Source organism: Enoplosus armatus, chromosome 1 (genome assembly GCF_043641665.1).
Source record: "Enoplosus armatus isolate fEnoArm2 chromosome 1, fEnoArm2.hap1, whole genome shotgun sequence".
In the NCBI taxonomy this organism is placed as follows: Eukaryota; Metazoa; Chordata; class Actinopteri; order Centrarchiformes; family Enoplosidae; genus Enoplosus; species Enoplosus armatus.
Genome location: NC_092180.1, coordinates 4,501,096 through 4,789,453, shown reverse-complemented (window position 1 = coordinate 4,789,453; position 288,358 = coordinate 4,501,096). Strand labels below are relative to the sequence as shown.

The 288,358-nt window shown below is 41.2% G+C and overlaps 2 protein-coding genes and 2 non-coding genes across 4 annotated transcripts in view; 3 read left to right on the top strand and 1 right to left on the bottom strand.

The window, feature by feature from the left end:
- lrp4 (low density lipoprotein receptor-related protein 4) overlaps positions 1 to 22,569 on the top strand; it is a 56,170-nt gene extending 33,601 nt beyond the window's left edge. Inside the window, exons 12-37 of the mRNA XM_070901781.1 lie at positions 122 to 278; positions 795 to 1,012; positions 7,088 to 7,264; positions 8,706 to 8,831; positions 9,649 to 9,857; positions 10,436 to 10,517; positions 10,643 to 10,748; positions 10,830 to 11,031; positions 11,242 to 11,431; positions 12,092 to 12,223; positions 12,665 to 12,805; positions 12,891 to 12,977; positions 13,061 to 13,232; positions 13,581 to 13,743; positions 14,050 to 14,275; positions 14,885 to 15,188; positions 15,489 to 15,707; positions 15,963 to 16,097; positions 16,814 to 16,922; positions 17,219 to 17,411; positions 18,167 to 18,280; positions 18,589 to 18,700; positions 19,242 to 19,303; positions 20,207 to 20,294; positions 20,433 to 20,574; positions 22,228 to 22,569. Of these exons, the coding sequence (XP_070757882.1) occupies positions 122 to 278; positions 795 to 1,012; positions 7,088 to 7,264; positions 8,706 to 8,831; positions 9,649 to 9,857; positions 10,436 to 10,517; positions 10,643 to 10,748; positions 10,830 to 11,031; positions 11,242 to 11,431; positions 12,092 to 12,223; positions 12,665 to 12,805; positions 12,891 to 12,977; positions 13,061 to 13,232; positions 13,581 to 13,743; positions 14,050 to 14,275; positions 14,885 to 15,188; positions 15,489 to 15,707; positions 15,963 to 16,097; positions 16,814 to 16,922; positions 17,219 to 17,411; positions 18,167 to 18,280; positions 18,589 to 18,700; positions 19,242 to 19,303; positions 20,207 to 20,294; positions 20,433 to 20,574; positions 22,228 to 22,569 (4,208 nt within the window). The remainder of the gene's footprint in view (positions 1 to 121; positions 279 to 794; positions 1,013 to 7,087; positions 7,265 to 8,705; positions 8,832 to 9,648; positions 9,858 to 10,435; positions 10,518 to 10,642; positions 10,749 to 10,829; positions 11,032 to 11,241; positions 11,432 to 12,091; positions 12,224 to 12,664; positions 12,806 to 12,890; positions 12,978 to 13,060; positions 13,233 to 13,580; positions 13,744 to 14,049; positions 14,276 to 14,884; positions 15,189 to 15,488; positions 15,708 to 15,962; positions 16,098 to 16,813; positions 16,923 to 17,218; positions 17,412 to 18,166; positions 18,281 to 18,588; positions 18,701 to 19,241; positions 19,304 to 20,206; positions 20,295 to 20,432; positions 20,575 to 22,227) is intronic.
- A 4,955-nt stretch (positions 22,570 to 27,524) lies between these two features.
- Positions 27,525 to 27,639, top strand: LOC139289804 (small nucleolar RNA SNORD67). The gene has a single exon (XR_011597502.1). It is a non-coding gene; the product is annotated as a small nucleolar RNA SNORD67 (small nucleolar RNA).
- Positions 27,640 to 29,207: 1,568 nt separating this feature from the next.
- On the top strand, positions 29,208 to 29,318 carry LOC139289811 (small nucleolar RNA SNORD67). The gene has a single exon (XR_011597503.1). It is a non-coding gene; the product is annotated as a small nucleolar RNA SNORD67 (small nucleolar RNA).
- A 45,891-nt stretch (positions 29,319 to 75,209) lies between these two features.
- On the bottom strand, positions 75,210 to 278,245 carry LOC139282486 (protein kinase C-binding protein NELL1-like). Its single transcript, XM_070902231.1, has 20 exons — positions 278,197 to 278,245; positions 277,585 to 277,713; positions 248,527 to 248,677; positions 236,972 to 237,142; positions 215,262 to 215,358; positions 209,063 to 209,135; positions 208,420 to 208,502; positions 202,165 to 202,299; positions 200,115 to 200,217; positions 198,071 to 198,144; positions 194,009 to 194,108; positions 191,283 to 191,411; positions 134,725 to 134,850; positions 119,336 to 119,458; positions 99,446 to 99,541; positions 87,968 to 88,108; positions 81,043 to 81,236; positions 77,345 to 77,521; positions 76,722 to 76,946; positions 75,210 to 75,260 (listed from the first exon to the last, which is right to left on the bottom strand). Exons 1-20 carry the CDS (start codon positions 278,243 to 278,245, stop codon positions 75,210 to 75,212), a joined length of 2,427 nt encoding a protein of 808 aa, XP_070758332.1.
- Between the last annotated feature and the right edge of the window lie 10,113 nt (positions 278,246 to 288,358).

Here is a 288,358-nt window from a genome sequence, read left to right as displayed (position 1 = left end):
AAAAATAAGGATACCAACAAGTAAACAAACAACAGGCAGAACAACATGATGTTATAACACGTTGTTATAATAAGAGGGGTTCATATTCAGACACATTTTAAATGTTCTTTCTCTCCTTCAGGTGGACTGGCCATAGACTGGATCCATGACAAGTTGTACTGGACAGACTCGGGGACGTCCCGTATCGAGGTGGCCAATCTGGACGGGACACACCGCAAGGTGCTGCTGTGGCAGAACATGGAGAAGCCCAGAGCCATCGCGCTGCACCCCATAGAGGGGTACGAGTCCAAACTGTATAAATCACTACAGATGGTTTCAAATGTACACACACTCATATATACAAATCCCCTTTGGGTGTGTCGCAGTTGTAGTGTAGCAGCAGAGCAGGGATTAAAGTTTGGCAGCACAGCAGTGCCCACAGGCGAGCTTCTGTGTGGAAAAAGTATTTCATGAAAGGGGCAGCAGCTAAGTGTGTTTTCATCCCCAGTTTCATATACTGCAGTGGCAGGAGAGAGTTTTGGATGAAGCCCCAGAGAAATTTTAAGCTTCAGTTTATTAGGTGGCTCATTTGCATGGGATAATTGAAAAATATCAACAAAAAAAAAGTAGCTGTTCCCTCTGAGGCCGGTCAGAGCTGATAAGGACGACATGAATGTCGAGCAGAGAGGAGACTTGTGTTATATCAGACATCTGCTGTGTTTCCAATCCTGACAACCATCTGTTTACCTCTTGACAACAAATAAACAACAAAAAAATAAGTAAACTAACCATGACTGCCCCACTTTCCTCCTCAGTAAGATCTACTGGACAGACTGGGGCAACACGCCTCGCATCGAGTACGCCAACATGGACGGCTCCAACCGGCGGGTCATCGCAGACACACACCTGTTCTGGCCCAACGGCCTCACTATCGACTACGCCGGCCGGCGCATGTACTGGGTGGACGCCAAGCACCATGTCATCGAGAGGGCCGACCTGGACGGACGCAACCGCAAGGCCGTCATCAGCCAAGGTAAACTCCCACCTGTTCTCTGTCTCTTCTGCCCAGGTTTGGGTATCAAGATCCAGTTTAGAATTGGGGTTAATTACCGATAGAACAAGGATATTGCTATTGATTCCTAAAGAGCAAAGTGTGGATGTATGGAGGAAGCTGCAGCTGCCACAAAATGAAAGCCTCATGGCTGGCCGGTGGAAACCATTACTCGTGAAGTAACAATATTGAATGTTATGTTTGTATTAACAGAAGTTTAACTGCAGATTTAAGTTCAGGTCCAAGCAGAAAGGATGAGAAAGTCTGTAATAAAGTTGTCTGATTGATAATGGAGATTATTTTGCACTTGAGTTAATTAAGAGTAATCACCGAAGAATCACGGAATATCTCAGCATTTATGGCCATGGCAACCCAAATCTTCAGAAAATGAAAGCAGTTCATGCTTTCGACATATTTGAAACAAGAATTGATAAGCAGGATAGGAACTGATCAAATGTAAACATGCCCAACCATACTGTACATCTGGTGCCTTGGTTTAAGCCTCATTTTGTGGAGGCTTCATTTCTCTCTTTATCTGAGGTACATCAATGAAAATTAGATACTTACCGCCACTGCTGCAAAGCTCTAATATTAATGACGAGCAACAACTTTCATGTCTGCTTTTTCATGTTGAAGGAAATACCAAGATGTGTTAAGTTGATTGAGTTTGTGAAGTACTTTCTTAAGTCTTTAGATTATAAGATTATTTTTTCATTTCCTGCGCTTGACCAGTACCCGACCGAATTGCGCTGCAGAGCGGGGGATTTCTGATTTTCTTATGGATATTATCTTAAATATTTAAAGGGGATCTTTGAATCCCCTCACATATTTCATTTAACATACAGTCTCTGTACCTCTCTACGTTGTAAACCTGAAACATGAAGCTTTGTCAGTCGTTTTTCTAAGAACCTCACAAGTTGCTGAAGTTTTTTCATTGAAAGCTCCAAGTGAGCCGGAGACAAACAGGAGAGATGTGGTGTTCACAGGTCTGGCTGGAGTTCTGATTCTCATTAAGTACTGCACACACACATAAGGGGATACATATAGGATATAGCATGCTGACGCTACTTCATTATACCATGTGGAGTTAATCAATGCCATATATCCTTTAAAGAGCATATGCATGTGCCGACCACTGAAATGCACACACAGATGCCGCAAATGACAACATAAAGCTGTGCGTGCCTCTGTTTATGTTCTTGGTTCCTACAGCGAAGCTTGTGTGCGTGCGTGTATGCACTAAAAGGGGGGATCTGGCATTTAAAAATGTAAGGAGGCAGGGCACTGATCTGTCACAGACACGCTCTGGCCTACTTCTGAGACCTCATGCTGCAGTAAGATTTTTTTTTCTCAGGTTTTGGCTGATTCCTTTCTAAATCAGCAAACCAGCAGCCAACAGGACGCCCTGATCTCTGTAGGTTGATGGTGTGAGGTTTTAATTCAGCAGTGATGCTAGGGCTGGGCAATGAGAGCAATACAGCGGCAACAGACCAGGTTGTCGTGCTGGATCATGAGGGATGGAAGCTGACTGCTGTCAACCTGCCTTAAAATGTTTCTGTCCCTGTTCAGTTATTCCAGCTTTTAAATTGAATACATTTCAGCTTTCCGACTTCAGGTCAATACACTGTAATGAATCAGTGTTTTTTAACTTCTACTGCAGGCTGGAGGAGGATCATTGAGTCATCCATATATATATATATCCATGTACCCAAGTTAATCCGTCTACCTGTCTGTCTGTTAGCAGGCAAAAATGCATGAACAAATCTTGTGGACAGTCCTTCCTCGTAAACAAGGAAAACACAACCAAGAAACGCTTTGATTTGGGGTGTGATTCTGAGGTCTTTAACCGTTCTCAGCAGTGACTGCGAAACTAAGACATAAAGTCGATTCCAAATCATAAATGGGTTTTTTAAGGCCAATAAATCAGTTTACAGGGGTTACAAAACAGAATCATGAATTTTGGAGCGGTGCAGTGTGAGCACAGGGTTCAGCTGACAGAGTGGCTTCAAATTTGAGAGTTTTTCTTTTTCTGATGAAGTGATAAAAGAGTGTAGAGGCACATCAGTGAAGATGAAGAGTGTTTAAGAGTGCGAAAAGAGAGGGACGGGAAATGTTTGGTGAGGGTGTGTGTGTGTGTGTGTGTGTGCGCCATCAGCCCTGTGAGCTCTCCTTAATGATGTGTGCTCTCAGGATAAAAGGCTGTAATTGGCCCTGTCCTTCCTCCACAGCCTCTGTTTGCTCAGACAACACACAGGACAAATGGGACGTGTGTGTGTGTGTGTTGTGTGTGTTGTGTGTGTTGTGTGTGGTGTGTGTGTGTGTGTGCATAGTTACATTCTGAGCCGCTGTGCCCAGGAATGTTAACAAGTGTCTGTCTCCCTACACCTATAGCTTTCTGTGGGTGTGTGTGAGTGTGGATTACTCATGTTGTGGGGACATAAACCTGCACTCCCCTTCCTTTTGGGGACAAAAGGCAAGTCGCCACAAGGTTAGGATTAGGTTTTAGCAAGTTATGGGTTAGAGTAAGTCTCCAGGAAATTAATGTAAGTCAATGTCTGTGTGTGTGTGTGTGTGTGTGTGTGTGTGGGATAGCTGGATATGTGCCAGCCCCTCTGTCACTGGAGCTGGACAGCAGGAGGGTGTTGCGGATAACGCCGCTATCCTGTCTGCACACCTGTGCACCTTGACGTGGGGGACAGGAAGAGAGGCCGCTGTGTGTGTGTGTGTGTGTGTGTGTGTGGAAGTAATCATAGACTACATCCGCCTGAGGACAAATTCTGTATACTGTATACTATACAGTGATGCCTCATTCACAATAACTCGTATACAGCATGACGATACTCTGGACGTCCAATCAGTCCCATAGGAAGAAATGACTATACAATGCCCTCTTGTGGACAACAGCTCAGCTCACGGGTCTTAACATAATGTCTGAAATGTTCGTATCGATTGATTAATTTAAATGTTTTATTACGTGTCAAAAAAGTGTCACATTTTGTGTGTTTTTTGTATTTTAATTATTCTTATTTAACGTAAACCTTCACCACACTGAGCTATATGTTTTTGGATGCTTCTCAGTTTAATTAATTTACATCTGTGCCAGTTACCTCCTCTGGTCAGTAGATGTCTCCTTCACAACTGAAATCACACACAGGGCTGACCATCATTGCCTTTAAGTCTTCATGTTTATATTAATTTAGTTCATTGTCTCTTTTATTGCCGTTTGTGTGATGACATCACCCTCTCTTCTTTAATATTGTGAATTATTAGAGTATGAATGTCCACTTTAAAGTTTGGATAGTGTAAGCTTGTACATTGTTCAGCTGCACAGATAAAACACACGACCAGCACAACAATAGTTGTACTTGGTTTGTTGTTTTGTAAAAGACATAAAAAGCCTCAAAGCTGAAAGAAAAATGTGATCCAGGAAGGATAAATCAAAAAGAGGTGACCACAAAACTTTCCTTGTGTTGCTCTCTATAAGCCGAGCAGTGTCCTGTCCACCTGGATGTGACATTGTGTTGCTGGTGACCTGCAGATAGAGAGTGTGACAGATTCAGGCGAGGCGTGAAAGGACCGGGAGGTGCCACATCTAGATTAAAGGGGACATTACTGTGAAGGCCGGGTGGGACGTTTGATGCCCTGTCGGCCTGCAGCTGCTCCTCCAGCTGTCCCGGAGCACGAGGGGTGGGGGTGCAGAGACGACAAGGAAGAAGGTGACCGTATCAAAACCAGGCGCCTCGCCGCTGCCGATGACTCAGAGGAGGGAAGAGGGTGCACTGTTGTCTCCCTCATGTTAGGATAAGATCAGAAAACACCCACATTCAGCCAGCATCGCCTCGCACACCTGGACCTGTATGAGGAGGAGGGACAGAGGAAAATCTACAGACGTGGTCTCATTTTTATCAGCAAAATAATCCATTTGTAATAACTTGTAAAACTACTTTGTACTTATACATATTCTTTGACCAGACAGTTCCTGATTTGAATCATAATTTTGCCAATTTTAGACTATCGATCTAATTTAAGAAAATTTTGGTAGAAAAGCATATATATATTTCTTAAAGTAAGGTATTGAATCATTGGTATTGGTACAGAAAGTCAGGTATTGTATCTGTCTGTCAAACAATATCCAGCCTTACTCAGGACACAATGCTAAGGTGCCAGTAGTAGGCAGATGTAGAAAAGAAACCTCCCTGTCCGGTTTAGTATTTAATGATGCCTTAATGAAACCCTGGTTCTTATAATCCCATCAAACAGAGTATGCCTGTGCTTTGCCATGCAAGTACACATGGGAAATGCGGTTCACAATTGTAGTCTTCAACGTCCACAGGAAACTGTAAATACAACATATCGCAAAAAAAAGGTTGATACATGATTACAGAAAGTAATCATTAAAATCTAAATAAAATCTGCATTAGAAGTAGGACGAGGGGAAGCTATAAACACTGTGTTTACATATCTTTGGTTTTCCTGTACTGCAATTTCTTGTTGCTTCTTGTGTTTCAGCCAACACATGCTGAAACAGATATTCCTCTAATAAGAAGCAATCCGCTTCTAATTTGTAACAAAGATTTTAAGTTTCGGAAACATTTTCTGGAGACAGACTGAAGTTTGGGTTGGGTTGTTCATCTACACTGATGTAGGGGGGTTCACCTGGTGACCACAACAATACTTTTTTTTGTTGCTCATAAAACATATAAATAGATTCATATGCTAAACCTTTTGTCTTATTGAGCTTACACTCAAGTGCACACACAGTTACTTTGATCCTCGTGGCTCATTATCATTCTGGTCTCTCTCCAGTTTTTGCCATTTACCACTTGGCATTAATGCTGTGTTGTAAAACACTGTCATTAAATGTGCAGAGTTGTTTCTAAAAGCCCTGCGCCAGCACGCTCGCCGCACCACCACGGCTCTGCAGAAATCAATTTTTCCATTTATTCGGCACTCTCATCCAACTGTTGGTGCCGCTCCTTCACCAGAGGAGGATTAAGCTGGAGAGAGAAAGGGAACGTTCATTTGGACGAGTGTGGAGGAGTCACCCTGAACAGATGTTCCCAATGGAGACAAATCTGCAAGGGGTTCCCTGTTACACATGTTAGTATTTAAGCCAGGGTTCCACTGATATGGCCTGTGAACACTGACACTGACTATTTTCGGCACAAGTCAACAATGTTTACAAAGACAAAAGTAGTTGCAGGCTTGAAGCCTTGATGCAAATTCCAAATGTAGCCAATTAGTCCCAAATGTTTAAGAGACATCTTGCACTTACGATATGAAAAACAGTGTTTTTAAGCAACAAAGCCAATTAAAAGAAAAACAAACAAACAAATATTTAGCATTTCATCCAAAGTATTTCTCTTGTTAAGCCCACAAACCTCTTCAAAAGCATTTAGACCATCAACGGACACTAAAACTCTGTACACACCTTAGTGTAGAGAAAATAAGTGTTAGAGAAAATCTTGGATATATTACTGTCCTTCAGATTCAAATCTCCAAAGTAAATACAATTTACTTATAGACCAAGATATCTGTCCAGTATGAGTCTCAGTATCAGTCTGACCCGGTTTGAGGGCTGTTCTCAATCTCACTTTCAGATTCTGGACGGAAAAGTCACATTACTTCAGGAAACCGATGGAGCGCCTCTGCTTTTGGCTGCTCCGGCCACAACTAAACCAGCTACAGGCCAATGAGAGTAATTGAAAGCAGCTCTAAATGGGGACGATATGACATCAACCAAGCCCACAGGGCTGAATGGGAGGATGTTTGGAGAGCGTTGGTGGAACAAGCCAAATGCAGCATTTGTTTCTTTCCATATTTTTGTGTTTGGATTGAAATGTCCACATGAGCCTCACTGAGTCATTATTTTTTGCTCATTAAAAAGGTGTCAAACTTAACGCCTGTGGTTGTTTACTTTGATGATTACTTCCCTTTAAAAAACAGCTCATTCTTTCATGAAAAATGATGTTTGTTGTTGGTCTCATTGCACACTTCATCTCATCTCAGCATCTCTCAGCCTTCCTGAACTCTCTGTCTCTCTCTCTCTCTCTGTAGGCCTTCCCCACCCGTTTGCCATCACAGTGTTTGAGGACAGCCTCTACTGGACCGACTGGCACACCAAGAGCATCAACAGTGCCAATAAATTCACTGGCAAGAACCAGGAGATTATTCGCAACAAGCTGCACTTCCCCATGGACATCCACACCCTGCACCCCCAGAGGCAACCAGCAGGTCGGTACACAGCCGTGTCAGAAGCTACATTTTAAGTTGAAAGTTTGATAATCAGTAGTTTTTGAGTTTTATCAAAGGCTGTGTTGTTGTTATGGACATATTTTGTTCTGCCATTGTTGTCAAATGACAGCAAGGTCACAAAACAGCGGCTTGAATCAGGGCAATCAATAGCGTCACAATGGAAACATAGAATAGTCTTTCTAGGAAAAAGCTCATTGACGTCACAGTAAGTTATACGTGCTGTCTCTGTGGTTTTAGATTCATGGATTTAAATGTCTGGCTTGTTTTTTGGTGACAAAAAAAAGCATAGACAATAACATACTATACAGTAAATGGACAAAGAAACCTCATGGGGCCTTGTGGCTCCTTATATGGTCATTTGTTCACCCCACATCCCTTCAAATCTGTCTGTGATTGGGTGTTTAGTTATGTGATTAGTTATGTGACATTTTTGAAAACCGTTAAGTTTGCAGCCTGAAACAGTATAACATGTTGTCATGCAGCATGCAGGAGAACAAACTGCTGAGTAACAAAGCATCAAACAAAAACTCTGCATGGGTTGAGGGTGGAATGTGGTTGAGGACAGACATGACAGGAACCTTCTTTAAGGGTATCATTGCTCACAGAAGTGAACACTTTTCCCACACGGTGGCAAACCCAGAGATGATAGGAAGATTGTTAGACCCAGTGGTGATCTGACCAGTTGAGGTGTTTTATCAGTACGACAGCAGAGATTTGTGTTCTTTGCTAACAAACCATGTTGAACTTGAGTTCTGGCCAAGAGAAAGTTTTGGTTATCATGCTGATAAAATATTGTAACAGTCCGACACTAACATGAACTGTGAGCTGCCTCTTTGTTGGCAGAGGGAGGTCAGGCCCTTTTCCCTTTGTGTTTTGTTTGATATTCAGAGAGACATGTGAGTTCATGTCTGATTGAACAAAGAAAAGAAGCTCGGATGAAATTCAGACGTGACATTTAGAAGAGCTCTGCATCCGATGGGTAGTTCATTATATCTAAGTAGAAAAATCGTAATTATACAAATTCATTTATTCTAATATGAAATACCTGCAGTATATACTGACTTGCTTCATAGTTAAACGAATAATTTGACATTTTTGGGCAATATGCTTATTTGCTTTCTTGCCAAGAGTAAGATGTTAAGATCGCCACCTCTCCTTGTGCCTGTACGCTAAATATGAAGCTGTGACCAGAAGAGGATATGTTACTGCAGGTCATGCAGTAACATATACACATGAAAAAAACGGATTCTTGCTTGCATCTTAATGTAAAAAAAAAAAACAGTAACATTCAGCTTATGTATCAGGTGAGAAGCTACAAGTGGGGAGGGGGAGAAGGGATGACATGCAGCCAAAGTCCCTGCGAGCCTCTAACCACCTAAACCACCATATACTGAGCTGCGTGTCTCTGTCTCTCCTGTAGGTGGCAGGAACCGCTGTGGCACCAACAACGGAGGCTGCAGCCACCTGTGCCTCCCCAGCAACAAGACGTACACCTGCGCCTGTCCCACCGGCTTCAAGAAGGTAGACCACCACAACTGTGCCGACGGTGAGTCCCTCAACACCTGAAACTTTGATACGTGTCATAATTGAGTGAATGTTACATATTTAGTTATTTATTTATGTAAGAATAAACACCTTTTTTAGCAAGTTACTACCACTAGACTCCCACAACCATGTTTGTGTGTATAATTTTATAATAACTTGGAGTAAATTGGAATAAGACCATTATCTTTGGTCTCTGCCAGAGGATCTCTATCTTTCCTGTGGCTCATAAAGAGTAAAAAAGTTCAAATGTAAAGACAAATCCCCAGCGTTTAGTTTAGATGATGACTGCAAGGCTTCACTGATTCAGTCAGTGTCTAGAAGCTCAATGTGAAAAGATAATCCTGTAACCTGTAATCGTCCTGATCAGCCTGGCAGTCAAAGTGTAGGTAGTCAGAGGAAACAACATTTTAGAAAAAGAAACGTGCATACAGAGGATTATAAGACATCCACCAAAGTAACATTTCAACTAATAGGAATTTAGATTTTAATTTGTTTCAGTTCCTCTAAAGAAGTGCTTAAGTAAAATTGACTATTTCGTTTTTGATGAATTGTAGTTTTTTTTAATACACTGTGACAGTTGGATAGAGTTATGTGACACTTACACACCCTGTAGTCATAAAAACATCATATTTTATGATCATTCGAGATCATTATGTTAGAAGAAGAGTTATGATTCATGGTATTAATCAGTCAGTTTGGTTGGATTTATGCTTGAAGGGCTGCTAGTTGTCTGTGTGTTGGTACTGTTTTGCTGTGTTCACTGTTCACCCCACTGTTAAACCTAGAAGACTGACAGAAGACCTTTGGTCTTTAATCAGGTCTTGACAAGTTCCTGCTTTTTGCCCGAAGGACGGACATCCGACGAGTCAGCTTCGACACAGAGGACATGTCCGATGATGTCATCCCTCTGGCTGACGTGCGAAATGCCGTGGCGCTGGACTGGGATGCCAAAGACGGCTACATCTACTGGACGGACGTCACCACCGACTCCATCAACAGAGCTCTGTGGAACGGCAGCAAGCAGGAGGTCAGTGACATCTACAGTCTGACTGAACTCGGCACTGATATCCCATCATTTCTCATCTGTCCTAGTCTCAACAGAGCGGAGCAGCAGCAGAGGACCGCACGATTTTAGTTAACGCAATACTGCCATCTGCTGCGGCTCATGTGAAAGTGCAACAGCAGTTCGTGCTCAGTTGAAGATAATGCTGGTGCAGAGAGTTTAGCTGCTCTGTGTTAGATCCAGTTCACTTTGTTCCCCGCAGCACAAACTCAGCCTGCAACCAGGGACAGAAAAAACAACATGGACTCTAAACAAAAAAAAATACTACTGTTTTTTTCTGTCAAGAGATTCATGAAGTCATTCCAAAACCAAAGAATAAAATTCAAGCCAAAAACTATTTGAGCAAAGCTAAAATAACAGAAAACTGTAATATATTACTGTAACTGTAATAATACAAGAAGCTGTCACTGTTGGTTCATGGGAAGATGGAATAGTAGCTGTGAAGTAGTGTCATGTCTAAGGGCTCAAAGGTTCGAGATGTGACTTGAGGCTGCATGGAAACTAGAATGGGAGAATTCAGATCTTTGTCCCTGTTTTTCCAGGTGGTGGTGGACACCAGTCTGGAGAGTCCAGCAGGTTTGGCGATTGACTGGGTGACCAGCAAGCTCTACTGGACTGATGCTGGTAAACTGCTTCATTTGGCATATTGTCAGATAATATCATATTTCTGACGCAATTTGTACAATCACCTGCATGACGGTGTGTGCTCTTGGATTTCAACCACTCGTGTCGTGTCTTGGGTTTCTCAGGTACGGATCGTATCGAAGTATCTAATGCTGATGGGAGCATGCGGACTGTCCTGATATGGGAGAACCTGGACCGGCCCAGGGACATTGTTGTCGACCCGATCGGAGGGTGAGATGATTAGAAAAGTTAAAAAAGTAACGTATGAACCTGAACTTGGCGTTTCTCATTCGTTTTATTCTCTCTCTGTAGTTTCATGTACTGGACCGACTGGGGTGCCAACCCAAAGATCGAGCGTGCAGGAATGGACGCCTCCAGTCGCATCGTCATCATCTCATCCAACCTGACGTGGCCCAACGGTCTCGCCATTGACTATGAGACCAAACGTCTGTACTGGGCCGACGCTGGGATGAAGACTATTGAGTTTGGCAACTTTGATGGTTCTGACCGACAGGTAAAGGGTGTTTTCATGATAGTATGCTTTGATTTTTATCCCCTCAAAGTTAATGTTTTCATGCTGATTCGTTCGTGAAAATCTTTAAACTTAATTTAAATAGCAGGAATAATGTATTTGGCTTCATAGTTTTTCTATTAACACTGTGAACAGATGTTTAGGAATATTTCCAGATCTCACCAGACCTCTACTACTGTTTTTTGCATGCAGGTTTTGATTGGCAGCCAGCTGCCTCACCCCTTTGGTCTGACTGTACACAAGGACAAGCTGTACTGGACAGACTGGCAGTCCAAGAGCATCCAGAGCGCTGACAAGCTCACTGGCTTGGGACGACACACGCTGGCCGAAAACCTGGAGAACCTCATGGACATTCACATGTTCCATCGACTTCGTGAGACAGGTTCGTGTGCGCCCACGTGCTTGATCAAGAAGTCTACAGTGAAGTCAGCAAGTAGTGACCATTTAGTCACTTTCAGACTGTAATTTGAGGATGTTTACATCAACATCAGATCAACAGTGGAAGCACTCGAGCCATTTTCAGAAGCTAATTACTGTTATTTACCTAAGCTTGGCTAATGGGCCTCCAGGGTTCTGAGCTATGGAGCAGCCTGTCTTGTTAGCATTAGCTTAAGCAAACAAAGTGCAAATGAAAAGTGTGTCACTGTCCTTATACTTATGGACCACAACGTGGACTTTGTAGTCTGTAAAAAAATCTCCTCTTGTCGCTTTCTGCTGTTCTGATTTTTGCCGCCTTTTCTCAGAGCTCAGATTCTAACCCCTGCTGACACTGGGAGGATTACAGGTAAACTGAACCCAGATCACTGGCTGAGAGGGCAGAAAGCCTCAGGGGCTCATACCAAACTGAAACCTCACTGATCTCACTGATGCGTGGGGCTCTCCTGTGTTCCCTGAAGGATTTTACTGTCTGTATCTGCACGTTGTGTGTTTTTGTTTTGTTTACCCCAATTTCTCCCATTCCCTTTCCACTCTGTGCCTCTAAGCTGACCTAGAAAGGAGAATGGTGGGTGAGCGGAGTCTTTTTGTGTGTCTCCATCTTTAGTGCGTAACCCATGTGCGGTGAATAATGGTGGCTGCAGCCACCTCTGCCTCCTGGCTCCTGCTCCCAAAGCCTCTAGCTGTGCCTGTCCCACAGGGATCAACCTGCAGACGGATGGAAAAACCTGCACACCCGGTACGAAACAACACAATGGAGGGGGCATCACACAGCTAGTCTTTGTAGCTAATGCAGTATGACTTTTCATGGTGCAGATTAACCAAAGACATATAGGCTAAATGGTTAAATGGGGCTCTGGTGAATCCCACATCTACTGTAACTTGTTGACCTCTGGCAACATTATATCGCCAAAGGCATGATGGAAAATGTAGTGCCAAAAAAGAAAAACAATAGTAGTGACAAAATATCTTGCATAAGCCTGTGAATAAAAGGAGAAGGAAGGGTTAATGTCAAACACTTTTGCTGCCAGGAAGATAAAAGCATGTCAGCCCCATTTGTATTCTGACTGGAAGCTGCTGTGTGTGTGTGTGTGTGTGTGTGTGTGTGTGTGTGTGTGTGTGTGTGTGTGTGTGTGTGTGTGTGTGTGTGTGTGTGTGTGTGTGTGTGTTGTGTGTTCAGGGATGAGCAGCTTCCTGATCTTTGCACGGAGGACAGACATCAGGATGGTTTCTTTGGATATCCCCTATTTCGCTGATGTGGTTCTGGCCGTCAATAGCTCCATGAAAAACACCATCGCCATCGGGGTCGACCCCAAAGAAGGTTCGTATGTCTCCTCAAAGTTTTAAAATGCCTGTTTCAAAAAGACAAGTGATGTCCTTACATGTGTATGTGGCGCCTCCTGCAGGAAAAGTCTATTGGTCTGACAGTACACTGAAGAAAATCAGCAGAGCCAACATCAACGGGAAAGCATATGAGGACATCGTATCTACAGGTGAGGAGGAGGTTTGCATGTACGATGCTGTTTAACTTCACCCCGTCATAGTGTCTCAACTCCATCTGTGTGTCTCTCTGTAGGGTTGATGACAACTGATGGCCTGGCGGTGGATGCTGTCGGCAGGAAGATCTACTGGACGGACACGGGAACCAACCGCATTGAGGTTGCCAACCTGGACGGCTCCATGAGGAAAGTTCTCGTCTGGCAAAACCTGGACAGCCCTCGAGCCATCGCCCTCTACCATGAGATGGGGTGAGGCTGCTAGTTATTATTATAAGGCTTTTTATTTTCAGAGCATTTGGTCAAAAACTCTGATTACACTGGCAAAGATGAAAATAGATCTTACGCTGTGAATTTCACTTCAGCATTCACTGAGAAATATTTTTTTTCCTATCCCTATTATGCTAGCTCTATTTCAGCATATTGGAAAATGCACTTATTTGCTTTACTGTTGAGAGAAAGAAAGGTCGTGATCATGACTGCTAGTGATTGTGCAGGATCTAGTCTTCTGTTTGTATAATATTTGCTGGTCTCATGATCCAGCATGTCCTCATCCAGCATGACCTTTGACCTGTGTCTTCCTCTGTCTCTCTTCTCCAGTTATATATACTGGACAGACTGGGGAGAGCACGCTAAACTGGAGCGCTCAGCGATGGATGGATCAGACCGCGTGGTCCTCATTAGCAACAACCTGGGCTGGCCCAACGGCCTCGCCATCGACATGGCCGGCTCACAGCTGCTGTGGGCCGACGCTCACACTGAGGTCAGTGTTGACGTCTCATGACAAAGGGTTGATTTTTCATTCTTGCCTCGACCACTTCTGTCACTTTTCAAGTGAACTGAGTGCAACACTATGAATGACTTCCAGAAAACGAGAGACTCTCCGAAAATGTGCTCGGACAACAAGTTGTACAAACCCCTTATTTTCTAGTATAACCCGGCCCTTACTGCAGAAAAGCAAGTCTGTAGAAGTTAATAGAGACTTAAAGGTTAAATGGCTAAATGTAAATGCATTCAGACATTATGGAGTCATGGTGGTAATCTCTCTCATCTCTCTGGTCCTCTCCAGCGTATTGAGTCAGCTGACCTGAACGGACAGAATCGCCGCACCCTCGTGACTCCAGTCCAGCACCCTTACGGTTTAACCCTAATGGGGCCCCACATCTACTGGACCGACTGGCAGAGCCGCAGCATCCAGCGAGCTGACAAGAACACCGGGACCAACACCATCACGGTGCGAGCCAACTTGCCAGGCCTGATGGACATCCAGGCTGTGGACAGGGAGAGGCCACTGGGTGAGTCTGTGGACAGGAAGTTGTTGTTTTTTTTTAAAGGGGAACTGCACCAAGTTTACTTGTCAAAACCGGTTTACTCGTCATGGTTAGTAGCCTGTGAAAACAGTTGCATAAAGTCTTTCGTGGAAAATGATGTCACTCAGCTCGAGCATTGAGACAACATCTTTTCAATATAAAGCCTGGATTATAAACATAAACTGTGGAATGTGGAGTTTGAAAGATGTCAGTGTTAATTGAGTTGCATTATGGGAAGTGTAGGATCCAGTGTTTTTGAAGCTTGATTCCATAGTAGGGAAAGTCAGGATGTCTCAGCTCTGCTGAGGTGTTAGTACTCTTTTAGCCCCACCTTAAAGTATCTTTCATCTGCCCCTCCCCACCAGCAACAAAAAAGGAGGAAACCCTAGTAGTAACTGTAACTGGGTCGCTTGTAGTTTCAAATATGTTTTGTTTGCCTTCTGTTGATTTGTGTTATGTGGAGTTCACCAGGTGATTGACAAGTGATGATATGTTGCCTAGAAGCATTAAGACACCTCTGTACACAGTGTTTCTGTTTTATTTTAGTGCACCTCTGTCTCTTTGCATCAATCCTTCTGTCTCTGGCCTCTTCAGGTTTTAACAAGTGTGGCAGGAGGAACGGGGGCTGCACCCACCTGTGCCTGCCTCGTCCCAATGGTACGTCCTGCGCCTGTCCCACCGGCATCCTGCTCAAGGGAGACGGCAGGTCATGTGATGACTCCCCAGAGACGTACCTGCTCTTCTCCAACCGCGTCAGTGTGCGCAGAATCTCCCTGGACACCAACGACCACACCGACGTGCACGTAGCAGTGCCCGAGCTGCACAACGTCATCTCACTGGACTACGATAGCGTGGACGGAAAACTTTACTACACCGATGTCACCCTGGATGTTATAAGGTGGGAACACAAACATCTGCACGCAAACTCACTTTTGCCATTTATTTGTTAGCTTACATACATACAGTTTTATGATTATCTGTATTAATCAGTGTCAGTCATTGTCTGTCATCTAGAGATACTTTAAAAATACATTAGATAATAGAAAGAAATCTGGATGAAGTTTGCCCTTGTGTTCAAATGAGTAAAATCTAATTTGATTGAACAGAATAAAAACAGTGGTCACAGTTTCAATAGTATTATCAGGATTATTAAGTAGCCCAGTGATATATAATGTCCAGTCTTTACTTTGTTCTTTAGGCGTGCAAACTTAGATGGCAGTGGCATGGAGACGGTGATCAGCCAGGGCCTGAAGACCACCGATGGGCTGGCTGTAGACTGGGTGGCCAGGAATATGTACTGGACTGACACCGGGCGCAACACCATCGAGGTGGCTCGTCTGGACGGAACAAGCCGCAAAGTCCTGGTCAACAACAGTCTGGATGAACCCCGAGCCATTGCAGCATTTCCTAGCAAAGGGTAAGAGAGGGTAGTGAACTGGGCTACAACCTCAAATTAAAATTTGGGTTTTGACTCACAAACTGCTAATAGAAATGTTGTCTTAAAGCCAGGTAATGAACTATGCTAAAATTAGCAGAAGAAAAAACAGCATGTTAGCAGAATGGAAGGCAAACACCGTGAAGAGTTTCGCTTGGAAGATTCACATGGTTGCAGATATTGTTTCAAGTTTGTAAGGTAGAAAATCTCCTCACCAATTCAGCCTCGTCTCTGCAGGTTCCTGTTCTGGACTGACTGGGGTCACATTGCAAAGATTGAGCGATCTCACCTGGACGGCTCAGACCGAAAGGTTCTGATAAACACCGACCTGGGCTGGCCCAATGGTCTCACGCTAGACTACGACACACGAAGGTCAGAGAGAGAGAAGCATGTCTGTGGAAGGAGTTACCTGTGTGGGGTTTTTTTAATCACACAGGAGCCTCAAATAAAATTAGGTTCAGTATAATGAAAGTTTCATGATCGAATGATCCCTGTTGGTGAAATCAGATCATCACAGTGTCAGAAAGTGTATCTACAAGACAAGTAGAGAGTCCTGAAGATTTTTCAACAGCCAGTTATTATATAAGAAGTGAGCATACTGAGATGAATGGACTTCATTAAAGGATTTTGCATATTTGGCATGTTCTAAGAAAGTTATTGGGTACATTAATAGAAGCGCATATATGCAGTAATACACCAGGACATGCAAATACTATATAAATCACCACATTGAATCAACAGTCTGATAGAAATTACCATTACAAGATTGACAATGACAGCATGTATTGTATTGGATTTCATTACATTGTATGTTAGTTATTATTGTCCACCTCCTCTGAACATGCAACTGTTAACATCTTACCATGCTAGCATTAACATTAACATGTACGCAATACTTACGATGAATGCTAAATGCTGGCATTACCTTTGGCACGTTTGCGTTTGCAATTCTAACATGCTTAAAGTAAAGTTAAAGGATTTTCATCCATCCAACAGCTGGGTTGTCTTCATCCTCACAGGGTGTTTAAACAGCATGTACCGTGTATTTACAGATAGGAGTGTGTTTATGAATGTGGTGTTTTCTGCAGGATCTTCTGGGTGGACGCCCACTTGGACAGAATCGAGAGCTCGGACCTGAACGGGAAACTGCGTCAGGTCCTCGTCAGCCCGGTGTCCCACCCGTTTGCCCTCACACAGGTACCCCCCACTCCTCCTCACCCTCAGCTGTCAATCACTGGGCTGACCCTTCCTCCTGGCTGCCTCCTCCACTCACCTGCTCTCTTTCACTCATCAGCTCACCGTGTGACTCTCACTGGTCGTCTCTCCGTCCTCCAACTCATACTGAACCCATTCGACTTAACCATTTCTTCTACTTCTCTTCCACTCTGACCCTCATTTTTCTTCCTCCTCTCTCCCTTCCCTTTCTTCCTCCCATCCCCCTGCTCCTTGTCTGTGTTTTTCCTCTCCTCTCTTCTTCTCCCTCGTTTCCCCAGTTGAAGCCGGTGTCCTCCCCTCTAACTCCTTTCTCCCGACTCTCGCAGCAAGACCGCTGGATCTACTGGACGGACTGGCAGACTAAGTCCATCCAGCGGGTGGACAAACACACCGGCCGTAACAAGGAAACCGTGCTGGCCAACGTGGAGGGCCTCATGGACATTATAGTGGTATCACCTCACAGACAGACAGGTAAGGAGGCTTTTCTTCTGACACCTCCGGCTGACATGGGAGACGTCACATTTCTGTGAGGACGAAGTGTTCGGCCGGTGAAGTGCTGACGCAGCAGAGGCTGGAATGGATGTGTGAGCTTGAAATATAGCAGGCAATTAATGCAGGCACAGAGCAGGCCGCAAGGCTAGTCAGTTTGGTGAACCACAGTTGCCATGGAAACAAACAACAAACCTGGTACCAAAGCATAATAACAACAACTCGTATCCAAGTTGAAAACGTATTTAGATTGTCATTTAACGCAAGAATTTACACAGATTTTATCTAATTGTTTTAATATCACTCACTCAACGCTATGTGATTATCTGATTGGTCTGTCAGTATAACCACTACTGATTGGTTAGCGTGAATTCTACTTTGTAACACCACAAACTACAGCCTCCAAAAATGAACATGGAAATGAATCAGTATCTCTTACAGTCTCATTAAAAACAGTACTTTTAATTGGAAGTTATATGGATTTACAAGAGTTAAGATTTTTGCTACAGTGCTCAAAAGTAATCTGATTCCAGTCCAAGGCGATGGATTTGTTTGAGCTTCTTTAATGTAATTTCATAAAAGGAAGAAGTGTTTTACTTGAGGCCAGCCAAACTCAAATCTCATCGTTCTCACGTGATGAGATGAACCAAACTAAAGGACGACACACTCGCTGATTTCAAATGAACCACTCAGACTGTTTGGTGCCAGTTGTGAATGTTCCCTTTTTTCTTACTTAGGTACCAACCTCTGTGGGGTGAATAACGGCGGCTGCACTCACCTTTGCTTCGCCAAGACCAACAGTTTTGTGTGCGCCTGCCCCGATGAACCAGATGGCCGACCCTGCTCTACCAGTAAGTGACCACTGTGATTGTACAGTGTGTACCTGACTGTTGTTGTGCTGACTTTTTGATGTTCGACTACAAAGAACCTTGCCAACGTATTTCCATGTTTTAGCCCAAATCCTATATACTTGGCCAATAAAACATTTCATAGTAGGATTATCCTAGCTACAATTATCCCAGTTTAAAAAACAAACATTGACCGAGAAATAAGGGTAAACTCTTTACATAGAGCCCATATCAGAATAACCCCAAAAGTACCCAGAAAACTACTAATGTGTTCCAGCACAGTCAGGTTCTGATCTGCACGTGTTTCTCAGTTTCAGGTTACGTCCCCACCTCTCCTGCCAGGGGAACCAGCAGCACTCCTGTCCCCAACAAGATCCCCAAAGCTCCAACAGACACTCCACACAGAGGACCCTCGCTGGCCAAGTACGTCCGTTTGTCCATTTGGAGAGTTTTTAACAGGAAGGCTCCTTTTTTGAAGTGATTTGTTACTTTACTTGCTCCAAAATGTAATAAAACCAAATGTAATGATAACTTATCTCAAAGTACTTTGACATTATCCCATAAGTATAAGTACGTCGGTATCATTGCTTTAAAATATCATGCATGAGTCCTGTTTTTAAAACAATTTCAAATAGCGGCATGTTGTCTGCACAAGATGGATTTTCTGTTTTGAGTACTTCTTTTCAACTTTGTTCATCTAGTTAGAAGAACTACTTCATAAGAAATAGCAATAGTTAGTGAAAAAGTGAAATTGCTTGCCCTTGCTAAAAAAAATATTGAGTGCTCTCAAGCCTTTTATAAGCTTAAGAGGTTGGAGCATATTCTCATCCCATAGAGGAGTATTATGTAAGAAGCTTACAAGAAGCTTACAAACTCTTCCCCAAAGCCCTACAGAGATAAAATTACATAATAAGTAAATAATAGTAAGTAAAGTACCCTTCTCAAGCTGTCTTTATTTTTACAGCTGCACTGGCAAGAACCTAAATGAAGAAGGCTGTTCGCACAACGTGGTGACGGCTCCTCATGGTCAGTATACGAAAAAGTTCTCTCCTCATCAGTTTGCACTCTGCAGTCTGTAGTTTGTAGTCTTGAAAGAACAGTCTGACATTCAGGTCTGACATTTGGGAAATTCACATTCACCATCTTACTCAAAGTAAAAAGAGAAATGTATTACTCTCATCCATGTGTGTCAAGCGCAGAGATGGAAACTGTTAGCCTTGCTAGGTGAAGTTTGTTGTAGCTGTTGGTTACTAGCTTGCTACAGTAGCTAACATGATAACAGCTTTCCCCTTGCTTCCACTTTAGCTTTGCTAATGCCACAGTTATGTCGCGTGGGAGTTACAATAATTACCAGTTTTCAACTTCAACCAAAGACGTTTTTTTTTCTGAAAGCTGTAATATATCTGACTTGGCACAAATAATAGAGAATTACCTGAAAAAGCAAACAAATATGGCTGCTAAAGTCAGCCAAAGTGATTACATGTAAATTATGTGTTATAATAATAATAAAAAAAAAATTTATAGCACAACATAAAAACTCAACATATAAAACTGAATCTAAACAAATAAACCGATGAAAGGCTTTTTTCATTTTGAAATGGTGAGTTTAATGAGGCTATATGTATTTTTAACCCTCACAGAAACAGTTCTGCAGTCATGCAACTGTCACTCAAAGTTAGAGGATGTTGTTCACCTGTAGCCATCAGTTTCTCATGACGTGAATGTGGACAGGTGGTAAATACGGGAACCTTTCCCAACGCTGTCTTCCATCCCACAGAACATAAACGTGACAGAAGCTAGACTAAACGTTTTCAGAACTATCTCTGTATTGAGACAGCAAACAACTGTATTTTAAAAAATAACTTTAACCAAAGCCACTGGATTTGCTGTCAACACGACCGTGTTTAACATCTGTGTCATCTGTTGAAGGAGAAGGACTTCACATCAGCTATGTGATTGGTGGAGTCCTGACCATCCTGGCTATTCTGATCCTCATTGCTGCTTTGATTATTTACAGGTCAGTCCCTGCTTGACACTAATTCATTTTCTTACTCCCTGGTCTTAAACATAGCATCTAATTTCCTACATTTGACACACTGCAGATAACTCAATTTGTACGCCGTGTGCTGTTTTCTTCATGTTTTTTAATTGACAGACATAAAAAGTCAAAGTTTGCTGACCCGGGAGTGAGCAACCTGACCTACAGTAACCCCTCGTACCGGACGTCCACACAAGAGGTCAAGATCGAGGCGTCGCAGAAGCCTCCGATATACAACCAGCTTCGATATAAGAAAGAGGTAACGATCAGTCTGGACACCGCAGTGAAAACCATCCATGATATTTTAAGAGAATGATCACAGACTGTGTAGGTGTATGGTGGGTAACCATAGAGACAAATGACTTGACTGTTTAAATATTGTAACTTGTGACACGAGCAGGTTACAGACACCAGTGCTCACCTTTTCTTCCTCCTCTCTCTCCTCACTGCAGCTCTCCCATCCCTACAACTCCCTCTCTCCCTTTATCTTTTGACCCACTTGTCCCGTGGAGAGGTAGTTACACAGCATGAAGGAGTTGTGTCCTTTCCAATCTCTGTTTTCTCTGTCCTCTGCTGTTTCATTTCTTCTGTCTTTCACTGCATGCAACCTGCATTCCAAAATTAATCATTTCTCTCTTTGGCGCAGTTTCAGAGCTCTGTGATCAGTAGCATGTCGATGTTTATACTACTTATCAGGTTTTTGGTGAAACTGACATTTCAACAGGAAAATGTATGGATAGATTTTGTCAAAGGTGCTTACATGCCTCATTATATTGTTCTCAAATCAATAGTGAAGCCCTGAAATAACTATAAACAGCTAAGAGCACCTTGCCAGTTGATAACTTCTATGTTACAACTGGGATATAATTTAAAGCATTTCTTAAACTACAATAAACCATAATCCCTGTTAGTTCCTACTTTAAGTAAGATGTTGCAATTTGTCAAAAGAGAGAAAATAACAATGGAAGTTAAGGATGTCTGTCTCATTATGAGCTACGCACAGAAAGCTGAATGCATTTCCAATTCTCTGTTTATTGCAACCCATTGCACCAGCTGTCAAAAAAACTTCTTTGAAATACTAGAAACTTTATTGCTGGACTGCTTGTAGGCTGCTTGTATAAAAAAAAAACAGCAGCAGCTTCAGGTGAGCACACTGACATTAAGTGATGCGAGCCGAACTGCTTTGAGTCATTTTGCTGTTTCAACAGTTATGCCACGTTTACTGTATGTATTTTTTTCATGCGGGAGATGTCCAAATTATTCCTTCTACAACAGACTGAATCATTTGTCCATGAGTATTATACAGAGCACTATAGCATAACAACATCTGCTGTGGAAAAATAATATCATCTCCCTGTTTTTGTGCCATAAAGCAATCCAGATTACACGGGCTGACAGCCTGGTGCTTTTGTTTATAGTATTTACCTGTAGCACCTTAATCTGAAAATGAACAAACTAACTCCAGAAGAAAGCACAGCATTACTAAAAGGAGCCAACTTGCTGTGCATGGGTTGTGTTTGAAGGTGACATCTTGTTCTGGAGTGCTGTGCAGTTGGTCGCTGATTAATCCTTTAAGGGAAATCCACCTTTAACAGGTTGAAGTTTTAACATTTTGGTGATGTTTGTGTAGCAGATTTTAACATCAATAAGACGTAGTTATGCTTTAAAAAGGAGGGAAGGGTTAAGGAAGGAAGAAAGAACGAGAGAAAAAAAGAAACATGTAACAAAGAAGTAAAGAAGAGCCAGGCCATCTGTCACACCTTGGTGGGTCGTTGCCACGTTGAGTATGCTGAAACAAATTGACTCCTAGAAAATGTTTAGTGTAACAGATTGAAGAGTGCCTGTGGGTGGATTTTCCCATTAAACTGCTGATATAGAGGCAATCACTAACTAATCGTGTCCCGTTGTCCAGGGGGGAGTGGACGGAGGCTACACCAAGGAGAAGATCCGCATTGTGGAGGGCGTGTGTCTCCTGTCCAATGAGGAGCTTTACTGGGATGACCTAAAACAGATCAAGCCGTCCCGAGGCGGCCTGCACACCTGCATGCGCACAGACACCGTGTCCCTGCAGGCCAGCAGTGCTTCGCTAGATGATGGTGAGACGGAGCAGCTCCTCCAGGAGGAGGCGTCCGAATGCTCCTCCATAACCACCCTGACCCCTTCAGCCATCACCCCGCAGCGTCACGCCCAGCACAGCCTGCCCGACACCGGCTGGGTCTCCACGCGCAAGCCCTCCACCGAGAGCGAAGTGTGAGGGAGGCCCCCCCCCCCCCCCCCCCCGCCCTCCATGCTTTATCTCAACCTCCGTTACGTAATGCACTCATACACACACCTGTATTTATAGCTGGTACAAACACACAAAGAGAAATAGGTACAAACACAGTTACAGTTGCATACGTAGAGTAACGGTACATATGAACCTGGTTAGACACAAATAAGCTCCCATAAACACAACTCCTGTCTCTGAAACTGGGGCTCCGTCCTACTTGTACGCACACACGCCCACTCACATGCAGTACAGTCCTCCAACAGTACCCTCAGTGCTACTGCCTTTAGGCAAAATGATAAACTAATGAGCATGCTGGAATAAGAAAGCAAAGGACTCTGGGGAGGAAGTGAACAGAGGGACACGAGCGTTATCTGGAGCCTTTTTAAAGGATGCAGACTCTCAATGTGACAAACGCTTCTCTGTGCACAACTTCACCTTTATTTTTTGTGAACTTTTTTTGAGGGGGACGAAGCTAAAACTACGACATACTCCCTGGACGATGTAACCGTGATGCTCTCTCTAATGCCACTCATGTCTTTATGAACTCTATTTATGAACGTTTTTGTTCTTGTGGAGTGGGTTTGCTGACTTTCGGAGAATGGCGAGAGTGTTGTGTTAGAACTTTGTACAGCAGGACCCGGCTATTCAAGAGTTGTATTTATGACAGTGCCAAAGGGTGGGGCTTCACAGAGTCTCCATGCTTCTTTCTGCATTTACACTTCTATAGAAATCTAATTCTTAATTACGGGATGTTTGTTTCGTTTGACTTTTACTGACTTGCCCTCACCGGTGGGAGACCTCAGTGATGACACCATCTGCTTCTGATTCTTTATTTTACAGCAAGGGCTTACTGTAGCTGGCACTCTCAGTTGGTTGCAGAAGCCCATTCATCCACTGCTAAAGTAACTCGAAAGGAGCTTTTTGTTTTTTCAAGTTGTAATTCAACCATTGCTGATCCTTCAGCATTGCAGAGGAAGCCACGATGAAGTAACAGCCTAAGTGCCAAACATTTCGTTCTTTTTCCTCCTTCAGCTGTATATTTATTTTTCTCAGAGGTTTTAAAATGTTCATGACATTAGTTTTACTTGGGTTTGGTCACCCAAATCACAGAAAAACATATTTTCTCAGACATGTACCACTAGGGCTATTCAGCCGTGCAGATAGTTGTGGTTTTATTTACCCAGGTGTCAGAATATGTCTCTGGGATTTTCTTCTGCCCAAAAACACTAGTGTTTTCTTTGGAACTACTTTCCCAATGCAATATCTCATTGAGAGTTTCTTTCATTGGTCTTTCCAAAAAATGTGAAAGATGTTCCTGGTGTTTACTATCCAGATAAAAGAGTATCCATGAAGGCACTTAACTATTAGAATTTGAAGGTCTTTGATTTTAACAAAAGTCCAACAACAATTCATTTTTTAGTGCTTAAAAAAGCTAAAAACAGTTCCCTTCAATTTTTTTTCAGCTTTGGAGTGCATGTATTATACATCGTCTCTTCAACTTTAAAGCTGTCTAACACAATGTACATGCCATTTGGCCTTCCCTGTCCATTCTCTACCTCGCCACTTTGACCAACGACGGTCTTAGGCTTGTGTGAATTTTTCTTTTTTGAATGCTGCTCCAAACAGACATATTAGATAAACAATATCACATTTTTTTTTAAATACCATCAACTAAACTGAACAAGATATTGTTGAGAAAGTTTATGTTGTCGGGTTAGATTTTTAGACGTTTGTGTCACTACAAATGTTTTCAGTTTCACTTTGGCGCTCTATTGTATTGGGGTAGCAGCCAGTTTCAGAGGCGAATATATATCAAAAACGTGGCACATACAACCAAAAGTATCTGCGTGGCCAAACACTTGTAGAGGTAAATGAGAACATTTGTTCTTTTCGTAATTTGAGTTTTGATCCATCAACTCTAAATCTGTATTGCAAAGGTGTACTCGCAGTATCTGCCACAGTACAGTATAACAAATGGGTAACTTAGGAACACTGTGCATGTCTGACCCCACCAGACAGCGAGGGTTTATAGTTTAGAAATATATCACTGACAACTTACTGAAAAATGAATTTAATACAAGTAAAGATATTATGCATTGCTTTAACTTTAGAGTACCGTTCTGTCTGTTGTTGAAATATGGTACAAGGAAATACTATATTGCTATATTGACAAATATATCGGTTAGACTTTACAGAACCATGTATTTTGAAGTATCTGCTACAAGCTCAGCAACTTGCTGATTTGCTGCTAGACGAAGCACTGAGGCCAATGAAAGAGGGTCTTGGCAGCTACATAACTACGGTCTCCGACGGTTGGTTTACAGTAGGCCTACAGAGCATCACAGCGACCCAGTAACCAATCATCCCGCCTCACAGTCCCTCCAACTCTGCTGCAGGAATGCTAAAACTGTACAGATTTTATCATGTGGATATAAGCATTTAAACATTTCTGTTGAAGATATTGCGTTGATTAAGTTGTATAGTCTTTTGTACAAAGGGATTTCATGACCGTTTTTAGACTTGTATTAATTTTACTCACTGGAGAAGAACATTTTTTTGTTTTGTTTTTGCTGGATTATTTTAACCACTGTGTTTCCAAGCCTTGTAAATGATAGGGAAGATGCCAGTTATTTAATAGTGCTCTTTTATCTTATGAAATACTGGTTGCGTATAGCTGTTGTAAAGTTAACAAAAAGAGGTATTTATGATTTCTGTTTGGTTGTCACTTGATGTGTAAATATGAAAAGACTGTATATGTATTTCCATGGCAGTACTAACAAGCTGTGTTGTGTGATATAGTGAATTATCCCTTTGCTATCTTTTAATATAAAATTGCATTTGCATTTCAATGAAACTTTTGGCTAACTCATCTATGCACTTCATCGCTCTTAGACAAATAGATAATTGGGGTTTTGGAGACGTAAAGCCAAGTCATTCAACATTAATATTTGTTTTTGTTATTATTTAAAGGCATAATCAGAAATGTGTGAATCATATCAATTATAGGTATTTTCGTGTATTGTATAATTGAGGGGTTTGACTTTAAGTCAAGTCACTTATATTTATAAAGCTCAAAATCACAGATTTGCACAAACTTTCCTACAACAGCTTCTATCCTTAGACCTTGAGATTTGGATAAAGACAAACTGCAACAGTGGAGAGATCCCTCTTCCAAGACAAACAGACAATAGTTATAGCAGAGCAGACAAAGTATCAGTAGTAGAATTACATTATGAAATGACACAATAATTAAAAGTACATAGCTTTTAATATCAAGTAAACATTAAGTGTAATAAGTTAAAGAGTTTCAGAGTGTTACTGTGTCTGGAGTAAATAATGTGAATCACAGAAGACATCAAGTAACTTCCAGGTCCCGACAAGAGAAGGTCGGACCTGGACCACAAACCCTACTCTACCACAAAGACCTGGAAAGAGGACAAATGCTCAAAGGCAAAACACAATGATACCATTCACACAGAGGGAGAAGAGGCAAAATGCTAACAGAGGATGCAGCAGGTAATTGCGGACAACGCACAACGTACTGTACAGAAAGCATGCTGGAAAATATGTCTGTTTACTGATGTAAACAAGCTTTAACTTGCACCAGAAAACAGTTTAGTTGGTATCTTGTGTTCAGACCTCGTAATAAAAGATTAAAAAATACATAAATAGTTAAAATACTGCAACACCATGAATCTTTACAGGGTTAATATAGTTATGGAGGCATTACTGATCCTTGACAACTACACCCAACTCATAAGCCCCTGTTGGTATGCTACACTGTGACACAATGACATTGAATTGCTTTAATAGCATATTCAGGAAATGTACATGTACCATTTTACACAAGTATCACTATACTAGGTCTGAACATGGTCTTGGTGAAAACTGCCACATCCAGGTGTTTAAAGTTTACCATCTTTGATACAGACGCACACAGAGAGTAAGATCAATATTTCCAATGTGCATTACATTCTCCAAAACATAATGACAGTAAGTAAGAAATCTCAAATGAGAATATTCTCAATAAGAGTTACTTTTAATGAAAAGTATTTATAAAAGACGGTTACAACAACTACTCAACTTAAAATCAAATTCATTGAGTTTCTCTCAACCAAAACACTGAGCGCAGGTCTGTCAACACTTAGTTTGCTCTTGTGAAGTGAACGTGTGCATCATGTGCCAGGAACACAACCTGTCATTGGTGGTTCAACAGGGGAAAAAAAGTTTCATCTGTCCAATAAACGTCCACCATAGTCCCGGCGTTTGAGCCAATCAGCTATCAGCTTTCCAGAACGTTCTTGTTTAAAAAGAGAAGAAAGTATTAGCTAGCTACGACGAGCAAGAAACCCAAGCAAGATGTTTATTAAGAGAACACCGAGATATCTCTTCGTTTTTATGTAAGTTTGTATCAGGTGCTTTTGTTTGGCTGTTTTGTTTTAGGAAGAACAGTCTGACGTTGTTCGGAAACTGAAGCGAATGTTAAATGCTAGCATAGCTATCAAGCTAACAGTTAGCTAACTCGGCTAATTAATATTGGCCTTTTGAGTTAACCAAGCGCTACTGTTTGTTTGCAACGTTGAAGGAATCAAGATTATTACGAGTAGCCAACCATTCCAGTTTCTTTCAATGTTACGTAGACCAGTTTACCTTATAGCGTTATACCACGATGAGCCGAGGTAACCGAGATTGGCCACGTTTTACGCACATGGTTACGGCTAACCTGCTAGTTTTGCATGGTTCGCCGGTGTACACACGTATTGCGGCTAACTGTCGTTAACCTTTCACTTTGCAGCGAGATGAGACCGGATGAAGCTACCTGTCAATCAGAAACGTGAAAACAAGGTAAACACAAACCCAGCAGGCACGCGTGTTTCAGACTCATCCGGAAAGTTCAAGAGTGTCTTTAGGGTCGAAGTTAAAGTCGAAGGGGTGGTGGGTGTGAGAGTGATGAGTTGCACGAATCAGTTGGGGTGTCTGTTGCAGTGGCATCAACACCCCAATCCGATCTAAACCTGGGGACACACAGTGTGCACAGGGGCCATCTGACTCAACCCATAACCCTTTTCTAAGTGTGTTATCTGTACAGATGTATGTGCACGCCATAACCTGAGATGAGTTTAAGTAACATTAGATCAAATTGCTTAATTTGTTTTTGACAACCAACGTTTGCATTAAGCTGTAATGTTTATTAGGTCTGATGCTGAGATTTCTACTCTGCTGGGTGATGTGGATTCATCAATATTTTGTCAATAAGAATACCTTTCTTTACTACTGCAATTCACATGACAAAATAATTCTTCTATAATTAACTAATGTCTTAAATTCTTTGAGTGATTCTTTTTGACAACATAATTATACAGAATGTTAAGATATCATCAGTGTTTCCACTGAAAACAGTAATACTGAATTATTACCCAACCCCAAGTTCTGTCTGCCTGTTCTCACTTCTAGCATCTAGAAGTGGAATGATGCTGTGGAGTTTCTCCAGCTCCGCTCCCCCCTCCCTCAAGCAGGACTATCAGCTTGGTGACCTAGAGGCCAGCTCCTTCATTCCTCAAGGTCTGTTTCTGGATTTAATGTCTAACTATAGGAGAATTATTTCCTTTTTGTAGTAGTTTTCTTACTCTGTTACACTCGGGAGGTTCAGTGTCTTGCCCAAGGACGCTTCCACATGTTCTGCCTCCTGAGCCACAGCAGTGTGTTATTAGCTTCAGTTGACCAGTTTGGATCCATTCAATTTGACAAACAGTATGTATATCACAACACTTGTAGTCAGTTAACGTATTGCTTCATGTAAGATTGTGACTAATTGTGGAAATTGGTCAGGTGAGCAGTAGTTATGGGAGTCAATACAGCTGCTCATCCTTAGATTAATTGGTTAAACTTGCTCAGCTTTTTTTTTTTTTTTTTTGGAACCTAGAAGTTTTATGATTGCTCACCTCTACATTGTGAGTAATGAGGAACCTTTTTAGAAAGTCAGGGACTTAACCTGTGTTTCAACCAGGGGAACCAGGGTCTAAATTTAGTCCCTGGCTCCACAAAAGTCCTTTTTCCTATAGCCCTGGAACTATTGAGGCAGAGCTTGCAGTGCTGAGCAATCCTGACATGTAAAACAATCTTTAGAGGCTGTGACAACGTGTGTACAGCAATCAGTCACATAGCAAACATTTGATGCAAAAAGCGTCACTGTTGGTCGACTCTGCATCTAATCTAAAAGAGGGACAGTGTGTGAAACTAAACTAACTTTAATTTGCTTTTGTTTCAATGTATTAAACCAGAAGACAGAAAAAACGTTAGCATATCATCACCAGAGACTTATTGCCTTCCTGTTGTTTTCTGACTCTTTCAGAGATGTCTGCACATCCGTCAAAAATCCATCCAACACCACAAATATGCAGCAGTACATAACAAAGAACAATGATGTGGTGGCTATGTAAAAAGTTCCATCTCAAAACGGCAGTTTCTTTTAAGTTCATTAGTCTAATTTGCGTGAATTTTCAGTTCTTCAAATGTAATGGAAACTAAGAGTGTGTGGTGACATGGACTCAGGAATACCCAAATGCTTTCACTATCCGAAACTTAGTCCTGCTATACTTGTGTGTTTTAGTGAGCCACCGGGGTGTGACAATGATGAGTTGCACTATTAGTCGGGTTGCTGATTGCAGTAGCACAGCGGACCTGTCCTGACAACCTGTGTTGACACCCATTGTGCACAGGGGCCATCTGAGACACCCCCACACCTGACAAACAGTGGGTCACTGCTTAAAGGTCTTGTCATTTCCTGACCTACAATTCTGTGTTTCTCTTTCTAACCCTTTCCCAGCCTGAAGATGGGAGAGCTCAAGGACTCTGTTAGGCAGGATGTTCGAGCCATTGTGAACATGATGAACAAAACGTATCCCGCTAGTAAAAGTTTTCCCTTCATAGAGGGTGGATAAACTAATATCTGAGAGCTGGTGAGTACACAAAGCCTAATCCATCAACTTTTGTGTTTTTCCTCTTTTGCAGATTATCTAATTTAAAAAGTCACAGCTCAAAGCTTTAGACTCTTATCACTGCTGAATTGTAAAGTCTTCCCTACTAATTTCTGACACCTGGAAATATATGCAGCTCTATTTTCTTATAATCTTGTAACAACTGTAATAATGCTTGACTAGTTCCTTGAGCTTTTTATAAAATCCAGTCAGTGGAAGCTGGAGCCCTCCTGGCAAAAGGGGGGGAAAACAGCTTTTTTCCCCCACTGTTGCCTCTTGCCAGAACCTGGCACAATACGTGTAGTGTAATTTTGTCCCCAACTGTCAGACGGCTAGGAGCATGCTAGAGCATTCAGGGGCTCCACACCTTTAACGTGAGACCTTTCCAGGTCTAGGCCAGCCTTCTCCACAAACTGATCTGGAAAAACCATAGGCTGTTCTTAAGAGAGTTGGGTACAGTGTTCCAAGATGGTGCTGCTCACTACCTACACCAAAAGTTAAGGCCTCTGCGTTGGGTCCACAGAGTAAGAGCACTGAAGTCCTAAAATGAAAAAAAACTGAAATTTAGAAAATGCAGTCAAATTTCAGATGGTGCAACAGTCTATTTAGAGGTGGACAACAATACGTTTATAAATGCCTATAACACTGTTATCTAGTCACATGTGAAAATAAGTGAGATTTTATTCAAAACAATCACGTGTCACTGTGCTTGATGGCAGAGATGCTTGGTGATCTCTTGGCAATGGTAACGTACAGTGTCACACTCACTTTTCACTGAGGCAGCACAGGCCATGCTCTCCGTCTAGCACATTCATTTGTTTCTTACAGTATTAATAACTTGGTACATTTCTATGTATCATTTAACAGCCTCCATGAGCCAGCACTTTCTCTGTTGGTCACTAATGACCTAGTTAAAACTTAGGCCGGCTGTGACCAGTGGCCCACTTGATAGATGGACTCTTGGTGTTTTTTGGAAAACAAACTGCCCACGATAGCGGTTTTCCTGTTAGGCTTCCCCATTTGTCCTAATTACTTCCTTAACTAAATAATTGGCTGTGCTTTTAAATTTCCCCTGTCCTCTTTCTGTCTTCTCTCCCCCCTCCTTTGTCCCTGCAGGCAGCCTCATGCCCAGAAATCGCAGCAGCAGCAGTCACTGGTACAGTTGCAGGTCACAGCCAAAGTTCAGCCCGGACCTCCACCTGCTGCACATGTCCTCGATCCCTGAGCTGCTGCAGTACGACCTGAATTGACCCTACCCGATGCTGGAAAACACATTTCCAGTATGTGTGCTTGTACTAAAGGATTTTACAAGGTCCTAAAACTTCATGTTAACTAATGGTAGGGCTGCTGTTGGCACTGGACCCCTGATTCAGAAATTGAGTAAGTTGGGACTTGTAAAGATTCATAAATCTAATAAATTTGTAACAGGAATGTTAAGTTCCTTAAAAAATTGACCCAATTCTTTTCAGTGTTCAAATTGAGGAGTTGATAGAGCTCTGCAGGCCTCCTATGATGTAAGATCAGATTGTGGTTTTGGTAAATAACAAGCAATGACACCAGGAGGGTTGCGTGTAATGTAAAAAAAATGAATCCGAGACAATGTTTGTCTTTGTCTGCCTCAGTGATGACTCATTCTCTTTAGTGGGAAATGCCTGCTTCCTTCTGCCTGTCATCTTGACCCAAATCCTGCTTCCATTGTGCTCGCTCACAGATTTTCTTTTAATCTATTTGATGCATTCTTATTTAGGGCGAAAATGGAAGTCATGTCTTTAACTTGGAACAAATGAAGGGGGGAAAAAATACAAATTGAATATTGAACTATACTTGTGTTGTCTGAAATGTTTGTGGAAACAATTTGCAATACTGAGAAATATTGTCAGAAATTATAACATCAACAGTAGCACAAACATTGATGACCACTGTGTTCCTTGGAAGACATCTCGACGCTCTACAGCTGTGCTGTGGGCTTGTTACTGGTGAGCAACGCAGGGGGAGTCCAGTTTTGGTACGTTAATCTTTACTGTCATCACCACAAAAACACGGTCCGGACGCATACTTTAGTAAATATGCACAAACACTATCATATTTCGGTCCTTGTCATAACATCCAACTGTTCAGTAATCCTTTGAGTCAGGGCAGTCGCGTAAATCACAGTAATTGCTTTTACTGAGACTGTTTTGCAGAGGTGACTGGAATGGGTTGACTGCCTGCGGATTCCTCTGAAGGGATTACACTTTTTATGATTGCCTTGCATCATCAGAGGCCACAGCTCATCTTAAATATCTGCATGTTCTCTGTGGGTTTGTCAGCCTGCAGTGGGTCTCAGACCTGATGATGTGTTCATTTGGTTAAAGTTGAGGCTGGTCAGTGTGACATAAAATTAATATGATAGTCGTATACCTAAGTAATGATATATTGCACAATATTCACAACAAGGTAGTCTGTGTAAACCCTTTAAACCACTGTTCCCTTTTTTTTTCACTAATAAAATTTTTAATTCACATTTTAAGACACTTGTGGTTTTTTGTTTTGTTTATTTAATGAATGGAACAAGACGATCCAAAAGCTGGCTGAACAGCTCGAATGGATGCACTCGGCAAATACTGGTTACATTTTCTATAGATTTTCCCACTTTCTAGAGGCAAATAGTTGCATAATTTGTCAATGCCCACATAAGACATTCTTACATTTATTCTTGATTCAAATCCGACTAACGCCTTTACACTTTTAAAGAAAAATATTGTTTGTTAGTCTTAATATTTTGACTTTGTGGAACTCGAAAACATGATTAGCTGTTTCTGATGGGGTGGCTTCATTTGTACTTCAGGAGACTTGATTCTGGGAACAATTTGCAGACCAGTTGGAGACAAAGGGAACAAAGCAACAACAAAAAAAAAACAACCTTGGATTCTTCCTGCGATTTAACCTTGGGCTGGTTATTCTGGATGAATTTGAAATGACAACCTACTGACCTGCATGTCTCTCATCTCTGCTGCACAGGATGATTTTTTTTTTACCACCAGGTGGCAGTTGAACATCGGTTGTTCTTCCACTCTGAACAGATGCATGTGGCCTGATGCTCTCAGTCCCAGGTGTGTAATAAGCCAAATATTTCACTGGATTTATCCTGTTACAGAAGCACATGAGCGCCTGAAGCCTCCACACGAGCACTGATTGCTCCTGCAGGGAGAAATCTTGTTGGGGTAAAACTACAACTGCAAAAACCTTCATGCAGGCAGGTTCACACACAAATATTTGATTCTGATATTTGCTATGAAAAGTGTTTCAAATGGAAACCTTTTACCATGAGTAGGATTTCTAGGCTTCTGGATGGAAACAAAGGTCTATGCAGATAAGTATGACACATGCACTCACACGAGTATGCTTTATAATACATTGTTTTGATCAAAATGTGTAAGACTTAAGATATACTCCAGCTGCATTACAACATTTTGAATCATTTCTAGTTAGACTTCAATTTAAAAGGTATAAAAAGAGCATTCAACGTACTCGAGACTGTTTGAGTTATGCTCAATTTGAACACAAACCCATTCTGTGTTTGGGGATATAATAGCACAGGTCATCCATTCTTTATGCCAGTGCCACACAAGCACAGCTGTTCAGGTAGTGTACGACTCCATCAACCTAGTTCGCTGTGCACCCGGTGTGATGATAGGTGGAACGTCAAAAATATAATACTCAAATGATCCTGAGCTAGTTCAGGGTTTAGTCCTGAACTCGCTTTTTTTCCTTTGTTCATACCCTTTTCATTGGCTCTTCTCAGACAGAACTGATAGACCAAAAAATAGGATGAAAGATTTTATCCTGGTGAAAAGAAAATCAAATGCCTGCAGTATAGTGTTATAAACTATTTCAATATTCCACGTACAACTTTACCACATTCTGCAATGATCATTTTGGTATTCAAGTGAAGGTCTGAAGGGCACTGTGACTTCATTTGATGTAGAACAAGAGACGAATCAATTATTCATATCGTTAATTGTGAACTGACACCAGATTTCTTTTCAGAGTGGTACCTCAAAGGTTGCATAGTCTTGTTTATGGCAGAGCGATGTCATTAACGTCAGAGATCGCAGAGCGCCATGGGAGTCGTTTTTAGTGCTCGGTTCCCAGCTAACGTCAATCTAGTCGTCGTTTTTCACCCTCAACCGTCAACATCAGCCCAGCTGTCTGTCAGGCTGTGTCACGGAGCTGAACGAAGCCCTCCTTCTGGGCACTTTCCCTATCAGACTGAACTAGACAGTAGCCTGACACCACTGCTATGGCAACCAGAGATCAGCAGGCTGCACTGTGTGTGTTGACAGGAGGAGGAGGTTATGTCAGTCGTGGTGAAATGTTTTGTTCAAAGATGTTTTCAGTCTCCTGTACTCTGAGTGAAATTTGGGCTGTGATGTATGATCTGTTCACTGAGGTGTACCCCCTCTGTTTCCCCTCTGGCAGTCTGAGGATATCGGTCCTCCTCTCTTCCCTCCTTCTCTTCTTTACCTTTTCTTCTTCATTTCTGCAGCTGTTCTCATTTTATTGCTAGAAAGAATTCTTTAGTGGCTGAAACATATATTGTTTACCAGGAAGAACAAGTAATGACAATTTAATCTGAAGAATGCAATAAATGTAATTTAAAATATATTAAAAATACCTTTTTGTCTGTTTGTTTTTATCGATGTATATTACAATAAGGAAAAGTAGCTCTGAAGAGATCTGAACACCTAATCTACTGTTTTGAACCTAAAAGAGTCCTGGAAGTGTCACCAGCCATCCCAAATGTCGGGCAGTACCATAAACTAGCTATCAAACGAATAACATTAGCTAGTTTAGTAAACTGGCAAATGAAAAACAAAGCACTTTAAAAAACACACAACACCATGGGTCAAGTATCAATCTACCAGAGAAGCACAGTATGAAATGGCATTCGCAGAATTCCTGCTTTTGAGATGATTTTTGGCCGACAGCACAAAATCACATGTAGAAGTTGAATGAATGTGAACACATTTACTACTCCACGAGTGAAACATTCATATTTATGCAATTGAAATGAGCTGATTTCAATTAATTGTTTTGATCTGACAGCATAGTAGCCGAAAAGGCTCTGTGGGTGTTCACACTTTAGATTTTCTGTTTCTTATTTGGCTTTGTATTATTCATATTGGCAGCGTTGCTCATCTTGCTGAATATGTCCATTCAATGTCACTGTGGGTGGACATTTAACAAGTAGAAAGTAGGGCTTTTTTTTTCCCCTGCCGTCTCTCTCGATCCCTTCTGTCCCCACAGACGACTGTGGCTCAGAGCTGTGATTGACAGGTGTGCAGAGAGTGATCATAGAGGACTGATCGGCTAGACTCTGTGACCGGAGGCAGCTCTTGTTTTGCTTTTAACTGAACTCACCGGGGAGTTGAGGAACATCCAGCTGCCCACAGATGTTCCTTGAGTACCGGGGGGTAAAAATATGTCCCAACACCTGAGAGTGAGAGCCGAGATGGGGGCATCTCTTAAAAGAGAGAAATATGTTTGTGTAGCCTGAGGAGGGTGTCGTGCGAGTGTGCAGGTCTAGAGGGAACTGCACTTTTCACAGTGCTCTGAACACACTCGTACAGGTTGCTCTGCAGATGTGAGCTAGCGATCAAAGGAAGGTTTCTTATTAACAGCCAAAGTAACTTCTCTGCTAACCAGGTCCTGTGGATTTGTTCAGCTCCTGAAAATGACTGGGAAGTGACCCCTGGCCCCAGTGAGCTGTGTACATGAATATGTAAACATAGTGGTCACGCTTTTCAGCAACGCATGTTAATGGTAAGAGGCAGCAAGGTGTCCGTGATTCATAGCACTGTCATAGTCCCTGTTAATGAAGAGCTAAGCTGAAACATAATTAGTCCCAGTTGGGTCCTAGAGCAGAAACCTTGTTTGTGTAGTACTCTGCCTTAGAGGGCCGTATCAATCTGTGATGAACATGTGATGCTAATAGCTGCATTTCAGACTTACTGGGCCGGATCACTGAAACATTTTCAAGCTTTCAGCAGCATCTTTGCATTGATTTTATAGGCAACCAATGGTCTCAAATGGGCTTTGCAAGTCTGAACAAACACATGTGAATCGTGAGCCAGCCAATAACAGTGTAGCATTTGAGTGATGAGGAAGTAGTTCTTTCAGAAGTTTTCATCAGTAAGCCTGAACAAAAGATGCTCCTCGCAGGTTTGGTCTGTCGTGGTACTTATCATAGCAACCGGACTGTGAACTTGCTAACCTTACTCACTAATCCTGCTTCAGGAGACTACAGTACCTGATTTGATCTGTCTTAAAGCAACAGTGACTGACAGCTGTCCCATGTGGCTGGGTCCAACATGGGTTGAATGTGTGGTAGAATTGCATATACACTTGTTTCCTGTATGAAATGGCTGTATAGTGGCTGACAGTCATCGACCTCTTTTTAGCTCAGTCCTTGTTGTCATGCTACCAGATGTGTGAAATGTTAAATGTCTCATCATACATCACCAATGACCATTAATGCTCTTTGGCATTTCCCTGCATCCCTCCTGTTGAATTTATTTGAGAATATGTTCAGAATTCAATTTGCAGCCGACTCTTATTTTTAAGCCATTGCAGTCTTGCCCCCCCCCCCGTCTCCTCCCTAGTTTCACTTCGTATCAGATATAATACATCTGTGGTTGTGCAAATACCTGGGAGGCTCCTACAAGACTGCATACTCGCAGCCATTTCTCTATATACATGTAAATGTCTAAAAAATACAGACAGGAACAGATTGAAATGCTAATGCATCTAACCGTTCCTCACGGTTTCACTCATGTGCCACAAACGTTCCTTTGTATTTGCTCAGGAGTGACGTCTGGGACAAAAAAAACAGAGGCAGGTACATAAAAATACACTGATGAATTAAATTGAAAACCTGTTTTGTAGCTGCAGAAAATTGTGACTGATACAAATGAAACATTCCTGTACTTTCTTTTTCTCACTCAAGTTCGTAGTTTTAGAGGAGTTAGGAGTTAGATTCTTGTCTTGAGGTACACATGTATAAGGCCAGAGCAGAGGATTCTCTGACTGCTGTTTATATGAATATGAATCATCATAAGGTTGAGTGGAAGACGGTTAAAACTGGAAACCGTTTATAATAATTAGGAACAGCTAATGCCTTTGGCTGAAGTTCTGCTTGCCTAATGAAAGCAGCGTACAGCACATTTGTATCCAGCTCCGTGCCAGTGTAGGTGTTCAAAAAACCACAAGGGAACACACAAATGAATAGCGCGCGTTTGTTTATTTCACCTCAGGAAAATACAACTAAAATAGGCTGCTGTTTCATAGACTGTGTTCTGCCGTGATTCTGTTTCAAAGACACGCCATTTATTTTCATAAAGCTTATGTCTTTGGGCAAATCAAAGCAATGAGTGCGCATTCTGATATCATAGAGAAGGCTTTCTGAAATATTGCAACACCTCTCTGCTCTGAAATCATGTCATGCCGGTTGCATTTTTATGGTGAGATCTGTCAAGAAAGTCCCCCCCCCCCCCCCCCCCCCCTCAGATTTTCATATGCATGTGGTGCTCAGGAATACATACAATTACACAATTTTGTTGAACTGAATTCTGGGTTGTTGGTGACGATGTTGGGGAGCACTTTGTAGTTAAAAGTCTTTAATTGCAATGTCTTTTTGTTGTTGTTGTATTTGTCTGACAGACACAAAGATAATATCCGAAAGGAAAACAAACTACATCATGACACCAGTGGAGGCAGACGGGGAAAAGAGCAGTCAGGAGGAGTGAAGTTACGTCTTTGCGGTCGGAGCAGTATGGCCTTTTCTACAAAAGTGTCCAAGCACGCATCCACCAAAAACCTCCACAAAGCGGATGCGGCAGATTTAAACAAATGATTATTCTCTCTGCTCATAACTCCCATTTTCATTTCTTCACAGTCAGTCCCACTTATCTAAGCCTGAACGGGGAGATGAACTTCTTTTCACAAGCCACTGGAAAGAGAGCAGGAACTTGTCAAATGAAATATGCAACAGGCTGCACATGTAGGAGACGTGCAGCTACCAAAATAATTCAGAGGAAATACTGATCTGTTCAATATTTTGGCGTTGGAAGAAAATCTGTGTGTGTGTGTGCGCCAGTGAGGCCATCAGTTTACCCACTTGACCTACATTTCAATGGTTTCTTGTGGGTGTAAGTAGGGGGGCACATCAGCTGAACTGTGGGTCCAAACCAGTGCCTCAGGCAGAACGGTGAGATACAGGAGTTTAGAGGACCTGGGAAAAGGTAGTGGGTTGTTGAGATGACCACAGAGATAAGAGCGTGTACAGAAAATACACTGGCAGTGGGTAGTTGATAGGCCTGGGTGATTGCAGCTTTTTCAGAAACTACACAGAGCCAATGTGTAGTTCAAGGGGCATGGGAGTGCATTGCATGCCCAGAAAAGGCAGTGTTGGTGGGTAGTTCAGGGCCTTGCAGATCTTAGTATTTCTGCCAAATGCACAGAGCCAATAAATAGTTAAAGGGGCTTGACAGTAAGGGACGTTCCAGCAAATACACTGAGCTAGTGAGTAGTTCAAGGGCATTGGAATTATGGAGCATGCCCAGAAAATACACAGAAACACAGAAACGGAGGCTAATTTAGATGGCCTGACATTACAGAATCTTCACAGCCATCGCTGCCTTTTTATAAAGCTTGGAATCTCAGTAATGATTGACAGAAGATAAGTGACATTGATCGGCAACACTTGCAAACACTCAATGATAATGTGATTACTTTGTGCCACGAGCCAATAGAATATTATAGATTTCAACTTTCAACAGTTGATAAAGTTGAAAAAAGGTGGAACTGTCTCACCCAAATATTAGAATGGTAGGATTTTTCACTGTTTTTGGGGGGAAAAGGTGATTTTAAGCCTGACTATGAGGCCACGTGACTCAGTGAGATGATATTGTCGTGCCGCTTGTCGGGTGGCTAACCTATGCTTGGCCGGCATGTGTATCACTGATGTCGAGGAGAGCCGAAGAAGCTAAATCAGTCAGCTTTGTCATCAGAGATTTGGACGCTGAATAGATGTGAGCTTCAGTCAGATCCAGGCTGACATTAACCTTCCCTGCTGTCCCCTCGTCCTCCTCAGAGGTCCGTCCATGATGGATGACCTCTCCCTCACACACACAATACGCGTAGCTCTCACTGCTCATGCCCATTAAGAGCATATCCTTATAAACGGATTAGGAGGCCGGTAATGGAAACTCAGGGAACTTGGTCCCATAATCTCCTGCTTGATACCTTTTGCTCTGATCAATCTTTGTTTGGGTGCCTCGGAGGTAGCTGAGAAATGTCATTGGCTGGAATTTGAGAGGTGAGAGTTTGTGCATGTGTGTGGTTGGGGGTATTCAATGTCAGATGTCAGATTCATTTATCTAACTTGTTGGGTGCAGATTCATATTGTGCACTGGCTTGGGGTGTCGAGAGGAGCCATTAGTTATTATCTGTGAAGGGTGTTGCATCTATGATTTATTCGGTGCTGCAGCAGAGATTGTGCTGGTGCATTATACCATCATTATGGCTTCAAGCGTGACCCAAATTTCCTCTTCCCCTCTTAACTCGCCCTCCTCTCCTCCTTCTCGTCCTCCTCCTGCCACTGCGACGTCTGAATCCAGATGGAGAGCGGACCGTACGGTGTGGCTGCAGCTTATTATCAGCCTCAGCTGCACTGTGTGACCAGACCAGAGAGAGAGATGGGGAGAGAGACAAAGAGACAGAGGAAGACAGGGGAAACTGGGAGAAAAGGAAGCAGATTTGCACAGCACGACTTTACAGAAACTACACAGGTCACTCATTTTGTCTGCTGATCTCATTGTAACATTTAATACTTTTAAAGGAAGACATTTACACAAATCAGCCTTGAAGATTTCAATAGGTTGACAATGGGGTATTACTATTTATTATTATAGTTATTACTATTTGAAAGACATATAGAGGGGTGAGAAATTAAATGAAAAACTAACATGAAGTGTCTCAGTATGGAACCACGAGCCTCCAGAACAGCCTCAGTGCCCCTCGCTAAGTCTGTGGACCTCTATTGGAGGGATGAACACCATTCCACAAGATAATACCTCACTTATGTAAACCACCTTTATTTAATCAGGTAATATCATCGAGATCAAGATCTCTTTTGCAAGAGAGACCAGCAGATAGAAAGAAAAAACGAACATAGCCAGACATAACAAAAGGACATGCAGCATCGGCGACAATCATGATATCACTAAATGGATTTGAAGCATTGTCTTCCATAGGTGTTCAACTGGGTTGCGATCTGGTGACTGGAAAGGCTGTAGCATTTTATTCACATCATTTTCATACTCGCAAAACCATTCAGTGAGCCCTGGTGATATTTGATGTGTTTCTCCACTCTTTTATTCAGGTTTTTCCTTTAATTTGTCTGTATCTCAGATGATCACCCACGATGTTAAGTGACTGGTGTCCTTGATTATCATCGCAAGCCTCAGATGTAGAATAATATTCAGTGAAAGTCAGTAGCACTGTTGGATTCAGCTAAGCTGTTTGTGGGTGGCCATTAATGAGTACTGAAGGGGATGAAAGGTTATTCAAGGGAAGGTAGTTGTATTGTCTGGTCTTCTCTGACCATTACAGACTTTTTCCACCAACTGCCCCTCCTTCTCCTCGTCCCCAATCACTGCACCGGATCAAACCTCTATCCTGACACACAGCAGGACACCATGCAGGGACACACTGTGTTAAATGGTCAAATTCCCCCGCTGCTGCATCACAGTCCTGTTGTGACGCTTATCTGACTTTCCAACATGGTCTCTTGGTTTAGTTCCTTCTCTGACTCACTGCTCTGCTTTCTGTCCTCACCCAGTTGTTTTGTCCTTGCTGTCTCAAGGTGAGTCCTGACACAAACAGCAGCAGTGGGAGCCCTCAGCTGAGTCATCTTGCAACTGACACTTCAATGTCACCTGCATGATGACATGATTTCCCCATATTCTCTTGAGACACTTTCATTGTGTCATCAGTAGGCGACCTGACTACTACCCATGTTCTACTGATTATTAACAATTAAAAATGTCAAACACACACGGCTCTGTGCACCAGAGAACTTGTCTTTACCACAGATTTATCAAGACAACCTGATGCAGTCTTTCAAGATAGCATTGCATCGATTCCAATGAATGCGGTTCACTCAGCGCATGTCATATCATCTGTTGGTTTCTGGTAAAATGTACAAGTCATGAGTAGTGAAACCCACTGCTTTTGTTTTGGAGAGCCAGTGAAGACTGGGGGTGGCATGGAAGGGAAGGCTTAAAGGGATGTAATATTGCCTATAAATCACCAATTTATTAGATTAACTGACGATATACTGACTGCACTCTACTAAGTGGAGAAAATGAAATTTACTTTGGCTGAGCATAAATAATGTGCCTTATTTTGTTCAAATGTAATAAAAACCCTGGCTAATATCTTGTGTTTGGGGATTTCCCGTAGCTCTACATTGGGAAGTCAAGCCATGCGGGTGCACTGTCATGATGCAGCCATCAATCAGTGGAAAGATCTGACTCTTTAGTCTCTTTTAGTTGCTATAAATGCTCCACTTTGTTCACTTCCTTGCAAACTTTTGTCTGTCTGCTGTTTGGTGCTGAGCACGTAGTGTGAAGAAAACAGCTGCCTGCTGTATTTGTATGGTGAGAGTGAATCAAAACGGTTAAGTTGCAGCCCATAAAACCTAAAAGATGAGCTGAAAGACACTAAAAACACTCACTGCAGGGGCTCGATTCCAGCCTGGGGCCCTTTGCTGCATGTCACCCCCCCTCTCTATCTCCCACCTATCCTCTCTGTCAATTAAAGGCAAAAAGCTTTCACTGAATGTAGTAATCTGGTTCAGTGATAATACAAAAATATTGATTTGAGCAGCCTTAACTTTTTGGAATTAGGCCTAAGGCGTGATCCATAAATTATAATAATCATGTTCCAGGGGAGAATTTTATATTTGGGCTTCTCTTTTGTCCATTATTGCACAGCGTTTAAACTAGATTGGATAATAGTGAACCTCAGGAAAAGTCATGGACCGGGGTAATTGAAATAGATTTGCCTGCATTAGAAATATCAAGGAGGTCACTGTCATGGCCTCAGTGTTAATTTATCAGACAGGATGAAACTGTTCAGTACAATCAAATACAACCTAAAACTATATTTTTCAGACACATCGACTGGTTAGAGGGAAGAACAACTTACAATCAAGGACACAGGTGGACAGTCACACTATTTTTGATGACGTAAAGTAACAGGAACTTATGTGAGGTGTGAATTTCCTCCCAGATGGGATATTAATATTCCCGAGTGCTAAACGGATATTCTACAAAGGATTTCATTTTAGATTCATCTCTTGGTTCAATTGCTTTCTTTCATTTGGAGTTTGCAGGTGCAGACAGTGAGTGATTAGAAAGTGGTGAAGTCAAATTGCTGGTGTGTTTGGTTTCTCTTCTCACATCTTGTTTAAAATCCTGTGGGGACCCTCCAGCCCCCTCTCTCTTCTTTAAGCCCCCACATCCAGATGAATCATCACTTCATAGAGAGGATTATCTCTCTGAGTCACCCATGTTGCTAATATCACACCTTCGTAGGGCAGCTATACCTCTCACAAGGCACTGTAAGAAAGTGCACACTGTGTTTTTCCTGAACAAAAGGAGTGATGTGAGGACAAAAGTCAAATCAAGTTGAAGTATTTTACTTTACGATAATATATCAATTTTTCTAAAGGTATCAGCGGCATGGAAGCAGAAATCTCACAAGACTGCAGAATAAAAGATGGAGTAAGTACTGTGTTCAGACAAAGGAAAAAGTTTGGAGCATTTTTCTCTAAAAACAGCCATTGTGAGACTCTAAAAGCAGCATGACAGCTCTTGGTGGGTACATTGTTATTTCTGCTGACTGTATAGCGGGATAATAATTTACAGAATTGCCTGGTATAAAGTCTACTCTTCTTTGTTCAATGTGGAGGTGAGAGGGGAGCGTTCTTGCCCTTCACCTTCGGTCAAGAATACAGAGCAGGCTGTTGCGAGTCAGCGGGGGGACACAGGTAACTTTTTAGTATCCAGAGACAGACAGAAAGAAGGAGAGCGGCAGCCTTCCCCCGGCCAGGAGCTGCAACATTAAAGTGAATGATGACTTTAAGCAGTATATTTGATGCCATCTGGGCTGCATTGCTGAGCTTGGCGGAGAGATGTGCTCAGGCGCAGCTGCCCTGACTGTCAATGAGAAGCTCGCTGGGCTCTCCAGCTCGAGATGCCGGGCCCTCAAAGAAGATTTGAAGTGTACTGAGAGAGATAAGGACGAGTTAGGCGGCAATAACACATATTTACAATTTACTCAGATGTCATGTAGAGAGTTATATAGTCTGCCCTCGGATGCAAAATTCAATAAATTGTTGCCACATAAACAGTTGCGAGGCAATTGTTGTACGGCGCTCATATAAACAAAAATATGCAACCGCAAGACATGGCAGGGGGCTACACTACATCATTCTGATATGAGGGAAGTTAAAAATAACATCCCTTTCACCGTTAGAGGAAAGACTCACCATTGTTTTGCACTAACAAAATTAAGTACACTACAAAGCCAAATTATGTGGATACCTGAAGATTGCAAATAATGCGTTTGTTGCAATAGATAATAAATAATGCACTTCTTTCTTACAGGGAGGATCACTGCTGATTTTAATGATGCAGGCGCCTTACAGAGATTAAAAGATAAGACTGCGGTTCTGCTCTCCTGCGCTTGAGTCGAAGTCAGACAGCCCTGTTTCATTCATACAGATCTACATATGTTTTACAGTATCTCCTGGTAATAACAAAGAAGCAGATTTTGTCGTATGATGATGAAAATGATAAATATGTCTCTTGTGACTCTCCCATGATCCAACATCAGAGTGGCGCGTCAACGCAGTTTGACTCCTCTGCATGTCACCACCCAACCCCCCCCCCCCCCCCCTCTCTTTCCCGCCTGCCTTTCCTGCCTCTCTTAAGCTGTCACTATCTAATAAAGGCAAAAAAGAAATATCTTAAATATTAAAATGATAAATAAATCTGGACAATTGAACAAAGTAGTGGCACTACTTTTTAACTTAACTACTAAGCATACTAAAGATTTAACATTTCCCCGCACATTTTAGCTGATGTGTCAGGAAAAAAAAACGAACCCCTTTTCATGAAGTGACTGAGCCTTCAAAGAAAAATTAACACAGGCTTCTACTTTGCCGCTCTGTGTAAAGAGACAGAGGAATGTCTTTTCTCGGCTATACGTCTGCAGTTTCATTTCTCAATCCAGCTTCACGGTGAAATAAATTATGAGAGAGAAAGTGAACTGAAAGTGAACTCTCTTCATAACCTGTACAAGTGCCTTTTAGAGTTAACATGTGAATAGAATTGTATAAAATATATTGCCTACTTTTGCAGTTGTTGGCTTTGAGATAGGTACAGGATATTGCTTTGTATTTCCCTTTTGTTAATAAATTGCAATCAGATTTGTGCAGGTTCCTCAACTAGCATGGAATCTACCTTAAGGATCTTTATGACTAGGCAGATTAATTATTTGCCATTTAAAGGAATACTTATAAGGAAATAAGAAAATCAATATGAATTTAATTTCTGTCCACAGCACAGAGATAGCTTGTGAGGTGTTTAGCCTAGCTTAGCAGAAAGACAAGAGACAGATGGGGACGGCTAGCCTAGCAGCTTCAAATGTGCCTTCCGGCAAATCCAACACCGTCATATTTACATTCTGTACAATAGGCGTGGATGTTGTAGTCAGCATATGTTGCCCTTTATACTGTGGTTTTGAGAGGCAATATAATTTGTAACCATCACCATAATTACAAACTCCATAATCATCATCAACACAAACATTACTGCAATGAGGAGCAGCACTTGTGCAAGCGCCATAAACTGCACAGAGGCAATTCCTGTTCCTCGCACATTCAAATAAATACATTCAGAAGAGGCTCTACTGTGAAAGAGCAAATTCAGAAACTGTCCCTTGCATGAGGGCAGTGAGTCGCGGTGTGGCCTACAACTAATGCTTCCTTAAAGACAGTTAGTGCTGACAGGTGTTGTCCACTACATTCTCCATGTTTTGTAAAAATCGGCTCAGTGGTGCCTGAAACATCATCTGTCCGTCCACATTTATGTATTGTAAATTATAACACCCCTATATGGATATTCACTGGATGGAGGTTAATCATTGGTTCTTCCCAGACAGGTCTGATGCCCCAAAATAGTTGACTAGATGCTGGCTTTTGGTTTTTGGTTTTGGCTGCCTGTGGTGACCTCTTGCAGCAATACACGTCCAGGTCCACTCACGTGTCATGTGACTCTAAAAAATGTGAAGGAAGTATGCATATAAACAACAAACACGCATTCAAGAAAGCTGCACATTGAACACAATTCAAAGCATGTTTTGTCCACTTCCGGGTAGTTGTGATTAATTGCAAGTGAAAAGCGTTATCATCTACAGGCTATACCCCTCCCTGTAGCTCCATAATGAGTGCTCTGACAAACATCCAGCCCCGTACGACTATGAAACATGACACGCCAACAGTCATTTTCAGCTGTAGTGTGTCTGTTGATCCCTTTCTTGGACTGGAAGTAGTTCTGTTTCTCTGCCTCCACCCTCATGTCACTCTCTCTGGCTGTCTGTACAGTTTCTGTCAGATATTTTGTTCCTGTCAACCTGTCTGGCTCAGTCTGTTCAGGAACACAGCAGTGAGACAGATGTGGAGCCATCGCTGGTTTCAGTTAGACTGTCTGAGGGCTCAGTCAAAACTGCTGGATTTTCTTTTTCAGTTTATGAGGAAAAGTAGTTATACAGTCTTCAGTGTGACTCCTTACTAAAAGCAATTTGAGAAAAGAATAGGCTGAGCTATGAACTAGCACACTGCATCTCTGTGACGTGGTAATGCTTATTGTAAAACTAAAAAAGAAAGGGGGAAAAATGTAAAATTGATTGATAATTGAAAGTTGAGGTTGAGAGTATTTGGTCCTTAGCAGTCGCTGTGAAGTAAATGTAAACGTGGTAGTGGTTATCATGCTAACATGCTCTCAATGCCAATGTTAACATGTTTAGCAGGTAATGTTTACCATGGTCCCATCTTTGTTTAACATGTTAGCATGCTAAAACTAGCTAATTAACACTTAATATAAAGGCTCAGGCTGATGGGGAATGTTGTTAGTTTTGCACGTCTTTGGTCATAAATCAAAGACTTGGACAAATTAATCTGCAGGGTGAAGCCGCTGGCGTGCCTCAAAACTGTCACATTCATACTGAATTGTGGCAATTTACAGTAACCTTCACGTTTAGCATACAGGAAGAAATTTTAGTAGTGTGGATTACTCGTCTTCTGACAGGATGATAGCATGGCCTTTTACATTGACGTTGACAAATAGCTGTGGTGTTATTATTTATATACTCTGGCTGTTTGGATATTAACACTTGTGGCAGAGCATTACAGTACATGTGGTTCTTGAGAAAAAATAGCTTGCTTTTAACAGCGGGAGTGCTGGGCCAGCAGCTGGGCTCAGAAGATACGGTGATCACACAGATACAGATAGAGAACACTTCCTACTCCTGCATGCTAAACTCACGTGCAGAGCATTCTGTCTAATATAACCAGCCTTTGTAGCAAACAGATAATAGTCTTTTTTCAAAATTGCCATTTTATTTTCATAACAAGTTGGAATTGTTTCACAAGATAATACACTCTTACTGCCAAATTTCCTTAATATTCTGTTGTCATCATGATTAAGATTCTTCATTGGTTGTTATCTGTTTATCCTGTTTGTGTTCATGCATGAAAAAAATAACTTGAATGAGGGAAGTTCTCTCATTTCAACGTGACCACAACCTTAACCTTAACCTCACCCTTAACTAACCCTTTATATGGAGAGGTAATATGACACTGTCATCTGTAGAATGTCATATATTTAGTCTGATTTTGGCAAAATGTGGAGTGTTTGGATCACACTGAGCAAATGGATGGATAATGGAAAAGTAGTCACTGCCACTGAATCCGAGCTGCCATCCCCTGCAAAGACGCAAGCTATGAACGTGGAGAGAACAACAAGAGGTGAGTCTCAAAAATCTGAATATTTTGTGAAGAATTTTCCTCTTTAGACTTGCTGAAACATCAGGGGAGTGAGGGAGGTTGGGGATTGAGAGAGAGGGCAAACTAGGGCCCCCAAACGTGCGTGGGCCGGCCCCCGGCTTGATTGTTTGAAACTCTGTCACGAAGATAACCTTGTATCAACTTACGGCAATCAGTTCAATGCCTCTGTGATAATTATGACAGCTGACGGCTGTGATAGCTGGGACAGTTAACTTGAAGGTAACACTTTTCCCTGTTGAGCTGTCTGAACGGCTCAACCCTTCTTTCATCTGCATCTCGGACAGAGGAAGAAGCATCACCTTCATCCATACAGACAGTCAGGTGTTGGCTGCGGGCCACGGCTCAGTTTCTCCTCCTCCTTCACCAAGTTCAGCAAGTCCTGAGGTTTCTTTTTTCTCTTAATGTAGTTGGACAATTAATTAGTCAAGATATTCCACTCATGCAATATGATTGTCAAATGATGTTAATTATTAAACCTGCATTCATTGATTTTTTTTTTTTTTGGCTACTTGGGGGCAGTGAAACAAGCTGCAACCACAATATATATATAGGATAATATTTTATATATATAAAAAGCATCTTAAATTGTATATAAAAATTTTGTTTTACATACAAACATAGACACAATCAGAGCTACACATAGCCTCATACAACCTCTATGCTTAACTCAAACTGTCAACTCATAGTCCTTCAGAATTAATGTTTCTTATCACGGCTTCGGAGGAGGAGTGGCCCCGAGAACAGCAGCAGCAGCAGCAGGCCGGGTGGACAGCCGAAGAGGGCGATGTGTTTACTGGGTAAACTACAGCTCACAATCTGTATCAGCAACCCCGCTGGCTGTTTGTTTTACAAACCAACCACAAGAAACACACAGACACAACCAGAGCTACACATAACACAGCCTCCATGCTTGACACAAACTGTTAACTCTTGTTTTTTTTTTTTTCAGAATGAACGTTTCCCTCTCTGGCTCTCTGTACGCCCAATATACTCTTATCGCATGCACCCAAATTAATCAAAAGGTGGGAATTAATTATTGTTTTTTCTCTCTATGGGCACTCTGGGGCCCTGGACTTCTCTGTCATGTTGCATGGTATTGACAATATCAATATCTTATTTTCCTAAAATCCTTAAAAAAGAGAAACTTCTTCTCAGAGAAACAGGACCTTACATGGCATTAACTACATATGCAGGTGAACTTTTCTGCATTTGGGCCTTTATAAAACCCTGTTTAGCGGTCAGAATGGCATTTTTTTTTAATGAAATAAGGAATGAATAGTCCAAACAATTGGAGTACCAGAGAAACCTTGCAGCTACAGCTCTTAATTAAAATCAACATTTTACTTGCCCCACTGAGGCCCTGGAAGCTCAATTAATTAGCATGGAATTACAGTTGAGCATGAGGAGTTTTGTTTATCTTGATCGCCCCAGAGAGAATAAGGATACTGTAACATATTTGGTGTGAGTAGCCCACAGTGTCTCATCTATCATCTCTTCCACGTCTACCAATGATAAAACCTGTGAAATATTCTCACTATCTCACCAGCTCCCACGCTGCCACAGTGCCTCAGTTGTCATGCTCCCCTTCATCTTGTCGAACCCCTCCCCTCAGACAGAATGCATTCGTATGTGTTGGACATGATTAGCTGCACACCTTGCTTCCTTGCCATACCGTCTCACCAAGGTTAAATGAATGGAGCTTGTAGACAAAGTGACGGTATTTTGGTCCTTCACAGCTGGAAGCGAGTGGAGAGAGCTGGCTGAACGATCAAACACTGGCGTTTTTAAGAAATAGCTGTGTATTAACGTAATTACTGGTACCTGTAGTATATTGATCAAAAATGGCACTTTCGCTTTAGCAAGGATAAATAAATGACCTATTCTAAGAAGGGTAGGTGTACTGAGCTGTTGCTTCAACTAAAGAATCTGTGTACTTGTGTTGAGAGAAAAACAAGAATTTCTAACTTTGAAAACGCACCCACAGTCCTTAAAAAATTAAACAGGTATCACAACTCTTCTCCAGGACACCATGCTTCTTTCAGGAAATGTTTTCATCTGTTTTGCCTTCATCAGGGTGTTTATCTGCGGTTGTTTCCAGTTGTCTTTCGGTAAAGAGTAAAACTTTATTTTGACTTCACTTGAACTTGGAAGGACTAATCCCCTTTCCAAACCTAAAGAGGAAGAATATTATCCAGACCAAAAGTTACTTCAGAGAGTAAACTTGGCTCACAGGAAGCTCAGCTGTTCTTGTTCTGAAGCTCTTTTGAATAAATTACTTTCACAAAGAGAGCTGTTGAGGCATTTTTGTAAACAAGCAAACAAGATGGCTGCCGCTGATGTGGATCGTTATGTTGAATCCGCTATCACGGTATATAGTGTTAAGTGAACTGGACGGTATATTTTCTCTAAAAGAAGAACAGCTGCACTTGTTGATAAGAAAGATGTGTTTGCCGTACTTCCGACAGGACCCTCAGCGCTGAGTCACACTTTCCGTTGCTCTGATTGGTTGTAGGCCTATCCGATTGCGTCCAGAGGCATTTTGATCTGCTCCTGTTGACAACGCCTCCTTGGAAATTGAATCCGTTTGGTGATGCCAGGCTACACTGATGGATGTGTTGCACCAGATTGTGTTTGTCAATTGAAAGCTTTGTCTCAATTTACCAATCAACATTCTTGTCCTCATCTGGGGCCACAAGCTCTGGGTAGCAACTAAGGGGGTGAAATTGAAAACACAAGAAGACAAAATGAGTTTCCTTCCTCACCCTTAGGGATAGAACGATGAGCTAGGGGAAGACCTGCTGCTCATCCGCACTGGTGGACCTGAGTGAGGTGGTGTGAGCATCTGATCATGCCTCCTGGACGTCTCCCTGAGGTATTCCAGGCCACTAGTAGGAGACCCTGGGGCAGAACCAAAACACACTGGGATTATGTAGGAGGACTGGAGGTTGTAACATCAATTAAGGACATCTGGGCTACTTTGCTGAACCTTCTGCCACCACTATCAGGACTCTGATAAGCGGCAAAAAATCAACAGATGGATGAATGGACTGTAACTCAATAGCAGGATTTCTTTTTGTGTCCATTAGAGAGAGACAGAGTGGGATGGAGATGACAGAAGGGCCATGGTGACATGAGATACCCTTTCTATTATTTGATTATGTTTGCTCTACTTGAATTTCATTGCTAAGTGGCACTTGCTATTTTCATTTTGGTGTTTTAATGTGGACAGTGAACATTTAAAAAGCAATCTGAAAAGCAGGGAATACTTCTCATATTTATCCATATGGCCTTAGTTAGCTGTGCTAGCAATATATCCAGGGGAGAAAAAGTCTGAATGCAAATTATTTGAACTTAAACAAGACCTTCGTTTGGAAGCACTTGACAGGATCTTGTATTATCTCGCCTCATCCGCTACAATAACTGCCTGAACTGTTGGCTGTGCCCGTGGCTTTGCCTAAAGGTACAGCAGATGGGGCTGATGACTTCAGACCATCTGAGGCCACTGAGCTGCCAGAGTTGTCTCATACCTCCAGCTTCATTTTAGGAGAAAATAGTGACAAGCATCAGTGGTGTGACCTTCGGTGACCAACATGGTAATATACCAGTGTATTATTGGTAAGGGACTTATGTAGATATTTGACATTACCACAGTCTGAGACACCGTAGATCACGATTTCCTCTGAGAGTCTGCAAACTCCCAGAAAGGCTTTATTAAAAGGAGTGATTTATCTAATCTGGAGCGAGGAGCGATGATGTGTGAAACCATGAGAGATGATTAAACCTCTCTAGTGTCAGGGAGATGGTCCCTGTCACATGCTGCTCCTCGTCAGAATTTAAGACCCTGCTGCCGTGACATGTCGTCCTCTAAACTCAGCACTGTTCACCCATTTTCTTTTATTCCTCCCTTTGTTCTTTAATCCCCAGTTGATGTGGCGGAAACACAGATCCATTAAATTAATTGCTGTAACGATTCACCTCACAGTGGGTGAAAGTGCCAGTTCAGGTAACTTTTCACAAAACTTTATAATATCCAGTGGTGCTCACTAAATACGGTTTTTACTTGCTAAGGACACAAATTAGTTGGTCTGTTATCGACCAGTTTAATATGCCATTTGTCAAAAACTTCAAGCTTCAAGGAAGGCAGTAAACAAAGATGCATGTCCAGCAGCTGAATAAACAGAGTGAAAGACTTCCTTTAAAGGGTCGGTGCAGCCAGTTATGCACTCTAGCCATGCAGATAGTTTTGGTTTTATGTTCCAGAAACATCCTAAATCTGCGGCTCATCCAGAGCACCACAAACCTGACTACATTCACCTCATAAGACTTGAGAAGGTTACTACATCATACCAGAGAAATTCGTGTATAATGTTTCTTCTTCAGATTTTGCTTTTATCGGCCATTTGGATGATATTAACATTAAACGTAGGTGGACTTTTTCAGTTTACTCAGGTTACTCTCGCTTAACTTGCATGCTCCTTCTATAAATCTTGCAAAAACACAAACCTCCTCCTCAGATCACAGAAAACACAAACAATGCTTTTAAGTAATACCTTCACAATATGTCTGCCTTCGACTGTGGCCTGGGGGGGGGAGTCCAGTTCTTAACTGAGTACACCAGGATCTTTGTCTGCTTTCTAAATTATACATACTGTATATGGTAGGAATAGACTATGGTAGGAGTATAAGTAGGAGTGTCTGTCATACAATATATCCAAAAGCATGTGAATGCAAAATATGTGTGAGTTTGTCTTGGTGTGTGCGTGTGTGTGTGTGTGTGTGTGTTTAAGCGTGTGCATAATGAGGGCAGGCTGCTGATCACAGCATGAAGAAAGCAGCCTCTCTGTGTATAAATAATACAGCCCAGTGAGATTTTCATTTTCTCCCTGATTGACTCTGAATTGGAAACGCATCCTCTGGACACTGATGGCAAGGAGTGACATCACACACAGAAAGCACAGTGTGAGGATATATCAAATAGATCCATCTAGCAATCCATTTTCTACACTGCTTATACTGTTCAGGGTTGCGGGGTGCTGGAGTCTGTCCCAGCATGCATTGGGCAAGAGGCGGGATATTCCCTGGGCAGGTCGACAGTCTGTCACAGGGGGGTACCACACTAACTAACAAGTAGTTAGACACATTTACGCCTATGGGCATTGCAGGGCTCTGTCTGTTTACAGTTTACCTAAATATTTGCTAATATGAACACTTTCACTGAACTGTAGCTGAAAGTCCACCTGAATGAGGAGGTCTGAGATTGGGACCAGTTTGACTGTGGTGCATTTCATCTGCATCATTAGTGGTATTTTCGCACTGTTAGCAAAATGCTTCCATGATGTATGTATGTATGTATTTTTCCAAGGCATCCGGTGGAGGCGGGACACTTGTGATGTACTTCTTTGCATCTTAGTCGCAGAAGAGGAGGATGAGCTCTCTTCAGTTGTGCGTAATAGAGGTGTTCACTGGTCCACTTGGCTCCCAGTAACTAAGACTTGACCTGGAACCTGAGCGTAATCACCATAATCACAGAGAGCGTCATAATCATCCCAGCAGAGACACCTTCACTTTGATGAGGACAGCATTACGCAAACCTACCACTGATAGGACCAACAGTAAACAAATGTTCAAAAAAAATAGAGAAGAGACAGAGAGGGAAATTGAACTTGAGTTGGTTGGCTAGTTTGTCTTTATGTAACATTTATTTTTTGTTTTAGTTTACAAATACAGACTGCTGACTAGTTATTTCCTCTAACTAGTCAATACATGTGTATGCTTGTGGTCTGCCCTTTGGCCCTTTGTGGTGTCATAAAATAATTTCACTGTCAGAAGTTTTAAGGGCACTACATACTGCAGAAGTTTTACTCTTACTGTTTTACTCTTTACTCTTCAGACTGATTAAAATGTGGAAAGCACATAGTGCATGAAGTCGCAAATATTGATTTTTGGTACAGCTCATTTCTGGCTGGGTAAGCTTGGTGGACAGACAGGCAAATGAGTACTTTTCTAAAAAAATGACGTACTCGTATAGTTTTATAGTGGATAGGTGATTAAAATGGGAATAGAGGAAAAAGTTTTTCATATAATTCAGTGTGAAAATTATAAACAAAAGCCATTTTTGAAATGTTTCATGCATCACCAAAGGATATGAGATGCCCTACATTTAGAGAATCGCTCCTCTAAATGTGATGTTATAGTAACACTCTGGAATAATTATCACTGAAACCAAACACTGCAATCTGCTGATCAAAAGGATGTGAATATCTTAGTCCTCCCATGAGACGCTGCTTAGTCTAAAACAAATACGCCTCCGATTGTATCAGTGCGACTGTAATTAGAGAACATGCAGTTGTCACTGACAGAGATATATGGTTCTGTGCTTCTGAGTGGTGGGATATGAGGTAAATCTGAGGGTGCACAGACCCTTGGCCTCACAGGAAAGTGCAGGGTATCCCATTCATTTTGGTTTACCATGCATCAGCGCTGTGGGCTGTTTGGTGGCAGAGCTCTCTGTGTGTTATTAAAAGCTGTGCAGTCTCTCTTTGTTAGAACATACTGGGCCGTGGAGAGAATCAGAGGAGTGAAACCAGCAGGAACACAGCCTCTGGTCTTTACCAACAACAAGCTACACTTATTGACTGAGATTTCTTTGCGAAAAATCGTAACATTTTGAACTAATTTAATTCAACAGCAGCAGCTTTATCACTGTACACTGCCAGACTCTCACACTTTGGCAACTTCCATTCTTTGTCTTTGCTATTTTCCACTGCGCTCCAAGGCTTTGCACACACACACACACACACACACACACACACACACACACACACACACACACACACAAACAATGCAGGGCTTGCATAAAACCACATACAACACTGTTCTAATGATCTTCTATCTAAAGATATATATGATAGTTTTCACTTTTTTCTTGAAAAATAACCTACATGAACATTTTTTATGAAGCTATCCTCAGTGCTGTGGAAACTAAACACCAGAACAAATGAGGCTAATTATAATACTAATAATAATACTCTGGATGGATTACACGAATATTATGAATGAATGGAAAGTGAAATGAATGAGGAAATACATTAATTAAATTACACAAATGAATATCAGATGAAAAATATAAATATCTACCATGGTAAGTGAATAAGTAAGTAGATAATGAATAAATACATCTATTTTATTTTAAAACTCCAATCCATCTTTATTAAATCATCAAAGTGGTTATACATATCTAATTCATTTAGATTTTAATTGTTTCTTATATATTTTCTGATGATCTCTGAATAGCAATTTGTGGATTGGCTTTTCAAAAAGATGATTTGCCAAAAGTGCTATTTTACATATTTAATTATGTTGTTACTTCACATTAACAAGTGGAACAGTGACGTCGGTTCTTGGGACCTTACCAATCACCAGCAAGCTATAATTGGTTGGTTTCTAATATGCAGTCTACCATGTCTCAAAGTCACAACAATACAGGAGTCCCACTGGGATGCTTCTGGTCGTTCCTGTTGAGTTAGTAGTTTGTCCTGGTCTCAATTCAAGGTTTGATTCTCATCATTTGGTCCGTGGTGCTCCCCAGACCTGCCGTATCTCGTTCTATATGTAAGGGTCCTCCCCACTGATCTTTTATGTTGTTGTTCACGTGAACACAGCTTATCCTCTTTCTGTTCACTAGTGAACTTGATGTATGGGTTGAAGTTATTGACATGTCGGAGTAAGCTCTTGATATTAGTGGAATTTGGTGAAAGTGTTTTCCACGTACTGCTAGCAGATGTTAGGTGGGCTTTTATGCTCATTGCAGAGTTTTATTTTTCACAACGTACAACACATATTTGGCTTTGGCTAACTTAATCAATGATGTCATTTCTACCTCCAGAGGAGCTCTACAATAATACATTTTCCTACATCAAGTGGACGAGGTGCCATCAAGTCTCTACCCGATTTCCTGCATGGAATGTTCCAGCTCCACTTTCTTCAAATACTCGCTGTTTTCAATTTGGTGGTTTCATATTTCATTTTAGATACAACACAGTGTGCTACCCATTCCTAGTTACAAATATCAGCTGCAGCAAATGGGCTCCCATAAATATACAACAGCCTGTACACCAAGCATGGCCATATTTTTCATTGGCGAATTGGCAGTCTCATTGTTTTTAGTCGCCGGTAACATATGCTCCTCTCACTTTCTGGTTGGTAATGATGTTGAACTTTTCAGCAAAATTGCGTCATTAAACGGTGAGATATTTATCAAGAGGAGAGTGCCTCTGTGGAGAGGAGAGAACTTTTCAGTGGGAGGCAGTTTTAAAAACCTGCCAACTCCTCTTTGTCTTGTCCAATGGAGTTATTGGGATTCAGAGACCTCAGATGTTCAGTAAACAGCATTGAGGGAACGAGTAGGTCAGAGATTAAGAGGATGGGGGCTGAAGAAAAAGGTGTGAGAGGTTAAGAGATCATTAATGCGTGCATGTGTCCTGGATTAGAAAGCATTGATCTCAGATGAAGATGTTGGCTTTGGCTGTCTCTATTACTCTTCTCTTGCTGCTGAGGGGGTTTGGACATTTCACCTTCAATTTCCTATTAGACACCCAACAGGCTAATCATTCTTTCCCCTGCTTTTATATCTTCTCTTTTGATCGAAGTCAACCATTAGAGCAATTTTGGCTGCTTCTCTTTCTCTGTTTCTTTTTTCTTTCTCTCGGCAGCACAGCAGGGCAGTTTGCTATTCCACTAAGTTGTCATTAATCTCAGTCTTTTGTGCATGCCAAATATGTGCTCTTGTCTTGTCTTGGCAGGCTTTATTGCACAGAAGCTGCACTTGACCTGGGGCAGCTGTGTCTTGTGCCTCCCACATAACAATGCATCCAGGATGCAATATGCTAGGGTTGGTGCTGGGGTGAAGGTGCATGACACAGATGCTCATCATTCATTCTGTGTTTTTTTTTTGTTATTACAGATGCAAGTTACACTACCCATAAGCCTGTTGTTGAATGCGTCCAGTTTATGGTTAAAATGTTTTCGGCATACACTAACAGGGCTCAGATTGATTACAGGTTTAAAGTTGACCTAGCATACTCATGTATCCAAATTGTAATTAAGGGGTTTAAGTATCCAACGATGGAATCAAATGTTTATTCATGTTTTTGATTTTGTTTATTTATGATTCAATCACATATTTCCTGATCCAAAACAGAACTTTGCTCATGTATGTTATTAAGTGAGGGTTCTTGTGCATCTGCTTGTGTATTCAGAAGTTTGGCATATTTTTGTTAAATCCTTAAAATGATCATTACATGAAATGTTTCATACTATTTATGGCCGGCATCTTTTCACTAATAGCGATTCAATGTATTTACATTCTGTAATTGCCTCTCTGTGTAGTAGTTTTCATTGGTTCTGGTGGAGTCACCACAAGGGATTCAATTCATTTCTGACAAAGTAGCTGGTCAAAGTGTTTTTGCTGTCTCCAGCGGTCAATTCATGTGTGATTTCAAATGGAAACCAAAGGACTGAAATTTAATTACGTTTATTATTTTTGTAGAAAAACATGTATTATGTTATTGTGTTCAAATTCAGGTACTGAGGAAAAGAATGCACCGTCTGCACTGCACATGTTGTACTGCAGACGTTTGAGGTTGTCAACTTGCACGCTCGGTCACTTCTGCCTATTCTTTCTTTACGTATTCCTTTGGGCTGGTAGCAGCTGTGTGGGGGAAAAAAACAGTACAAAAAAACATGCAAAAAACAACATAAACATTCACATACGCACCCACACACAAACAACAAGTAACAACAGAAAAGTATACCAAACTGCAGGTCCCACACAGTGACCTACACTAACACTCTAGTCATTTAAATATATGAAGTCAGATCTTCCTTCCCCTGGAGCAGATAGTGTTGCTCAGCCAGTAAACATTAAGAAATGTGATAATACCTCCCTCAGAGGGAAGTACACGCTTTGCCCGAAGTCATGCAGACTCCCTCCACCGCTGTCAGACAGAGAGAAGCACACTTGTTGTTGTGTAATTATGCAAAGCTCTGCACTCAAGCAGAAAGCTATGACTCCGTCCAGGGCTGTGCTGTCCCCTCTCCACCCGAATCCTCCCTCTTGGTGATGACTGAGATACCAGCGTTGTCTCAGGAGGCGAGTCATATTGTGTGTCCTGCACACATAGTCGCACACAGTCAGACACCTTTTTTCCTCATCATGAATATGGATATTTTCCAGATTTCCCACAAATGGGGTGGATTTGTTTTCTGCTCTCGGCCCCCAGGCGGGTTTAGTGATGACTTGTCGGTGTACAGGCCCTGCTCAGTTCTTCACAAGATTGTTTCTTTCCTGCTTCATTTCCTGCTCTCGCTGTTCTTGTTTCTACCATCTGCAGTCATGACGGTCACCAATCACAGAGTTGAAACTTTCCTCTTCAACTTCTTTCTATCTCCGTTTTGTCTCCTCCTGCTGTACATCATTAGCGATGTACAGCATCATTTATCTTTTGCTTACATAGTCTTGGCAGTGCCAATGTATGTGGTAATTGAATATATGAAAAAAAATGAAAATTTCTGCTTTCAAATTCTGGATCTTTTCTTTTTATGCTTTTCAAACTCCTGACACAGCCATGTGTCATGGTTGATAAACACCCCATGTTTAGTTTTCAAGTTATTTCTCTCTTACAGCACATTAGAGAAGAGTCCACGTTGCAATTCATTTGGCAGAATGGCTAAAGTAGGTGTGTGTTGTGGACATGATGAGGTTTGGGATTTGACACTTCCAGAAACTTTTCTCTTAAATATTTCTTTATTTCTTTATATGTGTCGCTAGTCTGGGTAATTTCTGTAGACAGCAAGCAGTGATTAGAGAAATCCATTTGAAACATTTTCAGATGGGTTTCAGCCTCACTTCAGGAGGCCCCATGTTTTGTACGACTTACAGTAACATCACGTTCTATGTTCTGAGCCGTATCTCTGTGGAGGCAGGTTTTCTACTAAACTTACTTAGTATAGAAGAAAACATACAGTAGATAACCGCTTTTGAAAACAAGCCAAAACTGTTCAGGCAAGTTATTTTCCATAGATAAAAGAGTGTTTTAATGTGATTTCTTCATGTATAAATTGGAATGTGTTTCCCTGGTTGCTGGACTTTGTGTAGAAATGTTCGGCAGTGTTACTCATTTAATCTATGCAGATCAGTGGAGATCAGTTCCTTGGACAGAAAAGGCCTGCAGACTGTTACAACACTGGGGCTGCCGTTCAGGGGGTTTAGTGCGTTTGGTTTGTTTCTAAATCTGAATGCTGATTTTGTTTTGAAAGATTTTATAATATTATCCCTTGAAGATGAAGATAAAGTTTGCAAAGATCAATCCAAATCTATTTGACGTTATCGTCAGTGAAGAAAGACTAAAAATTTATATTTTCAATGTAATGTAATGTCTGAACATCCCTGTAACATGTGTTGTGTGTTTGGAAGTTACTGTTTGGGCCTTTTAGATGAACAGCATTAGCTTCATCTAAAAACAAATCCACCTTCCACCAACTCCAGAGCTGCTGGAAGGCAAAATGTTGGGATTGTTCATTCATATTTTGCGCAGTACACTTTGAGAATGGAAGCTTTAGTTTAAACGCTGTAAGTAGAAGTTGCAGTCTAATAACAAGGAGAGACAAGTGAATGGAGTAAAGATAATTGTTTTTTAAAGCAGACGATATGAGATAATTAAGCCTTGACAGAAAGTCTGAACAGTTTTGGCTTGTTTTCAAAAGAAGTTATCTACTCTATGTTTTCTTCTATAAGTAAGTTTAGCAGAAAACGTAGAACGTGGTGTTACTGTAAGACTCTACAGGGAGATTCTGTAATCGAGGGGCGACTGCCCTGAGCAGCAAGATAAAACCCCCCATGGAGTCCAGACGCTGGATTATGCAGAACTGCTAACCGAAAGGATGACCCACTCTACTGACCCACTGCACCACCATGCCGTCCCATGGGTGTGATGGGGGTTGTATGTATAGACTAAAAGATAATTGATTAATCTACTTTTCCCCCCCACTTCCTGTTCAGTAACTCTGATGTAGCAGCATTACCTCTCTGAATAATAGACTATATATTCTTTGTGGTCTAAGGTGTTATAATTGTAATATCAGCGTGTAAGAAATGCTTTAAATACGTAAGTGTTCGATTTATTTGGAACCCCTTTTCCTAAGACCTGCATGCATTATTTTAGAGCAGTAGAGCAGAAAAGTCTCTTCCACTTTGTTCAAGTTTAGGTGGTTAATGTTGGCTCAGGGTAAACAGATTTTATATTAATCCCAGAATAGTTTCTGGGCAACAGCCTCCTCTTGTGTGGCTTTTATCTTGATTCAATGGGCGAAAAAGTATACTAATTGGTATTGATTTTGGTAACTTTCCATCTTACCACCTCCCATACTCTGCTTTATTCTGCCGTTCTCCTCTCTAATCACTACCTGGATTCTTTAACTGTCATTTATTTAGGTAGAAGATATGGCCGGTAGAATGAATCACAGAACACCACAAGTAATGAGTTGAAAATGTGTGTGTGTTTTTTAGAGCAGGTTGAATATGTGTGTTGATTGATGATGCTTTCACTGACACAGAAAGGTGTTTGTGTTGAAGCTGACCAGAAAGGCCTGGCTGTCCAAGATAAAGGCTCCTGACTGAAAGGGCTGTCGGAAAAATTGAAAGTACAAGTTAAACTGCTCATAAAAGAAAGTGGGAAGTTTCAGTGATGCCTGAGAGCCAAGGCATAACGTTTAGGAAACAGAGAGCAGCTGTATTAACTGGTAATGGTAGGAAATAAGTATAAGTAATAAGTATTTTTCCATATTTCTACTTTTATTCTATAGCCGTGCTAAATTGGACTGTTGATAATGTGCATGAAGGATTTCTCTTTCATAGCCTTAAAACTTGAATGTAATATGCTCTATCTTCTCTTTCAAGATTACATCCTGCTGGGACCTTATAACTTTGCATGCTGACACTTTGCACGTTTGTGTGTAGTGTTTATTTTCTTCTCGTTATTTATGAGCCATGTCAAAGACAAATTTGCATCGCTTTGTGACGGACCATTCAGTTTTTCCTGAATCTATTTATTTTCTATTTATTTTCAGTTCTTGTCCATCCTTAAGCAGGTTAACATGGGATGAACATGGCAGGGAGCAGCTACATGCACAGTCAACCCCTCATATCAGAGAGGACCTTTCTGTTGAACCTGAGTGGATGCTGGCATTTTCCTCTTATGTCTAGAAAAAAGGTCATTCATGCTGCTTAAGCTACACACACGCTTGGATAAATTGTTGTTACTTCTGCATATTTACAAAACATATAGACACAATTATTTTACTTTTCCACCAATTGCTTTGGTTGACTTTGGTTTGACCAAAACTCATTTCCAGAACTTCACAGTTATCTATAATGAAACAAACTGCTTTGAGGTTATTGATATAATAAGACAGTAGTGCTGGTCCTGTTTCACTTCCATTACACAAACTCAGTGAAAATTGGCAGAAATTAAAAAGATGAGCGTTAATCATATGCCTGTATTTCATTAAAGAATTAATTTGTTTCATCTGTCCACAAATACTGTGCGGTGTTACTGTTTGCAATAATTACATTTTTTTTGGCCTTTTTGTTGGAGCTAAAAGTCTTATACAATGCACTGATGCTGCATCTGCACTGCCAGAAATGAAACGAGAACATTACAAACTGGCAACGTCATTTAAAGTTTCTTTCCATCGCCTTTAGTTTTCCACCTCTAACGAGATTTAAAAACTTTTTATGATATACTGCCATTTCTGTTCAGGTTTATTATACTCAAACTGCACATGAAAGCAGAAGGTTTGAACGGCAGCATTCGACTTGTTTGTTTTATTAATGTGCAGGATAATGTTTTGTGCAGAGCTTTGTAACAGGCATCCAATCAGCTGCAGCAACAAGGCTTGTTTTGCTCGTATTCTCAGAGTGTACACGTCTTTGAGTGAAACTATTCAAATTGTGTAATTCATGTAAGTCATGCTGGTGAGCCATATTGATTTATCTACGATTTACCCAACACAATTTTCTCCATCGTTTGTGTTTCCCAGATGTTAATTTAAGACCCTGAATGTTGTGTGGATTACTTCTACTGAGAATATGTAAAAGACTTGACAAAGACTGACTCCTTTTCTTCTCTCTGTACTCGCAAGATGAGGATATGTCTCTGAATGCTTTGTAAAGATAACCAACATAATCTGTGGCTGCTCTGGCTCCCCATGAAGAATCATCCCTTCAAAATAGAGGGTCAATCTTCTGTCCGTGCTTCTCTGTCCAGTGTTGTTAAGGATTGCAGAGTATTAAGAGGGATTCAGCCCACAGAAGGGGCCATGGCATTTACTGATGACAGCTGTGGGCAGAGATGGAAATGGCTCAAATCTCAAACACATGCTGACAGAGAAGCAAAACCAGAAAACTAAAAGTCCCAGACGCTGTGGGTTGACATGCAGCAGTAGAGAAAGGGATAGGGAAAGATTGCATGGCTTTGTGCACATGCAGAGAAAAGTGAGAGCGATTATTGTTCGGAGACCTAAGTAGAAAGAGGGAGTAGTAGTCTGACACCGAAACAACCCTGCGTTTAAATTCATGGGAATAACATCAACATCGAGGCCAATTTGTCTTTTGTGTTCAATCGAACTGAAAAAAAGAAAGACAAATAAGAATAATGACATTTAAAAATTCTGATACAACCATTCAATTAACCGTAATAATCCAATCTTTAATTACGGTCTAGATATCTGCTGTTCATTAACCACTATCTAACTCTAACACTATCTAAGACAAACAGTCACATAATTCTTTATGATAGAAATATGATGCAGACATGCTGTATGTCCACCACATGTTGAGCTCCAACCCAAGGTTAAGAAATGCTCTTTTAGATCTGTGTGTGTGTGGGTGGGATTTCCTGCATGATCTGTCTTCAGTGGTCTCTCCAGCAGAGTGTCTGATAATGAAGCCAAAGGCCAGTAAATGTCAAATGCTGTGGTCTGACTCCCCCTCCTCTTTCTTCACTCAGATCCTCCTCCACTGCAGCGAACTCTGAAGGTTTCATGCTGTAATGTAAAGTAATGCAACGATCACGCCACATCCAACCGGTGCTGCGCGGTGGGAGTGTAATACTGTGACCCACACTGGGATGAAACACCAACCAGTAGCAGTGTCTTAGCCTATCACACTTCGCTGCGGTGGTTAATGCTTATACATCCGTGTTCAGCTCCGCTCAGGTTCATCAGTATTGCCCAGATTATGATTTTCTACTAAATTGAGCTTCATTAGCCTGTGCGTGATGCCTCAGGCACCCCGGCTTTGGTTGAATAGTCAAACAAATTACGTCCTATGTCTTTTCATAAACACTTTTCGTGACCTCGATGGAAAGATCAAGGAAAGATGTGAGGGACAATTACGACTAGCTCTTATCATGGCTGCCTCTTAGATACTTTTGGGTCATTTCACTCAGTTAGGAACCTTCCTAAGCAAAAAAGGCTATTCAGCTGTTCTTTTGTTGTGTCAGTTAAGACTTTGGTGAAATATCTCAAGAACATTGGATAGATTACCATCAAATTTGGTACACACTCTCATCATCCTCTTAATGACTACCTAACCCTAACCAATGATGTCATTCCTGTCAACTTTTGAAATTATGCTAGCGTAGCTAATCCTACTAAACACATACTGAAATTATCTAAAGCCTTTCCCAGAGTGATCGTGCTTAAGTCAGTGTACATTTTTAAAAAGCATCTTAATATGCATTTGTTTTCATTGGAATTTTCCTGAAATAACATGACATTAGATGAGTTTGTAAGTTGCACAAGAGGATAGGTTGTCAAAAACACGACAGGACCATGACTATCCACAACAAATCCTCGGGGTTTGTTATTAAAGGGGGCATAGAAGTGAATCAGTATCAGTGTGGATTAAACAGAACATCTGGCTTAATATTATTATTTTAGATAATTGTCAAAGTACTTGTTTAAATCGCATGAGTCGCACCAGCTGTTTAACTGGATTTGTAGAATATCTAACAAAATTAGGATGAATTAGCTCGCTTTTTGTAACTATCATAACCGTGTAGATATGAGAGCGAGCAGGAATTTAGCCTGAAAGCTGCAGAGGGTTTGTTCCCTGTAGGTCAGCCTGCTAGGGACTCTGCAGCAGTCTTCACACTGCATCCTGCTGGGCAGCCGATCGTCTGTAAACCAGGCCACCGCATTTGGCAGTGGGCTGGAGGGGGGGCAGCCCCAGATTGTGGTGGGTGTGTGCCGGTAGATGCCAGGAATACCGATAAGGAAGGGCTGTTGAACAGTGCGGGGCGGCCTAAAGAGTTACAGTGTCGACCTACATGTCTCATTAGGAACAGAAGAGAGCTGAGAAACAGGAAGAATAACATGACACGAAGGTGCCTCCGCTGCAGTTTGTGACTGACTATACTGCATGAAGCAGCACGTCTGGGTTATAACAGAAGAATCTCTTTCAAATTGAGCCGGCTATTTGTCAGGTTGCAGCATCTACAGCTATACAGCAAGCACAAATATGGCTTCAAATATATCATGTACTTTCTCGACTTTTTCTCCTAGCACAATTTTTATTCTTAACTCCATCATATCCGAGACACATTTTTAATTTGAAAATTCCTTGCTTATTTCATATAATTGAAATTATCTCAGGGAAATGGATGCCAGCCTTTTCATAATGGAAAGCAGACATTCTTCCTCAGGCTTCCTTTGCGTAAGATCCAAAATTCAAGACTGGCGTCTGGAAGCAAGTGCATTGCAACCCCCATCTATCCAGGGTTAATTGACTCTTAGAATCCATTTCCAGTACTCGTATTTCTCTGTTGCCTGAGCCGTATCAATATCACTTCATTATTCCAGCAAACAAAACAACCGTTCCAAACATAACAAACCACATAATAATTTCTGAACCCTCGCTGCTGGTAAGAACTCTGTCTAGACTACAGTGTACAGTGAGGTGCCATCAGTTTCCAAGGGGTGTTCTCCATCTGCTCACCCAGATAAAACATTCAATTTCATTTGTGTTGCAAGTCGAGCCACACTCCCATTCTGCTCTGCCAGTGTGAGAGCTACAAGAAGCAAAGACAAGAGCAAGATGTTGGAAACAAGAGCCCAATGGGAGTTTTACCAGCCTGGCTTGGCTAACCCACTCACCCTATAATTAACTACCTGCATCAAATACACCTCCCAGGCACTAGTAAAGTACAGGCACTGAGGTAAATATTCTGGACAATGTGCACTAATCTTCTGGCAAACAAAAACCGCCAGAGGATAACGAAAAGGAAGAGAAATCATTCAGCCATCTAAGCAGCGCTTCCACAGGAACATTTCTAAGCCACCATAACATTTTTCTGGAAGGTGTCCACATGTAGCAGTTGCCACTGAGATCCCCGGCTGTCCTCTTATGAAAATGTGTCTTTTAATTAAACTAGTTGGTGGGACGCATGAGGCTCAGGGATCGGCGCTGGTGATGATCAATGTTGGCTAAGGTGCAGTGCTGCGGCACAAGAACGAGGGCAGAGCGCCGTTTTCAGACCTCTTTTCCTCAGGCCTCCCTGTTGTCTTTCAGCCCCACTTGCAGGTACATCCATCCGTTTGTGTGTGTGTGTGTGTGTGTGTGTGAGGGGTGATGATGGTAGAGTTTGGTGCACAGACGGTGTGGTTCCCTTTCTACGGCCCATTGTCCTCCATCAGGCACAACGGGATGTTATCAGCCTCAGCCAGGCTCAACCCCCTACAATGCTTCATTACCTGTGTGTGTGTGTGTGTGTGTGTGTGTGTGTGTGAATTCTCATCCTGCAAACAATGCTTCATTACATGTCTCTCCCAGGGCTCCCTTAACATTTCTTCCTGTCTCATTACCCAGTGAGAGTAGTGTTATCTGTTCCAGTCATATTTACCGAGCAGACCTTTGCCTTCTCAGAAGCACACACACACACACACACACACACACACACACACACACACAGCGGTCATGTTTGTTAGCAGCATAATCCTGACATCAGTGCTCGTAATGAATAATTACTTAGTGTTTAATCATTAAGTGTGTGCACACATGAGACCACACCAACATACATACTGTATGTGTGTAATATCTACAATGTATTGTATTGTACATCAATGAAAGTACTTGTTGTTACATCTATAATAATAATTATAATAATGTCTAATTACTCTAAGCTCATAAAAAAAATGTTAAAATATTTTCAAGTTTTTATGTTCTATCATCCTCATTTTAGATGGTCCAAATGTCAAAAAATAGCCCAAGAGAAAAAACACTTAACACCTAAAGGTTGTTTTCTCCAAACACGGTCGATAATCAAATATTCAAATGCATCTAAATACACCACAGTGATTAATATCTTATGGTTTTTGTAAGTGGTAGGAAAAATACAATTGTCATTCATATTTATTTTATACTTCTGAGACAGGTGATGTTTTTTCTCAGCGTTGAGGTCGTGTTTAAAAAATAATGAAAGCCATATTGAAATGAATGTGTATGCACTAGAAATTAAATGAACCAGCTGCAGCTCCAGTGAGTATTTAATATATCATAGCTGAGCTGACAAAATCTCATCGGAGCAGTTTTTACTTATAAAACAATCTTTTAAAATTCTATGCAGTGCAGTCGCAGACACTTATTTATCTGAGAATAGGAACACGTAAACCCTTTTCACTGTTCAGTAAGAGACAAACGAAAGACACCCTCTGTGCAAAAATGCAGCGTGAAACAGAGACTAGTGGAAAACAAGCTAGCATGGAAGTTCAGGCAGTGTTCATCACATATGGTGACAAAAGCGCAGAGAGTCGAGCAGTCAGGTACATGGAGCATGTGCTGATTATACCGTATAACGTGTTAATTAGTGAGCTTTAGAGGTGCTCGTAGGCGGATTTTGTTAAGAAACCAGAACGTTGTACTGGGCTGGAGGCAGAAGTGTCGCAGGCAGTGAAGATGTTTCTGTGATTTGGGTAAAGTGATCCTTTAACTCGTAAGCCTCTTTGCATTTATTAGAAATTACTCTACATCTCCTCTTTCTAATGCCGACACACGGAAGAAACATTAGTCTCTTCAGGAAATGAAGACCTCGGCAGTCAGGTGGTTCAGGCTGGATGCTGTCACGGTCTGCTTTGTTCACATCCAAATATTCAAAGTCAGTCAGTGCGACTGCAGATGAATATGATGGCAGGGCTGGAGGCTGCAGCCCGTCACGTCTAATAAGAATCTGTCAGGTTATCATAGAAAGTCTATTGATCATCCACATCTGGCCCAGTTTCTCTCCTCAGCCCAGATTAAGAATTTCACAGCACGCTCGATGGAAAATGAATCACAAAAACACAGAGAAATAGTGGGACACAGGGAGTTGGGGGAATGTATAATTAGAAGTAATTATTCAGCGTTACGCAATCTGTTTTTTTGAATTATTTCAAGGAAATGTGTCATACTGGTGTAACATAAGCTTAATGTTTAAATGAGAAACAGCATCCATTTAGGTCCGCATTTACATAATACTGAATATTTTAACTTCAGCTTTCTACTTAAATATGAACCTCAGCTCTGCAACTGGAAACTTAAAGACCTCTACTTTACAGTTTGTATTAACGGTGGAAGATGTGTTGTTTTCAAATGAAACAAAAGTGGGAAATAAAAACAGATTGAGTTTTCTGTCAGAACCTGTCTTTTCTCATAACCAGCCCCAGAGGGGGATAATGGAGCCTCAAGCCGCTGAACAGCTGATTGTGAATGCATGTTTTTTTAATAAAGGCCAGCTGCTTGTTCAACTTATTACCCGCAGTCTCTATACACAATGATAAACAAGCACATTAGAGGCCAGCGCATCTGCTGACACCTACCGATATACAAGGTCTTTTCAAGAATTCATTTATGTCTAGTATTTTTTCTAAATGGGCCTGGCACTTGTGGATGCTGCGCCTCTGGGCTGCATGCCCTCTCCAATTAAAATCTGTTTGCCTAATTGATAAATGTTATCGCTTAATAAGTTGTGACAGAAAATTAATGGCGCTGGTCAGAGCGGGTGTGTGAAGGTCGTGGTCGAAGCTGATGGTTGATGGTTTAATTGGTTTTTACTCGGCTCTCAAGTCTTTTCTAGCCAGAGACAGCATCCTAAAACCACCCTGATGGCCCATTCTGGCACACTTACTGGCACTTTAATCAGGATCCAGTACACCACATTACTCAAAAGACTGTCCTGCTGCCTTTAAACTTACAGCGTTAAAGAGAAAAGCCTTCCCTGGATACTTATAGTGTTATATACGGTATCAGTAATCTGATATTTAAGGATAGCAAGCGTTCCTTTGTGATGAATGTTGCAATTCTGTCAATTGCATTGATTTCCCACATTGATCAGAATGCCTTTTAGCAAACCCTGGAGAAGGGCCATGAACATGTAGGAGTGCATGTGGAGAGAGTGGTGGCAATTGCGCAGACAGACAAAGAATACAGAAGAAAATGGAGGATCCAGCAGCCAAAGAGCCAGAGGTAAAAGGAGAAAGAGGGAGACAGAAACTCCAAATGAATACCACATGTTACTCTGCATCTGTTGGAGGTGTTTGCTAATATGTTAGCTAACATGTCTGCGATATGATGTTGGCTGTGTATGTGTCAGCTTGTTTTGATGCTTCTCTGCCCCCTAGTGGCTAAAAATCAATTAATGCAGCTTTAAGATTTTACTAATCACATATTAAGCGACTAAGGCTTGGCTCCAGGCTACAATGCAGACCTCCCCAGTAATTCTCCTCTTTGCTCCCAGAGTCTATCTCATTTCAAAAGGTGACTGAGCACCAACGATTAGATGCCCTAAACTTTGCATCTGTAAGATTAGTCACTTGACTTTGTGCCATTTCAATTTAAAAAACAACAACAAAAAAACAACTCCCTTTATGGATACGCTTTTACCTCAAATCTCTGAATTTCTACGTAAAATCTTTTTACTATTTTCGCTACTTTTACTCTCTACAGTTTTACAAACTTTTATTAATTCTCTATTTTTTTTAATTGCTTCATGATGGCCTTTGGACTATATACAGTACAGTGATAATTCCTCACCAGGGAATGAGCAGGGAATATCTAGACATGACGTGACATGTGTCTATTTATCTACTGAAAAAACTAAACTATATAGTCCCAGTCTGTTAATGCACACGCTGCTTTACAGTTCTCTATGCATTTTTATTAGATCTCTCGCAGCTCTGTCTCATCTTTCTTCACCTTATTCATCCTTTCAGGAGCTCTATGAAAAATTCATACTTGGGGATGGTGAGCTGCCCACTCGTATTTAAAAGAAATCATTCATTTTCACATCTATTGGTACATTCAAACTACCTCTTAAGATCTGAATCTGCACTTTACAAAGAGGAGGGAAAAGTTCCATCAGTGGTGGAATAAAGGTCCAAGTAGGCGAGTCATTCATATGCTGATACAGGCTTCTCCTGCAGCAGACTGTGAACGTCAATACGACGCCGTTAGTTATGCTAACTACCCTTTTACCATTAGCAGAAAACAATAATCCTGTTTCTTTCATTCTCTGTACCTGGTTTCCAAATTTCACAGTTGCTTGAACATGGAATAAGGTAATACGTATTTGCAATTACAATTATTGATTTCTTTCATTCTTCATGCTTCAAATATGGTGTAACATCCAACAATAATGTATGCATTTTAATCAAATCAAACTTAACATCAGCAAAATACACAGGAATGGGGGGTTACAAGGTCATACAAATACATTAAATTCACACACACTCACACACACACACACACACACACACACACACACACACAGACAGACCATGGCACTGGGTTAAATAAACACTTAGCTGCTCACAGGTCAATAGTGGTGGTGCGGCTCGCCTTGTCACTGGCTCAGCTACACTCTTTAATTACACACCCATTGATTGGTCAGGATGTCGATAAGGCATTTAAGCAGCTTAATCCTCGTTGTATTAACATGAGCAATATGCACATAGTTTATGTATTAATTCTCAGCCTGAGGTGGAGCACTTGTATTTGTTGCCTCTTGCATTTCAATCCGGCTGCCCAGAGTTTTCATGAAATGTCAATAGAAAGAGGAGAAATTGATCGATTTGACCAGTGGTGGCAGGAGGAGGAGAGGGTGTGTGTGTGTGTGTGGAGGGGGGGGGGATGCTGAAGTTACTTTTTGTTTTGTTGAACTGATGCCAAACTGCTGTCTCTTCTCTGTTGTTCTATCTAAAAAAATCTATCAGGAAGAGTAAGACATCTCTTAAAGTTAAATTAGAGCTGATTGAAAAAGCAATTTTCAATTGTGTGCTGTTAAGTCAGTCCATTCATGCATGGATGCTATTTGTATCCTCCACCCCTCCCTCCCCCGCATCTATACAGTAGATGAGAGTTGTTGCTGAGGGACTCGCTCCATCACCTCAGTGGCGACCTCCAAGGTTCCAGCCCATGAATGGTAAGCACCTTTGGGTGGAGCTGCCCCCGGCCGAGGGGAGCAGGGGCCGGGACGGACAGGGAGCACGGGGCCACCACTCACCATGACCGGGACAGACAGAGCATAGAGAACAGAGCACTTGCTTTACAGCTGACTGACAGGAAGTTAATTGACTGAACCCTCCTCAGTGCTGCTCACTAGAGAGCACCCCCCTCCCCCCTCAGAGGCATCTCAATTCACCATCTAAGATGAAGTTGTTCATACTGATCTGTGGCAAGCAGATGCTCATGGGAACGCACTGGGACTGATGACATAATGGTTCCTGTATGGTATTAAAAGTGTGCATTCTCTCGTGTGTTTGTGCTAGATTCATTGTGAGGAGTCAGTTGTTTATCTCAGCAACAACAACAACAACAACAACAACCCTGTAGTAGATATCTTTTTTTCACCAACCGTTCTTAAGAGGAAATGTCTTTTTAAAACCCACTCACGCAGTTTTCACAAAGATTCTGACATTCATCATTGTTTTCTTATATGGATTTGTTCTTAAGAGCAGAATCTACACACACTCAAGAGCACGTTTGTGCAAAGTAATTCTACAGTTATATAATATTATAGGATTTAAATTACAATAAATTCAATTATTTTTATAATTTGATATTTTTGAATGCTTATTTCCATTATTTTACAAGTATTATGGTCTTTTAAAATAAATAAACACTACACTAACACTTTTCACATCAAATCATTTATGTTAATTGGGAACCATGATCCAATAATCAGTGATGGATCACACTATTTATAGGTCCAAAGTAGGCCTATTTCTACACCCTAGGCCTACTCGCACAATGGTATATTTTCTGCTGCTGCAAAATGTTAAGTGTAATGTTAATGAGTTAAGGTTAGGAAAAGATAATGGTTATCAATCAGTGTGAGTGTGAGGCGGCGCGAGAGGGACCTAAGCTCAAAAATGTTAAAAACCTAACACAGACAAACACGTTGAACCCAGGACAGACAGAATTACGCATTTATGCATGTTGCACCCGCAGCAGCTTCCATAGCCACACTAGCAGCGCGGCTCTAGGGATGGCAATGTTGTTCTGTTGGTCCATCACTTTGGTCAAGTCTGAAATTACTCAAGGAATATTAGATGGACTGCCATAAAAGAGAAAGGAGCCAACTGACACTTTGTGTTTATTGTTTGTCCGGGTTGTTTAACTGCCTTTTATGTTCTTTTCTGAGAAGTTATATGAAGGCTATATTGAGGAAGATGGTTCTATATCTATAATTGATAGTCTATTGTACAGTGTGCATAGGCAGCAAAGTGCCCATTTAAAGAAAATGAATAAATATTGGGTTTGGACATAAGGGTCCAGTGACTTTGAGATTAACAGTAGCACAAGTAGAGAAAAGCCATAAAGTCAGTGAACTGATTCAGTAATGTTAGTTACACAGCGACATCTATCTAAAGTTGCCTTAGTAGCTATCATAAGCTGCTGACTGCGTACAGCTGTAGTGTATTGAGTCGAGCAAGGGTGGGTTTTAGCTGCTTATAAATTCAGCTCTTTTTGTGTTGTTTCTTCTTGCAAAAGTGACGTTATCTTGCTTTGAGGACAGGACTTGAGTGATTTGAAGAATCAAGGTTTATGTGTTTATGAAGAGAATTCAACAGCTCTGTGTCATCACACGCTGTGGGAAAATCATAGTTTTATGTAGTTAAGAGAATACAGCTTCCTACTGTTTGGGAATACCTTCATTTCAGGGAATTTGTCTATGTTGTAAGATTTCAGGTGCTCTGTGTGTGTCAATCAAATGTGGTTCTGCAGGAAAATATAAAACGTTCGGTTCCATGTTGTGCAGCTTTTGCTTTTTCTCAGTTTGTTTCCCCCACAATGTAGCTTCATAAGTGTTGCTGTACCTGCTCCTGTTAGCAGCACAGCAGCGCTCCATTAAAGCATCAAAAGGATGTACTTATCTTTATTGCAACGCAGCCTTTCACTCATGTCCTGGGGGAAATGGAAAACAGCACTATTGATAAAAGTAAAAACATGAAAGACTTTTCCAGGACTATATCCTGATGCTGGAATTGGCTTTCATTTCTGAGGCTCGGAAACATTGCTTTCATTTAAGCTGCTGGTGAGATGACGTGATGCCGAGCCGCTTGGTCGTCTCTCACGATTGTGCCATATATCTGTCCTCTTTGCCATTAACCTGGAAGCGCGACTCCTTTACCTGCAAACTTGTGAGTTCAACTGACAGTCATCAGCACACTTTGAGGTCAAATACTCTCATCAAATAAAGTAAACAACTAAAATATTTATTAACTGAAGATTTTTTTTTTTTACAGCAAACTCTTATCACGACACAGTCTTCAAGTCAAATGACACTTAACCCTTTGAATACAATTAGGTTGGCCACTCTGATCTGGAGAAGTAACAATGAACAGACCCGGGGGGGGGGGGGGGGGGATTCCTCTGCCGTGGTCTTCTATTAAAAACATGAACAAGCACATCAGGATCTAGAAGGTCCAAAACTGCTTCTTTTAAAAAGTCAGACATTAAAGGATTAGTAAGAACTGAATCAAGAACAACAATTGTCATTTTCAACATTGGATTTTTTTTCTTTTTTTTTTTTTACATGTGTACATAGTTCAATTTTGTCTTGTTCTCATGTCGAGATTTTTCAGTTCAGTTCATACAGACATGTGTTGAAAAAAATATATATGTGAAGTGAAAAGTCTGTCCAAGGTCCTCGTCTGTTTGCAAAGACGCCTGGAACAAACGCTGGTCTACGCTCATTCTGATTTCCAATATCTGTTGACTCTCAGCCTTCAGTGATCACTGATCCGAGATCTGTACATACACACAAGCTAGTCAAATCCATACTGTTGTCCTAAAACAGTGAGAAGACGTTAAACTATGACAGATACTAAAAGGGTTAAGGCAAGAATAGAAAAATAAAGAAATAGTAAAAACAATAGAAATGTTGCTTCTCTGTCATACTTGACTTGCAACGCTCAGATCCTAAGAAGCTGTAGTGAGAATTATTCACATAGTCTTACTCTCTTTACAGACCCCTTCACTTTACACAGTATTTACAGCAAAACAGAACCTATCCCACAAAAAGAAAAGTAGTCCACTAAAATTAACACGTTAGTCATGAACACAATGATAATTAAAAAACTGTATAATCTTTATCATATCGTCAGTATGTAAAAACATTTACACACAGACTTGCAAATAGTGTTTTACAGTAGTCATTATATTTCATATCAAATCAATCAACAGAGCAATCTGAAAACCTTGTTTTCAGTGATCTTTTGTACAAATGTCTGCTTTCCATTGCTGTGTTAAAATTTGATGGGTATAGATACCATTTACATCACTTGTTTTTCTTTTGTGTGTGTACTTTGTGCACAGACAATTTCAGTTTTACAAGAGGCATTGTGATAATGGAGGAGAGTATACAGAGAAATGCTCAGGTGAGACACAAACAGATGTGGCGGCAAAACACAAAAGACGTCACAAGGACATTGCGACTGAGAGGTCAGAGTGGCGGCACACCTCGCTGCACGCCACTGTGCCCTCCAGAGGAGAAAAAAAACCAAAACAGCATCACCTTTCCCAAAAGTTTGTTAAATTACCGCCATGTTTTAGAGTCCAAACAACGCACTGTGTGCACGAAAGGGTAGAAAAATATCTTTCCCCGCTGTTTCTGTCAGGGACCAGAAACATGACCAGAAACAAGAACTAGTTTGACATTAAATAGAGGAAGGTCAGCAGGAGGGAGATGGCGGAGACCTTTACTTTCAACTCCAAAGATCAAGGTCACCCATGATGCTGATTCCTATCCCCCCCCCAAAAAATGCATCATGAGTTTTTTCCTTTATAGCTACCTGCCTACTCGAGGGTCTTTGTCTCAGACCTCAAAAATGTTTCCTAGGACAGGAAAATCGCAGTTAAAGTCGTGTAGTCCGCACTAGGCTGACAGAAATACTTGATGGGAATAACAGTATCTTTTAGGGCTCCAGCTGATTTACTTCTCTGCACATAAAAGAGGAACTTTGGTAAAACCAAATGAAGGTTTTATTTTCACTGTGATGAATATCTCAATCTGTTTTTCATTCAGAGGCGGCAAATGGATTCTCCTAAAAGAGGAAAATGAGTCCTGATTTCTGCAGATATGCTGAAGGTGTGCAGAAAGAGAAGAAAGTGTAGACCTTGACCATTGGTACCAGCTTTGAATAGAAACACAGGTATCATTCTACTGAAATCATTTTACTTGCCTAAACTTAACAAGTGGTTTTATAAAGAGCTGCGTAACGAAAGCTTACTGAATAACTGTTTCACCTGACTAAAAGATGCACCTGGCATGTCAGATTTCTGCTGTAATATTTTCACTGTTGAAGCATAATTCATGGCCACATCATGTAATTCACATTTCAAAGACAATATTTTGAGACAGTGTTAGAAATTCCCTCCCTTCCTGGGGGAAAAAAAAATCAGAAAGGGACGGACACTTAAGGGAAATGTTAGCGCTCTCGAGACAAGCCGGAGGATAATGGAGAGAGGTGTGGAGGAGAGGACGGGGGCAGAGCTGTGGATGTGTGAACTGTAGCAGGAAAAGCACCAGACTCTCCTGCCTTAATAAGCCTGGCCGTCTGTAAACACATTCGACACTTTGTGACCTCCTGGCATACTCAAATCCAGCCCTGCGTGACAGGGCTTTAATTATACCCACTCTCTCTCTCTCCCTTTGTCTTTTTTTTATGTCTCTCTGTGTGCGCCATATGGTTCAGACCTGAGGAGCCCTGGGAGACGCCAGAGAAGTCCGACCCACCACGAGCTCAGCCGATTTAATCAGCAGCTGCGCCTGGTGCTTGTTCTGGCCTGCGGGAGTCTGTTGTGCACCATCACACTGCTTTCACATGCTTTTGATATCACGACTGTTGTTATAGGTAGCTATCTGGCAGTCAACCTCATCAGAGAGGAGACAGTGAGGCTGAGGGAAAGTGTTGAAGACAGGAGTGTTAATGGCTCAGCAGGACAGGCAACTTGTCTGACCTAATTCAGAGCCTGGATTCTCTGAAGGATGTCGCTCATGAAGGTGGGTCATTTAAACGACGCAAGGACTGAAGGTCGGGGTATATTTCAAGTGAACTACTTTGTACAAAGTGTCATCTGACTACTTCTAAAGGCAACACGTCTGCCATCATAGAGAGTGGCCAGACACAATAAATCGTACAAATGGAGATTCAAACTCTGCTTGCTTTCACACCTCCGCACACCTGGACGATCACTGCTTGAAGTGGGCGTGCTGGTCAGATTGTCTGTTTCAGAAAGTTCCAAACATTGTCAGATGCAACTCAACTCAAACGTTGGAAAGGAGCGGGGAGGAGAGGATTTCAGACAAGATTACTTCACAATATTGAATATTTTATGACGACTTCCTACGTGATCAAGCAACAGTGAGTCTACATTTAGGCAACATAGGCAGCTCGCCTCAACATCTGCCCAGCTGTGAATCCTTTTCTTAATGACAACTCTCAACACGCTGCTTGCCTCTGGTTTGGGGTTCGAGACGCGATGCTCAGCAGGTTTCCTCAAAACATGTCATGAAATGGAAACAACACAAAGACACATACACAACACAGTGACTGTGGTAAGAGTGGCTATGGCCTCAGTCTCTGCCTGAGCCACACAAACAAACACACACACACACACACACACACATAGTCACTCACTCACTATTTGTTGACAGAGTTACGGCATAAAAGCTCAGCCTTAACACCCCAGTCTGTCCAGTGTGTGTTTGTATTTTCTGTGCACACGCTGGCATGCACATGTGTGTGCAGGAGTCTGTTTTATGAATCCAAGGGGATAGTCGTCAGATAGAAGAGAGGGTGGGGGGTGGGTGGGGGGCGTGGCAGTCCCGCAGTGAAAGGAAGAGAGGAGGAGGAGTGAGGAGAGGAGGACGAGAGCTTTAGTTGTTCTGAAGGCAGTCGAGATCCACCGTGCAGCAAACGTTCCCATTCTGAGCACCATGAAAAGACAAGAAAGAAGACGCAGAAAGTATTAAACACACCGTGCGGTATAATAATAAGCTGCACATGTTGCATGTAATAACACCGTTCAGAGCCTGGCTGGCCATAATCAGTCAAAATATAGAGGGAACTTGCAATGTTAACATGACGTCGACAATATCTTTAAAGGGTCAGTTCAGACAAATTACAAAAGAACGCACTGTATTTTTTTTCCCCTTCCACTTGTGGTACTTCTTCATTCAGCTTCAGGACTGTCTGCTATGGTTCTGAGATATCCGCCTCTGAGATTTATGCTGCCACTCCAGTACATTGGAGGTGAACAGAATTTAGGATGTGTGGCTCCAAGCTGTGACAAATTTGAGAAATTGAACAGCAATATGTCTTTCCGCAGACAAGGTCCCAGTTATTTTGGATAATCAACAGACCTCACTGTCACAGTGTCATACTTTTCATTGTAGCAACTTTCTACTAAAAAAAATAGTCCCTATGAAAAGAGTTTCAGAGGCCAATATCTCAAAACCTTATCTTTATGTTTGTCATTTGGCTGAACTGACCCTTTAAGGCAAGGAGGATAGATAACCGGGCTGGGTAATGGGGCCCTCTGACCATGGGGGGCCTCAGCTTTGGCTGACCTAAAAGCGCAGCCCCTTGCTGCTCAGAGGCAAACTGTCTTTACCAAGATGCAGCACATGGGCTCATGTTGTGAGTGACCGACCAATCACAGAGCAACAGAGTGACTTATATAAGTACAGCAGGTCTGAGCTCCGACAGTAGCTATAAGCACTTGCTGTGATCACAGGGTGAGTGAGCGCACCAGCTGCTGTGGCTGGCTATGTCTTGTCTGTTTTGTAACTGAATCCTCTACAAAATAACCTGACATGTGATGCTGATTACGGTTTATGTGCATGTATTTGATGTGCTCCTTTTGGCTAATTCAAATTCTGATTGCTTAAAAAAAAAGAAGCAGAACTGAGGAACAACAGATTATTTTCATTACATGTGTGGAGATGATGTGAGTTATGGTGACATGTTCCTGACACAGTGATCTGCATATTGTGTTCTTTTTAAGATTAAATGTACGTTGCATCTTCTGTGACTGTCACATTTTCGGATTTTTTGTATTCATCTTGGAAGACAGACAAGCAGATGCTGCATACCCTCCAGCACACGTTAGATGGACTCACTATAGCACAGTTTCTACCTCCAAGAATTCTCTTCAGTACCAATAGCCTGTAATTCCTACCTGCAACATTGTGGAGGTACGAAGGACTTTAAACATTGACACAAACATGAACTGAGTGAAGTTTCTGATTTTTATATCCCAAAACTACATGTAAAATGGTCTATTTGCAGGGATGGACCAACAGCAGATTAGGTAAAAGCACTATTGCACCTCAAAAACTGGCAGAGCAAAGCAAACCTTCATTGTGGTTGTTGTTGCTGTGGCCTACCTTACACTTGCAGGTAGTACAGGGGGAGTTGGGCATATGCCATGTGTCTCCGCTGAGGCGGACGACGCCTGCGGGGTCCTGGCACGTCTGCCGAATGTCATATGACAGGTTGTCGGCCAGGCAGGGGTCCGTGACGCAGCGCGGGCAACACTCGCCCTCTGCCACCGCCGTGTACTCGCACATCAACACAGGGCAAACCAGGGGCCAGCAGTCCACCTCCCCCTCCTGCAAAGACACAGAGAGAGGTCAAAAAAAAAAAGAAAGGAAACACAAATGTCACTGTGTGTGTGTGTGTGTGTGTGTGTGTTGGTTTTTGTGTGAATCAGCTGATGTGGTGACTGCAGTTACAGCTCACATGCTGATTTGTTGCCTCATCTCTAATTAGAGAGGTGGTAATTATCGTAGCCCTCCACACACACTTAGACCCACGTCCGAGCAGCAGATCAGGGCCAGGTAACAAAACCCAGTTCTAGGCTTCATGTTCACGAGCAGATTCTGTGTTTTTGATGTCATCTGTTTCTTCTAACAAAGCACTCAGTTGTTTAATATGAAGGTCAGCATTTTTGTTGGCGAAACACATGTAGCTCCTGTGTGAATGTGTGTGTGTGCTTCTGTGTACGGACCATGCAGCGACACTGCTGGCAGCCGTACAGCCATGATGCTCCGCTGCGATAGAGTGTGCGTCCGCTCTGGTCCAGACACTGGCTGCTGGGCCTGTTGTCACAGCCGGGACAGCAGAACAGATCCTCGTCTGGGTCTCCGCACTCACAGGGTCTCCTCCTGCAGTACGTCTGCCCGTCCTGCACAACAGAGGTCACAGCGGTCAGGGGGGAAAACTGACTTAGGTCATGATAGTGGCATGTGTAAAAAATAGTGCCAACATAGACTTCAACTTCACATGTCGCTTCATATCCTGGGCTGTGAGGTACTGTTCCAGAGTTTCCCTGAATAGGTGGGTCACCCAACGTTCAACAGCAGCTAAAACTGAAAGCTTTCATCAGTCTGGTTACAGTGAAGAGTTGAAGGATTCCCTGATGCCGTGAGTGTCGCCTCAGAGCCTTTTCATCTCTGAAATGAGTACAATCCTGGAGAGAACGCTGAATGTCTGACATTTTTTCTATTAAAAGTGGTGCAATTGCAAAGATACTGAATCACAGTCAGGATTCAAAAACCCCTATCACATAAGTCCAAGACATCCAAGGGGTATGATCAAGGTGTGTATCAGAAACCGATCTCCTTTAGCAGCAGCTAGTTAACACTTTTGCACACTGGGTCATTCAGGCAGATCATTCAAGGCCAGCATACCTACGGAGGATTTTAATGCGTCGTAACAACTGTCAAAGCTCCATTTTCTAACAGAAATTTATTCGAGTTGTGAATGAAGCAAGAATGTGTTAGAAGTTTGGTGTCTGGGCTGAAATGCAAAGTCAAATGCAGATGAATCTGCCGGATTGGGGAGCCTGCCCAGCTGCTGTGTCCCTGGCTCTCTGTCTCCACCCGGAGAGAACTTTATGGTCCGTTTTACTCACCACAGCCAGCACTGGCTGGCCAGGGGACGACAGTGTAATGGAGATGTAAAAATGTTACATAAATTGGCTGTTAGAAAATGTATGGGGGCCATAAAATCATTCTGCATACCATTAAAAGGGCAATACAGAGCCAGTGTTTTATCGATGCATATTGTCCTGCTACAGTAACCGCTGAGTCCCAGGGTACCAATACCGATGGCCTTGGTCTTTACGGTTACGGCCCTGGACTTGCTGGGAAATTACTGCCAATTCTACTGTGCCGGCAGGACGCACGAAGGCAGACTGTTCATTTTAATGCTAGGAATAAGACCAGGCATGCATGCTAATGCTGCACTGTTGTGCTAACCAAAACAACGTCATTATACTGCCTTTTTATGTCAACTTTGACGACAACAACTTTATGATGACTACAGATGACATTCTCTTTAATCAATCGGTATGACTTGTTTTCAACACAGTCCCAGGGTGAGGTATTCCCCTCCAAGGTAATTTAATTTGAGAGCATTTAGGTCCTTGTCGAGTCCCTTCTATAGAAGTCTATTATCTAATTCTCTAATTTAATTCAATTTCTTCTTTCATGTTGAAGTGGGGAAAGTTGAGTATACAAGCACCTTTGGTGTCATGTGCTGGTGAGTTTCTACGAAATCCCCTTCCTGCTTTGCCACCTTCATCTTCCTCTCATGCATTTCTGTCTTCCTCATTAGCCCTATCTGGCTTCAGGCCCTCATTTACAAATGAAAAATGTATCCAGCAAATCAATCTTCCTCTCATGTTCAACTAACCAGTCAACAGTACTGTACTTTCTGACCCTGATTACCTTCCGTTTCTCTCTCCTTCTTCACAAACCACAGTAACTTTCTGGCTGCCTCACAGTCATCAGGCCAGTGGCATCCAGCGTCTGACTCAAAAACCAGCAGGGCAGTGGATCCTGAAGGCATCCCGAACTCCCCCGATGTGAGCAGAGCATCTCACTTGTGTCACACTCTTGTCTCTTTTCTCCACTTTGCTATCTTCATGCTCGGCCTATTTTTGCCGGAACGTCTCTCGTCTCTGAATCGTGAAAGTCCCTCGTGAATGTATGTAAATACCAATATTTATTGACATGAAATAAATATTGAACGCTGCATTTCATTTGTAATTAACTTGTAGCAAGGCTCATTTTTCTCGTTTCTCTGAAGTCTGTGAAACATGAGAAGGATTGGTACAGATTCCCTTCTGCTAATATAAACTATTCAGGAAATACAGATACAAAATGAGCACTCTGCAAACAGTGAATACAAGTAAAGTTAAGTGTATCCACACAGTATCTGTTAACACATCATGAATAAATAAAGGAAGCCACTACAGGATGTAAACAGCCAAAGTGACCGAATGTCAATCACCAGATTCCAGGCTGTTACAGTTTACATATATAATGACAGATGTATTTACTGACGTGTTATACTGAAATGTCATCACTCATGATAGTTTAGTTTCTCCTAGGTGTTTACCAGGATAGTCCATGCGAAACATCCTGGTGGTAAATCTAGAATTTTATGAGCCGATGAGAAATCGTCGGACCCACCTCTCTCAGCTGTCATTTTATTCCAAATAACCCTCCGTGTTTGCGTCACATTAATCTCACTCACTGAGCCTCACCTTCCCAAAGACAAATCTGATCAATATCTCACTTTCCCGCAGCCACGCTGCACCGCCTCATTCTGACACCCGGGCACAGTATTGAGTTGTTAAGCTGCCACAAATATTTGTCAGAATGTAATGCAGGCTAATGACAAACAGATGGGAGCACTGAGGGGATTTTTCCTTGAGTTGACCCTGTATGATGCTTAATTTGGTCTCCTGAGGTAAGAATGTCAGATATTTTTGTGCTTCTTTTATAACTATGCATACAAATGTTAGCTTGAATTACTTGCACGGCAGAGCTGCAGGAAAAGATTGACATTAATGAAACAAAGAATAAGGTTAGTTAACAATCCATATGCATTATCTACAACCGCTTATCCTTCAGAGCTGATCCCAGCTGACATTGGACATTATTAACAACATGGGTCATATTTTTGTAGTTTTGGCCATCACTTCTGTCAGTTATGATAACATTGTACACACAATGGCTAAAAGGAAGTCTAAAGGGCCAAGAAACAGGTCTTAGTCAAATTCATTTGTGTGAGAAAACAAAAGCAAAGAGTAAAATGATTATCCAATTTGTCTGTAATTGAAATAGCCGATGCCCTGGTTCTACTGTACTTACCGTTGTGCACACACAGCTCTCCTGTGCAATGAGGGATTATTACAGATTATTACGGGTGCAGTTACTTGCAGTTTTGGTGTTTTATATGATCTGTCTAAACTGCTGGTTTGTTTATAACCTCATCTGACAGCTTCAAGCCAATTGCACTTTGTTGAAGCGATGTTGCCGTGTTCTCAGATCTCAGCCATCACTTTCTGAATCCAGTGTTATCAAAACCAAAAAGTGATGGACGGAACGAAAAAGTTGTAATGAACCAGAATTATCCTTTTAAGGTGGAAAAACACATTTTAATTGGCTGAAATAAAAGCAAGAGAAGCAATCAGAAGAAAGAAAGATAGAAGAAATGGGTGCTCCATATCTTTCTTTGCAGAAAATGAGAGATTTATATATACACATGCACAAATCCTTGATAGTCTACATATATCTTCTTATATATTAACAGCTTAGTTACAGGAAGTCATGGGAGAGCGATAGAGTTTCAGATCATAGCTATGACCAGTCTTGTGAGTGAGTTTGCATGTGCGTGCGTGTTCATCGTCTTTACCTTGCAGGAGCATATAGCACAGCGGTCAAAGCTGGGTTTCCAGTCTTCTCCGTTGCGTCTGATTCCCTCTTCCTGTGGGCAGTCGCCGCTGCAGCCCGGACCAGACGTGCACACGCAGTCGTAGCCTCCCGGGAGGTTCACGCACACACTGTCATTCCAGCAGGTGTGTGTCTGCAAACTGCACTCATCGATGTCTGCGAGACAAAGAGTAAGCCACAGTGAATGTTATGATGTTTGATTGTTATATCCTATTATATTCCCTTTTCTCGCATGGCATGAGAACAACTCCATCTATCTGGAAATACAAAGTATGTTTGGCCCCCAAAACTATATTTAAATTGTGGCATTCAACAACATGACACAGGGCCCATATTCTGAAGCTCAATAGAGTTTTGGAGAGTCAGTTTTGCCAAAATGTGTCCTGTTATTAAACAAATTTTTACATTTCACAATTGTGTAATAAAATTAGATAAAACAATAAAATTGTGTAAAATGGGCAACATTATTTAGCAGCATTTAACATTTGACCCAAGACCTTCTCAAACTAAGGTATTGAAAAAAGCATTCTCAGCATTAGCATCAAATCATTTCAAACAATACCTACGCCTAGTGTGATATTAATGAACAATGCTATTGACACAGTACTACTACTGTACTGCCATTTGCTTGCCAAACACAGCTGGGATGAATCACAAGTGATGTCTGGATTCAGAGCTGTAGTGTTGGATAAAGCACATGTATTACAGTACGAGACGCATCCTTTCTCAGCTCTCCTATTTCCTCACATTACTATGGAGCCTGGCAGGTATCAAGCGTAACATCTGTAATAATTTGTGTCGTGCACAAATTAGTATTTCATCCCTCAAGTCACTTTAATCATTCCTTCAAATGAATGGAGTTCAGTCATTATAGCAGTAGAAACTGAAATTACAGGTTGTTGTGGTCAGTTAGGGAGGAGCACCCAGAGGTGCTCAGCAGCAGGCTGGCAGCTGTGTTTTGGTATAAAGGTTTCTTTGATTTACTGAATCAATTCCCACAAATGAATAGTGTTTTAAGGGGTTTTGTTCTGTTATAATTACTTCAAACTAATCATTTGCATTACACCCCTTCCTGTATATACAAAGTATATATAGTATACCTTGCATACATACTGGTATCATAGCTTCTGATTCTGATTCAGTCACATCAATCATAGCCTATACACCATATTCTCACTATATCATCAAAGGAATGATACATCTGCTAAATCAGCCTCTTTCTCGACAAACCAAAACAACCAACATAAACAGGGAGGACGGCGGACATTTTCTTCCCCAGCGTAACACAAGAAACGCGGTGCCAAAAGTATGTCCCCACCTTTTATCAAGACATGACATTTAGCTGTCTTTATCCTCACAAATGTGAGCTGCTCTGAGAGAAAAAGACCAAAGTCCTGTCGACAGCGGCCCTGCTCTCCCCTGCCAGCACCTGCAGCCTACAGAGATCGATCACGCCCACGCAACACTGACAGCATGCTACTAATGTTGCATGAACAAAGCTCTGAAGTAGAAAAACTGAAACTAAATTTAAAAAAATTTGGAATTCTTGTTTTCGTTTGTGTGTTAGAGTCCAACGAGTCCATGTACTTTCTATACAGTGAGACTGTGGGGACTGTATACTGAAGTTTTACTGGAACAGAGCCAGAGGTATGTCATGTGGCTCACTTCATATGTCCATATAAGGACGGTAATTCTTAAAGAAAACAATCTAATACCATTGTTTCCACAAAATTTAACTTGATTGCCTTTAACAAACCCCATTTCCCATAAGCCATCCCTCATCACTGAGGGATAAACATCATGGCTCCACAAAGGAGGTGAACCCATGGACCAGTTGAGGGGACATACTCAGACATGTCTGCAATAACAGCGAGACAGAGAGGACTGAAGAGTGTAGACTGCAGAGATTACAGATAACAAGTTGGAATAATGACTTTAGAAGAGAGCGTTGTTGAATTTTACAGATACGGACAACACAAAGTTAAGATTACGTAGATATCCATTCTGCTGTGCTGGTACATTTTCATAGGAGCTGTAGTTTATTTGTATGCTCACAAAGTAACTGTTGTTTAACTTTATTAAAATCCTGAAGGTCTCAGTTTCTCATAGTTGAATGCCCGTGTGTCTTAGATAATAGTCAACCCCAGGAAGGAATTCAGAACGCTTGGAGGCGCCATAGCTGCTAAATTCATCCAAAAAGTGACCCAGAATGCAAAAGGAAGTTGATTTATTGCAACCAACAATAAACCTGTTAAAACTATTCAGTGCTATGAAAGGAAATACTAAAGACGGTAACAGAGAAATGTTTGTAGCTTCTGGCCCAAGTTGCTCACACTGTGAACACCACGCAAACATACATTTCTGTTTTCTCCAGCAGAGAATGATGAGCGGTATCCGGCAGGCAGACCTACTCTGGGTGGACGTGAGGCTTGGCTGGTGCTGGGACCACACCAGCCACAACAATACACTGTTCTGAATACACACTCTAATTGGTTGCAGTAGTTTGCTAGAGAGAGGAAGGAGAGAGAGGAAAACAGCTCAGTAGAGAATTTATTGTGCCTGCGACAGACTATTTGCATACACTAAATGAAATCCCCATCAGCCAGTCAGACATACTGTAGCTCCGCTGGTGAAGGATTAATGCTCTTCATGCTACATTCACCACATTCAGCCACAAGCTGCGCCTCGCAGCTGAAGCGTACTCTTACATGTAGGCTGTGAAAGACAGTCTAACAACTAAACACAAAAGCCCTTCGGAGAAACCAGCTGAGCACAGCCAACCATAAGAAAAACTTACACTCACACCTACATGTGCTGTTACACATGGAAGCGCTAATCCTGCGGTGAACATAACAACACACATTCACACAGGCATAGACACATACGGACGGGCACACAACACAAATAAATCCCTCTGACAGATGTTGGTAATTAGAAGGCAGCAGAAAGCTCAGTATTTGAGTATTTAAATTATATTTCTTTGGTATGTCTCCAGGCAGCCCATATGGAAAGGTCATGTATATCACAGAGAGAGAAAAAATGATGTGCACACACTGTTGTGCACGGAGACAGTGGGGGTTTATGGTGTATTATCCTCATCTTTATGCACAATCTGTTTATTAAAGCCACCTGTCTCTCCCTAAAGCATTACGCATAATAAACGTGTTTTGAGATGCAGCCCATGCAGCTCCCAGTCAAAGCAATAAAGAAAAAGGACTGCTGCTTGCAGCTGCTCTGGTCCTCACCACAACAGTACGCAGTGCAACACACTGCAACATAATAAATTGTGATGAAGTGTATTGTATCACTGTACATATTTTCCAAAACAAACAAACAAAAAAACGGACTTTATGGACATGTGAAGTGTCTATATGAGCAGAAACTTTAGGAAGAGCTCACTTAGTCACTTCACAGATAAATAAAAAAGCTCTAATAGATTCATGTATCACCCAGCAGGACGCCCTGAAAGTAGCACAGCCAGTTGTTCCATGTGCCAAAAGAACGTGCTGTGAGGCAAAACTCGGGATATTAACACTTGATCTTAAGTTAGATTGTTTTCATCAGCCCATTATTATACCATTGGGTGCCTTTTTTAATCAAGCCTTTCGGTTTTTTTCAGAAAATAGTATGTGAAAGTGATGCTTTTCGGCTGTTGATTTGCATCTGAGAGTTTAACTGAAATCTGTGCATACATTTTTGATACATCCCTCTAACAGAAAAGACCCAAAAAGAAAACCCCAAACAAACAAAAAAATAACCACCTAAGCTCTTTGTCAGATGCAATTATGAACACAATTACTGATGTACATACACACTGGCAAAGGGACTTTCTGCTTTCTCAAAACATTATCCTCTTCTGTCTCACTAATTATCATCCCTCGTGCATTCAGCTTTTTCCTGCACGGCCGTCACGTACTGTTGGCCAACATGCAGCTGTTGATGTGGATAACTGACTGGTGCTGCTGCTCTCTGCTTTGGGCTCTCTTATTACAAAGGGCTTCTTTCTGTTTGGTTCACTCACGAGAGGCTGTTGGAGGGATATTGTGGAGAGAAAAAAAAAATCCTGTTAAATTGTCATTCGTACTTATTTCCCCTGCTGGCTTCCAGCCTAATGCTGCATAGTGGGGGGAGAAAAAGGTGGCAGATATACTGTCACAGCTACATGCACTTGCATTAAGGAGTGACACACATACACAACACCCACATACGCACATTACAACACACTTGTTGTATCTATGCTGTAAAGTCTAGAAAAGCAAACTCATTATTGCCATCTCTCAAAGACATGAAAATAGCTGCTTTCATTAATCGCAATCATATTTCAAGCCATGAATATGTTGAAAGCCTCAACAAACAAGTAAGTTAATGTCCAAGTAGACTTGTGACTGATGTGAGTAACATTCATTCATACATTCAGTCATTTGCTGCAGATATGAGTCATGTTTCTGTTTTTTTTATGTGATTATAGCATCTTTTAAATCATAATGATGAAATAGGTTTTTGTTTGTTTTAGGTTGGTTGTTGTTGGTGTGTCGATAAAAGCAAAATGCGTAAGTGTAATGGAAACAGGCTTAGCGAATAAATCATGACATACGTGAAGCATGTGACTTTTAATTACATCATCTAGTTGCGCCCTCTTCTTCTGCAATGGTTCTGGACTCTTTTGAGTATCAAACCCTTTTAGACTTGAAAATTGCGTATAAAAACTAAGCTTTCTTTTCAACCCCATGAACACACTGGTGTTAATATTATCTAATATATTCTGGTTCATTTTCAGCTCTTTATCTTTTTTCCACTTTATACTGTCACACTGCAGTACACACCTCCTGACAATGTCTGGATGTAACGCCACACCTGTTTGGTCGGTTGTCTATCAAAACAAGAGAACGAAATGCAAATTTAATCATAAATAGTTTGTAGATAGTAGATTTACCAACTCACCTCTCCAATGCCTGAAGGCTGAACTGGCTGAACTGTAGTTTTGTGCCAAATATTTGACTCTTGAACCATCATTGTCACTTAAGTTACTCATGGAAGAGGTTTATTAACAGAAAATGTTCATTATATTTGGCACTAGAGGTTGTGATGGCCTATAGGTGACTCTGAATTAAAAGATTTAAATCACTAATTGGATGAGGAACACAAAGTATGTCTCACGTCGACAGAGAATAGGAAATCACAAGGGCAAAACATCTGCAACGAGACAATGTGAGCTGGTGACTCTGGATGGGGTTCAATGTGTGTGGTAATGTGACACGAAGCTGCTGTAGAGTCTCACACATAAGGTATCTGTCACTTTCCTTAAGAACTGAGTTTGAGTGAAACCACTGAAATCATACCTCTCCCCTGAAAGTAAATTAATCAAATCGGACCGCTGTTATTATTAGTTATTCTGAATGTCATCTGTAATATGCTGAACCACTGAAAATCCTGTCAGTGCCAGCAATCAGTCAGCAGCTATTAGCACGCTAACATGCTAAAGTAAGATGGTGACTATGGTCAACATTGTACTGCTGAACATCAGCATGTTAGAGCTGTCATTGTGAGATATTAGCATGTTGAAGTTAGCATTTAGCTCAAAGCACCGCTGTGCAGCCTCACAGAGCTGCTAGCGTGCCTACAGACTCTTAGACCTTTAGACGTCTAAGTTGCATGTAATTGTTATTTGAGCAGTATTTAGATGACTATATTTCGATGTGAAGCAGGTCATAACAGTACAGCCATTTAAATGCGGTGGAAACAACAGTTTTAGCCCAGTTTTCACCAACATGTGTGGTAAGTGTCTTTCAACTTGCAAATCACCAAATCAGTGCTTACTGGGGACTTGAGCCTTGTTAAGAGATGTACAACCACAGTAATCGCACAGGAAATGTTGCCATGATCCAAAAGTAAGGTGGAACGTATTCAAGATGAACAAAGTGCTGAAATCTGATCAAATAGGCCTATCAAATTATTTAAAAAAAAGTTCTACTTGGCAAGCGCAAGATGCGCTCGGAGTTGATTTCATCTTTTCACAGCCTCCTGAAACTTTTATCTGACAGAGTAGCAGAACAAATATCTGTGTGTGGGAGTGAGTGAGAGCAGCAGCATCTACTGTATGCTGGAGTAAACTCGGCTGAATAATTATTGATTTCTTTCCTCTTGTTAGCAATATTTGCTTAATAATTGGTGCGTGCTTGTGAGCTAATGTATGAAAAGGATGCCACGATACAGATGGAAAAAACAAAGCCGTGGAAAAAACTATACACAGACAGTTAACATGTAACGACATCATAAAATTCCCATCACTCGCAAATTATTTTGCAAGTTGTGAATGTGTGTGTGACTTTCACTGTACTTTCCTGTTCTGCGCATCATCAACACTGTGTTTTGACACAGGAAACACACAAGCCGGGTGTTTCTCTATTTCTGTCTTTAACTGTGCCTCTCTCTGACTTTTTGAGCTACCACATGGGATAGGGCACGCGACACTAACATCCTATCGTGTCTGAAACTACTGTGTGTTCCTCATGAATATCTCATTAATGGTTGTGTGTGTGGGTTTCTTAAGCTGTGAAGGTGAGGAAACCTCTGATTAGCCTCCTTGTGAGCCTACTGGATGGCATGTTAGCGCAAACACACGTGCACCTGTACACTAGATCACAGTCTGTGCTTCTACATGTTAGATTTTCAAAGAGGATAAATGAGACAAAGACTGGCAATCAAGCGATCATGTAGGAAACCAGAGATGAAAGAGACTTGAAGAGGAAGCCACACGGTGACAGTAATTGAATACTGAAAGAGAGAGTGGGGGGAAAAGTCTGTAGTAGCTGGGCGGAGGCAAGTAGAGGTTTAGGAGCTGGTATTTCAAGCAGTGATAAGGATGTTTCAATTCAATGTGTGCTCACCAATGCAGGAGCACCCATCGAGCAGGTAGGAGCCATTGTCATGGAAACCACTTCTGCATTCACAGTGGTACCAGCCAGGCAGGTTGACACAACGGGAGTGGTTGTGGCACTCAATCAGGCCCTCTGCACACTCGTCGATATCTGAGGACACACACAACAACATCAGCATTAGTCTAAATTATTTTCCGAGCAACGAACATAAACCTGGAACTTCAGCTTGAGCTTGATCTGTGCTAGCAAGCTGCCACCACAACAGCAGAGCTGGGTCAGCGTCTGCCCACATTAGACAGCCAACATCTCTGCAGCCTGTCTGTCGCAGCAGGGATCAAGGTCTTTCAGAAATCACACCATTTGGCAGCAGAGTTGTTTCCTTCGTGCACTTCTCTATTTTTTCTCCTCGCTCGCTCTGCTGTTTCTACTCAGCTCGCTTTGTCTCTGGGATGCGATGTGCGTACACATGCCCAGCCCAGAGGCGTTAGGTCTTCGCTCCTTCTCAGGAGAGTAAATCTCTCTCATCCATTATGTATGATGTGAGCTCTGCTCCTCATCTGCAGCTCTCTTGCTTCTTGCTGTAAGACCCGACCTGCGCACACACCCTTTTAGTTAAAGCGTGACCTTCAATCACAATCACCTAAATGTGAACCATAGCAAACAAGGAAAGGTAGCGAGGGGCTGCTCATTAAGTGTCATGTCTGCGTATATCTCATATTGTCGTTGAAGAGGGGAAACCCCATATCTCAAGCAAATCAACTAGAAAACCTGCAATAGTTTGAGGCTTGACCAGCAGGCATTTTTCATATTATGTAATGGATTCTAAGAGTGTGTTTTATAAGCGAGCGAGGTGTCGAGTTTTGTAGAGAGAATCCATTCAAATTCACTTAAAAGTTAAAAGTGAAAATCCACAAAATCTTTTGTTGTTTTTTTTGTTTTTTCACGTCATTTTGAGAGGGAAAACACTACTTGAAATGGACATTGATGCTGGTGAAATCCTCCTCTGACGAAGCTCAACCCACAGACTTGTTATTTCACAGCCCATAAAATGTGTGCACTTATAATGAAAGTAGTACAAACAATGATACAAGTGAAGTGACATCGTGCTTACAAAGTTGAGATTTAGGCACTGAAACTTCTGCTGCTCCAAAAGCTGCTAAATTCTTACAGAATCTGATTTACTTTGGTAGTAAATAGTTTTTTTTAAACACATTTTGAGCTTTTGGATTGCTTTATTTATTTATTGGTCTTTTCACAGAGGCCAGTCAAATGTAAACAGATGACCTGTCATTCTCACAGAGACTCTGAACCTGATGTTCTGTTTGGGAGGAGTAAATACTACTCATGCAGCTTGGAGAGACAGGGGCATCTTTTTTTTTTACATTGGAGTAGATTGGGTCTCTCAATTGAACATCAGTCTGTCTCATTTTTTGTTTGCATTTACCCTCGACTCTTATGATACCAGACAGCTATGTGATCTGCTGAGACGCTTGAAGCCAATAAATGTAAAAAGATGAAAGTGATAAGAGAGCACCTGGCAAGAGAACAAATAGGCATGTTTCCTAAAATATCAGAATGTTTCTTTTAATCAAAGTTTTTCCATTTGAGAAAGTTGTGTTTACAATATTCGCGCTCTCCACAAATTTGACTCTTATCTGCACAATTGCAAACCTGGTTTACCATTTCACACAGAACGAGGTGCAGACCAGTGTGAGTCTAAGTCGTTCTTTTGAGAATAGTATGAATTTTAGTTACAGAAGGGATGTTAGGGCTATGCAGAAGTGTAAACAGATGGAAAAGATTCAGATGATTCTACTGCTTTGACCTAGTTTTTACAGTATGTTTATATTGTAAAGTCACGTGACTAAGTAATAGACTACACTGTATATTAGGAAACAAGAAGAAACAGAAACAAACTTATATACCACCCTTGTGATAGCGAGATAGTTGAAAACGTTGTGTATTGGAGAATTGCCTTTTTTATGTCTAATCTGCAGCACTTTGACTTGCCTTGCCTTAGAGAAGAGCAGTGTGATATATTTAATTTTCATCCACCTACATTGAAGCCAAAACCCACTGCAGTCGTCCCCACCACACACTTTTCCATATCTCATCAGCATATAGTTTAGTTTCTCCATCCATAAAAAAAATAACCAAACTGGCCTTGTGATCTTGTGCCATGAACATTTTTGTGTTGCTCCAGCCCCGTTGTGAAAGTCACAGTTGATACCTTTGGCCCTGTCTTACGAACACACACACACACACACACACACACACACACGTTTATCTCGACACAGATAAAAGAGAGACTCAGGGTGAGCCGTTTAGCAGTGTGTGTGCTGTGGTCGTGCTGTTAGCCTGGTGCACTGTAGGTAATAAGACGTGACAGCTGCTGGGAGAGCTGCCCTCTGTCAGCCCCTCAGGTCAGAGATCCAGTCAGAGATCCACAAAAAGATTCCCTCTCTGACATCCCACTGAAACATACCGAGATTAGAGGTGACTGGTCGCTGAGAGCAGCTAAACCTTCATCAAGAGAGCAGTGCTGCGCGTGTGCATGAGGGGGCATACGTCCACGTGCTTGGGCTGCTTATTCCACATGCTAAAGGTGCAATGATTTAATCCAGTGGCGATTAGAGTCCTTCAGCGGAGATTCAATGCATCATTAAGTTTCAAGCGCTGACCCTGATTCAATTTAACAGGATTCATTTTTTTTACTTCCAATTCCAAGGGAAAAACACTAAGCGCTGAGATTGATTAAAACAATGCTATTCACCCAGATCCCACCGGCCTCTCTGTGCAGGTGTCCACTCAAGCGACAAAGACATGGCTTCCCACCCACAAACAGAGCCAGTTGTGTTCATTGAAACACGACCAAACACTGGAGGTACTGCTGCCAACTTGACAGTGTTGAGTATCTGTTCAGTTTTGTGCTTTTTTGTAGTGTAGCTGTTTGTCAGTGAGGAATCATCAGTCTTCATAAACATCATTTCTGTGAAACAACTAAATTATTGAGGCACAAACCTTAAAATACGTCAAACATTAAAAGGTACTCCTTGGCCCTTGGGAAGACAAAGAGAAAAAAAAGTGTAGCTTGGTTGCGATCAGATCAGATGATTATTGAATTCACTTTGTGGTGTTTCAACTTTACAGTCTCCTGTTAGCTTCAAATTCATATACAAATAGAGTTCAGAGAGGTAGCCAGTGAAGAAACGCATGTTCAGCATCTTGAAATGAGCATTGCAACAAACAGAAATGAACACACTTGCTAAATAATGATCTTATCTTTGTCATATTACATTCCTTTCATGCCTGCAAAGTTGTCATGCTGTGTTTTTATTTAACCCTGCGACAGAACACAGCAGCCATCAGTCGCTGCACAAAGAAGGCTAACAGCTGCCGGCAGCTCTAATAACAACACGGACAGACCACATATCGCTTTATACAGCATTAACCAACTAATTAACCGACAGTAAACGTCTACAGCTAATCTCGCTGTCGCTGTAACCACTCAAATTAGTTGTTTGTCACAGTCACAAATAATACACAACTTTTAGTGCCAATTAGGATCAGAGCACAATGATTTAAATCTAAAATGGAACAAGATTCCTTATTCAGTCATTCACTTTTACTTACGCTTTGAGACTCCACATTCTGTACTTTAAGTATGAGTTCTCATGCAAAACACTTCCCTGTTTTACATAAACAAATAAACATGTTTGTGTTCCTTGTGGAGAGAGAGTTGTAAGGAAGAAAAGCAATAATGCCCAGTTTGAACACCCAGAGGCACACAAAAACAGTGCTGCCAGCCTTCCTAATAACAGGAATCCTTCCCTGCTCTCCAACATATCTGTCCATAATTTATGAAAAGTGCCTCATTCTAAGAGGTTTTTCACCGCTGCTACAAAATGCTACCATTTTAATTGTGAGGTATATGACATGCCGCAATTCTTCTTTCATCTTCTGAGAGAATTGCTAATTTTCTTGTCTGTAAAAATTTAGATTTTCAATATTTATTTCTCTGCCTGTTTCATCTCTCTGTGGCTTTTCTGTATTTTACTGTTTGATTACACAAAACAGAGGGCACTAACATGTTGTCACTGTTTTGACTCTGCACTACACGGCACCTAATTTGAAACAATGACCGAAATTAAACCGGCTACTTTCAGCTTCAAGGGTGAGTGGAGGTGTTTAAATCTATATTGGGTGAACAGCGTAGGGACAGCGTATTTTACGTCAATACAGCAGAGCGACGAGCCCAACATACAGACAAGGCAACCAAGAAGAACCTGAAGAAACAGAAACAGCATTTGTTTGCACATGCTTGAAAAATAGGTTGTACTGGAAGTTTTGTGATGTAATGATTACCGTCGGGTCATACAGTAGCTACCGTTGGCTGTCACTAGTTTTGTTCATGACAAAGTAGGTGCAAATAGGAAAGCTTGGTGCTTCTCATTTAGCAGAGCAAAGTTATGTAAAGTTGGATGATGCAACAGCTAATATAATGACTTCCTCCTGTCTTTCCAGTTCTCTCTGTTCCCTTAAAGGTTAGCACTGTCAAGATGGTTTGCAATTGGTCAACGGCATGAATTTGAGTGTGAATTGATTTCGATCCAAAACTTCACTTTTAATAATGCTGGTGTGACTGAGCTCTGAAGGCTCTTAAACAAGCAGGGAGTGAATAGCTAGAAGAGCAACACTGGGGAAGATACCAAATGACTTCCGATAGTCACTGACTGTAAAGAATCTGCAACAAAATATATGATTCATATAAATATAAATGTTGGTCCGCTATAATTGGGGAACTATGTGACATTAGCAACACATGTTTATTGTGTTGTTTCATTTCTAATCAAAATGGCTGCAGTACAGAGTGAACACAACAAAAAAATGGGTGACTTCTGCACTGCACTGCACCACCTCGGTGACCTCTGCGATATTTGCATCCATATCAGCATTGAGACACATTCACATTCCTTTCCACCTGTATTCTACCTATTTTTCACCATCCTTCTATCATCCAACGCGCTTCGCTCATTAGAGCTCACAGACCTATAATTATCTCACTGCTCTACTCAGCGCCCACACACACACACAAACACACACTCGCTCTCTATTGTGTACGACTTTGTTTTTCATTAACTGCAATAAACTCATTACCTCCCATATTTAGCAGCTTCATGTGGAGGAGAGCCTCTCTACATCAAGGTGTTGGAATGAGAACACAAACAGAACAATAAAAACCGTAACTGCCGTCATTGCCTTTTGGAATCACTGCATGTACATTATGCAATGTTCTTTTGTTTCTGTGTGCTGTGACAACAACATTAAGTGCTGTCAGAAGTATTTCAAATGTCATTTCCTTCATTCCTTATTTTTAGATTGTTCGTTATCCTTTTCCTCCCTCTTTAGACCGTTCCTTCGACTGCTGTAACGTGTGCATTTCCCCATGTAGTCTTATCTTAAAACTTCGAGCTGCGAGTGGTGTGAGAGGAATGTGAATGCATTATCCAAACTGGAAAGGATTCATCCACTGGGGAGCATGAATGTGCTCTACACATTTCATGGAAGCCATTACACTGTAATATTTTCCTTTATAAAACTGAAATCTGGGCTCAATGGCTGAACTGGGTCATAACATGGCACTACAGGAGAGGTTAGGGGCCATCAAAAACATGAATATTCATCCTCTGGGGACCTTGAATATTCACAGCAAATGTCATGAAGCATATCCAGGTAAAACTGTATGGCAATCTGACCAGAACTGATAAAAAATACATGCAAATCACAGTGCCCAATAGGATAGGGCTCTATCTGTATCAACTAATCTGTCCAGTAGTTGTCATGATATATTTCTCTGGACCAAAGTGTTGGACAGAACAACCAACTTCGCCTACCTGAGAAATTAAATAAAACACATAAATAGATTTTTTTTGTTTTCATGGATAAACCATTACACCTAATTGAAACATTCTAGGTGTCTTAGTTATTTTTATACATATTTTGCCAAAAGGCCTGACATACTTGATATCTTTTGGATCATGTCTAAAAATGTAAACACGGTTCTGTAGTTTTGAGCAATGCTTGTCAACACAACACACAACTATAATGACCCACCAGGAATGAGGAGGTGAAACTGAAAACCTGTCTGATCTGAGACCTGTGATGAGACACAGCACCATTTGTAAGCACAGAAATACCTAATTCCACCAGGACTCTGAATCTCTTTTTATGGAGAGCACTTGTTATTTAAAACCCCATTCATCACCCGCCAAGTAAGACCTTTTTATTTACACGTAATAAAAGCTCATTTCATTCGCACACAGTCAATAATTCCTGTAGCTCAATACTCTATTAATAAAGCTATTTATTAGCTGGTGTGTGTGTACAAGTGTGTGTTTGTGTGTGTGTGTGTGTGTGTGTGTGAACAGCCCTCAATTCTCTTTGTCTGCGGCAGTGAAGTGGACAGGTGACCTTCCTGTGGTATAAAGCAGAGTACGCACACATGCATATACTCCATCAATCTTTGTTACAGCCACAGGAAGGAAAGCAGGCAGAGAGCATTTTACACTTCCCCCTGTTTCCTTCCATCACAATGCAAACCAGAGCACTTAGTACTTTCTGCAGGGCTTCACTTCTGCCCCTTCTGTGGAGTTTCCCAACAGGGATACGTGAAGACTTTATGACAGCCTGGACTGTGAAGAGCTGTGAGTTTTAGCTCACTGTGGAGATGAGAATTAATCCACACATAGTTAAAATAATCCCTGAGCTCTCTGGAGAATCCTCTGGCCTGCTGAGCTTTACATAATTACACTTATCTCAGCCCTACTAACCTACTGAAACAACATTATGGAAAACGCCACAAGGCATTTACAGTAATGTGTCCTCAGACAGAAACAACAACCAGATTTTGTGTTTGTTCGTACCTGATAGTCTGTGACCAGTAAATGTGCATAAAATTAACAACCTGCTGGATTAAAAGAGCTGTTAAAGTGACCACAGACCACAGCCAAGCACTAATGACTGCATGCAGCGCTGCTCTACTGATATCTTGGCTCATTTTTATTTACCTCTTATAATTGCACCTGACAAAATGTCTGCTTGTTAAAGTAAGTCTTTATTGACATGATGTAGTATCTAAGTAGGACGGAGATTAGGTGTGTGTAGGTTTGAAGGATGACACGGCTAATAAGACAAGTTATTTAGACATCTGGGACACATTAAACAACTGTATGTCAGTATGAAGCAGAGCCTACATACATGTTCACATATAATCACTGAATTGTTATATGTAACCTGGACATTTTTCAAACAAATCCAGCCCAGTTTTAATTTAGATGCCTGAATATCTTTGGACCTGCAAATCAGTTTTTTTCAATTAATCCCATGAAAACACCAAAAGCAACAACTAATGTGCCCTGCTAAAAAGCATTGTTGATTGACACCTGTAAAGCCTCTTCAATAAACATCCATTGTCATCGAAAAACTATGTATTATTGTTGCCATGTTGTTGCTCTGGTTGACACATTCCTTAAACACAATGAACACGGCTAGTTTGATCATAGTAAAGGTAAAAGTGCTGCTTCATTTCCACAATAAAAGCATTACAGTGAACTGAGAACTGACAATGACCAATGGTATCCCAGGTTAGTTAAGTTTTAAAGGTTTGGCAAAGAGTTTATCAAGCCTGTCTTAATACAACCCTCACATACACCCAACATGTACGATGAAAGAGTTTTTGACTGCTGTAATCATTCCTTTATTCCTGCAGTTTGGCTGAACCTCAAAACTCCAACATACATTATACTTAACATAAAGAAAGCAACAACTTTTCCCTCACAGCTGCTGCTGCTGCTGTCCATGTTCTGACACAGCCGAAACAGTAAACTCGTGGCACTTTGTGTTTTACAAAATGACTCAACTCAAATCCAACCACATACTTTGCAGTGTTTTAGCCAAGAAGTAGTTTGTATCTCACAGTGTGTGAACTGTGAGTTCATTGTTAGGTCAGCTGTTCAGTTTTGATTCTTTGGAGTAAAGCATTTCAGAAAAGAAATCACAAGGATCCAACAGTGGATCTGTGGCGGCTATACTGTATGAACCCACTGAAAAAAAAGACAGGCAACCCCGAGGAACGGATCAACGTGGGGGGAAGATGAAAAGATCAGTGAAAAGATCGACTCTGTTCCCATTGGCTTTATATTTAGATGCTCTTAAGCTCCCATTGAGCTACAGTATACACCACAGAGGAGAGATGTCAGTGGAGCACTGATGTGTTTTATTACACAAGAGGGAAGGGCGGCAGAGATGGAGATGGAAGTGGAGGTAGAAGATAGAGGCAGATGTTCATGAGATAGACAGACAGTAAGAGAGTTTGACAGATGTAGAGACAGGTTGAGAGTGAAACACAGAGACAGACACAGAGAACATGTCGTACACGGTGTTGAAACAGGAGCCTTCTGTACAGCTCGTACAAGTTGCCTAAGGCGAGTGTTCAAGTAAAACTCCACCAACCCCGACAGCACTTTAAGGTTATGGAAGTATTTTACTTTGGTTTTACTTCGTTAACACTATCGTGACATATCGTCAGCCTCTTGTGGTTTTGTTTTATTATACTGGTATTTGCTTAAAATGTATAATAGAGTTGTAGATGATGCATTGAGTTCAAACACCAAAGTACGGCAACTTCTTTTGGAAAAAAAAGTTCATTTAAAAATGTATCTGAGGGGCAATGAGTAGCTCTGATATTCACAGTATTGTTAATTCTTCATAGACATATTGGAAACATACACACACTGATAATGCTAATAAATAATGATAATCAGAAAGACCAAAACTCTCATACATTTGACAATTTAACGTTGCTTATCAGTAAAGGTAAACACAATATGATTTATGTCCTTAATCTGAACCAACTGTGACACTTCAACTGACACTTCAATTCCTTTCAGGGCATACAGTTTGTTCGTCAACTGCTTTCAGCACTTCATCTGACTCTAAACCTCGACTCAGCACTTTCACTTCAAATTCCACTTCAACCTCTTTCAGTGACGCAACTTCAGCCACAGCTTGAATTTGAAATATTACTCTCCTACAAACACATTTCAGAAGCAACAATCATCATTTTAAGACATTTACGTTGCTTTCAATATTTCAGCTGCAATTTCATATAAAGATGTGATCCCTCCAAATATTCAGGATTTTGTTCAATCTCTATTCTCTCTCATCCCGTTCTAGCAAACTTTAACATCGAAACATATTGTTGAAGTAAACTGTGGAGTAATCGGTGGCTCTGTAACCTTACAGTGAGCAGAAATCAGCTTCTGCAAATGAGGTATACATGTAGAGAGAAAGTGTTTGACATCAAGAGACAGACACATATTTTGACACAGAGAGACAGAGTGATTTTGCACTGCATCACATCTGCAGCGGCCGGAGGGAAGCAGCCGGAGGGCCACAGGGGGGAGCCTCATTAGTGGGATGATGTGTTAGTCCATATTTTGCTCCTCACTTCAACACTTTATTTTCGTCTTTGCGTAGTCTTTTCCTCCCCTCACCCCCTCCAAAGTGGTTCAAATAGAAGCAACAGAACCATTTTGCAGATGCAATGCAGTCTTTTTTCAAACCAATCCTGCATTTTGTTAGTCATCAAAATTCAATTTTCAGGCACAGATGTGTCAAGTTGCAATGGCGAAATGTTACGTTTATATACATATAATTTCATTTTCAGAGAACAGCAGCTGAGGAATTAGCTTGCCACATTAATTAATTGATAGATATTTGATGCTGTTTGTTTGGAGGTTTATTAGTCCTTGTTTGATTGCCAGCTTTCATAAACCGTGTTGCACGCTGATTGTCGCTGATAACCTCGTTCATGTGAATTTGTTTTTGTTTTCTCTACCACAAAGTGTTGTATATACAGTATAATATATAAAGTGTTGTGAAAGAAAAGAAGACGTGTATGATTTAACTACAGAGTGACAGTAACTAACAGGAAATGCGCAGCTTCCAAATAATTAACCGGTGAAGTTCAACTTATAATTACTTTGCTGTTCATTCGATAAAGGTAACTGCAATTTGTGTACTTCTCCAGCATGCACACCCACACTCTGACAAACACACTCTCTCCCACACACACACACACACACACACACACACACACACACACACACACACACACAGAGAAAGCTCTGAAATGTCTCATAGAGATCAGAGAGAGCACAGGTTGTCTCCAGTTGAGTAACTTCAGGACTTCGGGAGAATTCAAATTTTAGATCCAGACACATGAGGAAACTCAAACCTGCTGTAAGTAGAAAAACTCAAATTTCAGAAAGCACTTTGTCATTACTGCTACGAGAAATACCTGCAACAGTGACTGTGACAGTAAAGTAACATTTGCATTTTTTTAATTATTCTTACTGGATATTAAACTGTATTGTAATCTCCCTTTAAAATTCCAAGCCATTTTTAATGGGATACAAAACAGCAAACAGAGGTGTGCAAGCTGCCACTGCTTTACATCTTAACAGATACTATAAGGACTGACAGCGTTACTGAGCTCTAAGTGGTTGGGGCTGCATTTAGAGTAATTTATGTCACCAATGATGTGCACATGAATGTGAATGTGGTGCTCTATGAGAGCTGGTTGATCACTTCTTTAAAAGGAGGCCACAGAGACAGAAAGTGTAATGACAGAGGAGAGATGAGGAAGAGAAACGAGAGGAAAACAGGGAGGAGACAAGAGGAATAAGGGGAGCAAATGGGAGCATGAAAGGAGGTGAGAGGAAGGAGGGGAGGAGAACAAGTAAAGCAAGTGTAGGATAGAGGGAAGGAAAAGGGAGGAGTAAAGGAGAGGAGAGGGAGGAGTGGAGGAAAAGGAAAAGAAAGCAGACGAGAAAAGGGAAGGGGAGAGGAAGAGATGATAAAAGGATGGAGGAGAGAAGAAAGGAAATAGGGGAGAAGAGAGTAAAAAAAGAGAGGAGGAGGGTAATGAGTCAAGAAGAAGAAAGGAGGGAAGGAGGGAGGGCAAAGGAGGGGAGGGAAGGAGGGAAAAACAAGAGAGGAGAGGAAAGGATGGAGGAGAAAGGAACGAGAAAATGGGAAGAGAGTAAACATGAAACAGGAGAGGAAGGAATGGAAGAGGAGAGTAGAGAAGAATTAGCTGTCCTTTTCTACAGCTCTCCTGGGATCCTCAATCTCTGCAGTGTCCAATTTAAACACAGGGCTTTAGAGATGGAGCGTGAAAGTGTGTGTGTGTGTGTGTGTGTGTGTGTGAGAGAGAGAGAGACAGACAGAGAGAGAGACAGACAGAGTGAGAGACAGACAAGGGGCAACCGCTGAGCCCTCAGACCGACCTGATGACCATTTCTCTGATGTCACTTCTGAAACTCGATAAACACAATTTGATGCTCCAGCTGAGCTTTAATTAGGAGGGACAACTGAGCAAGCAGGACAGGTGAGGGGTCAGGCAGGGTCCTCAGGGGTCCTTACCTGTCTCACAGCGGCGTCCTGTAAATCCCGAGGGACAGACACACGTGTTGGGAGACACACAGGTCCCTCCGCTCCTGCATCCCTCCTCACAGAAGGCTAGAAAGAGAAAAATAAATGTATTAGTTCAATTTGTCTTCATATCCTAGATATCACAGCAGCAGCACAAAAAATTCCTGCAGTTTACGGTTTCATGAAGGCATTACAATGTGCAAAGTGGTTCCCCTGACTATTTTTAAAAGCAGGGTAACAGTTCACACATTTTTTTTGTCATTCACATGGGTTCATAAATGGTATTTTTATGTTTGGATGTGTGTGTGTGTGTGTGTGTGCACTCAGGATGCGGAGTGCCACCGAACAACCTGATAAAATATTATCACAAGATCTGAAATGGCAATATTGTGCACCTGAGAGAGGCACTTCACCCAAAAAAAAAAAGAAAGAATCGTTTTATTACCGACATCACCTCATACACAGCTCAAAACTGTAACCTGTCCTCCTCATATTCATTCTGCTTTATTGAAAGTGTATCTTTCAAGTGGTTATCATCGAGAAGACAGCTTCTCCAAGTGGCCGGAGACAAAAAGGCACCATGTGTCTTGAGAGTGAGACTGGAAACAATGCTGACTTGTTTAAAATATCCACTCATCAATATTTTTAAAATTAGCAATCAACCGAATGACTGTTTCTAATGTGAAGGGGGCCACTTGTAGCAACAAACCCACAGAGAATGATCACCACAGAGCTTTCTTAGCATCTTTTAGCTCATTGTTTTGGTTTTACGGCACATTTACTGCAGACTAAGCACTTGTCAAACCTCTTTCCAGCTGCAGCAGACAGCTGTTTTCAGCAAAATGGTATAACAGACCCACTATACACGACCTGTCCAGCACCAAACAGCAGGCAAATAGCTGGTGGAAAAACCTCTAGCAGCTAAAGAGCAAGGAATTTTTTGTTGGTGGAGACACGCAGAAAGCTAAAAGGAGAGTAAGTATTAGCCTTATATTCATCAGGTGGAGATGTTGTGTTTTTGGTGTTTTTTTTTATCCCCAAGTGGCTGACAATAAATTATAACAAGACATTCCATACAAATATTTAATGAGCTAACTCTTTCTTAAAGAATCACTAGCATCAAAGGCTTCTGTTCAATGGATGAAATGTCCTTTTGATTACTTTGTACTGTGACTTCGTGTTTATTTACATGTAAGTTTGTTTGAAAAAAGAGACTCAAGATTTTGTCTTGTCTTTTGGAAGCATTGGTTAAAATGAACAGTTGTACAGCTTCTGTCACCTGATGCTTCTACTGCAAAACTGAACTGAATATTATTTGTTTTTTTATTGAATTTGTCCTAAAAGCTTGGTTGTACTGGTTGTACAGCACAAGGATGAAACTGATTTTATTGTGGATACTCAGGCAAAGCTCCAAGGTAAGTGGACTGCTTTTATTTCGCACATTTATCCTGAGACCAGTGAAAGCACTTTACAAAGTCTCACATTCACCTACCCACACACACTGACAACACTGCCGGTGGCAGAGCTGCCACGCAAGCAGCTAACCTCAGGAGCAGATTCAAGGTCCAGTGTCAAGCACGACCTGCGCTACCACCTGAGCTACTGTTGCTCCATACTCAAAAGAAGTAAGATAAAATCCTAGCACGTATAAATTTTCTGCCTCACTTTTTGTTTTATAAGTGCTTAGCGTTGCTGGTAAGACGGCGATGGCCCCACGCAACACTTTTCCGGTGCCTTCCAAAATGATCCACATGACTGTCTGGTTAAGTTTAGGCCATTAAAACTATTTAGTTGACGTTAGGGAAAGACCACCTTCATGGCTTTTGCTGTTATAAATGCTGGTGTGACCAAACCCTGAGAGGTTATACATCTGTATAATGCCATCATGCTAATTTTGCCTTTGCTACTGACAGAGGGCATTCATTATTTACCCCACCACTAGAGGTCCCTTGTCTGGAAAACGTGTTGGTGAGGACACTCTCAAAAACAGGACTAAAGTCCATACCGACAGCTCAAGCCTAGCCTAGTGGGGATTATAATTTAATCTAAGGTCAAATTGTTTTACTTTGACAGGCCATAATTGCTCCACCACCAGTCAGATTTATATTATATGTGGTTAGATGACAGATGTCGTTATTGATCGCCTACAGAGCTACCTGAATCATTCATGAGGTGACATTTCACTTGTCAATTTTGCAGTTATTTGAAAACCGTATCACTGTGTGCGTCTGTGTGTACGTGTGCGAGAAACTATCTTGCTGCTTTTTGCTGGAAGCAGGCAGGCGGCGCAAATGACGGTGATTTGTTCTGTGAGCGAACGGGGTGTGATGCATCAACATAGCCGAGACAAACATGCACAGGAGGAGCAGCAGGTTGAGGAGAGCCGGCAGAGGAATGTACTCCGCAAAACAAAAGGAAGAGCGAGTGTAGGAAGAGACAGTGAGAAGGAGTAGTTAGTCAGTCAGTGCTGAAAGAGAGGAGGATTACACCAAAAAGAGGGCAGACTTAATTGAGCAAGTTCATTAAAGAGACATTACTTGAGTATTTCTAAGCTTAATTAATGACATGATTTGAAAGATGAGCCTTAATGGGCTGAAAAATATATTTATAATCACATACATAGGGCATGTGAGTGTAATATCTGTGTGTAATGTATGTCTCCCTTCGGTTTATGAATCCAAAGAAACATAATTTATCCGTGTAAATTATCACCCTGGTGTTTGGAAAAAAGTGCTAAATATACAAACGAATGCATACGTGCAATAAATAAAAGAGACCCGTTCCAGAAGCTATTAGAGCTATTCATTTGACTGCTTCCACTGTTTAAGAAGTTCTATCAGGCCCTCATTAGGAGCCTGATTGCCTCTGTACTAATAAACCTCACACTTAAAAATTAATTACTCTTATATTGACTCAATCTATCTCCAGCCCTAATTATCATTTCACAACCATCAGCATAATGCCGCCTGCCTGTCGAACTAATGACTTCCAAAGATGAGGGGGCTTCACCGAGGGTGGGTGTTTTTAAGACCCGTATTTTTCAATCAAAGCTGCTAGAAACAATTTTCTTGCCAAAAGACAAGAACAAAAAATCCCAGACAGCATACATTTAGACCACTGGCATACTACAACTCTCCACCGAAACTCAGGTTTATCATAATAATACCAGTAATAATAATGCTGCCGCTGCCAATTATAAAGCGTATTAGTGTGGACATGGAATACAGTCATATTGTTGGATTAAAATGAGCTCAGATTAAAACTTTTAAACACTTTTACAGATAAAATATCGATTTATAATGTTCAGTGTACTTTATTACAGATATTATTTTGAATTTGGAAGAATAATATAGAACAACACAACTTCACTTGAAGCTGGATTTATACTTCTCTAAAGCGCTAACTGACTCCCATTTGAAAAAAGATGAACATAACAAAAGGGTGTGTTGTTTTTGAAAGTGAAATTCAGGGATGTTTGAACACGTTTGCAGTGTTTCTAGCCACAGATGTCTGCAGGGAGGGTCAGGCTATGGTGTGCGTTCGTTCAATACCTGATTGTGATGGCGTTTACATTCTTTCATTCAATTTATGACAGAGACTGGCAAATGGCAACAAGAAGATTTGCCCTTGAAATCGCTTTGCTAGATCTTTGGTGAGAGTACAGCATGTGCTCTCTGAGGGGAGAACTGGTTGCCTTCACAGACAGAAAGTGTGATGGTGAAAGTTTTCCATTCCCAAATAAGATTGAGAATACAATAAAAAAAAAAGTGGTGCTGCTGTTTTCAACCACAGCAGAACGTCCCATAGCACAGAAGAGGAGTGATATTTCACATCCTATACAGCAGACGACGCACTCACATAGATGAGAGGTTTGTATTGTATCTGCATCGTATTCTGTTCCATTTCATTCTCCCGTGGTTGTAGAAATTGATCTCTGTGTTTCCTCACCTGACACAAAGAAACCTGATGTTTACTTTTGATGCCACAGTTTGCTATCACGCTCTATTGTTGCTGTAGATATCTCAAACCTCCACAAACTCTGTAATCTCACCACCAATTTATACAAAGCATTTCACCAACACTTCCTCTCCTCTTTGTGTGCCTTGTACCAACTGCTATTGCCTGTTTTTTTTCCTATTCTCCTCTTCCGCTCCTCCCTCTGCCCCCCTCACATTACATTACCAGGACCCCCCGCTACAGCGACAAATAGCCTGTGCAGGGGCTGCGAGGAGGAGACTGCCCAGCTTCATTGTAGTCCCTGTGACCTCCAGCTAAACTATCTCACTGCTTAACTGAGCCTGTTGCTGACTCGTGACTTCCCAAGACATGCTTATACCCAAAGATTTGCTATTTGAGTTTCCCATTACGGGCCTAGATTGCTTTCCAGTGGGTGGTGAGAATGGAATCATTCCACTCTGTGCCGTGGCTAACAGCCACATTCACGGTTGTTGGGCATCCAAGGATCCATCTCAGAATTAAGAGAAGGTATATCACAGAGAGAGCCAATATATATATTCTGCAAATTCAAGTAGGTATGAAAGTAGAAAAAAAAATCGCTTTGCAATTCTCTGGTAGAATAGAACTGAGCTAATCATCTCAAAATTAAAATTAAAATCTCAAGCGGCTTTTTCCAAATGTTTTTATCTTGGCCCTAACATTGAATCAAATGACTACTCGTAATGTGAAAGGGGGTTACTCCTTTGTGCCTCTCATGTATTCCAGTGGTTCCAGTAGTAAGCCTCCATTTCTCTGAAAGATAAATACCTGGCCATGTTTGAAAAACCCAGAAGGTCGTTTAACAAAGCTTACTGCTGCTCTGAAGGTATTCCCAGAATCCTCAAAGACTTCCAACCATCCGGATTAAAAAATCTTCAGTCCACTGCTTGATAAAATAAAAGTTGCAACTCTGTTTACTATCCAGCAAATGGCTTCCATCTTTGTTTGGATGGGAAACAGAGTCGCAACCTGGGAAATGGGTTAAAAAAAATTTTGAGCGTGAAGCATATGGAATATTTGTTTCAACGAGGCAGTTAAAAGAGTCTTTGAAGTAACGCTAACAGACGAGAGGCACAAACTGGGGCTATAGGTCACTCATAGTGACGAACCTACAGAAACTTAAGAGCTTCTTAGTCTGTTTTACCTCATTATTTTGTTTTTATGGCACATTTATCGGGTCAGTCTCACAGGAATTCAAGCCGGCAGTATTTTGTTTTAGATTTCTGGAGCGTTTTTTCAAGATGTACTTCAGTTTCTACAAATCTATCAGTCCACTCATATTACTCAGCCTGGTAAAGACAGTGGCTGGTTGCCGTCTGTGCTACTGGAAGGACAGTTGGGTTGAGTTAAACATTTAGCAGCTAATGAGCTGGATATTCGCTGGAGTTCTCAGTGACCAAATCAGAGCTACAAGGAGAGTGAATTTTGGACTCATCAGATGGTCAGACACTCAGTTTCGAATGAATGATAATGTCACTCGTTGTCTGCTGGATGAGTAGAAGATACTGTTAGCCAAAATAATAGGTATAAGATAATAAATACGTCAGGGATGTGTTTTGTGTTAGCTTGTTTTCCAGTTTTCCTGCCACTAGTGGCTAAAAATCAATGAATGCAGCTTTTAAATGTAAGTGTCTTCCAACAGATGCTGGAATCAGGAGGAGGGAGGAGATGTACAATAAAACATATCACAGAGCGCTCCTGAACACACCATCAGTAGTTCGAACAGAAGGGTATCTAGATAATGGACTCTGAACTCCTTCCTCCTCTTTATCTCTCTCTCCCACAAACCTGATCTCAGAGGAAGGAAGAGGCCTACTCTGTCTTTTTCTCTCTCTCCAGCTTCTAGCTTCCCTGCTAATGAATGCACAACAGCAGCTTTAAACACAGAGGTAAAAGTCCACTGTCAGCCTGCAAGGAAGAGCTGAGCAGGCCAGAAACTCAGCTTAGAAAGAATTAATGCCAACCCATTTACTCATACAAATGCCTCACTTTGTTATGCATCAGAGTAGAGGCAGTTCACCCTTGGCTGTACTCTCTGTTGGGCATTTACTGAACATCACAGATAATGACCGCACTTACAAGACAATAAGGACTCGGGCCAGGCGGTCGGCACGGATTAAAGACGCATTAAGGAAGATTTTTACTGCCATAATGTATCTGCAGAGGGTTGAAAGGGTGGTTGATCAATACCGCTGACACGACAATTAATTCCACCAGGTGCTTCCGGAGATTTCTCGCTCTGGAACGAACCTCCACACATTTAAAACCACTCAAGGATGGAAAGGCAGGAGTGCTGTGAGCGAGCGGCCACCATTGAGACTCGTGGATTTCCAAGTAAAACTACAAATTAAAAAGCATTTCTAGGTATGTATGGTGACTTGTTCAAGGCCACTCTTAGCTGTTCCACAAATGGCTGGTGTTGCTGGGTTGGACATGAACTGTATGTATGGTAATATGGTAATGTGAGGAAAAGGAAATGGGAGGGATTCTTGGCAATTCTGTTTCTCTTCAATTACTCAGATCACTCAGTAATTTTCACTGATAACATTTTCAATAGTACTTGTGTGGCCTAATTCTGCAAAATTAACTCTTATTTTTGCATTCGGCTCGGGTGCTGTGATACCTCGCAGATGGGATATTTAATTAAATGACGCCTGCCAACGAACTAAAGTGACCATAAATCATTGCACCTAAATCTGTAGTGTGTGTGCAGAGAGACAGTTTGAAATGTTGCCTTCAAAACCAGGTGGCAGCAGAAGACTGAGCTAACACAGAGGTGCCATTAGTTTGTGTTGGACATGGAGACTGAAAAACATGAGCAAACTGACAACCAGAATTCTTTCTGTGCCACATTTTCTATTTTCCAGAACAGCTGTCAAAGTATAAATGGCCCTCTGAGATTCTTGCTTTCACTTTAAAAGCAATCAAAGCACTGTGTTTTTTCTATAGTCACTAGTTTTTAGGCAGGGAAAAATCAGAGAATTGCTGTCTCAAGAGTTAGACTGATCTCTTAAAAGCATGTTCTATAATCCTAATCCAAAATCACATTTTTATAAATATCCACAAGTAAGAGGCTGCCTTAAAATACTGACCAGTGCTTTATCTTATACTCCTGCTTGGCTTCATATGAATGGTGATCAGTTAGTTTATATACTTGACTACAAATAAGCATGTCACAAATGTGCACCTGGTTTAAACGATGGAGGTGACAGATTCTATTACTACACTAACCAAGAGGATTAAAAAGAGTACAAGCAAAGGAAGGAAGTGGTTAGAGGATATGAAGTTAACCCTGAGCGTTAAACCCACAATGAAGATCATTTGAGAAATATACGTTTCTGCCTTTCATTTGTCATCTAGTTATCATCACACAGGCTACTTTATTGAAGTAGGAAGACAGAGCCGTACACCAACTGAAAAACACCTGTGCTCATGTGGCACTGGCATACAGAATCAACAGCACGTACTATTATGACACTACCCTCACCAAATGACCTATGTTTACCCTTTCCCGGTGGAAGCAAAGGTGGAAGCAGCATAAGTAGAAGAATAATACAACAAATATACAACAAAATAGAATAGAAAAGTGGAAAGTTGTCTTTGGCCCACCCTGCAGTTCATTAAAACGTAAAACCATCACCACTGGTAGTGTGAATACTCCAAGTAATAAAATACAATAGACAAAAGAAAGACAATAAGAAAAACAGAAAGAAAGAAAGTTTCTTTTAATCATGACCTCGACATTGGAACCATTTTGGAAGGCGCTGAAACAACGCCCTCCTAGTGATTGGGGTTGCAGATCAGAAAACATTCATATGTGTAGTTTAGGGAGGTATTGACTACCTATTTTGTTACGAGGTTATAGGGATTTGTTGGACAAGATTGCTGTCAAATATGACCATAAATCAAATTACCTTTGTAATCACTATTTAGTGTCTATCTATCTAAAGAGCGTTTCAGTTTCAGATCATTGTTTTGGTTCACTCTCACTGCTCTAATCAGTGGCGCTTCCAGACACAGCAGACACCTATTTTCAGTGAAAAAGTTCTAAAAGCCACCTGTTCGCTACCTGCCCTGCACCAAACAGCAGACAGACACAGTTAGCAACTAGCTGGTGAACATAGTGGAGCATTTAGCAGCTAAACAATATTTCTCTCAGGAGTTGGTGGAGAGCAAAAACAGCGCTTGAAGGAGAGTGAATATATGTAAATAAGCAACTGCTTGCTAAGTTTGTCATAAGTGTTAATATGTCAGTGTTGTGTTCATACCTTGTCTCTTCTTCCCCTCCAGTAGCTAAATGCATGCAGGTTCATAGTTTATACTGTTATAATTAGGGTTGATAAACTTGCTTACTATGCAGTGACTTTGAGTTGACAAGAAAATTCACATTTAGATAGAGAATATATTCTTGCTAAGTGTGGGTGTGCAGGTGCATTTATGTGTTTGAAAACTTGCTCGGTTTAAGTACAAATGAAGCTGAAGTATGTATATGAAAAGAGTTTGGAGAATATAAGTTTAAGAACCCCAAGCCAAAACCGATGTCTTTGTTGGGGGAGGATTTGTTGGTTTCTGGTATTTTTTTATGTTAAATAATCAATTGCTGAATAACAACTGAATGAAATAATAAAAATACAAACATATTCATCTCACTGCCTCGACTGAATCAGTGTGTGGCAAACATTAACTGGCTGTTCACGCCACGTCTGGATGATTTTATCTATTTTCATCTGTGGAAGAGTCGTGGGGGCATGAACCTATCAGAGCAGCGAGGATGGGAGGAGCAGGGACGCCCTTGGCAGCTGGATGTGAGGAGCTTTCATAACCAAGGGCGGTGCGGGACGAGCGACTCCTTCTATCTGAATCCATTACTGAGACACACACACACACACACACACACAGGTAGGCAGCTGACAGCAGTGTTTTCTCCAACCTCTGCTGTTTCACTGATGAGATGAAGTTTACTGCTGAGAGGCGAGATGTAGTGGTGGAAATACCCAAGATCCACGTTGCTGGAATCTGGAGGCGGGATATGCATCACATCGAGTCATGATGTGAATTTGTTTTTATGAGGAAGATTGTGGTGAAGATTGTTGATCGCTTCTTGGTCCAGAGTGGTATTTTCTCTCCTTTGGTTCTCCATTACATTCAAGTTTGCCACTTCTAGCTAAAAATTCACACTTTTTGTATTTACATTCTTCTGCAACATGGGTGTAATCAAGAGTCTGTTCACCAAACACATGCAAACAAAAATACTATCTATCCATTCAGCTTAAGATGTGAGATTTCTGCTTCAGCACCAATACGATGGAGATTAATGGAATTTAGTTTGTAGTGCTCACAGCATGTGTGTCTTTGCAGAACTGATGTCCTCATCTTTGGATAATCGGAATAATTGTTACGGTTGTAAAAGCTATATCTTCGTTTTTCAATGCTGTAAGAGGGATATCTCAGAACTTGGACAAGATACACAAGATGTATGTAAGTGACCCTTACTGACCCTTTAAGGCTCTCTGTGTGTCCACACTAATTCACTCTCTACAAAGATACTGAGCATAAATATCAAGCAAAAAGGCCTTTAAAAATGTGACTGAATACTAGACCTGTCATTTGCCCTGACAGACAGAGATGGAGGATGGATGAGAGGGGGGAAATAGACGGATGATAAGAGAAGAAAGATGATGAAAGTGACAGCTGAGAGATCTGCATTAAAAGAGGCTGCGGATGAGACGGGGATACAAAGTGGATTTGGATATGCATACGTGTGTGTGTGCATGTGTCTCATGCAGGTGGAAGCCCCATCAGGCGAAGCAGCAGCTGGTATTACAGGAAGGTGAAGCGATCATAAACCATCATATCATCCTGAAAGGAGAGGGCTGCTGCTTCATTTCTTTAATTTTGTCAACACACTAACTCGTGTCTCCCCTCTGTGACCTCTGGTAACCTTTTTATACCCGCTAGAGGCAGGTCTCTAGAGATGGCATTGTCAGTGTTACAATATAATACATTATACTACTGGATTAATATCACTGCAGTAACATGTAAGCTGCATTTTAATTTTACTATTGTATATACTGTTGGGTGGTTTAATTTCAGTGCATGATATTTTATATGCTTATTATAGGTTTTCAAAATTTTAATCTGAAAAGTAACTAGTAACTATAGCTGCCAAATAAATGTCTCAGAGTAAATCTACTTTTTCACCACTGTAAAAAGCAAATGTTAGCATGCTAACAAGCTAACTAAAGTGAACATGGTAAACATGTTTACTTGCACTTTCTGCTATCTTGTAAACTTTAGGATTCTGTCTGTCTGTCTGTGGAAAGTAGTCTTTAAGCAGCATCGTGATACATTAACTCTACTCTCGAAGGAACAATAAAGTGTATGTATATTTATTTATCACTTACATTCATACTATAATATCATATGAATAAGAATAATTTCGATTTCTTATTTCCAGCTGCTTTCTTGGTGGTGAATTAATGTCTCCGGAAACCTGGATATCAGATTCTAATAATCACACACATACAAAAGCATGCACCCAAACACCTTCCCACACCACACACTTACACATCTCATGGATCTATACTGCTGATCCCATCATCTGCGCTGATGAGGTACTGCATGTCTTTCTCTTTGTATCTTTGTTCAAGTGGACATATGTGACATTAACAACAACAAAAGGTCAATAACCTTTAGTAGACACATTTATAAAATGATATATGATATATATTATCAACATTATGATGATGATCAATATCAAAAATAGTGCATTGAACTGGTGGCAGAGGAACCTTGTCCTTTTAAGGCAGGGGTTTTAAAAAATCTGGAGCGTCTTTATTCAACACTTAATTCTTTCTATGTCCTTTTTTTGTACATTTATTTGCGATGGACATTGGAGATAATGATATCGTCAGGAAGTTACACAATCTAAAAACGTGTACGTGTGGTCAGATTTGACTGAGTCACCTCACGTCTTGAATGAGACTTAAATGTTTTTGTTTTCAAGTATAAAGTAAGTCAAGTTCTCATTTTTGTTCCTTAAATCTGAATAAAATCCTAATGTCTAACTTAAAAGAAGTGTGATGTGAATACTTACTATACTCTCTAAGTAATGGATTGCCTTTTTAAAGTAAAATATCCAGAAAAGGCTGTGAGTAAACATTATTGGACTACACCAAGGCAGTTATTTCCTGTACTTGTCTATCTGCTATTTATGTGTGTGTGTGTGTGTGTGTGTGTGTGTGTGTGTGTGTGTGTGTGTCATAAATCAGTCAGGGCCCAAAGATCTGAACTAAAGTGTTTTGGAGCCTAGAGCCTCTGGGCTTTGTGTTTTTCAGTCCCAGTCGAAACCCCGTCTGTGTTTGAAGGCTTTGCAGGCTTTTTTTTGTTTATTTATTTACGCCATAGCTACGTACCAGGTGAATTTCTACACTTATAGTGAATTTAATTTGCAGGTTGCAAATTAAATTCACTATAATTTAGAGAACGACAAGGGTGACAAATATGGTTCTGAGCAAAATTAGTTTTCTTTGAATTTTCAGTTGATTGGACAAGGGAGAAGGCATCAAGAGAAATTAAGCTAACATGAGATGCTAAGCACAACTTTATCAACAGATAAACTAATGCATTATCTATCATCTACACACATATCCAGTGTTGTACACTTGTTCCTTTTAAGGAAAATAAAAATGCATCAGGTGGAAGTTGTCACTCCTTTTTATTCACTTTTACAGTATATGAAGACTTCAACAGAGCCAGCCCTGAAGCAGAGCACTGCATAAAATCTGAAAGTGATGAAGAGCCTGATCAGTACAATTTCTTTCCTCAGTTTTGAAATATGTGCTTCAATATTAATCGTAAGGAGGTTTACACAAACTATGTTATTCTTTATTTTGAAAATTTATAGTATCAACTAATGACCCCCCCCCCCCCCCCCCCAGTCACTTTCACAGCTTCAGACATCTCATGCAGCCATTAAGGCCATCATCTGTGATAAGGATAAGTGCTACATCCATGTGTCCCATTGTTTTCTGCTGTGCACATACAAACAGTGGGCATTCAGCCACCTTTCCCCTCACTTCCTGTCCCACATTCACCTTAATGCTATGAAGAAAAAACAAGACAGGATACAAAAAGACAGAGAGCAAGAGAAAAAGGGCGAAAAAACCCCCATAAAACACTGATAAGATGCATCTACAGAACCAAACCAGACACACTCTGGATGATAAGAGTTCATTTCAACTCAGCCAGGGTGGTCTTCAAAAACATTCCACAGTGAAAACTGCTGGCAAGCCATAAAACACATACATACATGTGAACTCGGACTGTTGCTTCTCATTCTCTCCACACAGACTCAGAAAACCTAACCTGTAATATTTGCAGTAGCAGCACCAGAGCTGTTTTTGAGTGTAAATCTCAAATCTGGTCTGTCAGAGCACATCTTCATAAGCAGAGTGAAAGTCGAGATGCAGATGAAGTCTTGCAGGTTTCTGGATGCTGACTAATACAGTGTCACAGTCTCAAGTAAGTCAAGTCCAAGTCAAGTCTCATGTCATTTCATTGACTTCATTGACATTGAGTCTTATTTGAGTCTGTGTCTCAAGTCTACAGCTCTGAACGGTGCTAATATTAAATATCAAAGTACTATTTTAGGCATAGCAGCGTTGTAGCGAAGACTCAAATGAATGTACTGCTATTAGGAGTTCGTAGTTTGTATTGGTTGGTTTTGCCATCGTCTCTGTATCGTACTGCATCACTGACAAACATCTCCACGTTAAACAACGAGTGTTCTTTGCACAGATTCACAACTGAGTATCACTGACACAAGGCTGATTGAAGACGAAAAAACACCACGGTTGAGAGAAAATGAGGACAGCAATGCTTGATTTTCGCCTTAAATTGCATTAAATTATATTAGTGGATGTGATAGAGCCGAACACGAGAGAGCGTTTTTCTCTTTGGGGCACAGCAGCTACATATAACAGCAGGGCACAGCCTAAAAATAATTGCCTCAAATGATAATTGCTACAAAGCTTCAAAAACAAGCAGTGTTTTTTTTTTTTCTCTGTACATTTTTCTTTCACATTTGCAATTAATCATAGCTTCAGATACTGTGGTTTTCACCCAATTAAATGTTGTAAAACACTGTGCCCTCTAGCACAGAACTACACGGCAGAGAAGCTGCTAAATGTGTTGTTCCTATCAAAAACAGATGAAGGGGAGCAATAATTATGTAAACAGAAAATTAAATGCTTCAGACTTGTAGGGGAAATGAAGGCTGAATCCAACAACCCCTCCCGTCTCATTTCTCCTTTACCCTTCCTGCAGCAAACCCCCCCCCCTCTCCCTCCATTTCTCAGAATACATTGGCCTGGGTTTCATTGCTCGCTGTTAGCTGGTTGCAACATGGTTTCTCTGTGATTAGCTTCGATAGCAAGATGAGAAAAGCACGAGTCAATGCCTTTGTCCTCTGCGCCGCCGTTTAGACTCGCTACTCAAATCCTCTCTATTTAAAACCCCTTTGTCTATACAAACCAGTCCTAGGGAATGAAACGGACCATTAACAAGATTAGCTCACTCATTCTGCTGCCGACAAAAGGCTCTGCAATAGGCTGCTGATCATTAGGCTGGCAGCGGGAACAATGCTGATCTATAATCTTATGCCGTGCTCTGATTCAACTATTGTGGCTTATTTATTGTGCTCTGAGGGAGATGACATAATGGTAGCCCCCCCCCCCCCCCAAGAGAATTGCAATACAAAAGGAGTAGTGAGAAAAAGAGAGAGGACGGGGAGGAAGAAAGAGTAAGTAAAGGTATAGATGGAGTCTTAACCCCTCATTTCTTCTCAGTTCCTGTCAGCCCAGACAATCAATAGCAGTAAAATGGGCTCTTGAGATGGAGGCCTTTCTTCCTGTGCCCTTGCAATCATCCCAGTCACAGTAGGCAGGCTGGGGGCTAGCTGCAGGCCTGCTAGGAGCTGTGTACTCGGCAGATATAGAGTTAAATAACAAGCCACGTATGTGATTACAAAGTGCACTAACAAGCTGGGTTTCTCCAGCGTTATTGTGTGTAAGTTTGGATTGGAAAATCTCTCAAGCAGAGATGAGTACAGTCATTTTAAACCTAATATCTTAAATTGTGTTTATAAACCAAAGCTGCAGTCAGGCTGAAAGGTACGAGCCTCTACAATAGCAGCACTTCCATCTATTGTCTGTTTGCATATTATCAACTGCGGGCAAATCTACTGTGTCGTTAACAGTCACTGAAGGGGCATGGCATTGCTGTAGCAACAATATTAGCCATAATTACTCTCCTGTAATGGAAATGAGATGCGAGGTGAGAGAGGACAGCCATTATTCACACGACCACACGAGGTTGCTTGTCAGGAAAACGGAGGTAATTTTTAACAAAAGACTATGCCGGGACAACCAGATGACGGGTCTCAGTGTCAGTCACACAAGTGTGGGTTAGGGTTAACCCACATCTAAAAGGGGGGAATGAATTGAGTCAAATCTGACATTATGTTTTTTCAGTGGGTAGGAAACTCCAGTTCTGTAGTTCCTTCCAATTAAATAGCAGCTTAATACCAAAAGTCCCACTCTACAGGGGTTGTTGAGCATTCAAGGAAATGTAGGTATTCACCAAATGAAAAAGGTGCTCAGGCAAGTTGAAGAGGGAACAATAAGTCCACACTTCATCACAAAATAACATTTGTGATTCATGAGGACAAGGATCTGAGAGAGCATTTTTCCTTTAAGGTCTACTGAAAAACAAAATGAAAGATTTAGAGTTTTAAAACCATTGAGTATGCAAAGCCACATCTGTTGCCGTCCTTGTCATCCTCTGAGTCACAACAAATACAAAAGGTCAAATTATACCTTTGCAAATAAAATGCTCTCTCTTTTAAACCAAGCGCAGCAGTGGAATTAGAAAATGTTTACTTTCACAGGAAATAAGCCATTGTCACTCAAGGGCGCTCATCACCTGTTTAGCTTTTAACACGTCAAGTTAATCACACACTTCTGGCTCCGAGACCCGATTTTGTCCCGTCTACTATGGACTCATTGCTCAAGGCTGGCTAAACACACTTTTTTTTTTGCCTTATTAACATTAGCAGGAACAGGCTGAGGAGCTGCAGTCGTACTCAGACTAATTCCCTTATTCCTGAGAGGGCGGCGGTGATGTATGAGGGGAATGAGATGGGAGGCACAGGTCGATTGGCCAACAGTGTCGCCATCACACGGTAATGAGATCTCAGGGGGGAGGGGAAAATAGAGGCAGATTCCTCCAACTCCCTGCTCACATAATACTAATTGGCCAGAATAGGATAGGTAAGACGTAGGAAGTTTTAATGATATTATTAAAAAGTATTGAATATCCTCACCTGCTCCTGACAAATATCATCAGTGAATAGGATGACACTGTTATGACTGGTCTCTGTATACTGGATGATCATACATTAGCTACACTATATGGACAAAAGTATGTGGACATGCCTGTCCACTGCAAAGAGCCCTGACCTCAACCCCATCCAACAACTTTGGGATGAATTAAAACCTTATCGCCCAACATCAGTGCCAAACCTCACGAATGATCTCGTGGCAGAATGGGAGCAAATCCCTGCAGCTAGTTTCCAAAATCTTGAGGACAGACTTTCCAGAAGAGTGGAGGCTGTTATTGCAGCAGATTAATGTCCTGGTTTTGTAATGACATGTTCAATAATCACGTATGGGTGTAATGTCCAGACGCCTACATACTTTGTTCTGGTGTCCATTTACCATATAGTATATTTCATATTCCAGCGTGAACATAAGAGTCTTTCCACCACCTTTAGTAATTTCCATGTACTTATGTTCCATAATTCATACTCTAAACACTGTTTGACACATTCGTCTCGCTAGCTGCTTTTTTTCCATCGTTTGCACATTGACCGTGACTTTCAGAGTGAAAAATGTGGAGGTAGCGCTACAATCAGGTTGTATATTGACTGCAAGTGTGTGTGTGTGTGTGTGTGTAGCATGAGCCTGGAGACGATCCAGAGGCAAAAACTGTGTGGAAGGCACTTTGCAAATTGCATTGATCTCTCCCTAGACCTGCCTCCCACCTGCCACCCATCCTAATGCCTGTGTTACAGAAGGGGGGTGGGTGCAGTTGGAAACACCTACTTTTTTCTCTTCTCCTGTCATTTTCTGCCTCTTTCCTCTATCGTCGCATTTTGCCTCGCTTTCCTCCTCTTGCTTTCCTTTTCTTAATGTATCTCTGTCCCTCTTGCACTGACTCTTCATCTATCACACACACACACATATACGTCCACTTGCAGCATAATATGACACACTATCCTTTGCTAATCGTTGGTATGACTGACATGCTTTCCTCCGTCCTGTCCTTCTAATTACAACATTATTAGTTGTCACGGTGATGAGGTGCAGTGCAGATACAGAACAAGACTTAATGAGTGAGAAATCACGGTGGAACATGGCAAGAGGGTCAACATTAACCGTGATTTAATTCTTACCTCTGTTAAATAACATGATCAAAGTATCTCAAAAGGTGCTCAACGCAGCATTAAGTGGACTAGATTTTGGTTTTGAAGTTGCACCTGGAATTTCAAAAGACTTTCAAGCAGGTTGTGACTAGAACTACGTATCAGGTTTTAGAAAATTTTAAGGCAGACAAACGAAAAACAAAATGACGCTTTGCGGAGGTCGAAGGCTCGCAAGCTGCAGTTGTTCTGTGCTGGTGAAACCAGGACTGAGGTTGCCTAAAAGGTCTCATCTGGTGATATCGCCTCCTTCACAGTGACTGATATCCCATGATGCAGCATATTTTGCTGGATGTTTATTGAGATCATGTTTAAGTAGTTTGGAAAATCAAAGCCCAATTAAGCTTAATGATATTCCTATCTCTTGGACAGCAGCCAAGCATAAGCACACAGTCATGAAAATTACATGAAAGGGCTTCTTGCGAGCTCAAGGGATCTCTTTATTTACAAATTAAGCACTAGACTTGAGTAGGGCTGCATATCAAACCTCTACTTTTTGAGTACTGAATTGTGGGATTGATTGCATGGTGAGATTCTTAGTGTTGCTAATTTATTCTTCAGATATTTTCTCATTTAAATAACTCAATAATAATATATAACTTCTCTCATTTTATACTTTGTATAAACAAAATCCCAGTACCTGCAGCAGTTTATGTTTTGCATATGAGAAGTTTGGCTTCTAGTGCCAGTGTATTGTGCTACGGGGATTAAAAAATATTTTTTTTCATGGAGGGAAAAGGGAAATTAGACTGTTAGAAATGTATAATTGTCATATCGGTATCAAATGTGGCCACTGTATCAGTATCATCTTAAATGGGCATGGTTTCCTCTCCCTCAAGTCTTGTTTTAAAGCTTTAGTTGTGACTGTTGTGAATTGTATGTTCTGTAAATCCATGAATAACATTTTATCAAATCTGAATCCAGTATCAAACATTTGCTGACCGAATCTTAAACCTTAAAGTAGCTTCAGCTTTCAACAACAAAGGAAAAAACAACATATGCCATCTAACTCTTTGCAAATAAGAACACAACCCTAATATCAATGTCATATATTATATGCTGCCATTTTGGCCAGGTGTCTCTTAAAAAAAGGATTGCATCTCAGACTTCCTGGTTACTTTAGAAAATTGAATATACACAGTGTGTCTTCCCTCTCTTCATCTCACTGGCTCTAGTGTAAACATGGTTGTTAATATTGAGGTGGACAGGGGAGTCCACCTCCCTGGATGATACTCGTGTTTCTAGCTCTGATGATGGACCTCAGTGATATTTGTTGTATATCAGGGAGCTCCTCTGGCTTGTAGAAGCTGCAAACGCTCTAACGAGTCTCCTCAGACTCCATAAGGGCACTACATGGACTGCTATCGACTGTCTTGCTTCATCTGCCCTGAACCTGCAGCGTATGTCCCACGGCGGCAGCCTTCAGTGCAAATATACAGTTAAATATAGCTCATACAGTACACGGCTGACTGGACAGATGAATGTGGAGTCTAAAAATGAAGGTCGCGTGTGCACGTGCAAGCGCACACACACCTTATAATGTCAGAGGGCATGTAAACAACTGCACAGCCCTCCACATGTATTCAGTCGCATTAACACTAACATTGGGTCACAGAACTACAATAGAGAAACAAATGCCACTGCATAAACAAACATGGTTACTGGTAAACAAACATGTATGCAATTGAATGTTTTTTCATCTTTTTCACAATATTAATCAGTTTGATAAAGGACGTGTTTAACACAGGGCAGCTTCTCCTCATCATTTTGGTAAAATAAAACAGCAATAAGTCACTCAAGTTGTAAAAATGAGCACTGACTGCTGTTAGTCAATAACGTGCTCACAGAGTTTATTAAAGATGCCATTTCTGAATTGGCCAGCCAGTGAAAACGGCTAATTCTGGCCAAAAGCCACTGTTTATAGGCAAGACATCTTCACTGATTTTGACAAGCTACTGAAACCAAGTAACATATCAAGGTCGCTCAGTTATAACAGGGTGTTCAAAACTTTCAAAGCTCACTTTACACGGCAGCGGGCCTGTTTTTGGACACATTTGGCCAAAGCTGAAATCTGGAAATGGATCAGTATGGGTCATACAAAGCTTGATTCATCACTGCATTTTGGAAGCCATTGTGCTCCGGCTACAGCAGCTGTCAAAAATGCACTACTGCACTCTGTTCAAATACTGGAACTGCCTCTTTATGCACCTATTGCCTGCACGGCACTTTGTCAATTTGCATCTATTTCAGTGACATTTCACAGGATCACACCTATGCAGTCCTGCTGTTGATTTAAAACACCAGCACAGATATTGCATAATATACAAAATGTAATGAGAAATTCAAATAGCTTTAACCTACTTGTATTTTAATGTAGGTCTCATCATCATCATCCGATATTGATTTCAAGATCACAATAACGGTGTTTAAATGGTAAACTTTACATACAAAGCACACGAAAGCAAAACTTTGACATTTGAACAACATCATTTTGTACAACTAGACTGACTATTTAACTGAAACTCCGTAAATTAAAGAAGTGATTCATCGCCCAGCTACATTGTGTGCCACCTACTAAAGGCTCCCTGTAAGGACTGAACAAGTGAACGTTTTTTTAGGTTAAATATAACTACTGTTTGAAAAGCATTTAAATGACTATATTTCAACATGAAGCAGGTGTTAACAGCATTTCAATACATGTGCCGTTGAAATGCTGTTTAAACAGCTGGGATGTTACCTGGATATCTAAAAAACGTTTGAGAAATGAATGCCTGTGCTGTGCTGCACTATGCTGATTATCCATTTCAGGATGTATTCATTTTATTTTATTGAGGCTCTTTTCCACTTTGATTTAATCATCCACTGTCCCTGTTGTCATTTTCTGAAGATGATAGCACACAACCAAGAAGTGCTTTAGCTATTAGGCTGGAGAGTACTAAAAGGTCTATGCAGCAGGCTGAATATATATTGTTCAACTGTTTGTACTGTTGTTGTTGTTGTATGTACAACACACACTTCACGAAAACACCTCTCATTTCCACCCTCCTCCTACCCTCCATCTGTGTGATACTGGGCGGGGCGACTGGTCAACAGGGAGCAGGGTGAGCAGCGAGGGAGAGGAGGCGCACATGTGGGAAAGCAGGCTGAAACTGGTCCAGCATCAATTTTCATCATCTCTGTGGCAGCTGCTGCCTGGTTAGGTGATGGGAAGGAGGAGTGCACCACAACGACCGTGATGTTACAGAGCGGAGGATCAGCCCCCATCAAAGGATGTGGAGGAAGGTTTGGGTCTGTGTCTGTGTGTGTTTATGTGTCTGGAGGGCTGTTCCAGGGCAGGAACTTACCTCTGCAGATGGTGCCGTTGCCCACGTAGCCCGGCTTGCAGGTACACAGGTGTCCTCTGATGGTGTTGGTGCAGATGGCGTTCTCATCACACAAATTTTGGCCGCTGGTGCACTCGTCATGCTCTGAGGGAGAGAGAGAGAGAGAGAGACCCCGCAGTCAGGATAGCTGTGTGTATATGTGTGTTTGTTGTGTGAAAGATGGAGAGGTTGTTGGAAAAATCCTCATTTCTTTTTGAGATGAGCAGCCTGGAAACTCCACTGATGAGGGGACAGTCAACAAGCTAGTTGGCTGAGAACATGACGCCACAGCTGAGCTTTTCCCCCGTCAACAGCCAGCTTTCTGAACGTCCATGTTTCCAAACACCAGTTCTGCTTGGCGCGTTCAAAATGGATATGAAGTGAATTCTGTAACACAAAGGTTACTTCAAACAATGACAAAGGCACAGTTCTTTTTTCTAGTTGTACTTTAAAACCACTAATAGGTGGTCAGCAACAGCTGGTACATGCCAGGTGTGCTGACTGATTGCTCAGTATCAGCATCAATTAGCCTAATGATGCTGGCTTCGATAGGAGTGATTAGAGGGACACAAAATCAAGGAATATATCAACACTTAACATGAACAAAATCATAAACAAGAGTACATCTGTGTGTTTCCAATCCAGTTATTATAACTCATCAAAACAACGTAACATTATGATCAAAGCAGTTAACAATATATGATTTGTCTGTTTAAAAGGATTTGGCTACAGATGCAAACTGAACCAGTCACACTGCAGAAAAGAACATCCCATCAGTCAAGTCCTCTAAAGCCGACAGCAGAGAGTAGGACTGCTGTCATGTCAAAAAAAATGGGCTGGATAAATTCTGATCATAAAAATGAGAGGCTATTTTATTATAGAAAACAGTGCAAGGTCAGCAGTATGGAAATACGGCCACTTTTGTTTCATTCATGAAACACTGACTCACTAATGGTACACTGCATAGAGCTGTATGTACCGCACATGCTCAGGGTCAGTGTTTTATATTCTGCTGGGTAGCATGAACTGTTCTCTTGGCTTTTCGATGTTTGCTGTTAGCTCGAGGCCAGAGGGAGTAAGAGGTGGGTTTAGTGCTGCAGGCGGTTCATGATTAACCAGCACTAAGAGACCTTCTACTAAACAGTGATTCCGTCTCACTGCTCTGACGGTGTAAGTCAGGAAGGCTCACGTGTAGCTGCATAGCAAAACCTTAGCTTTGCTTTCCAGATGTTTGCTAAATTTCCTTATCTTTACTCAGACTTTGATGGTGTACTGCATCTGCTGAAGACCGTGGAGAAAGTTTAGGGAATATTCTGCTGGAAACTGGAGTGAGACCCAACTGAGTGTCAAGAACTCACCACCTGCAGCCTGAGAGGTGGCTCAGAAAAGTTTGTAGCTTGGATTTAAAACTTAAACTACTTCTGCAGCATAATCTGCTTTTCCACTGATATGTTCCAAAAATCTTAATTTTTCCAAAATATGGCTAAAAAGACAGCATGATACGCTGCTCCGCAAATGACAGATATAAGCAACTAACCGCTTGTATTTGGTCATACTTCAAAATATGAACATAGTGTGGGTATGAGTTGACAGCAGAAAATATAACATAATGCTTTATTAATGGTTTGAGAAGTTTATATGGACATTATATTTTATTTTATTGGTGAAACTGAATCACTGTTGGAATCGATTAGTACTCTTGGGCTGGAATATTCTCTGGTTTGCCAATTAGATTTCACTATATAAGAACTCATCAACTCATCAATTGAAATGATAACGGAAATAAAAAAATATTTTGACTAGTGTAAAGACGGGGTCAGTTCATGTGCTATAAATGTACATATTCCCCTACAAATGCTTTTCCCACCATCACATGTTAAAATACAGATATGTAAAATACATGTCTGCAACACTGGAGACATTCATTCTGATTCATAAGTGTTGAGAGTGTATCATGTCTTCGATACAGAATAACAATGACTGGTTTCTGTCCACTGATCAGCACTGCATCAGCCTGCTGCAGCACGTTAATCACACCAGAGTCAATATGTCACACATGACATACTACATGTTTCGCAAGTGAGTCCCACACTGAAAGACCCTGATGAGGCTGCTCTGGAGCTGACCTGAGGCACCCTGCTTAAGTGGCAATGTGCTATTGGAGAAAATGGAAATCTGATTCATCCATTTTTAAAAAAAAAGATAATTATAACAACATGAAATAATAATTGTGGATCTCTCTGTTGCTTATAAATATGGGATTAATTGATTACCAACATGTTTATTGATTTAACTCTCACTGCTGAGCTTATCAGACTGATTAAGCTGCAGTAAATGCATCTTCAATTAGAATCTAAGATGATTTTAGATGATTATGAACAATACATTAAAAAAAGCAACCTTTCATGATGCTGCAGTGGGGATTTACAATAACGCTATAGTATCTTTTTACATCAAACCATGAACTGTGTCTTTAAGTGCCAGTCAGGACCTGGCCTAAGGCTGCCTCCACTCACAAGGTGGGGACACACTAAAACACACTCCTCATTAATATGCAAAAGCTTTGGTGGGAGTCATGACTAATACATTCTCCTTAATTAATGAGTGGTGCTCATGAAGCCCCGAAGCGACTGGCAGAAATTATTTAGCTTTTCTCTTCCCAAGGATTTCCTCCCCACGTTGATCTATAACGTGGAGGTGAATGTCAACAGTGCTGGTTGGATGTGTAAGAGTTTATGTGAAGGGATATGAAAAGTAGGCTACATTAATGGTAGAGTAATGGAGGAAGAGTTACATGATTAAATATTCAGTGTGCTAATGGCCGTGAGCTGATGGAGGGGAGAGCAACACAATCAAAACACTGCTTATTAATGCTGTTTAATGTCTGCTGGCCAATTCGAAATTATAGAGTTGGAAGCATAAACAGACAGATGCAGCGGTTGAGTTGATTGATAATGAGTAAGTGAAAAACTGCCAAACTGAATAAGCAATAAATCCCTCCTAACACACAGGGGTCTCAGACTTTGTACTGAGAATAGACCATCAACAGCTCAACTGTTACGGCTGTAAGGTGTTCATCCTGATTGGCCAACGAGGTGCCGCTGGCCTGGGCATGTGCATACAAAGGAGGCTTACCAGCATCAGGAGAGGGGCTTCTGGCATGGGACTGCTGGTTTGTGCTGCCTCTCAGCCTGGGACTGTTGTGTTCCTTTTTGTTGTCCTTATTTAGTGTTTTGGTTGCGTACATGTCGTCATGCTCATTGATCCTGTGCGTCACAGCCTCCTTTCCAACTTACAAAGAAAAATATTTCATTCTTGAAATGCATTATGAAGCAAATGCTGTTGCGTCACATTTAAGATATGATGTAACCATTTATAAAGTGAAATACAGTAGAATTATGACTGAAATAGTGCGATGCATTTCTTTCATCATTGTATTAATTAACCAATGTGATCTCATGGGATAGCGTATAAATAGCACCCCACTTTTAAGGACATTTCGTGTGTGTGTTTCGTGTGTGTGTTTCGTGTGTGTACGCGTTTGGAGTTGGACATGCAGGAAAGGATGAAGTCAGGTGACCTCAGTCAGGTGACTTTCATCTTCATGGTAACAATAATAAACACGTGGTTAACAGTTAGATATAGATTTAGGCAAAACTACAAACTACTTGGTTCAGTTTAGGAAAAGTTAAAATGAGTCAACATTGACTTTTGGTCTCACATGGGACTTGAACAGTGGCCTCCAGCGTGAAAGTCCTGACTTTGTCCGTCTCCACTACATCACCTGATGTTTCTGCCTCTGTGATGTACGCATGTAAAATGTTAAAAGAACCATACCATCTGCCTCTGGCTGCAGACTTGTGGCGTTGTGTGTTCACATTGTGCTGCTCTGCATCATTCAGACAATATGATTGCAGGGGTGTCTTTCCAATTGATGAGCTGTTGTCGTCATTTGTCTCTGTGATTGGCACAGCAGTTACTCAGCAGTTACACAGCAGAGCCGTTGGACCAGTGATGGGAGCAGCTGAGAGCACTTGGAGATGCTCACACATGCTGTGTGCCCACAACCTTCTTAGAGCCTCTTGCGCAATTAACAAAGGGCCCATACTATTATAAAGTATAATGTATAATGTTATTGTTATTGTAAATATCCACGTCCACTAAGTTATTTGGTATTTAGCTTTTTATTGAGGATATCTGTCCAAAAGTAAGTAAGTGTAATGTCACATTAATATTTCAGTTCCAGGAAAAACATGTTTATGTTCTTTATTTTGCTAGTGATATAAAAGGTCTTATTAGATGAATGTATTCTGGATTAGGCGAAGGGCTGTTTAACATTGTGAGTCATTTGATTACATGTTGATTTAAAAAAAATAATGCTTAATACAACTTAAATATAACATTTCATGTTTGTATCTCTTTTGTATTTTTTGGCCAACACTCACTGGCTAATAGAGAATCTGCTTTTTAATGCACCTCTACACAGACCAGCTGTCGTTCGGTGGATGGACTGAAAATTTAATTACAGCTCTCACAGAATAATGAATGGAATGTATAAACCATCAGAGATTGATAAGATCTACCAGTTAGAGTAACCAAAGGGGGACTTTTTTTCCCCCTTCTACAATACAATAACCAAACTCTGTGATGAATGATCGTGTCAGTGGAAAGTTATTACATTGACAGTAGTAAGCTCAGTGATTCTCCTGGAGATGACAAAAACCTCGTCTGAACACGCTGAACCCATCTCTGTCACGTTTGGTCTGATTAGTGATGATTATGGAGTCATGCCGTGTCAGGCCTGGACATGTTGAGGTGACAAACGATGCATAATGACTGATCATCTGGACCACGGACAGCGGCCGTCACACTCAGGACGGCTGCTGCACTGTCAACACAGCGGAGAACGCAGGGTTATAGAGGAGGAGGAGCAGAGGGATGAGGGAGGTTGTTTCCCATTTCACAGAATTACTGGGACAAACAAAATGTTTCTCACCAATGAGGGCAGCTCAGAACCAGAGCTGCGTCCGAAATCAGTCCCTCGACCAGTCATTTCATTTTCCCTTAAATGAACATTTTGTCATCATCATCATCATCATCACTGAAAGCATTGCTTTGACCTTCTAAGGCCATAACAGTGCAGACGTGTTCACTTTCACTACACAAGGTGTTTCAGATTTAACACAAAATGCTGTATTTTCTTTCTGTAAGTTAGAAAGTGGTTTCAAGCCTCGGGATAAATGCTAATTTTCTGCTCAAGTTGAAACATTTTCAATTCACGGACAGCTATTAGCCTCCATTTGCACTGCCTACAGCTAATAATTTGAGTCCACTCACCTCTTCACATCGACTTTGTATGTAATCATGGCAGATGTAAAATTGACTTAATGTTCAGTCTGAGTTAAACACTGAAATAAAATGTGAGGAGGCGATGGTGTAAAGCAAGCTCAGTCGTCATCCCGTCTCCTACAAACAGTCAAGGCTTTCTTTTAACCATGACGACAATCTTTCCCTAACCTTAACCAACCAGTTTTAGCTGCCAAGACGAAACCTTAATCACAGAGGTGGCACATCAGAAAACAGTCATGTGAATGGGAACCTGAACAGTCATGTATTACACGTTTGGCAGGCATCAACAAAGTTGTGCCATCAGAAAATTCTCCTGAAACATTTTGGAAGGCAATGACGCCCGTTTTACAGTATTCAACTTTATATTTGATATCTTTACCAAACGTTCTGTTTTACATTCTTTTCCACTTCCGTCTGTGATTGATGGCTTCTCACTTCTTCTTGCCCGTCATGCAAACAATCTTATAATTCGAGCTTCCTGGACTGCTGCTCTTACACTGAGCAAGACAGGAAGCTAAATGTCTCAAACATTTATTGAAATGTAAATCTATTAATGGTGCAGCTTAAGTAGCTCTGACCTGTTATCAGCTACTTAACCTTCCGGACACAATAGGAGATCCAGAATCAGTTTGGCCTCTTGGTTCTGCTGATGTTTGCATCATGTTATTATGTTATTTGTTGGCTTTCTTGGTTCTCAGTAAACTTAATGCCATTGGGTTTTGGACTCTTCAGAAGAACAAAGACATCTTGTCTTGTCAGAAATTGGGATAAAATATATTTTTCATCATACTTCTGCATCTGCAATGTCCAATGTCTGTCATGTTTGAAAAAGTTACATCGTCTATATCCATTTTTTTCTTGACACATGACAAAAAACTATAGATGTCAGAAAATGTTGGAAGTGTGACCTTAATGTGTCCTTAAGTCTCTGAAACTGCACAAAGAACTTCGGAGTGATGCAGCAGTGGTTTATTGGAAAAGTAGTTATTATGGTATAACTCAACGCATGTAGTCCATATTTAGATTTAGCAATGTCCAGTACAATTTAGTAATCAAATCTCATTTGTGTGCAAGAATGACAACAAATGTTCTCAGCTTAAAAGCTCTTTCTCCACATCAACCGTCTCTCTTCCTGCCAGTAAACAGCAGCAGTGGTGTCTCCACACAACACGTTATCTTTTTATACCCTTTTTGTTGGATGCCTATTTATACTTGTCTTTTGGAGTTCTGTTACTTTCTCTGAATACACACATTTTACTCAAACCGGATTGGCGATGTCAATTCACATTATGTTTTTCATGTCACAAAGAAACTGAATTATAGTCAGTGTTGTTCATGTCATAGAAGTGATGTCTGCCGACATTTCTTCTCTCAGATTTCATCTGTCTTCTGGTCCTATTTCAACGCTTTTTTTGTGAAAGAGACAGACTCTGTGTATAAGGGGATCTATGAGTAAAACCAACACCTCATAATTCACTTTCACTTTGCATAATACATTTCTAAAACATGTCCTCATCTTTTAAGCTCTTACCGTCGTCTCATTCAATAATGTCAAGCAGAACACTTCAGTAATGTGAAATTTAATGACCAGTGACAAGCCCATAAAAAAGAACAGCGCACGGCAGGATTTTTCAAGGGTTTTTTCTGACTTTTTTTTTTTTTCCCAACGCAAAGTCGTCATGCTCACTTTCTGCCTCGGCCTTGCTGCTCACCTTGACGTGATGTGAACTCAGCAGAGATCTGTCCCGTGTCACGGGGGAAAAAATATTGATTGCCTGTCATAGCATTTAGCCTGGAGGACATGGATTCCCATGAAATTAGTTGGAGAACATTTCTGATTTTCCTGCAGTAATCCACATGCAGTTCAAGAGGATGTTTTCTTTTGACCCACCGGTCAATGAATTCCAATTTTCAAAGCTGCCTCTCAGTACTACTGCATGCAAGCCATATGTGCGCTCAGAAATATGGAGATTTTATTATTAAAATTTAATTAAGACAAAGTGGGGTTTAATGGGATCCCTTGCATAGGGCAGTGTACAATTGGGGACCGTAATGTATTCTGGTGACTTTTTAAGACTGCTTCTCGCTTTACGATGCAGACTTCTATTTCCCTTTATCTCCAGTATAATTTATGTCATCACCAAACTAAGGAACTCAGGTAAGGTAGAAAACTCCATATAAAGTAATAAAGCAATAAAGTAATAAAGGAAAACTTGTTAGCAAACAGTTGTCTATACACATCCAGCAGATATGGAGCAACATTAGCATTCACTTTGGAGTCGTGTTTTCGGCCACCGGATGAATGTAAGTCCTGTTTTGGTCTCCATCAGCTCTTGTGAAAAATAGCTGGCTCTTTAGCACCTAAATGCTCCAGTATGTTCATCAGCTAGTTACTAACTTTGTCTGTCCGCTTTAGTGCCGGGCAGGTAACATACAAAGGGTTTTTGGATCTTTGTTGCTGAAAACAGCTGCTTGCTGCACCTGGAAGTGCTGATAAGGTCAAGGTAAACTTTATTATCCCAAATAAAGAAATTGGGGTGGTCAAGGTGTGAAAGTATGCAAAACAGATATAAATACAAATGTACAATACACACTTGTATGCACACACTCTCAGAGAGAGAGCATTTCCATGCACCCTCGCTCTAGCATACGCTGACACACACACTCTAATATAGACACTAAACACTTCTACATGCAGTGGGCTACATGATCCCTGCGAAACGAAATCCACACCCACATTAATCAACTAATAAATATTTTGCACCACAGGGACGGATTTCATAGGGATTACCAATAAACATAGCCCTGACCAGAATACCATCAAACCCTGTGTTTTTGTACTGTCCTTCTCATTTAACAGTCAAATTGCTGAAGGAACAAAAGACTTGCTAAACCTGACTGTTCTTATTTACCTTTGCAGAAACCTTCCTTCGCCGCCTCTCAGAACACACACATTCGCAGGAAATGGAGCCTTATTTATAAGGACAAGAGTCTTGCTCTGAACAAGCAGCGATAGCATGAACTTTACAATTTCTTTACTTTTTTAAAACTACTTTTAAATGTAAATAAGTACATTTTGCAACAAAAATGGGGCAGGAAAGTGTGTGTGTGATATAGTCACATGTTATTATTACCATGAAGCACTTTAAAACACAAGTGCTTCTAATCGTGCTGTAAATATGTTCTGTTATATCATGAATTACAGCCGCTTCTTTAGTGCCGTTTAGTAGCGTTCAGTTTGCTATATAGTGTCCTGACCATCCAGTTAATTTCCTCTCTCTGTGTAGCTGCAGCACAGAGCCTGCAAGATAATGCAATTCATCTATTACCCAATGAAATATATAGCTCAAGCCAATAAAGAAGCTTAGGCTGCAACTCACAATAATGAAAGCATGTTCCATTAATGTGCTCTGTCAGTAAACATCCATCCCATGGCCACGGCGCATTATTATTCCACACGTCTCCATGTCCATTCAGCCAGGGAAACCGCAAGACATTGCATCAAAGAAGAAGCAACAAAAGCTTACGGAAAAAGCAGTGTATCGTAAAGACAGACATCACTCTGGACGGTTGTACAGTCTGCCGACGAGCAGGAAGAAACACTCCTTACATCAAACCTTTATAGAGAAGCTAAATATAAACGCCGGCTCCTCAGAGCCAATTACAAATGTCAGAAAGTGAGGAACTAAGGTAAACTTATCTGACTCCTTCCCAAACTGTGCTTGATGGGCTTATTAAATTGGTTGGTGCCGAGCCAGCCTGACAGCGTGACCTCCATTTTTGAACAGTTAATGTATACAGGGAGGGTTGCCAAGGTTTCCAGACTCGTCACACCTGAGCTCCACATTCATTACATGTATAATTGGAATTGGATTTGATCAAATTTTCATTAAACATATAATGTGTCTTGGGGGGATGCAGCCTTTCCCAATGCTAGGATTTTGGAGAATATATGTAACAACTGATGCATGAAATTAATGGCAGCTTCTTTTTGGTCAGCCATACAGCAGAAACTGAGCATCTTGTCTATGAACAGCAGGTTGATAAGAAAATAAAAAAGTCAAGTATTGATCAGTAGAGTGCAGATGAGGATAGATGAGAAATATACATTAGAGGATCAAAGGCGGCAGCGATTAGTGGACTGAAAGCAACCACTTACTCAATCAATACAGTAAAATACCAGCACGTGTTTATGTCAGCTAAAGGGACAATAAAGGAGTCGCAGCTGGGCAGACTAATTATATTCATTAAAGCTTGATTGATTTTTAAATCAATATTGATATTTTAAAGTAAAAAAAAACAAACAAATCCAATAACTTATCGCTTTTCCTTTTTACACAAACACTTAACATATATACACATACACAAATCTATGATCCATCAAAACAGGTGCGACAAAGGTTATAAACAATTAATTTTACTATCACTTATTACAGTTATAAATATTGGATGACAGTAAACAAGCTTTGGTTGGCTGGACTCGGAGATGATGTTTTTTTAGAGCTGCAGGAGGCTCGTCCTCGTGGCCAACTTCCTGCCAGAGTCCATGTCTCCTAAATCTCTACTTCAGAGGTGGTGAGTAAAATGTTATTATATGAAAATAGCTCACTGACAAATAGCCAAATTTTGCATAACCTCATTATAAATAATAACAAAAAATTAAGATATTTGAATTTAAGAATAAGTGTCATCAATATATAAAAGTTTTAGCCTAAAAACATTTTTCTACTGGAACCTCTATTTGTATATCTGCCAACAATCAGCTACTGTTTGTGATAGACTGATATCAGCCAGTAATACTGGCCATATGATATATTGTTCAAATAGTAACAGTTCTGACACTGCAGGTCCGCTAAGAGTATAAAAGCTGCAGCTTCACAGTCACTGAGCTCTTTAATCTATGAGAGAGTTTCAGCGTCTTCACCCAGTCATACAGTGTGCAAAGCTACCGCTTCTAATAGACGAGGAATTCATTTTAAAATGGCTTTAGTACCCTTTATCTCCAGACCTGAGTTGAACCTGCTGTTGGAGTTTATTTACCGGACCGAGCCGAGAGGAAGGAAGGACCTTAAACCTCTCATTCCCGCAGTTTAATCTGTATCTGCGAGTCTCATCAGCACCTGCTTAATGCAGAAAACAATTCCTCTAAAACCCAGCGATCATAAGATTAGTACACAGTGGGAGTTGGACAATTACCTATGACACACAACTATTATCCACCAACACATGAAGTCAGAGATCATAATGACCTTCCGCAGGGGAAATCACTTGAGTTCTGCTTGCACTGCACCATAAAGACTGAAGGTAAACATGGTATCGTCTACACTTTAGCAAACTGGAGTCTAAACTCAACACATTGTTTGCAATTGAAAATAAATATCTATTTTACAAGTGTCCCTCCTGGGTGTATTTGCCCAATAACCAGGAAAGCTTTTCTATTCCTCAGAAGGAAACATCTTCTGAAGGGTTCGATCACATTGGATGTGTTTTCGCAGAAGGGTGCATTTTTCGAATTGATTTGAGTATGTTTGGGGCATTTTGCATGCACCTTACGCGTTGCTTTGGAGTTTCAGACAAGTTTTAGATCCGTTTGCCTGTAATTCCTATGTCTTCTGCTCACCTGAACTGAGCATAGAACGTAAAATGTATGGTAGAATGTAACCTCAGAGCGATAATGATCACAGCTGCACAGGGAGTAAAGCATCACAGCTGGGTTTGTTAGCAAGATCCCTGATAGCTGTTTGGCAGACACCTCAAACTTATTGAAAAGAAAGCCAGAGGCTGGATCACCAGCCAGGCAAAGCAGCAAAGTGCCCTAAGGCACCAGACCACCAGTAGACCTGAAAGCTGTTTGGGTATTTGCACCACTAAGCACAGTATCAACTGACACGATAAGGGCCTTCAGATTTTCTTTTAAAACCTTTTTAAAAACACAGATACTGACAAATTAAATACTATGAAATATGTATACACAATCAATTGCACATCAAATGTCCTTTAAATGGGGACACCAACATACAGACAGCAGAGGAAGTCAACTGTGCTGTTGCTCAGTCTGTTGGGACTCAACCCTAACTGGTTGAGGGGCACCCCGTAACTCTAACATCTCTCCCCCAGTTGCATGTCTATGGTCTATACATGTGTGTGCATGGTTCTATTTCGGGCCTGTGTGTGCAAAATTCGAGTGAAAATGCTTAATTTCCCAAAAGGGATTAATTAAAGGAATTCTTCTTAAACGTGGATGTGACGACAGCTCTGTGGCATTTTGAGAAAGTGAGGTGTAGAACTCACACTTCCTGCCACCTCTCGTTTTCCCTCGGCCCGCCTCCTGTCTCCCCTGAGGTGCTACCTGCTTCCATAGAGGTGAAATCAAGTGGAACCACAATTACCGCTGCTTCCTATTGTTTACAGGGTGCTGTCTTCACAAAGGACAGGCTCCTCTGCTAGGCAGGAGAGACACAGAGAGATGAGGCTGAGAGTGTCCAATGCAAAAGGTGATACATGATGTGTTGTGTTAAAGCTGCAATATGTGACATTTTATTCCTCTGGAATATTGAGGGTAAGTTTGTTAACTGTATGGTGTCTACAGTTTGTGGGTGGACGAAGGTAAGAGCTGTCTGATGTCCATAGAGACACACTTATAGTGCACGCACACTGGCCTGAAGGAACAAACACATGTCTGCCATCAGACACATGTCTCCTGCGGTCCCTGTGTTTTATCTCACTTCTGCTTTATTGTAACGGTTAGGTGACTTCTGTCTGAGGACGCGTATGTGATGTTACCATACGGTTCCTCCCCCCGGAGTGGAGAACATGAAAGTTAGAACCTGCATCGTTTATTCACAACAACAAAAAAACATGGAAAAGCTTTCTAAAATTATGAGGAGCTGTTGTGCACAAACAGCGGATGTTGTTACAGACTGACAAAGGCTAAAGAGAAGAAATGCAATTTCTAAGGGGCTAAGTAACAACAGTTTTGAGGTGCTTGTACTTGCATATTTAGGTGGCAATCCATGCTACTTTGTACTACTGCACTATTCCAGTGAGTAATATTGAACTTTTTATTTCGCTATAGTTACTGGGTACTTTGCAGATTAAGATTTTACATACATAACATTTGATCAACTAAGTGATGCACTGTCATAGAATAAACTACCCATTCTTATTCTTATTATTATCAATATTATGATACTGAAGTACATTTTGGTGATAATAATAATTCTAAATATTCTTATCTGAACCCAGTGCAGTTTAGGATTTACAAAATCCAGCTGTTGTTAAATTTCTATTGCCAGGCCATCACCATCATGTTGATTGTGTTACTAATTAGCAGGGGGTGTGGTTAGCACTTTGGAGTTTCTGAGAATATATATATATAATATATACATACACCAGTTAGAGAAAACAATTTATAGTGCACATTCTGATGTCTGGAGGTAACTTTCTTCAAGGGCTGCTAGAACTAGACTGAGTATATTTACTTTTCAAATCAGCATTTTCTCTGCTTGACTGTGCTGTATCTGCTGTGTTGGTTGACAAATCATTTTATCTAATTGTGTGCTGTTCTTGTGGTGTTAGAAGACTTTAATCTGATTTCTAACTAATCTGAAGCCAGTGGGTTAAGAGAGCTCATTCTCAAAACATTTAGACATTTCCCTGATCTCCCTGAAATCTGATTCAAGGCACCGGTACCGCAAAAAGCTCAGGCGCATCCTACGGATCTACGACACGGTCAAACCGTACACCCGAGCCCGCCCACTATGTTCTGCTACTGCCAATCGGCTTGCTACTCCCTCACTACAAGGGGGGCCCAGCTACCGCTCAGCAAAAACATGACTGTTTGCGGCACTGGCTCCACAATGGTGGAACAAGCTCGCCATTGACCAGGATTGATCAGGATAGCAGAAACTGTACACATCTTCTGCCACAGACTGAAAATTCATCTGTTCAGGCTGCACCTTGGCCCATAAAATAAAAATAAATAAATAAATAAACCCTTTCTCTATCTCGTATAGTTTCTAAATGTAGCACATTTGTTGATGTACTTGCACGATTCTTGCAATTCTTTGATTATAACCACGTGGTTGAAACGCACTCATTGTAAGCCACTTTGGATAAAAGCGTCGGCTAAATGAATGTAATGTAAATGTAATGTTAACCTTCCCAATGTATGTTTGTTTGCACATTTGTTTCCTTCCTGGTCGCCGCTCGTTTGGGGAGGTATGAGGAGGCGATATCGCAGAACAAAGTGACATCAGTGCATACCTTTTATTATGATTAATGATAAAAGCTTCAAAACTCCACACACCAAAGCTAATTTCAGCCTCTACTATTCAATCAGAGCAGCTACTGTATTTCCTGAGTTAAATTTCTCCTCGCTAATCACTTGATAGAACCAGAAAGTAGTTTCCACTGTGTCTGTGTGTGTCCTGTTTAATGCAGTGACAATAATGTCATTACCAAAAACCTTTCCAAATCCAGTCACAATGAAGAACAATACAGGTTTCAGCACGACGCACCAATTACAGAAGCTAATGTGCAATCGTGTTAGCGTTGTGAAATGTGAGCAGTCGCCTCCCTGCGCTGTGAACGCTAACTCTGTTTTACATTCATGCAGAGGATCTGAAACCCTCGAGAAGAAGCTGCAGAAGAAGCAGGAAGAGGGAAAAGGAGAGGGAGAGAGGATTTATCTCTCCCAGCAGATGTAGAGAGTGCTCCTGGGGCTCCCAGTCAGCAGCCAGGACAGTTTACAAGCTGCAAAATAGATTGATTGTCTATGGATCCCTGTCCCTGCCTGGCTGCCAACTCTGAGCTAATTAAAGAACACTTCTCTGGAGAAACACTGAGCAGCAACCAAGCACATCCTATTCACTCTCAAGAAAACATGTTGCTCTAAACCCCTTCAGTAGGAAAACATTGTAAAACAGCTATGCCAGAACAGATGTCACTGTACTGTACTTTGTCCTGATATTCAGCTGTGAGAGGGCCAGGGATGTAGAGAAAGGAGGATATTTTTAATCCGAATATTTACCGCAGATGAGCCATTAAAAAACTGAATGGCTGCAATCGCCCCTTCTTCTTCCATCGCATGCTGATTCTCCCAACCTTTAAACAGACAGATGCTGGGGTATTCACCAATCAGTTTGCATTTATTTCTCAGCATGCCTTGATTTCAGATAACAAAAGATACAGCGTCACAGTCGGAGAGCCATGTGGCCGGCAGTTCTCGGAAGCTTTCATTTTCTGACACATTTTGAAATCACTGCAGGCTGTCATGAGTCAGTGTGAAACTGCAACCAATTTCATTTAGGGGTAATACTGACAAAGAGGGGAGGGAATGTACATGTCAGATTCAATATTAATAATTTACTTTCCTTATATGAAAAGGTGGAAAGTAAGAATATCTACTCAAGTACTAGACCTCTGGACAATTGTGAGCTGCTTTACTTGAGTATTGCCATGACTGTGACAGCACTGTTTTAATGGTGTTAAAACACACAGTTTCATTCCCTCTTTGAGCCATGACTAAAGAGTCTACAGCCACTGTATTGTTATTCTTTTTCATCATCGCATCCATATCGCCAAGAATTGTGGGTAATTTTCCTAGCCTGGTCTGGTGAAGTCTCCACCACAAGCAGACTCTCTTGAAGTCTCTTGCAGCCCCTTGAGGACTTGATGAACTGTGGATTTAGACAGCCCTCGGCACTAGCGGACTTCCCGGAAACACATTTCATATATATTATGCAGAAATACGATCACAAACTAGCAATTTGTGCTCACTTTTTCTCTCCGTCACAACTTTACACTCAGAGTTGCCCAAACCAAGGTGGGAAGAGATCCAGGATCCCCTGGACCACTTGAAGAATAACTGATTTCACAAAGTTGCAGTAAGTTCACTCAAGTAAAGAAGGAAAATCTACCACTAGTTTTATGATCGTTACACTGACTGTCTGTTTGTGTGTGTGCCATTATGTAATAAGATCTGATGAGTCAGCATTGTGTTTTCATGCATGCAGACCTACCGGTGCAGGAGTATTCATCCACTCTGATGAAGCCTGGCAGACAGTCACAGCGATGGCTGCCGGGCAGGTTGACACACACCGTGTTGGACTGGCAGTAATGCATCTGGGTCGCACACTCGTCAATATCTGAGGACAAACAGAGCAGATACAGTGAATAGATAAGTCCCTGAGAGTTCTCTGAAGACACACTCAGGACACACAGAACGGTTTCTCGGGCGACTGATGTAGCAGGTGGATGAAGCTCAATGAGCTGTTGCCTTAATCTCATTATCTCTGGGTGTCACCTTGTTGCTTACAGTTATGTTGCCCATCCAAAAATGGTCCCAAAAATTGCCTTCACTCATCAATCACACAGACAAACAAGGCAACTTTTGTATTGTTTATTCAGAGAAATAGATAGAGAGTTCCAGGCAAGAGAGGCCAGGAAATAAAGACAAGGGGGAGAAAAGGAAATAAAGGTAAAAAGGAAAAGACAGGAAAGGTGATAAGAGGAAAGTAAGGAACTGAGAAAGCTGATGAAACAAGGACAGCAAGAGGAGCAGCATCTTTCCTGAGATCCGTAATGTTCGCTAATATGTTACATTACAGCCTCTCTCCCTTCCTAATGTAGCTTGAAAGACATTGTATGAGCATTAAAACACAGAGCTCAGGGAGGCATTAGCTGAGCTGGATGACTGCTGATGAAATGGGATCGGAAACACACAAGGGAGGTGTTATGAAGAAGGGCCTAAATTTGTGTGTATGTGTACAGTGCCGAGTATTTATGTGGATGTGAGCGGCAGAGAACCAGTTTCCTGAGGCAAACAGGCCTTTCCACCACTTAAGGGAGTCTGTACGCTACACTTAAGGGAAGGAGAGAGTGAGGAGAGTATTTCCATATCCTCTCCTTGGATAAATACATTCCAGCTTTGAGGTTTTCAGCTCACACTTTCCCCTTACAACAGAATGAATTTGTATGAAGTATGTAATTGACTTACATGCAACACCCAGAGGTTTTTTCTCTGTAAATTTCATCCTTGGAGAGTGTACAGTAGGAGTGTTGAATTGCACAATCAAAGAGAAACGGATCGTGTATTCAGGCGTACAAAGCCTTGCCGGCCTTCAGCATAAAAAGCATTGATCTGCTACATCAAAAACATGGAACTTACTCAAGTGCTTTGAGGCTGCGAAATAGTACCTGAATCCAATTCTCATCTTGTCCTGAAGCACTACTCCACCCTGAAAGCTGCTCATCTGATTACCCTTCATTGGCGAACAGGCGTCAAAGTGTTGTTTAGGCCTGACGGTGGCCGGCCTGTGATGTCGCCGAAAGAAACGGCCTCAATAATTCAAAGTCGAGAGCTCGCTGCTTTTGTCAGCTTTCATTTAAAGTGGGAAAAGCATCTACTGTCATTTCTGATGCATGATGAGGCTTACTGATCTCTGTCGTTCGAAGGTCCGTCATCCAGTGTTCGTAATAACTGTGCGTGTGTCTGAATGTCTGTGTGGGTGTATGTGTTCGCCCTCTGCAGCCTCCTCTGGGAGCGTCGTAGCAGGTGAGGTCTGCTGACAGAACTGGAACTGTCATTTCACACAGGGGGGAATTCATTTTTTTGCTTTTGCCGGTGTGTCTCTCTCTCTCTGTCTCTCCCTCCCTCCGCCTCCACCCCAGACCCCCCCCCCCCCCCCCCCCCACACCTCCCTCCCCCCTGTGAGCTCACTTTCTTCATCTCTCTGCTGCTTTATTCATGCTGTGATGTAGGTCAGGGCTGGGGAGGGGAACAGCTAAAAATAAGGCAGGATAGGACTCTCTGTGTGCATGCACATGTGTGTGTGTGCGTGTGTGTGTATGTTTGCGCCAGCTCATCCCTTTGTGTGTATTTGTGTGTTTGGGAACCAGAGAGAGAGAGAGAGAGAGGGAGGAAGGGACTGTGTGTCTGGATGTTGAGTGTTTGGATGCAGTGAGGCAGAAAGACAGAAGACTAAAATTATTTGTGTGTGTGTGTGTGTGTGTGTGTGTGTGTGTGTGTGTGCACGTGGGAGTGCATGTGCGTGTGTGCACACTAGTTTCTGCATCACCCCTTACTCTACAGAGGCTAATGGAAACAGTTTTCTATCCAACAGCAATATTATCTCCCGCTGATGAAAAACCCCCTTTATTTTCTTCACTCTAATCAACCCAGATCTTGTGTGTGTGTGTGTGTGTGTGTGTGTGTGTGTGTGTGTCCCAGCAAATGTGGTCCAGGACCTCAGCTACTGCAGCTGATCAGTCTCTTTGAGCAGCTCATTTTCTGGTCTGTTTGAAGCTCAGTGGATGAAGCTGCTGCCTCAGAACGGGAGAGGCATGGAAACACATTCGGAGATATACCTCTCTGGACTTTAGAGAAAGTATTCACCAGATTCTCTTCTAAAAGATGAAACTTTGGTGTTTGGTGAAGACAACGAGATGAGTGCATTTGTACGTGTGTGTGTGTGTGTGTGTGTGTGTGTGTGTGCGCACTCCCATACATGTTTCTCAAAGGCTTTCCACTCGACAAACTCAGAATTGCTAATCAATTTTCTTTCCAGGTTTTCAGTTTCGCTCAGCAGGGTGTCTTCAAAGCCTCATGAACAGAGTTCCGTGAAATTTGGTTGAAAGATTGAATGGTGTTCGGCAACAGAGCAATCTATTTGATTTTGGTGGCGACTCAGATATCAGATATTCATCATTAAACATGGATCGCTGCTTAGCTGAGAAGAAAATAAAGTTTTGTACAGAAACTCCTAATTCCAAATATTCAAAGTTAACTATGTTTACAAAGTCAGAAAGTTAAGTCAATTTAACTTCGAGATGAGGTGTATATTGGTGAGAGTGTTCTGTAGTCGTATATATCAATGCATCTCCATCCAAAATAAAACAATGTCACTGAAAATGTCACTGAAAATGTCACTGTTTATTTTGCACAGCATCAGGTTACTGAAGTAACCACAACCACAACCCCCTTTAACTTGAGCTGATGCGCATTTAAGAGCACAAATCAGTAATTCATGTGAGTCAAGAGAAAAGTGAAGGCAAAAGCATTTTTTTAAAAAAAGGATTTGACCAGAGTTGCTTTCATACAAATGTCATCACGAATGATACAAATCTCATCACCATCTCAGCAGATATCTCCCACACACACACACACACACACACACACACACACACACACACACACACAGCAATCAGCATTCCCCTTTTCTTTGACCTCTCTCTCTTCCTCTCTCTCTATAGTCATGTACACAGAAGCTAATTTCACCCAGCAATTACACACCATGATAATTGAGGCTTGCACAAAGTATTGCTTTCAGCAGACAGGCGCATGCACACAAACACACACACGCACACACACACGCACACTGGCTGCGTTGAAAGAGAGATGGGAGATTTCATTTATTTTCTCTAATGCACTTGGTTTAAACTGCTTTCTTTTCATTTGACATCACTGAAACACAATAAACAACAGAAACACTGTGAGTGAGAAAAAAAACGTTTTCCAATAATAGGCCTTTTTACAGAAGTTATTATGTCGCTATGCAAGTCTCAATCACTGCACAGCAAGTCTCTGCAAGGAACTCAAAACATATGAAATTAAAGTTAATGATGGGAAAGTTTTGACTGTAAACAATGTTGATCTGCTACGTCAAAGTCCAAACAAACACAATTTGCTTCATTGAATTTTGCTGTGTTGTCAGCTGATCTCACATTCATCCCAATATCTCCGTCCCCACAGGAATCCTGTCTGTCTGGTGCAAATACAGCAAAACCTGAAATCTTATCAAGGTTTTGATGCTATTACAATGCATGAACACCTCTTTGATTCAGTGATACTCAGCTCGCCTGTTTACACGCATCGTATATATATATGACCATCAATCTCAATTTTAGTGGATATTGGTTTAGAAACTTAAGTTTCTTTGGCAACACATTTTTGAGGATTTCTTCTGGGCATATTTCATGTCTGCGTGAGGTGATTGACAGCTAGCAGAGTGCAACGTAATGCAGCTATAATATGTACACTCACTCAGCACAGTGAAATGAGGATAAAAGAAAACATTCACTTTGGATGGACTTTTATCCCTGTGTGGACGAAGCTTTTCATACCGGAAGAAATGGCCTCCTCTGGAGGAGTAAATTAATCTCAGTCTGCAAATACATACCATGATAATTGAGTCACAGCGTTGCTTTAAAAACTTTGACATGTGAAGGAGGAAAGTGAGCCTGGATATCTCCCACTGTGCTCTATTCTTCCTGCAGCAGCAGAAACTTAGATTACTGGCACAAACTTGAAAAGAGCTGTGTTATTATCCTTTAATATGGACTGAGCCACGGAGAGGGCCAAATGATTTTCCTGACGGGGGTTTCATCTCCACAATGAGGGCGCACAGAGGCCTCAGATGGCTGAACCCAATAACTAAACTCTCTTATCTTTCCATGCTGCAAACAAATCAAACACAAAAAACAACAATCAACATGCAGCGCAGGACTACACCTCTCTCTGATGCTGCGCGTCCCCTCTTGGAGCCAGAGGAGAAAAAGAACTACTGATGCATTTAATTAGCGAGCCTTTGGAGAACAGCAGCTCTTATCGCCATCCATGTCCTTCTAGAAGACGCATACAGAGCAGGAAGTGCTCTGGTTGGGCAGATTAGAGCCTGCTCAGGAACATGCTGTTTACATTGTCAGTCAGAGAACTGCTCGTGGGTAGGAGAACTGAAAGATGGTGTGGTTCTCTATCAGCAGGAAACCATGTGAGCAACGTGGTTTAATCTATCTGTCACTCTGCAATTCCAACGAGGAGCTGCCATTCACTGAGATGCACACTGACAGACCTTCAGACTGACACTCTGAAGACTGGAACTGTGACAGAGTCCTTCTGTCAGACAGAGCGGAGCAGTTTACCGAGATGGCAGTTTGTGTGTGTGTGTGTGTGTGTGCTGTATGTTCACAAAGGTACATTTACTGCAAAGCTTAGAACAGTACACCTGGGTGCCCACTAACTGAAATAAATCCTTGTATCAGGCAGAAGAAGGCCTTTCCTCACAGTTTAACGGATTACTGCACAACTAAGGTCTTATTGGTGGAGGTGAAATCCTAAAAGCAAACTGAGTTTGCGTCTTCGAAGAAGAGAGATGTATATCAGAGAATAAGCCTGCACAGCGACACTTCTCATCCAGGAAGTATCTGCTGTTTATCTGAAGTTGACCTTCCTTCCTGACTTGCACTTTGACCTACAGCATCAGTAATTCACACACCCACTTCCTCTCCCACCGCTTTTCCAATTATCCATCAATAATACAAGGTGGCATAATTCTGGCTGCACTGAATAGTAATGTTATGTCTGGTAATATTTTCTACAGTTTGGCTCATCTGAGAATCTTAGATTATAAATATCATTTCAGACTTGACACTGACTGAAACCTCGGACCAAAAATCTCTCATCGAACCACTATGATGAAGCTCAAGAAGACTTTGATCAAGAGATCAATGACCAGCTTGCCACATCTCCTTGTGTTTGTCTAATACCAACTGTGACAGTTTCGATTCAAGCACATGGTGACGAGGTAAAAGTATATTATTATATAGTATAGCAATATTTAGTCGATTCCTCCCGTCTCTTCACTGAAAACACACAACCTCAGTCACTACCAACACAGAGGTGATTGGTGCAGTTTAGCAGTAAAGACAGACAGTGGCGGTAGAGGAGGAGGAATGTGGGGAATATGGAAGACATCATTTGAATGTTTCCAGCTCTTGAAACTACTTGAACCTACGGGCACAGTTTTCCTGGAGCTTGTTAGCAAGCATGCAAACACACATACATACAAGCTCTTACAAACATACAAACTAATCAGAGGCACAGGCGGGGATGCACATATGGGGTCCTTCACGCACACACACACACACACACACACACACACACACACACACACAAAGTTGTTCCATTGATAGGCTGATAATCAGGAAGCGCTGCAGATGCTGCTGTGTATGAAGATGGTGTATGAAGCTGAGAGGTAAACACAGATGCTGACAGAGGAAAACAGGGACAAAAGCTGCCAACGGAATTGGCTTAAACCTGACCAAAACCTAAAGTTTTAATATCAAAACTCTCTCTCTCTCTTTACCTCTCTCCCTTGTACACACAGACAGATAAACCAACCTAAATGACAAAAGAGTTTGTTTTAATGCTTTCCAGACAGACCAACATTAACTGTTGGTAAGGATAAAGTAATACTACTTTCTTTTTCATCTCGTTATTCACTCGACCAAAAGAGAGGCGGTTATTTTGAAGCACTTCAATAAAGGACCTATGCTGCTGTTTTTCTGTAAGGTACTGTCTCGAACGTAGGCGCCCAATTTATATATTCCCGGGGGTGCCTGAAACATAGGAATATATACTGTGCAACCATCAGTTTATTGGTCAAAACAACCATCTCATCATCAAATAAGAACGGATAACCACCATAACGACCAACTAACCAAGTAACGTCAATACCAAAGAAAATAATAAGAGCACAAACTCAAGATACACACACACACACATACACACACACATCACATATACACACTGACTCAGAGTGCTACATTTGAAGTTATTTAAACAAAAGAAAAAGTAATGCAATCGGCCAGGTAATGTGATCCAGGCACTAATTCAGCTACCGTTATGGGCTCACTCATCCCTTTGCAACAGCCTTGGCTTGAAAATGATTGTGCACTTGTTTAATGTGCATTCCCAGGCCACCATTGGCCGTGGCCACAAAGTGTTAATGAAACACTTTGCATCACTGTATGAAACCAGTAAGTGGTCAAAACCTGCAGAACACTGTCAGTCTGCACGTTTTATCACCGTGCACAATCCTCTATACAGCTTCCTTTCACAACATGACTATTCTAACGAAATGGTCACCCCACAGTACGACTTCCCTGTGGGTGCTCACAATTTTCCAGATGTTCCCAAGCTCCCAAGCCCTCACTTCACGGTTGTAACACATAAGTGCTAGGTACACTGGTCAAAGTTTAACAAGGCATTCAGTGGTGTAATAAAGGTCTAGTCTGCTTCAGCGACAGCTTGATTAAACAAAGCCATTCAGAAACATTCAGAAGCATAAACTTGCAAAAAAAAAAGCTTTTTTTAAATCAAAACTGTCTCACCAGTTTGTCCTGATGTTGAGAGTTTAAGGTGACGAAAAGAAAGTTTGCAATTTCTCTCTGAAAAGTCACCAACTGGATGAATCCTTAAAGACCAGAACCTGAAGAAAAACTGTCATCCAAAACACAGACACGTTTTTACCTGCTGACATCAGTCTGTACATGCGTGTTTGTTTGTGTGCATTTTGTTTACATCGGCAGCCCTGTGTTTCCACCAGATCTACTATTTTGTTTTGTCAGGCGTAGCTGGCGTGCATTAATATTCTATGATCTGTATTAGTCCTGCAAACACATACACACACCCTTGATTGCCCAGAACTGTGGGTAGGGCAGCAGCAGCAGCAGATGGTTGAGTTTAGCTCTCATTGTGTCGGGTTGCTGCAACAAACAAACACATACACACACATAAATACATATACACACGCCCAGATTTGTAAGGAAGGTCATTTAAATACTATTAGGCAAGTCCAGGTGAGAATTTGTTTCAGATTATTGGCCAGATTCAACCAGATTCAATACGTGAACAGTTGCTAGGTAACGGTGATGCCTCACGGCTAACGACCTGCATGATCTAACTGACATCCCATCAGTCACCATTCACCTTGCAGCTGATGGGAAAAAGAAAGCGATAAAAGGCTAGGTGAAGAAGTGCGGAGCTGTTGTTATCCTGACAGTTTTGACCACATTTTTGGTTTACTATGGTGAATTAACATCTTTTGTCTTTCTGACTTACTGCACATTTCGGGAGGTGACAGAGGAAGACGAAGAGAGACGGGCCGACACATTCAAACAGGGACAGAAACAGAGTTAGAAACACAAATATAAGAGGAAACAGAGAAAATAAAGATACAAACGGGGACGGAAAACAAAAACTGAGACGAAAAAAGATGCAGAGACAGAAAATCTAAGAGATGAGGATACAGACAGAACCTGTGAGACATCAAAGAAACAACATTGCACTTGTTGTGACTTCATCGATGACAGTAATGATTTGACAGGAAAACTGATATTGGGATATAAATATTTGACAATGCAGTGTGGGAGTGCTTAATTAGCTTCATTGTTATTCCCATCCAGAGGCAGCTGCCGGAGCAGATGCCAACAAAATGCTTGTGTGTGTGAGTGCATGTGTGAATCAGCATATCACAAGCAAGTTTTATTTTGATATTATTTTTTTGTTCTGGAGGTGGTGGTAGGTGTTAGGAGATTAATTTTGAGATTAGTGGATGTTATTCACAATTCAGTCTGAGTTAATGTGGGAGGAATTCACTTTTAGAAAGTTAACTTCATGGCTTATTAGTTCAGGATCCTGATAATTACTAACTGCATGATGTGCTGATGGTAGAGATGAACATTTCAGCCCTTTTTCACTGGTGTAAAAAACATCAATACATGTGACAATGTATCTGCTTAAGACCCAGATATTTTCCTCAGGAGTCGGTGGAGACCAAACTAAAAAGACAGTGAATAGTGGCCAAACACACAACTCCAAATGAATGCTAATGGTGCTACATAGAAGGTCACATTGTGTTTAAAGCTTGTTGTGTTTCCGTCCTCGTTGTTGTTTGGAGGCACTATTTCTTTGATTTTGTGGCAGTCTGAGAGATTTTCACTTCACGTCCGTGAGACATCAGCAAAGTCTCATGGGAAAAACACAACCTTTGAATCTGTTACTTTCATACTTTAGCTCCTTCTTTGGTAGCGTCAACATTGAACTAATTAAATCAAGTTGTAGGGCAGAATGTTAGATTTTATCATAACTATGTTTGAGAATTTTAATTTATAATTTTATTATCTGCAGAAAGAGTTAGAGTCAGATCTAATCACAGATGGATTATAAAGACAAGAATCATGTCATGATTAAATAGTGTCAACTCCTAATTAGGTTATGATAAACTAAAACATTAGATTAATTATATTTTATTCAACTAAGCAATTTCTTCTTTTCCCCAGATACAGTTTTGCATACTTATCTGAGCAGATATTGTAATGAAAAATTATTTTATATTATTATTATTATTATTATTATTATTATTATCCACCTTATTAGCTACTTACTTCAGGTCAAAAATCCCAGTATATTTTGGTTTTGAGTAAAACTAAAAATACATTTTGTTAATTGAGACTTCAGGGTCTTTTTTTCCGCTCAGGATTTTTCACAGACTCCTACATTTTTAATTGAGTTTGTAAATGTTTTTACATGCCCCGCTGCTGCTGTGCCCCATTTTCCTGAAAGGTAGATGCGTCAGCATGGGGCCCAGCGGGAGAAACAGCAAAGTGACAGTCGAGTAGCTGAGGAGAAGACGAGAAGAAGCAGCTTTCACACACACACACACACACACACACAGTTATTTGTCTCTATGCACAGGACTGTGGGGAGGGCAGCGGCAGCAGATGGTCTGCAACAGCTCTCATTGGCAACAGGGAGCGAGGTGTGCCCTGTTCGGCCGCGGCCTGGAGACGCCACCGCCACGTCCTGCGTCAGTGTCCCAGTCAACCTCTTCGCCGTAATTAAGGCCAGCCCCTCTGGTTCCACCTGACAGCAGAGAGCAGCTGGAGGACAGAGGAAGAGGAGGAGAGGTCGAATCCTCCAGACAAATGACAGCTGAGCGCCTCTCACGTTCCAACACGTGCACAGACACACACATACATGTCCTCAGGTCACATGAACACGTTTCTATTACTATCGCGGAAATCTTCGCAGACCACCATAGTCACCTTAACTATAACCTCAAAATCCAAATTGTAATCCTGAACATAAATCCTACGCCAACACCAGCCTTAAAGTGGAACTCTAATGGCTGCTAGCGCCACTTGAAGCAGACTGAAATGAGTTCAACAAACAGCGGGAAACAAATGTAATAAAAAATCTTACCAGCAAAACGTCTTTGCGGTGTGTGTTAAAATATATTGAAATGTGTTCAGAAGGCAGAAACGTCTCCAAAATGGGAATCCTTCACACTGTACAGACATGTTAATAGCATTATGGTTAGATACATTTCACTGTGATTGTACCTTATATGATCACATGTGATAGACTGAAAGATTATTGGTGTCACTACACTCCCTGGTAAGCACTGATTGCCACTTGTAGTTCAAAGGACATTTAGATCTCTGCTTGAGAAATCCTTTGACCTGCAAATCACAAAACCACTGCTTATTGGGTAGAACATTTACAGTGATGTTGATTGATGAAGCACATTGATTGATGAAGACTGTCCCTGTAAACATGAAATATAAAAGTAAATACTAGATAAAAAAAAATCTTATATAATTTCTGGCCAAAATCATGTAAAAACTGCTTCAATGTAAACTTACTTCAGACTCAGCAAGGACATAGTGAGAAACACATTTTCTTTCTGGGTCAGTATGGTAGATAATGAAAAAAAAGATGGGTGCCGAACAGAGATATCTTTCAACCTTCATTCCAACTTAATCCGAAATCTAATCTTAATCCTAATACCTAAAACTGTCCCTTGGGAAAAAGTGATGACCAACCAAAATGAGCTGCTTCTGAGAATTGTCACACAGAGTGCTCCATTTTTCCAGTTTCCTATACAAAACGCTGAGTTGGACTTAATTTGAAAATCTAAACCTCGACATAGAGACTGAATCAAAGGCAACAACTGTAACAACGATCTGGACAATCTGACAATTAAGAGCAGCTCCTGTCCTTATGACGACTGCATCAAACACGTATATCTTTCCCGTTTCTCCACATTGCGGGTCGTCTTTTAAGACAAGACGATGACAACCGACTTTGTTAATACATCAGCCATGCAGGAGGCGCCACATCTGCTTGTGACAACATCCACACTTGTCATCTGCTCTGCCAGCTGCAAGACAGCCCACTTCTGAAACTACAGAGCGAAAGATGCATCATAATCAGTCCTGGGAAGTTGGTGTATCTGAATCCACTGGTGACCCTTGTATATGAACAACATGTTGTTTAACAGATGCAGACAGTCGCATCAAAGTGCTCGGTCCATCATAGCTGCTCATTATGTGAGCCTTTTTTTGTTTTTCAAGATTAAAGCTTGTTGATTTCACAATTTTACCTCTCTGTCGCATCTCACATGCTGTCTTTTACTTTCTATAGATTTTACTGTGGCATCTCCAGTTTCAGTAGATTTAACTTTTCCTTGGAGGGACAGAAAATAAACTTGATGGGGTTCTGGAGCTGACGGCAAATAAACTGCATTACATTAAACAGATATGTATCAAGATGAAAATTGATATGAGAGGTCCCTTAATACATTTTTATCTAATAAAAACAATGCATTTCGTTTTGGAAAGTGCCCTTGTTGCATCAATCTTACAAAATGAAAACTATATGGGATTCACAGCTCCACCCTGTCTCCTAAAACCATGTTTATATGGTTTTTGCCTAATGCGTTTTGGAGGAAATGTAATTACTGCCTGGATTATGTTCACTGGCTACATTTTTTCCAGGCTATGAAGTGATACGTTCTTATATCACACACAAGTTGTAAGGCGGTGGTTGGAGTGGTGGGTGGTGGGTTTCATTCACTGAATTCACTGTATCGCTTGTATCTTCGCACAAAAGAATCACAATTCTGTTTTTTTTTTATTTCAACCATCATTCATTTCGACATTCATTGTATTTGACTGGTCTCCCCCTGTGATCCATCATGGAGTAGTTGTCTTTGTTTTCCTGAAGAGAGCTAAAAAGTTACAACCTCTCATCCCGACGGTGATCCAACTGTCGTTTCACACACGTTAACTCTGAAAAAGCAAGATGTTAAGCTTTTGTACGGATTATCATTAACTGTCACCTTCCTGTTTCTTCACTCTGTCAGATGTGAAATTTTGAAATTGAATGTGAAGTTTTCTTTTAAAAATGCCACTTTACAGTATAATTTGACTTCTAAGCCTCGATTTTTAAAAATGTTTTCTTCATTCAAACTCATTTCACTCTCACAATGTCTCTTTATTATTATGCAAATTCTTTCCCGTTTCCTTATTGCAGTCATTCTGCTCGTTGATACACCTTGTAACGTTGTCACTGATTAACTTCGGTCTCTCTCAAATCCTTTTGTGTGGAAGCATTTTCACAATACTTTCTTGAATGTGAGCAAATGGTAAATGGATTCACTTATACAGCACTTTTCAACCTCAAAGGTTCCCAAAGCACTTTACAGATTAGGTCTCATTCACCCATTGTCACACTGATGGTGACCGAGCTGCCAAGCAAGGTGCCGGCCTCCTTCAGGAGCAACTTAGGGTTCAGTGTCTTGCTCAAGGACACTTTGACATGTGGACGGACCACCATGCCGCCCGTGATGATGGAGGGGCGAGTGTTCAGGAGGCTTTCAGATATTTGCTTAAAGGATGATACCAGCAGTTTTGCATGGTGTAGTACTCTTTCGACAAATTGTGTACACATTATATTACATTGCTCCCATTTTTCAAAGCTCACAGTAGGTTTTTCCATGCAGCCATTGACTTCCATTCATTTGAGTATTACATTAAAGACGATCTCTGACGTGGTCAAGATGGCGGAGTAGAACTCACTCTGCTCATCTCCCTTTTCTTTGTTGCAGCAAAGCCTTATGATAATTGATATGATTTAAACTACCTGCCTTATTTATTATAATAATAAATTATATTTATTACAATGTTGATGCGATCATGCAATGTCAAAACTAAAGAGACAGCTGACAGCCTACCTGGAATCTGGCAGCAACAGTCACAGCTCTCTGACATGTAGGCTCTTTATTAATTGATCATATATTTTCTAGGAAAAGACACATTTATGTTTGATATCCATTATCTAGAGTACTGACAGTTATCGCAAGATAACAGTAGTAAATTGCATTGCAATTTCTCTCTGTATATGCACCATATTTATTTGATGCTGGGTTCTATAACTGCTTAACTCATGTAATACTTGATTAATTGGATTAATAATTTGCTTTTATAAGGAGGTGATTTTAATGCAGTCTGGCTACACTCCTCGGATGGAACTGGGATGACTGGGGGGAGCCATAGATAATTCTGTTGTAGATGCTTGCCGAACCCCCCACACCTCTCTGAGGGAAATTACTTTTTTTCTTCACATCAGTCCTTTTCTCGTATCACCTCGTACATTTTAAGCCTGTATGGTAAGACTTTGGGTTTTGAATTGCTCCCCACGTTTCTCTCAGATCACAGAGCTGTGGCAGGTAAAATAACATATTATACATAATATTTCTTCTACTCCAAAAGGTGCAGCACTTTGGCCTTTCAGCTCCACACTATTGCAGAATGAAAGATATTAAAGAGCAGTTGGATGAATTTATAACAATTAATAAAACATCAGTGAACAATCCTGCTGTTCTGTGGGAGGCAGTGAAGGGATTCAACAGAAATCTTAAAATGTGCTTTTAAGTTTACACCTGAACTGGCGCTTAAGAGGAAGTTACTCAGCATACTCCATATTATTGAGTTCTCTAATAACACCGACTCCCCAAAAGCTGTCCTTTCCTTTGATGCAGAGAAGGCTTTTGATCATGTTGAGTGGCATTATCTCTGGGCAGTATAGTAACGCAGCATGGGTTTCATTGGAATGATTCAAGTTCTTTATTCAAACCCCACTTCTATGGCGTTGACAGGGAACATCTGTTCTAAACAATTCCCTCTATCTCTCCTCTTTCTTATTTGCTACCACTCTCTGAGCCCGTGGCCCAGGCTAGTTCGACAATCAGTCAGTCATAAACCTATTACCATGCATAAAACCAAGCACAACATTTATCTGTACGACAATGATACTTTTTGTCCATAATATCTAGGTTTTGTTTGGGGGAAATAAAAAAACAGATTTAAACTCTCAACTCTCCAAAGACAAAAAAGCAGGGGAGGATTTGGTCTCCATAACTTCCGGAGGGATTACTGGTCGTTTGTACTGCTCACTGTCTCCAATGGTTCATGTGTCTGAATTTTATTTTGGTTAACAACAAACAATTTGCTTTCTCTGTTGCTTAGCAAACCTTGCAACCCCATCTCTACATGACTGATAACAAAAAAAAATTGTATTGTATCTAAGTCAATTTGCAAAGATATGTAATCCAGCACAGTAAAAAAAATCATGATCTTTGCAGTCTGCTAGCTGACAGGACTTTCATCTCCAAAGGACAGAGCGGTTTCAGTTCAGCTTAACTGAACTTGACCCCAAATACGTTGACCTCCACAATGCACGTCCAATGGAATTTTAGTGTTGACAGGAAGAGGAAGTTATGGAGGCTACAATTTTACTGTAGAGAAGAATGGCGGGAAAGGGGACACTTTGTGCATCTGGTTATGATACGGTTATGAAACCCTCTCCGATCCTACCGAGACTTGAAATCTTAAGCATGGCAGAATATATTACAGAGGACAAGGATACCAGGTTAGAAAACTGACATTCTTTCATTATCTTCATTAAGATGTAGTCCACAGCATCCTACTCCTACTCCTACATAGTTAGTCGCTCTGTGCTGCTCTTCATTCTGTGCACAATCTCGTACAATATTTTCACTTTTGTGAAAGCTATGACTGACTATGACTTCTCGGTTTGTGCCTTCAAGAACTTTCAAATGTGTCAAATCAAAGTCCTGACCACTAACTTTTTTAATGCCAGAAACTTGAACACACCACCAACGAGTGTTTTCAAAAATGACCCCTGTCTTCCTAACTTAACTTTGACAACAAAACACATGAAACACTTGATTGATTAGCAATCTGACACTAGTAGTCTCATCATTTTGATTTTTTTTACTGTATTGAAATGAACCTGATCGAATGTCTGCCTGAAGGCAAGCGATCTAAAAACATATCGGATGTTTTAGAAAATGGGCAGCAGTGATGTCAACTAGGTATGACAAGTAGCTAATGGGCTAAAGCACCAATATTGTCTTTTAATAAAATAATAATTAGTATAGGACAGCTGCAAATGAATACCAACTATGCAACTAATTTCAGTATAACAGTAACAACCACTTCCACTTTCTGCATTAAGTTTCTCATTAACTTCTCTCTGTAAATCTTCAATATCTCTTCTGGTTTATCCTGAGGTGACTTGCAGTCTGCCTCGGCTCATCTACCTGTGTCCTTCGACTGGCCACGGCTCAGTCTGCCTGCGCTGAGCTCGCCCTTCCCTTCTCCGCCTGCACTGATGCTATCAGCTCCCGATTCACTGTAGCCGCCTCAACTCATATAATTGATACAGAATCCTGATGCCCCGAGCAGCTGACATTCAACACAGTCTGAAGGACAGCTAGGGAAATGAGGAGCGTATAATGGAATACGCCGCCAGCACAAACAGGAGGAAGAGCCACTTGTAATGTGATCTGCTCCAGCGCTTAAATATCAAGTGCAATTAAATGCCAGTGACGGCGGGATGGAGACAAGCTGCATGTGTTCTGGAAACAAATTTGCTCTCAATCGGCAGTGACAGCCTTTAAATAGTCAGCTATCATTTACTGTGTGTGAGTGAAACAGCAGGACTGCTGTTTCTGCCCAGACAGGGAGAAAACAGTGAAATGAGGACAAACTCTGAGAAGCAGATTACATTTTGCGGACACAAACAATGTGCCGCTTGTTCGTCCACCGTGTGAGGTGACACATCATGTCCAACCTTGGGTTGTCTTTAGCTATGGCCAAATTGAAGGTTTAAGTAGAAACTCAACTCAACTTTATTTATATAGCACTAAACTTCCACAATAGACACTTGTCACTTTAAATGCCCAGGCCTGATAATAAATGACAATCTCATTGTCCACATATGCAATAGATTATTTCCATGTTCTCTGGCTCAGAACTGGATCAGTTCAGTCCTTATGGTCAGAGGTCACTAACAGGCAACCATCCCCCTACTGGGTGACCCCTCTGCACTTCATATCACAACACTTTGCACATTTTAATAGCATTAACACTGACTAAGATAATATCGCTCAATTGGAAACACAGAACTTCTCTGGCTCAATCTGTGAACTGAAAACTTGAGAAAAACTTTACATAACAACATCAAACAGACGACTGCTACCCATTTTTTTTGTACTTTGGAAGTAGATTCCTCAACAATCCTTATCAGTAGCCTGGATCTTAAATGTATAACGCTCTACTTATACATATAGCTGAAAATGGCAATTTTGCAGTACCCCAATTTATATATTTGTTAATAAGAAGATCAATTAAAACATATGCTAGGCCCTAAACAAACAACTGAAAACCTCTATACCTCTAGGAAGCACTTGAGGTAAATATAAGGGTAGAATCAGGGTTCAGGAGATTAAGATATAGTGCTTATGTCATAGAATAAAATGAAATTGTTATGTTGTTCAGTGTTGCCCCTGCTTTTGTTCTGTAGCTCTTGGTTCTGTGACTCTCTGGCTTTAAAATCAGTTAGCTGCTCCAGTCCTTTCCTGTCCTCTGTCCTCAGCCGCAGCAGTGAACTTTTGTAGCCCCCGATGGGAGGGGTTGTCTCTGGGCAGGGCAGGGCAATACGGGGAGGGTGCACTCAGCCGAGCGCCAGGTCAGCCATTTCGCTCATCTTTTTTTCATGTTCCACAAGTTGTACACTGGTGGACTTTACCTGGGAGCGAGAGTGGCGGGGAAGTGTATGAAGTAGTGCACGTGTGTGCGTGTGCAAAAGAGTGTGTGTTTGCATGTGTGAGACCTTTCTACAAGGGCACTGAGCTCAGGGGGGCAGACAGAGATTAATGATAGGAGGTGACAACTCTCTTTCAATATTAAGGGAAGGAAGTCCTGTCATTGTATGGACAGCAGGGGGAAGGGAGAGAGAAAAAGCGAGCCCCGAGGAGCCCCAGCAGGGCACTTTCCGGTAGTTTTTACTCCCCGAGACGCAGTGATTAACTATAGTACCATCCTACTGTAATTAGCAACTCATTAACTATTAGATTAAAATTTAAATTCTTACTATTGACCATCTTTTGGCTCTAAATTTCTTTGTAATAGAGGGCCAAAGTCCTGACCATCTGGACCAGCCACGGTAACACAATGCATTCGCATTCACTAAGTATTTTTATCTTAGTTTTGTCATTAGATATATCAGCTATACACCTAGAGTTAGCCTTTTACTAATTACTAGTACATTCATTCAGGTTTTCTGTAACTTATTGCCATTGTTGTGTATGATGTTTCTGTATTTGCAGCACATTTCTTTACGCTGTTTATGTGTTACAAAGTGGTAAATGTGTTTTGTAATTTGATATGTCGCCGTTATCAAAGTCGTGGAGATGTTTTCCTCATTTGCTTGAGTTTTCTTAAGGCCTGTGGGAAATGGTGTAAATGGCCAAAACAGCAACATCACATCGTTTATAAATTACAATCCTTGTCTTGGCAAATATCCGGTTTTATTACTTCTGGAACCAAAGCCAGACGTTCTCATTTCTATCCCACTCTCTGTAGAGTGTGATCTAATGTCTTCAGCCATATTCCTGAAGGAGAGGAATAACTCTGTAGGTTGAACATGATGCACAGGCTGAGAGAAGGAAATTACATCACTCCGCTGTTAAAAATTCATGTATATGATCCCTTTGGGGCAAATAACCTGCAGGTAAAACACAAGCTGTTAAATTAAAAACTTCGACATGACGCCGGTATGTCTTCCCCAAGTTGTGCTTGATCAGAGAAAGAGTGGGACAGCGTTATGACATCCATCACCACAAACCTGCCAAACACTCCTAATCACAGCCAGTGTTGCTTGTCAGAATAAAGACTTAAGAGTTTAAATGAGTAAAGTCTCCGGTATGCCCTCAAGCAGCTTGTTTCTTTACACACTTTCTACCATCCTTCAGTTCCAACAACTGCTACCAGGATACATTCCCTAATGAAAAGTTCATCAAATTACAAATATACATTGAACTCCCACATTTAGTATATACAGTGCTCTCACAGTGCTGATACTGATGCTAACACGGTAGAGAAAAATGAAACCGAAGTTGTTTCCCACTAGAATTTCAGTCCCAATACAGGAGTGGTTTACCTAGAATTTGATGCTTTTTCAAAAACGAGACACGGCCCAGGAAAAAATATCCATCTAAATTGCGTGGTTTGAGCTGGATTCCAGTCGAACTGTGGTACAGTCCATAGGCAGTCAGAGGGTAATCTTTATCAACACTGGAAATCCAAATCATTAGAGCTATTCTCGCATTGTTTGTAAGACAAACAAGGAAAACGTGCCTTACAGAATTATAAACAGTTAATGCAAACAATATGTTTTTCCTGGGAGGGTATTTGCGGCCCATATGTGTGGTTTGCCCCCTTTCAGTTGTAATCACGTGTGTCCACCTGGCCGTACATTGTTCTCCGCTTTTTCCCGTGTACATCAATCAGGGTGCTGATCTCGTTTCCAGGCAACAGCTGCGTTTACTGACAAAATGATGTAGTGGGGCTGTGGATCAGAACAATAGTAAGGAACTGCAGACCGGTAGGGTCAGATGGTGGGGGGACAATCAAACTTTGATTCTGACTCGCACAAACAAACCCAGTGTGAAAACTGCTTAAATTTTAAAACCCAGCAGGAGCTCAGAGGTTGTAATGTTGAGGACCTGCAATACAAAAGTATTGGATGGAACAAACAACATACTGATGATTTTGCTTTTCTAAGAACCTGAATCTGTAAAGTTTGACCTCAGGTTGGCCTTACAGAACACATCATGGAAACACTAAATTTGACCGGATTCTTTGAGAGGCTGCAGCCAATTATTAATTTCGTTATTGCTTGAGCAATTGTTTTTTTTTTTTCAATCACTCGAATAACAGGTTGGTGAAGGCTCCCAGAGCACAAGGTTATGTCTTGAAATAGCTTGTTTTGTCAGCAATAAATGCAAATCTTTACATTTGACAAGTTGAGAGCCAGTGATTATTCTGCATTTTTGCTGGATAAAAGACTGAAATAAACTTATTTATAGGGCACTTTTCTTAACAATGTTACAAAGTTCTTTACAAAAGGAAATAAATGTCAATAATGTCAATCAGTCAATTATAAAACTGTCACAATTTTGGTCCGATATTGGCTTAAGAGGAAAGGCCAAGTCATCACCACAACACATTAGGATTTATCCTCTGTTTATGATTGTCAACTGCAAATTTCTGGTATTAGTTTTTGTGATTCAGTATCTAGACTCTTTAAAAGTCATCCTCCTTGGACAATGAATACACCAAATTTGGTGGTTATCTTGTCACTAGTAACCAAGATATCTTGGACCAAAGTGTTGGACAGATCGATGACCCTGAAGTCCTTCAGCCGCTCACCAAGCAGGACAAAAATGACTTTCATACAGGTACTGTAAATCTACATCAGTACTCCGGGCTTTGCCCTTGCTCCTGCCTTTGTCCACTAAATAATTCCTTGCTGGCTTACTTCAATCCTCAGGAGATCAGAGCCGGCTCTTATCCATGCAGGCCGACACAAAGGGTTGCTGCTCAACACTCCAGAGTGACATCACCCTCTTCACTTCAAGGTCACCTACGGGTGGCATACAGTATCAGGCAGATTTGAGCACAGGACTTCAACCTGCTTTCCTCTGGAATATTTTCATCTCAGCAGTCTGTTTCCGCTTCATCTACTGAATGTGTGTGTGTGTGTGTGTGTGTGTGTGTGTGTGTGGTCTCCATCGCTGTGATGTCATGATGAATGGGTGGCCAACAAAGCGAGGGAGAGGCAGAGAGAGGGAAGGGGAGAGGAAAAGCGATCTCTCCTCTGCCTTTTTATCGCTCTATTTCATCATGGAAATCACCTCATTTACTCTGAGCACTTCTCCATTCATCTCTTATTGTCACTGGCAAAACCCATTTTCTATCCGCACCAGCGCTGTGTGTGTGTGTGTGTGTGTGTGTGTGTGTGTGTGTGTGTGTGTGTGAGGGAGTCACAGGAACAGTGAAAAAGCAGCAAGCTCACTGCATGCAGTTGCGTTTGCACATGAGCAGTTGCATTAATGAAGTCACATTCAGTAAACAAACTTACTATGTAGAACTCTATTATCATTTTGTTATTTTTCAATTAACAGACTGCTGCTTCACATTCCATCTTATAACAAAATCTGTACGTTTTTAATGCACTTCTGACAATTTTTTGTGTGTTTTACTTTCATTTTTAGTCACTCTAGCTGCATGACTCAAAAACTATTGGATGGATTGCAATGAAAATGTACATAGACATTCATGAAGACTACTGATTTATAGATCCCCTAATTTTCCCCCTATTATTCCTCTATTATCACCATGAGGTTGACATTAGTCATTTCGAGTGAAATGTCTCGACAACTGTTTGACATTTGATATCCATGCCCCCCTCAGAGCGAATTGCTATAACCTTAGTAACACATTCATTAATGGTAATACGGTAATGTATTACCACATTACCTGCTAAACATCAGCACGTAAGCATTGTCACTGTGAACATGTTACCATGCTGATGTTAGCATTCAGCTCAAAGCATCGCTGTGTCAAAGTGCCGCCTCACAGAGTCGCTAACGTGTTTGTCGTTTCTAAGTCTTGTTTACTTTTCATTTAGTTTCAGTAGTGGCCGTGTCTGTTCCAGGCCGGCCCTGTTGGTGTCAAGAAATAAATGACACACTGTGTGGCGTTGTATACTAATCAGTAGTCTTCTGATCAAGTCACTCATTCTCATCACAATCATTTTAAAGATGTTTCGTTTTTATGTTTGGAGTCTGGGCCATCAATGCCACGTAAGTGAGAGGGAGGAATAACAATAAGCAGTGAGTAAGATGATTGAGAATTATTGTATTATTATAGTTTAAATTCAGAGCTGCAGTTCACCTGAAGTTCACTCTTATTCACTTCCTTCTTCACTCTCCTCCAGATTTCATCAAACTGAAGTTGTTCCTCCTTTCTTTTTACCAATTCCATGCAAATTGCAGGGTTTATTAGCAAGACTGTATTTGATGGATGTTACTGTATTTAGGCAGTTGCCTGCCTATGGTGATGTGACTCTAATCACAGTCCTCAGTGGTTCAATATATGCTCCTTTCTGACCTGTATTTTGGGGGAATGTGTGTGGCATCTGGTCTTCGTAGGCCTCGATAATGTTTCCAGTTCTGATACAGTATAAGCATGGATGCTAAGGCTCCTCCTGACTGTACTCTACACTCTACTGTGGATTGTACCTCATTTGTACGTTGCTTTGAATCAGATACTTCAGATACTACCTACACGTTTCTTAGAAGGGAGTCTTTTAGGTAATAGATGTCACATTATCGGTGGTCATTATCCCAAAATAAACCTCCTGAGGATGAATTAAGACCATGATGTGAAGCTATGTGTGTGATTAATGCTGTTATCTCTTACATAACATGTTAAAATTAATATTACTGTAGACATTTATCTTGTTTCAAGCTGCATTTTTAACCGGTTGTTGTTGGGTTTTTTTTAATGAATGCAGTGCAGCAGAGGGTTTGAGCTACATCTGCTGAGAATCTAATCAGTGCCTTGCTGTTTCCATTCCATGTCAAGCTAGGGGACCTTGGCCAGGGAGGCTGTGCAAGCTGGTTAATGACATGAATACGATTAATAATTCAGAACGAATCCTATGTGGGTCTAAACAGAAACGTGCCAGTGGGCCGGTGCCTTCAGTGAATAGCAGGAGAGCGACAGCAATGCTCTTGGAGTAATCCGACATGACAGCATTCACCTCGGATGATAGAGAGTGGAAGAAAACTATCAAAATGCTTATAAATATCTTATAGAGCCACTGAGGAGCGGCTGAGCAGGGGGAGGGAGGCAGGATGGCTGAGGACGCTGTCAGATGTGCTGCAGCTCCTGCTGCAGAGGCAAGTATCACTCTACCCACATGTAAGACGAGGATGATCTTTTTATGTGTTTTGTGTCTGTGTGATTGCGTGTGTGTGTATGTAGCACAGCATACGGTTATAGGTGATGATTTCAGTGGCAGATTCAGGCAGGCTGCTGTGGGGAGGGAAGGTGGCAGAACCTTGGCAGCAACACAGTCGCACAAATAGAGTTGTGGGAATTCAAGGTATCTGTGTGTGTGTGTGTGTTTGTTTGCATGTGTGTGAATGAACACACACCCGACTGGAGCAGAATAAGAGCTTTAGACTAAAAGAAAATGTAGAAAAGAAAAAAAAAAATCCGAGTACAGTTCCTGAGCTAAATCCCTCTACCTCCTGGCATGGGGAAAAAAACACAGCCACAAGTCTTTTTCAGCAAGTCGTAACATGCTCTCCCACAAAGAAAGCCCCAGGTCAGATATTATGAGAATACACAGGACTGCTCAGATATGAACACTTCAACCTTGATTGTTGTACAACAAAAACCTGGAGCGAAAAACCTGTTTCAGCCTCCGGTGATGGGAAGGGTGAAGCATCAGAGGATAAGAGTAAAACTCTTTCGAGACCCAGTCGGCTTCCCTTCCCTTTTTACACGTCTCAGTGTGAATTGTGAAAGAAAACTTGTCCAGCCGCGCGCTATAGATGATACGAACGATAGATACCTGCAGTCAGCTGGGTTCGATTATGTCAAATGAAATTCTAACAATCTGTACTGGGTTACCGCATCATCACAGGGTAGATTATATAATGCTCTATATCTGTTTCTATTTTTTGCATTAGTAAAAGCAATAAATCATACGGAGAATGCCAATTAATTTATCACTAACTCCTTGAAAACCGAAAGAGGCCCCATGGCTGCATCCACATTAGTGGCGTTATTTAACATTTTTAAATGTTAAATATACATTGATGAAAATATACTGTATATCCTTATAATACATTGTGTTACATTCCTAACAACCTGCATGCTGAGCTTTTATATGATTTGATTCTTAAACATTTTGTTAAAAGAAGCCAGCTATGCTAACTGGAAACTTCTCACCGGTTGCTAGCTTGGCTTGCACGCCATATTGTCTGAGGTCTTGAATTGGCATTTACCTCAAAAGTTTGTCCGTCTATTAAATAAAAAGGGAAAAACATCTGGCTCTTTAGCCGATGTTCCACTTTCTTCAACAGCTAATTGCTAACGATATCATACTGTGGGCTTATTCAAGATTGTTTGCTTAAAACAGCTGCCTGCTACTATTATTATTATTATTATTATCATTATTATTATTATTATATTGGAAACAGGGATGATGTGAGTGCTGAGACTGAACCTTACAGTAAATGTGCCACAAAACAAGAAGCTAAAACAAGATATAAATCTCAGAGCTGGATATTAATTCTTTGGGTTCGTGAGTGACCCTTCACAGTCATTTAATTAAATGTTAACAGAAAAAATACTGATTAGCACAGCTTTAATTACACAGTACAAGGTGTCCTTTGGGGGTAACTTTCAAATGAATATCATAGCCATGTTTGTTTAGAAAGAAAATTTATTTTTAACAGTCCTAAAGGACAAAATAATAAAGAACACCCTGTCCAATCAGACCTCTGTGTCTCCTCCTCAGCACTAATCCTGGTGCCTTTCCGGTCCTTTTCTGAACCAGGTTAGTCCTCCGCATTTTGTGAGTGTGTCTTGTACCTTAATAGAATAGTCTGTTGGACTTTGATGTTACATCTCAGAGGATTAAACACCTCCCAGAGGAGAGGAGTGCTCCTTTCTCTTTAAATCTCTCCCCTGCCAGGCCCACACCAACCAGACACATTATTGATCATAGGAGGTTCCCCCCTCAGCCTGCAGCCTCATTCAGACCAGATGAAACGTCTGACAACAGCCTCCCGCTGACTGAATTTAATGCATGCCGCTACCTTTAAAGCTCACGACTCTCACTCCATTTCTCTCATCCGTGTACGTGATCTCATCAGTCTCTCCCAGATCCTCGCTCTTAAAAGCCTGTCTTCGTCTCTCACCAGTTACCACAGTATCCTGTAAATCAGGTTCCCTCTCCTTCTGCTCCCCTCTGCAAAACTACATTGAAAGTGGTGGAAAGCCATGAAAAGAGCTAGAACACAATTGATGCATTTTGTGCCAAAAATCACACACACCTTTTACTCAGGTCCATAAATCAGTCAAACTGAAAAGCCTAGCTATCATACACGTACTGCGAGAATCAGATCAGGTGAACGTACTCCATCCTGTTAAGGAAAAGCACCAAAAAATCCATTTTAAAATCACATGAAAAGGACAACCCTTGCGACTTCTTCTTTAGTATCAAAAATACTACATTACTCCAGTTTGTCCCCTGTACATCCATGGTTACAGTGAAAACAGGAACTGGTCTAGGAGCTAATTGAGCTTTCTATGGTGCAGTTCAGCCAAAAACGCAAACAACTTTAGGTTAATATTGGTTTGAAAAGTGTGGGAGTCACAATAAAGCAGGGGGGTCTGAGATGGGGCGTGAACTCCAGTCTCCACCGTTCAATTCAGACACACTGCACTCCTAACTGCCCCCCAGAACTGCACTTACTTCCTGCCTCAGGTGAGGTGCTGAATCCAATCCAATATGGACATAATTCTGCTGGATATGGAGGTGGATTATGCCATAATCCTTTTAATAAAGGGAATGAAAACCATGAAAAAAACAGCCTGGGGTTTAAGCCTTGATACACACCAAAGATAGTCTCAGATAAAAAAAAACTGCGGCCACCATTTCCATTGTAACAAGGGCGATATATCCCCATTATCGAATGTCCTCTTGGATTCTAAAGAGATAATTAGACTCTTAAATGTTTCAGCCCCAACAGCTCCTCATTAAGATCATCAAACAATGTGTCAATAACATACTTGTATGCGACTACTCATGCACAGCGTCAGTTATTTATTTTATACAAGTTTAAAAAAACTTTGACAAAAAGCCAAACAGAGATTGTTCCTCCCTTTACCATCCGTATCCTGCCCACAGATGATTCCACATGCCATTACTGGGTCATGAAACTGGCACCTGTCCCATGTCGACCTCTCCGAGAGAGTCGGAGCACCAGAGCACCGCGGGATCAAAGAGGAACTCATTTCAAACACATCACTGCAACATTTTCTCAAGCCTCCTGCTTGGCTAAGACAAAAACAAACAAAAAAAAAAAACATCACAGCTTCCTTTCTTCTGTGTACCACCATAATTTCATATTGCCATTTACTTCAAATCAGAGAGTGTGTCGACATGTCACATTCTCATTACTTGGTGATGAAAATGATACAGCAGAGGTAACACAGCAGCGTGAACTCTTTAGGGGAAGAACAGAGCAGAACTAAAACCAAAGGCAGAGAACAAACAAACACAGACAATCCCAGCAATGTATGATGCATAAATAACAAAGACAGACTACTTACATTTGTTCTTTTTTTTTTAAATGAAGTCAAAACCAGCTAATTGAGGGAAGTAATGAAAATTCCTGTGTGTGTTACAGAAACAGAACATGCATATATGAGGGGGAACAAAGCTAAATGTATGCCATTTTTGAAAAAGAAAGGGCCATTTTACTGCGCCTGGTATGCCTGGGGCAACGTGAATTAAACACTGCAATGTGCCTTTCACATTTCTCTAAATGTGCACGCCTGCCCATGTGTGCACTGGGTGATTGTTAGATGCTATAGCAACCGACAAATCCATTTAGCATTGTTGGATAATGAGGACCAAACAGAGTGATTACCTCTGCTGCTCTCCAGGACAGCAGAGCGTCTGCAGCAGCAGAGGAATGTGATGCTGGTAGCTGGTCGGACTGACTCTGTCCTCTCGTGTAGCTCTGAAAGGTCGAGAGTCACAGGGGGAGACCCATCTGTTTCTTCAAACAATGACCCTCGTTTATCAAATCTTCAGCATAGGATTGCGGGCTGAAGCGCTGGCAGCGATGTGACAACATCTTCCAAGCATGATCCATGAGTCACTATCACACATCCCAATGAACTGTGATTTGACTACAGACTGATTTATATTGACTGAAGAATATGATGCACCAGTCCATGATTTATTTATATTTTATTATTATTTTAAATGGATGGGACAGCTTCTGAGATTTGTCATTTTTGTTCTCAGACGTGTTGATGCCAACAAGTCTCAATATCTAAATGACTACATGACTAAATGACCACTAAGTGGAAATGCATTTGAAAAGGTATAAAAGCATCGGTCTTTCCCGGACACATACGTAAAGTTAACTCCTCCCATCTGAACTAAGTGCTACGTAGAAATAACCACTCGCAGAATCTGCTGCAGCTAAAGTTACACCGAAAACTAGCTGTCGTTATCTTGTTGTACAGTCAATGTTCTCCCCATTTCATTAAAGCAACAGGAAAATGCCTCGCTCGATGTTTCATAAATGCGATTCATCCATGTTTGTATTTATGGATAGCGTTAGCTGGCTAGCTAACCTGTTATTGTTGAAACTATGGTTTTAACAAAACTGCTTAAGTGTATTAGTTATTCTTTTTTTTTTAATTCTTGTGGTGAATGAATCCATTGTTCACCAATCTCCTTTTGTGCAGGCTGCAGAACTTGATGTCTACGACAAGCAAAATCTGACATAAGCATTAAATAATACAATTCTAAATGACACAATGACAATTACATAGAATATGTGAAATCAGCATATTTTAACATCTAACATTCAAATGTATGTGGCAGGATTCAATGTGGGCAAATATTGTGATTATCCTTATTTGTATTATCATTACCACTATTGTTTCTGCTGTAGTCTTACAGTCATTATAAGTTTGATGAATGTTAACTTTTTTTCTTAACTCCAACAATCTTTCCCTCATCACCAGCATTGCACTGTACTGTGTGTTAATAGGTTTTTGTTTTGGCTGCAGCTCCAGACCGGAGGGATGTATCATGTTGTTACATTAATTCAATTGTGAAGTTAGCTCTCTTCAAAGAGAGAGGGCTCACTTTTTGCAGGCGATTTGTTGAAACCTGAGCTGGAATGGCTTTGTTGTTATCTGCGTAAATCAAGCGGGCTGAAGAAGAAAGCGTTTCAGAGTTCGGGTGAACTTCAACAAATGTGCTTGGTGTGAATGCAGCCAGTTCGTAGCTTTCATTGAATCTCTATTTGGGCCTGAAGGTTTTGCTCAGAGGACAGCACTGATAAGAAAAGTGGCCAGCCTAAACATTTAATGAGCTCCACGGCTGTGAGTGGTCAGAGGCGGCTGTTACCTTTGGAAGTGCCATCATCTTCTATCTCTCTCTCTTTCACTGCGATGTGACATTTTTCCAAAATGCTTTATTCACGGTGAGTCAAATGCTGCTTGATTTTGCCGGTGAGGTAGAAGGAAACGCAATACACTTTCATGCTCATAAAGAACGGATTATTGTCAGTAATCAGATTAAGGCAAGACATTGGATGTCGTGTTTACATCACGTCGCTTTACTGTGATTCCACTGATAACCCCCTGCTGGCTAAATGTCAATGAATCAATGTTTTAGAAGTTGTCAGAATGTTTTACCGTTTGGTTTTGGTTTAAAGTGGAGCTTGTCATATTTTCAGTTAATTAAAAATACTTATTTGTGGGGAATTCAGTCTCACCAGCAGGTTGTGTAGCAATTAATGTGCATAAAACTGACCAAAGGTTGCACTGGCTTGCTAGTTTGAGGTAGACCATTATCTTATCAATGGATCACTTTAGGTATAAAGTCATAAATTGTTTGCTAACATTTGATGTGGTGGGGGATGTCAGGAGTGACACGCAACTACCTAAAAGCTGCCTGAGAAGACTTCAGGGACAAAATGTCTCTCGAGGGTTATGGTATTTGTAAAGAAGTTGTTTTGTTCAGTTTGAGTAATTGATTTTCTTTCACCTGGATTTGCAAGTGTGGTTCTAGATTGGATTATTTCATTTTGAAAAGCAGAAATAAAACTACATCTCTTGGTTAGTTTGTAATATATCATCGCGGGCACCAAACAAGGCAGCCGAAACTACAAGTGTGAACACAACCTTAATCCCTGGAAAAGAAAGCTCAGTTTTGAATTTATCTGTATTCCTAAAATCAGATCAGTTCTGGAACAGGACGATAATCATATCACTACAGTGCATGGAAATCAATGATCCAAACAAAACTCAGAGAAACACACAGTAGAAATTAGAACACCTACACCCTCAGGAAAAGTTAAATGAGTTTACTTGTTAAACACAGATCAGGGGGGCGGTAGGTATCAGAAGAAGACGGCAGTGTGCTGCATGAGAGGAGAGCGTGAGCAGCGAGCATAGTGGGCTGAGAGTAGGAGGTGCGATGATTTGCTTGGTTAGGTGGAGAGCAAATGGAAAAAGAGAGTAGAATAAAATAAAGATGGAGGTGTAGATGAGCAGAAGGCGAGGCGGCAGTGAGAGCAGAAATCCTTGGGAGCCCAGAGAGCAGCAGATGCTGCAGACTTTGCTGCAGTGGTCTGAATCATTCATTCTCCTTTCGTTTTTATGCCGATCTCAGTAAACATCGGCCCTTGCTGTGTCAGGGGAGTTGTTTTCTCCAACAGCATGTGAATGCTGCTGAGAGTTGATGGATGGTGAAGAACAACACTTTTCGTCTGTTCTTTCCTTATCTCTCTGCCTTTCTTTTAACCCTTTATCTCTCTCTCTCTCTCTCTCTCACACACACACACACACACACACACACACACACACACACACCTGCTAACCAAGGGTCATCAAAGTTTCAGAAGCTCGACATGAAGTGCTCACCACAGTCTGAAACTCAGTCAAGACTGACCGTTTCCTGTCGGGTATTTACACAGCAGTTGAAAACAACAGGACAAGGCATCCAAATTGATGCAATATGCATTATGTCCCATATATATTTCATCTGGGGAAACAGTTAGAAAAGCACATTGAGGAAGACGCACGCCACCACTGCTCCACGCAGCTCAAGGGTACACAATGCAGAGATCACTCTGTACTGCTCTTCTCCTCCTCACTCTCTCCATTTGTAAGTTTCCATACACACAGCAAAATAGTGAGTAAGTAATTTCTCCCATGCTACTTTCTGACAGAAGTCCTCCAAACTTAACGACACGTCATTGCCTTCCAAAACGACCCATATGAACATTTTATGATCTAGTCATCATCATGTATCAGTCCATTTAAAATCCATTTAAAATAACCTTTACACAAATGATTAAATGACGATGACGTTCCCTGGCCTCCCACCCCGACGGTTAAGGTTAGGTTAGGTTTTGGTTAAGGTTAGGTTAGGTTAGGTTTTGGTTAAGGTTAGGGGAGAAAAACAACAAAGAACCTCAATGTTGACCATTGGTAGGAAACAAAATGCCAAACCATTGGTGTCTTCATGTCAAAATCACACTTTTTAAGCCCAACCATCAACCTAGACCTGATTTTTTCAGTGATGTGACAACATCATGTTATTTTTTCCTTTGTTTCTGTCAAGTACGAGTAATAATTTGCACAACCGCAAAGAGCTTTAAGTCGGGAAAACGTAAACATATATTACATTTGGCATCTTCTTAATGGTAACCTCAGTGTTCCTCCACATAACAACATGACAGCCTCCTGGACAGTTCATTAATAATAGATGTTATAGTCATTAGCTTTAAACATTTAAAGCTAACAACTTTGCTTCATTGCTTCATTTGCTGCTATAGTAACCATAAGCCTCAGCTGCCGCTGACCGAAGAAGCCAAAAACCGAACAGAGGTGCAAATCAGAGGTGTTGCAAATTAAAAACATTTAGTCATTGCGAACAAAACACTGCACCATGCTGCATTCATTCAAAGCTATTGGTGCTGCTGGCAACACAATTTGAATCTCTGTGGTGACTTCTCCTGAAGTTTTTATGTATACAGGCTTGTCCCTTTGGCTCCTCATCAAAGAAGCATATATTATAAATATACATAGAACACATATAAGTGTTTCTCTTTTGTACTGATGATTGAACTGGGGGGATTTCATGTACACCCCAGTCTTGGAAGTCAGTCATCTAACATTGTTTAGAAAATGAACAGGGTTTTTACTTCCAGAGTCATTCAGATACTCTACTAAACATGAACAGAGATGATATCCACAGCTCAGACCAGCAACAGCCCCTAAGACTCCCACAGAGGACGTGTGACAAGTGTCGTCACCATCATCAACCCTCCCACACACACACTCACACACACACACACACACACACACACACACACACAATCCCGTCAACAGGCCTGAAAGAGTAGCACACAAAAGAGACATCCATAACATGCATTATTCAGATGCCTGGCTGGTGACTACAACCACCACTTACATGACTTACTCTGCAGCAGGGAGCATTGTTTTCCCCATGATCCAACTATTGAGGGCAGTTTCAATAAAACACTAAGCATACATTTACACATAAATGCCCTAAGATTTGTATCATCTTCTTTCCCGCTGCTGGAGACTGGCAGGTCTTACATACAACTATCAGTCCCCAACTAGTCCAGTAAATGTAAATGTACTGATGTGTCAGTCAGTACATTTATATACTTACTTACTTACTAAGGCCTTTGTATTCCCTAAGGAACATGGGCCATCGAAGTACATTGCTATGCACTGAAATAACATTACTGTGAATATTGAGATTGAAGATACACCCACTAGTTTAGTTTTAACACCAAATAGTGGCACATCATGGACATGTAAAGAAAATCAGGTCAAAATCAAGAAGGATTTGGATTCAGCAGTTATTTCACTCTAATTTTGCTGTATATTGACATATTCAAATTAGCTCATGTTACTGGTGTTTGTACCTGGTAGGAACTGCACCTTCTGTAAACCCTGTGCACAGCAGGATTTCCACCAATTTGAAAAATTAATAAATAATATGGGCACACGTGTGCAGTATCTTGGTGCAATGAAAAACACACACAAAAGGCTGAAATGTGAGTAAAACGGGACCTTTAAACTTTCCAGAATTTGAAATCACAGCTATGACAGGCTGAATAATTCATGACCTGTTCATGACTCTGGCTGTAACCAGAAAGACTGAGTAGTTTTTTGCAAGCATTTAGTGCTTCCACATCTTGCTGTGCTGTGAAACAATGACATTGAGGAAATATTTACCTTATCCTAAATTGATTTAAAGAATAACCTGTAACAAAAATGACCTGTAGCATAAAACCCTCACATAAATTGAGTTTAATGTCAATTTCTACTGCATTCATTTCATCAAGGACAAGTAGTTCCACTAAATTAGGTTGGTATCAGAACAGAGGAGGCACACAAAACCGTTTGACTATGACTTTGCCTTTACTGAACCTCTGTTAAGGGTCCACATGATGAATAAGTAGCATAATTTGGGCTTCTTCATTCAGCTCTCTATTGAGAACTAGGCTTTTTAAAGTGAGTGGGAGCTTGTGCAGCCTCTTCACTGTGGCTAACACCACTGTCTGATTTTTAATGGGGAAGGGGAAGCAAGGTCATTCAGCAGTCGCCTGGTCAGACTCACTCTGAGATCTCTTTCTAACACATATTTGTGTAAGATGTCATGCTGACACAGCTGAAGAATACGCTGCCTTAGATAATAGCAAGGCTTCTGCACTAACACATCAAAGATTTACCCACCATGCTTTGCCCTTAATGAGGTAACAAAAACAACTGCTCACTAGTACAAGAAAGAAAACTGATAGCATCACATAAGGTTTAAGCAATGCAGCCTTCTGACTGCTGATGCTGCTTTTTTCTCTTTGGCAGTGACACAACATGAAAAGACGATATGGATGGAATATTAACATTTGTAAAAACAAAGGTTGGATACTCCAGATGTTATACCCACATTGATCGTGGTATCAGTCAAATTCAAGGCTCCACTTGATGATCGATTAAAATGAATTGCACCTCAATGGAGGCTTTTTTCCTCTTTAAGGTTTTTTTGCTTTCTAAACTGCTCCTTTCCTGCCACTGCTTATTATTGTTCATTAGTTCTTTTTTTGTTATTTGAAGGCCTGGGATTTTAAAAAACAAATATCCAAAGAGAAGCTTTATTTTATGAATTGTTGCAATCCTCAAGAGACTTGTGCATCTCCAATGCCAAAGGACTGTGGGGAGTTTGTTCAGTCACAGGACCAGCCTTGGTGGAGATGCCAAATTGACACTTACAGTTAGTCTGCATGGATAATAAGCACAGTTCTCCCAAAGTTATTTGCAAAGTTGTTGTATATTTTTGGAATTAAACAGCCAACTCACAGTTGCAACTCCTGTCCTGCTGAAGGTTTCACAGTCTCAGTTATTCCTGCATTAATCCTACACTTCACCGTTTTAAAGACAATTTGGATAAGTCTTGAATGAATAGCTTTGTCATAATACAAATCAAAAGTATGTCATCCATTTAAAAAAAGAAAATGCTGATCTGTTCATCAGTCATCAATAATAAGAAGAACTTTGACCAATTATATTAAGCAGTACTGAGATTAAAAGAAGCCCAGGAGAAAACAAACCAATCAGAATCTCTCTGCGTCCTCAGCCAATCCCAGCAGCGCATCTTTACATTTATTGGCAGCTGGGTCCATCAAGTGGTAACCCTGCACCGTGGAAACGCTCTGCAATTGCAGCCAATGAAATGAGCTTCCTAACTAGTAGACGGGACATCCTGTCGGACCAGAGACACCCGCGTAAAAGGAATCTCCAGCCAGTGTGTTGAGGGGGCGTATGGAGACACAGACCCCGCGCCGCTAAAGGTTTCTTCAAAGGAAAAGTTCCTCAACTCGTCAGACTTCAGACATGTTTCTCTCGGAGTCTGAGGATGAATTAGAACAGCTCCACTCGGAGTTAGACTCTGAGAGCGAAAACAGCCACTGCAGTCTGGACGAGGACTACGTTCCGAAGGGGCTGGCCCGAGGATCAGACCAGTGAGTACAGGCGCCCCCAAGTTCGCTTCAGCCCAGCAAATACTCCTGAACTAGATGTAATGTGCGGGGGCTGACATACACAGGGGTACTCAGGATACCAGTTGCGCTTGTCCCGCTTCTCTGCAGACTCGCGTGCACTGTGTGTGTGTGTGTATGCACGCGTGCAACGACTCGTGTGCACGTGCTGCTGCACCCTGGTCCTGTTATTATGTTGCCGGCCCACGTGAACCCGCAGCCTCTTGTTGTGCCATGAGTGTCTTTGTGCGCACGACCCTCCTCATTTAGCGACGTGAAGCTCGTGCGCGTGCACATCGCGGTCGCAGTTTTCACCAGTTGTCCAGCTTCTATGTTACTCTGCACGTGTTTCTCATTGGGCAACAATTTAGAGGTCCACTATAACTATAAATAAGGGGGGGGGGGGTGACGGCAGCCCACTTGTGTGCAGGAGCGTAGTGCACACATTTTTTTCAACACGTTTTTATGCATTGCATCTTTTGATTTATCTATCAGCTTGATATGAACTTTGGATAAAAGATAATACATCTCTAATAAAGTTATTTTCATGTTATGACACCAATATAACGGCAAGTTCAAAGCCTTTGGTCAGTTTATGGAGACCAGGTGTGCTACATGTATTAATATGGGATAAGTGAGAGTCTGATATTGGACACATGATGTTCAGAACAAGCCTGTGAAAACGGTCGTGTAACATCTTCTGTGGCTCTGGATAAAGAATATCACCCTGATAATCATAGTTTGTTTTATCTCCGCTTGAGTTTGGAGACTACACATTTATAACAGAGAGCCTGCGTTTCAAACTAGAGGTGTGGAGTTTGAAAGACTTACCATGCTGGGAGGGCCTAACCACAGATGTTGTTGAGGTGCATTGTGGGATCCAGTATTTTTGGAGCTTGATCCATACTGGGGACTAAAAGTCTGGATATCTAAGCTACTTATTACTACTACGTATCGCTCGCAAGTCCCCCAACTTTTGCAGGGCTGTTGTATTAGACTGCATTAGTCTTACTGAGGTAGATATAAACTGGCAACTCAGTGGACGATATGGATAAAACCCTCCATCACAGTATATGTAATTTTGTATTGCAATATTTATATATATTGTGATGTAGTAATTCTTTTGTAAAATCAATTAAGAAACTGTAAATGAAAATAACCAACTGAAATAACCAGATGGCAATGTGTTTTTGGCGAATCCAGAGAAATAAAAACCTGACAAATCGAGGTACTTCATCACTCTGATGCCAAAAATCATATAAAACAACCAATATTGGCATGAATCAGTCCTGCTCTCTGATTTGCAGCATTACCCATAATGGCCCAACACATCCAGATAAATTAAAGTGACACGTACTATGACATAAACGGTATGACAAAATATCATCTCAAGGTATATATTGTCATATCGCTCAACCCTAGTAGGAGTAATACATCGACTGACTGACGTTTCCTTATTCATAACATACTATTAGACCGACAGATAACTGACTTTCATCACCAGCAACACATTATAGCCACTATTATGACCACTTCATATTAATACCTTCATTCATGTTTTTCCCTTTTTTGGAGATAATTTAGAATTGCTTTATTCACTGTTTGTTTCACCCTCAGTCTTGCTAGTAAAGCATAGTTTGGGGAAATTCTTAATTAACATTCTTTTCCAGAGGAAAGGTATTACTTACTATATCATTACTCATAACCTCTGTTTGCAGGGAGGACCTATCTGATGAGGACAGTTCAGACGAGGAGACTAGTACGCCCGCGAAGAGAAGAGCTTCCAAGAAGCGTTGCCGCTCTGTTTCTGCTTCTCAAGTGTCCTCGCCCCTGAAATCCCCATCTAAGAAGTGGGAACGCAGTCCCCTCAGAAAGAAGACCCACTATGCATCTACGCCCAAAAAAGACTCCTGCTCCTCCCACAACACTGGCAAGACAGTCTCCACTCCACGCAGGAAAAATCAAAGTGAAAAGAGGCAAGCAGAAAGACGCCGTGTGAGAGAGGATGAAGCGGATGACGGAGACAGATGGCGTAACGTAGATGAAGAAGACGTCGAGCCTCCTCAACCGCGGTTCAGACCTGAGAGGGACGTTGGGCCGCAGCTGAGCAGAACCGCCAATTACACGCCACTCGAACTGTTTCAGCTGTTCTTCTCTACGACAGTAATCGATACGTTGGTGAAAAACACCAATGCCTATGGGAAAAAGACACGCCAAAGCCAGAAGGAAAGCTGGGTGCCTGTCACAACAGCAGATATGTACTCCTTCATCAGTCTTGTGCTCTACATGGGAATTGTACCTCTAAAGACTCTGAAAGAGTTCTGGAGAGGATCTAAGCTGTTCAGCCTGCCATTTCCTGGCTCTGTCATGTCCTGCAGACGCTTCCTAGCCATCTTACGTGGACTACACATGAATGATCCTGCAGTTGAAGTGGCCAATAACCAGAAGAAAGGGACATCAGAGTATGACAGACTTTGTAAGGTAAAGCCACTGTATGGGCAGATTTTGGAGGCGTGCTACACTTTCTTTCATCCCTACCAGCATATCTCCATAGATGAACGGATGGTGGCGAGTAAAGCAAGGTTTGGGTTTAAGCAGTATATTAGAAACAAGCCTACTAAATGGGGCTTTAAGCTTTTTGTTTTAGCAGACTCAGTGTGTGGCTACACCCTGAATTTTTTTGTGTATGGGGGAAAAGAAGGTGAACCCACAGGGAAGGGGGTAAGCTATGATGCTGTCATGAGACTGCTGAACATCCCCTTTCTAGGCAAAGGATACAAGCTCTATGTAGACAACTTTTACACCAGTCCAACCCTTTTCCTTGACCTCCTTCAGAGGAAAATCTGGGCATGCGGCACTGTTCGTTCCAACATAGCTGGTTATCCCCGAAAGAAAAGCAATGACATGCACAAGAAAACACCAAGGGGAACCATCCGGTGGATCAGAGAAGGAGAGCTGTTGTTTGTAAAGTGGTTAGACACCCGGGAGGTAACAATGTGTTCCACTTTACACAAGGCATACAGCAATGACATGGCAAAGCGCAAAGTGAAAGACTCAGATGGACAGTGGACAGTGAAGCAGGTGCCTGTTCCAGGCTGCATCAAGGATTACAACCAGTACATGGGGGGTGTCGACTTGTCAGATGCACTCATTGGCTACTACAATGTCCTCCATAAAACCCGGAAATGGTACAAAACTCTGTTTTATCATTTTGTGGACATAGCCACCGTGAATGCCTTCATCCTCCACAAAGAAATGTGCAAACTGCAGAATCGGCAAACAGTAACACAGAAGAACTTCAGGGAACAACTGATTTTGTCCCTGGCTGAGATTGGGTCCACTCCACACCGGTCAGCTCCACAAAACTTTATGCTGCCTGCCTCTCCTTTCAAAGTGCCTTCTGCCTCCCCATCCAAAGTGCCTTCTGCCTCCCCATCCAAAGTGCCTTCCGCCTCCCCATCTACAGTGCCGCCACCTCCTCCGTCCACCGAGGTGCCACCTGCCGCGGCCTCTTATGCTCCAGGTTTAGGCCACCTACCGGCTTACTTTGTAGAACAAATGAGCAACGTGGCTCCCAGAGATCGGGCCACTGCCGGCAGAAGGGCGTGTGTGGTCTGCAAAAGAAAGTCGCCAGTCTATTGCAGCACTTGTCAAAAAACACTTTGTTTCACTACTTTAAGGAACTGCTATAGTGAGTGGCACAGAAGCAACAGCATCTGTGTCTAAGTGACAATACTACCGTGTATATAGTCTGTGCCTTTGTTAGGCCCAGTGAATTCATCTGTTCTACAGCTTACATAAGTTGATTTGTCCTTCTTACTCATGTGCCTTTGATCACCAAGTGAACAAACGTCAACTGCCTTTTGGTTCCTTTGCTAAACTTTCCTAGATACCTATGTTGTTTCCTTTTATAAGATCTTTACCTCATGATTACACTGAGTACTTAACAAGCCTGTTCAAATGGGCTTCAATGAATGATGAATCTACCCACTATCTCGGTGGGCAGAATTAACTGTTAAAATATTCCCAAGGCTTCAGTAACTGTTCCATTTAAATACCCCACAATGTCTCTAAAACTCTTGATAAAAATATTATAGAATTTATATTGAATTGTAAAGCATCTTACAAACCAGGAAGCAGCGTGTTACTGCGTGGATTAATTTCAGTGAGAGCCCAGCAGCAGCTTTGCTCGAGCGACTCAGGAGGGGTGTCTTCAGTGGCCGGTGCTGTGGTTGTTGCCTGGACTATCATCTAAAACACCCTTGAGAAGTGATCTCTGGAGACTTGGCATCATAAATGGATACATATCTACCTACCTCTACCTGCAAGACTACTGTAAAAATGAACACCTCATGTCGTTCTCTTTTGTTATCTGCAACAAAGATCCTCTCTGACAACAACCCTGGAACCAGCACTCAAAGATGTGGTGATGTTGCTTCATGTGGGAAGTGCATATAGATTTTTCTTTTAAGAATGTACTCTTCATGAATTGACGGGTTGTATATTGTATCTCAAAGGAGAAACAGGAACTACACTTGAATATAACAACTGATAGATTTTTTTTAAGCTACCACTGAGTATGTTTACAGGTGCACTAGTTTAACCTGAGAGTTTTATCCTGTGGTTATTTAGCTAGTTGAATATGTCATTTCCCAGGTTTTGTTTGTGAGGCATTTGTTTGACTCTTCAGCATCTCAGCTAATCTTTGTAATTTCTACAGTAGTTTCTGGACCTCAGCAGTTGAGGATAAACCCACTTTGGTTTCTGGTTGCATTTAACATGCTCTGTTGGATTTGGCTCCTTCAACTGGACTTTCATCAACCACGTGACTCGAGTTGAGGATGCACCAGCATAGCTTGCAGACCAATTAGAACCTGTATAAGGTGTTTTTATGCTACAGTATCCCAGTACTCCTACTGGTTTTGATACCAGAATAAGGACCTTTTTATAAGGATTTCTCAAACCAGCATGTTTACAAGTGCAAAAGGCGTATTAGTGTGCATATAAACACACTGGTTCATTCACAGTTTACCTCACCAACTCCACCTCACTTCATAGAAATTACATCAATGCAAACTTGAATGATCAGAAATGTTTTAGATGAGGTGTATATTTGCTAACCCTAACCCAAGTACCAGAACTGTTAGTATCTCTGATTAACTCCATTACCTCTGTAACTCTTCCAAAGTTATTTCAAAGTGTCTGTTCTGTGAATTGATATGTTTTTGGGGTTTTACACAACACTAATTTAGATGTTGTATGTGTTTGTATGTGGGTTAGGGAAAGAATTTGGAGTTGTCTTTTGTGTGTTCTGTAAAAATAGAATTTTTTCATTTTTAAAAAGGGATCTGTGTATAGTGTTTTTATGTTGTGGGAATGTTTAAATGTAATGTTGATTATGGTGTTTTGGATATATAACTAAAAAAACTAAAAGCATACAGGACCTAAGTATCTAAGAAGAAGTATATAATCACATTTACTAAACAATTCAGTTTTACAGGCATGAGCGGAGATCATTTCGGTACTTGAGGAGACACTTGTAGACATGATTCAGTGATGCTCAATATGTAAAATAATGATGTGGTACATTGGGAGTGTTACAAACATAACATTTTTCATTATCATAAAAATGATTCATCATCATCTGGTAACTTGGCAGAGGTTTGGACTTTTCAAGATGTTTAGTACAGCATTCATTAAAGTAATTACATCTCAAAGCCAGTTTTGTCTGTCAACTTCAATTTTTGATTCATTAAACATTTTTAGGAATTAGATTTCTTATATAGTAAATGAGTCATAATATGGGAGGAATCTAATTTTTAAATGCATTTAATCCTTCAACAGTTCAACTTCGTCAATGTGGAAATAAGAGATGAAATGTCAGTGTTTGCTTGACGACGATGTCTTGTACATCCACCAGTTCTTCATCGTCTTTGTAATTATAGTTAAAAAGGCAGAAATGCACAAATGGTTTAATGATCTGCGAGAGGTTAACAACAAGCGCTTTGGACTGCTGCTGCTATGCGTGTGTTGTTTACAGCAGTGATACGAGTACTTGCGTAAAGCTGTGAAACAGAGTGGCTCTCAACCTCTCTAATTTCACCTAGAAAGATGAAGTGACATGAATAAATAAAATCTGTTGACAGCAATTCATGTTCATTGTCATCTAAATCAATCAACACTGATAAACACACCTGCTGTCTCAGTGGGTCACACTGTGAATCTCAGTATTACTTCAATCTGACAGCAAACACATACAGTATATACAGTAGACACTGAGACACTAACTCTTCATCCACATACCTTTTAACTTAAGTCGACCACTTCATGGTTTTTCAGGGCAGAAACATGAAAATAATGCAACTGTGACTGCCATTTCCACTCCAGTCAGTCTGTATCCTGCTGCTGGTGATTGTGTGAGAAGTGTAAATATCTTAAAGATGTCAGGCCTAGTGAGGTGATATCTTCATTTTGAATGATTCATTTACTTTAATTTTTTCATGCAGGTTACCATAACTCACTAGAAGGCCTGTTTATGTATGGTACAAACCTACATTTCAAAAATTATTATTGTTTTTTATATATATTTTTTTTAGTAAATGCCCTCTATACCTGACTTCTTCTGGCTGAATGATTATAAAGACTTGACACTTTTGGCTCCCTTCCTTAAACACAACTCCATTGTGTTGGAATGTGTTGTTCAGGCACTGCTACAGGATATTTTATGTCCTATAAGCCCATGTTGGCTTGGCATTTGTATGAGAATGGCATAAACAAAACAAATAACCCCCCCAAAAAACGTAGACAGACATTGTAAGTGCAACGCTTGTCAAGGCTGTTAAAGGCGTCCTTTATTTCATGTCAAATGTGCATGGGGGGATTGACCACAGGTCAGACGCAACAGCTACATTATTCAGTGGAAAACCGCAGCAAGGATATTGTAAATAGTAATGAGGAGTATATGCACACATTGACTCAAAACCAAATTACTGTAGCAACAGAATGGCCTGTGTATGTAAATGTTGCCCCTGACATTTGTTCACAAATATGATAAAGTTTGTATGTTCCCGTTAATAATACTGGGGTGGAAGCTGGGTTAAGCAACGCTAAGCAGGGATGATGCATAAAATAAAAGGCTGAGTGAACCCTGCACTGATCCAGCTCTGGTCTGACGGAAGCTGTACGTGAACACATGCATTAGCAGGCAGATGACAGCTACGGCGCTCTTCTGCATGTGATTAATAGCCCGATAGCTCCCTTCGCGGAGGCTTTGCGGACAGAGCAGCCTCACAGCTGGGGCAATGTGGTGCGAGCATCCCTCTGTGATTATACAGTATATCCTGTGTCTGCAGATAAGAGACTGTTTAACCTTCTGCCAGTCACAACCACAGACGTTGTTTGGTTTTCCTCTGAACGTTAAATTGAGAGCAATTCTGCAGGCGCTGCGTGAATATCATATCTCAGTCCATAAAGCAGAAGCATCAGGAAGGGAAACTTTTGTTTCCATTTCACAGGAGATTAATAATATTCAGCAAGGTACAGTGAGCTCCATCTGCGACAAGATTTAATGGCTACTGACAAAATAGACTGTCTGAGTGTTAACACCCACATTGCTTATTCAATATCTTCACTGCATTTGAAAAATATTAGCTTACTTTTCTATATCACAGAGCACTTCCAGTGGTGGCACTGAAGCCCAGTGGTTAATGGTTCGTAGAGTTTGATCTCTTCCTTCCAACTAGTGCATGCTGGGATTGGCTTTTGTACTCCTGAATAACAGTAGGCAGGCAAAGACAATGAATGACTGCATATGAATGACTGACACCCTAAAGCCAGTGCTAGTGATGTAAGCACATTTGACCCACACTGGTGGAGGTATGACATTTGGGCCTCATTAAAATAAATGGGTGGCACTGACGCCTCACAGGAAGAGGGTCTGGACTCTGTCTGTGTGGATTCTCCATGTGTGTGTGTGAAGGGGGGGGGGGTTCCTCCCTCCAGCTGCTCTAGTTTCCTCCCACAGCCCAAAGACATGCAGATTTAAATGAATTGACCTGGGTGTGTTTGCTTATTTAATGGCCTTTTTTGACTAAATGGTCTCAGGAACTAAGGAACTTCAAGAACTAAAACTGAACTAAAAGTTCATCTCTCACATTCTTATCTTTGTTTCCACCACACATGAAGAACACATGTAAGTCACTACATTTAAGTTAAGCAGTGAGGGAGATTGTCAGCTTTGCGTAGCAACATTTTTCATCGAGATAAACGAGCGGCACAAACCTCACAACACATTACTCATTGTGTCCACCTGATCGCGCTCGGCCGTTCAGACGGACAGCATATGCCCTTAAAGCTCTACGTGCCCTGTCATTATGTTAATGGTGCTGGGTGTCAACACCCTGCTGCTGCACTCTGACAGGCTAAAGCCTTATCACATCATTACACACCATTACTGTTCTTAATGAAGTCAACAGCTCCCAAGCAGAGGATCCCCTCTCTGCTGTCTGACTCATTATATGATCTAACATGTGAATAACCCAGGGCTCAGTTATGAAGTCACTCAGCTGTCCTTGTGCCGGCTCACCTCCTCTTCACACAGCCATCGTCGGCATGTTGGACTTGACCTGTCATAGCGATTTAACTCTATGCCAACATTAGCTTTTTATCAGGTATTCGGTCGAGCTGCCCGCTGCCAATGTGATGAAGGTACACTGGAGTAAAAGTAAATAATTCCATGGTTTGTTTTAGCATGAAAACTGTTACATTTGACTATATTGAGTTAAGAGATGTAACTTGATTACTGAAACTGGCTAGTTAAGCAACCCCCCTACTCTGTGTTGTGTTGGGTGAAGGAATGATGGAGGCCTACTTCTATTTCTCTGCTGCTATTTATTGTCTGGATAGGAACAAATACATGTACTGGTCAGTCATGCAGTTGAATATGTGACAAAACTGTAGTCATCGCCTAAAGTTTAGAAAAGTGGGATTGTGGTCACTGGCCAGGGCGTTGCTGCTTCGATATCCAGATAAAAGAGTAGTGCTTGTCCCTACCTCATTATCACTGCTGGGGTGCCCTTGAGCAAGACACAAGACCTCAACTGCTCCAGTAGAGCTGCTCAGTGGCCATCACATCAGACTGTAGTTGTAGTGAGCAAGATGCTAAACTACTCACAATGAGAGTGTATAAGTGGCTAAGTGGGACTTTGTATAAAAGCGTCTGAAAATGAATGTAATGTAATGTTATATACTGGACAACTGTCATGTGTGAATGTGCGTGCGTCTGTGGGTGTGGGTCGAACTTTTGCTTGAAGAAGACATTTGGCATAAGTACAAAAATATGTGCAAAAATAATCATCGAAATAGTACAGAAATGTCAAACAACAGTGTGTGTTATATGTGTGTCTGTACGCCAGGTGTGTACGTCATCCATCAGAGGAGTTACACACTTGTCATTGGGGAGTTCCTCTCCGCTCCCTGCAGGACGTTCATCATATGAAGGTCGAACCAAAACTCCACCAGCTGCTCTTTATTAACTCTCAACCTTTCAATGCAGCCATCTGCCAGCTAGCGAAGTGAATGTTTAAAGCCTGTCGGGAGGGAGCGTGTAGACAAACAGAAGACACGGTGGAAGGTCGTCACAAGTGAAGAAACACAAACCTGACAACACTCAAACACTAAGCTTAACACCTGCAATTACATGATTAACCTCTGTCTTTACGCCATGTTCTACCAGTTGGATTTACTGTAAAAACAAGCTGAAGAAGGTTCAATCATCAATTAGTCCCCTGGTGGTAAATACAAGGGCTTGTGGGATTTTTTTATGCATCGATACCTCTCACTAGAAATGCCATTAATATGACTTTCGCTCTTTTTAGTGAGTTGAAGGTCTCACTTTAAGCCATCTTAAGCCGTCTGCATTTATACATGTTATTAAGCCAATTGTAAAAGGTCATGCATTTCTAATTTCAAAATAAGCCTGCAGTTGATGTTATGACTGTCAGTTAATCATCTTAACTTACATTCATTATCTTAATAAGCTGTTCATAAATTGATTTTGGTCTGGATGCTCTTTTCCAGGAGTAGCTGAACAGCAGCCAAACTAATTTTAACTTAGCAACCCAAAGGTTAAATTATGAGTGGTTTATTACTGATCTATAACGCATAAAAACATGAACCACTAATGAAGCTAATACCTGTTTTTAAGGTAGGCTATGCCTTAATGGAAAGTAGTATTCATACCCGCACTTATACACACACAAAGATGCTTTGGTGCTCTCAGTTTTAAACCTATAACACAACAGGTGAGTCTGTGGACAGTTGAAACTGACTCGTGCTACACAACGAGGGAAACCAAGATTTCCCTGAATTATAAATGATAACAGTGCTTCACGTGTGGCTTTGATCATGTCAACCTTGAATAAATCGATGAGCTCTTTGCTCGCTGTGCCGGCAGCCTGAACTGCTGCACCCGGGCTAAACCACACTCCTCAAAGACAGCCACAGTTGACACGCTTTGGGCAATAGGTGCAGAGAGCTGACGCCCTTTGTACTTTGAGCATCTGTATTATAGCTGGGAGCGCTTGGCAGATATTTTTGGGGAAGCACTAGATGAGGCTCCCGCTGTTGCCATGAGACTTTGAAGCATGGCACAGTTGAGTTCGAAGTTGAAATATCTTTAACTTCTTGCACTTGGTGCTGCTGACGCCAAAAACATTTGAGTTGGACGCATATAGCAGTATACCTATACAATGTCAACATGAGAGTAGGACCGCAAGGAATGAGAGAGAAGAAATAAAGCACTTACAATAGGCAGGTAAAAGCAAACACACACACTTGGACCCAGATTCACTTTAGCTGCAGATAGAATAGGACACAATATCCAAACAATCAAGAGCTGATGAGCTTATTGAGTCTATTAGCCTCGGCTGCCTTCACCCTGCTGCCCCAGCACACGCCCCATCACCCCAGTGATAAAACATATACAGCATGGTTCCTCAGATGTTGAAAGATCACAGTCCCCTGAGAAAATACAGGCCCACAATGACACATTTTGCAGGTAGCAGTACTGTGAGCAGTATCTGAAGTCTGAGGTGGAGAGTGTGAACAGGAAGGGAGACAGGACCGTCCCCAGAGGTGCCCCCCCCCCCCCCCCCCCCCCCCCCCCCATGCTACTCACTATTATGTCCGGCACGTTGCTCTGCAGCCTCACATACTGTGGGCGACCTGTGAGGTAGTTGGTGGTCCAGGCCACATCCAGTAGCTTAGTCCTAAGCAGGGCAGGTCGCACGGTGTTAAAAGCACGAGAAACAGTACATGACTCTTACAGTGCTGCCTGCCTCTTCCAGGGGAGTATAAATCCTCTGTAATGATGGCGTCTTCGACTCCAATGCAGTGCTGGTAGACAAACTGCAGAGGGTTCAGTGATAATGTTTCACGACGGCGATATTAAAGCTGAAAGAGAAGTATTTTGGGGGCATGTCTGCATGATTGACAGATACAGTATGCTAGCATAGTCAGCCATGCCTCAGTTACTTCGGATTCCCCCAGGCAATCTCCCTGCAAAAATGAAATTCTGCAGCTTCAGTTAACTGCCAAGACGGCAGCAAACTGTAAACTTTAGCTTTAAAAAGGTCCCATCGAAGATCAACAGGTGACATGTTAATTTTTTGGACTGTCTATGTTATGAATATGTGGAATTACTTTGGAAATCTACAGTGTTCCTTTAAGATTGAACACGATACTCATTGCAATAACATTCAGTTCAATCAACTGACTTTCCCTGCTGTGTATGTACTTTCCTTAGAGACGAGATGTGTGCGAGGCATCATCCCTGCTTCCTCATAAAGTCACAGCTCATCTTGGTCGCACTGGAGCATTAAATTAGCGCTGTGACAGTTACAATGAAAGGTTGTTGGCGGGTTTAATTGTCAGCGGTTAAATATGGTGTGAATGTAGGGCAGCCTGGCGGAACGTTTGGGTCATAAACTTCTCTGAGCTGTCATGCTTTCTGGGGCCGAGCAGAAAATCACTACTCCGAGGGAAAAATCCTTGACATGTACTCTGACGGCTAAAATCAATCCTCAAACAAAGCTAAACTTCAGGACAAATTTAGAGTCTTGGCACACAAACCATCTCATCATTCCCTAAAAAAAGGGGTGACTGAGCCAAAATATTCATTCATTCATCACTTAATATAGTGTATTTTTAGGCAGAACAGAATGATGTTGTACGCTGTTGATACTATTTTTATCACAGCCTGTGCATTCACATGGTGCAGCACTGGATACTAGTCTTATTATTATTATTATTATTATTTCGAGAAGCCCTGTAAGATCAGCAACTTCGTGTAAGAGACTCATTTAGTTCAATGACACTCAGTCATCTAAGTTTTTGTCTTATTCACTAGAGTGTATGTGTGTATGTCTAAAAGGCCAAGGACACTGTCTGAGCTAAGTGGAGATGACTGATGTCCTCGCAGTCATAATTGTGTCATTACCACCCTGTGGAACATGATCATTAGTCCCTGCGGTCTCTGCTGTAATTAACGGATTGGGGATGACTGAGGAGGAGCGTCTGTCCGTCTCAAGACTCGACCGAAGTCATATCTTCACCTTCTGGCAAAAACACAAAGGAAATTACCTTAAGTTTTTTAAAAATTGTCTGTGTTCAGATGGTATCTGTGTCCCAATTCAGGGACTGACTCATTGGAGGTCTCCATTTCAAATCTGAATATGTTGTAATGGGTCAACAAGGTCTGTAGTATACTGCAGTATAATTTGCAGATGTTAGTGTCCTAATATCCACTGCAGTGACATGTTTAATGGCACTTTCAGGCACTTTGTCAACTCAAAAAGTCACAAAATATATCAGACAACCAAGTAGGATCTTTCTGACAGTTGGCCATTCAAGTACAACTTCTTGTTAAACTTCAATTCTCAACTTTACGAGTTGATGAGGATCCCAGAAATGCACCGCAAGTGTAGGTTTTGGTGAGGCTAGACTGTCTCCTTTGGGAAGGAAGTGCAAGATTAGTCCACTTTCATTCAGTCCTACAAAGGCTGCGTCCTTCAAAGGAGGTGGCCACTCAATTGGGACACAGACAACTTTTGATTTATGGTGTGTTACAATACTGAAAACCAGTAGGGATGTGAAAGTGAGCTTAGTCATACATCTCTGCATGCATGTCTGTAACAAACCTGTGATTGAGTGCCACAGGGTCAGCAAATGGCAATGTCTGCTTGACCCCGGCCATTTCTTTCATCCGCACTCAAACTGCAGCTGCAGCTGAAATTTAACACTGATTAGTGCTGTGTTTGCTTTGAGTGTGTCACTGCGTCAGAAAGCACCACAAGACTGCAAAACATTTGAAAAGTCCAAGCCCTAAATCATTTTTAAAATGAAAATGGTCTAACTGTGAGATAAGTTTAGATGTCTGAGCTCAGCTTTACAAAAACAATGTTCCCGCTGAAATTGAGATTTGTCAAAGTGTTATTGAAATGTGACTCCTCTAAAAATGGAGTACAGGAGTGATGTGATCTTTGCCTTAATTAAAAAAGAAATTTTCTCAAGCTACAGAAAGATACAAGGAGTAGGAGGATAACCTGTGTTACTGTGTCATAGAGAAAAAAACATTTTTTTATTGAAAATCTGACATCAATCTTTTTTGACAATCCTCTAATATATCACCAGGCAATATGATAATAGGGAATAGCAAATTGTCCTAACACCTGGGGCAAAACACTGATCCATGCTAATGAAATGAAACGGGCCTTTAGGTAATCTGCATTCACTCCCATTAGGCTACTTGGAGCACATAAGTTTTTCAGGCTTGCATAGGAGCTCGATTCCAATGGAAATTTGAACACTTTAGCCCATAAACCATGCAGAGCAGCAAGCCAGCAAGCCCTCTGGCTCGAGGATTACCACCCCAATCCCCTACAGCTCAGAAATGGTCAGGAAATTGAATGGGAATAAGCAGGGATAAATAACCATATGAGGAATGAGGCGAGGGAACGGAGCGATGCCAAGGACAGCGTTGGCTGTGTTGGAACACATGCAGTCAGTGTAGTGCAGATGGCAGAGATGGATGCCACCCAGAAGAGAGTTTGAGAAGTGGGACAGGAAGGGGGAGAGGAGGGACTCAGAGGAGCAGCAGTACACACACACACACACACACACACACACACACACACAAACGGTACGCTGTCATTGAGTGAAATGACTGTAATTCATTACAGGTCTTTCACTGACCTTTCACCAGAGTGCTCACCCACTGTGACTCCAGCAGACCTCTGCCAGTGTTACACAGCCGGCCGAGTCAATCCACCCGCTGCTCACAGAGAAGCTCTCCTCGCACTCTCAGACTTTCAGCATCATGGACAGAGCTTGGCAAGCGGCACTCTGTGTACTTTCCAGCACTGTCCTCTCTTTCATTATCTCTGTCTGAGCAGTGAAAATGGGGGTTTATTGTTTATTTTTACCCCTGCCTGTCTGTTGCTCGTTTGTTAGCAGGACTTGTAATCTTTGTTTGAAGGATAATTCCAGTTTAGTTCAACTATGATCTTTTGTAGCTTTGGCCATTGTTTCTATCAGTTAGGTTAACACTGTACACTCACCAACTTAATTGCTTCATTGTGGCATTGCTACATCGATAGGGAAAGTCAAAGTTCAACCCGGAAGTCGATTTGTAAATTGTGATCCATGTGTTAAACAAACAGTTGGCCTTTGTTTTATCTTCCAAATAAGCTTGGCTATAATTGCCTGACTGTTTGAGTTTCTTGCACAGTCTGACTTATTTCTAGCGATGTCGCTGCCTCCTAGATCTCAGAAATTACCATGGTGAGACATGGCCAAATGTACGAAAATAAGATTTAAGTCGTGGTATCCTACTAACTGGAGTAGTTTTGCTGTGAACAGTGCTCTCTTTTTCAAGAAGTCCCTGTTCCACACTCACACAATTATATGAATTCACACCTGGAAGCTGCACAGTACAACCACAGTCTAATCTGTTGGCCAGTCAGCAGCTCACCGGACCAGTTGGAGGTTAGGGGCCTTGCTCAAGGATTCTTCAGCAGTGCTAATGAGGGTGGGGCAAGCGCTGCTGTTTCACTTTCCCTTTTCAGATTTACCTTGGAGACTGAAGTATTGAACTTTTTTCTAGAATTGGCTAGAAATGTCTAGAGATAGCAAAAGATCCTGTGGCTTTCGGTTCATTGTGGCTTGGAATGATGCCACCATTGCATGAAAGCAAAACCAACTTAGCGAGTTAGCTAAGCTTAGCACAAAGACTGGAATATCTCCGTCAAATGGTAACAACATCCACCTACCAGCACGTCTAAAGTACAAATTAACATGCTATATCTTGTTTATTTCAAAAACTGAAGTGTAAAAACAACAATTTGCGGTATTACGGGGGGTTATGTGTTGGACTATTTCTTGGTCGTGACCAGTGACGTCCTGGAGTCTAGTGACTGGTCAGAATAAAGGTTCAAAATCAAATCAAAAAGCAGATTTTGTTACCATTTGAAAGAGGCAGGCTAGCTCTTTTCCCCTGCTTCCAGTCTTTGTTCTAAGCTACACTAATCGGATGCTAGTTGGTAGCCTTATATTTAATGAACAGATACAGAGAGTGGCATCGATCTTCTCATCTAACTCTCCACCAGAAAGTGAATAAGCATATTTCCCCAAATGCCGATGGTCTATGTGTATGTACGCTGACACACTGACATCACTGTTACGTGATGGCTGTTTGTGAAAGCCAATTGAATTATACTGAATGGAACCTGAATGACTTCTTGATAATACTGAATGGATGCAAAAAAAACATTTCACACAGTGAAAATCTTTTGGCTTTCTCCATATAATACATGTGGCCTTACCTTGAATTAAACTGTCAAAGCACAGTTCAAGATTCACTAGCAGGGCACTGTCTGTAATAGATGACAATGAATTCTTTGAAAGACTTTCCCTGCAGCACTTTCTGTACAAAAAAGACTGAATGTCCCAGATCCTTAAGACATGAGAGCATGGGTGTTTTATTGCTTTTTTAACTACAGGCATCATCCTGTCTTCTGGAATATTTAGGTGCTGGTGGGAATGTCGAGGACTTTCAAGATGATTGCTAAACACGTGCTTTCTCTGGGAGAACAAACCTACAGACTTTTACGAGGGGTACAGCTTACAGCAGGTTGTTGGCAGAGGCTTACACTGCTGCCTTTTAGCTGGTCCTTATCTTTATCTACTTTCCTTTTTGTATCTCCCCCCCACTGCTTACCCCACCTTGACCCCCTCTTTCGACAATGTACAGGTCTGAGGAGGGGCAGACGCTGTTGCACATTCGTTCCCCGTCATTACATCCTTGTTTTAACACGGTGCAGGCAGAGTTCCCACAGAGAACCTGATTGATTCGCAGAAGTACAAACACAGCCAATTACTCTTTAATGCCACTGAGTGAGAGTCAATTCAGCCAGCGGCACTCGCCAACGCCTCAAAAGACAGACACACACCGCTGCTCCCACCATCGCAGGCTGAATAAGGACAAATGAGGATTATCTAAACTGCTCCCAATCAATAAGTCAATTTCTTTTGCATTCCGCCTTTCATTAGCTCTCATCAGCGCTGCATTGAGAACGTTATTAGTAATGACTTGACACTGAAGTGGTCTGTGACATAGTATACTATAGTGTAGTAAAACCTTGTTGACACATTATAGGTGTGTATTTCCATGTTTCTCTGGCTCCTAGTGTTGTTATGTGTGACCAGACTCAGCAGGGAAAAGTAAGCAGAAGCTGTTAGTTTTAGCGGATTAGCTGCAGCATGAGGGCAGGTGCTGCACTCCGGGTGGAGACACATCATGTTTTCCTGAGCTTATCTGAAAACCCAGGACAGCTACACACACCACACACGCACCTTGAATCCCACTGTGGGAAGCTCTGCAGGCTGGCACTGCCCTTGATTAGCTCATTTCCAACCTCTGTGGATATGATTCCTGCAGGTTTGCACTCCCAGGGATCTGGTCTGTATGTTCTGTCTGTTTGTAGCTGCATCTTCCCACCCCCATAAATGTCAGTCAGTGTATCAGTCTGTCCCTCCCAGAAGCCAAATGCCCAGCTCATCTCAGCTCATCTGCAAACATAGGATAACAGCACCTCTATCGGCCTCAGCTACACGGAGAGACGAGATGGGTAAAATCCTCCACAAATAACTTCCTAAATCCTAATTCATTGGTCCCGGGTGTATGGGATATGGATACAACATTATCAGCTGTGAACATCTCAGCAAACAGGGCTCAGGACATGAGGACACACTATGGGAAACATTTACTGAACCAGCGACCAAAGCCTTCAGGGGTGAGTTCAGAATAACTGAAAGGACAACCAAAACAATGACATTTAAAGGGTCAGTTCTCCCTAATTACAAAAATACATTTTTCCCCTACCCGTGATATACAGCCATGCATATAGTTTCTGTTGTGCTTGCCGAGGTTTTTAGATTTCCGTCACCGTCTCTGCCACCATTCCAATACAATGAAGTTGAATGGAATTTAGATCGTGGTGCTCACAGCATTGAAAAAAATCAACAGACAACTGAGGAAATGATCTCTATGAAAACTGTCCACAGAGAGGTCTGTACAAGATTGACCGCGACATTGTGTCTGGAAATATGTGTTTCTGTAGAACGTTTCAAATCAAAGCTTTCAATGCTTTTGAGTATCCCAAACAAAACTCCAGTACCCTCCATTGCACTGGCGTGGAGGCACAGGACTCTCCGAAAGTTCAAACTGTGAGAAAAGGATCCACAAAAAGTGCAATTCGAGAAAATCTGAAGATAAGAGCTCTTATCAAGCATCCTATGCATTGGGTTATTAAAACTGGTCTTGGTCTTTGTAAAACATTCAATCTCTTTTTCAGCTACTGTTGTTCTGACAAGAAATAAGTCTGAAAAGTGATTTGCACGGTTGTCACTCAAAACACCTATTAAGAGAAAACTAGATGATCAAAAGTAGGATTGCTTCGTGCGCAGCTTGCTGTTTTGTAACCTATATCCATTCATTTTTGTTCTGGGCGAAATTGATGCGTTGATGAATTGCTGTTTGTGTCATCAACAACCAAGGTGATTTTTCCACTTTCCTGATTGTATTTTGTGACCAGCAAGTGCAAAATGGGCAAGAAATTGATTGCAGCCATTCGAAAACCCCACATCCACTCTATAGATTTTATGTAAAACACTGCATGGACACATCTCAGACTGATGTGGCTGCATCCATTGGTAGCACTCCTGTGTCCTCTCTGTTTCTCGTGTCAGATGCCGTGGCTCAGAGCCAAACATCTGTGGATGAAGGAGGGCGTCTTTGTCAATAGTCAAGATGGATAAGCAAAAAAGAAAGATGGGGGGTGTGGAGAAGTTGTGGGCCAAAAAGATAAATAATCTAGATGCAGATGCCGTCAAATGTGCAAAAATCACAGGTGTTTGCTGCAGGGGCTGCAGCAGGAGCTTCATCATCTACGGCGATAGCAGTACCTGCCAATATGCAGGTGGAAGTAGGAGAGGTGGCTGGCCATGGCCACTGCCAGACAGAGTAGCAGGAAGAGGGGCAGGCAAGCTGGAGCAGTAAGCAGAGAGTAACATGCAAGGAAACAGGGACTCTCAGGTGTGTGTGTGCTGATGACGATGATAAATGATGATTCATTCAATGACAATGATAACTTAATCGTAACGCTCTCATAAAGTGAGACCGTCAGCTACTGCTGGTGCTCACTCAGTCAGTCAATATCAAATAGCGTACTTGTACTTGTAGTCTTTGGGAACACCAGTGCGCATGCGAGAGAGGTCAACTGTAGTTGAAACATGATTTAATTGCCCAATCACATACACAGGTGTATTACTCCCCCCTTGGATACTTGAAATCTGTATGAACTGAATAGTTAGTTAGTCTCCAGTGAAATAACATATAGTTCCATGCATTAATTGACCGCAAGGATGGTGTACTGGTGGGTGGTGTTCGACCGATTGTGTGGGGGCGGTCTGGGCAGATTTTTTTGCCCCAGTCCAGCCCTGAGGATATCTGAAGTGTGTTTAAGCAGCTCCAGTTGCAGTAACTGTGACGTTATTAGCACCAAAGTCACAGCATATTATCTGCGAGTGGTAAAAACTAGAGCGAGAGAGAGCGAAGAAGAGAAGAAGAGCTGAAATCTGCTGTGGTGTCAGCGGAGATTGACTGGAGATCAGGGACATCATAAAGTGCTTCCCCAGAGCCTGTTAGTTAAGGGGACACATCAGAGAGTCAGTCCTTGAACCCAGGGAGTTCGGCTGCTCTGGAGCTAAATGAAAGTGAGCTGAACAAACAGAAATAGCACTGTTAGGTTTCATGCGTCGGCCTCACACTGGGCTCTAATCTTATTACCCATAGCAGAAAAAAACAGTGGTCTGTGGGCCAAATGAAACAGCAGAAGACTTCAGCCTTAGCCGGTGATTGACAGCAATGTGAAGAAGAGAGGGAGTCATAACACACATTTGATCAAATGCATGTTGATTAGGCCCAATTAAACATAACCACTGTACTCCAAAAAATGTATATGTAAAACAAGTGCAGGTAAGCCTTTGAGTTGCACATAAGAGCTGATGAAGAATTACAGGGCACAACTGGAGCTAATGCTGCCATTAATGTGGATAGAGTGACCCATGAGGTTTCTCAACAGCACGGGAATTCTCCACAACAACCTCCTGAGACCATTTCTATGGAAATAAGCTTCAACTCTGCATGTGAAAATACTCAGCTCAACTCGAGCGTCTTGCTAACTGCTCTGACTTATCCCGAATGTGCTCACCCATAAACATTTCCAAGGACACGTTGTGGTGATGGGGCCTTTAATTTGAAACATGGAGGAAGAAAGTGCACAGATGAGGCACTTGAGAGGCTGTGAGAAAAAAAGAAAGAAGAAGCTTCCTGCAGAGTGGGAGATCGTTTGGATATATTGAGGGGGGAAAAAAAGCTGAGAACATATGCAATGAAAGAGAGATTTGCACTATCTAGGTGCACTTTGGTTCAACATTAGGCCCATGCTGGGATTTCACCCCCCCATGGAAAAAGATATACTGTGCAGCTTCTGTGGTAACAACCGGCCTTTTGGGAGGAGGGTCCCGGCAGCACTCACCTAGGAAACGGGGAATCATGTTGTTTGTCCTTAGCTGATGCAACTGTTCTCAACATCAGCAGCACTTTCCTTTATTGTGAGGGGACTAAACTGAATGTGTTTCAACAATAAAGGACATTTTTTAGGTTACGATTAACAAGCTGTCAGCAAAACAACAACAACAAACATGGTAATGTCTGTGTCCTCTGGAGCTGACGGAGGATACAGTAGATCTGCTGGGGCTGTAAGGATATCACTGACAGCATAAACAAGAGCTGATGAGGATAATAAGCCTATGATAAGCTCATTAGCAAAAAACGTGAAAAAGTTCAGTATGCTGAATGGCGCAGCATCAGGTGATGACACACTGAGAAGGAAAGGGAGCACCACCCACTAGATGTAGTCAGTGCTTTTCATCAATGGCAATTAGTGCTTTAACACCAGAGTCAGAGCGTTCACAGTATTCCTGTCTCAAAGGATTTATCTGATTGTACAGATAACATCTTTGATCCCAAGCTACCAATAGATCTGTTTCACAACATACTAGTAGATGGGCTCAAATACATATATGCTGTATACAGTAATTATCTGAAGTGAGGAAGTGGAGCAGCTGGCTTGCACCATTTATTTTATTTTAATAGTATAAAATACATAGCTATGTGTACATATATACAAATATACACATATATACACACACATATGTATGCATAAATAAATATAATTTATACACACACTATATACATTGCCTATTGCGCTTCATGTGTCCATGCTATTGCTGAGGCAGAGCCAGCAGGCCAGCAGTAAGCCCTGCTGGAGCCTTTGAGTTGCTGAGTGTTGACAAGACCAATCAATAGCAACCACTGCCTTCTCCCAGGCTTCTTCCAGGATAAGAAAGGATTTCCCAAGTTAGAGTTAGGAGGAGCAGCTGTTTTTTCTGGTACGCAGAGTAATGCCTCCAACTGGACTCATCTCTTAAATCTAGAAAGATGTCAGCGCATATGCAGTAATACATCTTTAATGGAGTAAATAAACACACAGGCTTTGGCGGGCAGGCTAGCAAGGCACAAACCATCATTAGTGTGTGCCTATGTTTGTGTTTCTACATGTGAACATATTATGCATATGCAGGCACATTTCTGCTTTCACTGAGATTAAGCAGATGGCTTTAGATATTAACACATTCACCACATTCTCTCACTGGGTGTAGAAATCAGGCCTGTGTCATATATGCTGCAGCAGACACAATATCCCGGAGCTTCATTGACTTCAAGCGCCCGAGAAAAGCATATTTCTTCAAAAATCACAGCCGTTCTTCTCAGCATCATAAATCAGTCAAATTGGAACACAAACATCGTACACATACTTCTGGAATCAACTCGGCTTACTCTTTTCAGTGGAGTGTCTCTCCCCAGCTGTGAGATATTATACATCAATCCAAGGCTAAGATATTTGTGATGCTTCAAGTTAAAAAAAACATTAAAAAAACACAACACTATTAAGTGTAGACAAAAGTCTTACTTGTATTATATGGGAAGAAAAAAGAAAATGGGCTGCCTCATTCTGTACTTCTTCAAAGTTTTGACACACTAGAGGCAAATATCCTGCCACTGGAAATAGTATGGTATTCATCTTAGAGAGAGGTAGAGAATAATTACGGCACCACAAGGTGACTGAATGCAAGACAGGGGGCTCAAGCTGGGCTCTGTTTAAATCCTCTGGTCCCTCCTCAAACAGCCCTCTGATTACAAGTAAATAATCTCATCTTCAATCATTCAGCTGCACATTAAAACATTTATGAGGATATAACAGCCATATTTAATGACAGCGTAGAGCCACAGCCAGACACAATCTCCTGTTTATAAAATACAAGAGGAGAAATTAATTTGTTCTGTAAAACATCCATTAGGATATCAATGACCCCCCCCCCCCCCCCCCCATCCCACCGGACTACTGGGCTTTGTTTATTCCTCAAACACAACAAATAAACAACAAAAGATGTGATTGCCCCAGTCTGTTGTGTAAGATATGTTATTCTAAGCAAATTTAAGTTGGAGATTAGTGCGAAGCCATGCCAAATATCACCATACTGTACAGCAGGTTACCAGTTAATCCATTTACAATAGAGGTTTGAGCTGCCTTTAGGGAGCAACCCCCAAACATGGATAATGCCGCCATAACCAATAGAGCTGTTCCTCTACGATTTACGTAGTTGATCTAACAATCAGCGTTTCCCAGCCCTCACTTATATGGTGCGGGACTGTCGTGGATTGGAGAGGAGCTCTGGGTAAACCTCTTTACCATGCAGATCAAACAGAGGCAGACAGACTGGAGGGGTTGTGGCTACCCAGCTCTCAGCATGTTTCGTCAATTCAGTCTGCCGTGGCTCCGACCCAAAGACAACTGCAACGAGCATTGAGCAAATCCTTCAATCCGCAGACTGCCGCTTCCAAGCCTCTTAATCAAATAAGGCCATTAGCTATCACAAGTACTCTGGGCCTCCAGCCCCCACAGACTGGGGCTTTTTCTCAGCCAAGTCCAACAATCAGCATGCTGGAGGCACCCTGACACTCTTCGTGATGGCTGACTTTTTCAGAAAGGGTGAATTTGTGTCAAAACTCAGATTATATGAAACTCGGATATGTTTTCCAGGGAAAGTGAAGTAGGCACTACTGTAAACAATACTAGGTACTCTAGTTTAAGATTAAAATTGTGTTGTAAAAGAGTATGCAGTTCGGGTTGGCAGATTGGCAAAACATGCACACTCCACTCTACAGATATGCGTTCAATTCCCAAATATAACAGGAGCAAATAAACCAAACGCACCAAATACAAATCCTGTCAAGTTTACATTTTCTAAAAGCATGCCTTAAGTTTACAAACTGACTTCGTACCTTGTAGGCAGCACACTGGTTTTAGTTCATTTTGGGATGCTGCAAAAGTCAACTTGCAGACTTCAAACTTGCTTCAAATAAGCAATTCATCACCGTGGACATTAGGTCTGTCTTATGTCTAATGAAATGAATGGCCAACAGGAAGGTAGAGAATCTGTTTAAAATTCAATGGTATCCTTTTGAAAATGGCCAGCAGTAATGTAAAATATAATGAATGGACTAAACATGCAATGGTCCTTTAACCAAATGTTCAAGGGTTCTTTAATAAACTGCAGCTTTAAGCACTGGTACAATTTTTCACACAACAGACAAATCGACACGTCAGTGTTTCACAGATCTTGTTGTTTTCTCAAAATTCACAAATCCCTGTGCTCTGTCAGATTACTAATGCCATAATAAAGGTTCAGGTCCATGTTTACAACCGAGCATAATGTCTCTCAGAATCAATCCCCGTTCTCCTTATAGCCAGTCATCATCATGCGTTCATATCAGCTCATTACAAATCTCAGTCTGTGGCCCACAGCCTGCACAAACATGCAAATGATGAATTAAACTGCCACCCATACTGCTTTTAACATCCCGAGCCAACAGATATTATGTGTCAGTCACATGAGCACCGGCTCAGCTTGAGCTGGGTAGAGCATAGTCCTACCTTCACAGTAAGTAGAATCCCCGTGGATGGAGGCGTAGCCACTCTTGCATTCACACTCTGCTTTAGTATTCCGGTTTTTACACGCAGAATTTTCTCCACAAATGAGTCCCTCTGTGCAGAAGTCATAACCTGAAAGAGGGGGACAAAGGAAGCATTGATTTACTTTGGTCTTAAAATTTGCTCACTCAAGGCAGTGAAAAGTTGTATACAGATGCACAAAAACACACACAGACACATAACTGTACACAGAGATAAAAGCAGACAAAAGCCCAAACGAGCAACCTTGTTCCTGTCGCCCACAATGCTGTGGATGACAAGAAGCCTGACGTATAAAGTTTATGACTGCAGTAAATTTGCTGCAATAATAAAAGTTTGGGCTTTCATGAAAGCATCCACACACACAAACAATACAACAACAAAAAAATCTTACACACACAAAGCATGTAGGAAGATCTCAGAGGGTGTCAAAGAGTCAAGTGTGAGCTGCAACACAGGACATTGTGTTCTTCTGGTGTTTTGTGTTGATGTTTCAGTAAAATGTGTTAAAGTGCTGGTTTTAAAGGATGCTTGTAGAAACAATGTACTGTTGCTACTTCAACAGTCAACTAGGTGCTCGGGCAGCAGAGGAACCAAATGTGAAAAGAGTCTGCAACACTAACTGACTTACTGGAACAGTCTTCACTTTAGTCAGCCAACATGTTTCAACATAGGATGATGTTTTACAGAACACATGAAAGGACCGCCTTCACATGCACCGCAAGATGCTCGTACTCTTCATCAGCGGCCCGATGACACATCCAAAACAGCATTTTCAAAATAAGAGTACACAGCCACATTTGTCGCTTCACAAATAAAACGCTAAATAGGCTACTTCTGGCTGAGCTCTATGGAGAGGTAACAGTGAGACAGGACAGGGAAGCCAGGACATTTAGCTCTCTTGTGGAGACACTGCGGTAAGAGTCAGTGGAACTGACAGAACAGCTGGATTAACGGCGGAGACGTAAATTGTGTCGCATCCTTGGTTTGAGAGGTTTCTGTGAATGTTTTGATTTTGTTTTGACCGTTTGAATCCATTGTTACTTGTGAATCCATCCTCCAAAATGAAGCAAGCTACGGCTTTTTCAAGGTCACAGAGGGCAAGTGTTCTCTTCAATGGAGGTCAGCTTCCCACCTGTGAATATGGCCAATTGTGTCTACTGGAACACATGGCACTGCTACTGGGAATGAAACATGGTGGACGGGAACGTTACCCCTGCCCTGCCTGTGTGCCAGAGTACCAATCTTTTGTCAAACTTTAACCAAACCAGACTGAGATCTCGTACGAGTACAGAAATGTGACATGACAGATAGACAAATGTACTGACAATCAGTCTGACAGGTAAGGAAGTACACAGACAGAGAGATGATGGTTTTCCCGCTCGGTAAGTATGAGCTGATGTAGCCCATCATGTCCTGTAATGAAAGACAGACTGGCTGCACATAAAAGCCCTTGGAGGCTGGGAGCCTGGGGAGCCATTACTGAAGAAAGAGCTGTGTCTGCATTATTTGTCCTCTCACCCCCTCCACAATCTACAGCAGCCCCCTACAGAACGGTGTGTACATGTAAAAGGACTGATTACATGTGTGTGCTTATGGTGAAGTATAGTTCTGCTCAAACCACAAACACCACTGAAAGGAGAAAAATCAGAATCAGAAATACTTTATTGATCCCCGGGGGGGAAATTGTGAAAATACAATGAAGTTGTGTTTGTGATTTGCGATTCACACGTCGGCCGCTCACTGTAGAATTTTGCTTTTCTATTTCAGTAAATTTCAGAGAGGTGGCAAAGTACTGAGTCACACAGTGGAGAAGAGGTCTGGAGATGATTTGGAAATGGCCGGCTCTGAGTTTTAGTGGGTGTGGGTGAGCGAGAAAGAGAGACGGATAGAGAGACAGACAGACAGAGGGTTGTTGGGAAGAGGTGCTGTGACTCTAACCTTTAATTCTCAGCTCTTACTCTATATCTCTACCTTTCCTCTCCTGCCCTCTCTCCTTTCAACAAATACAGTCTTATCCTCATCCTCTCTTTACCTTCCTTTTCATCTTCCTCTCCTCTCGTGTACTTTAAACTCTTTACTCTCCCTCTCCTCTTCCTTGTCTCTTTTCTTTTCAGCAGAGCAGGTTCTTTCCTGTCCTTGCTGTCTTCTCCTTTAACCTTTCCTCTTTCATCTCTCCTCTGTCCTTCCTTCCCTGTCCTTTAAACATGTCGTTCTCTTTCACCTTCTTTTTATCTTCCTCTCCTCTGAATACGGTGAGTCTAAGGCATGCTGCTTATCTCACCTAAACGAGAGTGCAATTTCCTTTGCTCAGAACCTGCCCCGGGTTTCTTTCATTATGGCTCTATAGCTGACAGCCTCCTACAGTTTGTTTATTCAATGTATTTACTGAATTACCATTGGCTATTTACACTGTAGTACCTCCCTGCCAATGCAGCGGGGTTCAGGCAAATTGGCATAGCAGGTCCTCTATAGCAGACAGACCAATCTGTTCTGATAGGTATCCCAGCCAAGAAGTATTCATCGGTGGAAAGGGAGAGAAACACAATTATTGCAGAGGCGCAGCCTGAATCCGCATCCGGCACACTGGCTGTGTTTACTCCTCGCAGCGGCAGAAGGTTGGTGCATGCACATCCACCGAAAGAGGAATTCATGCAACTGAGAGGAGTGCGGTTAGAAGGAAGACGTACCTCTGCAAACATTGCAGCATCTGCCATCTGGTAAGATCTGTTCACTGACGGTGCAGTTGAGCTCTGGACAAGTTTCTGTGACTTTCACCATCAGGCCATTCTGGAAGAACAAGACAGAGGCAGAACTTTGTGATGTGAAAAATTACTTTTACTTTTTACTTTTGATCTCTTGCCGAAACGTAACCAGGCAACACTCATATTGGTTGTTGATTGAAGTTACGAAATCCACTAACAAGCAGCATACAAGACTAACTTTTCACTATAACTAACATGAGAAAGTGTGAACTTGCTGACATACTCTGCAGTAGTGATGTTGAGAGTGAATGTGTTTTTTTTTTTTGCTATACAGGTTAATTATCATCATTTTTCTAACCATTTACTGGTGAATAACATGTTGGACACATGAATGTTCATACAATTCCATGCACAGTTCACCCTTTGAACTTGTAAATAGTGTAAAAAAAAAAATATATATATATATATATATATATATATATATATATATATATATATATATGTGAGTTTAATAAATCTAAAAAGAAGGCTCCATATGTTTTTTTGACATAAAATGTCAAAACATTGTGAAAGATGCTCATCACAATTTCCCAGAAACCAAAGTGACGCCTTCAAATTGCTTCTTTTGTCCAACCAACAGTCTGAAACCCAAAGACTCTTCTTTTACTATCAAAAAAGACAAGCAGCTAATCCTCACATTCAAGAAGCTGGAACCAGCAAACATTTTTACATTTTTGTATGAAAAATGACTGAAAAGATTTATCGATTATCAAAAGGGTTGGCAGCTAATTTTCTTTCGATCGAATAATCAATGAATGAATTGTTGAAGCTCTAGTGGCTTCAGCGAGTCACATAATCCATGCTGTCTTGTAATAAATGAATCATTATTTGAAGGTCTTTAATTGCATTCAGAAAATGTTACATATATTTAAAACCTTAATGTTTTACAACCCTGCAAATCAAGCCAAACGTAACCTTGTTTATTTTTTCATGCTTAATAAATATTCTCTGTCCTCACATAAAGGCCTGTGTGTCGAGCTACTTTCTTTCAGTCTGAACCTTGTAATTTTAACATGAACCTATAATATAATATAGTAATATAATAAACCACAAAACTAAAAAAAACTAAAAAACAGGGTATTCTAAGAGACTCTTGACTGAATGAGGCTGCCATGACAACAGATAAGGTGGGAATGTAAAGGTTGTACATGCTCACATTCACATAGGGGGCATGAATACAGATAGCAGGTATGGAGAAGATACGCGCTACCAAAGAATGGAAACAAGGGTAGATAGAACTGTGTCATCTTCCCCTGGGCCTTTTAAAACAAATAGCGGACGCACGGCAGCAGCAGGCTGGCTGGTTTGTCAGAGCTTCGGTGGTCCCTGCGATGCCTCTCAAGGTCTGAGGTATCGACTCAAATCCCTGAGATTTCTCCTTCAAAACTTCCTTCAATGTCGTGCTTTTCTAGGAACCAGATTAACTGCTTCCTGGTGTCTTATGTTAAAAGTACAATTGCTTTGCACTGTGAGCCTCATTTTCTCATTATCTCATGAGAACTAGTACTTTTATCTCTTCAAGCACTAAAAGCTGCACTGATCTGAATTTTTGTTTAATGTGAAAGGTGCTGGTAGTAATAGCTATTTTTCTCAGGAGTTGGTGGAGACCAAAGCGACGTTAAAAGGAGAATGAATATTGGACTCCAAGTGAATGCTAACGTTGCTCTCTGTCTATTCAGTGTGTAAATAAACAAATGTTTGTGGACATATTGCAAACATGCTAAGATAACAACTTCAATAGATGATAATATGTCAGATTGTTGTTTTGAATGTAGTTTTAATCTAGTCTATAAAATGTCAGAAAATACTTAAAAATGCTCACCACAGCCCAAGGTGATGTAATCATGTATACAAAGTGCTCGTTTCGTTTGAAAAACAGTACAAAACCTAAAAATATTCAGTATATAATGCTATAAAACAAAAAAGCCGCAAATCCTCACATTTGAGAAGCACATATTTGATATAATAACTGCACTGTAACTGTATTTTATTTCAATTTCATTTCATTCTATCTTAATTGATTTTATTCAGGTTTTTGTTGTTTATTGTTTTCAATGTCATTCCAATGCTTTTCTTTGCCTACGTAAAGCACTTTGAATTGCCTTTGTGTTTGAGATGTACTATATAAATAAAGCTGCCTCGCCTATTGTTGGTTCTTAATGAACAATTAAGTGATTTTCAAAGTTCATGAGTGAAGAAAAACGACTATACACAGCAGAATATAATTCAGCAGGCTAAACAAATAACATATGATTTTTAATATAACATTGATAATTGTAATAAAAATCAATAAATAATGTTAAAGAATCCAAACGAGAAAGGGACCGGTGACACCAGCTCGAAAACCAGTTCATTTGTTTTTCTTTTCGTACTGAAGTACTGAAAGTAGCTATACTAACATTTCATGGACAGTAACATTTAACATTCCCTTCTCTTTTAACTTCATCGTATCACACATGTTACTCACTCAAGCCAAGTATCTCAAGCAAGGGCAATGTCTGGTGCCACCAAAACAAATAGAAATGATGATCAAAATAATTAAAATAAGACACAGGCTGTAAAAACACATTTTTTATTTTTATTGAATGACTGTTCCCTGTATAAAAGTATCCCTCATATAGAGAGGAGACTCAATTTGACACGAGCTTTTGGTGACAAATATTTGTTACTGTGTCCATATGGCACACCACCAACCACACATATAGACCTTAAAATGAACACTGATCATTCTGGTCCACCGTTAAGACCATCAGTATCATCCATAAATAGCTTAATGTAACCATCTCTCTCTCTCTCTCTCTCAATCCTACTGCTTATTCTCTCCATATGTCAATACATATATTCATTGTTGCTTTTCCCACTTCCCACCTCTCCCGCTGTGACGGTGACAGGACAGAGAGATGGTTACAGAGCGAATCAGTACTTACCAGAGGCATTTTTTCAAAATCTGACATGCAGAAACCACACAAAAAATACGTTGTTCACATACTGAGACACACATGCTGAGAGCTGAAATTTATGGGCTGTCATGGACCAAAACACTGACACTAGAAACACTTGAGAGCCCCAAAATAAAACATGTCCAGTGCTTTCTAAAAAGAATTTGTCCACAAATTGGACATTTAGCCGTGCTCACATCCAGGAGATAAAGGATGGCAGTAATTGCTTGAAACAAAGCTTACAAACAATATAATGGTGTTTCGAGGTGTCTGGGGGCTAATAATGAGTCCAGGAATCCACCGCGTGGCTCTTTGTAAGCGATTACATGCATAAAATGCTAATGTTTTCTTAAAATAGCGTCTTTAAAGATAAATGGCTTCTCAGTGAAGAAAGCTCACCTCTGTTCTATGCTGAACTGGAATAATGACTTTAATTATAATCCATGCAGTGATGAAGCTCCAATTCAAATCAGGCCTTTGTGTTGCTGTGTTCATAAGTTATTCTAATTACCTGGCTATCTCGCCATTAGAGAGAAGAAAAAAGGCAGATTGAACAGATTGGCGAAGGGAGGGAAAACTAATAAGGCCTGCTGGCTAATTGAATAACACACCCAGCAGTCCACCACACACCATCATTGCACGTTTACGCTGAAGGAAAAGTGCTGCATGGTTAGGGTGGCCGTATTTTCAAACCCCGAAACTGGGACCCTGAAGTATACCATACTTCCATGCATGCGCACGTGCACATGCTGATGCATGCACTATGGGGGACATGTATTTCAGCGCTTGGCACACCTACCGAGCGTACCTTTCAACACCATCATAACGAGCGGGACGGAACATGATAAACGTCTACGTAAGTGCTGGAAAATTATTTAATTATTATTTTAGCGGTTTACTTAGTTTTAGTAAACCGGGACATCTTAGTGTTTTACAGATATTTGTCGGGACAATCCCGGACAGACCGGGATGTCTGGTCACCGTATGCATGGTGATCTGATTGCAGAGTAGAGGCTAAATGCTGGAAAAAGAATTGTAGAACTGTTACCTTGCATTCCCTGCAGCTCCTGGATAAAAAGCGACGGCCCTCAGAGAAGGTCTGGCCCATATAGGTACATTTCGCTGTGGGAAGAAAAATAAAACATAACTGCTTCAATCTACTCTACTTAGAACAGTGACTATGACAAACCAGAAATAGAATAATTCCTCAGCTCCTGTGGTAAACTGCTTTTGAAATTGCCAGCCCAAAGTTCTGCATACTTGATTCCTTTAGAAACAAAGTTGTTCTTGGCTAGTGTGCATAAGCGGAGAGGAAGTGTAACAGCGCATTAAGAATACAACAGAGGAGACCCTTCTGCATATTCCTGTGGCGATAGCAGAAATAGAAAATGAAGCATATGATATGAAGTCCTGCTTTTCTCCTCTCCAGGGTGAAGGACTGTGGAGCGCTCAGTCGCAGCTCTGGAGCACTGCTCCCTCGTTCGTCTGTGCCAGACCTCTGATGTTCACAAGGGAGGAAGAGGAGGAAGAAGGGGCGAGCGGAGGGATGGAGGAAGGCAGAGGAAGGCTGGAATTATTCAAAGACAAACTATACTTCAGGGATTTAGTGTTTTTGCGGTATAGCAAGACAGACACAGTTGTCTGTGGGCCTGTGAGCAGTTACCAGACCCCTGTGTGCTTTATACTAGAAACCAGTGCTTCCATTTCAGCTTCCAAGAAAATCAAGCAACTGTGATCTTTGCTCTGGCAGATAGTTTACTCCGGTTTCATTGTGCCAGCAGAACATCAGCCACAAACAACAGTGCTCTTGTTTGTATCTACAGCAGGTTCTGGTTGTAGTTGCACCTCAAATACTGTTTGTGGTAACTGTTTAAAAACAATTGGTCTTTTCACACGGACGTAAACAAAACCAGGTTTTGTATGTCAGCTGAAATGCTAGCTAGTGTAAGCTAATGCTAATGCCTAAATTCCGTGATTGTGTTGAGGGCCCCCCCCTCCAGCTGACCTTTTAATGTTTCCACAAGCATTATTCTAAATTCTGGAAATAAAGCAAGGTTGCTACTGTAGGCAGTAAGCTCGTTAGCCAGGAATGCTAAAGTTTGCAGCTTACATTAGAGCAGATAAACACACAGTTGAATCCACCCCCCTCCAAACTATTGATATACAGAGCATCGCTCCTAATGCAGCCCGACGCACGTTGTTTTGGCATGTGGAGAAATTCAAAGCTTGACAGCTGGGCCTAGTTACGGTTGCTATGCTATGATTAGAAAAACATTGTCCAGGGGAGGGTTTGGCGAACGGTCAATTACACACGCTTTTGTCAAACATTGCCAGCACCTTGAATCAATGTCCTTCCATTCATTGGCAGCCATGCAGCGCTCCTCCCGCTCTGTTGCTTCTATTAGGCCTACTTCCCCATCCAGTTAAAATGGATATCAACAGTACTTCCTTATTGTGAGGTCAATCCCCCCTTCTGACATTTTAGAGTCTCGATATTTTGCAAGACAAAGTTCATGCCGACTGAACTCTGCATGAGGAGAACATGAGGAATCCATTCAACAAAGGGCAAATGTGTCTCATGGGGACCGAATTTCTGTGTGACCCCACCCTTTGCGGTTGTGCTAATAATGACTGCCCTCTCCAAAAAACAACAGCATTGTGATGTTGTTATAATGCCACAAAAAGGCTGCAAAAGATACGACTTCATTTAATGTTTCTTGATTAACTCTACTGCACTGATAAAACCAAAAGGATTATAGAGATGAATTGATTTTCAATAAAGCAGCTGTGGAGAGATGACATGATTCTTAGCTCTACGCTGGTTTATAGAGAACATATAAGCCAAAGCAGTGGTATTGAATAGTGGTAGGGGCCATGGTGTGGACTAAGCAACATGAAGATGATTTAAATTTAATCTTTTATTCATAACAGAAAAACAAATGAGCAGCCGTGCCAACGGGTCATTTGACCTGAGCCTATTTGTGAGGTGTGAGAGGTATTTCTGTAGATGAGCAGAGGGGATTTTCACAGGTTTGGCTGTGATAATTCCTTCTGCTTCCTGCTTGATCTAAATGCGTGCTGCCGATACTTACGTCTGCATTTCTTGCAGCAAGTCCCATCAACATGTACAGGCAGCGAGTCCTCTGAGCAGTTTGCCGGAGGACAGAAAATCCTACGACACTCCACCACACCATTCTGTAAGAAAATTATACGTATTTATTCAGGGTTTTTTTTTACCAAAAACATGCAAACATCAAAATCCAACGCTCACTGTGAATATACAGCACGTCTCAATTTACATTTGCACAAGCACTCATGGAATTTTATACCTTTATCTGAAAAATAAAAAATCTTTACCCCAACCCAACAACAGTGAACATATACAACACATGCACTGTTATGTATGCTTTCATCCAATGTGGCTTAAAATACAGCTCAATCCCACCGTCAGGAATGCAACCTGAAACTGAAAGCTATAATATTTATGAATAAAAAAAACAAATTATAATGTCATGCAATCAGATAACAGATTCATCGAGTGCTGGATGGCGGGCACTGAAATCAAGCGGCCTGCTGATAGCAGGTAGTTATTCAGGCCCTGAAGGACTGCCTTCAATTTTGAGGCTGATATCTTTCTCTGCGAGTGCCTCTTCATTTCATGAGTCATCGGAAATGGTTCCCCCAGGACGCCGCGGTTATCAGTTAATGGCATGTCCACGGGAGGAAATCAGACCGACTAAACTCCATCCTGTACTTGATGTGCAATGATGCAGCAAGTCTAATTCCCCAGGGACCGGGATGGCCTGATTCAACAAATTTCAAAGTCTGGCTCCTATGTATGAGTACAGGCAGGGAGGCTTATTAGGGGGCGCTTATTAGGGGGTGGGCAGGAGGCAGGGAGACGAAGCAGGGGCTGGGAAATAGGGAAGTCTGATGGGAACACAAGTTAAGGAAGCTGAATGTTGAGAGTGGAGGAAATAAGTGCAGTGATTTCCCATCAAAGAAAAAACATCTACCCTCAAATCGTGCAATGCCGCTATGTAACATCAGTCTGTGATGATGATGTTTCAGAAGTTATTCTGTTAATTTGCCTTTTTGAAGTACACACTTTCCCTTGGCTATTATTTTTCAATTGATTTTATACGATCAATCTTGTTTATTGAGTATCAAATTCTTATTTTCTTTAAAAAGATGAAAAATCTGCATTTGGTTCAAACTCAAATCAACCTGCTACAAGACTTTTGGGGGGAAAAGAAACATGGTCTCTTGGGTTTGAATATTTTACTCGGTGTAAAAATCATACAGCGTCAATGAAGAGCTGAAACAAGCTGCTGCAGAATATGATACTGTTGGGGCACCTTGGTGGCCCAGCACACCATGATCCTCAATGTCTTTGGTCTGGCTGGAGACCTTTTATTCCTCATTTCTCGGTCCCCTCATTTCCTATCTCTACTGTCATGATAAAAAGGTATACACTCCCAAAGATACTAAAAAGATAAGACACTGTGGCCATTAAGGGCGTCCTGCAATTCCAATTGTGAAATTCCTACTAATTCAGTTTTAGAACCAACCTGGCAACACTGCCCAAGTAGCAAGGAGAAGTACTGAAACGAGCGGGGGTGATCGTCAGACAGACTGACCACCGAGCATAAAGAAAGCTTTAGCTAGCCTGCTTGCTTTTCGTGGTTGTAAATTGTCTGTGTGTGTGTGTGTGTGTCAAACTCCAACACAGACGACAGAGGACAGAAGCAGCGCGCCCGTAAATGACACCAAAATTCTCAGCGAGATTCTCAGCATAGTATTTTTACGCGACAGTATGGCAGATAGCATGCCTTAGTAGCCCCACCTAGTGGAAAAGTCACGCCATGCCACTGACTGTGATATAAGATTATTTTAACAATCTTAAAGGAAAATAAAAAGGGCACTAAGGGGTTAAATAAACTTTGCTTCCTCTCAAGATACTGACACAAATTTCACAGGTTGACTTAGTTGGAAAAATCCTCTTGCAGCAGTCGATGTTTTTAATAAAAAAAAGGGCTCAAAAATAGAATAAAGCTCTTGATATGATGGGGATTTTTTACAGTGCGATATTTGAAAGCCGGCGCCTCATTCTTTGATCGTGTGGATGAGGGTGACACTCACCTTACATGCGCAGTTCCTGCAGTTCTCGGGCTCCACCCACAGCTCCTTATCCCTGTAGACCAGGCCGTTGGCGCCACAGGTCATCTCGCAGTGACAGCCCTCCAGCTGGGTCAGTCTGGACTCGGCGTAGTTCAGCTGAGGACGAGCGCAGAATCACAGTCACAAAACTAAATCAAAAGTCTGAGTGCGCACACAGGTTATCCCCCTCGCCCTCTGGCGCGTCCCGGACTGCTTTCCAGAGAGCTGCTCCGCCGGGAGCCACTCATTAGAAGGGTACATAGAATAATAACTGATCATCATTCAGCTCATGCTCCAGACCTCCGGCTATAATCTACTGAGAAATGACTGACAGGGCTGACAGCCGCAACCCTGCCTCACCCCTCTTATATTCCTACACCCGGATCAGCCCTTCTTCTTCTTCATCTTATTTCATGGTCAACACTCTCGGCTGTCTCTCGACAGAAGTGATGCATCTTTGATAAAAGTGTCACGAGGCAGTGCCACAGAGAGGGGCTCAGTGGGTGGGCTGCACCAACCACGATTAACTTTGAACACTGTGTCTTAGAAATTATGTTTATGTACTACAAATTTTCCAGTGATGGAAGCGCTCCGTTTATGCACCGCATGAAAGTCATGTAGGAGGAGGTCAGGGTGGATGGAGGGCATACAACACCCAGGGCTTTGACACTGGACACTGTAGGATACAATTAGTGGTGCATACAGTAAATGTGGTTTCTAGGAGACAGGGAAACTGGATCAGTTCATCAGCCCTGTTGCTCCACGTTTTCTAAACTCCAATTTGAACCTTGGACTTGATTGATGTGACTTAACTAACACTGGGTTGAGTTTAAAAACTAAAATGGCTGTGTTTTCCCATTTTTTAAAGCAGCAAAGAAGCACAGCGAGTCCGTCTGTGGAGAAAACCAAAGAAAGGACTCAATACAATCAAGTTTTATTATGTTTTTGAAGCTTTATAGGGGCAAATGGAAATGAAATGTATTTGCAGGTGGACACATTGATGATATTGTATTTATGGGCTTCATTTTGATTTGTGGCTTAATTCTGGCCTGCACTGCACTTTAAGGGAAATTTAAACTAATATTCAACTTTGGTTTAAATCCTTAAACTGACCGGGTTTTAATTAAAATTGTGTAACTCCGTTGGGATTCACTTCAAATCTGTTTTAATAATTTCAAACCAAGTTCAGCTAAACTACAATCAGCCTAGTCTGAGTTATAAATATAATATATAGTAGTAGTCATCCAATCAGGGAGAGAAGTTGTTAATAATCGTGTCATCTTGTTGATCCAACTGCAATAAATAATTCTTTAATGTTGTGAGCAACAACTGTCATGTAACGTGACTGTATAGTTTGTTTCCATATCACTTAAACCAACCACATACAGTGCCATGTAAATCACGAATAAGCCTCTTTTCTTTCCTGTTGAAAATCAGCCTCTATCAAAGGTCAGTTTTGATCTATAATTCTATAATCTGCACACTTTTGTTCCATTGGGTTCTTCTTCTGTGCAAAACAGCCCACTGTATCTATGAAAGCTCACTTACAGCCTTGAGTAGGAGCTGGCTGTGGGAGTTGTCCTGTTTCAAAGGTGTGGGAATTCAAAAAGATCCAATTGATCTGAGCAGCGTAGGTCAACTAAGAAATTGTAGGTCCACTTAAGATACTCGAGCCTGCTCTGCCACTCTGCCTCCGCCCCCCTCTGCTCCTCTGAGACCTGCCCAGGCCACAGTGTCAGAAAGAGACGACTCACTGCAAAATGATGAAGGCTTCTCCATAAAAAATGCTGTGGTCACAGAGGCTTTTTGCTTTATTTAGAGTCTTCCTGTTGGAGAGCTGTGTGAGCTGTGAGCGGTAGAGATGTGTCCTGTCAAAGCCCCAAACAAAATGTTTGAAATGCAATTTCAAAGACTGGGAGGCTGCCTTAAGGCACCACCGAGGAATACCTTTCCTGTACAACATGAGCATCAAATGACACAGTGGTACCGCGCAAAGGAGTCAGAGGCTAATCGGCATGTATCTCCTATGGTTGATACATGAGGCTGAGAGACATGAGTGAAATAATAAAATAACAGCTGAAGACAAAGTCCAAATGAAGGTGGGCAAGGGAAAGGTGCATTTATTACCTTTAATCTTTTTTGTTTGCCTGCATGTCTGCATGTCAAAGTGAGTGAATTTCCATGAAATTAGTCTCAATCAGTCTTGGGCCAACGAGCAAATAATCAGATTTTGTTTGTAATCCAGATCTGGGACGTCTGCCATCAAGTAATTATCATATTTTAGCAGTAACAATGAAACAGGCACACACCGAGACTTCAAACCATGATGGTAAGCTTGAAGGCATAATAGATCAATGCATCTTGAAATTAGTCTGTTTAAGTGATGTATGTACAGTGTAAGTGATGGTAATGACGTGTTTAGGTTGACAGCAAGCAGGGGAATCCTTCTCTCTTAGCCTTCCAAATTCAGCCTATATAATATAATATAAATGCTGTGAAGGACAGTGACAGTTAAAAAAAACCTGAAATGTAATGACCAACCCACTTTCCATGGTTGAAAACGTAGGATTTTGACACTTAAGTGAGCATCTTGAGCCTCACACACACACACTGCCAAACTGACATTTAATTTTCAAAATGGTTGTCTGTGCAATCATTTCAGTAAATCAAAGGGAAATCTGCATCAACCTGTTTCTAAAGCTGGATTTATACTTGACGCAAGGAGTTAATGGCCCTCCCGGCATATAAATCTATGGTGTAGGTAATTTATAGTTCAGCGTTGGATTTCATCCGCTGATACTGCAACTAGACTGACGTATACTTTCGAAGAAGCGCAGATGCATTGTAACCCCTTAACACGGAACTATAAAACTATAAATCCAATCTCATTCTGATAATTGTGTTCATTCTGACTTCAGGTCATGCTAACTTTGCACTTGTCACCTCCATTTTTGGGATTCAAGAAACACCTCCACCAAATACATCAGGGCAAACAGCACAGGCCTCCTTTAACTATCCAAATAAACTGAGTAAACACAGACATTATGGATTAGCTATTGTAAGAGCATAGGGAGAATTTTTTTGCAACTTGCCAGAAAGAATAGCACATTAATGACTTACTTGAAGCTTTTCCGGCTGTGAAGACCATGTATCTCCAAAAATACCAACTTTAAATTAACTTAGAGCCTCGGTGAGAATTCATTTTGAGATAATGCGATGGGTTTTAAGAGGGATTTGTTCGTCTAATTTGAGAATATCTGGAAGATTCTGAGTGCTTAGAGATAAACAGGGAGACTGGAACATGCAAGGGCCTGAAGAGAGTTGTTTTCACAGGGCCCAGAATATCTAGCAGCTCCCCTGCCTAAAAGAGGAGGTAATTTGAAAACTCAAAAATCACAAAAACTGAAGATGATTTTCACTGGACAGTGACAATATCCAAGTATGAATGGGTTCCAGTTCACCCATAATACCCACTTACCCCCAGCAGTATCTAGCGAAGACAGTTTGGGTTTTATTTATTCATCATTATTATTATTTATCTTCTGGCCTTTGTCTCACCTTGTGCTGTCTCATGCTTGTTATTTTGCATGTTTTTAAGGCCTGCTGCTTATGTTTTATTGGTTGTTTCTTTTTCACTGTTTTTAGGGTCTTATTTATAACAATTTTACTCTTGTGAAGCACTTTGTGACCTTGCTCTGTGAAAGGTGCTATACTAAATAAACCTACTTACTTACAGATACCGTATCTGTCTCTGACCTTGTCAACTCATTTTATTGGGACTATTTCTTCAGTAGAATGTAGTTTAATAAATCTGGTCTGTGGATAATCCAGAGAAACATTCATTCAGGGACATTCATTCTATAAAGCGATGTTGCTGTTGATTGTGAGTATTGGTAATTTGTGTATTTCTGTGAGCACCACAATCAAAATTCCTCCCTTGTCACCACTATAGAGACCGATATCAGAAAACCTTGACCTACATGGCTACATACCACTAGAGGGAGGTGAGAAAAAAATGTTTCTTTATTAATTGGGGTGAACCAATCCTAAAGAAGACAAACATAATATTGGATTGGTATCTGTGCTGATACTCCATGTTGTGACATCGGAAAAAAGTGATATTGAGCTAATTCTAAAGTGTTTTGGCATTAAGACATGCTTGTGCTTCCCCTCACAAACACGCAGGTATAATACATGCAAATGCTGCCATGCTAATCCACACACAGCAGAGCTTATTGTCATCTCACCTCGCCTTGACACTCCACATCACACACTCAGGACCAAGCAATTATTCACCGTGACGTATTCACTCGTGCTGAATTCCTCCATTCTCTGCAGCATAAAGGCAGAGAGGCCATTTAGCACCGAAGTTGAATGCATCCTCCCTGCTGCGACTCGTATGAGCAATGAGGACAGGTGGCAAAAGGACGAGGTGTGTTCATGGGAAGGAGGAGGCGTTGACACAGTGGAAGGGTAATGTTCTTCATTTCACCCTTATTTACACCGGAAATTATTCTATAGCTCGTGCGCCCGCTGAGATGTCCTTGCTTCATTCACTCCCACCTAATAGCACTCACTCATGCGCATAGAAGCACATACTCAGTCACACACACACACAGAGCGAATCACACACACTCACACACATATGCAGATGTTTAGTCTTATAAATGGTTTAAGCTCTACCCCATGGCTCCAGGGCAGGAAGCACATCCCCTGTTAAGCCTCCTGTTGTCACGATGAAATCACCATATCCTGACACCTCCCTGAACTCTGAATGCACTTGGCCTTTGTGTGTGTGTGTGTGTGTGTGTGTGTGTGTGTCTGTGTGCTACCCGAAAAAAACAAACCTCTAGCATTTAAAATGGCAGTAGCAGCAGGGCAGGAAAATTAAATTTAAATCTAATTCAAATTGTGAAATAACAATTTTATCAGTGTATGTACAGAAGTTATATCGCATGTTGTCCCACCCCTGCATGTGCTAATAAAGATGTAGCTGCGATAAATTGTCACTTTTATCTTGACATCAGTATTTAGGTAAGATCATTATGAATGCATTACTGATCTAAATGTACTCACACTGCAATTCTCAATAAATAAAATGTCTTAATCCCATAACCTGTGATTCAACAGAAAATGACAATCAGTGAGTAATCAAGGAAAACATGAGAAGTGAGGAAAACGGAGAAAGGAAACATCTGCTGTTTTCCTCCATCACATTTCAGAGAGAAAAGATGTCCTAAATTCTAGACTACATTTCTCTGACGCCTGGAGTTAGCACAGTCACTTTGCTGACTCAAATAATATGACATAACCTCATAAAATATATAATCTTTGATCCTTCCCTGCTTCCTTCCTTCACTCCTTTCTTTAACTGATATGAAAGCACAAGAATCTCGAGGTTACACAATCGCTACTCAGGGTTGTGTCGGTTACAGTGGCAACTGTGCAAACTCAATCTGCCGATGAGGACCGTGTAATATGGTCAAAAGCTCATGAACAAGCGAGTAAGTGGACCTTGAGTTTTTTTGTCAAGCTCTACTCTTCCTTCCTGTCTGTACTTTACTCGATAATAAAGTATTTTACATTTTCACCTTTCCCTTTAATGTTATAACGCAACTGTATATTCAAAGTTCAACAAATATGAGATCTTCTGGAACTAAGTGACGTCTGTTTGCTGTTCCCTCTTGGATGCACATTAATATCTTTTGTGTGTTTCTGTGAGTCATTTAAAACCACTTCAATCCACGCTCACAATTACAACTGACGGAATAATCATATTTTCTAAAGACAGATTAAGGTGCATGTCGTTTTAATAACTTCTTCGTCCACCGTCTTGTTGAAAAAACAAAACGAGATACTGACTTTAGGGGAGAAAGAACAATAATCTTCAATGAAGGCAGCAACAAAATCAAAGGATTCTGCTGTTTCCGGCTGTAGTGAAGAAGGAAGTTATTTATTCATTTTCTTTTATTTATTTATTTTAGTTTGTCAGGCTACAACAGAGAAGGGTATTAGTGGATCTTTTAACTGAATACTTTTATTTAGCAATCTTTCACTGACACGGTTGCCAACATTTTGCATATTGAGTGTTTTTCTTTTATCTGTAAAGTCTCCTCAACATTTGTGACAACAATAAATCGAGTTTTGCAATATATTATACATTCTCCTAAGTTGTTAAACAGTCTGGTGAGCCGGCGGTGGTAGTTTTCTGCGTGAGAGGTTGTTCCTCGTTCTTACCTTCAGGGTCATCTTGGCCAGTAGCTCCTGAAGGTCCATAATGCCTTGCACCAGACTCAGGAAATCGCTGCAGGTCGGACAGGCTCAACGGGCGAAAAGGAAGCACCAAAACAGAGAAGAAAAGGGGAGGAAGGGCAAGAGGGGAGCGTTTAGATAGGAGATAAAGAAGAAAAGAGCAAAATGCAAAAAACATTCATTAGCCTGATTATTTGGACGTGGCTCATGGCGGCCAGCAGCAAACAAAAGGGAAGCCTCTCACGTCAGTCTACTCTTTGTCTAAGGCTTGCGGCTGGTGTTTGTATCAATAATAAAGTGACAAGGTGTGATTACATGCCTTATTGATCAGTGGCCGAGACAGTGGCACAGCGGGGGCCTTGTATCTTAATCTGTTTGACAGTAAACAGATGGAGAAACAAAGCGGGGAGAGAGGAGGCTGCACTGAATCTGAATTACAGCAAAATGAAGATTACTGGAGTAGAGGAAAGAAGAAACATGGAGGGAGGCTTTGTTTGTGATCAGCAGGGAGAGGTGACCACCAGCTGACTATAATGGCATACAGTAATGGAGAGTACTCTTTTTTACCTCTATTACTCTTAGTGGGTGTGCTGGACACCATGTATGACTGTATCATCATGATACTTACTGCGGTTAAGGTTAGGACACTGTGTAATGTAGCCGTTGGGAGCGAAAATCAACTTCACATCCTGGATAATGCCCTGGGAACACAGAGGGAGGGGTGCAGGGAAGAGACAGAGAGAGAGAGACAATGACACACATGGACTGGCAACATCATGGGATATGTCTTTGGATCTAATGTCTAAAAACATGACAAAGACTAAGGCTCCTCTTTACTTGGCGACACAACAACCAGCTTTTGATACTTCCCTGACCTTCACATTCGCTTTTCCCGTCTGTGTGCGCGATGCACAGGTGGGAGGAGAGGCGCAAACAGGTGGGAGGTTCATTCAAATGAGGCAGCGCAAAGCGAGTGCTTGGTGTTTTGGTGGAAAATGGGAATAGACGTGATTACTTTGGGCAATTGCGCAGAGATAATGTTTAAAATATAATACATGACTTTAATTAAACACTCTCCAACCAGTAGATGTGTTGGCATCAGAAAATTATTTTTAATGTGGTTAAAGCAGGAATGCCGGTAAAGCAGTCTGTATGTATCTATAAATTCTGCATTAAGCTAATAATCATAATGAAACAGCCCCTAAAAAGACATAAATGATCACATCTATGTACTTTTATCTAAGGTACCTTTGAATGTGTTTGTATTTAGAAAAGTAAAAATCCACCACAGCAAGTATTTAAAAAAGTAAACCTATTACCGTACTATGCATACAGCATCCTAACTGAACTGAAGCACACGCACTTCACACATAGGCAGAAGTAAATGGCCTATAACCGATAGGGTTCTTTCCTTTAACAGACTGTCAATCACTCTGAATGACGGGCTATCTCCAGAGGTGCAGGGCTGGTAAATAGAGAGCTTCATGATGACCACAGAGAACGATCTTGGAAAAGAGGCACCCTCTCTAATGGAAAACCGAACTTGTAAAACACTGGGGTGCCCACACACACACACACACACACACACGGGGGTAATATAATTTCACCATTCCTTCAGTGTGGCGACAGAAAACATGCGGGAAGGACATTATAATTCACCACCTCAAGCACAGTTGGCATCAACTCATCTCTGCTTTATGTGTATGTGAAATCCATTTACAGTGCATTTGGCTGGCCTGGATGCAAGCAACACCTGCCTCTATTTCACACAGAGACACGGGGAGAGGGAGCCTTGAGGCGAACAGGCTTGCAGCACAGATTGAGAACAAACACACTCACAGGCTGTGTGAGCAGTGGATGGTGAAGAAGAGAATGTCGGTCTCACTCAGAATGAAAATGAAGGTGTAGATCACAGATGTCCCCGTGGTGTAATATCGGGGTCTTGACCACACATCACTGTCAATGATCAGTACGTAATTCGAACTGAAGTCATAAAAACTCTCTCACACACACACACACACACACAGAAATGTGCACACACGTGTTTCATGCCTCTGCCCAAGCCAATGGCAGATATGTTTGAAAAGCACTATTCCGGCATAATGTCTATGCTGTCCCGTAGCAAGATGAGTCCAATTACACAGCTGCATTTGAATGAATATACACTACAGTTAGAATAGTGTTTTCCATTGTTTTGTCTCTGTACAACAGCACATTGGATTTAAAATGAATGGGGTAAAAGTGCTGCATTTCAGCTTTAAACCTGCACTGAAGTATTTTGACAATAACAATATATTAAAGGCCTACATGTAATATGAAAGGGGAGCTGTGCAGAGATTTTTAAAGCCTCTTTTTGTTGATTGTTTAAGATTTTTCTGTGTGATTCAGTCTCACCGCTTTCATCAGGAGGCAGCTGTTTTAAGCATCCCTGCTCGGAGAGATCCAGCGTCCGCTAACTGCCAGCACCAAATGGCAGACAGACATTTATTGACTAGCTGAATAAGCTAGCAGTTAAAAAGCTCAATGTTTTTCTCAGGAGTTAAAAAAAGACATTGGACTTACTTTCATCAGGTAGACAGAAGCAGGACTATAAATGAATGCTGATGTTGTTCCTTGTCTCCTAGATTAATTGTTTAAATAGGCAATTGTTTACATCACGTCAGCCAGAGCAACTTTTTTAAGGTAATCAGGTGAGTGGGTGGTGTGTGTGTGTGTGTGTGTGTGTCAACGTATTCTGCCTAAGTGCCCAAAAAGTTAATTAATGCAGCCTTAAGGAGGTGTGAGGGTGTTCACATCCACATTGTGTGTCACTGGCATTTCTCATACAAAGTCCCCACACCACCTAATTTTAGCATGATCAAAAGATGAACATACAGACAAGGCAACAAGGGACAACTGTCCAGGTGATGGTGTGTTTCCTCCAAATGTATACGTAGCATCCCAGCCGGGGATTATGTAAAAAAAGGGCTACAGTTCCTACACTGATGTGGATGTGAACATATTCAAAGTAAAGCTGACAGTCAGCACTTTGACATCATTGTTTCATTTCTAATCCAATGCACTGGAATACTTACAGATGGCATTGCAGTCTTGACTAAATGCAAAACTTTGAATTAGGACTGGAATACAGCCAATGACGGGCCTAACAAGTAGTGCAAATGTGTGTGTTTGTGTGTGTGAGGTGTGTGCTTATGTGCCGTTTGTGCATCATTTGTTTCTCTGTGTCCCCAAACGTTCACAAGTTCACTCACTGTTATTGCTGATAAAATTACCTTCACTTCGCTTGTCTGCTGGCTTTTACAGTCAGAATTCCCACTCAGCTTGTTTATTACAGCAATAAGCCAGGCATGTTTGGCTAGCACTTCGCCTTCAGGCAACATTGACAAGAGGTTTATTATCTTGGGTAAAGCTTTATCCTGTGATTCGTTTTTCTCAAATTGATTATGCACAACATGACCTTTCCTTGTTCTAGCAAGGTCTGAAGACTTAACCTCCACCTGCAGTTCATCTCCCAGGACTAAACCAGCATCTACAACACTAATTTAGTGTGAGAGGCAAAACATGGATGAACAGAGACAGAGAGAGAGAAAAAGAAGAGATGATAATAATGATTATGATGATTTCCCCGAAGAACTAACTTATTCACATCTCCGTGCTCTGAAACCAACATATTCTACAAAATACACAACATTTTGATGGACAGCAATGATTTAACTCTGCTTGAGTCCGACATACTTTTTCAACCTCTGTGTTGGTGATGGATTGTCAAAATAGAATGAAGTGACAAAATAAAGCAGAACTCCACAGGTAGACATGAGGGGCTCAAACACATCACAGACAACAAGTAGAGGTGTTCAGCCAGCACTGAATTTCACTTTGTTTTGAGGTGGGCCGTGATTGGTTAGTCGCACCGCTACACTGCAATGTAGAAGTAAACAAACATTGTTCTTTTATCGAGCCGCAAGCAAAAATGCACATTAAAGCAGCTGAGCGTCTTAAGGTATAGCTGCACGCCATTTTTCTTTTTCAAATGACAGTTGACATTTTGCTGCACAAAGACTCTTGTGTGCATGTCGTTCATTGTGTAGCTTACACGCTCAAACCTGAAGGGAGGCATGCAGTACTGCCCAAGACTTCCTGATAAGCATAAGGCAACATAACAAGCAGATTAACTTATTATGCAGGAGCACTTATTAGAGAATGAGCTAATGATGGGGCAATAATGTGCCTTCTTCAGAAATGAAATTAGTAAGTCATTCTAGGATGAAACAGATCAACCAAATAATCCAAACATAAACAAGTAAATTCAATAAAAATACAAATGATTCATGCATTTGTACAAAACCTTCAGTCAGCGCCGATGCTGAAGCCTTCGACCTCGTATCAGAAGAATTACAGTACACTCAGGGGTTAATGTACCCCATTACTGGAGTACTACTGCAAATAAGGAGCAGCACAGCATCAAAAGGAAAAGTTTAGCTCTTCATAAAGAAGTCCCATAAATTTGCCTTTTCCCATTCTACTTTCAGAAGGAGGGTGAATCAACCTCCGGACCCCAGTAGTGTACTACTACTGATACAGGGCTGAACTGAGCGAGCACACCAAGTATGGAAGAGAGAATGATGCTGTGGATGGTACAACGTTGAAATAAAAAGCAGAGAGACATAAACAAACTAATTTAAACAACCAGGAAACAGAGGAGACATAAGACAGACACGGGGAAAGTAAAAGACAGACTGAGTGAGAGATCTAAGCTCTGAATCTCTCACGTCCAGGTTCGGCTTTTTCTTCATCATGCCGCCTTTTGTAACGTGTTCAAGCTTTCCATCTTGTCCACGGTAGATTCATTACTGCTTCGTGGTGCATGAAACGCCGAGCATTTCACAAAAGCACCGGTTCCAAACGAGCCTGCAGTGTCCCTGAGGAGTCAGCATCCTTGGCACAATGGATTCTAGATAAAGATAATTTATTACAGTTGCTCCTTCAGACGGAGAGGCTCCCGGGAGGAGGCGGCACGAGGACGAGGATCGTCTCAAGCCACCGCGAGGGCTCAATATGTTTTATTTAAAGGCCTAGTTAGCTCGTCTTATCATTATCCCACTCCTGCGTCCTGAATGGGATAGATTACAGCTGCTGCTTTATTTCACCTCCTATCTCCATCTGCAGTGTTACTTGTAGAGCTCTTGGCTATTTTCCCTTTCCTTCGCCTCTCGCCTCTTTATTCTTTCCTCTCATTTCCCAACAAGCTCTTTACCCTTCTCTGCTTTTGACATGAGAAGACGCAAGTAGGCTCTGTTTATCCCCTTGTCTTAAGCAGGTTAAAGTAGGGAGCTGGTGAGAAAGTGTGACGGGAATAGCAAAGATGTGGCACTGCAGAGTTGGACGATATGTTTTGTCTGTTTCTCTGTTTGTTTGTGTGTGTTTTGTTTAAGTCAGATACCTATAAGTACTAATTTATTCTTTTAAAGGGTAGAAAGGCACACCTGGAATTAACTATAACTAAGTTTCTATCACAAGAAACCTCTTGCCATGCATGAATTTATGTAACATAAAACAACAAGTCAACTGCACAGTGAACAGAGACTTCTGAGACTGGTGGCTACTGCCTGAGACTGGTGGCTACTGCCTGAGACTGGTGGCTACTGCCTGAGACCATTGAGCATTACGTTGTGACAGAAGCGAATGGGAAATACTAAACAGCGGTTAAACTGTTCACCAGGACAAAGTTTGAAGTGATCCCTTTTACAGTTTTGACAAATACCACAGAGGTATTTTCTGTGGCCATGCTAATCAGAAAGTTTATCCCAACCTCTTTCTTGTATGTGTTGGCATGTGGTGCTGCCTATTCAGCTGCTGTACCTTTTATTCTCCCTCTGTGGCGAGACTTAGATAAAAAGCAAAGCTACTACATTTGTATGACAAACCAATACAATTGTTGGCTCATAAATAGAGATGAGCAGAAGGAGATAATTAGGTTACTAAATGGCCCTTCTGATACACTGAGCAACAGGTCCACGATTCAAGGTGTTACAAGTGCACCTGTCAGCCAACATGCCAACTCATCTCAGTGTAAACCTGAAGGGAGAAGCTCCTCATTCTCTCCGTCACTTCACACAAGGCTGTGTGCTTCCACACCATCTGTCTCTGCTGCTGACAAACACTTTTGAGCGCTCCCTGCACATGGAGGGTAGACAGACTTCGAGCACTGAGCCAACTGTGGGTTGGAACTGGATGATGAAGCTGCATCTTTCAAGACCAGAGCTTTTCCTCCAGAAGAAGGAGCTCCTTGAAGCCCTGATGCAAGAAGGGATGAAGGAGGAGGAGGTAGAGGGAGGAGGAAGGGTGGGCTGATGTGCAGCAGCGATAGCGTCAAAGCACAGGGAGGAGAAATAATTTACACCACAGTCGGGTCTTGGTGGCTGATCAATATGCTACATAGAAAAAATAAAGGGCCAATTGATTGCATGGCATGACGGGCAGGAGAGGTGGGAATATCAAGAGCATGTGCGTGTCGTGGTGACAGTCCGCCATGTCCCCTCCCTGCTGCGAGCACATGCAGGAGCCTGAGAAAATGAGCAGTGATTAAAAATCGACAACATTGTAATGGGCTTGGGAATAAGCCTTTCAAAGCACACGCTGAGCTTTTTGCGACTCCTCTCTGAGCCCACAGTACTTCTTTCTTGTATCTTTCACTTCGCTCTCTTCCCCCACACAGCCTTCTGCAAATCTGGCCAATTATGCCAGCTGATCTTGAATGTGAAGCACATTCAGGTGCGTGCAGCAAGTGTGTGTGTGTGTGTGTGTGTGTATCATCTGTGGAGTCTTACCTTGAACAGGCCATGCTTGTGGCTGTGCTGGCCTAGCCACACTCCACTGCCTGGGGTGAGCTCCATCTGAGGAGGGTCTATCACCCGCTCATAAATCCTGCCAACAACAAATCAGAAGAGAATGTTTGGTTATGATAACGACACAGACACAAACACGTTTCTCTTTTTGTCCTGGTCTGGCAGGAACACTGATCCAATACAGCTGAATACCAAAGTAAATCCAACAGACTGTGTGCATGTCCCCTCCCTCCCACCCTCCCTCCATGAGAAGCAGAGAGTGTAGAGCAGAGGCTGCTCTCCTCAAGCATGACAGCCAGTCTCGCCCCACGGCTCTCTAACACAGTATTGATATCTGGACCGGGGATGTAGGCTGGATTAACCGCCCGACTCCTGACACAGACACAAACAGGATTTTGGCATTATCAAGGCAAACATCCTCAGCGTCATTCAGAACCATTTTTTCCTGCACTGAGGTGGGCTTAACGATGCCGGCGAGCTCCGATCTTCTTCTCTGAGGATGTCAGAGAACAATTTGTCAGGTTTTCTCTTCCTCCTCCTCCTCCTCCTCCTCACACTGTGAGCCCATGCAGGGAGACACTATCAGAGTAGCAAACTGATATCTCTCTTGTTCTCTAGTTCAGCTTCGTTGAAAGGGCATTACATGTTTTGATCTCTGACAGAGGAATTGTAACAATGACTTCAACAATACGGTAGGCTTTATTGTATACTACTGAGATTTGTGGCCAGAAAGGTCAGCAGCTTTCAAAAGTTTTGACAGCTTTTGCTTTTGATTTGCCTGTACATATGGATAACTACTAATGGCTCTCAACAACCCCCTATAAAGTCATACAAGCTACCAGCCCAGCACAAAGTGTATACATATATATATATCTTTAATTAGATAATAGTATATCAAGACTATTTAGAGTGTCTTCTGGCTTCAAGTTGTCGTAGATGATTTAATGGAGCGTTAAGTTGCATACAAATGTTGCATGTATGTAATTATAACATTAATACATTGTCAGAATGTTATTTTGAGACATTAGTATGCTATCAGCCTATATAAGGTATCACCGTCAAACCCAGAGTGGTGTAACTTTGAAAGGACTTTGGAATTTTTGGCAATTTGGAAAATCTAAATATCAAACTAAGAATATGCAGAAAATCCATAACCCATAAGGTAGTTTCCTTTAACACTAGAAAAAGCAACTTTCCTCCAGTGAGAGAATGAATTGAGTACAAAACAGCAGCAGAATGAATGTAAATAAATGTTTGAGTCACAGTCAGTCCCTTTTACGTGTCCAATAAAGGCTTATAAAGGAGAAGAACAATGCCACACACACATACTTGTCATTTATATGCACGCATTTTCTAAATATATGTTGTTTTATTTCTTGAATTTCTATGTTTTAATAGCAGTTTATTCATTTAATTCATGTGTACATATGTTGTCATGTGCACACATTTGGTGCTTGTTTATGCTGCTGTGTAAGTGCTGCAGTGCCTCAGTGCTGTTTATACTGTAGCTGTCTGATTTCCCACCTGCTGGGCGAGCTGTCACTGCGGTAGAGAATGTAGAGGTCATGTGATTATACTCTATTTTGTCTCCCTCAACCTTTCTGTCTTCGCTTCCCTCACCTCCCCCTCTCGTCAGCAGCTCAGGAGCAGCGAAGAGGGACAGTTTCACAGAGGGAACATTGAAGAGCAGCGATGCCAATTACAATAGTGATGTGCTCGCGGGCATATCTGAATGGTCTGATACCATAAGCAGCAGCCATCAACAGCTAATTATAGAGGACATACACCAGTCAACATACTGTATAACTGATTTTATCGCCATGGAGAAGGATTGAATGAGTAATAGCTACAGTTAAAACCCAGAGAATGGAAAAGAACGGGTATAAATGCAACAACTTACAAAACATATTTTCTCATATACCATTGATAGTGTAATTTCTCTAAATAATCTCTCTTTCTGCCTCCACCCCAATACAAGGAAGGTGAATACAGAGGTAAGAAAGGTGAACTGAGCCTTTGAAACTATGAACCTTAAGAGTTTTGAGAAACCTAACTGTATTTTTGATCATATTTATGGTCGGCATCTTTTCAGCAAAAGCCATTCAGTGTTATATAATTACCATTATCTAAAGTAGTTTTTCTATTGTTCCCGAGCTGCATTCACATTGTCTACCGATGCGTGAGGAATTCACAGGGAATCATGCGACATCTAATCCAGCCTTACTGTTTGTAATTCAATCTCAGTTAGCATTAATACAAACTGAACTAGAAGCATTCAACTAGAAACACAGGGTGGCCTTTACGGAGGAGTTTTCACAGGACACGCAGTGTATCTGTCACTGAGGTTAGTGCTGACAGCGATCGTTCATCATAAAGGCATCTACAAAACAAGACAGCACATCAGTTTTAGATGTTGCAGGGAGTCATGGAACAAGACGGAGCAGCCACAGCGATCTGTTAGATGAAGAGCTGCAGGTAACCAACTCCACCATGCCCTACTGTTGTGTGCAAAACTTGTGCCGTGTGCAGCATGAAATCAGCATGATTGTGGTCATGGCGTGATGGAACAAGGCCAATTATTGACTAATGTCTTTATTAACACAAGATGAGTTTGTTTGGCTGCTCTGTAAACAGATACACCAGTTGCTCTTCTGTTATATTTCTGGCAAAGTAGCTGCTAAGGAGTGTTTGCTGCCCCCCATAATTCTGGGACCTGTAGTATTAAACCACACTTGCTTTCACGACCAGGAACCACGGGTGTCACCAAATCAACCAGGACTGAAATCTTACGGATTATAACTTTAATGTGGGATTAGCTATGGCGCTCTGCTTTGCCAAATCCCTTAGCATCTAGTGCACAGTACAAAGGGAATGCTAATCAATAAAAGCTTGTTGGAGGTGGAGTGGCTTGCAAGGAATACATGTTACAGTGGAGCCAGGTGAACCAGACCCATCACTTCATCCATAACCAGTAAAATAGGACAGCACTGCTCCACTTTTACAGTGCTCCTCTTAACCTTTATCAGCGTCTGTGTGTATGTGAATGTGAGAGAGAGAGAGAGAGAGAGAGAGAGAGAGAGAGACCCACATCTCGATACAGAAGAAAAGAGCCAGGCAGGTGTGGAGCGACTCGGCCATCACTCATGTGAATGGCGAAGAAAAAACCCTGAGATGAGAAAAGTGAAGCATTACGGCCAGCTAGAGCTGTGGAAGCACCGTATGGCAGAGACTGTATAAATCCACAACTTACTACATAACACAGATTTTGTTGACAGTCCACTTCAATAAGCTGCCAGGCCACCTCATTTCCGCCGATTTACCGACTGAATTGAATAAATTGCATTTAATCTTGGGTCGTCAGGATTTCAGCTACACTGGCTGGCTGTCTCCCAAGTTTGTCTTTAAGCCACTGATAAGAGCAAATACATTAAAAAGACTAAATAAACACACAAATAAAGCCACAAATGTTATCAAAAGCCGTGTCCATCTAATTTAAGGATTACATGTCAGAATATTCCAGAACTAACAGCTTGCATCTTCAAAAGTGAGACACGATATTTAGGTCTTTGGCAGCCTTCATGGCTCCCCTTCAAAAGAACAATCTCAATCACAGCTTTCATTATTAGCTCTGCCAATATCTGACGGCCACACTAAACTCCAGGCCACTTCCAATTTTCCACTAGTTAAGCTTGAGACATTTTCTGTCATGTTTGTGTCTTTCCTCTGCCAGAGAGATGAAGTCAGAAATCGGAAGTCAAAGTCCCTTTTGAATCACTCGCCTCAGTGTGGGACAAAATTCTCAAAGCTCTGTTTATCCTTTGCCAAAAGCCCAAACTGGGATACGTCACGTCAGGCGGGTGGGAGATTACTGCTAACTGTGGTAGTTTGGGCAGGAGGCTTTAAAGAGAGTCCTGCATGCTGTAAAATGCTCCAAAGGTGTTTTGCAAATGGGGTTAGGGTGCGATGACACTTTATCAAATCTGAATCCCGTGTAGAACCTGCTTATGAAATGTGAAAACTGTTTAACACACTTTCTAAAGTAGCATTATGTTTAAGCTCTAAAACATTAGATTTAAGAACGAAAACTCTATAGACACTCTAGAGAATTCAAGGACAAAACTCAAATTTGACCAGACTGAAAATATATTTGCTACGTGACTAAATGACTACCTGAATGTTTTGTCCAGTCCTTTGTATTTTAGCCACTTTGAACTGAATCCAAAATGATGCAGTTACCGGAACCCAACCATATGTGTAAGACTCATACACACAGTAGGTGTCTTTTCAAACATACTGGTCTTCATCAGACAAAAGTTTTTATTTTGTCTATTGTACTTATCCATCTAATTCTGTACTTATTTATTTACATTTTAATAATGTAATTGTATTTTAAATGTCCCTGTAAAAAAATGGTTGACATCTATTTTTTAATATCCTCTGTAAATTAACTGATTTAACCTAGTAGTTACCATACTAGAAGTATGCAACAGAAAATATGATTTGAAAGAAATGTAATGCTGCCTGGATTACACATTTGATTAACATAGTAAGGAAAGGTTTTAATGACAAGTCATAAAATGCTTATATTAAAAACAAAAACTCTCTCTGACAACATATTTTAATTCGTTTTCTCCCCAACAGTGGTGGGAAACAATGTTGGGAAAAACATTCATGTTGTAGCTGCTTGTGACAACTACAGCATGATCAACTAAAAGCAGTTGGTTAAGGTTATGGAAAGAACAATGTCTTGGTTAGATATTGAAAAGGTCAACAGGATGTCTTTACTTTTCCAATATAACTGAACCCTCATCATTTCCCAACCTTAACCAAACCATGAACTTTTCCCCAAGGTGTTTTTGTAGCATAAACCTAACCAGCAGTGGGATGTAGGTCCCGCCTTTCGTACACACAACATCCACACCAACCACCCCCCTTCGACTTTTGTGCCGTACAAGAACACAGCACTTTTTGGACTAGACTGCACAAGAAATGTGTTTCCTCCAAACCCTACTTGGAAAAACCATTTAGTAGTGTACAAAAATAATTTCTTGGAGACAGTGTGTCTTTCTTCTCCTTTATGTCCATACGTCTTTTTGTCCGAAGCTGTTGCTTTTGTGAGCCTGTGAGGCCCATTGAGACGTTCCTCGTGATATCAGGCTGTAAACCTAAACTTGACTTTCCTTCTGTTTCAGTAGGTGCCCACAGTTGATGGCTACCTCATGCAGTCTTTCAGCTGAGACTAGACATTCATCATGATACCACCGTAGAGCACAACCAGAATACACAATCTAAAACATAATATTCTACACCGGGTACAAATGTGAACAGAAAAAGATATATTGTGAGTGAAATGTACAAAAATTACCCTGAGACAACCTTTCCTTTGTGAATACAAATTGTGCCCAACTAATTATAATGTGGTCATAATAATTGGGCTGATTCTCAGTTACAGTCCATTTACTCAGATTGAATATACGTTCCGGCTCATTTAGATGTGAATTTCTACTCTCCTGCACAGAGAGAGCAACTGATCAGCACTTTCCTCGTGCTAATGTGCTGTATATTCTGATGTTATACTTGTAACTGCGTCCATCTACATATAGTTACAATGACTGTATTATTTGTGTTACAGTGGACACACAGTGGACACGTCCTAGCTCAGTGACATTTGTAACCAGGGAGTGATACTAAATACATTTAACTGATAAAGCTTCATCCATTTACAAGTCAAAAATACATACCTTCATATACAGAGTTAGAGGTGTTACAGTACAGAGAATGAGAGAAAGCCCGGCATCACAGGGGAACATTAATGCATAACAGCATCCTTTGGTAACACCTCTCTGACAGCAGTGGCAAAAATCTCATGCAGTACAGAGCCCTTTATAAGCATTACCGCTATTTACTGTAAGTGCAGCTGAAGTGTTGAGCTGAATTGCATCAGACAATGTGTATGGTGGTTTCCAGTGTAGCACATATACACTCACAAATGCACACTTATGTACATATCCAATACTGATATAAATACAACATGTCAGTGTACCAAACAGGAACAACTTTCAGACAATAGATATCAATTGGAAGTACATTTTGTGTTTGCTCTGTATATCTTTTGCTCTTTTCTTGTCTTTTTGTATGTATTTGTGTTGTTTCCCGGTCTCTTTCATTTTTATTTTTTATTTTTGGGAAGCACTTTGTAAGCCTGGGTTTCAAAAATGCTACAGAAATCCAGGCTCACTTACTTAAATTTTCCCAGATGCACTTTTATATGCAAAATGGGGAACCCCTTTTTTGTTTTGGTTTTTCATAATTCTTTAAAACAAAGACAAAAAGACAAAGGAAAAATGTATTTTTAAATGGCAAAGATATTTTCTATTTTTGTGGCAATTTAGTATTTTCCTTTGTCCATCTGTGTGGTCTGTGCGTGCCCAGCGCAGCGTAGACGACGCAAAGGTGGAAGGAGAGTTGCAAACAGGTGGCACGTTAATTCAAATGAGGCAACGCAGAGCAAATTGTGGTATTTTTGTGGAAACTGGGTCTTAGACCTTACGTTGAGAATAGACGTCTCAGAACCACAACTGTTTCTGGCGCAAGGTCACTCCAAGGTCAGGCCAATCGGCTGATTTTGTCAACAAGAGACAACAAAATACTTGGAACAAATTCACATCAATAAGAGAATGCTGCTAACATTTTAATTAAGCATACTCATTAACCATTAGACGCATTTAAATCTGCATCAAATCTGTTAAAGCAGGAACGTCGGTAAAGCAGCCTGCATTTATCTCTAAATGAAAATGATTTTTACAGAATGTGTTGCTCATAGCTCTGCAACACTGTGTGAAAACCTTCGCCTTCAGTTCATTAAATCCCTTCAGGCGTCTGAAGGCAGCAGGGAAGATATGTGTGTTAAATCTGCATCAAGAGTAGACCCTCTGTGAGGGGATAGAGGAGGGATAGATTTTTTATACAGGTACTGAATCCAAAAAGTAGGTAGACTCTGTTTCATAAGGACTCACAACACTGTAGAATTCCCCTTTTCAAAAACAGTTTTTTTAATTTAACAAGACGACATGTGCACTCTGATGTTTAAATGCAACAGCCTGCAAAGTTGTTTTTTCAAGGAAGAATTACCCATAACATGGCCTAGTTCCAGCTTCTCAACTATGAGGATTTACTTCTTTTCTTTGCCATATGTGATAGCCAACTGAATATCTGTATGACTCTGACTGTCGAACAGAAGCAGCAGAGGGAAGACGTCATCTTTGCCTTTAGGCAATTGTGATCAGCATTTTTCACCATTCTGACATTTTATGGAATAAAAAAGAAAAGAAAATAATTGCTAGCTTAATCAATAATGAAAATAACAGCAGCCGTACTCCTCAGTGGTGGGAAGATGATACATTATGCTGTGGAAGTGGAATAATGTGCCAGTGTTTTTTCTTACTCTCGTCTCTTCTAGACTTTAGTGGAAGCACTACTGTATATTCAGGCAGCTGTCGTTGCAGCTCTGCAGCTTCTACTTCTAAAAGGGCATCTGTCAGTCTCTCTCATGCTTCTTAAGTGCTGCGAATGAATCGAACTGCACCAGCTTCACTCAAACTGGAGCTCTGCCACCCACAGTGGTTGAAAGATGCCAGCATTATGCTCTGAGATGGCAGGCCTGCAATTTGAGTCAATGCTCCCATTCCTTGGTAAATCCAGTCCTCCAGTAGAAATGAAAGACCTAGAAAGCCCTAATGGTTGAAATATGGACAAGATGAGATTTTTTTTAACATGTCTTTTAAACATCTTGTCAATACATGATGCAGAAGACCCCAAAAGCAGCAAAAGTTAAACTAACCGAAAAGAACTAGAGCATCCCCACTGAAAAAGGCGCAGAAACTGTTGCCTGAAACTAGAGCAAATCCTCATAAGATGGCAGATGTATCACGTTTAATGGATAAAATGACCCAAATTCCTTTACCCCCACCTTGGTGCAGGGGATAAGACTGGTTTTACCTACAGTATATAGATGAAGATAAAGTCTAATCTGGCTTTGTCACCCAATTCCCAAAGGAACTGTACGCCTGCTTCCTCTCTGTCTCAGATATCTGTAATTACTTCACCTCGACAATGACCTTATCTGTTGGTAGAAGCTCCTGTCCTTTTCTGATAAGACGCGACTACTGTAGCTGCAGATACATTCCAGGGGGAAAAAAAACAGGAGATGGAGGGGCTGGTAAGGTGTGTAAGTACGCTTGTATATGCATGCGTGTGTCCCCTGGGTCTCCTTGGCGCAGGGAGTTCCTCCTCCTCCTCCTCACTGCCACCAGGGGCCCGAGCTGGGGCATCTGCCGGCATGAGGTGGGTTGGACCCTGCTGAGCTCGACGCAGGGGTGCTAAAGTAATGACACACTCCATCACACCTTACACAAGACAACAGAGAACTCCAGACACAAGAAGGCTATTGGGGAGAACTAACAGCCTCAAATCTGCTCCTTAAAACAAAGTCAAATACTTGAGCAGCAGGATGATGGAGGCTCAGGCTGGGCTGATGCTGGCAGAAGGCTGACAGTTTGTCTCACACATCATGACGCAGAAATGCAGATACATTCATCACACAACAAGATGTTTAGGCAACTGCCGCTGCCAACCAGGTATGACTCGCTAATGCAGAGCAGGAATATAAAGAAACAAAAAGAAATTGAAGAAAACAACCAACGTCATCTTTCAGCCAAGTATCCCTACTCTGCTGTGCAAGCTTTACCTCCAGTGGCCAAGCAGTGAGTCTTTTAGAAACCAAAGCCCAAAAAAACAGACTTGACCCTTTCAACGAGAGAGGGCAGTGAAACCTGTTTAGCCTGATGTTCAGTTATTCTTTAATATTGGGTGCACCTGTTTGTATTAATGCCACAGCTACATTTGTTTTGCTGTATGCCTGCCAGCTAGTTATTATTACATTTGCACATATTCATTTATATTCAATTGTTTTTTCTGGAAGTTTAATTTTGAGAAACTACTACATGTATCTTTGCATATACTGTGCAGAAAAGTATATTAATGCCCTTGTTTGTAGCAGTCAATACAAATTATCTAGGTAGTCTCATAGGGTTAACACTGTCGAGTGACAGAGTTGCATCCCCCGGTCTGTCTCCCCATGTTTCTTTTCAGTCTTTTGTGTGCACTATTAATTGAAAAAAATATCAAACAAAAGGAGAAAGTATTATTGATGTAAACAACAGTGGAAAGAAAAACATCCAGGCTGACTGGCACCAGATTCATTCACGTCGTGATTGCCAGTTGCCATTCATTTTTTGTGATAAGTGCAACCTGATGGAAAATAATGGGAGTTAACAGTTGCATCAGTGGAATGGCAGGCTTGCAACACTGATTAAAAATCCCTGTCAGATGGTAGAGGTTTGTCGGTGCAGCACACGCGGAGCACATTACAGAAAATCAATTGGGGGAAAAAAAAAACAGACTTTACCACCATCACTCATTGACATTTAAAAATTTCCTTCATTAGGCTGGCTAGGGCAGGAGGAGTAATTACTGAGAGGCCTGCATGAGCTGCTGCACTGGAACTGCAGCCACCCATTGATCTACATGTGGGTTGTTCTGCTGGAGTTGCCCCATTGATTAGAGAACCAAGGCCACATATAATTTCCTCTGTGGATTCATTGCGCTCTGTGTCATGGGCAGCTGTGACAATGCAATCACCCGGTCAAATAAAATAACTTTTCAGTCAGACACACCAACTGTATCTCTAGCCCAGCACTTGCAAAGGAGAAGGGCAAAGGTGCCAAGGTTACAGACAGCATCATGTGGCATTATTAACCTGATTTTAACTCATTACCATTCTTTGCGTAGCACCGTCCTTTTAGCTGGGGCGTCAATGATCAGGTAATGAAGTAATGAATGTTTGCTGCTCTGCTGAGCAGCACTGGCACTGCCCTTCACAGGAAATTAAAACGTTGCACCTGAATTGCTCATTCCTAGTTCTTCATGCATGGCGTAACTATCACTTAAACCTACCCATGCATATATCTTAATGTTTTAATGTATATGTTATAAGATGTAGTATCTTATAACATACACATTAAACATTAATATACATTATGGAATAGCACAAAACTGCACTCTACACATAACAAAAACTAGACCAGAAAAAGACGAAGTAAGAACAATGGACAGAAACCGACGGTATTATGAGATGAAGTCTACCGTCATTGCAACTCTATCATCATCATTGTAATGTTCTATTCTAGTCTAACAGCCTTGTTCTTGTCCTAATGATAGTTTTGGCCAGGCTGATGAGCTGCTTAGCAGGTAAGAAAAAAAGGAGCATACCTTCCAGCTCACTGGCTTCTTTAATGAGGAAAAGCAGAATGTCATTTTCTGGCTGCTGGACACAAAAGCAGTGTCATATCATTATGAGATCTTTAGGGTGGAGAGCTCCCGATGTCTCCCCTCCTTCATTAGCCAAGTGTATAATGAAACAGACAATATTTCATAACGTACGTCGAACTGTACACTTGATTGTGAAAGCAAATTAATGTGAAACGGGTCTTGCTATCATCAGCTCTACAAGGCATCACACAGCATACACAATGTTGATCTTTATAAAACAGAAGCTTCAGAGGAGTCAAAAAAAGGATCTAATGTATTTCAGATAACTGTAAGGCTCACTGAGCCAACAGTCTACTTCCTGACATCAATGCACACATTAACAGCATTGTGGGAACTGTGGAGCAAAATGAGAAACGCATGCAATTTTTCCTGATGAATAGATTGGATTGAGTAGACGTTTAGAAACAGGGAGTCTGAAATTGAAATATCATGGTCGACAGTATTTAATCATAACTGAAACCTTGACCTTCATGTAACCTTAACCAAACGTTTATTTCCTTAAACCCAATCCCAACTTTAACCTTAATTGCTAACAAATTGCTTTATTTGCTCAAGTGTAGGGCTGCAACTAATAATTATATTCATTATCAATTGATATCTTGATTATTTAAATGTCACAAAATGGTGAAAACCCTCTCATTAGGGGAGCTCAAACTAGAGCTGCAACTAGTGATTATTTTCATTATCAATTCCTCTGACGATTATTGTCACAATTAATCAATGAAGTCTATAAAATGTCAAAAAACAAATGTGAAAAATGCTCATCTCAATTTCCTAGAGACCAAAGTGACGCCTTCAAATTGCTTCTTTTGTCTAACCAGCAGTCCAAAACCCAAAGACTCCTCTTCTACTATTATAAAAGACAGCAAATCTTCACATTTAAGAAGCTGGAACCAGCAAACATTTTACAGTTTTGCTTGAAAAATGACTGAAACAATTTATCAATCAAATTCAAATGCATGCTTCATCTGACCTGCTCATGTGCTATACAGGTCTAATTTATGCACTTTTCACGTAATCTGGAACATAATCTTCACACAATTTGTATTCAGAAAGCATGATATGTTCCCAGTTTGTGCCCATTTCACAATAATTGATCAGATTCTGTGTTGCAACAGCCATCAACACTGACAGTCAGCAGTTGAAGACTTAATTAGGACATCATTCAACACAACCACCATGAGACAGAAAGAGAAAGAGAGCGACAGGATGAAAGAGGCAACAGGGAAAGCTAAAACATTTAAAATAGATTTTTAAAGCAAGTCTTCACACCATAACTGAAACACAACAACAGCTGCCGTGTGATTTGTGAAAATGTGTTCAGAGTGGCAATGAGCAGTGGTGAGTTGGAGGTTTAAAAAAAATAATGAAACAAACAAAAAAATACCACTAGCTGATGGCAGTTTATTCCTAATGAAACCAATAACAGCCTCTCTTTCAGCCACAAAAGCAGCTTGTTTAGGCCCTAACTACATCTTAAACATTGATGCCCCAGGATGATTTATGGGCCAAATGAGATGAATAATGTAGATCAGAATACATTGTTAGCAAAGCATCTGGTTAATTCAGGCCACGTAAACGCCTCTTCATTACCATGTCCCCATGCTGTTCAAGCATCTGCTCCTCTAACTGTGGCTAAACCAAGTGTCCACTGGCCTCTATCAGTCATTGTACAACAGGTAGAAATCTGATTGGTTGAAGACACTTAATTGCTTAGAATTCCAAACACAGTTTAGCGAAAACCGTGGCACCATTTTCTGGTGCTAATTGGTCTAATATGACATTCTGTTCTGACTGGGATCAAATTTGGTGTCTTGTTACAGTTCTTTTTGTTGTTGTACAATTGTACTACTTTGAAGGAAAATCATCAGTCAGTAGAACCGCACTGCAACTAAAAACGTTCCTCACATCTCTATACAATATCAAATGATACCAATTATTTAACTATTCTTAGATACTTTGTAAACAAAAATGTGAAGTGTGTCTTGAAGACAGGAAATAAATAAATGTGCTTAGAAAATGTCATGGCATTTTTTGGTTTGACCTGCTGGTGGCGCTACAGGAGAGGTCAGTAGGATTCATCCTTCAGGGTCCATAAATATCAACAATAAATTATATAAAAATTGAGAAATTCGTTTTTGAGATACTATACTTGTCATGAACCAACGTTTTGCAGTCAACGTGTTGGCGTTTAGTAGATATAATGTTGACCATGCTCACCCATTGTAGGTCAGGGTGTTAGCATGGGGACGTACGCTAATTGGCACTAAACACAAAGTACCCAAATTTCATGCCAATTCATTCCACAGTTCTCGAGGAATTTCACCCAAAACCCCAAATGTCAACTCGTGATGCCATTAGATTAAAATTCCAAGGATCACCAAAGTCAGTAGGACACATCCTCTGGAAACCTAGAATATCTGCACCAAATTTCATGGCAATCAAATAGTTGTTGAGATTTTTCAGCCTGGACAAAAGTGGTGGATCTGCTGACTGACCGGCAGACCAATGTACCGCCATGACATGGCTACAGACAACCTTAACATTCCTACGAATGTACCGTATGGCCTCTGCATCACTCACATCCTTGTCTCGGGGATTGTCAGTATAGTAAGCTCAGATGAAATAAGGTTTTAAAAATGTGTAAGATTTCCTCTCGGGATATTTATATTTTACTCTCACACTGTATTAGGCAGCTGCTTCACTCAAGGTGGCAGGTTAAAGGAAGACTTTCTGTAACCGTCAATGCAGTGATTCAGACATCTCACTGCAGCTAACGGAGCTGTATCAATGAATCTGTGTCTGCAAATCCTTGACCTTGAATAATTAGGAAATAAAAATTCCTATCAGGAGTCACTCCACCCGTGTAAAGTGAGGCACGACTAACACGAATCCTCTCTGAGCCTCTGACTTGACACCTGACTGCAAAAAAATTTAAATGAGATACAATTGTTATTCAGTTATTCGGTTTATCCATACATAAAGCTTGTCACTGAAGAGTATACAAAGCCTATTTCTGTGACACCCACGTTCCCTCAAACCAAAACCTCCAGCAGATAAAATACAATAGTAAACACACAAAATAATGTGCCCTTAATATAATCGCTTAAACATAAAAGGAGCTGTTGCCTCAGACACACCAGACAAGAGCAAAAAACAAACAAACAAGGCGCTCAGTCTCTCTGACTCTTTAAACTACTTATTGGAAAAAATGTGAAATATTAAATAATTATGGTTTTTAACTTGGATCCTGTTTTCATCGTTTTAAACCAACCCCTTGGTTAGCCAAACTTATCATTTATTGCCGCAGGCACATGGATTATTAGCAACAATTTGAGAGCGCTTTCTTTATAAGTTTTAATTGACCAACACTTTCCTACTGGAGTTCATTTCCCTGTATTTTTTGCTTTCTTTAAGGTGTCTTTGAGAAATTGAGTCAAAAAATTGTCTTCATTGATATGATCTTAAGTACAGTATTGACAAATAATTCTCTAAAATGTCTACAATATCAGCGAAACAATTCAGAATTTGGAAAAACAAAAAAGTGTGCATAATATATTGCTTTAAAGTACTGGGAAATAAATCATTGAAAAAAAAATATCTTTCTCTCACATATTCACACACAAGGACACGTGTCATTTAGGCTGAAAATACTAAACCAAATTAACTGAACTGATCTGAGTTCTGCCTTACATCATGATCACCAGTTCTCACATCTTTATTCTAATATTCCTCCTTGTCCGGAACTCCCTCGACCGATAAATCCAAATTCTACTTTTGTCTAAATCTTGTTGTGGGTTAGAGACAGACAACCTACTGAGTCAGTCAGAAGACAGACAGAAGATAAGAAAGTTTGGCTTTTAATAATACCCCCTGCATCAGTAATAATGTTATAAACACATACATTATGTTGTGTTTATGAATGTATCATCTCTGTTGGACGTTTCCATCTCAGAGAATGTGGCTGTGCACTAATCAGGGCAAAAGCATAACCAATGGATGAGCTGTGGATAAATACCATTTTTGTCCAGAGCTGTCTCCATGACAACTGAGTTTTTTTCCCAAAAAAATTTTGTCCGGTTAGCAATGAGGTTAATCCACGATGATGTCAGTCAGTTTGCCGGTCCACTATCAGCCCATAATTTCCAACAATTTGGCATTTAACAAGCTATTGAAATCAGTGTTTTACAGATCCACACGGTCCCCAGAGGATGAACCCTTTCCACGTTTTTTAGCTTTCCTCTGTCGGGCCAGCTTCACTATCATGTCATAATGTCACCTTTATCCACTAGATACAGTATTTAATAAGCAGATTACAAAGTTTGCTGAGCACATTAAGTGCCCAAGGTGGTCACGATTTGATTTTAACGACCTTGTGACCTTTCCTCTAACACCACCCTCCGGACAAAATGTACATTATAGTATATTTTGGCCCTACTGCTATCAAGGCTCTAAGTAAAGCAAAAACTTCAGTATGTTGTTTAATCTGTCGAGTATTTTGCTTTGTGGTTGCTACTGTAGTGGGGCTTTAGATTTTTAGTCTCAGTTGATTGTATACAGGAATTAGTTTTTCAGGCACAGAACAGAAAAAGTGAAAAGGGGGTTTCTGTGCTGAGCCCTTAAGGTAGGAGCGAACAAAGGGAAACCAGGTACTTTCAACTCAACCCTGCTTGGAGGTTGTGCTTTCACACCATGTCTGAAGATCACACATGCAGCAGAGCCCTGGCTAAACCGGGTGCCAGATGAGAAGCAGCACGGGAGAGGCGAAAGAGTTGGAAGCAGGAACTGAACAGTGCAGAGTCGCAAAGGCCCTCTAGGAAACACCAGCCAGTCTGCACATTACACGACCTTCTGCGAGTAGGGGACAACCACGTGGTTGTAAGTGACAGGCAATGTCATTACTGCAATTAGCTATTCAGGTCCAAAACAAAGAGCTGACTGAGTGTGTGACGAGGGAGTATGTTCTGGGTGTCTGCCACTAATTCAATTAGGGAAATTTGGAGATTGCTGTTACATACAACAGTTATGTAAGCATCTGACCTTGTCTAGGCTCCACAGTGGCACTACTGCAGGTAATATCACACAAATGTGTGTGTGGGAGAGAAATGACTTACAGTAACTGAGTATGTGATAAGTGGAGGAGGAAGAGAACTGAAAAAGTGACTGACTCTAACACACTAACACACTGCAGCCACATCTGAATGCAATAACATTTTGTATTTCAATACACATCATTATTTCCAAATGTCTGAGCTGTTCACTGAAATGCTCCTAAAATGCTGCTGAAGCAAAACCGAAAAAATCATTTTTCATCTGGTCAGGTGAGTCATAACGTTTTTTTCCAAAGCGCTGGAGGCAGACAGAACAGCATTTTTTGGTTTGGATGTCAGTGACTTTGACTGTTAGCCAGAATGTATTTGTAGAAGAGTGGAAAAAACAAAGCTGGGCCCAGTCACACCAGCATTTAAACTGGAATCTTAATGGAATCAATGCGATCGGTGGATTTGCAGTTTGACACCAAAATTTATGCTGTTGACAAAATGCAAACTGTCTTGAAAATGCTGACCTGTGAGGGAATGGGGAGCCAAAATATCCCCAAAATAATGTGTTGCACCACTGGTAATAAGAGCAGCAGACCACACCAATTTAAAAGAAATATAACATCTCAGTATAGTATAAGTATCCCTGACTCTTATTAGCAAGTACGATACATTTTGCGTGAATGACATAGCTTAAGGTCAGCTATTCTAGTGATATTTTGAACAAGAGCACTAATTTATGCTGTAATAATGGATACCACTATAAACCAAGCTGTGGAAAGTTGTTGACTACTGATTTCAATATTCGGATGGTCATCCTAAACCTGAGGGTAAATAGAGACCTACTGAAGTTGTTTAAAATGTTTTAAATCATGTTAAGTGATTGTAACGGGAGATCAGCTTTGTCAGAATACATTTGGGGACAGGCATTTATTTAGTGCAACCATGAAACTAACTGGTATCATTTATTAGGGTGGTAACAAATAGAGATGTTATGCCTGTGAATACGAGGAGTTGAGCTGAGGAGCATAAAGGCAAACCACATTAGTCAATAGGCAGAGGAAACATAATTACCAACAGAGACTGAATATTGTCAGATAAGATGAGAACTAGTCCACAGCAGTTAGGAAGCTAAGATTAGTCGTGTGAAGGCTGAAACACTTGACTCTCTGAGCAATCTGGACTCATTAGTGTGACATTCACTTCGCAGGTCACCACTGAAAACTAGAAGGTGTTGATCAGTGCTGAAAACAGTGGAGGAAGCAATACTGGAGTAGCTTCCTGTCGTAGATGGGTTAAATACAGTATGGCCGACCTTGCAGGTGTTCCACAGCGGAGCAGTGCCGCACTTTGGTGGCCACCTCAAGTCTCTAGTCAGTCGAGACAAGTCAAAGTCAAGTTCCAAGTCTAGCAAGTCAACTGCAAGAGTTTCAGGTCTCTGCTAACTGGTGTTTTGTACATAAGGGAGACCATGTCTTATCGGTACATATAATTTAATGTTTTCACTTTTAAGTCTTTAGAGATTCTAAATTTTACTTTTTACTTATTATTACAATAATCATAATTATTTAAGCTAGATTTCTGGCCATTTTTGTAATAACTCCAACTCCATCAAACTGAAGTCTGATTGTTTATCAGACTTCAGTTTGATGGAGTTGCAGCTTCCTTGGGGTTTTCCTTTAGAGGAAGCTACAAATTAACAAAAGGTCCGCTTTAACTTTTAGGACAGCAGCCCAGCCAGCACATACAAAGTGGGAAATCATGTACATGATGGAATGGGGACACCAGAGGATTGATTTTGTTGTTGAAAGGACACGGTGGAGGCTTGTGATGTGCGACTTAATGGACAGGATAGTAAGATGCTTAGCAGAGACACCATCTCTAAATTCTCTTCAAGGACGAAGTGATCTTTTGATTTAACTCCAGCCGCAGAACATCTCTGACCATGGAACTCTAACTGCTGCAATATTGTCCAACCTGATATCCTCAGTAAGGGTACACGTATTATTTTCATTGTCAATGTATCTATCCATTAACACTCTGATTAACTAATTGTTTGCAAACTAAAATTTCAGAACATAAAGACATTCCCCATCACCAGTTCCCGGAGTGCTAATTTACATTTTATAGGAATCTCTGTTCGCATCCAATCCTGTGATTACTATATTTTTATTGAGCTTCAAAGTACATTTTTGACCTCAAGTTCAAGATAAATTCCCACCACTTTATTTAGAGAGTATTTTTCCTCTCTACAAAGTTACCATGTTCAATGACAGGCTTCATCCCAGCTGAAGACAACACTGCATCTCTGTGCTCCTTCAGCATGTTGCCCGCATGTTTTTCTTCAAATCTCAGACATGGAGACTGAACAAGTTTGTGATCCACCTTCAGATTAAGTCCAAATCCTAACCCCAGGTTAGAGTCCTCCACCGGGACACAGTGACTCGCACGGTGCGGTCAAACAAAATGACAGTTACAAATTGAAGCTGTTGGCTTGCAGAAAGCCAGAGGATTTGCTTCATGTAACAAACAGCGTCAAAGACACAGACAGGTGTGGCAGGGATATCCAAATGGATCAAGTCAGTCACATAGAGGAAAATGTTGCTGTTTCTTGTTTTTTTACGCACAGCAACAAATCTGAAATGCTCACACAATTAGTGTGACAGCAACAATTTATCTAATTCCAAAAAGTAATTATGAATTATTAATTGCATTGCTTTTAAAATACTCTAAAAGTAAAAAAGTAAAAAAAAGTCCATTCATTTACCTTTATTTCGTACAATTGATGGAAACCATTCCCACAGTAAGAAGAAAACAGATAAAAAAAAACCTCTTCAAACATCCATCAGACTTTACAAATGGAGAGCAATCTGTAAAGAATAGAGCACTGATGAGCAATTCTATTTTCTCGAAGGGTGCAATGTGTAAAATATAGATGGGGGATAAAAGGAACATTCTATTCATTTAATAATGATGACGGTGATGAGCAACCTGGATCAAAGACATTTCAGCAGTTGGCGACTGCATTCATTGCTTTGTCTGGAATGCTTTTCTTAAAGCTATTCATATTATTAAAAGCAGGAGAATGAAATGTGACATAGGTCCCACAATGCTCTTTTCCTGTTTTGTTTTGTAGGTTTCTTTGGAAAGAAGCCTTCGCTTTTTCATTCTGAGGAACTAACACCAAACACTTGACATTTTCTATGATCTCTATCATTTTAAAAACATAACAGAATCAGAGGAGCAATGTCCAGGCATTCGTTTCTGAGACCTTGTTAAACTTGTTGTGCTGTTTTTCTTTCCTTTTAAGTTTTAATGCATTATGCAAAAACGTGCCCTGCCTTGATGATTCATTTTCAGTCACCTTTGACCACCTAATCTCATCAATCTGTGTATGTCATCGTTTGGTTGTGAAAAAGCAAGAGCTGTCAAGGCCAAAAAAACCTCTACATGGTAAAAGTCCACCTGAAGATGTGAAGATAAACTGCACCCTCCTACATTTACAGATACTTAAAACCATTTAATGAGACTTGAAATCAATAAAGTGCTGTTCAGTGTATAAATCAAATCGCTCTAAATTTCAAGGCTAATGGATCTACCGATTTACTTTGAATGGAGAAATCATTCCCAACACTTAAGAGAAGTGAAATGATCAGGTTCTTTTCCTTTTTTAGGTTTTTTTCCCTTGTGCAAAGCTGCCATCAAAGCTGAATTTACTTGATTGCTGTCAAAGTAGTGTGGGAGAACATTTAGGAGAACATATACAACTTTATCAGCATTAGTTGTCTACAAATACCTTGAAAAATAACAACACACACACACACACACACTGAAACTTTGTGAATAATCAGTATGAAAATCAAAAAAGAATCTGGCCCTGCCTTTCTCTGTAACTAATCTAAATCCAGTCCTCATATAAACTATCCTCATTAGTGCCCTCTGGGAAAGTCTGATTGGTAATTCTGGACATATTCTGCTCACTGCAGTGTTTATCAGCTGTACAAAAGCATTGAATTACGAGCCTTATCGCTTGAGAATTAAAGATGAAAAACATTCACATACTCTGTTCAGTCGAAAAGTCAGCATCAAATGAAAGTAAATATAATTTGGTTTAATGGGTTTTCATTACAGCCCTTTAGGCAATCCAAACTTTAAAAAACGGAGACTTTTTGTATCCCTTTTTTGTATAAGCTTCCTGTAAATACCCAGCACTGGTGATGCTGAGCTGACGATGCAGAGAACATTGCCCTTATAGCGAGCAGTGCCGAACTGAACAAACACTGTAGGTAAACGGTTGAGCTGCTGTTGTGGTTTTTTTTGTTTGTTTTAAACTATATTGAGGCTAAAGTGCTGTGCACCAGCAGGTGGTGTCAGCTGCTGCAGGTCATGGTGAAACGCAGTAAACGCGATCAGAGCTGAGAGCGGCTGCAGATGAGGTGGTTGACCTTTCTGTGCGGCCCTGTACATCTATGGTGGGAGGGGCTTGGTAACCATGGTGATATCCCAAGACCAACAGCGCTGCATAAAGAGCTTCAGATCCTCTCTATGTATTGGTAAATGAGAATAAGTAAGTGAATTGCATAGTGGCACATGTAAAGGTAGCACTCAACGATAACTAAAGTGACAGCTTGCATTCGTGAACGACCTGGTGAAAGAAACTGTTGCTTTATGCCAATTTCAGCAACATTTTTTCCCGGTGTAACACACCTCTAAAGTGCTACTGTTGGTTGAAAACTGCATCTGAACATCAGCACATGCAGGTGATAAAGACACTCCTGCCATAACGGATCCACACTGACACTCCTTTCTCCACTGATCCAAAACACTACCGGACAATTTACAAAATATTATAAGATACAATAAAAGGAAAGCTGCCCGCAGGACAGGGAAGTGTTTTAATGGTATTTCTATATCAAAATACTTTAGGGAAGAGTTTCTGTTCATTAGGAAGCTGCTGGTATCTTAGCGTTCTGATTGTGGTCATCAGAGGGCAGAAGTTTAAAGATTTAGTCTGTGACTGTGTGTGATGTTGACGAACTGCTGCACCACATACACTCGTTACTGAACTCTGATCCGCAGTGCTGCTGTCATGGATAAGGGCTGACACAGAAGTCCAATAACGTCTTTGTTATGTAAGAAAAAAACCCACAAAGAAATAAAACTGATACATAAGAGATAAAAACAATATAAAAGAGACAACAGAGAACACTAAAGGAGGCAGCATGACAGCGCTGTATTATGCAAGCGACAAGATACAGTATCTATTGCTTACACAGGGGGGTGACTTGATAAAAATGTGTTTTTAAGGCTGTATTTAAAAACCGAGACAGCGCCAACTCCCCTTCAAGTTTAGCTCAATATCAACCTTCAGTTTCATACCACTCACAGCCACTAACAGATGATAAACTGCCCCGAACCAACCCATTCAATCTAACTATCTTAATTAACTCAGGTCTTACCCAAAGAACTGTAAGCAAGCAAAAAGTTTTGATTCCAATTTGATCCAATTACGTTTTGATCTTTTCTCCCTAATAACGCTCTGATGCTCGCTCTCTTTTATCTTCACTACGGCCTCATCTCGACAGACAGCCACTGCAGCGATAATTAATCTCAAACCACCGGCCTGATGGGAATAATGGGCGTCTGGGAAGAATCGATACCACCACGCAATCCTCCCGTGCATCATACAGCTTTTAATCCACGAGAGTTGACAGAACATTGCCTCCACTCAAATTTACACTGCTTGTTCAAGGTGCGTCTGTCTAGCGACTGCGTTAAGAGAAAGACAAGTGATGCCTTCCTGGCTCTCAGGAGGGAGTGTCAGGACTGAGAGCGATTGTCACAGCTGAAGCCCATGTTTATAGATCAGCTCTGACTGAGTGCTCCTTTAGAAAAGGGTCTTCACTGCCCAATCGATGAGGCGATTATATCATTGTTACCTTCCACTTCATTATGGAACAGTGTGAGCTGAACACACATCTTCTAGGCTATATAAAGCTACAGCCTTTCTCAAACACTCCTGTGTGTGTGTGTGTGTGTGTGTGTGTGTGTGTTAATTTGTCCGTGGATGTTTTATTGTCTGCACTGTTCACAGTCTGTCATCTACACTGAGATAGTAGCGAACAAATATTTACCTTGATACAAAGACAGCTCATTAGATGTGTCGCTTCAAAAGAGCATGGTAAAAATAAATCCGCCCAGCCACTTGTGACAGAGATATCAAGGTGCTTTGTGTGTGTGTGTGTGTGTGTGTGTATGTGTTACCTGTTACAGTCGACGTGCAGCAGTAGGTGGGAGGCGCTGATGGTGAGAGCGATCTTGTGCCACTGGCCGTCAGCGAGGCGGTAGGGGAAGGACTCGGAGCGCGGCTTGCCTTTGAAGCGGTAGTGGTAGCGGATCTCCTCTCTCACCCCGCTGCTCTCCAGCTCAAAGTAACTGCAGGGAAAGAGAGGAGGTCAGAGGTCAGAGACGCTCGGTTTTCCAGACAAGGTCTCTGTTCAGCGTAAGGAAATATCTGAATTCAAAGAAAACACAGGTCACAGGTCTTATACGAAGCAGATTTAGAGTTATAACTATATAACTACATAGTTATATAGTTATATATATAAGGTGGAAATGGTTCATCCTCTGAAGGATGTGATTAGAATAAAAAAGGTGAAAATTAGAATTTGACATTTCAAGACACCTTGTCATAGACCAGTGTGTTGGTCGAGGGCAAAGTTTGACCTGATTGGACAAAACATCAGGATAATTATAACAAATACCCGACCTCGTCTTTGGATTTCACTGCTAGTGGATTAAAAATATATTCTCACAATGAAAATTAGTGATTAAACTATGAAAATGAAATGTTATTCGGTCTCGCAGATAATCTCTCTGAAGCTGTGGTCTGGGAGAAACGACTATAATGATTTGCTGATCCAATATTTTTTTTTTTTTAAAAAAGGCCACATAGTCCCAATACCTGAATACACACACTGTAATTTCATGACCCTGCTGACAAAGAATAATAACTTGTGTACACATGAGTGAAAGCTTTGTGTGAAAAGATGTCTGTCAGTTTGTCTAACCAGTCAGAAAAAAGAAAGATATTTCTGTCTCGGTTTCACCCGCTATTCTCACTTTGTGGTGTGACTGCAGGCGTTCGACCTGCAGCTCGTCTCAGCACCATGTGCGTTCTACTCTCCACCCTCATCAGCCACGCTAAATTAAGAGGCAGCCAGCCGCAGACAGCAGCAGCCCAAGAGCCGCAGGCAACCAGTCATGACATTTCAGCTTCCCTGCGGCTGCAAATGACCCCAACACTGAAACCCCTGGCCCCATGGCACACACACATTCACACACACAAAATATACTGTATGTGACACAGCTCTCCAATAACCCAAACCTAGCCAGAACCTAGCGTATCACAATATATTCAGACACAAAAACACAAGACGCACACATACACACAGGGATCAAGCCCATTCAATACCAAAAGCTCAACAGCTCTCATGCATATTTATGAAAGTGAGAGAGGACCCACTCCAGAGAATATCAATCGGGGCTGTATATCCGTCTTCGTGTTTGGAAAATGAATGAAACTGAGAAGAAGTGATAAGAACTCGACACAAACCGGACGGCAAACACGTTATAGGATAAAATATCAAGACATCATTTTCACACTCATTGTATTCACCTAAGTAATGGCTGAGATTTCTACAAAAAAAGTCCAAGGAACACGAGCAGTCAGACGTTTCGACAGCTTGTAAACAAACAACAGTTTGCACAGGGAAACTGTATGCGTAAAAATTACAGTAAGCACAGTAGGCCGATGTTGAACCTGGAAGTCGGCCTATAGATTGTGACGGATGTTTACATTCCAAAGTTTGGGTTATAATTGTCTTGTTCGCCTTCGTCTTCTCTTCCATATACTGGAAGTTCTGTTTTTCCCGGAGGTTTGTTTAAATCCTGTCTGATCTTGTGTTTCTTTCCCTGTCAGACTTAATTTTGGAGATGTCGCTGTGTTCCCAGAATTCAGCAATTACAGTTCCTTGGTGACTACACTGTTCTCATTGGACTTTTGATTATTACATATAGGAATTATCTACATATATATTTTTTAATTTCCCTCACAAACAGAGCACGTTGATTTATCACATGTGAAACATGCTTAACATGTTTATCAAATGTGGATCACCACTTCATACGTGAAACCCTCACATGATACAGACACATATGATCTTCTGATACTTCACATGTGAAATGTGGAATATCACATCTGATGAAAACTAGACTAACAAGACTGGATGTTCCTTGAATGCCTAAACCAAGAAGGGACAAAGAAAAGACAAAGGAAACACGTTGATCAGTGCGTGCAGTCTTGTAGGCTGCAGCTAACTGAGTTCAAACGTTTCCACAGAGGTAATGGCGGTCCATCAGCCCCCCACACAGCAGGCTGTGTTAATACTAAAACAATTATCACACAGTAAATTAACAAGCATCACAGGGACATGTTTTTCTTTTTCATTAAATTGCATTTGCATTGAGTAGTGGCTGATTACTTACTTACTTACTTACGTGTGTGTGTGTGTGTGTGTGTGTGTGTGTGTGTAAAAGACAGCGGTACAGTCAGTGTGGGTATGGCTGGCCAGCTCTGCTGTTTTTGTACAGCATGTCATCACCCTGAAATTAAATGAGTACATCACTCTGTGGCTGCGCCGGGCACCGACCTGACAGCTTGTCTCCATCATGCTGCAGGAGACGGAGCAGCCGATACTTGTCAGCTGGAGAAGAATCATTTGCATCGAACGAGGAGTAAAAAGGAGAACGAGAGCTCTCCAGCTTCGCCTCTTCCACTGATGGAAGCCTCCTCGGGGCTTCGAGAGGCCTGGAATCACTGAACGAGCAGAAACACCGTTATCCTGATTTGACTCATGAAATAATCATCAAAGGCATTAACTCCACTTCACAGCGAGCGTTTATTTTATGAAGCATTAAGTGGTAGCTATTGTATCCCCGCATTACAGCATATTTAATGTAGGGGAACAACCTATTGGCAGGCAGGCCATTTGTAACAAGTGTGTAGCCTGACAAACACTAAAAATGACATGTCTGTTTTGGTGCTTCTCCGTACAAAATACAAACAATGAACCAAACCATTTTCTTTTCATTGCTGTACCTTTTATAACATTTTGCAAAGCCGCTTTTTTTTACTAATGGCAACTGTGTGGATCTAACAGACCTCTAATGTGAGCACCCACAGCTTCCAGAAAAAAAAAAAGAGATTTGCATTTCAAAGAAAATGGAAAATTTTGGCTAGCAGTGGTAGAAGGAGACTATTCTATGATTAGAATGTGTTTCGATTTGATGTGATAGTTAAACTGGACTACTGTGTGGGCCACTATTTTCTGAACAAAAATACATGAATGAGCTCAAAGCAACAAAGATGACTGATTTAACCGCACAGCTGCTGGCTAAATAAAGACAACCAGAAAGACATATATGGTGAAAACAGTTTTCTTTGCTCTGAACCAAGCAGCCAAACTTTGTTTTGTATTTAGGAAGGTTCCATTTAAAAGTGTATGAATTGATCTGGATCACCTAAACACTGGCCAGCATGCGATATGGAAGGCTGCAAGGGACACACTGCTTGTGTCCTCCAAATTTGGACAAGAAATGCTCCTGCACTTTCGTCCGCATTGAGAGAATCCTTTCAAAAGCAAAAGGCTTTGTTGGTCAATTATGATGCATTCGGTCTCGGAATATGGATTTCAGAGGACAAAGCCCCTGAACTGGGACACAGCTTAAGATTTCCTTCTTATTTCTAGTAAATCATTTCAAGCAAAGGCAATTTTCCTTGCATTTTCAGTGGTCTATGTTATTTTTTGCAAGACTGTATGACTACATAATAAACACAACTGGCATATTCTCTGTTCGGGCTCCACAGTGTTGGAATAAGCTCCCCACCAATATATTTTATCTTTCTGTCTAATAAAGTCAAGTTTCCACAACGGTGTCGACGAAGATGCTCCAGGTGATATGACAATAGAACTGGAATCAATCCATTCTGAATGTTTACTTCTGGAAGTTTTGACATTTGTCTTGGAAGGAATGTGCAGAGACACACCGACGAGTTAAAGCAACATACTGACACATGGTGTCACATAATGCCACCTCCCATACTGTATGGTACATATAGAGCAGTGACTATGTGTGCACCACTCTAAAAATATTCATTCAGCATGAATTTATCATGTGCCTTTAGGCAGCACAGCATGCCGTTCAACTGGATGGGTAGTGCTCTTATATTTTCACGATCACTGTTTCCTTAATAGGATTTAGAAACAGAGGCACTACACGTGACACTACAAAAAGAGGAGCTATAAGTTAACGATAAGCTATGATCACCATATCTTGAACCTAACATATCATATGAATTCTGTATCTTCATTTTTACTTACTAATATAAAAATGTATGCAGCAAGGACCTGTGGTGGGAGGACAATGTGTTTGTACTGATGTTGAGTTATTGTGAACCCACCACCATGACGGTGGTGTGTCTTTGCTGTGAGCCCCACAAACAAAGTTTCATTGGGCTCTATTTCAATTGGGTGGAGGCAGAAATCGTAGAGACAGATATCTCAAAACCTTGACATATACAAACAAAAATATCTGTATGGTTAGATACCACTAGAGATGAGTGAGAAATGTGCTTATTCGCCTTCTTGTGGAGAGTTAGATGAGAAGATGGATCCTGTTGAATACAGCCAGCAGCTGGTTTGCTTAGCTTAAGTTAAGCTAAACCTAAAAGATCTTTTTTGAGGAAATGGCTTTCCTGTTAAAAGCAGAATACCAAGATGAAGTTTGTTCTAGACAGATAGCAAAGATATATTAACAGGCATGCAGAAATATTCAAGATGACTTATGACCAGTGATATTATCACCATGTTCATAATAAGGAACATAGGAAGAAAACTTCTAATGCCTTCACAGTATTATATATGTGCTGAGACCAGGAGAGATGGTGCTTCAAACTGCTGAGTAATAAATAAACAGCCACAGTGGCGTGGCCTGAGATGGGGGGGCTGTGGGGTCTCAGGAGTGCGGTGACAGCTCTGGGAAGAAGCTGTTGCAGGTGACAAGTGGTCTTCATCAAAATGCACTGGCGTCATCTGTGAGAGAAAAGTTTTGGAAATTAATGGCTGCCCAAGAGTGCAGGGTTGGCTGTAGATCATCCTGTCCTTTTTCTTCAGCCCGGGTGTCATGCAGCTATTTTATGGAGGGCAGCTGACAGCCAATTATCTGTTCAATAGGGAGGTCAACGCTCTGGAGCTTGTCCGTGGAATGGGAGGAGAAGGAGGTAAACCAGATACTACTATGGAAAAACGCACCAGTGCCTTTACTTGCTGACCTGGAAAATGTGACCGGGATTGGTTGTGAGGCATTGTGCTTCAGTTGTCACATGAAGACCACCCTTGATGGGAGTTTCTGGATTTAGCAGATGGTCTCATCACATCGGAGGGTGATGGCAAATAGGTGTAACTTTCACAACTGAGCCCAGCATGAGGTATATATATCAAAGGGATGTGATGAGCAAGAGGAATTCAATTCTCGTATTCTCAGTTTGGAGAGTGTTCAGTGTGACATTAGTAGGTGGAATCGTTGGTTTACAGGGTGCCGAGGAGGAAATAAAACATCCACATCGGTGCTTCTCCCAAAATTCAAAGACACAGCTCAGGAATAGATTTCCATGCATTTATTACCCTGGCGTTCATGATTTGAGAGAGTTAGTGGCATTGGCCCTCCCTGCGTCGAAAGACATTTTTGGGGTTCGTGATGTTTTTCTGCCAGACAGCTTTTTCATGCTGTTCCCTTTATGAGGGTGGAGGGCAGCCGAGAGGCTGGTGAAGGTCTCTTGGGTCTGAAGACTGTTGGACAGGTGGAGTAGGTCTGGTTGTCTCAGAGGCGTCAGGGGGATCCTGTCATTCAAACTAACACCAACACAGTGGAGGTTTCTGGGAGGTGTGGGGCAGGGTGAGTCTAAGATTGCCTTTTTGTTGATAGTGTGCAAGCAGAGCCATGTCGTGCTGTGTGAATAATTTCCTTCCCTGTGGGCTTGATGTTCTCCAGGGTTCCTTCCCTATAGGCTTCTTCAGCAGATGTGGAGCTGCACTGCTCAATCACGCGTTTTGTTTTCGAAGGCAACCTCACAGAAATTGAGGCAGAAACTGCAAATGTTGATGTCAAAACTATGTTGAGCATGCAAGAGCCGTAATATGTGGCGTCTGTGTTTCTCATAGCAGACCAGTTGCTGATATTCAGCTCCCTTCTCATGGCTCTACTAATCAATACTTCATATCAACATTGGATGATGACATGTCATTTGAAAGCTCTAGCTTCTTAGCCTCTTTTAGCTCATAGCTATGATTTTACAGCACATGTAAATGATTCAGTCTCACCACTCTCATCAACATCGTTCCTCACAGCAGCAAGAATTACAACCATCTGGTTACAAAAAGTGGAACATCTAGCAGCTTAATATTTTTATCACGAGTTAATAAGCAGAGTTAACACACACACACAAACTCAAGAGACTCTCCAACTGAGTGCTAATGTTGGAAATAGGCAACTATGTTTGCTAACATGTCAACCATTTTATTAACTTTATAAGGTCATAATGTGGTTTGTCACCTTCTTGTGGAGTTCTTTAGCCTTTAAGAGGCCAAAAAAAATCAATGAACACAGCTTTAACTCACAGTGGAAAAACTAATCAAGTCTGCAGAGTTGATAGTGTAAGTCCTGTTTCCAGCAATGTTATCTGTTCTATTAACAGGCATGCAATTATTTGCCAAGATGGTTTGCACACACCAGCAAGAGCGATTAAGGGAAAAGCTCAGTAGAACATAACTTGAAGAACAAAGACTGAAATTCTGCATTTTGGTCAGCCTATGTTCCTTCACAGAAATTCAGAAGAGGACTGAGGAGCAAAAGGAATCATTGTTAGTCAGCATTTGTACTGTATTGCCTTATACTTTTTTTTTTTTTTGAGCAAATACCACGGAAGAATAATCCCCGGATTGCAAACTGGGTATCTTTCCGAGGTGAAAGGGCCCAACTCATCCCTCACCCCTACTCCACGAGAGGGATCAGGAGTTCAGGATCGAAGCCTGCAGGGCTCCTGTCTCTAACATTCACACACAAATCCCATCTGATGGCAAAATACATTTTGAAAAACTCTGCAGATCAAGTTTAAGCATAAAATAAATAAACACAGACAGAGAGAGCAGCAATTTACCGTGGCAGCCCGGCACAGCATCAAACTATTCCTGTTTTTCATTTTAAGAGTTTTCAGATCATCTGCCAAGGAATGATTAACCAAATTGCAATTTTGGCAAATTAGGATTGCACTACTTCTTAGCAACATGTCATCCCACCTGTTTTTCAAGGCTATTGTAAAGAGTATATGTTAGAATCAGATGCTGGGTGTTAATTTGTCACATTAACAAGACTTCTTTTAATTAAGGACTAATGGAATTCAAAACTACAAAGAGGAGACCCATCTGCTACGATAACATTTTACTTGCCCGGGTTGTAGAGACTCAGGAATGAAACGTAAGCTTGTACAGTGTAAAGATGTAAAATGTACAACAGATTTTGCAAAGCTACTTACAGGTTTAACTAATAACTAAAATTGCTAATGAACTTCATTTTAGGAAGAATGTTGAAAATACAAACTCACCAGAGAAGGTAATGTTCAGCAATTTATCAGATGAAAAAAAAAAATCCATGTCAGGCAGTTTTACTTCAGTGGTAAGGAGGTGATTTCCATTGAAGTCAATACAACCTACAGTACTGTATATTAAATCAACACCATCCTTGATTTAACATGGAGTAGGTCATGTTTTTGCTACTTTACACCTGTCAGAAATCTGAATTTGTAAGTGACTGAATGCTTAAGTTCCATCTGATAGCTGTCTTGGATCAAGGCTGCATTTACATTTATTCATTTGGCAGATGCTTTTGTCCAAAGCAATGTACAAGTGAGGTACAATCCAAACCAGGGTTGTTCTTGTGCTCACGTTACAATAATATTAATGTTCAGATAAATACAATTCAGCATTGGGGCAATTATTTACTTCATCCAACTTCCCCGTGCTTACTGACCAACATTTACAAACTTTTATCACAAAGTCTTATTTAACAAGTCCCTCTCTCCCATCTCTCTGTGCGTTTTCAACTCCCATCACACGTTGACTTCGGCTCAGCATGTTTCCTTAAAAGAGAAGAACCTGTAAGTGCTTCTGAACAGAGGCATGGAGGGAGAGACGGACCTGTAGGGTGACAAAGGGCACGCAGATGAACAGAGCAGCTGGAGGAGCTGGCTGAGCATCTTTGGTGTTTGAGTGCTCAGGTGGGAAGAGCAGTGGAGAGACAGGGCTTTGAGTTAGTTCATCACAGAGCTACTGCCACTTGCTGACAATGAGAGCGTTACTGGGAACCAGAAAACTGCTGGCTAGGCAGAAATAGGCTCCTTTTGTTCTATTCAGCCTAGTGGAGCAGCAATAAACCTTCTCTCTAATTCCCCAGTGCCGGGCACAAGAAGAAGAAAAAAGTTTCTTCTGCTTTTGCAGCGGGTACCGAGAAATGTTTGCATTCAAAAGACGTTTTCACTTTGAGGATGAGGAGAGCGGAGGATGAAAGGGGGAGGAGAGAAGGATATTATCATATTGGGAGGAGAGGAGGTGGGAGGGAAGAGAGGACGGTTTGATTGTGCTGAGAGAAAGATGAAGAAGTAAAGAAGGGACAGAGAAGGAATGTATGATTGGATTTGGCCGAGTAGGAGAGCTAGCGGTCTGTTAGCTGGCTGAATGGGAGGCCTGTGTTATAATGGGAAAGAATGGGCATCGGCTGAGGGCTCTAATAGGGCCTTCAGAGAGGATTCAGAGGTTGAGAACAAATCCTCAGTCACAATGGAGCACAGGTCTGCACGGAGCCAGTCAAAGCTCTGTCCATCTTGCCAAATTTAATTACACTCGCAGTGTGGCAGCCTGACTCACACAACAGCTCGTCTCAAAATAACTTCAGCCTGCTGCGACTTGGCTACATTTGCATCCCAAAGTCTGCTTTATGATACTCAACGACACACAATATTTGAAGGAAAACGAAAGATTGAAAAATCAGATAACTGACTGGAAGTTTATACTGTTACACTTAAGAAATAAATGTCAAAATATTCAGTTTCAATTCAATTTCATCTGTAAATGTTACATTAGTAAGTTCAAGCAAATTACAAGAAAGAAAGCGTATTCTGTAACATAGCTGTTACCCCTATGGTGTCTGGCCATGCAGACAGTTTCAGTTTTCTCTGTTGATATTTTGAGATACCCACATTTGAAACGTCTGCCACCTCAACAGCAATGTTTCTTTCCAGAGACAGCATCCCACTACATTGGATAATCCACAGATCTCACTGTAAACAGACATAATTATAGTTCCACGAATCCTCTTAGGCAGGAGGTTATGGTGGACGGAGGGGTCAACAAACCTGACTCGACCTGGAAGACACACCTGCACACATCCCGTTGCTCTCTAAGCTTAAGCAAGTGGTTTTTGTGCCTGAATCTACCTAAACCTTCACCATAGTGGTGGCAGATCAGAAAAAGTCATGAATAATTTTTGTAACATGGGATCAGAATACACCAATATTGGTCATTTTGGAAGCCAACGACAAATTATGTACTTTTCTGTTTTGGTTGGAGGACGTACTGCTCAAAACTTGGCCAATTAAAACCACCATGTGTATGGCTACATACCGCTATGGGTATGTACAGAAATATGTCTTGTTCCTGTTGGAACCCTTTAAAAGCCACCACCCCTACAACAACCACTTACTTCTGAACAATAATGAATGTCATAGCTGGCTTAGGAATCAGTATATCAACGGGGTGTGTTTGAGTGCCTTTAATGCAACATTTGCTTAGTTTGAGCCCTCCTCCGAGCTACATATGCTGCATGGTGTATGTCATTGTGCCTGGAGGAGGGCGACAGTACAGTCAGCTGGCTACATTTAGCCTCGCTGTTGTTTGGCCAGCCCGCTGTGCGGCAATTATGCCTGCAGGTAAGAGAGACACTGACCGAGACAGAGAGAGAGAGACAGACGGGAGACTCGAAAGCAACTCAGGGTCACCTTAAGAGCATAGCAGGCGCCAACACATTTCTCCTCAAGAGTGGATCATACAGGAGGTGCTTGCAGTAAGAAAACTCAGGCATGCACATACACTCTAGTGGAGAAAGTATTCAGATTCTTCACTGACATAAAAGTAGCAACACCACAAAGTACTCCATTATAAGTAGCAATCCTGCATTCGAAACTAAACCAACGCATCATCAGCAAAATGTTCTTAAACTTATCAGAAGTTAAAGTACTACAGTATAGGCTTATTATTACTGTATCATGTATTAACATGTAGGCAGCACTCGCACTTACCTACACATTCCTCTGGTCACAGTTAGGCATATATGAATATATGCTTATATATATATATATATATATATATATATATATATATATATATATATACACATATAAAAACACACAAAAACTAAAGAAAAATCTGCATCATATTCAAATCATAATGCCTGATACGTCTTGTGTTAAGGTCTATGTCTGTGTTAAGGTCTATGTCTGTCTAATTCGTCACCTCTTTGTACTTTGACGCACTGAGAAATAAAATAAAATTGTGTAATATGTCGATATTAATTGCTTACAATTAAAAGTATTGTGTAATAAAAGGTTTGTCATATGTTTGACCTGAAATTTTTAATTTATCACTTTTCACGACTTCACTCCAACGTTGTAGCTACTTCTTTGAAGCACTATAGCTTTAACTTAGCATAACATAGCCTTTGCTTGAGTAATAAAAGTCTGAAGTGCATCTATCAAACCTGCAGCTATTTTTCAGTGCAGTGTAAATGGTTGCTTTGTTTACTGTAATTTAAAAAAGGACTAGCCTTCCCTAAAGCTCCCTTCATCAGTTGAGGGACCCTATACTTCACTCTCCCATTGTGTATGATTTTGCCTTTGACTTGACTCCCAGCAAACACATATACACACTCCCTCCTATGCTCACTTTGACTGTGTGTTTTACCGAACTGAAGGCTTTTACCTTCAGAGCAGTGGAAGAAAATCAATGTTGCCTGCCCTTTAAAAACAATTCACAGTGTCTCAGGGGTCCAGGGGTGAGCTTACACTGCTGCCACTCGCTGATGTCCTACAGCCATCACATTCTGCAGCAAAATTCAGTCCATTGCAACAAATTCAATAAGACTCTTTGAAACAGTTAAGAGGAGATTACCAATGTTCACATTATAACCCCGAGAAAAAAGAGATGTACCCGTTTCTGTACTCTCAGTTACAAGGCCATACGTCCTAGTAATCAGTGTAACAGCCCCAGTCAGATATGCTGAACGTCTGTTTATGCAGCATTCTACGATAAAAGTTAACATTATCAGCATGCTTGGTATTGCTTAGTACTTCACATTCATCTTACAGACACAATACATGGAAGGTTATCTTTCTGCCCTGAGCATACAGGAGGAAACGCTGCATTATTCCATCCCTCTCCATCACCCGCTGACTTACACTGGCAGAGGAGTAATCTCACACTGATCTTTACTTTACTACACCTCATCAACAGCCATCTACAAACAGCTATGAGTGAGATGAGAATTCATCTCTGGGTTTAATTTAAAACCAGAGCGCTCGGTAACCCGTGGAAGTAAAATTGTGCAGAAAAAGGAGCTGCAGGCCAAAATGAAGAGGATTACAGATTGATTACCTGTGTTCTGACTCGTGGATGGAGAATATGACTCCCGACGTGGAGGACTTCTGCTGGATGGAGGCCAAGAAGGTAAACTCACTTTTACTCCTGAACAGCTGCACCACTTTCTCTGTGATGTGTGCCGGGGCGTGAACTGCTCTCCCAACATCTGAAGGAATAAAGTAAAATGGAAAGAAATCATGAGCTTGTGTAAACTCTTTTCACAGGCGACGTGCTGCCTGCCTCCTCCATGTGCACTTGCCAAATATGCAAGCAACATATTAAGCTAGCTAATCACACATGGTGAAACACAAAGTAACATCTTTACACTTAAATATCTCATCAACAGTTCTGGCAGTTCTGTCTGGCAGTCAATCTGTTGATGCCAACAGGCTTCTTACACGAAACTAGGGCATGTAAATTGATGCTTAGACAGTAAACTTTGCATAAAGATGTGTGTTTGTTTATACTAAAGAAAACTTTATATCTCTCGAGGACAGAAAGATTTAGGACTTATAGCAAAAATAAATCCAGCTACTTCTGGACAGAGCTGTTGCCTACAGTTTTGTAGTTTGCCTTTAAAGGATAATTTCCGTTTAGTACGATTTCAGTCCTATTTATGTAGTTTTTGACAATAATTTCTCTCAGTTATGATAACTTTGTACTCACCAAAGTAATTGCTTAGATCTGGAAAAACGGCAACATTAAAACATGCCCGAAACATGAGCAGTCAGACGATTAGACAGGTTGTAAACAAGCCAAAAGTTTAGCCAGCATACTCAAAATAATTAGTACGGTCGGTCAAAGCTCAAACCAGGAAGTCATTTTGTAAACTTTGATGGATGTTTACAACAACAGTTCTATTCATAATTTTACCGTCTGCCTTCAGCTTCTCTTCAAAATAATTCTAGCTAACCTTGAAGTAGGTTGATGTTGCTGCGTTCTCAGATCTCAACAACTGAACCTCGTCATTACTGGTATGTCATTATTAACGATAGGAATGCTGGCTAAAAGTACAGTGTGATATGCAACTTTTTGACATTTAAAGCAGCAAGATAAATCACACCATTACAGAGTCTGTGCGTGACCACGCATTTACATACTGTATATAGAAATCCCCCTTCTGCTTGTAATTACTATTCCAGGGAGGTTTGAGAGTCAGCAATAATAGTGGCAGAGAGGGTCAAAAGTGATTCAATTTTTTTTTATTGAGTTACAAATGAGAACAAGTTGATTTCATGGTATACTGAAAATGACTGAGCCGCCTTGACTTCTTCCACAACAACACTTAAAGTTCAAGGAAATCCACTGTGAAAAATACAGGTTTTGCATGATGCTTACAAAGTCAGTCAGTAATCGTGTTAAATAATCTTTAATTTTTGTGTTTAAGTGAACATGCGTGTAGGAGGAAAACGGAAAAACTTAGGGTAGGAACAGTAAACATGTGTCTGAGCCACCAGAACTGAGGAAAGAGGCTCCTGTGGTTCTGCACTCCCAGCTGTACATGACAGACAGTCCAGTGGAGAGGAGCCTGTGGCTGTCTCAGCGCAGGGCTTTTAAAACTCCCCAGGGTGACAGTGGCCCGCCTGCCCTCACACTCAGCGTTCCCGCTGTCACGGCCCAGTCGATGGAGTGCCACTTCCCCCAGCCCACCAATTTATTAGATCACTCCTTCAAATCTGCAGAGACACTGGCCCTATTTTCATGACGTTAAGATTTCAACTGTGTTTTTGTTTTTTACCTTCACCTGACAGACAAGTGGGGGGAAAAAAAGGAGCTGTGTGTTGTTCTTCAAGGTCAACAAATTGTTTCCACATGAATTCAATACCATTTAAACTGCAGTTATTGCTCCTCGTGTAAGTGCTTAATACAGTCAAGTTCACACTCTTCACAGCTATGATCGATACCAACAAATTGTAGTAATGAGTCCCGCTTGAAACAGGCAGCAAACAAACCAAAGCAGACACTTACTCCTGTACATACGAGTTTGGTTGCAAATGAGAATGGAGAGTTGAACTGTATTTTATCTGCAGCGATTAACAAGTAATGCCAGGGCTGGAAGACCTGTAGTTCTACTGGCTCAGATGCTGAGACTAAACACCAGAATTCCTCAGTTATTCTGAGTCCATGTGATAACATGAACCTTAACGTGCTAACAACATTGAAATGCAACAAGTCCTCACACCTAAATAACAACATGCTTTAGGTTGTTTGTCTCTGCTTTCCAGAATGACCAAACCAATTTAGTTGAGTTGAGATCCAGAGTTAAGGCCTGGACAACTTTAGAGAACTGAAACAACTTGGTAGAAGTAAAAGTTAGAAGAAACCAACTCTGAATGTACGCAGGAGATGGGATACAAACACCAGTCACCAATGCCAAAATAAGACACTTTGTACACAACCATCCATTGTGACCGCCTCCTCCTGAAAGGTTTGGTGGCATTATAATACATCACACTACTCCCAACTTTGCTTCTGGGAGAGGAAAGTTATTTTACACATGATCACTACAGGTCACTTTTCAGAAAAACGTAGGTTAGGTTGTTTGCATCAATGACCAATGCTGTGGGTTTTGTGTTGACAACCCTCTCTTAGGGTACGTTTTTTGCGAGGAAACAAAAAAAGCAATCCCCATAGTAAGATTTAAATCAAGAAAGAAAGGGTGGCAGTTTAAGTCAGCAACCTAAAGTGAAACACTTGAAAAACTGAATATTAAAAGAGAATCAATGGCTCTTCAGTAGAGAGACATTTCTGTACAGAGCGCTTAATACACAATTACTGACAGCAGCACTGTAAACACAGCAGCGTGTCCTTCTACTGTATATTTTCTAACAACGTAGGACTCTAACAGAACATTGATTCTAAATGTACAGACAATACAAAGGTGAGTGCTGTTTTTATCTTGCTTAGTTTGTACCTGAAGATTGGTCAGATTCTTCAAATAAGCAAAGCTGAAAAACGATAGAAAATCTTACAAACAGAAATCAAGGCCAGCTACCTAGAAACAGGTTTCAAAGTCGAATGCATAAAGTGTTTGATAAGATTATTTTTCTTCAAAAAGGAGATTTAATCATCCTAAAACAAGATTTTATGTCTTCCTTGAGTGTGCTTCTTGTTAATGTGCAAGGTTGGCTCATCTGAGTAGGTCACAAAGTGCTGTCTCAGTCATCACATCATCATATTAAGCCCTGACATTCTCTTTCAGTCATGCATTTACACTGAGCACACAGTTGAAATCTATTAAAGACTCTGATTTATAATTTGGATCTGTTTTGTTTGACACTGAAAATTACCATATTGAAAATTATAGTTTACATTCTTAAATTGCACTTGTAGGTTTTTTATTATCCCCCAATAAATACTTTGTATATTATACTAAATAAATACTATAATACTAAAATATGTTGTTTTTTTTCAACGTGATTAATTGCAGTCTGCTTACATGTAGATGTCTGTAACAAGAGCTCGAGAGACATAATGCTAGCAGATGCTGGTTGGCAGAGGGCTTGTAGACACAAACCTAACATCATTAAATTTGACACACACACACACACACACACACACACACACACACAGTGCCAAGATGATAGTTTACCAAAAGTCTGTCTGTGTTTGTTTACAAATTCGGCTGCACTTAAAACGTAATTGGCCAATGGAAACCAAAATTACAAAAATGGTTCAAAGCAAAGAAAACAAGCTTTATGTGTGATCACGCCCCGACAGTCCACTAATAATGATGGGAGCAGAGCTAAAGCAGTGCACGCTAACAGTCTCCACTGTACAGCAGTCTGAGGCTTGTAGACATAAACAAACCCATTTACAGTGACAGGAGGAAACAGGTAGAGCGGGAAGGTTCATCTCCCAGCAGACCAGATGAAGCTCAGTGTAGCAGGCAGCAGCCGGCTGTCACCCCCCTCCCTCTCGATTTTACAGCTCATCACTTTAATCAGGAGCCTGGCGGGTCCTCCCCCAGCTTGGGTGAGTCTTACAGATGGCCTCTTTAACTGGCAGTGAGGACGAGGAGCTCAGCCGCGGACAGGAGAGACTTCACTCGCCAAAGACACAGCCGCTCAAGTCTGTGTGGACTTCTGTCCGGCCTGATATGGAAAAAACGTGTCAAAGTGTCACAGCCAGATAAGCACATTACTGTACTAAGCTCAAGTCTTTCGCCAAGGGCACAAACTAGATCGGGGCAGAGTTTTCTAGGAGGCCAGGGTGCAGCAGGCCAGCAACTAGTAAGAAAATGTCTACCAGCCTTCCCTCTCCAGCTCACCAAGAGGACACTACTGTAAATCACCTCTTGCAAGTTTGCATGTTTGTGTGCGCACTGCTTATATTTGCATTCATTCTATTCGATCACATGCATAAATCATGATTTACAGGGCTGCAAACTCGCCGCCATAGAAATTCACATTGCTTTTTTGTTGTTTTTGTTGGTGGTGGTGGTGGTGGGGGGGGTATATCTCTGCTCTGCCTGGGAAAATCACAGATACACTTGCACTTAATGCAGAACCCTGCTTGATTATATGTTAGAAATGCAAACTGAGATTAGCCCCTTTGTTTTCAGTTGCTGTTATTTGACTGAATGTTGCTGTTTAACAGTTACCTTCCCCAAAGAGAGACAACTTCAGCTGTGAAAAGCACCACTTTTAAATACAGGCAAAGTGTCAAAACACCCAAGCCTGTTATTTTCTATGTCATATCCCTAACTCACACAGCATCGACACATCTCAGCTACTGTACTTTAACTACTATGTATGTGATTATGTGTGCCACGGGCGTCTTTAAATGACATGATGCTATGTAATGTGGTCAGTGGAGTTTCATCTGCCGACCTACCCTGCTGGTCAGATGTTTATTTCTTTGGCTTATCTTAATCTTAATAATAATGCAGATAAAGAAGTAGTCGTGCCCTCACATTTTAAGGCAAGAACCTACAGTATGATGGTTGGACAACCATAGTTTGAATCTGATAATCATATACAACTTCAAACTTAACTTTAAAACAGAGTTACAAGGCACTGTACATGGGGAAAATGAAGACAAGTAAAATCAGGCAATTCAAAAAGAAATAAACTACAATCCAATGCAATGAAAAGACATATTGTAAATGGAGAAATAAATACATTAATAAACATTATTAAAAGGCTTTAAAAAAGAGATATAGGGATTTAAAAGATGTTACAGAACCTGTAAGCGACATGCCTGAGGATTTGACCTAAAGATCCTCAATGTAAAATGAAACAATTATGATCTAATTATCTATCACATGTAGCTGAGATGGGCGACTTGCGGCCGAGTGCTGTTGAGCCAACAGTCACAGGATGTAAGCCATGCTGCGTGGTTAATAGCTTGATATTAATATCACCATACTCCATGGTGAAATGTATCCTGATAGCTAACTGGCTAGCATCAGCCTCCAACTATTAAATGATACAATTGCATTGTAAACAACACCCAAATGTGTATTATTTACCACTGCTAAAACTGGTGGCAGTCCTGACAGAAGACTTTCCTGTTTGTTAGTTATTATTTTTGTTGCTTCAGCATTCTGTGTCTGTCATCAATGTGAAAGTTGGACATTATTTTCTACTGCTTCAGAATTCAGTTGTTGTCTCATCCAAGTTCTCCCTTTTAGGGAATTCTAAGCTAAGCTAAGGTCAGCACCATGAAACCATGGCATCAATGATACAAAATATAACACAAGACCTTTGTTTTATATATATAATTATTTCAAAAATGGAAAAAAGGGAAGAAATATCTCACTTATATCCTCACAAATCAGCTATGGTGGCTCAAGTGTGGCAGTAGAGGCATTGAACTATATATCTATATATATCTATATATATAGATATATATCTATATATATAGCTATATATATATGTGCATCAATGGCCGTTCGTTCTTAATTTCCCTAGCATGTTACAAACGTTCATGGTTGTCTTTCTTCCTCTCTGATCCTGCAAGAAGCCAGTCATCTTTATTTCCACACTTCAGCCCTCCAGTCATCTGTACATCCACACATGAAGCTAGCCAGCCAGTCATCCATCCAGTACACAGCAGACTGTCCCTGAGGAGCTAGCCTGCTTTCGGCTGCTCAAGGCAGGTCTGCAGTGGAGAGGAAAAAGCAGAGAGACTGGACTGCAGAAGAGGGGATGGGCTGGAAATCAAGATAAAAGACTGAGGCATGGCTGGAAATGGAAAAAAAAAAACACACACACGCAAAACTCTCAAGGATTTAAGGTAATGTTTAAAACAAAGACTATATGTCAACAGCTGTCAGAGAGCAACAAGTGATGCCATTCTACCGTGACAACAGCTGAAGCAGAGATGTTGAGAATTCAGTGTACAATTTCCATCAAGAGCAAAATGCAAATAGCAATAAACTAAGAAATGCAGGAGCAGAGACAATAACAGAAATCACCAAATTAATAACTGAACAAAGCAAAGCGGTACGGTTACAGCAAAATGCAAAAAATGTGGGAATAGGTTCAGAAAGTGCACAGTGTTCATACAAAAAACAAAGGAGGAAGAGAGTTTGACGCACGTGAAGGAGACTGTGAGTGCATGTCAAGCAGCCTACAAACACAGCCGAGCTCTCAGCAAGCCTCTCCTAAGTTGACTTGCATTTGAAGAACTCCTCGGCTGCTGAAAAATTCATAAATCTGAATTGATAAAACATTGATGATTCAGTTCAAGTTTCCCTTCCCTTTGCGGGTTTACCTGACTGTAAACATTAAAAACCCTGTAAGCCCTATCTGGTAGGTTATTGGTGTGATGTGATGTGTCACAGATCTAATGATACGGGCCACAGAGGGCGTGCTCACGCCCACGACAGAGCTGACAGCTCTTTATCACAAGCCATCAGACTGAGTGCAGTTTGATTACAGTAAATAAGGATGAAACGCAGAGAGATAAAGCCCATCCATCTGGGGGAGAGCCATCAGCTGTCACTTAAAGAACAGTAATGCAGAGCCCTGACGCAAAATCCAGCCAGAAGAATATTAGATATTGGTTAGAGTTATGAACTTCCCTTTTGATTTCCTCCAGGGGCGGCAACATTTGCATGTTGTATCTGAAACACACACCAAACAACGTGCACAGTGAGGCTATGAAGCCAGTGTAGAACCAGTTAAAGAGTTAAAGTGTGTGTGCACATGTTTGTGTGGTAAGAAATGAGATTAGCACCATAAGTGATGGTACTTGAACTGACTGAATTAGAATTTGCTGTGCTCATATTGGGCTGCTGAATGAAACAAAAAAAGACAGTGATTGCTATTGTATTTTAGGGGAATAGTTTGACATTTTGGGAAATACATGCGTTTGTTTTTTTGACTATGAGTCAAGAAGATTGATTGTGCATTCGAGACTGGAAGCAAGGGGAAACAGCTAGCATGGCTCCGTCCAACGTGAAAAGACATGCTTACAAACCACTCTAAAGCTGCCTTAATTACATGATGTATCTTGTTTGTTTATCCTATGCATGATCAGAAAAAGTAAAAATAGCAATTTGTTGTTTCAGGGAGTTACATGTTGGAATTATTTCCAGTGACTGAGTGCAGTATCCCAAAGTCTTGACGTCACATAGAGGTTACCAAGAGTGGTACTGTACAGAGACCAAAACCTGAGCACCAACTTTACCTGGTCATAGCCAGAAATGCTGCATCGAAGTACTGGGTAGTTTAACTGTTTGTCAAGAAATAACTCCAACATGTAATTCCCCCTTAAAATAACAAATCATGTGACAAACCAACAAGGTACATTTTATGATTTTAGTACTAGTTTTCAATCACCACTGCGCCCAATTCCAGTATATATAGCAAAGATAGACTTTGACTGTGCTTTACCAACTTGTACATTCATTGGTTACACAAAGCTCGTCATGTAGTCAGCGAACATTAAGACTTTTAAATTGGAAAATATTCTGATGAAACCACTTCAAGCCACCAAAACAATTAGGCTGCAGCGATATTTCTTGCTACCGTTTTGCAGTAAACTGTGTATGTCTCCAAGGTGTTTCTGCCGTCTCTAAAAAACCTTTTCATTCTCAATGTTTGTTTCGCAGCATTGTCAGCAAGCCCCAAATGTTTATCCATTTTTTTCCACTTGGTAACAGTTGCTGTTTATTGTTACCATGGAAACACAGCTCTTACTTCTGAGATAGCCTCTTGTAAAATTAGTCACTCTGTATCTCTCCATCTACCTCATACAAGGCTACACAAAGAGCAAATGCAAAAGTGGCCAAACTTATCAGCACAGTACTGTATCTTTGTGTTCAAAAAGAAGCTGGTGTCAATTTTCTGACTGAAAGATGGTTATTGAAAATGCATTTTGTATTAAGTAAATGCCAGTTGAAAATAGAACAGCAACAAGTACAATCTAACTATAATCACATTAAATTCCAACCAGTAACTTACATATACATTTTTAAAGAAAAGCGTTTTTAAATTCAGAGATTTAATATAAACTCAAAAAATTCAAATGTGCTGCTCAACTTCAGTCCCTGTGGGCACTAATCTCTTTCCATACTGTGAGGATGTGAGCATTTGTGTGTCTGTGTGTGTGCATGTGTTTTGTGAACAACTCTCTAGGCTGAGATCCTATCCATAATCTGCTCCACCCCCCCACAGCTCTACACAATCCTCCTCTGCTGTGGGCAGGTTTTAACACCACAGCTGGCACCACAGTGCTTCAAACCGCTCACACTGTACACATACAGCATGAATCCACACACACACACACACACATATATATAAAGAACGCAAACCTGCACAAGGGAAATAGGTGGAATTGAGATGTGAGCTAATTTAGTGGAGCGCTGAGTGCTTTGAGGTGCCGTATCAGTATCTGTCAGGCCTCCGGTAGGCCCACTGCTGGGAGGGTGGCTCACTCTGAGGGACCACGCAACTGTACAGCCGGGGCCCCTGTAGAGATCCAGGAGAGCTTGAACAGAGAGCTCCCCCCTCCCAACTCAGCCAAGCTTAATTACCTCCTCACTCTCCTTGTACCACTCCGCCTGACAAACAGCCGATCTCTGGATCAGAGAATGGGACGGCACCAGCCAGCCAGCCTCCATCCTGTCATCAGCACCGCTTACACAGCTATTTATCTCAATTAGCCATGCTCTGCATACTTGAAAAATATGATGGGATAAGGCTGCGATAACGGCGTCCGTTAGTACTGTCCCCCTGATATTTGTAATAAATAATCCCTTCAGAGCTCTAAACTACCATGTCGTTAAACGACGAATAAAGCAACAGATCGGCAAATAACCTCATCATCACGCAGTCATGTTTATGGCAGGCTCCTTCATCATTCTCTCACAGCCACAAGCTGACAGCCACCACCATTGTTTACCTCTGCATGAGCCCTGCTGCATGTCTTTCTCCTTTAAAAGAGAGAGGGAGGTGAGGAAAAAAGAAAAAAAAAAAAAAACGATGGCGGTGGAGCAAACAAGTGGTGCAGCGTGGGCAGCATGCAGAGCAGAGCAGGGAGATACGATCAGGACAGGACATACAGGGAGGAGACACACGGAGAGATAATTCAGCCAAAGGTCACCCAAGGGCGACTCGCTTCTCTCCTAGAATACATCTCTGTCACATCCCAGTGGCACCACAGCAAACACCTGCAACGGTCATGTATGACATGTTACATATGCGTGTGTGCACAGCTTTGACATAAACAACATTGCTTAGGGACCAAGATATGAGAATGGCCAAGATGCATAACTCATTCTGTACTTAGTCTGTAGCTGTAATAAATGCCGTTCCTCCTTTGCAATGTTTCAATCCTGCAGCTGCTTCACAGTAAAGAAAGAAAACCTGACGTGCAAACAATGAAGCAAGGAGGTGCTTCTGGAAGGCTTTTACTGTGAAGCAGCTGCAGTCAGAGGATGTAATCAGAAGTGTTTGAGTGGCTCTAAATGCTGCACTGCTGCTTAATAAAAACATGTAAGTAACTTTTTGTTGCCAGAGTAGGGTATTGTTAAGTGCATAAAAATGTTCCTGTTTACACCACCAAACTCATTATGGGAATTCTTGTGCAAAAACATAAAAACAAATTAACCACTAATGGAAATAAGAAAAAGAAACATGCAGGAGTCAAATTTCATGAAAGTCTTTCCATGAAAAGTCTCTTAGAACATGTCTAGTGCCATTCACATGCAAAATGACAGCTTTTCTATGTAGGCTGGTAAGCTACAGAAAGACACGTAGCGAGTGAAATTCACTATGAATGCCTCTATTGAAAATATCTGTTGACCAAAGTGTCATTGAGCAAGGCATTTTGACACGTGGAAAGACACAAACATGAGATGAAATTAGGGAACATAAAGAGGTAAAGAGTCAGAGAGATCCGATTTAACACTGGTAATGTGGATATGTAGAATATTCCTGTGTTATTTCATTACGCTATTGGGATGCTGTTACTGTGCCAAAAAGAAATTGTCTGGCTCTGATTTGCAGCATCACACGCATTCAACACAGTGATACTAAACTGTTCTTTTTTAATCTCATCTCATATTGCCATCAGAGTATCCAGGAAATGTATCATGAAATTGTATTTTCTCTATATCCTGCAGCTCTAGTCTACTGCAGCAGCGTCAGTATCTGAACACATTACAGCCCTGCCGGTGAAGAAACGTACTAATGCTTGTCTTAAAAAGGAAAGACATGGCAAGGCAAACAACACAAACAGTTCCCTCCCTCCCTTATCTGAGCAAATGGGGCATCAATTCACACAGAGACAAAGAAGAAAGGAGGCAACTCATCAAACACAGACGACTGGAAATGCAAACTAGCTGCTGCGTGTGGAACAATATCTCTATGTGTACTCTCAACATGTGTCGGGGACAGATTATTCACACGGGACTCCGTTTGGAGAGGAAGCTACCGAGTTTACTGACTCTGGCTGTGTTGGGGTTGATTATGAAGTCAGAAACGATGAATTATTAAAACAAATGGCACTCCAGATGTTTCCCCTGTCTTCATGACAAACGCTATCCTCTCTCAAGCATGGAGATGCGAGCTGAGCATAACACGAGCTTGAAAAATCTCTGTGGCCTTCCTCCTACTTGTGTGTGTGAGAGCGAGACAGTGTTTGGTGCGCTTTCCATTCTCTGGAGGTACTGTCACTGTGATACATTAGCAGCCCTCAGTCATTTGGCATTGTAAAGTTAAAGCTTTAGTGTTAATATACTGCCAGTGGGAGGCTGGAAGGTACTACATATCCTGCTCATATGAAAGTTATGTTGTTGTACTTTATTAGGTTCCATTCAGGCAGGTTTAATATTACGCACTAGCATCCATCACAGTAGCCAAAAGCTTTTCTGCTTTGTCCCGTAGAACTCCAGGTGCACACTGAGCTGATGAAACAGAGTGGAAATGCAGCTCCCAACAGACCAACAAGTGCACCGAAAAAACAGTACTGCACTGTAATTAATACTAGTGTAGGTGGAGAACAATCGCTGGCACATGCTCACTAAATAGGATTAAAATCACTCACCAGAGCATGCAATATCAAATTCACCTGACTTCTGGAGAAATAAAACCGTCTGAATGTTTTAGTCCACAAGGGGGACTTCATCCTCAGCCTTCAACCAATCCTAAATATTTAGAGCCACAGTTCAGCATCCAGAGTGAGGTTCTGAAGCCAATGCCTTGCTCCATGGCAGAGTATTCTTAACACCAAATGGCATTTTTCCATGAGATGAGATGTAAGCAATCATGATTAGGGCCTATATGCCTTTTTGGTTAGGAGGAAACGAGAGATCTCGGAGGAACCCAGTCAGGACCTTCTTCCTTTCAGGCAACACTGCTGCTAACTAGTGAGGTTAACTGGTCTTGATTTTTTTTTATTACATTATCTAGATAATATTTTGCTTGTTGGAGGGGATAAGCTGCAGTGCATAGTCATAAGAATTTGAAGAATGTCTGGATTCACATGCTATAGAATAAAACAGATTTTCTTCTTGTAAATATCACAAGAATTCAGAAATGTTCATGTTCAGAAAAGATGAGCATATACCTCTCTTTCATATTCATACATCTAGGTGTGAAGGCTGCTTGAGGAGCAAACAACAAGCCAAATTCATTTAGAAACAGGACTGAATAAGCCCCCGCTGTTTCCATCAAAGCCCCTCTCACTTTTCAGCTCTCTGTCTTGCCTCAGAGACACAACTGTAAGACATGAAAAGCTTGCAGTCAAGAAGAGCAGCAGCATCTCTAACTGTGTTTTGCTATGCCTCTTCCTCCTCTAACCCTGACTAAAACAAAATGACGGCTCGCCTTGTGATGCAGTCAGCGCTCACATTTTTAATTTTTAAACCCAATGTCCTTTGATCCTTCACTGGAGAGTTTTATGTTTGCTGCTTCCAAGTGCTGGAGCTTTAAACACGGTAGCAGGTACAGTACAGTATGCATGCTGTTACGAACAACCAAATTATGTTAGTTCTGACCAGCCAATAAAGTCTCAGACCTTCTGTCACTAAACAAGTAACAAGCAAACACTTTGTCCTCCTCAAATGTTGTAGACAGACTGAAAGCACTCAGCAACAAAATACGCCATCCTTCAATATTTCTTCTAAATATAACCAGTAGTCCAACACTTTCTAAGTTCCAAATTTTGACATGAAATTACAGTTATTGTGCCAAAATGTATCATCGTCACGCCAATCTTGTCTGAGATCCTCCGAGTTCCAAAATTGGAACTTTAATTACAGCCCACTTGTCAGACCAAGTTTCTGTATATCTGAAATGCTGGAAAACGTGTTTGTTTAAATGAAGTAAATTTAAATCTACAGTATGATTAGGTTCATAATTTAAAATATGCTGTGTCCCAGAATGAAATCAACATTCTTACTGAGGTTTTGCAAGTTACTAGTTTAGTTCAAAGAGAATGTGTTTTATGAAACTGAATGGATTCAGTATAAAAACCAAATTATGAATGCTGCTTATGAATGCTTCTTTAGTGCTACATGGACTGATGACTTCAGACGATGCTGATGTTTCCAAGATAAACAGATGTATACGTCCATATTCATATATAACCACACAGAACACCTGTTCATCCAATCAGCTTGACCTGTGGGACATTCATGTCTGTTTCGCATTTATCTTGCAAATGATTTTCCTGGAAAATGACACATGAATGCAAGACTGCTTAGCAAACAGTCCAGAAATTCCAAATGCACCAACTCCAGTCACAATATTGGAAGCTAATTGGTCGACAGCAGCTCCTCAAATGAATATCCTCTTGCATGGCTAAAGCAGCCACAGCCTCTCTCCGCTGCATTTCTTCAGCCGTATACTCTGGCTCGAACAAATACAGCTGAATATCAGAAAACACTGTAAAATGTATCCTCGTACGTAACATCTTCCGCACTTATTTTCTGGGATGCCATTTTCGCTGTTGGAAACGTAGCTAGTTTGCAATACAAGTGAGCAAGCCTGTAGTTCGCCCCCAACTACATCACTGCAAACGTCAAATGACAGCACTGCTGCCGGTAGAACAACAGATTTTACAGCTGCGCCCCAAAGACACTACAGGCTTTCTTCACACTATATCCCTAAGAGACAAGATAGATAGAGATAAGGTTGAAAATCAGCGAAATGGTCCTTTAAGTAAAAGTGTTTTATTACAAGTCAAAGTCCTGAATTCAACACTGTACCTAGATAAACGAATATGATGTTGCACTGACCTCTACCTGGTAAATTAATAATGAATGATAGAGCCTATCGGGGCTGATCCAGGCATATTTCCATGGATCAGTATCTGCTAAAATGCAGTCAAATTTCTTTCTTTACTGTACTCTATGTTTAGTAGTGCACAAAACAATTAGGTTGCGGCTTTCACAGGTTAAAATTACAAACGTCACTGGCAGCAGTATCAGTCGTATCAGCTGTTACTAATCAATGTTAATTCCAAGAGTCACTTGATGACAAGCCAAAGTGCTCTCTGCATCTGGTGTCTGTTCTCCTCAAAGATAGTTTGTGAGTGAAGAACCTCCACTTTGTAACACCACTGCACAATCACGAGTGGTCTCAGTGTTTTTGTAGGTCCAAGAACTCCAACAGAGTGATACGTCTACTCTCTGGCTGATCACCTTCAGTTAAAACTTTCATTTATATCCGATTAATAATTTAATCTCATATATTTAATAGTTTTAAACCAGGACCTTCAGTATTTAGATTAAGTAGATGGTGACAAATTAGGTGTAGGCTACAGCTGTTATTTTAATGTATCAGATATATATTTTATCAACATTTAGGTAACTATAAGTATCGGATCACACTCTGTATCAGCAGATACACCATATTAAAAAGCACTCTGATTAGGATCAGGGTTGTATGTCCAAAGTTGAAGCGCCTCTGACTAATGGAAGAGCAGCATTTACACACCTTAACATTTGCTTGAAAACTTTACATGAGAGTTGAAATAGAAGCAGTGTATTTATCTAGCAAATCTATGGCAGTTTCGGGACATACAGCGGAGGAGTGGATTACATTGCAGTGAGTGGTTTGAGACATTTCTCAGGATATATTTTTCTCTGCTGTGAAAATTGGTCACCATGAATTCAAGCTGACCACAGCCTCTGAACTCTGTGAAGGAGCAAACTAGAAACTTTTTAAAGACCTTGTGAAATGGGAACCTGAACTGAAAACAGTTAACCTCATGCTGCACAATAAAGCACAACACCCATTGGTTTACAGTTTTGATTGTTCCTCACTGTGTTATATTCTGCCTTGCCATCTTGTTCCGACAGGATCCTGTTTGACATTAAGAAGGTAGACATACTATTTTATATTTCATGGGACCTTAAATGCCACATTTCAAGCCTACAGGGGGGTTGTGTTTGATAATTAAAATAGATTTTGACTTTCAGTGCAGAACTTCCGTAAATGTAGTTATTTCACAGCTCTGAAGGACAGATGAAAATGCAAAACATTCAATATGAATTTGAAACCAAATTAGTTCTTCTAATTGTGCTTCTTCAAAACTTTCCTTTCAGTCTAGATCCGAATCAACATTGCTGGCCTATTGCAGCCGTTTCTAGTGAGGACGCATTGTGTATGTGCTGTAAATGTTGCATTACAGCTTGCTAGCAGCGGACTCTACAAGCCGCCCCAAAATATCAGCCTTGCCCTTCTCAGAATGGTATCATGGGTGGTGGCATCAATAAATTACAACAGGTTCCGTCGTCCCTGATGTCTCTGAGTGTATTAAGAGATGCTGATGTGATGGAGCTAAAAGTAGGAGAGGGAAGCAAAGAGAAAAAACAGTGGTAGTACCTCTTATTTATTTCATGGGAAAACCAAAAATATCTTTTTTTATATGAAACCGCATCTCAAGCAAACTGCAGTGTCTGTTTTCTGTTATTGTGTCTCTTTAATTAAATTGATATGTAGTTACCATATTAATTTGAGGATAAAAATCCCTTTACAATCACTGGTTTTATGGGTCTACCGATATCAACACGAAATTCGGACATTTTCCAACAGAATCAGCATTTTTGCCCCCATAGCAGCAGGAAGAATGGCAAACATCTGAACATCCAACACTTTGGTCCAGAGCAAAATGTCCGTCATCAGGATATTGAGTGTCTCCAGAGGACGACTCTTAATTTTTTGATGATGTCCCTGACCTTTCCTTTAGCACCACCATCAGGTTAAAAGTTCACGTTCTATGTGCAAAATATCAAAATCTAATATGTAGATCGCCACAACATTTTCTAGATTGGTAAAGTCAATATTGTCCGGAGATTTTAGATAGCTCCATTCGTATATATTGGTATGCTAACCAAAAAGTAATAATAATTGTAGAGTATAAATGCCACATATATGTTTGAGATCATTTAGAAACTGTAATGACATAACACAGTTTGTCCATCAGAGAGCACTGAGGACAACAGGGTCCAAGGACAGAGGGTGTCGTATGCTGCACAGATTGTAAAGTCCAATGAGGCAAATTTGTGATATTGGGCTATATAGATAAAAATTGACTAGACAACTTTATTTTTTTTCACTCAATGCATATCTTGGCCACAATTGTTCGATTATCAAATGCACAGTATCCAAAAACATTTTTTTGTTTAAATTATGTGTCTGCTATGTTGAAATACAACATAGTATCGGCTGATCAGTATTGCTCTCAAACATTGCGGCCTCAGAAATCCAGATCTAATGACATTATCGGGGCACATTCTCCCCAGAAGCTGAATCTTTTCTCCAGCACCACCACCAGGACAAACTTCCAACTCTGCACACAAGATAACTTATAATGCTGAGGTTTTCAAAGTCTGACACTGTGGGCCTCCCCTCAGGAAAAAAAACAAGAAAACAGCGCCCACTGCAACTTTCACTCATTTTTGTTTAGAGAAATAGTATTTAATGACATCCCATCCTTTTTAAACAGCACCCACCACTAAACACGTATATACGCGCACACACCCCTTAAGCTAAGAACGACACCATGACTATCATGGACACTAAGGAGCATAAAAGCATGCTGCATTAGTCTGACAACCACTAAATGTTAGCTAATGTCTCACAAATCCATACCTGTCAACCTCACTGTAATGGAACCAGGGAGAAGTGTGAGTTGTGAGCAACTGCCCCCTGTTTGAAACCGAGACCCAGCAGTTGTGAAATTTTCTCAACCCCCAAAGGCATGTGAAGTTTCATTTGCACTTTAAACGTGGAAATCTTCCAGATTGGTCTGGCAAGACGTTCACATGGCAACAGCGATATGCTCAGCGTGTGCTCCTGCATGTTACAGGCTTTAGCTTGAGTTTAAAGGTTGTCAGTGACACCTTTTGCCTTGAAGCTGCATCTTGTGATACGGTAAATTACCAGCAACGTGCAGCCATGATGCCGTCAGACTCGTCTCTGTAACTAGCTTGTTGGTGTTGACAGTTAATCCATGAAGTACCGTGACCACATCGGGGGAGATGAGCCCAGTGCTGCTAAATCCCACCATGCTTTCCCAGATCAGTTGTACCGTTTTTTGGTTTTTAAATGGGTAAGGATATATCATCAAGAATCTTTATTTATATTTATGCTTTTGAAGAGTACAGACTGTACAGCTTTTTCAACAAACATGTCCCAAATTCAAAACTCTGTTGTTTCTTTCTATTGGTGATGAAGTTTTAGGTGCTGGTATAGAATGCATCTCCTGCTTCATGTCCAAGTGGTACCAAAATGTCATTAGCTGTAATTAGTCGTAACGAAACAAATTCCAATTCCAATCTATGATAGGTTATAAAGCCACCAGAGTGAGAGTGAATGCAATTACAGTGTGACTGTGATACCATCAAAACAAAGACAATGGCTCCAGGCAGGACAAAACAGGACTAATTATATCAGGCTTCTGATGGAGATAGGAAGGTGCTGAAGGCTCTTTCTTGAACCTTCCACTAACAGTTTGAGACAGCGATAAATAGACAGAGTTTAATTGCCCCTCGCTGAGGTTACTGTGCTAGTTTCCAGTCATGCAGCCGAGGATTTAAAGATGAGCATGTCGTATTGTAGATGACATTTCTCTGTGTGTGATAATGAGCCAGACTTTAGAGAGAGCTTTGTGTGTATGATAATGCACCATTGCAACTATTTTCCAGACGGTCAACTTTAAACTTGCATTGTTTGTAAGAGAAAAATCTGAGGGCGCTGCAAAATATAAACAGAACAGCACCGTTTGCTGCTGTCTAACTCGTAAAAATAGAATAAAGGAATCGTTAAAAGGAGCCTGCAATCCAGCCTCCTTCTGTGCAGTGTACTCTGTAGGGAGCTGCAATATGTGGTGTTATTATTAAAGCTGTAACTATTTACTGTGCATGTGTATATGTGTGTGTGTATACTGCACACCAGGATAAGCTGTATGAGTCAGACGTGCAATTTCTACAACCACATGTCTTACAGTGATTAGAACTAACTTTAGACAGAGTGCATTCTTAAAAAACAGTTTTAATTAATTACCTGATGACGCTCAGGAAGGCAGAATAGACAAGATGGAGGAAAGTCTTTACTGTGCTAGTTATTGTTTACTCATTGTGTAGTCAACATGTGTGTTAAATTATGGCTACGAGCCTATTTTAAGCTGAGTTTGAGTCATGTGGTAAATTCAGTGTGCGACCGACTGTGAAATATGGTCACAATCTACCCTTCTGTTCCTGAGTTGTGTTGTTGAATAATGGTCAAAAAAGGACATTTAGGACATTATGCTGTCGCAGTGAAGTTGACTTTTGACCTTTTGTGAAAAAAATGTCATCACTTCATTGTTGTATCTATTAAACTATGTGTGAAATTGTAAAGAATACTACACTATTACATATATCAAAGTTGAGGCCAAATTACAAATGACGTCAAATGCTTTGCTGCCAATAGAAAATGTAAATGTTATGTGCTTAAACTCTTGACTAGTTCCTCAAAGACTGTATCCTGTACTGTATATGTCCGCTTAATATGAGAAATTAATAGTTATTTTATTTATTTATTGTTTATCATTAATTCACTAGATTCCCGATGTTGATATTTGCTAACACGCAAAAGTAGCACTAAACACAAACACAAAATGGCAACCAACTAAAGTGTTCGACAAAATGAAAACCTGACGTGATGATGGCACTATAAAAGGAAAAGTCAGAGGATCACTGAAGTTCAACATGTCACTTTGAAACACAAATGTCAGGGGATCACCCAGGTCATTTGGATTCTTCCTCAAGGGACCACAGATATCTGTACAACATTTCTTTGTAATCCTTCCAATAGTTGTTGAGGTATTTCAGTCTGGATTGTAGTGATGGACTGAATTTTTTAATTTTAATATTTAGCAGAAGTTAACCTAATAAATCAGCAGTGGAGTAGTACAGCAAAGTCCCTATGTATGTATATAGGAATTCAACATTTCTGACTACTAGTGGCACTATCGAGTGACGAGTGGGCTGAAAGCAACACATCAAGGGCACCGATCTTCATCGGGATTGCTTTATTTTTCTACAACAAAAAAATGTGCCATCAGAATAATTTAAAAGATCCATAAAAATTCCACACAAAGGGCCTTTAAAAACCTCATCAGATGGTAATAGAGGGAGATAATTCTACAATGTGGGTCCAAAACTGCAGAAGACAGCTTCACTAAAGGGCTTCAATGCCAGAAATAGATCCTTTACAGTAAATCCTCCTATTGATCCTGGTCCCAGGAGACCATGGTGCTCTGGACCAATTATATGGACTTTAGGTCTGGGTGTGCCAGATGAGATCATGTTTCCCACACCCAACTGAAGGTACTTGTGTCCTACCATTGTTCCTCTATGCTGCCTTTAATTTGACAGAAGGGGGGCAATAGAGACACGTCTGTCCCTTTAAAAGATATCACCCTCATGTACGATGAATAATTCAGATGGAATAATTCCACCGAGGTTCCTGTGAGGTGGGACCAGTGTCTCGCCTCCTCCAGCAGTAGGACAGCCAGGAAGCTCATACATAAAAGATGAAAGGTTTGATAGCCTCCATTGGATTCAGCGGCTGGGATTTTGCGCCGTAGACTTCGAGTCGTAGCCTGGCTTAGCTGCAGCCTGTGAACTGCCCACAGCCTCTCGGGCCTGCCTGCATGGGGCTCTCTCTGTAATATCTGTGACATATGCAACCCAGCTCCGCTCTGCAGTCAGAGGGGGGGGGGGGAGGTATAAATAGCAACAACATGGATACAGGAGAGAATGAGATCTCACTGAAACCTCTCAGTTTCAAACCAGTTCACTCCAAACCTGCCAGAATGGTGCAATGAAAATAGAATCATTGTTTAGGTCACGTTGTGCTGCTGCCGTATTTGTGTTTATCAGGGTTTCTAAAATGTGTCATCACCTATTGCTCCTTCTTAAACAATCTACTGTCTAATTTCACAGCAGCATCTGCAATTGGGGGCTAAATTCAGCTCTTTAATTTGCCATTTTCCTTTTCCATTTTGTTACATGCAGCTGAGTCTCATCTCCACCATGAGACCCCAGACAGATCCGTTCGAGTGGAGCCAAACCTTCTGCCTGCTCAATCGCCTGACACAAACATGATAACATTTCACTGGAGCACATGAAAGATTGGCATATTTTGACTTTCTAAAACAGGAGTAGCGTGCACAGCACTGATATGCTCAAAAGAAAGGAAACCTGCGGTGAGACGTGGATTTATCGGCCCGTCTTGTTAACCTTCTACCCTCCTTGGTTACCCCGAGGGTAAATCTGCAATACTAAAAAGACATAAAGGCCAAACATTTTGGTTCAAGGCATTTGTCTTTTGATTAACCGTCAAGAAAATCTAGCTGTGGAGAGACTGATATAACTAGCCATCAATTCAATCATGAACTCCACTGCTACTGCTGAGTCGATGGATTCAATCCCTGTTAGTACCAAAATGGACCATTGAGCGCTCATATTGATTTATATATATAGTGGCTCTGGGTTGACAAGAAATCTGTCAGCGGATGATTTGATGGAGGCTAAAACACTATTAAATCTATTAAGAGAAAACTCATACAGTAGCATTGAAGATGCAACAAAACCATTAAGAGCAATAAGGCATAAAGCTGCAGCTTCAGTTGATATGTTCATCATTTGGATTCCAGATTTGATTTTCTAGCAAAAGAGCACATCAATTACACAGTGCTTTGCAGCTGATTTACAGAGCAGAACTGTTATGCAGAAATTAATTCAACTGTACGCCCAACCAGCACCAGGACTACCCAACGCTTTCCATCATCATCGAGCAGAAGTCACCCAAACACTTAAGTGGCACCTCAAATTGCAACCATTAATGTTCTTTAGTTTTCATATAGGTGATGCCGACAGATGCCGACACGAGTACTGAAGAACATAACATTTTCTTCATTTTAGTGTCTCATAAACTTTGGCACTTGGCGTAAATTGAGCGCTGCAGATTTGTGATTCCTGAAGTCGAGGCTTGATGTCAGCCATGTGCAATGCAATGTCAGTTATTTAGAAGCCATAGTATGAATTCAAGAGGGGAGATAGAGGGGTATGACATGCAATTAATGTCCCCCGTTGGGTATCGAACCATCAACGCTGCGGTTATGTTGTATGTGCCATCAATATTAGGCTACTGGGGCTCCCCAAATTTACTCATTTTTGACCCTCTGGTGGCCAACCATAGTCTTATGGTCAAGGATTGCCTAACCCCATCTTTCAAGTCCTAGCTCACCGCTCACCTATATAATGAATGGATCCTTGGGGCAAGGGTGAGATGTCAATGGATTTTCACACAAGTCTGCAAGTTCTTGAGACATCTAGTGGACAGGTACACGGGCAGACAGTCAGGAACCTGTTGATTAAGTGTTACATGTAGAATTTACAAGCCAATTAGTGTTGAATTATTACTTTAAACCTGTGGTAAAATATCCCTACAACACACAAAAACCAGACATCGTGAGCTGTTCCACACACACAGCATCTGGTGAGGTATCCGATCAGACTTGTAACTACACACTCCCTGATGGTCGGGAGTTGACAGAGATGAAAACATACACCATTACAGATAATTAGGGGCTCTTCTATTCAGTGTATTGAGGGACAGTAATCATTGTAATCAGTGGTAATCGCCATGCCCTGCCTCAATTCAGGCTTAAAAACTTCAGGGAATCATTTCTCCCATCTGCAATTAGAGACAATCATTATTACAATTCTAGACACTTATGTAGTCTAGACTGATGTATTGTTTCAAGGGACCTTCATCTGCATGTATCATCTATGGCTTTCTTTAGGTCAATCTTGGATCCTTTTCTGCTGTCATGTTATTTAGTGTTGATTTACACCCTTCATCTCATCTATTTGTATTTCATGTTGACATTTCCTGTTATACCATTCCCATATTGCCTTTGGACAACTGCGGAAGAGGTGGTGAGAACCTGCTGCATTCACTTCAGGGTTTTATGTGCAAGTGGAGAGAGAGATAGTTATCACTGTTAGCTCGCTGAGAAAAAGTGAGAACTGCCTCTCGCTCAAAACCCAACCTGGTTTCGGGTCGAGTGTAGAAATTGGTATCAGTTTCTCTTTCTGATGATCTGATTGGTGCAACTTTTAATACTTTTCTGGTGTTAATGTTTTAGGATGGATTCTTTTTAATTAACCAGAGAAGTGATGAGCACAGAACTGTAGACCGTCAGCCCCTCCGCCTGCTTTAGACCTGATGGTATGATCTCTGCCTCTCATCAAACGCGATTGGTCACAACGTTCAGTACGTTCAGGTGAAAGAGAAAAGATGGAGCGCATTAACGGGATAAAAGCTCTGGAAGAAAGTGTAGCTAAATGCTGCAAAAACAAAAGCACATGCTAACAGGGCCGGTCATAATATCAAAACTACCTTTCCCGTGTTGATTCCATGTTTTAAAAATCTAATAAATTGCATCAACGTTTAATCAGGCTATGTAGAAAAGCAGGAGGTGCGTCTGCATGGAACTATTAAAAGTAAATGAATAAAGCTGTTTTCTGTCAGGTGGAAGTCCCTCCAGTTACTCAGAGCTCCCAGAGCATCATGATGACCAACAGAAGTCCAGTCAGAGTTCTGAGGAAATGCCAGGTGCACAACACTCCCAAAATACACACTGTACTGTATGATGTTAATAAAGTGCTGGCTGCAAGGTCCCTTGTTTGAGAAACATTTTTCACATTTTCAACAGTGAGCAATTGCAGAAATTGAGTGATTTAGCAGTGAGTTAGCAATTTTGCTGTTTATAACACACCTATTTCAGCTTTCAAAGTAAATAGCCCAACGGAGGAGGCAGCTGCAGCCACTTCTGAACTGCAGGGTGTCTACATGTACAAGCAAGTTAGATTTAAGACTTTTTAAAGGCATTTTAATGCCACCGTTGAATTACATTTGAGGCCAATTTTGAAATAGAAATAAACATCAACTGTGAAAACGGAAAAGGCGTACTCTTCTGAGTAAAAGACCTCTACATTACCACTCTGCTCTGTGAGGCGTAGTGGAAAATCTGAAATGCTCTGAAATGTTTACTAAAATCGACAGTGTAACTGGACAATCACCAGTTTGCATTTTCAGCTGAGGAGAATTAAAGTAATCGCGTTCTAAACTAAGAACTGATTTCCTGACAATCATCCAGATCATAGTTTTACTGATGCTAACCCTGTGAATTCACCATTCAAGAACCAGATCTTAGACCTGTTTTTTTAGGGGAGTTTTTCCTGATCTGATTCGAGGGTCTAAGGATAGAGGGTGCCGTATGCTGTACAGGTGGTAAAGGCCCCCTGGGGAAAAGACTTGAAAATAATTAGCATAATTTATTTGACCAGAAGACAGTCATTTTGATTGTCACAGTAAGGGGCACAAGTCCCAATTTGCCAGAGAAAGCACAATTTCTAAAAAGGTTAGATTCAGCTTTCAGTAGTTTAAATAAAGTAATAAAGTAAATCCTGTATAACTGGTAGGCTTTTCACATGAAGCAGGATTTGGTGACTCATAGAGGGTAGCAACGGTCCGCTGACTCTGTTTGATACAAGTTGTTCTTCATCTAGATTTGGACACTTTTTCAGTTCTTTTTTATCTGCCGGAGAAATGTTAAAAATACCTTTTTACAGTTTGGACAAACTTTAAACCCTTGACACACCATCAAGGTAAGCAATGTCTTTTTACAGTTTCAACACTGATGCAAAACTCTTTGCTGAATCATAGGCTCTTATAACTGTTGCTCACACACACTGCGGGTATCCCACCCACATGGAAATGCAGCATCATTTAAGACAGAATTTCTACGTATGGAAATAATAATTTCACTCTTGTCAACTACAATTTGATTGTCATCAACATCTAAAGTATGCCTTCCAGAAATTACATGATTGAAGGACTCATTTTGGGAAATACACTTATTCCCTTATTCCTTTTTCCCTTTCAAGGCAACCTCGATACCACTCGCATACTGTATCTGTCCATTCAACATAAAGCTGGAGCCAGAATATGGTTAAGTTAGCTTAGCATAAAGACGGGTAACAGGGGACACAGCTAGCCTGTGCAAAGGTTAAAATAAATCTGCCAATCAGCCACTGTAAAGCTCACTGATTAATACCTTACAGTTGTTTTTCAAATGTGTACAAACACATAAATATGAAAACAACAACTTGTGGTTAACACATACAGTAACGCCCCGTAAAAGTTGTTACAAAACTTGTTTTTACACTTCGGTTGCTGTACGAATAAAACAAACAATATACAACATGTTAATTAGTGAGCTTCTCCAGACTGTAGCTTTATATTATACTGACACATATCAGCGTGGCATCACAAGAAAGCAAATAACCACACTGGCTCCATCACCACATCCGGGATCAAGCACTAGACGGGCGGACCATGTTCCACAGCGCCAGAATGCCGGACTCAGGCAAGACGAGGGGAGACGGACTCCAAACTATGTTTACATCAATAATGCTTGGTGCTCAAACGTAGTTAAAGTCAATGGTTCCCAGATGCTTTTCACAGTTTTTTGGTTCTATGTTAAAATGCCGTCAATATTATCAACATATTATTATATATTGTTATTACAAATTAAAATATCGTATTGCAGAATCAAAATTTAAAATATTTTTATTTATGTTCTATGTGTCTGTAGCATGAAGGGGCTACAACTTGTATTTCATTGCACAACCCCATGTTGTAAAATAACAAATTAATGACCTTGATTCCTTGAGTGTTGTATTTTACACTTCTCAAACTGCCTCAGCAACATCTACATCAGTGAATGATTTCCTACATTGTATGGTTGTTAATCTGTGCAAAGTGTCACAACTACATAAAACCCCTTCTCTTATTCTGAGGGACTGACACCTAAACCTGACATCCGAAGTTGATGTTTTAAAAATGTTAGACATTTTTCCTGCAATTAAATTCCATTGTAGTTTGCTGGACATGCTTTGGCCAATTATTCACAGGGATAACAACAAATATGCATTTAAAACAAAGATGGGCCCAGAAAAGCAATGTGCACCAGCTATCGCTCTTTATTGAACAGCGGTGAGGTGTTTCAGTGTGGATTTCTGCTTTAAATGAGGTTGGAAAAAAAGGTTTTGATGGGAATCGACAGGAAGGTTGATTAAACGTTAATTAAAGGACCATTTCAGTCCTTAAACCAGACTGCGGAGTTGTTGTCGCTAATAATTGGCCTAAAAGGCTGATAGCAGGCGTGTTTATAGAGCTCAGGGATATCAGGATCAAGGCTGCTTTGTTGTTAACATTTAACTGTTTAACATTAATGATTTTGAGTAAGAGAGTCAATGAAGAACAGAGGGATCTATACCGACCAGGCAGATTTACAGATAGCGGGGTCTCCAACATGCTGGACAAGTTTGGCTGTCTGTTCATCGTAACAGTGTCATTATAGTTCAAATAACCAGTAAATACTATTATAACAGACTCAGAGGTCTTTCTTTTGATGGTTTTGAATTGTTAGAATGTTATAATGACCCCAAACAAAGAGCAATCTCATGAAAATGAGTTGTGAAAAAAATAAGGGAATATTACTTGAAAACTGATGATCATACTTTGACTCTGGTCATGTGACAATTAGCCAAACCAAATTTCATTCAGCTCATGATTCAACACCTTCAAACACAATAAAGGCCGTCCAAATCTTCCAAACACAACTCACCGCTATCAAACTCTTTCATAGTCATGTCAGTAAAACATAATTCAGTACAAATACAGCAGCTTAGTATTCAAGTATTTCATCTATGTCATAACAAGTCTATAGCCTTGCAGGTCCTGTGAGGCTGCAACATCCATGACACCCCAGGAAATAAAATCGCTTGATGGATGAGAGAAGATCTTTATCCATGTGGCATTAAGGGAAAGGTCACGTTGTTACCTAAATCAAAAGGATTTGAGGACATCTCAGACTCAGCGACTCTAGCTCAGCTCTATACTTTCAGACTTGGTTGCTCAAAGGGTTTTGTTCAGCTTTCATAAATGTAACCTATAGTTCGGCCTGAAACAGACCCATGAAAAACCTACCCAAATATGACGGGTATTAATACATTTAAAAAAAGAAATACCAGATCCAAAAGAAATCCAAGGACAGTCAGACTCTGTTCAAACACTCCAGAGGACAATTAGACGCTATTCAAAATGAGGTCAACCCGAACACATCCAAATAGAGCGATGAACACAGAATCTGGCAGCAGCAGGATGTGGCACCAATTAAAGAGCAATCACAGTTGAAAGGAGTAACAATACATGTCATTTTCCACTACAATTCACATTTCACACTCCTGGCCTTGCAGAACTGATCACGACTATCATGCTAGTCGGCTTGGATCCACTTGAGTATTAGATATATTGACACACAGACCCAAAAAAACAGCTGCAATACAAGCGAGCTCTACCTGACCCAATTAGATTGAATATAATTTGGACATGGCCTGACTGAGGTCCCCAGGGAGGTAGCAGACATTAGGAACCAAGAGGACCTCTAGTTTCAGCCTTACCTTGTTATGTACATATGCCCTTAGGCTCAAAGTGTTCAGCTGATTAAAAGCAAAGTCAGAGAGTCCATTCTCTGGGAACCAACAATGTCTGCACCAAATTTCATGGTAATCCATCCAATAGTTGTTCACTTATTTCATAAAATGTCATATTTCCAAGAACTGAGCGCCCTTTTAGGAGTCTGATGAGGAAAGTCATGTATGATTGAAGCGCCAACATCTGTGTGAAGTTGAGCTATTTCACAGACCCAACAAGTATCCACCGGAGGATACCAAAATATAAACCTATAATCCCCATTAAAAGAATTTCAAATCTTAATCAACGTTGGGACAGAGGGGGGTCTGAGTAATGAGGTTGACAATCTGGGTTCTAATGTAGGATGAGAAACTAGGTCAGCCGCCTTCTGGACAAACTAACTTTATTCAATACATCACAGGAGTTCCCACAATGTAAGCAATCCTGTTGATGAAAAGTAAAAACTACAACAAATATGCAAATATCTTAGCAAATAGCTGAGCTTTGTACCCTGCTATCAGTGCAAATTGGGGGATTCTTTGTCTTTTTTTTTTTCAGCCTAAGGCTAGATCCCATCCAGATAAGGACCCTTGAGTGGAGGCTGCACTTGTCTGCCTTTCCTAACCTGGCTTTCATTAAGTACACTGGTGCATTATTCTGGTGAAAACGTAACAGAAGAGACGCTGAAATCTATTTTCTAATTCAAACCATCTGTTGTTTGTGAATCGCTGGCTAACTGGGAGACTGGAGAGACTGGTCCCAGAGTCCAGCCAAAGACTCTGCCAGATCCCTCTCTTTATCTCTCAGTGCAATCAATACTAATTGGAACACCACATTGCCCCTTTTTCCCTGTAATTTAACCAACATCACAATATGTTCCTCCACAATGTATGCAATCAAACAAATGAAATATGATATTGAGCTCAGTGCACAGCATGATTGCATTCAGCATACGTAAATCCTGAATAATCATTGACCCAATCAGCCACAGAGGCTCCAGCACAGCTTCTACTAGACGGGTAATCATGGACTGTTTGTCGCTGTAACCTATGACACCGTCAACTTCTCCACTTTTTTTTAAAAGAGCCTGTTAGTTGCTGCAACTTTGGCTGCAGTTGCTGTGCGGAGCCATCTGGGTTACAGGGCCATGAAACCAGCGCAAGGGTGGGCAAAGTGTTAAATAGGTCACAACACAAGCGTCCTCTCCAACACTCACAGGTCCAGTTTTCCCCACTGGATTAGCCTCCTGTTTCCCACACTATCTGGCTGCTGCACCTCGACCCTGGGAGTCTGGAAGCCGTAGGGAGAGCAGCTTGGAGTAGGAGTGTGTGTGGGCATGTGTGTGTGTGTGTGTGTGTGTGTGTGTGTGTGTGTCTATCAAGTAAAAAGTGAGGTTGTGTATCCTGTATGGCCTCCAGCCTTGAATCTTGGACAGCTTCACCTCTGCAGAGTCGGCCAAGCTACCCTGCCTTCATTCATACTGAGCCAATGGCACACCGAGCCAAGCACTCTAGAATATAAAACCACATGCATGCACACACACACACACACACACACACACAAACAAAACACTACCACTCTGCCGATATGAGTCTCAACACCCAATGCTGCTTATTTGGGATTCAAGCTGCTGGTGTTTGTGCCAGGATCTTTGAATTTGAATATTTTCATGCCAGAAAAGTAAAAAAGACTCAGTGTTTCTCCCCAACATTGTATTTCTGTCCAGGTTGGAGCAGCAATGGGCCATCACGGGACAATAAAACTCCCCAATGAGAATTTAATGTGAACCTCACGCATACTGTGTTTGAATATCGAGCTATTAAAAATGACACCTAAAATCGATAAAAGAAAGTTTCGAATGTGAGAATACATTTTTCATTGCAGGTTTTTCCAGGCAGTTTTCTCTGCACACAGCATCATCCTCTCTCTTCTCTCACTGTATCTCACTCTTTCCTCTTTCCTACTTCTGCTCTCTAACAATTCTGCCTGTGCTTAGAGCTGAGGGCAACAATATGCACCAAATATTGAGAGTCCTTTTTCAGAATGCAGAGAAGCAAGTGAGCAAAGCAAAGTTATCCTCTGACACTGGTGACACATCTCAAATCACCCTCAGCGGTGTTAACATGTCAGCAGCTTACCACTGTTATCTTCTGATTAGGACTTGTGGGTTTGGCATTTAGCTATAATTTGGGGATAGTAGAGTTTTGTCTTTGTTTTTGTCTTTAAGGATCCAAACATGCTGTGTGCCCTTCAGGGTCCTCATATTCTTACACATTGGACGTCACTGGAAACAGTCGAAGTGTTCCTGCACAGAGCAGCGCGTCTGCTGCCTGGGACAAATTAAATGTGGAGTAATTATGAGAGGAGGCTCCCCGGAGTGTTCTGTCTCAGCATCCCTGCTAATACTGTGACACCAAAAAGGTGTGGCGCTGCGTGGCTTCGCTCACACTAACTAATGGAACAAGGAGCGTGCGTGTGTGTGTGTGCGCGCAGCCATGACACAAAAGACAAAAGACATTTCTGAACTTGAGCAGCGCGACTGATGTGGAAGAAATTGTCAGCGTGCGTGCGTTACCTCGAAAAAGGAAGGCTTTGCTGCCGTTGTGAAGCCCCGCCACTTGGGTAATTCCATAGGTGGCATTTGCCAGGTCAAGTTCACTGATGATATCAATTTGGTAATCTTGATCTGATCCGAAAGCCAAAGCTGTGGAAGAGAAATGAAGGTTAGAAGGTGTGAAGCGGTGGGTTCACATCCTGCTGAGAGGATTCAACCTGAACTAACATCCTAATTCATCTCTCAAACAGACATGGGCACTGCGTGTGTGCATTCCACTGCTTAAAATGGATGTTTGTGGAAAAAGTAACGCAGTTTTAATGTAAACGCCAGGTGATGCTGACGCTGCCCACTAACACGCACTGCTGCCCGCAGCCAACACCTGTGTTCTCCCCGGGCTGTGGCTGCACGGGGCGCACACGCTAAGGTGAAAGGTGTCATCTCTTTTGCCTTTAACCGTCCTGGTTGTTTCCACATTGAACTCTACAAACACAACGCGCTGCAGTCCAGAGACACTACCAACAAAGATCTGACGCGCGCAAACTGAGGAGCGTAAAAGACGTTAAGAAGCGCGTGCCACTCGCAACAAAATTCCTCATTGAGAGCACAGAGTGCCACGCGACTTGTACTTACCTGGTTTGGTAAAAAAGAAAAGGGATAACAAAGCCACGTAAATATCCATTTGTGTTGGAGTTGCGCTGTACAGAGTCCTCAGCCGTGCGCTCCGCTGCGTATCCACACTAACCCGCTCAGGTCCGTCTGGCGCTGTGTGCCGCTCTCACCTCGCCTGGATGTGGAGGAACGGTCCACAACACAGGAGCAGGGGTTCCCTCTCTGCAGAACCAGACTAGTTTAAAGTGCTTGAATGTGTCCAATCAACCACTGCATGGCATCAACAGTGACGGCCGGCAGCGTTTATTCAGGACATCTTTGAAACTGGACTGCAGACGGAACATTTGAGATTATTCTCAACCATCGATCTGTACAGTTCCCCCCGTTCAGAAACTTCCAATTTTGGAGGTGAGAAAAAGGCTTTTCGAAGGAAACTGAGTGAGAGGAGGACATGGGAATTCTCTGTAATAGATAGGTAGGCTGCTCTCACTCGTCACAGCAGAGATTATTCAAAGAATTTCCAGCCTCACGGGACAAATTAACAGCGCTGCCGCTGACAAAGTAGAACAGGTTTTATTAACTGTATGAAGATACTGTAGCCTGCAGAATATGCGTTTGCTCTGTATGGGGAATTTGTATAATAGCACAGACATGTGCTTCACACAGTACCCCCCCCCCCCCCCCACCCCCCACCATCACTTCCTCCAGCTCCTAAATCGACCTCTCTTCCTCCCACCTCCTCCTTGCCTCAGAGACTCACTGGGATTTATAAGCACTGCTGCTCCAGTCCTCTTTCCTCCGGGGCCTGTCCTTATTGAGAACCATTAATCACCCTTCTCCTGCCTGCCTCTAATTTGTGTACATTGTCAGGTTGTCCGGGTTACCTGCTTCAACACAAACTGGTGAGGGAGAGAACGGCAGCATCTGCTTAGAGATTATGGCAGTTGCACAGTGTGCACCTCCTGCTCCGCCCGTGCAAGTGTGCTTTACACCAGGGATGGTGTAATGTCTGCTTTGGAATGCAGGTCACTGTTCCACCCTCTCAAATTAGACTGTAAACAATAGCAGCATTCGGCAAGTCTACCCACTGATCCAGAACCAACAAATCTTGAAGGGGAAAAAAGCACATTATTTGAAATTACAGGTTGCAGAGTAGTGAGGAGAAAAGGGAGGGAAGGAGAATTTAAATTGTTTTTGGACAGGCGGTGAGGTTTCCTGGCAACATAATTCCTGCCTCTCAGGCTTTTAAGAAGTAAAGAAGAAGCATGTTTTTTGCCATTTTCCAAAGCGTAGTTATCCAGTTCATCTACACTTTCTGTCTCTTCCTAAACATTAAGATCGTGGAATTATCTACTGAAGCAGATGTACTAAAGGCTCCTGTTAGCACCCACAGCCAGCCAAGGAAAGCAAAGAAGAAACAAACAGATTACAGATACAGATTTGGGCTGAATTTGGTTAAAAAGTGAATGTTCTTTTTAACATCTAGGTTTCATATAACTGCTGTTTCAACAGGATGTCAGTGACTGTTTCAACACAGTCGTAGTTAGGACCTGCTTTGCATTTAAATATAGTCATTTTGTGCTGTCAAAACAATGTTTTTTGTAACCTGGGAATCTAAAAAACATTCCCTTTCCAATACAAATTAGCACAGTTGGAACTAGACACTTAAACCAAGAATACTTATGAAGCTCAGCTGAAGTTCAGTCGATAGGACTTATTTTCATTTCTTACTATGTATGCAGTTCCTGCTTCAAGCTTATTTAGGTAACTGAGGGTGTCCGTATTCACCGATTCCTGGGTTCAGTCATCTTGTTGCTCTCAGAATTTAAAAGCATTCCTCTCTGATGAGATTTTACATGAGATGTAAATGTATGATAACTATGACAATGTGGTGGGGCATGCTTCCCTAGTACAAGTGAATGAGCATCATGTATGGTGTTGGTGAACGCAGCCCCAGGCCTGACTCCCCCCCCTAATCAGGACCAGATTATATGAAGCACCTGTTGGCCTATGTTCACTCTGAACTGCAAAGAAATGTTGAACATGTGCCGGAAGTTCAATGTAGAAAGGGAAAGATTGAAGGGCAGAGTGGTAGATATGGGAAGGGAGTGGAGCGTCAAAGGTCTGTTAGAGATGGGGGGCAAACAAGTACAGGTTAAAAGGGCTTGAAACAGGATTGATTTCCAGAGTATAACTTCTTTCTAAAGATCTCTTTTATTTATTTATTTATTTTTTGGTTAGTTTGAAAAGTTTTTGACATTTAAGTTATGATGTTACACACTCCGGTACAGTAGGTGGCGGCGTGTTCCTTTAAAGTTGGTTTGTAGTCCGCCAGTAACTCACATTTGGAAGAAATAAACTGGAAAGAAAACATGGCTTTTACCTAATAAATGTTGTATTCCTAACAAAGGCAATGAAGTTAATTTAATAATTTAACATAAAATCGATTGTTGACTGTTGTTCTTTTTGTGGACATGCTAATGGACCGTCTTTCCATTTAAGTTTTAATGCTTTCAATACCACTAATGTTATTCACCGTTCTTACAAACTATAAAAAAAGAATATTACAGAAACACATTTGATGAAACCCCCTGAAGTCCAATTCATTGCTCTTTTCTAATGTCTGTCCTTATTTATATATTTCAAGAATTCATTGATTTATATGCCATGATCAAAACACCAAATGATGGAATACCTTTGAGAAAAATGAGTTCCAGAGACTTGGACAGTCTATGACAAGGAGCACTGAAGCTGAGGTTATACTTTACAAAATACTTCACCAGTCTGTATGTAACCTAGACATCTAAAAATGCTCCCCTTTCATACAATTCAAGCTCAGGTGTAACCAAGATGTCTTTTGACCTTCAAATCAACAGACATCTCAATCAAATCAGTGCTCACTGGGCTACTAATGCACTGATTGGACAGTTGTTGACACATATGCTCTCTGCATCAGGGCTGTACCAAACCTAAAGCGAACAAACAGTGAGAAAGAGCCAGAGAGCAACAGAGAAAGCATGACTGGCAGCTATATGAATGTCAACAGGATTAGCTCTATAATTTAGACCCATTCTCTAGATTGCAGGATTGCAGTGTGGCCCAGCTGTTTTCAATCTGTGCATGTCAACACATTACAATGTCCGCTATCGTCCCGCAGTCACACACCATGAGGTCATCAGAGGAGGTGCAACCAGCAGACCCTTTCTTATCAGGAAACAGGCGAGCGAGACACCCAATTGCTCACAAACAGAAGTGACCTCAAAAACAGCACTCGGAAAGCTCATTCGCTACGGGTCTTAGCTGACGGAGATGGAGGCCAAAGTTTAGCATTTCTCTGAGCAGAACAGGATTCCTATTAAACCCACAGGAGGCGAGATGGTGCTCAGTCACTGATGAGACAAATTATTAATTCAGCAGTGCTTCTATTTTACATGACATCCTTATGTTCCATCCTATTCATACCTTGTACTGTAGTTACCTGACACACCAGCCTGAAAATAACATGTTTGTTAATATTTCTAGGAATCAAGAGCAACAACGTGCAGCGTCAAAGTGATGGATATACGTTTACCTTCAGATCTGATGACTTGGCTTCAGTTCTTCTCTCCTGATAGCAACTGTTTTGGAAGTGAAATCCTCATCTTGAGCAAGAATTGCTTTTTTTCAGGTTCAATCATGTTTTAAAAAAGTTATATAATCAGTTCAGGTCCCATGCAGGTGTAGTGCGAAGCAAATGTACTCTGAGGACACATTGGACACCCAGAAATCATCAAACGTAATAAGGCAATTCTTTCTCATGTTAGCGTATAAAAGTACCCAGAATGCACCAGAAACAAGCAGATGATCCTGTAACATCTCCCTTTTTAACACATCTGCTGTATTTATAATCCAGAACTGTTATCTTCTTATTTTGCATGACTCTTTTGACCAACCATGTGATTAGAGGTGAAACAAACTTGAAACTTTAACCAGAGACGGCAGTGAAACACGGCTTTTAGCTGTTATTCTTTGAGTAGAATTTATTTAGACAGGTTGTTCAATGTTAATGAGGTACTACAGATACTACAGATGTACTAATGATCAAGCTTTTGCCTGGAATATTTTGCCTGAAGAAACGTTTGTCGAAGACTTGATGAGAACTCACCTCTATCATTGTGAATTTAATTAACAGCTTATTTTATGACATAGCCTTTTTTTCTGTTTTTGTGTTAATTTCATTAATCCTAATTTAACAAATAGTTCCTATTTGAGACATAGTGTATATGCATCATACAGTCTGGAAATGAGAGTAGTAATAAATTGCAAAGAAACTCATAATGGACAGAATGGTGAAACTGAGTCCAAATCTACCAGTAACTGTTAGCCTGCGGCCACGAAATGACTGACTGATGTGATTGACAGATTCCCATTAAAACCATATAACGAGGAACCTCAAACAGGCCAACAATTTAACCATCATTCTAAATCAGCATGCCAGGTATATTAAACTTATTTTGAGTTTATCAATGCATCATTTAAATGCACGTTTAATTAATGGCTTTATATTAGCAGAACAAATACTTTCAATCAGTTCAATTAGATGATTATAAATGAACACTGTAAGGCACCACACCTCTGCCTTGTGGGACTAGAATATCAAGACACCTTGCTGTGTTATGGACTCTGGCACAGTCAAATGACCACAATGAGGAACTGTGATTAGAAAGCTCACTTTCAGCTGCTGAAACTAGAAAACTAGAGTTTATACTGATCAAAAAGCTGCTGTGTCTCATGTTCTGACTGTATCCGCTTTCAACAGATGAAATCTTCCTGCCTACGATAACCCTGGCAGACATGAAGGACATGTATACTCTGTATAATGATGAATTACAGTTCTGATGAGCAGCGGTTGTTGAATGAGGGCCTGAATATTATAGCCCAGTGAATAGAGCCATGCAGCAGAGTCCTGCTGTGTCTGTTGAAACCCCATCATTACCCATTAATCACAGTGTTGAAGCACTCACCAGTACAATGTCCAAATTTGTAGTTCTCCAGCAGTCTGGTGGAATTGGCATGATGTGTACCACTGCTCTGTGTGCCAGACATGGAGGTTTCACTTCTTTGTTCATCTCTGCCATTGTACATCACTGCCCTCATCTGATAAGAGTTCAATACGTTCTGCCGACATGGCTGCGTACAGCTTAATATTCACCTTGAGCGCTGAATAAAATCACTGTTTTATACTCGTGCTGGCATTCGGCGGAAAAAAACGCAAAGATATGCCAATGGCAACACCTGTACTTCATCATCAGCTATACTAAGAAATGAAAACAGCCTACATCCAATGAGTCAGAGTAGTGGTGGTCAAACCAGGGCCTTCTCACTGTGAGCAGTGCTAACCGCTCTTTTATCCACCCAAGAGTATCTGTTGATGGAAATTGTTGGCTTAGTCTGGATTGAAGGCCAAGATGGAGAGAAAAATATGTGTTTTCAGAGTTATCCACATAAGTGTGGACCTGGCGTAAGCTGGATAATAGTTTAGGCGTGACTTTCTGTCACACACTGAGGATTTTATCCTTAGAAAAACCAAGGAATGGGTTTGGCTGTTCACAACCTGTCTTTGTATGCTCTCCCACTGAAGTGGTTAAAACTGCAGGGTGGAGGTGAAGTTTCAGTAAACAGTGTGTGTCATTCCATTCAGTTGCTCTGGAGAGTTTTAGATCCAGTCTGGCTTTAATAGTTCAAGTGGAGGGGCGGAAACTATGAGAGGGTTATGAGCCCGTACTATCAGAGACTTAAAAAGCCAGGGGCAGCACCAGAGGGACATCTTAATGGCACTCAGGGGAATCAATGCTTTAACTTTATTTTGCCAGCCACAGTTTGAATCTTGTTGACTGTCACTTCTCCAGGGAACTGGATTAATGTGTTCCTCGGAGGTACTTGCAAAAAAAAAGGGGGGCATCACCAAAGTGAAAATGTGACGCCACAAACTACACAGTGGTGGATGCTACTCAATATGATAGCAATTGAGCTGCAACTGTCGCACAAAAGACAATTTTTGGGCCTGTGTGTATTTTCTGCACCACAATTTTAAAAATTGTTCTCTTCATTCAATGACTGGGGATGAAATGGTGAGATGGAGTATTTTTTTTCTTTCACTCTATCCTGCTGTGAGAGCAGAATAAGTTATGGATTAAATGGGCACCACCATCACAGACCGGTGCATTGTTCACAAAAACTGTGGCCGGGAGGCAATTATCAGGTCGCGCAGAGAACTCTCAGCTCTGGACATGATGGGCATGAATTGTCCCTGCAAGTTTGGTGGTTTGATTCCTTTGACAAATATAGCAGCACTTATCCCAAGCATGACCCACTTTTGCTCTCAACTTTCTTCAGGCAGAGGTAAACAAGCATGCTAAAAAAGCAGCATCTCTCTTGCAGAAGGCGGCAGTGTGATTGGAATGACAATCTGCTGCTGTATCACTGAGATCAGATCTCTCAAACTGCAGATAAAAGCTTTCTAATATGAGTAAATTCAAAGACCTGCAACAAACAGCCAAGACAGCAATAATGCTCATATAATATTAAGCCAATGGGCTTGGTACTGAGTGCCACAGGCAGGGTAGGGAAGTCGTAAAGCTTTGAAAGATGGACCAATGCATTATTATTTCTTGTGTTTTCATGGAATTTGCTGACAGTGATAAACATATTAGAATAACCTTATTCTTTAACTATAAATGATATTTAGTGATTTCCCCATTTTTTGTCTTCCCCCAAAATTCATCAACATCCAAATGACGTGTGAACCTGTAATATCCAGCTGCATGATTTAGGTGGAAACTGTGATAGAAATAGCAGATAGGGAGTTCTTCCAGATTTCAAAAGCAGGAGTTGCCCTGACTCTGAACATTGCAAGTACATTGCATTCTGGTCTATTTCCTGTAGCTCCTGTCGGTAGAAATTGTTTCCTGTGTCTCTTCTGTGATAGATTTTTCGCTGTATGGGTGTTGGACTTTCTGCAAAATAGTGCTTCTCAAAAAAGAACTACGTTTCGATTCTGCGGGACAGGCACCAAAACCTTATGTTTACTAGTGATTGATTAAACATTTTCTACTTTGTAGCTGTGCTGAAAAGATTTGACATGACGGCACATCTTCCAGGATTTGGCCAATTATCCACTGGAAAAAAACACAATACTAAAACTAAATAGAAAAAGCATTTTTCTTTGACTGTTGTTTTCTCTTTTACCCCTTTTTCGCACAAGCAGAGGTTTGCCTCTCAACTCATGTCATGTGTGGAGGTAAAAATAGTTGCATGAGAGACATTTTAGTTACTTTTTTTTTGTACTCTCCAAAATCATAGAGATAAACACTGACTTTATTGCTCCCTCCCTGAACTGTTGTTTTGATTGGTACATATTTACTTTAAGGTTTACTCTCATTAAAACACCACTCTATTGTATGAATGGACTCGTTTGAAGGTTTTGTCTGTTTTCAGGCAGAGAATTTGAAAGCTTTTTAAAGCTTTTGATTTTCTCTTGGAACAACATGACCATACACTGACATTTGCTTTTTAGTGTGCCATTGTTCCACATACCGTAAATGCTCTCATAAAAGTCAGTGTTCAGATAATGGCCACACAATCTGCTGAAATCCCAATAATAGCCAGGACAAAAGGGGTGTAAACAGGGGCAGAATTATTGATTATGCCAATTAAAATGTATTTTGCTAATACAAAATAGTTACATTTGAACATACAATACATTCAGAGGCATTTGCTGTCTTGCAGAGAGTTCGATGAGCAGATTGATGCCACTCAATCTTCTCAGCTACTCTCAGTAAGAAAATGAATAAGCACATTTCCCAAAATGTCCACTTATTCATTTTATATATAAGGAAATGAAGTTGCAGTTTGAAAAACTATGAGGAAATGTTAAATACTCATAAAAGCGGAGCACAATGCATTAATAAACCATTAACTGTATAACACAGCTTTGATCCATTACATTGCCTCCTAACTTATTCACTTAATCAGTTGCTAATAATGAAATCTGGAATATGAAGACTCATCTTCACATATTATACCTAATGCCAGTGTTGAAGATGATAAATTGATGCTTTTACGGGAAACATTAAATGTAGACTTGATATTATATGGTTCAAATTTTATAATACTTTTTGAAACACTAACATGCAATTTACAAAAACTGAGTCCTGATTATTAGCCACTGAGAGCAGTGTTATCAAAACTTATTGAGCCTTGATGGGGGATCTCCAGGTCCGAATTAGAGTACAAATACAGTACAAATGGAGGAGTGCCTTACCGTAAATACAGAGTGCCGACATTTAATTTCCTTGGACTCAAATTAGCTACTTAGAGGCAGCAGGGTGCCGTATGGTAAAATAACGCTAATCAGATCGTGTGAGCAGCCCTAAGGGCCATATGGACTCCCAACCCCCCCAAATTAGAGTGTTCACACCCTTCAGAGGCTGTTGAGGTGTGAAAAGAAGTAAAACACATACAGATAATAAAACACCTTTGCGTGTGTTGCTCATTATACACAGCAGTCAGGCCTGGACTGGCCATTGGGAACACTGGGAGAATTCCCAGTGGCCTGGCCAGCTGATTGGCCTGGAATATCAGACGTATTGTTAAAAATACAAAATAGAAAATTGGTAAATTGAAGTGAAAACAACACGGGGCAGCAACAGTCACTCAGAACTGTAGACCGTCAGCCCCCCTGCTTTGGTACTTGACGGTATGATCTCTGCCTGTCATCACATGCAATTGTTTGCACACGCGTAAACATCAACATAAAGTTCAATCAGTGCGCAGAGCACGAGTGACAGAGTAGTGCTGAGAAAAACTGGACAGCGCAGGAGAAAGAGAGAATGAGGGACGGAGAAAAGGTGGAACTGATGGCAGACATAGAGAGTACAAGGCCCATGCTGACATAGGTTGGGAGTTATCTATATCATGAACTATTACAAAGAATGTTAACGCCCTCTAATCAGTGTCAGTCAGTGTCCCCAGACCCATACACTACGTAGCCATGTGGCCCGCCACCTACAGTCATTGCTCCCTCACTCCACTTTAACTATTTTGGATGTATTATGAAGCAGTTTTTGTGCGTAGTAATAATAAAAGACAATATTTCAACAAAACGTACAGTATAGTCTGTTATTAATGTGTGGAGATTGGCCTGGCCTGACCGCAGTGGTGGGGAAGCATCAAGCGTTTTAACGTAATTATTCAAATATTGTCAATAATCCCAGTTGGGCATTAATCTGATTAGAATGAGCATGGGTTCAATATGAGATCTCACCATTAATCTTTCATTAGGGGCATTAAGAATACCTTATGCATTCAGAATACAGAAATAAAGTGTCTGTATTCAGTGATTGATATGTTTGACACGCACGTAATATTTAGAATACAGGTGTTTGATAACTGAGAAAATACCTCAGGTCGTGGAGATGTCGATATTTGTTATTTATAATACCATGACCATTACTTACTGAACTTTTTTGATTTTTGAAAGCTGTGTCTTTTCAAATGGTTGCGTACCGCAAAAAAGTCTTTCTGGGTCCCGGGGCATCGGCGGCTACTGTACTATAGCAAAAGGCTGAATGCTATTTTATGGTAAAAAGCTCCTCAGTGTTGAAACTGGATTTTGATCAATTCAGGGAGGAGGGCGGGACTAACAACATATTCAACTGCCTCAAGGAAAAACACTGCTAATTGTATCTTTAAGCTTCAAAGTGCAATATTTTGTGTATATCTACTGGTTTTCGTTGTATTATTGGTAGTGTTGAAAAGAAAATAGCACATCTTAACTGACATGTTCAATAGAAACAGCACAGTTTCCATTTGCATTCATCAAAATGTTCAGTCTGTTTGCATCTATGTGTGCGTGGTATTGACAGTCTTCTTCATTCCCTGTCCTATACTTTCATTAACAAAAGTGGCACGATCTTGCAGGACGGCTTGGTTATGAGATCTTAGAGCTTAAAGAAGTCTTATGTCTACTACGTCCAGTAGAGAGCAAAAAGTAGTGTGATGGTGTTGCACAGCAATGTCGTCCTTTGACACTGGAGATGGTTGGTTCTTCAGTTCACTGGTAAGTCTTCATCTTACCAATGGGCACTCCAGATTGGACAAATGCTCATCAGGGTCTTTGAGGACGTCACTGACAAACAACAAG

Excerpts from the sequence above, each read along its gene's own strand:
- LOC139282486 (XM_070902231.1), bottom strand. The coding sequence starts at position 278,245 with ATGGATATTTACGTGGCTTTGTTATCCCTTTTCTTTTTTACCAAACCA. Across the intron at positions 237,143-248,526 it reads ATCCACGAGTCAGAACACAG|TTACTTTGAGCTGGAGAGCA; the intron begins GTAATCAATCTG and ends CTTTCCCTGCAG. Across the intron at positions 134,851-191,282 it reads GGATTCTACTTACTGTGAAG|ATATTGACGAGTGTGCGACC; the intron begins GTAGGACTATGC and ends GTTTGTCCTCAG.